Genomic DNA, 288,358 nt, shown 5'->3' with positions numbered 1-288,358 from the left:
TTGTATATTGTAACCATAACAACTAGGATCATTGTTCATGTATTATACCTGCCACTTATGCACTGGGATCTTGAAAGCCTTAAGCCTCCTCTAATATACTGTACAGGTACATGGTGTTACCAGCTGCTTTTTCTGCCCTTGAAAGGCTTTCCCCATCAGGGGAAATATAACATGCTTAGAGATTTTCTCCTTCTAACCGAGCTGTGGGAGTCCAACGGGTATACTGCCAGGATATGAACCCAGGTAAAAGACCGGCGAACTCTTTGCCCCCGTGCCATTTGCACATCCAAAGACGTGTAAAGACAGCTGAATGTAAGTCTGCTTCAGCCTTTCAGACCCCAAACTAGACAAACTCCCCAGTCATTCAGAACAGATGCACTTTAACAGCAGTTTGCTCCTTGCACAGCAACTATGCAGCGACTCATGATACTCTTGATATTGGTATTTTTATGTATAGTCATTTTTTGAATTCATCTAAGCCTAAGCGTGAATGTATGTTTTCTTGCGTGCAGAAAAGAGATGACTATGACTTTATTAGTAGCTCTGTGGCACTGATGCAGCCCATAGGAACAACTCCAAGACCCTTTAACTTAACTACCATCAGTGGAGACTCTTTCTATAAGGGGCCCTCATCAAAAAAGGCACTGAATGAGGGTAAAGGGAGTGGAATCAGCAAGAAAAAAAAAAAGAAATTAGATAACAGGGATAGGTGACAACAGAAAAAAAAATACAGAGAGAGATACACGCAGAAAAGGCAAGCTGTGTCAGTAATAAGAAAGCCACTCTTACGGAACTAAAAACTAAAAAGGTCAGCTTGTCTGGTTGAGAGAAGCACTCCTCTGGGCTCCGCAGCTTGGTCTTTTATCCACCTTGTTTTCTGCTCCTGCTTTTAATCCGCCCGCACTCTCCTTCTGTTTTCCATCTCTCCCAGACTGCAAGGGGGCAGTTAGTTTATAGTGGAGACACCTGTATTATCCTCGGGAATGCTTTGAAGGAGGCAATGAGGGACAATAGAAAGAGGATTTAACAAGTTAAATCCAGGTTGTATGCGAAAACAACAACATGCCATTTCCTTCCCTACTTCTCCTCTCCTCTCCTCCCCTCCTCACAACTCCTCTCCTATCCTCTCCTCAGGGAGACTAACCTCTGCCAGGCAGCAGACTGGATACAACATATCTTTTTTATTTCTTCCTCTATTCCCTTGTCCTCTCCCTCTTTCTCTCTCTTCCTCCCTCTGTTCACTGGTGATGTCATTGATGCAGAGATAAATATGTTGCTTTAAAGACCGGCTCACTGCTGAGGGACAGTCCGCAGTGCGGAGATCAGGGTGACAAAGGGATCCTTAGCAGAAGGAAACAGTGTGAAATAGACACAGGGGCGGAGAAACTTAGTTTTAAACAACTGCTCTGGTTCTGCATACTTGCCGTGTTGCATGGACAAACAGAGAGAAGGAGTGATCGCATTCTGTCAGTTCGTGTTTTAAATATGCCTCGCTGCTCCTCAGTCACAAATCAGTGGGCTAAGCCGTACCATGGAGGCGGAAGGGATTGTGTGATAGAGATTTAAATAATGATCTACAGCTTTTCCCCCACGCACTCAAATACATGCACAACCACGCCCATCCACGCGCACATGGGCAGTGAAAAAAAAAAACTTCTGCAAACAACCAGAGAAAGAAGAGGCTGGGTTTGGTGCGTGCACATGTCTTGTGTTGCAGTGGAGGTGATTTATAGCCCGCTAGCTCATCCCTAGATGAATTCTCCCATGAATCATTGCACCTGCAGTGGTGATGCCAGACAGGGCTGTGTCACTAGCTGCTCTTTTTGTTTGGCTCTGTATGACTTCGTTAGCAGGATTTGGTTTTTCTTCATGTTTTTTCTCAATAATTACAACTGTGGCTCTGACAATATTGTCCTCTACATCTTCTATTACACTTCTGTCAGGAGTGCTTAACAAAATCATTTTATTTGCTGCAAGGTCCGCGCTTGACCTGGATTATAGATCTCTTCATACTGCAAGCGTCCTGCGTGTACGACAAGGACGTGAAGTGGGATGTTTCACTGGGATGGTCTCTGTTTTTAATGAGTGGATGTATATGCAGTGGTGTGCTGTTTTTCTTATTTTTCAAATTACCTTTTAAGCACAATCTTGAGGTGTGCGGCGGCCAACATCACAGTAAGCTCAGTGCTGGCATCAGCTCGTTTAGGTCGACAAAGAATAAACACACAAACTAAACTGAAAAACCTGACATGCATTATCCACCAAGGCCTCGACAGAAACAGTCCTTTCTTTCCGAAGCGCCCGACTGTCCTCTCTTCTTCCCCTGACGTCAGTCCTCAGACATAATCATATTAGATGAGACAAACCTTCCTGATGATTGGCAACTACTAGAATCAAATGGACAAATGACAACATGGCTGAGTATTTAAAATGAAGTCAAAATTAAGTGCTATGCTTAAAATGCTTTTTTTCATATTAAATCCTTATTTGATAATGTCCAAAGGGTCAATTAGCATCAACTGCATTTTCATCTTCTGAGTTTAAGCAATTTTATGCGGACACAATCTGTATCAGTGCAGTGCTGACAAATATGAACGGATGCAGGATATTTCTTCCTATGGACCTGAAAACTTGCCCCACTTTTTGTATGTGCATAGATACAGGTGCAAGTGTGCGTTTCTGGCTGTTCGCATGTGGCTGGTCATGCAGCCGAATGCGTGTTTAAACATACCAGGTCCTGTTGTTTTGCAGCCCAGCCCTCTCTGCTCCCTATTTGCTGTGTCGTCAACTGCTGCGGCCTCATCCTCGGTGTAAGTGCTGAGTTGCGTTAGTTTAAGCCCAGATAGACCACAGGCCTGCACACATATTTGTTTAGAAAAACGCAAACGCAGCTCAACTTGGACACTCTTGTCAGAGTTTGCAGGGAGTGGGAGGCGGAGGAATTTGCCGAAGGATTTTCTGCCTCCCTGTCTTTAATCACATTACTAATTAAAGTTTACTGGCTAATTGTGGCTGAGATAGTGTTTCTGTATGCTGCCTTCTTTTCCGCGCTAGTCCTTGGCTAATTACGGAGCTAATGGTCTATTGGTCTGCTCTGCTGTGGACACAACTCTAATGCATGAACAGTAAAGTGATGGATTACAGTCCGTGTTCATCACTCCTGGTCTCGCCTAAGCTTCCCTGGAGGTTCAGGCTTTTTCTCCTGCCCAGGAATGAAACTGGCACGCTGAAATCCACCTTGTCACTCACCACTTGCCACAGCAGTCAATAGTTGTCATTTCATGCTAGCTCATAAGACTTCTTATCGGCCTGTAGTATAATACACAGTTAATCCATAGACACTCGTGGGCTTGCACGTGACATGGACCCCTTTCATGCATGGTCACTCCTCTCCAGTGAGGTTATAACACTGACAGCTGGTACTGACAGGCTCCTATCCTGAGGCTGGTGGTAGGTGTGTGTAACGTTTGTGCATTCGTCAGCCATAACAATGATTAGCAGGGTTAATTGGGCACAGTGAGGCTCGGAATATGCTGCGGGATGACAGGGAGCGGCTGTCAGAGTTCTGTCAGAGCGCCGTGCTGTACCTAGACATCATGCCTCACTTCTGTCCTTGCAAATCCCAGCAGATCAAGCCAGAGCAACACAAAGATCTTCAAAAGAAGATTGTTTCTCTGTGTCTTTGTCTCTGCCCTGAAACTTGTTTCAACAATTTTCATTATCATTCTGCACACATGGAGTGTTTTGTGTGCAGAACTATGCAGTAACCGTCACTGCTAAAGACATGCTAAAGTGCTAGTGGTCTTGCATGTAGCTGCAGCTATGAGCAAAGGGATGGACTTGCCAGGATTGTTAAGAACAAACTGTACACCAGTGTCATGTTATATTCCCGATTCCGCACACCAGAATTCCTTTATTTCGTCACCCTGGTGCATGCTGGGGCCCAGCTAGATAACAAGCAGCATTCCTAACAAACGAAAGCACAAAACGTCCTTTGAAATCCTTTCATTCAATACATGCAGGCTCTCATATTTTAAAGAACCAGTGTGTGTGTCTTGGATTTGAAATTCATTCGAAAGTCTGAGGTTATTCCGTCTGTTCCACAGAAAAGCACAGGGGCAGCTCTCTCAGACGACGAGCCTATTATAAACACAGCTTCTTTTAAATGTTCCTCTGTGTATGTACGTGCCTTCTTGTGTGTGTGTGTCAGTGTGCCCGTGTCCTTTGCCTTTGTAATCGGATCTCTGTGATGCCTTGACTGTTTGTCAGATGAACCAAAGCCCTCTGCAGGCAACACACGATAAACACAAGGGTAAAGGGAACGAAAGAAACAGAGAGACCAATTTGAATTAGGGATTCATCTTTCTTCGCCGCGCACTTTGAAGCTCGGGAGAAGCCGTGATCGGATCAAGGACGCTGTAGAAAGAGTAAGAAATGGGATAAAGGAGGGGAGGGGAGTGGTAGGAATGAGATTTTCCTCTCTCTGGGAATATGGGGGATCTTCTTAGATTCCTTGAAGTCTGCGCGCTGACAGCGACGCTAAGCTTGTCATCACGATACTACTGCATGTGCGTGCGTACGGAGACGATACTTGTAAATCATGTTTGAGGCCTCATCCCCCATATCAGATCCTTGATTGAATTAGATCAGCATGTTTTGGCCTTAAGAGGATTTCTCCACATGCATTTTGTATGAGACTTTAATCGGCACTGTTACCATCACTGCTGCTATTCAGGGAAGAGGATTAATAGTGCGGATTACAGGCTACTATTTAATATATTCTTCATAAAAAAAAAAATAATAAAAAAAAAAATGATATGCCACCCACAGTGTGAGCGCACATTGACAACAGAAGGACAGAAATGACCACTTACCATTTCTGCATTATGTTTTGTCTTTTGGTATCTTTTACCCTTTCTGGCTTTTTCTTTTTTTTTTTCTTTTTCAGTTTTAGCTGACACTTTTTCTTAGTTCTTCCACTTTAACCTCGCTGCTAACTACGTTTCTGTGCCCTTACCGCAGTGCCCTGCCTTGCCTCTCCTCTCTGTCTGACATATTGATCAGGACGGGCCTAAGTTCTCTGCATTGTAGCTCCCTGGAGCCCAGATGCTCTATACAGCTCTGAACGCAGGCTTGAACTGCGTGCTGGAATTAATATTTTGTCACAGCATCGTGTATTTACCACATAAACGCATGCTGTTGATGAGATGAGTGCGCATACCTGTGCAAAATATTCCCACAAATAATCTTTTATTCAGGCGTTTGTGAGGGTTTTTTCTCCCTGTTTTGGGCTTGGCTTTTATCTCCTATCCTGTTGTCTGTCTTTAATTCTCTGCTTAGGCTACGGGAGCAGAAGCGAGTTTATCGCCCTCTCCCTCTCTCTGTCTGATCCCCTCGGTGAGTGTGTACCTGCCTCCTGTGCCTCGGCGTGCCTTGAACTGTGCTTTGGAGTAATTACCTGGAGAGGCAGGGAAATGAGAGGGAACACCTAACCTTTAAGTCTTTATCAGCCCGCGGGGCCGGAGGGGACGGCACCGGCGCGTACACATCTTCACATCATACGCAAATGCAATTCAGCCTGGCGTTCGGCTGAGATAAACGCACACTCGTGCCGTGGCGCCAAAAACAGTAGTGAGACACACAAATGTCTCGGACGTATCAACACGTACTTACGTACGCACGCACACGAGCCACACCATCGTTTTGTCTTGGACACAAATGCCTTTGTGTACAGTGGTGACAGGCCATCTCGATGAGGGATATGGTCACATCAGCCCGGCGCATATGGCAGACCTTAATTACACTTGCCCACAGACATACATAATTGATCATGTAATCAATTAATGAACGTCCCACACACCCCCACCCTTCCCCACATTTGTGGCCCGTGAAGCCCATTTGCTTTCACAGGTCATTAAAATGATGAAGGGCTGGAAGCAAGGTTAGAAAAGAATATAAGTAATGGTAACAATAGAGTATAGGGATATGAAAGGAGGGAGGAGGGGTTTGTGTACAGTATGAGTGTGTGTGTGTTTGAAAACGCCTGGAGATGATTACCTATTCGTATCCTTATTACTCACCGGCAAATAAAAGAAGAAGTGCGCACATGCACAGGAAATCTGCTGATAACTTTAAGGAGTAATAGTCTGTATCTAGTGGCCTAATTCTTCCTTTGCCCTACTTGTTTCTCTTACACACTAGCTCGACTCTATTTGTCAGTTTGCCACCAGTTTCTCATTCCTAAGGCACCCATCTGTACACACAAGTGTGTCCACAATCACGCAGGGTGGCAGGTGTGTGGATGTTTTGACAAATGGAAATTAATGAGGACCAAATTTCTTTCTTTTCTTTTTTTTTTTATCAACGGAAAGAGATCCATCTGATTATTCAGATCCAACTTGGCTTTGTAGCAGTGAAATGAGCTTGGCAGTCGTTCAGAGGAATGAGGCGGCGTAGAAGGATAGAGAGAGAGAGACAGAGAGAGAGAGATGTAAGAAACTCACGATTTATTCTTTTTACAAGTTTACGAGTTCACCCATGTGTCGGATAGTTTCCCTAAGGGGGGGGTGGAGGAGGTGGAGGGGGAGGAGGTGGAGGAGGAGGCTTCCTTTTAGGCGAAGAGTAGAAGGGAATTGTCTGCCCATACCTGTCTATCTTGTTTTCAGGTTACTCCGCACTAGCAGCAGAGAGCAGAGGAGACTGAAGCAGTGATTTAACGCATGACTGCTGTCTCACTTCATCAGTGTCCTGTCATCTCCCACATCACCCCACAATCCAATTCTCCTATTGCTTCATCATCCACTCAAGAGCCCTGACTCGTAGAAACAGAGTACAGACACCGTGGGGTCCAGCTTTTGAACACTTACATGATAAGAAATACACCATTTTTCATGATTTTTCACTGTTAAATTGCACAGATCAATATATTATCTTATGATCCCATCATAAGATAAAATTGAAAGTTTATTCTTGAAACTGTGGTTTACAAGCACTGCTAGATCCCTTAGTAGCTGGTTGTGGGTTAGGGCTTATGGGCCAATAGAGAACAGAGATCCCAACGCACTAAAAATATTACAAATAGGTATAATACTGATTTCTAGCTAGAACCAGATGCTGTTCAGATCCAACAAGGAATGGTCACGATGCCTGAAGAGAACTGGTGCTAGAAACTGAGCCATACCAGCTCTCAGTTGGTCAAAGATCCCTACCTGTCACATCATTTCCCCGATTAGTTTGACAAGTGATTACGGAATTGGACGATATTTCATTTTGTCTGAGCACTACTCATCCTCGATGACTTTAAAGTTCAGACTGAAAGTCAGTTCTTGCCCTTTTTAACAGGAAAAATGTTTCGTAGACTGTTTTGACCTCCTGACTTCATCTCCATTACCCATTTGGAAATCAACCAAATTAGGTCAGAGTCCTTAGTGTCTGTAAAGATGGATGACCTCCTCCTATCGTGCTGACGCGGCACCGAAATATCTCAGGTGGTGCCACCGGTGACGGCACCGGATGCTGCACAGTGGTGACACATGTCCCAGTCACTACTGTGCAGACTGTGGTTACAAATGCCATCGCCAACTAAGAGTGACAGTGCCCGTTTCTGAGTCATTTTGGCTTCACATATTGGAGGGTGGGGGTGGGGGGAGGGGGGGTGTCATGACGTCCAAATTTATAAACAGTCCACAGTTAGCTGGTGTGACAGGCAAGCACCTAAAGTTGCTAAAATGAGTGACACAGATCTGCCCGTCACCAGTAGGGACATAAACTGTTTGTCATTATTTAAACTATCTCAAATTGAATCCAGCAGAGATTAAATTTTTAAACCTCCAACTTTGACTCTTACAACCCACATATTTAATTTTATATGCTGTGATATGTGTTTATTGCTTGCATATGTCTTTAAAGCGTTCTTTAGATTTCTACTACTGTAAGTAGACTATACACTCCTTGCTTGCAAATATTTTATTTCAAACTGAGCAATACACGACTAAGTCACTGTAGAATTATACAATTTGTTCTATTGTCCATACTTTTCTGCTGCAATGACCCAGTTTCTCCAGGGGGATCATTAAACTTTCATCTTATAACTTCTCTTGGAGCTAAACCTCCAGGCTCTCCTGAGCTCACTACAAAGCACCACCAGCACACTTTAGCTGCATTCAGCCGCCAGTGCTGAAAACCACCCCCAGAGTGAGCTACATTAACATCCCAGTCAGAGGAGACAGAGGACAGCCAAGACTGGGAAAAGAAAAGAGAACAAAAGAGGAGGGGGGGATGTTATTATAGCTAGCAACAGCGCCGAATGACTAATGTCCTATCAGCTCACCACGGCTAAGTCAAACAGTGAGGAAGTACGGGTTAATGCGTGGAGGGATTATTTGCACGTTTGAGTGCGTGGCACAATAATAAACACGCAAGGCACGGAGATCTTACAGAGTGCTCCGACTGCCTTTTGTACAACTGTTGTCACATTGATTCATGGCAGGCCGTCCTTTTTACATACAGTCGATTTGTAATAACATTATCAGCGGGCTAAAGAAATATGTCAACCACCATTTGTACGAGCGTATAGACTAGTTAAATGTGAGTGCATGTGTGCGCGTGTTTGTGTGTCGCGCACCGGAAAGACAGTTCATTTCGATTCAGGGACCTCAGGGCTTTTGAGAAAGATAGAAAATGTAAGACATTGTGAGCAGCAAAAGAAGGAGTAAAAAAAGAATCACTTACAAGAGCTGAACTATGGCAGGTGTGTGTAATGGACGAGAGCACGAGCCAACTACAGCTCACACGATGTCAACTGAGGAGAGAGGATGTGTGGAGGGAACAAAACAAACTGATCTTTATCAATAAAACGCCTGGAGAAAATAAAGAGAAGAGACAAATACTGATTTTGATGGAGATACTGGATGTGAAACAAAAAACAATGAAGATATTAAAGCCTGAACAAAGCAAATATTACCCGTCGAGGTCAATGACGCCATCAACGCTGCCAGCAGATGCTCCTTGTTAAGCAGAGGCTGCCTAGCTCTGCAGCACATGACAGATATTGACAAGTAATACGGCTCCATTTTACCATATTGGACATTATGTCAAGCCGGGAATGATATGTTTTTATAAGTGCTTTTATAAGTCTACATATCACGTCTGCAAGTAAATTAGGTTCAAGATTATGAGCGTGATCAATCACAATATCTTTTCCTCTTTATGTGTGTGTGACATTTGAGAGAGGTGTTGCCGCTGCCTTTCTCTGGGCTCAGTTGGGTAGTAAAATCTGAGATAATCTCCTCATCCGGTGCAAATTACAGTGTAAAAGTAATAAAGTATATGTGTGAGAGTGTGTGTAAGGCCTTATAACGGAGAGAATTTCACGCATTGATCTTCACGATGGGAGCAAGAGGGCAGTGGTGTGTTTTAGAACAATGGGGTGGAGGAGATGAATTGGGGCTGATGGGATTCATGATGTAATTTATGCAAATACTAGTCCTCCCTCCCCACCTGATCCTCCAGGCTTCCTTTACGCTGGTCTCTCATTTCGGTGCCCAGTTGACACAGCGTTTGGTTCGTTGCACAAAAGAGTCAGCTGTTGCGTGTTGTAACTGTTAACAGTAATAGCTGCTACTCCCTGGGCGCAGTCATTTTGCTTTTTTAATTCGATGATTAGTGTGACTCCCTCTGCCATTAACTATCACTGACTGCTTTTTTGCAAATTAAAATTCGGTTCTATGAAACATCTGCATCATACTGTGTGGAAAGGATTTTTATTCAGCCATTGTTCAGCCCGCTATTTTTACCGGTTTGCAATGACAGGAAACAGCACGCCTAGGTCCCCATCTTTGCTTGCTGCCCAGCTTGCACTACTCCCACCCTGTTGCATGCTCCTGCAGGAGGCTATGCTCGAGCAAGTCCCATGGAGGAAAGCCTGGCCATTGGGCCCTTCCTCGCAACCGCTCCTCCCGTTTCTCGGGAAGCAATGGTTTTCCATCCCCTGGGTGAGCTGCTGTGGCTCCCGTTTGGCCAATTCATCAAGGTCTGTAGATCACTCTTAGTCTTCCCCCTCCTCCGAGACCAACTTGCCTTGGAAGACTCTACCAAGGGGATACGCAAATCCCTCCACCACGTTCATGTGGCAATTCATCGAGGGGATACAAGCAGCAAAATGAATAAGGTGGTCGGATCGAGCCTTAGAGATAAAGCGAGGAGCTCGGACATCCAGAGGGAGCTCCGATTAGAAGTGCTGCTCCTTCTCGTTGAAAAGGGGCAGCTGAGGTGATTCAGGCATCTGGTGAGCATGCCTCGTAGACATCTCCCCTTGGAGTTTTACCAGGCACAGCCAACTGGGAGGAGACCCTGAGTTAGACCAAGAATTCACTGGAGGGATTACATATCCCGACAGGCCTTGGAATACCCTGGGATTCCTCATGAGCAACTAGAACGTGCTGCTAGGGAGAGGGACGTCTGGAATACCATGGTCAGTCTGTTGCTGCCACAGCCTGTCTTCTGATAAGAAGATGAAAATGGATGAATCTTGTTTCTATGCTTCTGCGGCTTGCTATGTGATATTTATATTCTGGTGTATTCCAAGCCATAATTGGTATTTTTTGACTAATGAACATTTACGAAATTAACACCGTTTTCTTTTTTTTATCTTCAAAAAGGTTACCTGAGTTTGCTGTAGTTATTGCATGTGAAACTGATACCGTTTCCTTCAGCTGTTTTGGATGAGCCCCTCATTTGGGTGACATAGTGTCTTATTTGCACTGGAACGACTTTACAACTGAGAGCAGCTTCATTTTAATGCTCATAAAATCATCCTGCCTTGAATATCTCCACTTGGAGAAAACAAACTTTCACATCACGTAGGGCCTATTCTTAATGAATAAGAGAGCATTTTCTTCCTTTCAATTAAAAACAAATTAACATCTAATTATAATCACAATGACTCTGGGACTGTGAGTTTATGATTTGTTTTTGTTAGACCTCAAGATGATATTTAGAGGGGTTAATAACAAGTGAAATAACTTGTAGCGGTTGTCGTTGGGGGACGTGTCTCTGTAACACTAGTAATTATATTATGATAAATAAACACACTGTCATTTTACTCCCTTTCATTCACATGTTCGCACTTCTATCCCTTCTCCTTCACAAACTAGTAAGCCTGCACTCACAGCTTCCCACCTGCACAAACGCTCACACACAAGGCACACACATGGAGCCCCGTGGACCTCTGACCAAATGACGGTGGCCGAGCTGTCATCCGTGAGAGGGGTGTCTCTCTTTCGGAGTTTGCTCCTATAAATCACTCAGCAGCGGGACGCCTGCTATTCCCCCTGACACAAACACATCTGACAATCAATTCATCATGTTGCACAGTGAGGGAGGGGGCCATCACCAAACCTGTGCTTGTTGACAATTTGCAAAAGCGACTTTTGCCACCCTATAAGATCCCACCCTCACCGTAAACAAATCGTGGCTGATTTTTATTTTTTTTTGCAGCTGTGAGCAATGCAGACAATATAAATTTATGTCTTGACACTTGTCTGAATTCCTGAATATGAATGATATGAATCACTGCATAAGGAGTACATAATTCAATATAATATATACAATGTGAAAAAAAAAAAAAGATATGCAGTTATAAACTTGTATGTAAAACCATTCATTTAGAAAGAAATTGCCTGAGAAAGTGAGACAGGAATCATCCCTAATGGTTTGAATTAATGAAAACATGCTGATGAGGCCCTGAGCCTCAAAGCATGCTGAACTGGGACCATATAATCAGGCTGGTACATTTTAGGGGTTGTACAGACTGGTCAGCTAGTCGGTTTGTCAACTTTACTGCTATGACGCTTAAAGCATCGTGTCAGCTAGTCCCATGACAGCAACAACACATACGCACAGAGAGGTGAGGAGCCCAGTGGGCCGTTGCAGCAAACTAGCAGCGGTTCATCGCATGCAAGTCAGTCCTGAAGTGCAACTGAAGTGCTACTGCAATGCACACTCATCTGAAAAGACATCCACTAACACTAGCAAAGGAACAGGCCCTGCGGTAACAGAGAGAAGGAGGCTGCACATCAACAATTTGCTGCTGAATATTATTGTCAAAGTTATTAAACCTTTAGCTGCAGTACACAGAGAAGGCTTAAAAGAAATACTGCTTCATTTTGTTTTAATCCCGGCTACACTATCTCATCTTACAACATGATGTGGAGTACTATTAAATGCTATTGATGCTGCAGCTTGGTTTTATATAGACTATACACATCTGCAGTGCACAGCATGTAGCACACGAGCTGTCTTTTCTCATTATATGCATGCAGGTCAAGAACATAGATTTCGTTGTTGCAAAGCATTACTTTCTGCTGTGTTTTTATTAGTGACGGCATCAGCGACTCGTTGGCGTCGACTTGATTTTCACCACATAATAGTCGGCACTAAAAAATGTGAACTTGTGCAACCCCTACATATGGTAATAGTCCATATTGAACACTCAAATGCAAACACACACACACAATACAGCGAGACCCTTTGTAGCTAATAGGCAGAGCCAGCTTAGGCCTTGAGTGGCCTTGAGAGCCTAGTTAAAGGCTGCAGGGAAAGGTCTGTATGTAAATGGCTCTATTTGCAGTAAGGGCAGGGTCTGAGGTCCTTGTGCTGATTAACATTAGCAGGAGCACCCACCATGAGTCAAGATGTCAATGCACCACCACTCTCTAATCACCAGCAGGGAGATCATTGAATGTCTGGCACATGTGTCTGTGTCGTTGAAGAGGGAGGGCTACACACCGAATGTATGCACCCCTATATATCTTTGTATATTAGTTTTTTAGTGCCTGTTTATGTGTTTAGTGGCCCATTTTCCCAGGTAGGTGTGTGAGCAGGTTCTTTATGTCTTCGCCGTGCGTGCCCACATGCATGTTTACGTGCCCGTGCGTTGGTTATCATCAGCAGAGCACAACATTTAACGAGGGAGATGGGAGGAAAATAAATATAGTGCCTTTGAAAATGATTTCATCTCATCCTTTTATTGCCTCTCATTTCCATCCATTTATCGTGGGGGAGAGCGAGAGAGCACGGAAGCACGGAGAGGGAGAAAATTTGAATCATTACACCCCAGTGTCAACATTAGTTTGTCCTCCTTTATGCCTCTGTTCGGCTTTATTCATTCCTCTTACCACAGCTGTGTACTGTGAACTCTGTTTTTAACAGTAGGACAACTGCAGAGAAACAATAAGGCGGGCCATGGAAATTGTGAGTCCTTTCAGGTGAAAAACAAATGAGTCACTCGCATATATTATGCGTATTTGCTTCTCTGCAAAATGTTGAGGTATTGTTGATATTTGGATTCTTATTCTTTATGCAACATCATCAGAGAGGCGTCCCGAATTGAGTCTGCAGCATGACATCCAAAACATATAGACTGATTCATTACCTGAATCTACAGAAGAACCGTGGCAAGTTCCCCAAGTGTTTGTCTTGTGCCCTCTGTAGACCGCACTCCCTTTCCTCCCGTCATGTTGTTAATTGGTTTGACATTTCCTTCCTCTGACCTAAAGAGAATCCGTCATTAGATGAGCAGTCCAATAAGAATGGTGGAATGCAGCACATGTGTGTGTGTGCGTGAGCATGTTTGATTGCCAGCCTGAGAGGTCACAAGCTTTTCCACATGCCAGATCGTTCTGATTCCCTCTCCCCTTCTTTCGGTGCCAGCGGAAACCGTGGTGTCGCTTTGTTCAGTTGCTGCACTGAACCCTCAGCAAGCTATACGACCGCTTTTTTTGATAATAATATAGTGTTAGGGGCAAATTCGCAGGTTAGCTTTTGGAGCAACAGGTGGCAGAAGGATCGATTCACACGGAAAGTGTGTCTGAAATTGTCTCCGTGCACGTTTCGCACACATAGCTGAAGGACAAAAAGGAAAAGGACAGGTGAAAGTATCCTAATCTTCATCTTGGAGGAATAAAACACCAGTCTGAACATTGTTCTACACTTTGGCTTCTTTGACAAATCAGAAAGGGCGGTGCTACCTTTCCTGTTAGTGAGAATGAACAGAGGAAGAAATTAGGTCAGGGATGGGGGCTACTTTAATCAATGAAAGAAAGAAAACCAAAGAAAACTTAATATGGCTCAGAATTCTTGTAATCTACAAAATAACAACTAAAACAGCAGCAGCTTGCACTCCTAGACCTTGTGGAAACTAACAAAACGATAAAGTGGGTAAATAGCTCAAACAATTTGCACAAGTTGAAAAGGGGTTAACCTGGAAGGAGGAAGGACCAAGGCCACCATGGACCATAACAGCAAAACAGGCAAAATTGAATTGCGTCCAATGTTCGCTTTGATTTGAAAATATAATCTACTGTTCAATGGTGGAAAAAAACTAGTAAGATCAGCTGCAAGTAAGGGGGTACAGGACACGTGTACCAAATTGCACCAGAAAATAAGACGTTAAGAAGTTGCAGGTAAGAGAGTTAGAGGGAAAAGAGGCTGTGGTAGCAGGTTTGTGTGTCTGCAGAAGGAAACCGCAGTCAGGAAAGGTATTATCCTAAATAATTTCTCTGCGATGAATCTTCGGTGAGATTTCTTAATAACCATTTAAAGCAGCGTAATAAAACAAATCTAATTACACGTCGAGCCGCTTTATTTTCGGGGCGCGTTCCGCTTCGGAGCGATCACGGTGAGGTGATTCTTTTCGTGCGGGCCTGTAACGTGGCTGGTCTTCTCTTAATTAAAGCTGTTCTCCGTGTGAGGTCAGAGCCTACAACATTAGGGCCATTACCCCAAGGAGCCGAGAATCGATGCGGTGGGAGAGGAGCATTCTTCTTGTTCTTTAACTCCATCGACTCTCATTTACCCACCACCCACCATCCGTTGCCAAAAGCGAGCACAATGAGGGCGAGCAGGAACAGAGCGACTGGCGGTGAATTCATGGGCTTTGCAGGCGCATATGTTTTTGTGTGGGCGGCTGTGTGTTTAGGACAGACTCTTCAATACAACACCAGTGTGCTATTTATTTTGATTATCCTTTAGACTTCTGATCTTTATTCCGTCTCCTTCACCTAATTTTCCCCTAGTCACGTCACCTACTCCTGTTCACTGCCTGTTCCCTTCTCACCGATGCCACTCTTCTGGCTGCCGCACAGCTGGAGGTGAGGAAGCAGTATTTGAAAGCGTGCAGCCTGCTCCACCCCACCTATCCCTGCACTCCATGTTCACCCTTCTACCAAGCTGTGTTCATACAGAATTTCTGCATCCCCCTTTGCAATAAAAAAAAAAAAATGGGAATAACAGGACGCATTTCTACTTTTTATTTTTTTTTATTTGTCAAACACATATCACACTGCCTCAGAAATGACACATTTTTCATTACCTCCACCCCACCCCCACCCATCTCCCTCTCACACATTTTCTAGGTGTTGGTATAATATACTGTGAGGTGCAGCGATTAAGAGAGTGGGCAGGAGGCTGGAGCTTTTAACTCGTCTCCTGGTGTATTACATGTGACATGTTTTACAGTCGTCCGCCGTGTTCGACAACATCTCGGTCTCTCTCGGAACAAAGGCACCGATGAACCTTTGCACCTCATGAAAACAGTGGCTGACACGTTTCTTTCTCTGCGTTGTAATCAGGCTATAGTCCGCGGCGGCAAAAATGTCACTCTTCAGTCTCCCGGCGGACAGGTAAAAATTAAAGCGCAGTTCTCCACAAATCATGACACAAATGCTTAAATAAAAAGCAGGAAAAATGAGCTGTCCACAAACTCTGTTTATGTAGACGGAGATGAAGGATTGATGACTCACTGCACGCAATTTAGTTCTTTATATTTTCCCCTCTTGATCATATGATTGATGGTCGCACAACATATTATGGATATCATCACTCATGCAGGCAAACTGACAGTAAAGAGGGGGCTGCTGGGGCCTGTATCTGTGCAGAATAGCGTAGTAATATTAGCCGTATTCTTCACACACTGTACTGTGTACTACTAGGCATGCACATGTGTGTTTGCACAAGTATATGTATTAGCCCTGAACCTGATTGTGTATTCTCCAACGCCACGAGAATCCAGAGCCCTGGGACTCTTTTACTGTGCGTTTTTCTTTGAGTTTGGGAATAATGGCCATTATTCCGGGCACAGTTATCAAATCTGACTTTTAAATTGTACACAAACACACATCTCACATTCGCTGACATCTCCTTTCGTCTGCGTGCCCTGAAATGCTTCCTTCCTGTGCGCTGTCTCTCCAGGGAGGACTTGTATGAAAGGTCCACAGCCCAGGGACATGCTCTGTTAATAGCCCCCCTAAATGAAGCCATCCATAATGTTACAACCCCTTTCATATGCACACTCTGACCGTGCACGCCGAAGCTCACATTCTCCTCTGTTTGCCCCAGGACATATAGGAACTGGGTCCGCGGGGATGGCTGTGCAAAAAGGAGGAATTTGACTGGATATGAGGAAATGACTGTGACCTTGGAGTGGTAACAGAGATGAGAGACAGACAGGTAGAGTTTGATTAAAGGTTGTTGGGGGTGAAAGACAAGGTTGGGTTTAGAAAAAAGAGAGGAGTGACAAGGGACGGACAGGGGTAGTGGTGAAAGTCCTTCAAGAGGAGGAAGGGACTGAAGGGGAGGGCGAATGAGGTAAAGTCTGGTTACAGAGGATCAGAAGATGCCAGGGTCCACAGAGGCTAGGTGTTCCTGCATATGTATTTTTATACTTTGCAACAGTCTTGATTCATAATTTACATCACAAATGCATCAAACAATTCTAATGAGATGTGGCAAATGAGATATTTTTGGACTGAGTTCCTCGGGAAGCTTCGCTCTGCACGTCTAAATTTGTCTGGTTGTTTTGTAACTTTTGAAGTGAATATCAAAGCCGGACACGCAAACAAGGTCTAAGGCAGAGTTCTGTGGGCGCCGTTCCAGCATTGCAGCTGCATTACGTCACCGAGAGCCGGTGTTTCCGTTCCTGGTCCCTTTCTGAATATTTCACACCGCCATTTGCTCCCGAGTTCTCTCCCGGAGAAAGGGAACCATAATAAATTGCGCTCTGCCACATCGCCCCACTTCTCTCTATCTCCCCTACCTATGTCTTTTTCCTCTCCCTGCCTCTCTACTCTCACCCACACATTTTTTCTCAACCTCTGGCTCTCCATCGCTCAATTCCCTATCTTTACCACCTCCCCCCTTCTTCCCAGTCAGAGTGATAATAGGTCTGAAACATGTATGTGATGTAATCCAAACAGACTGCTGTTCTGTGTCAGGAATACTTCTCACTTTGCCTCTGCCTGCTGCCCCCTTCCACCCCCACCCACCGCCATCCTGCAGCCTGTGTTAAGACGCAAGGAGGCATCTACTCTGTATCACTGTGTCGCTTTGGCTTTGCTTCACTTTTATATCACCTTTTAATAGAAGGTACCTGTTCAATTTATCTTTTTTTCCCAGCACAAACCTGTAATGTACCGCTGTATTAATCCAAAATTCAACTTTATATATGTCTTTTCTTGTGAAAAGGCATTAAAAGTTTATCGGAATCCTTTAGTTGCTGTTTCATATTTACACCGATCAGCCACAACATTAAAACCACTAACAGGAGAAGTAAGAAACATTGATCATCTTTGTGACCATACAATGTTCTGCTGGGAAACATTTGGACCAGGCACCCCCACCCCATAGCAATGACACTCCATGATGGCAGCAGCCATCCCCAGCAGGATGCAGCCTGACACAGGCACACACACAAAAACAGTTTAGGAACAACTTAAAAAAAAACATGAAAAAATGCACAAAGTATTGACCTGGCCTCCAAATTCACTAGATCCCAAACTGATCAAGTATCTGTGGACTGATCCACAGAGGCCCCTCCCCTCAACCCATAGGACCCAAAGGCCCCCACTAACAGTGTTCTCGCCCTCAAAAGGCCCATGTCCATTTTCTGATGAGTCACAACTGTTTTGGAGGCACAAGGGAGACCTACACAATATCAGGAAGGTGGTCATAATGTTATGCCTGATCTGTGTAGCTGTTAGATTCTTTTTAAGCGTGGGGCAAAAGGTGACTCTCTAGCTTTAGGATGAAAGTGTTGTTTTTTACATTGTCGGAGTGTTTTGCTCTGCAGCAAACCGTACAGCAGCGTTTGAACCGCCCCAGAAATGAGTGGCAGATCATTGCACGGCTGACCTTGTGAACCGCGGTGGCCCCGGGCGGCAGACAGTCGCTCCGCTGATCAAAGGCTGCGTAGACGTGGTGAACTTTTGTACCTGCATATATCAGCCTTCTCGCCAACTTTCTCTCCCTCTCTGAGGTGGAAGCGACCAAGTATGTCTTGTCAGAGAGCGACAACACTTTTATCTGTTCAAGTAAAGACAGGCAAAAGAGTCTGGGAGATAGAGCGGGACGACGCGGAAACAAAAAAAAAAAAAAGTGTTTATGCGGGGACCAAGAGGATAAGTTAAGAGTGCCAAGAAACCAATAGAGAGAGAGGGGATAGGGGAAAAGAAAGACGTGACATGTAACGTAGTCGCTTAAATATTGTCAGACACACCGAAACCATTGTATATAATGTCTCTTTACTTCCCTTCTATTTTCATGGTGTTAAAGCACTCAACCAGTGTTAAAGCACAAATGTTTGACCTCCATCAAGAAAGCTTTTTCCTTCCTTTTTTTGTCTCTTTTTTGATCTCTTTCATTCTCAATATGACAATATGTCTCATGCCAGAGCTGTTTATGTACGTGACTGTTTAAAGGAGGCAAGATGCACTTAAGCGCCTCTGTTGTTTTTATACTTGTTCCTCTGCCTCTTTTATGGTCTACCCAAATCTAGATTCAATTTAATATTATCTTTGTAGCAGAAATTAATTATTCTGGCAACAGAATACATTCACCCTCGATTATTTCTACATCAGCAGTTGTGAGCAAACTGAAATTAAAATGATTATATTCTTTTATAAATCCCTTGTTGCAGCAGTTTGGTAATAATGTCTCATTTAAGTGGCTCACGAGTGCTTGCATCTGGTGTTGGCCATATGTACGGCCATAAAACCTAAATCTTTAGGCTGCGCTCTGCGAAAGTGGTGCAGTGATGTCCATTGTTCTAAATCTGTTGCAGGCCACGAAACCATAATTATGCTTCAATTATCTAATGGCTCATTGACATGGTGCTCTCCTATTGCAAAGGTCTTAGGTAAGCAGTGGCTCAAGTGGATGCAAAAAAAAAAAAGAAAAAAAAAAGGACAGTTTAACACAGGGCAATGCACTAACAGGCTCAGCAGTGACTAATAGGACATGCCTCTATCTAAGCTTATTCGTTAGCACCTTGGCGCGTGCACGCATTATTTTCTCAGCTCAAAATAGGCACACGCACTCATAAGCAGAAAACAAAAGCCGGCGCTGCAGCACAACTGCAGTGCTGCACGCTCAGATTTGGGTCAAGTGCTGGACGGTGGCTGCATGGCTCTGGAGTTGAGTTGTGGCTTTTTAACAGACTGCATTTGCCCTCTCGTCTGCTCACGGACGGGCACTTAATGTAGTTCACATAATGCTTTGAGCGAGCAGACTGAGCAGAGTGGAGCGTGAGAGGAGCGGGAAGAGATGGAGTCGGGTGATGCCTCTGAGGGAAGTTTCTGAATAGTTAGCACCAGACTTTGGATGTCAAAACGACTGGGTGGCGTATTTTATGTTGTTGTTGTTGTTGTTTTTTACTTGAAATGACCATCCTGGCACCAATATGCCTTTCTTGCATTTAAATACTCATTTAAAAAAAGCAAAACCTTTGTAAAATAACTGTAAAATTCAGTTTAATAATATATACTGTATCGATTATTATAAACTCTGTCTGCCTGCAGTCTTTAAAAAGGTTTCTATGAATGCAGCAAACGGTACTGAAAGGTTTTGCCGGAACAGCCTGTTCACTGTGGTCATATTCTTAAGCGTCCGTTGAGGACTCTATTTCAGTGCACCCTGTCTCACATGGTCTCACACATGTCCTGTCCTGTTTATCCAGTTACATTTTGAACCTCCAACCCGTGATGAAGTTCTATTTCGGCCACATTTAGCTGTGTCAGTACTGCCTCGTGGGTTGCTCTATGATGCTGACAGGTAATTGGTCAACCCTTTTCCTGCAACACTCAACTTGTCAGGAGTGAATCAGTGTGACAGGGGCACTCTTACTTGCCCTGGCAGAAGATTTGATACAGCCAATTTCTGAAATATTGGACAAGTGGTTACTGATGGGAACAACCAAACCATATGAACCCTGTGTTACTATAAACCTCTGGCAATTTCTGTTTTCTGCTTTGTGTTTCTTAATTTTCTGCTTTCTGTTTCTTCAGCCATTGTTGTCATGTTGCAAGGTTTAGTGCCTGAGTATCATTAAATCTCTCGTTCTCGTTCATTAGCTGCAAACCTATAAGTTTTCATATGAGTCTCAATTTTCTCTGCAAATGCAGTTCCTGTTCATGACTCATTTAGGAGCTTTCCGGCTTTGACCTGTCATTAATTCATTAATTTCTAAATGATTAAAATCTTTCACTTTTAAGACGTGTCTTTATAACACATTCATCCTGGTCTGACCTTTAAACTTGCCACAGGCAGGAAATATACCATTTCCGTGTTAACCCGTCAGGTGCCATTTAATTAAAAGCAGTCTTTATCTTCCGCAATACACACACACACACACACACAATAATGCATTCACAGCTGGATTTACATAACATACATGAGACCCGTCCAGACTATCAAACAAGTACCTCAGTAGTTGTTGGCCTAACTTCTTTCTGGCAGGACTTGGAAGTTTGTGGGATAAGCGCTAATGCTATCTCCTGTCAGTGATGGACAAATCAATGCAGCACTCTCTGCCAATCAGAATGCTGCTTCAGCTCCAAACTGCAACAGAAAGCTCTCATTTCCGCAGTAACGATTGATCCGCCTTTATGCTGACAGGATTGATATAATGTTGTTATAAACTTGATGCTGGATTTATTGATTTCCTGTGCGCATGAGAAAGGGAAGGAAAGGAAAGGAAAGGAAAGGAAAGGAGGAGGCGGTAAATGTCTCCGTCGTGTCAGAGAGCGTTTGATAATCAATCTCTTTTTGCTAAACCCTTGACTTCACAGGATTACGAAACACCGACTGAAAGTGAATTAAATAAAAGAATGAAAAGGATGGGGGGAGGGGGTCATTTTAATTCACTGACTAATGCCGTCAGCTGCTTTATTTCACCCCAAGGTAGCTTTATGCAAGTTGAATATTTCTGTCATCTGATTCCTCCCTCACCTCTGTGACACCGCAATAATGAGCTGCACTCATGCCAGAGTTCAAATCAAGTCTTCAGGCTGTTCGGTGGGCGGTGGAACACACAGAGTGAGAGAAGAAGAGCTCAGTCAGAAATGTGTGGCAGCTTTCGAAACAGGAGAAAAAAGAAAATTCCGTTTGTGCTGCTTTTTTTTTTTGGCAGAACATAAGCAGCTTGACTTCGCTCTCACACACAAGATATAACACAAAGAAAAAAACGTATAGAGCGTATATTTTTATTTTCAGCACAGAAGATTTCAACACGGTGGACTATTGTTCCTTACAGAAGATTGAACCTAAATCCCTAAACTGATTGGCAGGCTCTTTAATCAATACATCACACTCCTGCACAAGAGTGAATATGGAGGCTGGGTTGTATGACCGAGTTGTAATGTGTCGGCATCAGTTAAGCGGGTCATATTCTGTCTGCACCCAGTGTGTGTGTGGTGAAATACCAGAGAAGTGATCAGTGACAGGCGGCTGCTACAAGCTGGAGTACCGTTTCCTGGGAAACCGTTGCTCCTGTGCTGTACGATATTGACTCTGTTCTGCAAATAACGGAAAAAAAGAAATTCACTAATTCACCGTAAGGCTTTTAATATCTTTCTTTTCTCCCGTGAACAAATGAAGCATTCATCCATTCAGTTATTCAAAGCATGTCCTTGAGGTCTTGGCTTTACTGTTTTATGCATTTTCACAATTTTTAAATGAACTCACCCACCCCATCGCGATTGGCAGCTGGTCATCCTGCTTAATTATGAGCATGAACTCACACTGGCTCGACCAAACGAAACATACTTCCTTTGCATTTATTTCTTTTTTTCCTGGATGAGTCGACAGTTGCTAGACCACACATGGATGGTGTGTAAAGATGGACCATCCTCCGTGACGTCCTCTATGGATTTCCTGTAGAGCAGTTCTGAAGCTCGGTTGGCGGTGACTGGCTCCACTTGACTCCCAGCTCATTCAAAATAGACAAACAGAAAGAGATGGAGTCGGCAGGTTAAGCCGAGGCAACATCAGGCAATTTGTAACACCACAGACCTGTCATTGAAAGCAGCCACAACCTTACTTATGCATAACTTTAAGCATTAATACAATTTAAACTACTCTGATCACCGTAACATTATGACCAACTTCCTTATACTGTATTGTTTGTGTCTTTGTGACTCATCAGAGAATGGACATGGGCCTTCTGAGAGTGTCCTGTGGTGTCTGGTAACAGAATGTTGTTAGTGGGGGCCTTTGGGTCTTATGGGTTGAGGGGAGGCCACTCAAGGAACTGCAGTTTTTGGCACTTCCACTTTGGCTTCATTTATTCAGCTCTCGAGGTTGATGCTGGACTCATGGTGTCATTGTGCACCTAATGCCAGAAATGAAGAGCAACAGGTATACACCTAGATTTCTTGCTTTCAAAGTTGTAGCTTTGTGTTTAAATAACACATCTACTGATATGTAACATAGGATCTAGGGCTGTTGTTATTTCCCCTCACCTACATCATGGATCAGTTTTCTGAGTGTGTTTGGAAAAAGCAAGTAATTATTCTGCAGAAGAGCTATGAATAGTAGCATGTTTTCACTCCGCCTGTGCCTCTTCTGTTCCGAGCCGAACTCTGCATTGACAGAGACAAACTTCTCTATTGATCTGCTGAGCACCTCCCCTTCCCTCACATCCCACAGGAAAATTAAAGCAGCATAGAAAAGCTTATTTCCCCCTTCCTCCGTGTTTCTTTTCTTTGTCCTCTCTGCGCCGCTGCCCCAGACTGCCCCGCGGTAATTCAGAACTTTGACACTTGCACCATCTTTGTGCCACCGTCTTCCTCCGCTTGTGTCTGTGTGTGTTAGCGGTTCTAATGTGCGGGGCGTGAGTCTTTTACAATATGTTCAATATCACACCACAGGGCTTCACAACCCAGAGAACAACTCTAACGATGCAGAGAGAGAGAGAGAGAGACAGACAGAGAGAGAGAGATGGTGGGATGTAAGGAGATATGGCACTGAACTATCGGTGCAGAGTAAACCCATTTGTCTTCCTCTTCCCGTATTTGCAATACCCCTACAGCCAATAAAACATACCACACACAAACATACCCACACGCAGTAACAAAGGAAGCCTATATCTTACAAATACCTCACTGTTGTTCTGTACATCCCACAGAGGCTCAGCATCTCAAATTTCGAGGCATATACTGAAAAGTGAAGACAGATACCGTCTGTGTTGCCGTGCAGTTTTGTAACTGTATAAGATCTGTGTGTGCAGTCAGGTAACATCCCTGCAGAACCGCCTAAGAAAGTTAGATAGACTGAGCAATATGCTTAGAATCAATATCAAGTTATCTATACCAACATTTTCCCAGAATTATAGTTGTATTTTACAAACTGGGAATGCATGCAACATAAATATTGTATGACACATTTGTGCACAATGGAATTCTGTCCTAAAGTGGTCGTCCAACATTGTGTAAATAGTTTTGTTTCTTGCTGCTTTGAGAAGATATTGATATTGATCATTCTCACATCTGTCAGCTGCAGCTATTTCGTACAAAGACTGAACACACAGTCCAAAGGTAAATGAAAAGTCCACCTACCTGCACCGTTATAGTTTTATATTTATGATATACGGTACATGACAGTAGATCTCCCATCTACTGTACCTCTTAGCAAAACAGCAGTCAATAATTTTATTAAGCTATTCCTTTAAGTTGTTATTTCCACTCACACACAGGGTTTCCTCTAGAAAGAAAAACTTTGCTTGGAAACCACTAGGTTTCAGCAAAACTTTGTTAAAAAAAAATACAGTTTCATCATAATACTATATGATTTCACTGAAACTCAATAACTACTAAAAGTGAAACTTTTATTTCATCCACACAAAGCAATAAGTCCTCGCCGAGACAATATTAAATCACAGTTATTGTCACTGTAAAACATTTACGTCTCTTGTAGAATTTCAGTTTTAAGAGCCAGTCCGGATTAACTGGCTCCGTGGATGCGTCCGCAGTTTGGGAGCAGAAACCGAGAACTTCTGAACACTGAGGGGGCTAGTGATAGTCTGACAGGCGGGCTGACTGAGGGGAGATGCGTGCTAATATTTGCCCGGTTATCCATTGATCCGTGCGGATGAGTGTTTGAGGCTTTGTAGATTAGGTGGCCTGCCTCGGGGCTCTGTGGAAATCAGCGGGATACACTCTCACATCAGACCATCTTAACTGTCTCCACTTAGAGGGGGATTTAATCTCACTGTCACGAACCTGAGCAGTAAAAGGTTTTAAAACATTGGAAAGTTGTTAAAAGGACTTAGTGATTACTGGTGGCTCCCAGATGGCGCTGGATAGCTGATCCAACCTATATACAATTAGCAAACAATAACACTGCGGTGTAAGAGGTTCATCTACAGTGTGAGACTCCGTCGTGAAGCACGGCTCTGATTTGGCTGCTGTCTCCGGTGGTTTTTCTCTAAACGCTCCTAGGCACTGATCGTTTGACAAGTCACGCTTATTACTCTTCATTTAATAGTGCTAAAGCTGCCCATGGGGTAAAATATCATGGGAGGTAATGTGATTATTGTGTTTTCCATTTAGCTTCAGACGTTCATCAAAGGGGGGTTTCTAGTATTGACGCCGTATGTCAACAAACACTGTCTTATTCTTTGGTCCGGGATTGCTCGCCTTGCAATAAACATGCGCGCTATCGCCATTTCCATTTCAGGCTCAATTAGGAACACACTGACTGTGCGATGGTCAAGTGAGCACACGCGAATATGGCCTGTAGGGGAGGACGTAAGCTGATAATACATAAACGACAGCCTGGGGTGGGTAGAGTTGTGGAAAATGAGAATGGACATCCTTAAGAGGCTTGGTTGCCTTATTTCTCAGTACTGATTGGTAGTCTTTAAATAGTGAATGAGTGTGTTATGTTCCGTGTGTGTATATGCATGTGTGTGTGTGCAGGATGTAAAAGCAGGACAGACGCTGAGTACCTCTCAGCCTCATTCACATGTGTTCCCCAGAGACGCATGCAGGCTTGTTTTAGAGAGCAGAAAAAGCAATAGCTAGAGAGAAAGCTGAAGAAAGCGAAGGGGATTTTATTTTTTTTAACCCTTCATTGTAAGGTGTGTTATACAAGCGGAAAGATAGAGCCTCACATGTTTTCTGTCACTCAGCTGACTAAATTACTTCCCTCAATCTGTACCCGATTATTCCTTTTCTTTCCTCCTCCGTCCTTCCTTCCTTCCTTCCTTCCTTCCTCCTCTCTTCACCGCCCACGATCCTGCAACCACTTCTTTGGCTTCATACCCGCCTGCCAAGTTCCCTGTACTCTCGCCCACCTGAGCCCAACACCTGTGTGAGCGGTGGGTTCCAGGAAAAGGGGCCAGGGTGCCAACGCAAGCAGCCTGTCACTCGTTCTTTCCTGCTGGGTAGCTACCTCACGCAGCCTGCCTGTCTGCATCTCCTCTGGAGGATCCGGCTCTGCCCCCGGAGACTGTGTTTCTGGGTATTTAGGAAGCTGGAGACTTTGTTATCGCTTCTTCGCTGCTTACACACAAATTCACACACACACAGCTTTGAGCACACACAGCTGGGCACACGCGCAAACACAAAAGCACCCTTCGCGAACCTGTTCACAAATGTGGGCTGCTTAGTGGCAGCGAGTCGTGATAACCCTCTCACTGCCACCAGATGGCCTGCTCTCACTCATCAGTGTAATGATGTGGCAGCCAATCCCAGGCTATGTAATATTCATGAATGAAAACAACCCAGGATGGTTGAGTAAAATCTTTAGCGAGGGGGAACACACTTTATATTTGTTTATCTGGTTATATTGAGATTCGAAGCAGTGTTCACACATTTCTTGGTGCATTATTGTCACCCCAACATCGACTCGGCCCCGCCATAGGACTGTTCATTGGGTTTTTTAAAGTGTAAATAACATTTATATGCAGTTTTTCCCCCCAGGCAGTGTTATACAAGATACTTGTTGAAATTAGATGGCTGAGTAATCACATCTTTAAGACCATAATGCATCATTTGCCTTCGTCTCACCAGTACCAGTTGAATAATTAATGAAAAAACACGTATTTAAAATAAAATCTGTGGGAAGATTTGCTTCAGTTATGGTGGCTTTTTTATGCTAAATATATATATTTCAGAAAATAAACCTAACTTCATTGGAATTCCCATAATAATTGCAAACCATTTCAGCTAATGACAGATGATCCTTTAAGGAAATCTAAATGAGATCCAAACTATGTTTAGCATGATAGAGCTGCAGCTAATGAGTAGCCATGCTAGTGGTGGGACGCTAGGAAGAGCTACTGTTAGCTGGAAGGCTAGGAAACAGGAGCTCAGTCGCTCCACCACTGCTGGACAGATGGAAGTATTTCAACAAACTGTGATTCGATGTCACGCTAACACCTCTAGGAGAGCTGCACAGGTGGCTACCAGCAACCAGGGTTTGTTGTCTCGTGTCTTGCCGCGCTAAATCTCTTACTCCTGAATTAAATAGTTTTATGTGTCGTCAACAGTGTTACTTAACATGTGCATCTGGTTGTTTTGCTGCAACCGAATTGTCTGTGCGGGATCTTAATGAACTGAACTGAAGTGAACTAAACTGGACCACTGGATGGATTGCTCTGACATTTGGTAAGGACGTGTATAGAGGATGTGCAGTAGCTGAAGCCAAATGACTTTTTCCTTTAGTGTGACCAGCAGATCATTTATGCTATGAAATAACTCACCATCTGAAAGATGGATCAACATAAAATTTTACAAAGGCATTCATTCTGCCCCGGTCATGAATATTAATGACTTTGGCGATCTCTCCTCTGGAACCAGGATTAGGGCAAAAATTCTGGTGAACATATCATTGGACTGGGCAATCAGAGGTTTGTTAACATGGTCATTGTACGTATTTCATCTTGCCATGACTCTTTGTTGACGAATAGATTAGCCTGTTCACATTCGTTACCAATTGTTCAACCAGTTGCTCGCCCACAGATATTAAATTGTTCCGTTTTATTAACAATCACATGAAACATGAATAGAGAATAAGCAAATCTTTCCATTTACAAAACTAAAACTAGCTAATAGCCTTTCATTTTCTGTCGACCGACTCCCAATCAGTGAATCGACCGGTTGTTTCATCGCGGCTCGTTCATCCAAATGACGTCGTATTTACAGCCGTCGCTCTGATTTTATTTTTGTTGTCTTAAATTTCTTTTCAGACCGGCTCAAAAAAACCCCGCAGAGAGCAAAGCAATGGAACGTGACACTGCTTTGTTATCTGTGGCAGCCAATTAACTTGCATGCGCCCTCCCAACACGGTCACACAAATACACATAAATACACAAACGCACCAGGACAAAGACACACATAAACAACATAAAGCTGTGGTGTTATCTGTGATATGCAATTAGGGGAATATTTACCATTGTGCTGATGGAAGCAGTAATGGATGGAGTATTAATCCATTAGTATGCACAGGCTGTCTGTGATTTCCTCTGGAACACTACCTTGCATTGTTAGAGACAGAATAAAGTGTCTGCCGCAGAATTGGTTCTCTCTTCTCTCTCTGCAAATAACAATTCTCCTTTATTATGCCTGCATTTATATTTTTTAATCATTTTTATTTTCTTTGTTCATCTCATTCTCTCTCTAAGCCCCACTTCTTCCTGTTTCCCTATATTGCTCATTACTTATTAATACCCAAAAAAATTATATTTGGGATTTTCACTCGCAGCTGATTTTTATATAAATAAAAGTCCGGGGAGTTTATCAAAAAACAGCCAACAGCAAGTTTAATGTCAGCAGTTGTTTCCCGAGTGAAGAATATTTTGTTTTGGAGTCTTCCCCTCCTCCTCCTCCTCCTCCTCCTCCTCTTGCTCCCTTCGCTCTCCCGCATGTAATGACTCATCTAATGAGTTGAAGTCCAGCCATGTCAACCATGCCACTGGCCTCGCAATCACACACAAAGGGAGGTAAGCTTGGACCTAATCTGTACACCGCAGCCAGTCATCTCCTTCAAGCCAGGCGGGAGTGGTGAGACAGAAAGAGTGAGAGCGAGAGAAGAAGAGGAGGTGATCAGTGACACAAAGACACATGGTGATTAAAAAAAAAGATTGAGGAAACCATGAGGAAAAACAGCTTCCGTCATCAAAGAAGAAAACATGTTTTATACATAAAAATAAATTAGATAGATCACGCGTTAACCAGTCCAAAGTCTGCTTGTTATTCTGTATGTTTATCTAGCTTGAACATGCAGTTAACTTCAAACTGCACCATGAAAGAATGGGAAAAAAGCCAGAGAAACTGTCCCTGCTGAGTCTTCTTTGAAGGACATCACAGGATTGTGGGGATCACTGTGAAGGCACAATTTTTTTTTTTTGCCTATCGCCACTCTTTCCCTCTCTCTCTCTCGCTCTCTCTCTCTCCAACACACACACACGAACACACAAATTCCCCCTCCGTCTCCCCATTCAGTGAGTCATCGGTGATGTGTCAGAGCCAGATCGATACTGGGTGTCTCTTCCACATATAGAATGGCAGATACTCCTTGGAAAGGAGGAGAAGTTAGGCTATGAAAATGTGTTTCGTCTTGACTGCTAATATTGGTATTGACTCATTCCCCTGGGGGGTCATCCTTAAATCACAAACAACACTCACAAGTGAAAATGTGCAGGTTTCTCCTCTTCTCTTTTCCTTGGGCTCTGCACAAGCCGCCTAGATGCTTTGTATTTTTACATAACCCGTTTGGTCTGAAAGTCGTAGAAGCAGTGGAATGCAATCATTTGTCACTGACTCCCATGGACGTGTTTTCTGGCGTCCCTGTCAAGAGGATGGAATAGTTCATCAATGCTTTTACAGAAAAGATTCATCAGAGCCTTTTCTGCCACCTCTCTCTAGCAGATATTTGGTAACCCTGTATTTTACTTGGTCATGGTTAGAGGGAAAGATTTTTGAGACAAGGTGCAAACCACAAGCTGCGGTATCAGAGTTATATGTTTTATTCATCCAACCGTCCACAGAGACATCCTCCCAAAGGGATTTTTCGTTGTCCTAACAACACAACATTACTCTTGAGAAATGTTTTTCTCAAGAGTACCAGTGCTGTGTGTTGGGTTTTTCCAGCAAATCGTGAGGCAACATTAGCTTTCATTTGCAGGTGTGTAACTGGACGCCAGACCAATATTCCCTCCTGTTTTCGCTCTTCCAAGCTGAGGGGAAACATGTGGCCATTTAGCCTAAAAATAGTTATGTCTGTGTTCATGTAGTTACTAAATCTATTTTCCTCCTGCAGCTGGGAACGAGTGGAAAGTTCTACGCAGCAAAACCAAAGCAATGAACTTAAATATGTTAAAATACTCCAGAGCTGAGTGGAACTCCAGGTGATACCTCACTGGGCTAAACTCTCTAAAGACATGCAGTTATTTGGCTTATTGTGAACATACAAATAAGTAATCATGTTGTGTTTACTCCCTCAATTATCATTAGCTAAAAATAATAGATGTACATGGTTTTAATCAGAGAGTCAAGATATGTCTATCAGAGTCATACTGACTGCAATGAGACATGTCAGTTTTGTAAACTTTGTGCAGCCATATAGCAGTATTTGTTGTGTGGCTTGTTAACTGTAGTTTATTTAAAATCCCCACTTCATGAATATGTTAGATATCTTCTAAGTTTATTTATGTCACAAGCCTAAAGCAGCAGATGTGAGTCCCTATACTGTAGGGTTGCCAACTCCCTGAAAAACAAATAAGGGACACCTCATTGCCAGGGCCAGCCGACCCAATTGCCTTCCCCCTTCCCGGCGTGGTGAATTTTTTAACCCTTATTTGTGTGTGTGAAACGATTTTTTAACTATTTGACTCGAATCTCAATTGAATTAGATGCATAATTTTGAGTGATATGAACACACGGAAAACAAATTATTATTCAACAATTTATTTTTAAAATGAAATAAAATAAGTATCTTTCTTAAACAGAAACCTGTCCTGCTTAACTTAAAACTGTATAAATTAATATAAAACAATAGAAAGCAGAACATTCCTCTTGTAGTAGTGCAATAAGAAGAGTGCAAACAAACAGTGTGAGGAAACGTTGTTGCTTTGTCGTCTTCCGGTTTGTTCTTTGCAAGCAACAGTACCTCGACCAATAAGATGAGCGGGATTCCTGCTGTCAGCTCGTTGGTCAAAGAGCAGGAGCATATAGTACAAACTGGGTGCAGTACATCATGGGAGTAGTAGGAGCTGTGTATATGTTTGGTTCTGCAGTTCATTTTGAACTAGCTGGCAACATGACGAGTGCTTGGGCAACACTGAATCTGCAGTGATGTAATGGACTAGTTTTATAATTTTGTCGAGCTTACTGTAAACACTCACAGTTCTTAGATGTTCTCAGTGCTTTAAATAAAATGTTTATAATCTGGTCAGGGGTTTTATATATGTCTGAACACAACAAGTTTGAATAATTATTAACAGTAGAGTCAGTTATGCTCTACTGAGCCAGTCATATTGTTTATTTATGTGGTGATAGACAGTGTAAGAGCAGCTCATCTGTGTGCCATGGAGTAGTGTTTGTTTCCAACAAAATGGCTCTGATTGGTTGAACGACTAATCAGAGCCATGACCTCAGCAGAATGTGACATCGTGAGGTCATGACCTCAGCAGAATGTGACATCATTAAGAGACCAAAATCCATTCACACATACAAACCTACCGTCAATTTTAGAATCGCCAGTGAACTTGATGTGCAATTTTTTTGGACAGTGGGAGGGTGCCAGAGCACCCAGAGAAAACCCAGGCAGGCATGAGAACTTGCCTATTATTATAGTGTAACAATACTATAAGGGCCTCAGGAGGAGGTGATATTATGGAGGTCATGACCTCAGCAGAATGTGACATCATGAGGTCATGACCTCAGCAGGTTTCCCTCGACAGGTCGCCAGTCTATCACAGGATCACAGTTTTTGGACAGTGGGAGGGTGCCGGAGCACCCAGAGAAACCCCAGGCAGGCACAAGAACCTGTATAACAGTATAACAATACTATAAGGGCCACTAATGGCCTTCCACTGGATTGGCTGAGGGCTACACCATTAGCATTAGCTTTGTGGCTTGAGGAGGCTGAGACCTCCACCTGCAGCCGCAGTGGGCTGATCATCTGGCTGTTGGGTTTGACAGGCCAGAGTCAGCGGAGGAGGTTGGACCTTCCAGCGTCCAGATGTCACAAGTATGTTTGCATTAGTCAGTGGATAAACTCAGATATATGTGATCACACTACAACACTACATTTTTGATTTTAGAGGTTAATTTTAAACCAGCCAAAGTTATCTGAACTGGACACAGCATTATGAGGTCATGTCCTGAGTGGAATGCGTGACACTATGATCATGAGATCCAAGTTTTTTAGGAGTTTCCAGAGGTAGTGAAACATGCTTAATGCCCTTGATTTCAATGAAGCAGCACAACACATCAACATTGCGCAACTGTTTCGACAAGAACGCTATCATAGCTAAGGGAGTGACAACAAAAATCACTCAAAAATATTGAAAACTTAATTTTAATGGTGGGATGAGTCCGACCTCACAGAGTCCCAATTTGATATGGACCGAATACTACACTCAACAAGTGGCCCATATCTTGTCTGCCAGAGACAAGACAGTGCCACCTTTGCCACATCTGGACCATGTTCGGTTCATATGCCTTATGCCAGTGTCAGCTGAATGCCACCTGTGCCAGCTTCATGCCAAATCTGGGCCAACCACATAAATTTCCATATAAAACGCCCTGTTATTCATTAATTCCACTGACATTCTACACACTATTTTTGATTCTCACGGTAATACGGGACAAAGTGCGTCGCGTTTCAGCTCAATATGGGACGCATACTTTTGTTTCTAAATACGTGATGATTCTGTTTTACAAGGGACGGTTGGCAACCCTACTACAGTCCAACATCTTGAATCTTGCTCACATTCATTCCATTTAATCATGCTCATTTGTTCCACGGCTGCCCCCCCCCCCAATCTCATATCTTCTCATACACTTCACACCTGGCTGACCGTACTGGAAAAACATCCCGCAAAAGATCAATACAACATTCATTTAGCCGGTCCATCCCTAATGCGCCTCAGTGACTGCTGGACAGACTCAATGCCGGATATCTTCCGGGAATCCTTCCTAGGGGTAAACGCAGGTCTTCGGTTCATCTCTAGTTCACGTCTACCTCTGATAGACCGGACACTTCACCAGCTGTTCACAGTCCTTCACTTCCACACTGTCCGTGTGTGTGTGTGTACACGTATTTCTGACCTATGCATCGTATTTTCTAGTATCAAGGGTGGACTGTAATATCGACTGAGGATGAGTTGAGTCAAACTTGCACTTCAGATCCATTTACTTCACTTGGATCTCCATCTGAAAGACCCCACCCAGTGTTTCCTCTTACATGTATCCTCTCACTGGTTTTGTGGACTCATATCTGCGGGCTATGGATATCACACATCATTTTGGTAATTATTTTTTTCTTGTTGTAATTCAGCATCGTCACTAGGACTGAGAAAGTAACTATTTATCTCCCCATGAACTTATTATTTTAGGATTTATTTTAACGTTTCTTGAGCAGCGGAATATGTGCCTTGTATTTTGATAAGGCTCTTTCTTTACAGTTTTTATAGTTTGACTGTTTTGAAATTAAAACACTTTGCAGGCCGTCTATTACTTGCACTCACATTATTCATGACACTTTGGTCCTCCAGTAAAACTCATATAAATCCCTATTAACTTTATTCAGTTAAAGTATATTCATAACATTTATATTCTGTAATAGTTTTATCATTTTCCTGAGTTTGTCTTACTTGTTAATAAAAAAAAAGTGACGGTTCACTGTGACTTACTGTAAACATGGTCATGCCCTCGGTCGTCATTTGATGAAACCAGATCATAAAATGTTCCCATCACAGAAGGTGAAGGTAGCAGAGGAAGGAACTTGCAAACGAGCCGGTTTTGCACAAAAACCCCATTAAGAGCTTGGATTGCAAATTACATTTTTCAAACTTCACAGATTTTTGAAGAAAACACATCCGTTTCAGTATTCAAAAATAAAAAGTGAGAGAGGCTCAGTGCCTCATGGCGTAAAGTCTGAATTTGTGCCAAAAAGATTTATATTCAAGACTCCTTCTTCATCGCAGTAAAGTTATAATTTTATGGTCATTTCCGTTTTTAATAAAAGTGAAATTGTAGAGCGAAGTGCACTTTGGCCAGTCCTTCAACCAGATGTAACTACAGGCACTTAAACTTTGGCAAGGAGCTGCAAAGTCAACCTATTAGCGATATTGTGTTAGGGAGGCTGGGCACGTAGAGGATACTTTCAAACTCCTGCTATCAAAATTAAAAGGGACTCGTTCTATCATGGACAGTGTCCTGGACCAAAAATTGAAGAGAGTCAGTCTCAATAAACCTCAGTCTTAAAAATGCCCAGCTTTAAAGAGGGAAGAAAATCTTTACAGTCTGATAGAAATGGCTTTGCTGTTATTAAAGCTAAAAGTTAATCAATTAAGCATAATTAAGGGCGTGGTTGCATTGACTTGCAGATGTGTGCCCTCACAGGCCCTCACACCAGCTTTCTAAGTGTCACCCACCTACCTAACTCTGCACCTCTGTTTTTAATTAGCTGGGAGCTAACTGTTCTCCGGTGACGTCACAGAAGGAATGCCTACTTTACGGGGAGTCCATGGTTCCAGATAGCTACGTAGCTTGCCAACACTTGGCATGATCTGTCACAGCATACATTGTTCTTGGCTCAAAGCTAGCTCCAGGGAGTAAGTACAGTGGCGTGTTTGTTGTATTGCACAGCGTAGCGCAAGAGTTGTACAAATTCCCTTTTTGCAGATTTTTTTGCCAAGATGTTATTGTCCCTGTGGGTTTGACAAAACACTCACTAGCATTACAGTAGCTTAAAGAGAGGTTTATATGGGTTTCCTCACATGCTTCAGATGTGACTGTTTATCCGTAGACCTTTTCATAGCTGGCTGGGACTCTGCATCATCATCGGCATCATGATAACCATCCCTTTGTCACATGCTGCAACTCCAAGGAACTAGGGAGGCAAATTACGTCATCGTGGAGGTCATAAGTAACACACTGTTCCTTTAACCTTCTCTTTCTACTCATTTCTCATGCAGCTGCTCTCTGGTGTCTACCTCCTCGTATACAATACAGCCACACACACACACATACACACACACACATCTTTACCTCTCATTTCTTCAGGGCTAGCTGGACTCAACTCATTGATCAGTTCTAATGATTGATGGTTGAAAGCTTCCAGTCACTTTATTTTCACCTTCACAGTGTACATGCAAATATACATATTCTGCATTTTACTGTATGTTCAACCATGTGCAGACCAGCTGGATAAAAAAAAAAAAAAACTCTCTCCTTTGCTCAAAATCTATTTGTGTTACGCAAAGTAAAGCGCATGGTGCATGGGACGTAGAACTGTGTTGGAAATTGGCACAAGTTGAAAATGCTCTCTATATATATATATATATATATATATATATGAAAACAAACAACACGAGCTGCAGCTTCATACGCTGTCATGCTGTGCTTCTGAAGGCTGTAAGCTGCAGGGCAGATGACACGGCTCAGGATAGGTTCCTGTGATAGACTTATCACAATCAGAGAAAGATAACATGCCTTTCATTCCTGTTTATGGGAAAACAAGAGGCAAGGGAAGGTGAATACCGTGGAAGGACGAATGCTGTCGCAGACACGTTGAAGATTCCTGATACCACACAACTGTCTTCCTCTGTGTCCTGATAATAGTGCAGCTGCAACCATTTGTTTGTGTGTGTCTGTTGCCGTGAAAGCTTATTGGTTTGTTGGGTTGATTTTCAGACTGACATTTGGTTCAGAGGTTGGGTTACAGATACATGTTCGCTTGCTTGATTTTATTTTATTTTTTTCTTAAAAAGAAGGTATTTTTTAAGTTTGAAAAACAAATCAATTCAAAGCTTTTGTTAAAGGTTTTTGGAGCAGAGTGCTGCCTCATGAACATGCAAAACTAGGGTCTTCCATCCATAAAGCCATGTTGTCAGTCAATATTGACCTTTCAGCCTTTTTCCCCAACAGTTAATCCCTGACTCCAGGCCACCCAGGACCTGACTCACGTGAACTCATCAAACAACTCCCTGTCGCTTCACCTTTCTCTCCCCCGACCTTCCTCACTTTTCATGCCTCATCTGTCCTCTCATCTCGGTGACTGATGTTGGACTCAGATCCCACTTCCCTCTACGACTCCTCTTCTCTCTCTTAGTGTTTCACCCCCCACCTCCTTTACCTTCTCACTCATTATATTTTCAGCTCTTTCTTTTACAGGGTAACAGCAAAATAGTCTTTTTATGTTTCCGCTTGTGTCCTCTGATAGGGAAACATATGAAATATTAATGGAATGTTATCTGGGGGTTTTAGGGTCAAATGCGGTATAATTCATTCATTCATTCATTCGTGTTTGCGTTTATAGAGGCCAAAGGTGTCTTAACTGCGTTCGTAGAGTGTCTTCATTCTGTTGGCATATTCCTGAGGCATTCCTACAGAGGAACATCTTTCACGTAGGCTTTTAAAAATACTAATTATCCTCAGTTCAGATCTGATATGCATTGTCATTTGGCCGTTATCACGAACAGTGCTGAGGTCTCATTTTTTTTTTGTCATCTGCTAAAAATAATGTCACCCAATTAGCACTTTGTAATTACCTCGTCACCCAGATAGGCTTGATTTCTGATTGGCTAATCAAAGACGTCTTTGTGTCTGACGATGTGAAATCTCACACTGATTTGTTATCTCGTCACACATTATCCTCTGGTGTCAGCCTATTTGCTCTCTCTCTCACACAGTAGATTTACAGTAGAGTTTTATGTGCACATTTTGTGCGACTGAGAGAGAGGGGGGCACACTTCCCACTCCAAATGATATGAACCAAATACTTCTGTGGAGCCAGACAAAGCTATTATGCATCCACTGGCGGTGCTATTTACTGTAGATATGCACACACACACACACACACACACACACACACTTGTGTGTTTTTGCCAATTGATCATTACCAACTGCTCTTCCCATCAGGTCCTGGCAAAGAGCCCCTCTCTGTCTCAGATGTAGTGAAGCAAGCTGAGGTATCACACACCCAACAAACCAGCTCAAGGTGTTGATTGTGCGCATTGTGTGGCTGTTTGCATGTGCGCATTCTTTCAGTCTCCCCGCATCAATCTTTGTCCACCCTCTAATGAGGGCGAAAGAACAGACTCATTAAAGCACCTCATTCTCCCGCCGTTCTCCGAACAGCTAGAGGGAGAGGGGGAAAAACTCCCGATAGTGGTAATGAAATAGAGAGAAACAGATTAACATATGGCGAGGGGGAAATGTGTGACAGAGGGAACTGCTGATGAGAGAGGCACCTGAGATACAAGGAGGGTTAGAGGTGGCGAGGATAGACGGAGACGTGAAGAGCTGGAGTGAAAAACAAACAGAGGGAGGAATGAAGGATTCCTGGAAGGCGAGGGTTGGTGGGTTGTGCACATGGACGATAGTTTCATTTGTGCAAGCCTCCTCCGCTGCACATGGAGAAATTGCCCAGATTTCCTCTATTGGTGTGTTGTGTTTCTGAGGCAGAGCCAACCCGTCTGCCTGGCCAAAACTCAAAAGACCCATATTTACTCGCTCACTTCTCTCTCTCTCTCTCTTTCTCTCTCCACTTTTCTGTTGTCCTCTCTTTTCTCTGTGAATCAGACGCTTGTCGAGAGCCACTTTAAGCCCCTCATGTTCAATGCAGGCAGGTTTTCATCTTTTTTTTTTTATATAATCCCATCAACCATATAGTGTCATATTGTTGTGCCATATTTTCTTTCTATCTGTGACCTCACATGTATCACAAAATCTTCTATTTCTGTGCATGCACTCTTCCTCGTTGTGTAGACTCGTGTATTACATTTTCCTGTCTTCTTTATTGGGGATGTTGTTTTTCACAGTGCCCTTCTCAGACCTCTGACTGTGGAGTGGAGTTGTGGCGTTTGTGACGGGGCTGCAATGTGTGCATCCGTGACAGTGGATGGGAGGTGAATACACACTGATCTGGGTAGATGGCACCGGGCCCAATATTGCCCTGTGGAAGACAGACACACTGTACTAGAGGATTAACCGCTGTTTAAGCCCCTACGTCTGGGGCTGCTGCACTCTGCGCTCTTTGTGTGTCTGTGCGATTTTCTGCGTATGCCTCCGAACATTTGTGTGTTGATGCGCATTTGTGCCGGCATCTATGTGCAGCAACGTCTGCTGCTGGCAGATTAGTACAGGGTGTGAAAACAATGGCCAAGCTTTGAGACAAGAGAGGCGGAAAAAGAGAAGAGAAGAAAGAGAGAGGAGGAAAATGGATGAATGATGAAGGAGGTAAGAGGAAAATTGACTGATATCGGGCGGGGAAATGGCTAGAGAAGGGAGAAGGAAGGTATTAAAGACGAATGAAAAGGAGGTGCCTCTCAGCGCAGAGTAAATGAGGTTAGGAAAGGTTTGATGAGATTTAAAAAATGGAATGAAGAAATTTGAAAAAAAATTTATGAGGAATGCAGGCTGAGCTTTAGATAGAAGTTTAGAGACCAGAGCATGTAAGGGAGGAGATGGACAGACAGATGAAAGCATAAAAGGCACCAGGTTTAGGCCTCACTTATCTATAAGGCAGCAGTTAAAGTGCCTGGGGCTTCCCTCTCGCAGCCGTCTCTCTTTTTTCCAGTCCCCCCACCACCAAAGGGGCCTGTTAATTCTTTAGGCTCCAACATGCTCGTCGCGGTTATGCACGCGTGCACTCGCAGATGTCCGCTTAAACATTCATAAATTCACCGTGTGAGGCTGTACACGTGTGATAGATTTGTCTTTACACGGACGGCACACACGAACGCAAACAAACACACGCGCGCACACCCCGTTGCCACCATCCGTCAGGGTTGTCCCCAGTGTCTCCTGTTCTCGTCCGCGGCCAGCAGGTGTCACATCGAGAGGAAACTTGGCTCACGCCGAGCTGTTGGCAGTGCACCAGGCTGTCCCCGTGTCAAATGCACACACAAACCAGTGCTTGCACCCTGCGCTTGCACACAAATATACACTTGCTACACACACACACACACAGAGAGAGAGGGAGAGAAGGTGACACACACACACACACAGCTGCTGGCATGCCTCAGTTTTCTGACAGTCTGACAGAGGGCTGCTGGCTTTACACCCACACAACTGTGCTGCCCACTGGCCTTCAACTCCATCAATCTCTGTAACATAAAACATAAGCACGTACATAAGCCCGCTGGCATGCAGTACGTAAGAGAAGAGAAGAGAGGAGAAACATGTTAGTGGCATTTTAGCAGCAGATATACATGAATTTGCTTCATTATAAATTGTTTATTTATTACATAATGGGACATCAAGTAATCTGCACGTCCCACTCTCACAGCTGCTCAGTTACAATTCTAATATGCTGCCGATTACAGGTCTGAGAAAGTGCGCATATTTTCTTTTTGTTTAAAGCTCTGGGGTGCTCCCACCCTCCTGATTCGACCACCCACATCTCAGATATCTTCATTTAACTAGTCGCCGCTTTTGGTGAAATCCAATCAGCAGCTGTGGCGATAGGTTGTCTCTAACTGTCCCTAGGACCATAATGGCGTGAAGCTCGCATGAAATCAACACAGCTGTGTAGCTTGTTGTAAACTGAGCAACACCCTTCAAATCGGAGCAGTACTGCACGGTGGATGCGTCTCTCCAGAGGAATAATGTTCTTTTTCCTCCCTTGTGGTTTTGGGAAATGGTTTAAGTCATCATTTGGTCTCCCTTATCTTTCCTGTTAATCTCCTCGATGGAGGGGAAAGCTGAGCATATTTACTTGACAGCTACACGCCTTTCTGAATGGATGCAAGAGGCAGAAATATTGGTCTGCACAAAGCGACTCCGGATTTTATGCCAGAGGCCAGTGGTCGAATGTCAAGTTTGCCGCGGTATAAATGCGCCTTAATTGAACATGTTTGTGCCACGTTATGTTTCCCTTTTATTGTAAACTGAAACGGTTTCTCACTGTTAGAACACCCTGAAAACACCTCGAGTCAAAAATAAAGTGTTAATGGGAACCTTACAAGTATTTCTAGACTTTGCTACGTGATGTTAATCCCACAATTTGCCGGGATCTATTCAGATAAGTAAAATCCCCTTGTCTGTCTGCATATATACTGATCAGGCATAATATTATGACCACTGACAAGAGGAAGTGATTAACATTGGCCATCTTGTGATAATACAATGTTCTGGTGGGAAACTATTGGAGCTGGCATTTGTGTGGATGTTATTTAGACATGTACAACCCACCTTGACCGGACCAGCCACCCCCACTCCATAGCAATGACACTCCTTGATAGCGGCAGCCATCCCCAACAGGATGCAGCCTGACACAGGCACACACACACACACACACAAAAACGCTTTAGGAACAACTAAAAAAAACATGAAGAACAGCACAAGGTGTTGACCTGGCCTCCAAATTCACTAGATCCCAAACTGATCAAGTATCTGTGGGACCCACTGGAACAAGCCTGATCCACAGAGGCCCCTCCCCTCAACACATAGGACCCAAAGACCCCCACTAACAACATTATGTTGCCAGACACCACAAGACACCCACAGGTCATAATATTATTCCTGATCGGTGAATACTATAGTATGTATAGGCTGACTAAGGAGCAGGATATTGTGCTATCCATGAACGCTTAAATCCCCTTACAAACTGCTTAAAGTCTTAAAGCAACCCGCACATACATGCACACCTAAACTGACTGGTGTCCCACCTTGGCACCTCATCTCGTACAGTTAGAACCAGGTTAGTGACTCTCTCATTATGTGCCATTACTGTTTGGCTGTTTCGAGGGATGTCTGGCACTGAAGCACAACAGTGGAAAAGCCAGGAAGTGACAGCTGACAGAAGCCAGCCTGCGGAGCATGCAACGGAAATCCTGCTTCATTTGGTGGAGGATATGTGGCGGCGAGGCTCTCTCTGCCCACTGCCGCGGTCAGTGTTCTTTGTTTATGCCGGAGCTCGTTGTTGATGTTGTTGTTTTTGTCAGACTCTTGGCTGCAGAACAGTCGCCGAGGCTCTTCATGCGGCGTTTTTGATGAACTGACTGCGAGCAGCTGGGCAGGACGATAGAGCAGAAGGAGAGGGCTGCAGCTGATTGTTTAACTGAAATGAAAGACAACTGAAGGCTGCCTTGAAATTCAGAAAAAATACCCCATGCATCGAGCACCTGCATTCTTAGTAAATATTGTCATTTGAGTACATTTGTATAAATTGGCAGGCAATACAAACCCTGTTTAATAAAACCCCAAACTCAGAAATGGAAAATATAGGAAAACAAAGAAGGTAGTTTAGGAGACAGAGCTTGGATGAAAGTGGTTACTTAAAGAGGAAACGGAGGATGAAAGACAACGGTGGCAAAAAACCATGACAACTTAAATTGTTCGTGTAATTGCCAGACTGAAGATAGTCTGTATGGCAGCCAGGGATTTCACACATCCAGGAAGTCACACATACAGGCAGAAAGAAGGTAGACAAACAGAAGAGTGGCAAAAGATTCAGTCACTGGAACGATTTCCTGTCAACCTCAGACAAATAACCACTTCATGTGTTCAAGAAGAATACTCCCCTGGATATGTGTCTTGTGCAATTTCAAAATATTCTCATATTCTGAAAAAAAAAAAAATGTATAGCAGAGATTTGAGTACATCTATATAAGGGTTGAATGAAGCTTGAACATTACAGTACCTGTTTGTTCTTCTGGAACTTTTATGTCATGCTACAAATCAGTTGCGCCCTAGCTTGACGTGCACCTCCCCAGAAGTGCAGCTGCATGTTGTGACCAGAACAGATGTGACTGGTCCTCCTCATCCACGTCTATCAGTGGCCGGACAATCAAGTAAAATTCACTCTCCTTCTGTCACCATCTACTCAGAAGTCTTTCCGTGTTGCAGTGATTTCAGTTGTTCGACGTGCATTGGCTCCAGTTCAAGCACACGCTGCTGACTTCTGATCGCCGTTGTTGTAAGTACAGAGAAGCTCAACACAGCTGAGTAGCTCAAATCTAGTTGCCAGAAACAGATATTGTTAAATATTTCACAGCGAAATATCAAGATTTCCCCTAACGTCTGTGGAAATGAAAAACACGCAGTAAGTACCGAGAGGTCAATACGATAGACCTTTGTTTAGTTTTTGCAATTATTTCCCCTCTAGTTTTCCATAGATTCCCGCACACACTCGTATTGTATTCGAGATTCATTATTTGTGCAAATAAATGCTTGCAGATGAGAAGCTTCAAGTTGTGAGTCAGTGGTCGCGTATCGGCGCAGAGACAGTAGGATGGATGAGGGCGTGGGATGGGAAACTAAAAAAGGAGAAGGCAGAATGAAGTTATTGACAGAGGGGGAGTATGAGTGAGGAGCAGGGAGATTCTCTCTGCAGTGCTGAAGGTGAATAACAATGCTCTGTGGTCCAGATCAAAGTGCTCTCCTCCTCTTGTCTTTCCGTTCATCTCCATTTCCCTCCTTTCCTCGCTCTCTGCAACAGAGTTTTTCTCTTATCCGCCCCTTTGTCTCATCTTTTTCTCCACTCCAGTACTTTTAATCCCTCATCCTCACCTCCCCTTCTCTTCTCCTGCCCAGTTCTCCTTCTTCCTTTGGACATTTCTCTCTTTCCCCTGACCTCCTTCCCACCCCTGAATTCCTTCTGTTTTCTCTCTTTACTTTCATGCGCTGTCTGAGCAATGGTCCACACCCAAGCTATCTCCTTCATATACCTCAAGCCTTTCTTCTTTCTCTCTCTCTCTCTCTCTCCCTCTCTTTCTCTCTTCCAGCTGCATGTGAGGGATTGTGTACATTCAGTAGCCCAGCTATCTCCAAATGGCCCATAAATCATTGTGGCTTGGCGTGGCGGGGAGAGACGGCCAGCCAGGGCAGAACTATTAACACAGCTGAACCACACTCATCATTGTCCCTCTCCCTTTTTCTCACCTTCTCTGTCCCTCACTAACTCCCACCGTGGTGCTCCCCTGTTTTGTCCTCTTCACATCAGCAGCAAATAATTCCCGGATTAGTCTCTGTAATCTCTACTTTGTTTGTAGTATATGTATTAAGATGCAGTTGCACCGAACCGAGATCAGAAAACTACCAGCAACTGTGACGTCTCCTCTCGTCACCTGTGTCTGGTCCAAATATTTGCACTTGAATAAACTGCAGAAACTGCCACCAACGACTTATGCTATGTCTGCATGAAAGAGAATAAGCCCTCCATACCAGCAGGTGGCAGTAGTCTGTGTTCCTCATTCAAAAGGGGAAACCAAAGAGTTACTTTTAGCTGGGAGGCACAAAATCTAAGAAGAGCTGCACACATTTATGTATTTTTATGCTCAGATGAGAAGAAAATGAAAGTCCAGGCCATAGACGGCCACTTATGGCCCGTCACAGACCTCAGTCCCATGTCAGTGTAGGTTCTGTGTGTCCATTCACATATGGCTTTCACTTTGACTTTGCCATGATACATCAAAGTCCATCAGTCAGAACATTTTCTAGTTCCATTTGGACGGACACTCTATCAGTCTGGTTGTGCAACAATCACTTCTCAAGGCCCAAGTTCAAGATGCCCACGTTGAAAGACGCGATGTAAACCATAAAAAGGAAGATAAAGGCATTCAAAGCACTGAACTCATTTGTACACATCAAAAGTGATAGAAATAGTTGTCTGAATAAAGACACGCAGCGAGAGGACTGACACCTGTCCAGTCTCTACGTGTGTGGGAGTGGAGGCTGGATTGTCGTGAAACCATATGGATTTATTTAATTTATGTTACATTATGTTAACTGGACGTCAAAGCTGCTTTTCAAATATGTTAACAAGGAACTGCATAGTTCTTCAAAAGCAATTTCAAAGATTCAGACAGTTATCGTCATTTTTAACCCTAACCCTCTATAGATTATAAATCCATTTTTACCAAATTAACATCAGACTCCTGCAGCCCTTTTTTAATTTCTGTGGATTTGTGATGACTTGTCTGTTTACTCCTGCAGTGCAAAACCATTCCCCTTCTCCACCGCTAACCAAATAATGGTCCTCCTCTCCAAGCCACTCAGTAAGACGTGTCTCACTGCGAGTAAGCCAACATGTTGAGTTCCAGCTGAGCTCCAGTCAGCCAACAGATGGATTATACTCCGTCACTGTGATGCATGGCGTTCATTTACCAGTTTACTCAATGTGTTATGTGGTTACTCATTGGTATTCATTGCTCCTAAATGCCTCTCTATATGATGGCTATTTTATTAGGTTACAATGCTAACGTGGGCTTCTCCCTGCCTGGCTAATCCCTGAGTGGGTGGGGGGACCAGGCACCAGAATGCCAGCCTGTTATTGAGCTGTAATCCCTCGCATACCACCCTCCATTTTCCACATCACAAAAAAGGAAACTGTCAGATAAATTAATGAAGGCATATGCTTGTAAGGAGAGGAGCATTTCAACAGGTGCACTTGAAAATCAGATATTGCATCTGTCTTTCAGTTATTCATCTGTTTTATTTCTTTGTAAGTACCTCCGCAGAGTACTTCGAGCAAGAAACCATGCGGAGGTACTGCGGCATAAACTCCTCCAACTCCCAACTGTTGGACCGGCAGAAAGTTTGTGATCCATGAAAGAAACTCAGGCAACAACTGATGGAAGCGATTCTTTTTATTTTCTCATCTTTTCAGACAGATGCTCTGTTTGTGAGCGTGGGACAAACACACTAATACTTTGGTCTGGATGTGTCAGTGGTATGCAAATTCCTATTCATTTAAATACGTGCTTCTCGTTGTCAAGTCTCGGTGCGTACCCTCTGACACTGCAGACTGCCCATCTGTTAGTACAATACATATTCATATGAATGCATCTATAGATAGTTGCTTTCCTTCTGTCTTCCTCTCCTTCTTTACTGTCTCTTTTTTGTTCTCGACACTTGTGAATGGCAAGCCTTATTAAAGTTCTTACACTGAGTCATGGGAGTTTCATGGGAACAGGAAGAGAGATTACTGATTTTGTTTAATTTCCCTGGAGTCCAATGTCTTAGAACGGCCCAGAAGCATATGGCTGCCTGCCCGTGTGCTTATGTAGACCAACTTGCATTAGTTTGTGTTCATATACGTGTTGTAGAGTGTATTTCCTGAAATTTAAATGGATGAATGACTTTTCCTAGACAGTCTCCGACTTCTGCCTGTTGGCTCGTGTGCAAACGTTGAGTGTCAGCGTTACATTTGACGTTCGACAGGGGGTTGAGGCAGTTTTTCATGACCTCTCTGTGTGTGCTGAACCTGCGAGCCCATGCCTTTCAGCCACCTGTGTCTTCCCATGTAGCTCGTGTCCCACCGGACTGAGATGATTGATATGTCAGGCGTTTTGCTGGCCACCTTTCCGTCCCTACACCGACCAAAGTCCCATCCCTGTGGTCCAAGGATGACTGATTTGTCAGGCAGTTCCTCCAGACAGCTTTTTTGCACCCTGCGAGGCCCCATGTGACCAGTTGAACTGACTTTTAGGAGGGCTTTCTGTCAAGTTTAACAATAAAGATGAAAAATGCCATATGTATTCTTTCTATTTTCTTCTTTCTTTATCTATCTTTTTCCTTGGCTCCCTTTTTATTGACTTGATTTCTCTCTTAGCCTTCTTCTCTCCTGAGCCATGTCAGTCTCTGAATCTCATATCAATTTTTGACCGAAGGAACCGGCAGAGCCACGATTTGTCTCAGACGTACAGGAGTTGTCTGTTCTGCAACTTGTCAAAGAAACCTAGCAAAACACATTAACATACTAGGGCATTTTTTACTTTTTTTATACTTTGTGTTCTTGCTTGAACGTCAGGCTGTACGCCAGTGTGTGCACATAGATGCACACAAATTTCACAAACATTCACAAGAATGTGTAATTGGATGTAAATGAGGAAGGGTTGGGCAGAATGTGTTTTGCCTGACAGCCTTGGCATCACAGGCATACCAATGTGACGGCACAGTACCATGAGACTGCCAGATCTGTCTATCATTTCCCAGGTACAGACCTCTGGGGTGGAGGGAAGTTGAAAAGAGAGAAGAAAGAGGAGGATAAATCGCGGAGCTGGTCAGCAGGTTTAAAGACAAAAGCAGGGATGAGCCGGAGAGTCGTTGCTTCTTGTCTTATTCTTTGAAAACCTAAGAACAGATTCTCTATATTTGAGGGCTCTGAAGTTGCTCTGCGGGTGGAATACGTTTTTGAATTTAGTAGCAGATTGGAGGTGAGATAGCGAGAAAAAAAAATTCTCTCTCATCTTTATTCTATTTTTTAAGACAGCCTTTGAGAAAGGAGCGAATATGGCCCTGCTAATTAAATATGGCACATGCCACAACATTATGACCATTGACAGAAGAAGTTAAATAGCACAAGGTGTTGATCTGGCCTCTAAATTCACTAAATCCCAAACTGATCAAATATCTGTGGGATGCTTTGGTACAAGTCTGATCCACATGGGCCCCTCCCCTCAACCTATAGGACCCAAAGGCCCTCACTAGCAACATCCTGTTGCCAGACACCACAGGACACCCTCAGAAGGCCCATGTCCATTCTCTGATGAGTCACAACTGTTTTGGAGACACAAGGGAGACCTACGCAATATAAGGCAGGTGGCCATAATGTTATGCTTGATCGGTGTACATCCTGTTGTCCTTCTCACTTCTCCTTTTCACCCTTCATTTAGTCCTCTAATCTACTGCCGCAGACCGACAACATCAACTTTCACACCAATGCCGCCTCCTACTCGTACTGTAAGGCCGAAGAAATGCTGCTGAATCCTCACAGTTGGCAGAGGTTGAGAGCGCGCACACATATATGCACCCTCCCCATGTCACCGTGATTTGTCGGCCTTCTACGCGACTGTGGAAGAAATCACCAAGAAACTGCAAATAGATTCAATTATTTCACAGCCTTATCTGGCACAGGGGACATACGCACATTTAAACATTTAGAGAGGCGCTGACGGAGAGCCACGCAGGTGCCTAAATAAACCCGGGCTTGACTTAAATATATATCTGTGCGCGCAACTGTTTACATGTCACATTGCTCCGGCTCAGTTTAACTAGCAGCTGCCCTGTGTGTGTCACCCTGCTCCCTTCACACACCCTTGACAGGTGACACAGATCTACCAATAACCACGAGCGCAGACACACACACACTCCAGCACAAGCCAGCATAAGTATCCTCCAGACAGTGGGTGTTAGCCAGTGGCAGTTTAAGGGAAATTAATGAGCTCTTGTAATGAATGCATCAACCAACCTGTGTGCTGTTGCCTATGGGAAGATTACAGAAACATACACACATACAGTACGTAGACACACACTCACACACACACACACACAGCCCACAGGGAAGACTAGATTAACACACAGAGATGCAGACTGCTCAATCACTATGGTTACACAGATGGGCCCCAGAGAGAGGCCGGCCAGCTCTGAGGCTGGAGGCAAATGACACACAAACACACAGAAAAACTGACACTCGCTGTATATTGTCGCATTTTTGCTAAAAAGCGCCCCTGTTGTACTTGCGGCCTCTTCAATCACTATTTCTGAGTAAGACTTTCATGTGATCTCTAATGTAATATTTTCTCTCTTGAGAGAGCCTGGCGTTTTCTGCGAACTGCCCCACTGCTCTAATTTATCCTGCCCATCTGTGTGTATTTAACTGAGCCTTCAGGTCCTTATAGAATATGGCCTATGACAGCGCGGGAGATGGAAACTCTCCTCTTCACGCTATAAAGTTTCATTGTCCCTTTTCTCATCAGGGAATTGTAGTAGAGATAGCATTAAAGTGAACAATATCACTCGTATGTGCTCCATATCAGCCGGGACAGCCGGAGAATATATCACTTTGAAGAAAAGGGGAAGTGGGGCGAGGGAGGATGGTTTAGGACTTTTCTGTCTTTGCCCACACGCTGTATTACCTTGTGGGGTTAAATCACATCACAGACTATAATTCCTCACTTTTTCGCTCGCTTGTCTCTGTCGCTTACTCGCTGTCTTTCCATTTTGCTTCCCCATCTCTCCTTCTGTCCCCAGTCAATCCCCGAGGGGACGTATGTTGTCATGCCTCCCATCTCCGAGGGCTCTGCAACCTGACAACCCAGCAGCCTGTTGTACCCCCTGGGGCCGAGGGTGCTGCAGGAAAAAAAGCGAATAGGGCGCACACTGTAGGCTTGGGGAGTGAAATTGGCTGTGGCCGTGGCCAAGATAAGAGTTCAAGATGGGGCACATGGTTCTCACGCCTGCATGTACCTGGATGTGAAGTGCACGCATATGAATATGTCTAAACAAATGCCGATTGCACGTGAGTAATGCAGAGAGATCCCGCTGCAGTTGAGTTAAGGTCATCCAGTACGTGCGAGCTGAAAGGCTCTCTCAGTAGACACTCGGCTGACTATTCTTAGCATGGAGACAAGACACTGAAATACTACCCACTGTTTATTGGGCTGCAGTTACACCCGTCTGTACTGGGACTGAGGCAAACACGCGCAGAAAAGAGAACGGGAGATTGCAAAGCTTTTAGGCCATGTGGTTCATTATGATTCTTTTTACTTATTCTGTTGTGCTCATCTATACTCACCCAGTTTTTCCTCTGCAGCCATCAGTCCCATTACTCTTCCCTAATTCAGTCTATTCGTATATTTATTCTTCCATGCTTCTATGCATACACTATATTCTAGCTCCCCCCGTCCTAGAGCCGGGCTATAAATCAATATGATATTGATATTGTGATATAAGATTTAGTACAGTCTGGAGCTGGTTATCATAATGACCCGATGGTGACGGATTAAAGTGTCTTGGTCCGCTGTAACAAGCCAAAGTGTCTGCCACGAAAAGTCTAATGTGTGATAAATGCAAAAAGTTCAAACCCTCCCAAGATTCTCACCTTCACACGGCTGGACAGGCTCAGTGTGAAGTGAGTGTGAATGTCGGATTGTTGTTTTCAGAAAGTAAAAAAAAAGCACATTTCTCCACCAACACTCGATATTGGCGGGAGGAGTCTGCTTGACCATCCGATGTGTGCATGCTGAGATCTCAAGGCAAATTCAGTGATGTCGTTTTCTGAGCTTAATTTAAGTCAAAGCACAGTTAATAATCTTACTAGTTTAGACATCAGTGTTTCTATGGTAAATCACAGCATTACATTGGTACCCATTGGTGCCAAGACATTTGTTAAAAGATAAGATTTTACTTGAGTCAATATCTCTCTTTATTGTGGTTTAACATACTGCAGAATAATTCTTCTATATTGCCTTCCTTTCCCATGAATCCATTTATCCCTGCACCTTTCAGCTCATCGCCCGTCCATCCTTACATCCTTCTTTTCATCCATCACTGCCTCCATTCTTATAATAACCCACTGTTCATTCCTTATATCCTCACATTGCTTTCGCAGCGTCTATGTTTCCCTCGTGGAGCCGTTCATGCACGTTGTATCTCCTGTTTGCAGTGAGCAGGAGGCGGTATGGCTGTGGCTATGAGACCCCATACAGAAAACCCTATGAGTCTGTCTAGCCACGCTCAGACCCGTGGAAGTGGCGGACTTGTCGTCAGCGTGTGACACGGGGACCGGCTGGAGCTGCCAGACAAAAACCAGTCAAGTGCAAAACTAATCTACCTATCCATTTGTCAGAGAGCAGCAGAGGCAGACAGAGGTGGTATAATTGTGCTCGCCGTTCTAAGGATTGCCACCGCTTTTTTCTCTCTCCGTCACGGTCGTGGAGGACCGGATTTCACAGCCCACTTTTTTTGCATTGCGCCGTCTATCTTTAAGCTGTTTTAGATTGCACAGACATGCTGATAATTGAATGAAAAACAGGTCCCGCGTAGGTAGCCGTGTGTGTGTGTGTGTGCGCGCGTGAGAGGTTTAAAGCACCGGCTGCATTTTATGAGCAATAAGCTGTTGTTTGTGATCCTCTGCGGAAGCATAGATAATGCATGGCTTAGTCAGCAGACGGGTAGCTGCCTATTATGAAGCTGTGATCCGGTTAATTGACTGAAAGGAGGTGAGACAAGTGATGGGAAGAGGTGAAAGAAAAAGCTTTATTTGGAAAAACATGTACATTGTGAAACCATCAAATTCCAGCACATCACATCTCTCTATATACCTATTTGTCAAGTCAGGGAAACCTATGACTGTATAATACTTCTTTATTACATTAATATCCTTTCCTTCCTTTTGCCCTTCTGACCAAAGAGCCTGGGTGGTTAAAATGTTAATGAGTTGGATCAGTTTAATAATGTCACCACAGCAAGGCTCATCAGTCATTGCTTCATATGGAATAGCGTAATGCTGACTTGAATGCATACTCAATGAAAACTGAGTCATTACGCCCCTAGCTTTATAAACAGTCTTTTACTCCTCATGCTCATACATTTCTGCGTGTGTACAGTATAAGATTCCTCCACACTCTGTCGATTTATTCCCTTTCTTACCTTCCTTTCAGAGTCTTTCCCGTCTCTGTCGACTTCTAGCGCCGCTTTCCCGTCTGACTCTTTTGAACGCGCTTCTTCTCTCCGGGCGTTTCCTTCTCAGTTTTGCACAGCAGCTCGCTGTCATTTCTTCCTTTAATTCTTCTCTATTTGACAGGGCCCCCCCTGCGCAGACTTTTCCACGTTTCTTTTATTTTTTTTCACACACATTACAGTACAAACAAGCGTGCACGCATATACACACACACACACACACGTGGTAGCAGTGGTGTTGCCGTCTTAGTCTTTGTTACTATGACAGTGCTGTCATTCCCATCTAGATGTTAGTTTACATGAGTTGAACAAGATGGCAGTGCATACTACAGCTCTCTGGTCCTCTTTACTGTTTTGTTTGAGTGACTGTGCGGATATATGTGTTGGTACTTATTACTGATGTTAAGGCGACATACATTTGTTTACATGAATTACATTTAGGGAGAAGACTTGGTTTAAGGTTTAGTGTAAGTTTAGCGGCATGACTATTGCTAGGGGAAGGAAGGAAATTAGTGTAATGTTGTCTTACTTGATGAAAATGTGTGCGTCAGTCTAAAGTAGCTTGGGATTTTTGAGAACCCAATCCCCTGGATAACCAAATATCTGGTTATTAATCATCTCAGTTGAATTTCAAGAGCACATAATGACCCCCGCTGCCTAATATGCCAAAACAGCTCCAGCCCGCAGAGGCATAGATGCTATAAAACCCCAGGAAGTTGTAAGGTGGATCCACGATCAATCACTCACACTCCAGCCCATTCTGCACCACTGGGCCACAGGTACTCACCCCCCCTGACCAAGCAGCAACCTCAAATTTAAGCCAAAGTCGAAGTGTGAAAAACTTCCCAACTGTACAGCAGATATAAACATGTTTTTAACCTGGTGCAAAAAAAAAAATAAAAAAATAAAAATATGGGGTTTTGGTCTCTAACTTCCCTAGTCATGACAACTGTACGGAGAATGAATTTCTATTTAATTCAATCGTTTAAATCTTACACCCTTTTGCCCATTTTTTCTAAATTAGCCTGGAGCTAGGAGGAGTCAAGCGCTGCCAATGTGACGATGGCCGGTGGCACCCCCAAGAGCCGGTTTGAAGCTCAAAGCTGTGGGTGGCCTCTTTGAAGCTGGTACTGAGGGCTTTGGACTTCTTTGTAGACAGTCAATGGTTCGGATTGGGAGCACAGATCGTAAATGTTTTACCTTTATTTGAGTCACTCAACTGATCACAGTTGCCTATTTCGCTTCTATTTTAACAAGAACTGACCTTTTCTTTTTTTTCATCTAATACAGTATATCCCAGACCTTGACATGTGCCGTTGTTAAAAGACCATCAACATTGCTCACTTCACCTACAACCCTTTTACCGTGGAGACTCTTATGTACCTTGTTTACGACATTTTGAAATGGGATTTCCAGTTGAAGGAAAAGGCTTTCAAAACCAGCAGGTTCACCCGCTTCGCATTTCTACATGTTGTCCGTATGACCCATCCCCTACCTTACAAGCTGTAAATGCATGTAGCTACATACACATTCACTTCCTCTGTAGTCCCTGGAAACACGACATGCACATAAACACAAACACATATAAACAGATTCCATCAGGCATATAAATCTGAGCTCAGCAGTTCACGCTCTTGTCGTGTTCTCAGTCTGTTGAAAATCTGTAATCCTAGTTTCTCACTGCGGTTCATATAACATGCTGTGTATCTGTATGTTCTCTTGTGGCGCCTTTAATCCGTTTGTGCTTATGCACTGTGTAAGGCGGTTCATTTACATCTTACGATCCCATTTCCTTTTTCCTCTCAGGCTGTGCTGAATTCAGGTTGAGATTACTCACCTGATTTCCTGTGTCTCGGGAGAGTGCAGGCTATGCAAGACAAACAACGCGGTCACATAAGTGTGTGTGTGTGCGCGAGTGTGTGCTTAAAGCGATATATTTAACTCCGTTGCGCACGAGAGTGCAGTTTTGTCCACTTCTGCGTGTCCCTTGTACCCTATACAGCATACAGCGGGCCTCATCCATTCCTAATTAGTGTGTGATCGATAGCCGGTTGTTGTGATGCTGCGCGTGGGGAGCCGTGTCGGAGCAGGTGAACAGTGACATTTCAGCGGACAGGGATTACTCTGTTGACCTTATTGTTGTGATTAGAATTCAGCCGCAGCGACGCCCCCCCACCCCCCCAGAGATGACCTCACCTTGTTCACACTGCGCCGGGATGCTGGAGGTTATTCAAAACTCATTCCATCCCCCTCCTCCCTCCTCCTCCGTCCTCCTCACTTCTGCTGCACACGTCTAAAAGCGTGGCTGCATCTTGCTTTTAAATTATTGCTGCACCCATCGTTACGTGTTGCCGAACCTTTTGCGTATCGAGATTGCGTTTCCAACTTCTATTACGGCACTCTCTTGCTTTTGTTTGTGTTTGTGCAGAAGAGTTGTGCAGTGAAGAAAAAGGACAAGGGCATAAAGCAATATCTGTGACAGCTCTGCATAACATTTTTTACATCCTTTTTTTTTTTCCAACAAGCCATTATGATCTTTTTTTTATGCAGTTTGCTTAATTAACAGTTTCCAAAATCTATGCAGCAATTAAAGAGGAACTGTGAGAGGAAAATGAGATGAGAGGATGACAAATGGAAAACGGAGTGAAGAAAAAGGGAAGAACATATATTGTCTTTACCTATTTTTCCCCGTTGTTCTGTCCTTATCTGCGAGTAGGGACCATTTAATATCTACTAAAAGCAGAAAAGAAAAAGACAGCATAGAAATATCTGTGGATTTTTTTACTAACCAAGACATCCGTGATGAGTTTTTCGTGTTGATTTTTTTTTCTACTTTCATAACTGCAAACCAAATTAAACTATTTTTACAGCAGTAATATCCGAAGTGGATATCTGAAAAGAAATAAAACCAAAGTATCGGGAGCGACAGATACAGATTAGAAGAATATGTGTTTCTGTATCTTTAGACAGTGATACCAAAATGGCTACTGGTGCAGTGCGAGCTGAGCTTGAGATTAATCTGTTCAAGGACAATATCTGTCATTTACAACTGCTTTTAAACTCCCACGTAGTCATCCAAGGGCGGCGAGATATCTATACTCTGTTTTTTTATGTGGATATTGACAATGCTCACAACAATAAGTGGATGGAAAAACACTGAGTTTGATTCTACGGCTGCTTTAAACAAGTTTGAAACGAGCCCGGAGGGCCGAGTGGCTAATCATCGCTTACCACACACACAAAGGGATTTATATTCCTCACTTCTGAAACCTTTCACACTTTGATATGTTGATATGTGTATGGACGAGCCTAGGAAGCACTCGGATACCGTTTATCAGCTCAGCGCATCAAAACTACAAGCAAAAACTCCTCGTACACAAACACATTATGCATCACCCACTCAGTGTATTTTTGTGTGCACTGTGGCTTGTTTGTTTGCACACAGTCACTGGTATTTCTTATCTCATGTTGGCGCTCACATTGAATTGTGGCTTCTTGTCTGAGGGCTATAGCTGCAGAATGGCAATTCAAGGTTGCATCATCTTCGCTGCAGAATCCCTGGGTGACTGGCTCAAATATCTGGGATATAGCCCAGAGTGGCACAGTAACCGCGGTGGCATATAATGGAGCGCCAGCAGCAGGTGAGGGTGCAGGATTGTGGATTTAGTCGCAGCATTTCGGTTCGGCTGGAGGGTCGGAAGGGGGGTGCCGGTTGGTGGTGGGGGAAATGCAAACCTGTCACACCTGTTTGAAGTCGACTCCGCTTATCAGAGACAGAGTTTTTCCAGCTCAGAGAACATAGCCGAGAGGAGAGGACACGAGAGGAGAGGAGAGGAGAGGAGAGGAGGAGAGAGGAGAGGAGGAGAGAGGAGACGAGAGGAGACGAGAGGAGATCATTAGTAATGACACACACATATTGGATCCAGGGAAGTGATAATGGTATAATGGTTACAGTAGTGAGAGAGGAGGACAGCTGCGGAGCGATGGCTGTAAAAATGGAGATGGACCGGTGGAGGCTTGGATTGCACCAGGGGAGCATTTCGGGCTTAAGAATTCCTCTATAGCGTCCCACCGCTGCCAGCTTAGTGATAACATGCATGAGTAGACCTTCGGTGAAAGAAGATGGGAAGATGAGGAGAGGGGGAGGATGGCGAAAGCAGGGCAAAATTGATGATTCAAAGGAGCAAAGTGGCCTGAAAGCCTCCCGCATCCTCCCTACCTTCCCTCCACTTCATTCCTCACGGTTGGGGGTGGGGTTGGGTCTGCTAAGGACGTTAGTGTCCATTAAAATTGCAGCGTGTTTGCATAAAACGAACGCGGACTTGTGCTGTTTTTACCTCCTACCTCATCTGAACCTCCTACTTAACACATGCAAATACAAACGTTTATTTACTGCTGAACAAGCAATTCTTTCAAATGTAAATTAAAGTTTGCAGTTCGAAGTCTTTATTCTCTATTGAAGTGGCACTGTAGAGTCTCCTCCACTCTCAGTGACCTGCCTTTTCTGTAAGTGCCGCAAATGGGAAACGCGTCTACATCATTAGCGAGTTATTCTCCGGAGCCGGCTGGAATAGAAGCGTTAAACGCGGGATTAAAGTTGCAAAGCACACACACTATTCACCTATCATCTTCTGTATTGATGTGCTATCCTGTTGTTTAGCTTTTGAATGATTCAACACGCTCTATTGCAAGCTTCATTTGTGTCTGATTCCTTTTGTCAGGGTGGTTTTCTCAATATTCTGCTGATAACGCCCTCCCCTCTCTCTCTCTCTCTCTCTCTTACTAGCTCTCTCTCTCCCTCTCTTACTAGCTCTCTCTCTGCCAGGGAGCTGTGGGCTTGATGCCCTCATGGCTATTTACCCTCCCAGCCTCTTCAGCAGCATCTCTGATGGTGCATAGAGCATCAGTGATGGCACAGAGAGCCTGGAGGAAAGAGATGAAGCGAGGGAGACGGTGAATGTGGAATACAAAAGAGTAGAAAGAGAAAAGAAGAGGCCATGAAAGATGAAAAAAGACACACAAGTGTTCCACTGAGAGGTTCTGATGAAGGAGGAATGTGACAAATGAAAGGGAGCACATGAGTAGTTAGACGCGAGGGCGGGGGGGGTGCTCATCGTGTTGGAGAAGATAAGACCCCCTCCTGGTGTATTCTCTGCCTGAGGTCCTGCTTTTGGACGTGTCTCTGACAGGTCGTGCATCTCTGCTAAAGGAGCTTGTTACCATTAGCTGTCTGAGTGATTCAGGTTGCATCACCAGAGAAAATATTCAAACCTTCTTCAGCCGGTTCGTTGGATGAATTTGTCTTATTTTAAATGAGCAAAACCCTGCATCATAAATAATCCCAAATATTTAAATTCTACTCATTCGGGGCAGCTCTGTGATTTTCTGCCTTGCCAATAAACACCTGCTGTTAGTTGACAGAGCAGAGCTGCGATGACCAAACCAGTGTTATTTACCCCATTGTCCTCAGGACGGTTTTATTAACAAATGACAGAAGCAATTACAGAAACCAAACCACCGTTTCATACAAACTCTGCCAATCTATTCACTGATGATTCTCCCATTAACCATGCTCTGTGGTCGTGGATTAGCGCTAATCATCGGCGTTGTATTATGTAATCCACATGAAAAAGAATGCCATTGTGATTTAAACTGCTGTAATATAATCTCATTTCCTCCTCTGGCTCCTCAGTTGCTTCATCGTTTAGCTTAATCTCTTAACCTGTCGTCCATCTATGTGAATACGTTGCACATCTAATTTATCAGTTAGGTTAGCGTCTTTATCCTCTTGTGAGGAAAGGTGCTTAAAATGCTTCAGACTGGACATTTCAAACCTTTTAAGCCGAGATTACACTGTAAAAGTAACGTATTAAGGATGCACGAAATGTCAGAGCATAAAACATAAAGCTGAAACCGTGAGGACTGCTGCAGTCCGTTAAATGTGGAGGATCCCATTACCCTTCAACGAGAAAACCCAGCCATTACAAAGGCCATTACAGAACGGTATACCTAATGCTGCATTTGGGTAAAAAGAGCAGGGAACAGTAAATGAGTTTGTGCACGCTATTAGTCTTGTTACGGGGTAATTAGTTTGATTTGCACGCTTTCAGGAACAAAGAAAATAATTAAGTAGGCCATTAACTGAAAAGATGGAAACAGAACTGATACTCACGAAACAAACGTAGTACTGTAAAAAGCAGCTCAGTTCCTGCAAACTGAAACGAGAAACTGAGTCTATCCTTAATCAGTGATCGATATTGTTACAGTTACACAACTTGCTGTGGAAGATATCAATGAAATCCATTCAGGAACATTGCTTAAGAATAATTTCAGGCATTGCATTGTCCAATCGCGCAGGAGACCTTTTAGGACTCTAGCCACTAATCTGCAAAAAAAGAAGCTCGAAAAGGCAAGAAGCCTATGCAGCCGTCGGTTTGCATGAGAACTCTATACTGACTACTATCAGCTGTTAAATGTTAAATGAACATTTAACTATCTGAATCATTGTTAATTACATGCCGATTATCTGCAATTACTGTGATAAACAAAGAGGCAAAAAGATTGCAGCTTGTCTGCCGAGGAGCTCGATATCTGAATTGAACGTAGAGGTCGGTCATGATTGTGCCAGATATAGCTCGAATCAAATACATACTGTCAGAGATAAGGGGGAATCTGTGCAGTTTAATAGACTGCACAGAGACAATTAAAACTCAAACACATTATGTTTTTATCTGAGATGCTAAGAAAACCTGATAACATTCTCGCTTTTTAAATGTGTCTGCACCTTTGGGTTCAAGCAAAAGATTAAATTACTTACTGTAATTACCATAAATTATGTAGAAATATGTGTTTACATTAGTATTCATTGCATGTATTTTGTATTTATGCAATTGTTTGCCTGGACAGTGATGTCCAGAAGTGGTAGCACGTACAGTAATGTTGCAGAATCCTTGGAGTGATTCTCCGAGGCACGCTACAGGAAGTAGTGTTCACACCAAGTAGGGTAGTGGTTGGGTTTTTGGGACATCTAATGTGCCAGACAGCAGAAATTGCATCCACACTAATCACATTGTCTCTGTTTTGACCTTAATAGCTGCTTCTGAAATGTTTTCAACTCTGAACTTAATCCAGGGTTTTATCAGGACAACCAGCATCAGCGTTAGGTCATGTAACAGGGTTTTATTGTACGTCGGCCACAAAGTAGCTGCTCTACAGCCTCCGGTCACAACATAGAAAGGTTTCCACTGGAGCGAAGGCACAGTCACACTGTTGCCGCTCGGCCCTTCTCCCTTGTCATCTCTGCAATGATGAGTTATGAGGCCACGTCTGACTCCGATGCAGTAGTAGCTCACACCTGACAGTCCGGGAGAGATCGATAATTGATTTAGACAGGGTGCCTCCACCTGCCGGGGGGCTCTCTGGGTTGACTTCCACACGCGTATTAGCTGAAACACAAGCAAGTATTTTTTTCCTCTTGTTGGTTTAATGATCTATACAGCATCAATTCATGTTTAAAATGGAGTTGTCACTCTGTCACATCACAGCTGATCAGATTTCAGCAGGTGTTTAACCTAAGCAACACGCTGTTGACCTGGCTGTCTACGCGGCTGCATGTGAGGTCAAACCGTGCAATACCTGTGCTGCTGCTAGGTTGGAACTGAAACCAACTGCCGTATATATGCCTTGTTTTCCACTAACAAGCGCTGAGATCGAATCGGGTGACAGATGTGCGCACGTATGAAAAAGATTTGCTGCAAAGGTAGAGAATAGCCTCCTTTTGTCATATCACCCGTCAACCTATTTCCTTTTATTTTCTGTCTCATTCAGTCCTTCCTGGTTTAATTTGCACCTTAAATCAACTCCTGCTGACTCTCTCCTCTCTTTTCTTCCCCAATCTCTGGATGTTTAGGCATTTATGAGGGGAGGTGGGGAACAGCAGGTGCAAGGCCTGCACAAAACACCAGAGAAGTGATCCAATTTGGTGTGGGCAGTAAATTGTGTGGACATCTGCGCAGTGCACGGCGTGGAGAGGAGCACAGGGCGGGGTGGATGCGTATCTCTGCCTGGCTGTACTGCTGACAGGGCACCAGAAACAGCAGAGGAAGGGTGCCAGGCCCACAGCAGAGAGCGAGAGACTGAGGATTGAGACTTGACACAGTCTCCATCTTTGTACCAGACTCTTGAATTACCATCGGTACCATTGTTTAGGGGAAAAACTAGTACGGCCATCGTATAAACTTTCAGGTATCTACCCTGTGATTCATGAAAATGTTCGTCAGGAGCAGCACACAGCTCCTGAGCCTGAATCTTTCCTCAGCCCCACAGGACGCCTCCCGAGGCTGAGCTAATTGAACAGATTACAAACCTTGCCTTCTTTCCCGCTAATTAGCGTTAGTGTGCCGTGGACTAAATGGGTCTGGAGCAGGCCTCGGTCCCCCACTCTTGCAGGCGATTAAGATCTCCCGCCACAGCGGTGACTGTGGTCATAACTTCATTAATGACTTGGCTGACTTTCTCCAGCTACTGCCGGTTCCAGTCCCCTCCACCCCACCCGCGGAGGGTAGGCCTGAATTTAGCTTCCTTACAGCGTGGAGATCTTTCACAGGATTTTTTTATTTAAAATTTCTCAGCTCCTTGTAGAAAAAAGAATATATGTATTTGTTCTTTTATTTTTTGTCCAATTTAAACATTTAGATGTAGCCGTATTGGTTTTGATTAATCGTGCTTGTCATTGTGATCATCCCCTCACGCATAACTAGAGTCTTGGAAACTATCATTTTCATCAGCACAAGCATGGCTGTAATCAATTCTGATTTCTGTAGAGATCATCAACATTATCATTAGCAACATTTTTCATCTTCCTCAATTTCTTCATCGCTGTAATTCTCCCCCACCCCTCAGTGATACTGTTGCCTTCTACTTCGTCGCATTTTTTGTTTCCCCCTCTCTTTGTTTATGGTTATGGCCATATGTACATATTCAGCTCTTTTGTGTAATTGCTAGTTTGCTTCTTTTTTTGGGGGTTTGAATATTTTACCACTCAATGCTCAATTTAGCCTCTATAAACCAAGCTAGATTAAACAGATTTTTGTAAGTCTGAGTTTGTCCTCACTTGGCTACGAGCTATAACCTCCGCACACTACACTGCAGACTGGAACCTGACGTGTTTCCCATTTAAATGAATCTAATCGCTGTGAGTGCTTGTATATGCTCTGGACAAGATTGTTGCTCTCACAATTCATTTCACACTTCGTTAGCAAATGAAATTGTTGGTTGGATGTACAGTATGGAAGGGAAGATCAATATATTACAGGCAGGTATTAGTGGTGCAATCCGACAGAGGCACTGGGGTTCGACAGGCTGTGTAAACACAATTACAAAAACATGATGCCAAGGTGCACAGTTATGCATCGCGGCACACGTGCAGACACAAATGAACACACACATGCATATGGTTTCCAAGGAAATGAAGAACAGCCAGAAATTCACACACACACACACACACACTCCTCTTTGTTCATCCACTCTTCGCTCACCCACTGATCTGAACGGAGTAAATCATCATTGTGTTCGGGGAGGAGATTGATGGTCGGTCTCGATGGTTTGGCCACCCATTCTATTTAGAACAACGGGTCACTCGGCCAGTTAAGGATCCGACCTCTATTGTGGCCGCCTGACGTCTCTATTCATCATCACACAGTCTGCATCCTGCTGCCGCCGTCTCGGGGCGCAAACTGCTTCGTGCGGCACTTTGTGTACATGCTGCAGAAAATGTGGGGGGAAAGGTGTGTGAATGCACCGGGTGGGAAATGGGATGATATATAGCAAAGGATGATCTCAGTTTGCCAAACATCAGAGGTTTTACCATACACGTGTGATGCCTTTAAATGTATTAAGTCAGAGTGGGGAAAAAAATTAACAACTTCCTAAGATTTTTCCATAATGTTTATAGTTTTATGGATGATTATTCAGAAAATGTTCATATAATTGTAAGATATAAGACATGAGTATGTTTCAGAAAAATATAAAACTGTGCAGCCTTTCCTCATATGACGCTCATACATGTTTCTGATAAATTTAGTTCTTCAGTGCCATATTTCACCGCCACATTAAGTACACGTTCTAATTATATTCCCCAGTCCCCGTACTCATGTTCTTTCATTTGCTTTGCTAGATAAAGAGTGACACGTGCGTATAACCGGAACAAATTCAAATTTGCCTGGGTTTTGTAAACTGAATAGGCTACTCGCGTGCAATTACAGTGTTTATGTTTGTTCGTTCGTTCGTCGTGATAAGAGCAGTGATTTGAGGAGGAGGTGTGCAGGGGAAATGGCCTCGCTATTGTCGATGCGTGTCACTCGAGTCGCTCCTTTCACCGACTTGCCTCACAATGTCTTTGTTATCAGCGGTCTCTACCAGAAAAACACAAGCACCTGAGGCTGGCATCCCTTCAGTCGCGAAAACCCAGACATGTTTTTGAGAAGGCGTGCGTCATCCTACAGTAAAGATATATTGAATTGTACATTCACAGATCAGGCATAAAATTATGACCACCTTCCTAATATTGTGTAGGTCTCCCTTGTGCCTCCAGAACAGTTGTGACTCATCAGGGAATGGACATGGGTGTCCTGAGGTGTCTGGTAACAGGATGTTGTTAGTGGGGGTCTTTGGGTCCTATGGGTTAAGGGGAGGGGCCTCTGTGGATCATCCCACAGATACTTGATCAATTTGGGATCAAGTGAATTTGAAGGCCAGGTCAACACCTTGTACTGGTCTTCATGTTTTTTGTTCATTGTTCGTAAGGAGCGCCAAATCTCAATACAGTTTGTAACACACTAACAAACGGTTAGCTAAAACAGAATGAGTTTTGTGTCTCAGTTACTCTGTCAAATTGGGTTGAGGCACGTATTAAGCCTTGTGATGCTCAGGAGATTTCTTTATGTAGGAAAATGACTTCCAGGAAAAATGTGCCATAATCCTGTTATCAAAATCCTCTGTACACAAGACTGAACAAGAGAGACCAAGAGAAACCCCCCAGTCCTTTCCAGAATAGGTTGGGGAGTGTTTACAGTTTTCAATTTACCCTTACATGCAGGCATCAGTGTCTTACAGCCCAGACTCTTCTTGTCATTAGGTAATAGATATGGTACAGAGTGTACGCAGGAGCCATAGGAAGACATTTAAGAGGTACATGCGCTACAAGGTCTAAAGTGAAATACAAAGATTTCTTTCATGACAGCCAGGATTGGGTCTTCTTTATCTGAAGGAGACATGACACTGTGCGACCTGGGTGTTGAGTCTATTGTCTGGCTCCTCTCGGCCCCTGTGTTTCTCATAACCAGGCGGGACATTTCCCATCTGCAGGTCTGGCCTTGTACAACAGTCATGTTTCTGACGCTTCATTTTTCTGTCGTCTGGTCCGGCCCGAGCCTTATTTCAAGGTGAACTCCTTCACCCAGTCCCTGAGAAGGGAGGGAGGGAGAGGGAGGGAGAGAGGGGAAAGCAAGAGGGGAGAAGCAAGAGAGAGAAAGAGAGAGAATCCTCCAAGGTCACTTTCTGTGTCTCTCCGTCTGAGTTGGTGAGTTCCTGACAAGGCAGAGACAGGTTCAATTTCTCACTGACTGTCAGGAGCTCCCTGTTTTTTAAACGCCTGTGAGACAGATATAAGCAGAGGAAGATGTTGCCTGGCTTTTCAGTATTATCTGAGGGGCATTCTTTTCTCCAGCCTTATCTCTCTGTCAGTAATGGGCCTTCGGTGATTCCTGCCAGATATCTGTTGCGGATGGACTGTTCGCCAGGCAGATAGAGCAAAGCATTCCCGGATACTGTAGATCTAGAGCGGGCTGTTTTTCCACTTGTTTCTTCCCCTCAGTGATTGGTAAATCCCTCTGAATGGCAGTTTGACAGACGCCGCACCTCTGCTTCTTAGTAAAGTAGGAAGCAAAACAAAAAATGCGGGCGTGATTGATCCGAGGTGCCGGGAGCGCTGCGCGGTGAACTTTCTTTGACCACCTACTCAATCAAAAGTGCGGTAAAAGTCATCCGGTTCTTCAGGTGTGATGGAGACGTGCGTCAGAGACCTTTGATGTGACAGATTATGGACATCTTCATCTGGCCCTCCTGACTCAAAGCTTGTTTCTGCTTTTATTGTTTTGTGGAACAATTCACTGAGGGGAAGGATGCCATGTCAAAACTGCTTTTAGGGTCTTTGATGCTAAAGAGAAATGGGAACTTCAAAGAAGGCAATCTGTGTGTGTGTGAGTGCAAGAGCAACCCAGACAACTTTGGCCTCCTGTTGACAAATTCGTGATAAGGTAATTGCCTAGTGAGCATATGAACGTACAGTGATGGCGTTCTTCCTGAGATAAAACCCCCAAAAGTAGTTTATCCTCTTTAAAGGCATTCACTTAAATCTACTACTCTACACTTGACTACACTATGACCGATTAATGTTTGGGGAATTGGGGAGGAAAGGCAGAGGGGAGGAGTGGGAGGGCTGATAAGAGAGTTGAAAGCGGCAGTGGAGGAATGGAGTGGTAGCAATAGGCGAGACTCCCGCTGCCTCCTCTTTGGGGAGATCCCGACCAGTGCTGTCCCTTCTGCAGCGTAAGGAGAGACTCAGCCAGGGGTCTTTGAAGTACTGCTCTGTTATTACATGGATGAACTCCTTTGTGCTGCTATTATACATTCAACGCACCATATCTGAAGACAGCTCCCATCCTTCAAACAACCGCGAATCAAGGCAGCGCCCAGCAGGCCGTGCGGAGCGGAGAACGTTGTGAGTCACTGAGCAACATCATTGTAGTAAAACGCGGCGCTTTTGTGTTTCCAAATGTTTGGCTTCCCGCTCAAGAGACGCGCGCGCAGTTCCAAATCAAAACACTTGTTATACAAATTGTTTGGGCTACGTTTTGCTCCTGCCGTGGGTGAGATTGGTTCATCATTGACATTTAACTTGATCTCCGTTTTGGAGTATGTAAATTGCCAGCTGCTGCAAGAGGAAACAGAATGCAACATGAAGCTATCATGGCATGTTGGTGTTAACCCCTCTTCAGCTCTGACACCGCGGCTGCCATCTGTGTGTGCGTGCGTGTCTGCGATAAGTCATGCGCTGTCGTTTCATCCGGTAGAAGCAGCCCCATTGTAAGAACCGGATTAGTGGAGACTAAAAGAAGAATCGCATCTGGTGCAATTAAACTGGAACAAATAAAGTTTATCGCACCGTGTGAATGATGTTCTGCAATTCAGGGCGGCAATTAACAATTACTTTCGTTATTGATTAATATGTAAATAGTTTTCTGGAATCATCAATCATTTAAAACGCTAAGAACAAACAGGGCTGCTTTTGAATTGCTTTTTGGTGCTGCCAACATCCACAATATCTAAACATCAGTATCATATAAGAAAAGAAGCAAATCTTAACATCTTAGTAGCTGGAAACGAGGAGTACATTGTGCTTTGAAAACGCCAGAAATGATCAATATGTCTGTGAGGATCCTTAGTCATCCAGGTCATAGCTACAACAAAGCATTTAAAAAGCTATAGTTTTTCTTAAAGATTCATCCCAATGGCTTCTTTAGTTTAAAACAACTGGTGGGGAGTTTTCATTTTGGAATATATGTTGGTGGTGCACAGGGGTGCACAGTCAGGATAGGCAAACCAGTAAATACTTTGGACCCCTTGAGAAAGGGGGGCCCCCAGATGACTACCTTTTGGCATATTTTGTAACGACAATCAAGAACCCTCTTAAACCTATTAAGACCCTATAGCGCATTGACAATACTCCACATATTTCCCCCAGCGGCCCCGTTTTATCTACCCCATGACAGATTTCACTAGTTTAGACTGGGGGCAATGGCACACAGAATTTTTTTGCCTGGGGACGCCAAGAACCTGAGATTGCTGCTGGTGATGCAGACATAGATTATAAAGGTCTGTCCAGATCAACTGGAGTGGTATCGTCTTTTCCACAAACAGTGGTTCGCATAAATATATTCACAGAAAATGTTTCCAACAAATCCTCTTTGAATGTTTTTGCACAATGAAGCTTGCGGTTTTCCGCGTTGAAGAAAGTTCTGCTAACGATAGTCATTTTTCGATATTCTGTCTACCTCATTAGACAAAGTCTGGAAAGCGTTGGCTTCATAGTCAGTATGTGAGTGTTGCTGGGAGTCTTTAACCGTGTTTGGATCGTTAGGGATCCCTGCCGCTTTAATAACATGAATGTCGCCAAGCAACATGTGATGTTTGATGTGTAGGAGTTTGATGATCAACTTGCCCTTTCTGTTGCAGCTAAACATTAGTTCTACTTTTGTAGGCCTATATTAAAAGTGTGACTATTAATATAACTGTGTTGTTGCCTTCAGATTTGGTCTTTGAAAAACCTGTTTAAAGCAGCTTTGGGGGCTGTTAAATCACTTTAATGCACCTTGGTGTGGACATGATCTCATCACAGGCTGAATCTGGTGTCTGGGTTTGATGCAGGGCTGTTGCTTTATATTGCACTAGGTTGGAAAGGTGTGCCAAAGAAAAGAAAAAAAAACAAAACAGGTATATAATGCTATAAATTCGTGAAAGTTCTGTTTGGTCTGTATCAGTGAAATAAAACAGGTCTGGACGCAACTGTGTTTAATAATTCACCTGGATTCTTCTCCCTTTATCTCCCTCTCCATCTTTCTTTCCACCGTTTGCAAGGTCAGTGGGTGCAGAAGGCTGGGCTTTAAGTTGTGTTTTGTCGTCGTCACTCCTCAGAGCAGAAGGCTGCGACAGAGAGAGAGTCGCCTCAAACACAAGGACCTGTGCCGGGCATGAAACCGCACGCTTGTTCTGCGCTTAGTTTCAAGCCGTGTTTCTCGGTTTTAACTGCGAGGTAGAGGCCGGCTGGCTGTGTGAAATCTCCGAATCGTGCGCAAGCCCACAGTATAAAGAGGGACGCACTTTACTCAGAGGCTATTTATTTCCCAGCTGACGTGGGAGCGAGAGAGCGCAGGCTGAACTGTTCGCTGGCTGGGCATCTCACTCTCTCTGTGTGTGTGTTTGTGTGCGCGCCGGGGAGGAGAGGAAGCGTTGACCTGCTGGGATTTTAAGACATCCACGTTATTATTTATTTTTTCCATCAGGACTCAGACTCCGGCTGGCTCCTCCGTGGACAGACTAGCCCACACACTCAGAGCGATGACTGCTCTGAATTATCCGCCGGCTCTCTGTAATTTCACCAGCGAAACCAGCCTCCTCGCCGCCGCCCGCCCTTAGAACTGAGCCGCTGTGAAACAAGTCAGCGCCGTCGCCGTTGTCTTAACAGCTGGGATTTACACTTTACAATGTCTTGAGACGCGGAGGGGAAGCTACAAAGATGATGACAGTGAGTATCGGTTCGTTTTAAATGGCTGTCATGTTGCGTCCGGGCTACTTCTGGCTCGTCTCCCGCCGCTGCGCGTTATTTATGCGGGCTGGGACTTTAATTTTGACCGATTGTGGTGTATCTTGAGCGGGGGGGTTGGGGGGGTCAGCTGTAAGTGGGTGACATCCGCCGTGTGATAGTATGATATTGGGCGTTTCTGTCAGCGCTGTTGCCAGGGGGGATATCAGGTTCCTCCTGGGACTTTTTTGGGAACATTACATCATTTGAGTAGCCATATGAATGACTATGCAGATTGAAGAAACACCCGGCTTGTCCAAACGTTTCTAACCCGAATGGCATACAATTAAAATATGTATCTTCCAGAATGACCTATGTGTTGCCAGATGTGATCACGCAACTGTCATGCGTGGAGAAACGCCACTTATAGTGAGCTCGATGCAAAAGACTGGGCGTATGCGATGTTGCCCCTTTTGCAAGCCACCCAGAGAACGACGGGCGGAGTTGTGAGTCTTTTGACATAAATTAACCCCCCTCCCATGAAAAAAAAACAAAAAAAAACCCGCCCGGCTGCGGGGTGCAGCTGTCAATTTGCATGCATTTGGTTGGCCAAATCCAGGCTGCACGGGCTGCCTGCGCTTCGGTTAATCCCACAGCGGATCAGCTTTGCCGCTTCAGCCTGCTGTCTTGCAGCGCCTTCCTCTCTCTCTCTATCTCTCTCTCTCCCCCCTCTTCCTCTCTCGCTCAATCTATTATACACACTTTAGTATATTACATTATTTTAATCTGGCTCATGTGACCACCGCGTATTTACGCGATAAAACACGGAGACCGAGCGCGGTTTGGAGGCTGCACAGATCGGGATGATAACACTTCAAGAAAAGGATCGGTGACCGAGATTTGAAACGCGATCGCAGTTTGGACACTCAGTTTCCACTCATTCTTCCTACGCTGGAGAGGGAAAAAAAAAAAACAATCCACCCGGTTCCTGAATCCGGGTTTTTATGGCACTTAAAGAAGGGGGGGTGACAAAGCCAACATGACAGGCGGGTTTTCACAACCCAGAGGAGGCTGGTGACCGCTCCAGCGCGTTTCATGATCACGTCGGTAAGGTTGTTCTCCTCTGTAGTGACAAACAGATACAACACATGATAAAATATGAGAAGCCTGGCTACACTTGGCGCGTAAACGTCGCCTTATACTCTAGTTTGAGTCATTTTGCTGTAGAAAACGGGTTCAAGCTATTTATGAGTAGTAGGCCGGTGATGTTGTGTGCCCTTAAGTCCTCCCCCTCGTTCAGTTGCAAACCCTACGAGGCTCCAGGACTTTTTCACGTCAAAAACCACACGGCTTGTTGAAAATGTTTCCAGTGAGTTACATGTTATTACTGTCTAGACAAGCAAAAAAAGTAATCACGCATTCTGACTCTGGTTTGGTTTATTCAAGGAGTAAAATAATACTGTGATTTAACTCCCACTAGAGACTCTCAAGGTCCCAGCACATCAGTGGTAATGCAATATGTTATTTTTTTGAGTAGGCAATGACCACCGGCTATCACATGGAGGCAAAACATTTGACTTTCACGGCCCTGGCTGCGCAGCTCTCTGGTGCCAGCCTCACCCCTGCAGCAGCTTCCCTTCTATTCTCTTTGACCTGTTAGTATTTCAAGCAGAAATTCAAGTTCCTCAGCATAATAGCGGTTTTATGCCTCTACAACACATCAGCACTTTTCGTATCTCTGAGATGCTGAGTCACATTGCCTTCCCCGGCGTAGATATTTTCTGCACCGTGCTTTGACGTCAAGAGACGGTGCCTGCACAGGTGTGATCCAGAAGCCAATAAAGATTTTTCGTCATTAGGATTAGGATGTTGCAGTTTCCCTCGGCTGGGTCTTAGCAAAACTATACTATACCCGCGGTATGAACCAGCATTCTTCATAATGAATTTATTTTCCAGAGCAGCTCATAATTGTGGTCACGTAGGAATGTGTCGTTAATTTCTTTCTGCCCTGAGAGAAATTTTGGTGCTTGTTGCTTTTCATTAAGTTTTAAACGTGGTGAGGTGCCATGATTACACGATCCTGTGGAGGAAAGACTAATAACTCTGCAAGAGAAGGTTCAGCTCAGGTGGAGATTTGTGGAGGGTTGTAAACAACGGGGTGTTTTCATTAGCTGTGAACTCATCAGTCAGTTGGTGATTGGGGCTCTGCAGGACCGTCGAGGTCAAGGTTAGAGACCAGCTCTGGGCTCATCTGTTCATCCTCACTGTGTTGCTGTGTGGTGCATTGACATGTTACTGTCATTCGCTCCCAGCCCTCATAGCACCCCTGCTTTGTCCTCGTGGTGCTGTGCAGATGTAGCAGTGGGTGGTGGGATATTATTCTGACACATCCAACCGCACGGACTCCGCCTTCTCTGTGTGTGTCAAGTGTTGCACAAGCCCTTCCACACACACATATGCATGCACATTTACCAATACAGAGGAATGTAAACGCAATGAGATTAGCACGAACGTGGGAAGGTCCAGAGCAGCACGGTTGTGGGGAAGAAATCTGCAAAACAAGTCTAAAAGAGACAGTGAGTGCAGAATTCTGTGCAGAAAGGAAGTTCCTGCGGGACAGGAAGTGTTTTGTGGTTGCCCGTCTCAAACCACAACAACGGTGTGACTAATCTAATTCTACACACTTCCCTAAATTCTCTTTTTATTTCCCTCTTTTCCTTCTTCCTTTTCTCCCTCTACAGTCCAACCAACAATATGTCTCCCACTTGTCCTCCGTCTCATTCTTGTTCTCTGTTCTGTTTCGTTACAGGATTATCGGGAGGATGGCATGGACCTGGGGAGCGACGTGTCCAGTCGCTCCAGCTCAGAGTCCAACTCCAACAAGGTTACACCTTGCTCCCCTTCTCTTGACCTAGCCACTTTGGAGGACTACAAATCCTCCCCCTCTCTGGACCTGGTTACTTTGGAGGACTATGAGGAAGACGAGGACTACCAAGAGTACAAGAAGAAGGTGATAGAAGAGTGGGAGAGTGAGTATGGAGAGGACTATACCTCTCCACAGCCTTCTGGTCAGGGGGAGGGCAGAGGAGACATTGTGAGCGTTGACAGCACTGGAGAAGGCTACAGGAAGACAGTGAATAGCCGCAGCCTTGCCGAAGAATTCCAGGATGTGAAGACCGTCCCGCCCCTGCCGGCCCCCAGCGGACGCACTGCCACATCAGTCGCCGCCGTCCCAGAGGAACTGAAACAGAACGGAAATCTGATTTTGCCCAGGAGCAACCGGCTCCACTCCCCCGAAAAACCACAGGGGGGCACAGGGACTCCCAAACCCAGCCACCGCAGCCCCAGTCAAGGCAGGCGGAGCCGAAGCAATGGCCGGGGTGGTGGTGGTGGTGGTGGTGGAGGAGAAGGAGGCGGAGGAGGAGGAGGAGGAGGAGGAAGTGGAGGTACTGGGGGACTGATGCGAGGATACAGAGAGGAGGAGAATGTAGAGGAAGAGCCTCTGCCTACCATGGACTGGGCAGCTCTGGAGAGACACCTGGCCGGGCTGCAGTGCAGAGAGCAGGAGAACCATAACCTCAACCACAACCAGAACATGGGCAAGACCAACTACACCTCAGTGAGTGTGCGATTTGTTTTTGTTTTTTCCGTGTTGTTTTTGTGAGGTTCCTGTGTGTTTTTAAGATTGTGAGCTTTTCTGCTTATGTGTGCCAAAGGCCATGTCACACGTAATCCAGCAGTTATCCATGTCAGATGGACCCTGGAAACATGAAGTTGAGTTAGCTGGAGTAAGGAAGGGGGATTAGTCGGCTAATGTGGCGCTAAGCTATGTGGCCCTGCGATTAACCTGACCATCACGGAAGTCTACACAGCTGGAGGGGAGTGGAGGCTGTTGAGAGGACAGCGAGGAAACAGGGATTCAGTCCATTTAGCATCAGATTCTAACAGACATCTCCAGGATTACACTGATTCAGATATTTAGCAACGAGACTGCGAAACTCTCTGAAAAGCCATATCATCAGTATTATTATAAGTGTCTGCTCAGCAAATTGTTTTAATTGTCTGATTGCTGTTGACACTCTTACAAGATTTGTTGCTGACCTTAGATAATTAAGTCTGCGTAACCTAATTTGTAAAAATTGGTTATGTTCTTTGTTGTTGTCATGTAGTGTTTCTACCAGAAGAGGTCAGTGTTGCATTGACAGTCCGCACAGAGCTGCTGTAAGCCACGCCAGCTGCTGCAGCATTAAAGGTTGTTGTGATTCACTTGCAAATTTATTACACCACTCAATTTAAATCGCAGCCTGAGCCAGAGTTTTATGGTTTATTAGCCTGTGGGCCCAAAAGGGTGTAGCTTTAAAATATTTAGGGAGGAGCAGGAGGAAATTGTTTACAGCAGCCAGAGTTTCATTGCCAGCACTTAGCTCTGTCACAGAGCAAGCGGGGGCAAATTTGAGAAAAGCTAGACTGGAGTCCTCTATTGATATGCGAGCACCCGAGACCTTTTCCTCGGTGCACACACACACAATGGCTCCATCCAGTGCCATTGTGAGTGTGTTGTGTGCGTTGTGTGTCTTTGTTTGTCTGTCCTGGAGGCCCCCCCTCTGTCTTCCTGAGGCATGTCAGGAATGCAGCGGGAGAAGTGGGGGATGAGAAGGAAGGAAGGAGGGAGAAAAGGACAGGAAGAGGACCAGGCAGTTCAGGGCCACATGGAGACGTTAGTGGTGTCAGTGCTCATTACCTGCCGACCATGCTAAACGAGAAGATCAGGTGTGGTTTAGTTTGTGGAAAAGACTCTCTCTCTCCACAGGCGGTGGAAGAAAATCTCTGGGAAGATAGCCTCTGTCTCCACATGCAGCCGCTATCTTTGGCATGCACACAGAAACACAGACATTTCGCACATATGCTCCTCACCGCTGACATATCCTCTGTGTCTGCTGGTGTCTTACACGTGTGCACATCTAGATAGACTGGGCCTGTTGTGGCAGATAGAGATAGAGCAGACACGATGATGACGGTGCCACAGCATCCAGCTGAGGTCTCTGAAAAACCCGGCCTCGGGTTTCGATGGTCCAGATAAGAAATTGGAATTAGCCGTGTAATCCCACCTAAGCGGGGAGCACAGAGCAGATACACTATAAAAGACAGAGGACACAAGATCATATCCTGGACAATCCCATTCTTAAAATGATTTCGGTGCTGCTTCTATAGAGGGCTAGATGGCCTTTGTTTTAGATCGTATTAGGTCAATCTGTTACTGAACACCTGAGATCAAATTTGACCTTCTGGTTCATGTAGTTGATCTATATCTGAGCTTTCATATTCGTTAAAGAAGGGTCAGTCTTAGTATGGACCCTCTGCTAACCTGCCTACAAGAGCACAAAAGCAGTCAAGTGGCAGTTCAGGAGACATTCCCACGAGACATTTAGGGTTTCTTTCCGTGTCAGGGGTTTTCTGGGTATCCTAATCCGCAAATTTGCTGGATTTAGCAGACACCCTGGAGAAAAGAAGGGCAGGGCTGGTGCTTTTAAAATGCTGTTAAATATTTAGACATCCACTCACGCGGGACCCCGGCATAGAGAGAGACATAGACATAGACATAGACAGAGCGTGTGTTTGTATGTGCGGGGGGGGGGGGGGGTTGTCTGTCTGGGATGTTGCTGGGGTCCAATGGGACGGAGATGTTTGTGCTTCAGTAGAGCTTCAAAAGCGTCTGTGCTCTCAGAAAGACGGGACACCGTGAAGCTCAAAGCTAATAGTCTGCGGTGGTCACTAAAGTGCCTGGAGACTGGTTTAGCTGGCGTGCAGTAGCGACGGTACAGACTTCATGTAAGAAATGTGAAATGCCTTTCTGCATATTGCTTATTCTCACATCTTCTTGTCAGCAGCCTGGTAGATTGCAACGTCAAATTACAGAACAGCCTGTTGGTCTTTGGAAAGCTTTATTACACTCTATTTAGCTCTGTTTATTTATTTAACTTTGCAGATTTGCAGCAATTTGTCATGTGCCAGTTATCCTTCATGTTGTCTCATTGACCACTCCGTTTTGTATTAATGAAGTAGTCATATTGTTGCAGGTGTGTTTATTTAGGGTGTGGTTTCTGGCAGCTGTAATCTCACCATCTGCCTGCAGGCAGCGGGTGTGGGCTCGGGAGGATTCACGAGGACGTGGGTCACGGTGACCTGTTCATAATTTGTTTCTAATGAACTCTGGAGGCACGTGGCAGAGCGCGACGCACCGGGACCTCAAATGCACCAGGGTTAACTCTACCTCTAACCCTCTATTTTGCTACGCGCTCCTGGAAAATGAACAATAATATTAGTCTTCCTGTCCACTCTTGAGGTTAAAAAGGCAGAGATGGGGTCAGGCTACATGTATGGCTATCCATACTCAAAAATGTACCTATGTGTTTTCCAAGGTGCATACTGGAGGAAAAAATTATGCCTCCAGGCTACTTCTTTTTCAATCTCAGCCTGCGCACACCCAGACTTACTCACATCATCTAAAAACACCCCGTGGGCAAACTGTACTTATAAAGGTAGGGCTTGTGTTGAGACCTGCAGCACCACTCCCCTTTAGTCTTTCTCTCTAACAAAGATCTACTGAACTTGCCAGAGGATTTACTTCACATGTTGGTGCAGAGTTTCATGAAAAGCGTTGAGCAAACTTGTCAAAAGTAAGCCGGTCATTTCAGATACAGTCAAAGCTTTGTGAAGTCTGAAAAAACAACTCGTTGAGATGTGATTTTTTTTAGTTGCATTATGGGAAGTACACTTACCAGGCATAACATTATGACCACCTTCCTAATATTGTGTAGGTCTCCCTTGTGCATCCAAAACAGTTGTGACTCATCAGAGAATGGACATAGGCCTTCTGAGGGTGTCCTGTGGTGTCTGGCATCAGGATGTTGTTGGTGGGGGCCTTTGGGTCCTATGGGTTGAGGGGAGGGGCCTCTGTGGATCATACCACCGATACTTGATCAGTTTGTAGGGTGTAGTTTATAGGGAATTTGCAGGCCAGCTTGTGCTGTTCTTCATGTTTTTTGAGTCGTTCCTAAACCATTTTTGTGTGTGTACCTGTGTCAGGCTGCATCTTGCTGGGGATGGCTGCTGCCATCAAGGAGTGTCATTGCTATGGGGTGGGGGTGTCTGGTCTGGTCTAGGTGGGTGGTACATGTCTAAGTAATGCCAGGTCCAAAATTCTCCCAGCAGAACATTGGGTTGTCACAAGATGGTCATTCTGTCAGTGGTCATAATGTTATGCCTGATCAGTGTATATGATGCATGTTTTTTGAGTGTGTTTAAAATAAGGGAGGAAAGGTTTTGTAATAAAAGACCGTCTGTCTCTTGAATGTCCCTTGACGTTATCCAAAATGCATCACTGTAAATTCTCTCTTCTAAACAGACGATAATATAATTAGACATGTACAGTTTATGCCAAAGTTACCTCACAACCACTGCTACCTGTTTTTCTGCCTTGTAAAAAACTTGAACAATGCCTCATTGGACATACGTGACAATTCACATTTGTCCTTTTCCCACTGTCAAAGGAAGGAGTATGTTTGTGAACTATCGCTTGATAGGAAAGCGTTGCTCAAGCACACCGTATAAACAATAAAATCGCCAGCAGCCAAACCAGATGGTACAAGAGTGCGGCGCTCTGGCCCAGAGAAGCACTCAAGGGCTGCGGAAAATAAAAGGACGAGGCAGAAGTTTCTCTATTTCCATCTCTCCCCTCTGTGTTTAGGTTGAAGTCGAGCAGCTGAACTGTGTACGCCACCCTCCACTAACAACCTAACTACTACCTTCACCCAGACTGTGCCACGTAGAGGGAGCGACGGCGCGGTGTAGGAGAGGGAATAAATTGCAGGCTCTAAGGAGTCTTGAGCGCAGTTATAGTGGATATAAATAAGTTCAAAAAAAATTCTGTGGAAAGAAGTTGAACTAGAGTTTACTCCTGAATGCGGTAAACAAACTTTAAAAGAGATAAATGTGATATGTTGGGAGAGGACGGGAGGTGAGAGGAGGACTCAAGGGCCACGGTAAAGATGAAGCTGAGCGAAATAGCAAAAAAATGTGGGAGAATAAATAGTAAATTAGTAGGAAGTAGAAGGAAGTTCGAAAAATTGAGGCGCAGGGCTTTAACCAGGTGTGGAGAGCGCCTGCTGAGGCTGTGGTGTCTGATTCAGCCCTCTAGGCTTAACCACTGCACCTGGTGTGCGACTGTGTCCATGAATGTGCCGATACCAGCTGAAACTCGCCCGGCCCTCTGCGCACCACGCTCGTATACACACACACACTCTCTCCTCATACAAACTCACTGCACTGTCTCTGAGTCCGGCAGACTTCTGTCTCCTATTCGTCCACACACACACACACATGCGCCAGCTCACCTCACTAAATCAAATCAAAGGATATCTTTTTCTTCTTCTAGTATCCTGACAGTCTGCCAGTGTCGGTAGATGTTTTATTCCTTTTTTTGTTTATTTTTTGGTCAGTGGAGTCTTTTTCATCTCAGCTTAACCTTGGATTCCTCACAGCAAGCCGGGCATTTAACTCAGGTAAAGCAGAATACAATCATTTGGTAAGAGCGTGCTTTGAATCCACTTTCTCAGATCTTTTCGGCATTACATGGCAAAACGTGGCACATGCTCTAAGTTGGATAAATTGTTTCGCAAATGTAATTACAGTTCAGGGTGCTACATTCTTCCGCTGTGACAAGTCGTCTTTTGAATTGACATGTTGCTCAAAAGTAAAACGTTGAGAACAAAAAGTAGAACCAGCTGTACATCTGTGTGTGCCTCTCGGTTTCCTCAGATCTGTGTTGTGTGTGTGTGTATGTGTGTGACCCTTTAACAAAGAGCAGGTTCATGCTGGCAGCACTCTGACCATATGTGGGTTGCTGCATGGTTGTTTTTTCTCTTTCTGTTAGAAGAAGAATATCACCCCGAATATGCAGCGCACGTGTGCAGTTTGAATCCTGTTTTACATAAGCAAATCTTTTCTTCTTGTCGTACAGCTGTTTTGAATGTTCCCTTTACCTTGAGGGGCAGAGAAAGTTTGAACGACGCGGCGCGCCGAGCTCAGAGCGCTAGCCACGACACGAGCCCGGTGATCAAAAGGCTTTACGTTGCCTCGGGATAATCATGTCTTCAGTTACGATCTGCTCTTGCACGCAGGCACTGTAAAGCTTTGCCTTGCACCTAGCATTGTCAGCTAGAAAATGAAAAAGGCAGAAGCAGAGCATTAGAACGAGCAAGCTTTGTAAGTTCGGTGAAGATGTCTCGTCTTTGGCGACACGGCAGGCTCAATCAGCCAAATGTGCCTGATGGCCAACTGCCTGCTTGGTGTGTCAGGACCCAAAGATAGTTTGTGGTTGAAGATTGTTTACTGCTAAGGTTGCCATGACCTCCAACTCGTGACCGTTGTTAGAGTCTGTTTTGACTTGAGCTGGTCAACTTTACCATGTTTTCTCTGGAGGAGGTACGCTGCTGCACGTTCACACGTAAAGTCACATGTTACTGTTTAGCTTGACCTGCTTTGGGTATTGTCGAAACGCTCCTCTTTAACAACTGGAAATCGTCCAAGAAATACAACAGGTTATTAAGTTCATGATCCATTGACTGCCACAACGGGAGTGGTGCTGTCTAAACTGTTCTTATCTGGTGTCAAAGTGCATTTTAATGAGCTACCTGATAACCTCTCTTCATTGGAACCAGTAAGCAAACAAAAACAGCGCTGATGAGTTATAGTGACACTATAGGTGTAGCTGACAAAACAGGCTTCCCGTCTTAAGGTGGAAGAAAATCCATTTTGTGTGATGATCCGGAGTGATGTCTCCGAGGCAAGCAAGCATAAGGTAGGCAGCTGTAATCGGAGATAAAGGACAGTGGATAGGCCTAGCCTAGAGCTACACATTCCACAAGCTTTTTTTCTGGTTGATCATCCTGATAGATACACAGAAACTCATACAAACGCACCCGTTCCTGTGATTCAGTCACTGGTGATTCACCATAGTCTGAGAAAGGTGTTGAGTCAAAGCCCTCTTCAGCATCTTTTATATCCTCTCTGGCATGGAAGTCAGCTTAGGTTCCAAGACATTTTTCTGCACTACCGCAAATCTTTACCTTCTTCTCCTCTCCTTTTCTTCACGGCTCAGATATCCCCTGTCCTTCACTACCACTCCCCTTCCCGGCTAATTGTTTTCTTCCTTTAGCTGTCAGGAGGCATTATAGCCTTATGTTCTCACGCAGCCAAAATACAGCAGGAGACCATTTTCCCCTCTACCGCCCGGCTCCCCCTCTCCACCCTATGAAAACTATCAAAGAGGGGCGCAGGCTGTGAGTGGCAGAGCGTGCTGTGGAGGAAATAGGGATTTATGTAGCAGCGAGGAGACGGCCTCCAATGTTATAGCTTCGTGTCAGTCTGCGCGCCGCACAGTCACTGCAGAGCCCGGGCCAAATGCACACATACAAATGCACACTCGGCCGGCCCGTATAAGTAAAAACGAAGCAGAGGGAGATAAAAAAAATAAATAAAACAAGGTTCATTTCAAAGACGGCTTGAAAAAAAAGAGTGAGAGCTGTAACCAGAACGTGAGAGAGATGGTTTTCTTAGCAGTGCGGGATTTTGAACGCATCCATCACCTCCCCTGTCTGCTGTCAGAGGAATAAAGGGTTGGAACGAACCCACCCACAGTGCCCTGTGTTTGTGTGCTTGCATTTACATGGGTGCTCATTTGGGTGGAGCTGAAACATGAAACACTGGTCCTCTCTGCTCCTAATTATAGAGCTTCTGTTTGGGTGTGTGTGTATATGTGAGAGGTAGAGAAGAGGGTTGCAAACTAGGTGTGTTTATACCGGGCTAAAAATACGAAGCATGTGTAATCCCGTCTTCAGGGAGAGAGAGAGGGAGAAAGAGACTTTAAAGGGTAGATAAAACGGGGTATTTTTGTCTCCATGTTTCTGACTCGGTGTTATCTAAGCTGCTAGTCTGTTCATGTGACTGTGTGTGTGTGTGTGTTAGTGTTTGTGTGTGTGTGTGAGACAACGGGAGAGAGAGGCATTGTGCCAGGTCATGCAGAGAGCTTCATCTGTTGCTGGAGGGAACAGAGAACAGAACAATTTCATCTCATCACATGCCTGCAACACAAGGACAATCATTTAAAGCTAAAGCAGGGCTGCACCCCTTAATCGGTATTGACTAATCTGCTCTGAGTTAATCAGCTAATTATATAGCAAAGTGTCAGAAATGAGTGAACAGATCTGTCGGTTTCCTAAAACGAAGCAGTGATAGCTTCATATCTGTTCTTTGTTCAGTCTTAAAACCATCAGCGTATTAAGACAAACAGCTGTAAGTAGAGACTTCTTGAATTTATGGATTGATATTGTTGGGGTGCAGGTATCTGACGATTATTTTTCTTGATTAACTGGTTTGTTTGGTTTGTTTTATTTGTCCCAAACCAAAAGACATTAATCTGCAGTGACAGAAAACAAACAGCAGCCAACCTTCACATCACACAAGGCCTGAACCACTGAATGTTTAGTGTTTTTTCCTTAAGATAATAATTCATTTTTCTATCACATGACTGGTCCGGACTAAGTCAGTTGTTTTCCACATTTTCATGCCACCTTATTTTTTGCTGTTCACAAATTTTTGTATCTGTTGTCAAGACAACAAGCAAAAGAAATCTTTTCTTGCCTCGCTTCTGTCTGCCTCAGCCGCTCGTTATTATTCACTGTGACTCACAACTCCTGTTGTCGTTGCACAAGTGTAACTGGTGGTCAGCCAGTCATTTACTCGTTTGGTATACAAATGTTAATGCGCTTTGTGGCGCCTTTAAAAAAAAATGTGAAACGAATATTAACACACCGTGGCGTTCGCAGCGGGCTCGGCCTCCCCACCACCGACTGCAGACGCACAGCCCTCATTAGAACAACCTCTGGTGGCTGATCATAAGCGCACACACACACACACACACACACACACAGAGAGAGAGAGAGAGACATGCACTCCTCGGCCTTCCACATCAGTTCCTCCCTGTCAGAGGGAGCTCATTACCGCCAGAATCTGGCCCTCACACTGAGCCAACCTGCTTTGCAATGCAGTGTTTTTACACTGGCACAAAATGTCAGCCCGCTAAAAGCATCTGTGCTCCTCTCTTCCCCGCTGAGAGGGTGGGGGGGGGGCAGAAAAGGAGAAGGAGCGGGAAGGAGGAGGAGGAGGAGGACGACGCAGAAAAGCGGTGAAAAGAAACCAAATGTAGTTACACTGAAAGGCCAGAGAGAGAGAGAGAGAGAGAGAGAGGAGGGAGGGGTAGGTGGCACGGAGGCTAATAAGAAGAGAGAGGGCGAGCTGTTTGCCAGAGGAAGGGAGGAGATGTCACAGCATGACTGAGCTTCAGGATTTTTCCTACGACGCGTTATTCACCACCCACAGTATCACTTCCACCTCTCTCTGTACCACACCAGTTACAGAATGAACCGCCACATGATTCAGTCATCAGTGACTTATGATTAAGAATTCATTGCGTCTGCTTGCGTGTGTAAAGATGCCTCGCGTGGCAGAGCTAAATACTCAGAGCTCCACATGAGCGCCGTTTTCATGCGCGGGGTGAGCGGAGGGGCTCTGTGCTCACAACACACACTCACAGCGAAAGTTGCACACATAGCAGCAATTTCTCCTGCTCCGTGCAAGCATTAATGACACCCTTGTGCTCAAGTGTGGTGTTAAAATCAACACTATTTTATTAAATGGCGCCATTTGCTTTTTACTGCCCAGACTAACATCTCAGTGATTTGGAGGCTAAATTGCGCCCTTCCTGTCTTTCTGCTTGTCCGTATTAATAACCTTTGTTCTCTATCTTTGTGGGCCCCTTACGTAACGGGAGTTTTTAGAGTTTGTTTTTGCAGCTTATTTTTAGCTGGTGGTTCAGTCTGCATGCCGCAGTCTGCGCAGAGTCAGATACTGTTTTCTTTTCTAGTGTGAATAAAGAGGTGCTGCCTCAGCCTCCACCTGCGCCGTGACTCAGATTGTAACCTTGACAACCGCGTGAAGGTCAGCAGATGAGAGGAGGGGAGGGGGGCGTGGGGGTTTAGGATGCATGTGTCTCCGGACTGACTGCTGCCATGGTGACAGGGGAGAGAGAGAGAGAGGGAGAGAAAAGGTGGAGTTGCTGTGGATTCCTTCATCAAAGCGCGGCTTGTGATGTTGGACATCAAAGTTTTTCTTTCTCGCTCCCGTGCACCGGAAAGCGAAATCACTGCCCCGCATTTGTATTCAAAAGAGACAAGCGTCGGGCTTTAGTGAGCCTGAAATTGTAAAGATTGAAATACTGGAGCCAATACATCAGATCATTGACTCGCTGCTACTGGGTAAGTGTCTTCCATTTTAATGTTCAGCGCTCATGAAGCCTGAAGATTGACTGAGGGTTCTGCTCCAGTCTGTCTTGTCCAAAGTGATTTCTGAAGGCCAGAGAGAGAAGTTCACACCAAGCTGACTTTCTTGCCTCCATGTTAAGTTGGGATCAGCAGGCGGATTCATGTGCAGTTGTACAATTCACTCCAATAACCCACAAAACACAACAATTATTAAACCTGCCCTAAAAACTTAGCCCACACTAAAAATTCACAGTAAATCTGGCAAATTTTTTTTAGCAAACACCTTCACCAAGCACATACTCAACAACGCAGACAGTGAATTTAAAAAAAAAAGATTCAGTGTTTGTTCCCATCATCCACTCTTGCGTGCTTGTAAGCTTAAATAAGCTTACACATGACCTTGAATAAGCTTAAGAGTGCTAGTTTGTACGTGGCACTGTACGAAAAACAGGTTCGTCACACTTCAGCACGGATAAATATACCCGGGGTTAGCGGGATGGGCTGTTCCTGTGTGCGCCGTGCAGAAAGCTAACCCCCCGAGCCAGCGGTGCGCAGGGGCCCGAGCGGAGGGGAGATCAGAGCGGGGAGCTCATCGATCCACTTCCAGGTCATTAAGCCCAGGAGTGGTCTTATCGGGAAAAGCAGCGTCACCCAACAGAGATCAATATCGGATAGAGAGATTTGGCCCGAAGGGAAGGGATGAGATAACAGCGAGTGTGTAGCCAAAAAAGAAAAAAAAAAAGGCAGAAATGAAAGCTGAAACAGATGATTTCATTCCATCGGGGTGTCACATTCTCCAAATTCTTGTGCAAAGCTGTTCCATGACTGCTTTAATGGGAGTGTTGACTTGTCTAAACACACTGCTCCTGTTTCAGAAACTATAAAAAATGCTGGTTTGTGAGAAGGCAATATAGAAACTTGGTCCAAATTAATGCGCACTTAAATATTCCAAATGTCTAAAACATATATAAAAACATATTCATTCCAGATGAGGAGGGTTAAAGTGAGAATGAATCAACTGGAATCAAAACAAATGGGCAAAGAAGAGAACAAAAAGAGGGATTTATAAGAGTAATGGGTGGATGTCAGGATGGAGGAATGGGTGGAGAGATTATCTGAGTAGGTTTTGCCTGTGTGTGGATTATGGACCGGCCATCTGCCAGTATGGGATTATAATCCTACAAAGAAACAGACAATGAGGAGAAGAGATGAACCTGCAATGCATGGCGTCTGTGCTGTCCGTGTTTTTAACGCCGTGAGGGTAAAAGTGACACAAACTCACACATAAAATAATGCTGATGCACATCTTTGCTTAAACAGTTTGATTAAATAATAAGAGTAATTTGCTGATGATAAAAATCCAGCAGTAGTTTGATGATTTGTGCACCACACGTAGGGATTAAGATAAAGGTGAAGGAATGAAAGTCACCCCTCTGGCCTCCTCCCTTTTCTGGCATGACTCCAAGCGAGACAGCCGAATGACATCCCGACCCTGACCCACACCGCCCGCAACCTCCCACCACCGGCCAACTCTCTGCATACACTCAGCCCAACAGCTCCCCGCCCCCCTCTTTTCAGTCCAAACCAGACAGAGAAAGGCGATCGGGGAGTGTACTCTGCTTTTCACTGCTCCCCTCCCCTCCCTCTCTGTTTCTCTCTCTCTCTCTCCCCTGTTCTCACACCCCTCCTCCAGTCTCTCGCTCCCCTCCCTCTTTCAGCTTTGGGGAAGCAGCGATCAGACCCTGCCCTTTTCTGTTAACAAACAGACAGATCAGGAAACAAGCAGTAAAAGAAGGAGAGCTAGAAAGCAGAAGGCGACGACTGAACCGACTGACAAGGAGAGGCGAGCAGTGGTAGCGATCGACCTTTCTTATTTTTTAGTTTGGATCAAGGGCTGGGTGGGATCCCTTCTCTCTTCTCCGCTGGAATACCGCTGCAGGGCTGGGAAGCTAATCCCAGTTCCCGCTCCTGTTCCCCCAGCTCAGCCGGCTCCGCTCTAGGATGCTGTGAAGGATGGTCCACCAGGAAAACTGTTCTTACCAGGTAGTTCTCAGACATTGCCGTAATTGATTCGTGTCTTTGGTGTCCTGACAGAATAGTTTGTTGCTGCTCGTCTAAATATCAAGTTTCATCTTTTCAGCTCAGTGCATCACAAACCTTGTAATGTCATGTTTGGAGCCAGGACGTTGTTGCTCATGTATAGGAGTTGTGTGTCAGTGCAGAGACCCAGACTTGTGTAGGAGTGTTCTTCTGTCTTTTGTGGTTACATGATCTGAATCTGATGGCTGGCTGGTTGCTAAGAGAGCACTTGACTCAAGGGAATAATGTCGTACCTCCCATCCACCCCCCTACTCATTCAGCCTCATCAATCCATGTCAGGGAGGCATGAGTTTTGCATGTAACTGCAAGTTCATAGTGTCACTAAACTCTATGTGTGGTTAATGTTTAAGCTTCATGAAGAGGATGCACATACTTCAACATATGGTGCAGACAACGTAGGATTTAAATGTGAACGGTGGCTCGGAGGGGTGCGCTTCCGTGTGCAATCATGTTTACGAGTGGGTGTGTGACTCTAACATGTGTCCCACTTTATCTAACGAAGAATTGGGAGGAATGAAGCGGCGGTGATTAAAGGGAAGCATTTTATCACAGCTGTGCATCTGCTTCTATATAACCAGCTCTGCCAGGGAGGGAAAATCTGCAATGCAGTGGAGATGGAGAGTGGGAACAAGCAGAGAGGTAGATGAAAGGAAAGAGAGAAATGTTGAATATGCCGGGGGAGGCGTTGAGGAAGGAAGATGGAGCTTCTTTGATGGAGGGGAAGCAAGTGCGGAGAGTTGCGGAGAGGTGGATGTGCGCTTGAAGTCTTTCATCAACATGCAACATGAAACGTCCAAATCCTGACGTTGAACCATTACTTTTTCCATTTGGTTTAAGTAAAATTACATTTCAAGGCATCGAAATTGGAAAATTTGAATTCAACCTCAAGGCCTCACCGCTCTGGGCGTCACCGGCATTTATAAAGACTGATTGTTTAGTCTGTTTCATGTTCTTGAGATTAGGTTTTTGGAATTAATAACAAACTGACCTCGAAAGGACTCAAATCACCTCACAAAACATTCGCGTTAATCTCGGCGCATCGTCCACGTATTGGTATTTGCGTGTCAGGAGGGTGGATTTGTGCCTGTGTGGGTTAGGGAGCAGTTGTGTAATGGGATAAGGATTTCCTGCCATGTTTTGTGGTAGATAAAGGCTAGATGGAGCGACGGAAAGAAGGAGAGAACAGCAGATAACCAGAGAGAGGTGACGCCAAAAGGGATCGCGGAGACGGCGGATAAAAGGAAGAGATGAAACAGCTACAGGAACCGTATTGACAGCCCAGGCTGAGAAAAGCCAAGGGAGAAATGGGCAGAGAGCAATGAAGAGCAACGCGCAGCTCTCCAAGGCAACTGCGATGACGGATGATAAGAATAATGGAAAAATATAATTTCAGAGTAGGGGCGGACTTCATTAAAAAGAAAGAAAGAAAGTTGCAGTGTTAAAGGGTGAGATGTCTCCAACGCAAGGGAGGTACTAGAAAGAAAAATTATGAAGCAAATAAGAAAAAGAGCGGTACGGGGAGCAGAGGGTTCAGGCTCTGATAACGGCTTCTCTCTAGAGGCCCCTCAATTAGACTGGTAACCTGGCAACCAGCCGGCAGACAGCGCCCCTCACACTGGTATTACACACATCCACAGAGGGATGGAAAGAAGCAGAGGGCAGCGAGGTGGACGGAAGAGAGGAGAGGAAATGAGCGAAGGGTTTAATGAAGACATAAGATGAGTAAATAGATCAAGTGGGAAAAAAGAGGAAGGTGGGCGGTGGCGTTGTCCCTGTATCTCCGCATGTCTTCTAGGATGCTCTGTTGTATGTCTCGGGGTAATTTCTGTTTTGGTTATTGTTTTGTCCCACTTTAAATAGGGCGTGGATGTTTTTTTTATTGAAGCTGCAGAGGAAAGAGAATGAAGAGGACTGGAAGGAGCCTCTTTCTTCCCCCTTTCTGCCTCTTTGCTCAAGCCATAACATTTAAAGGCGAGCTCCCACTTAATGTCAGAAACCATTAGCCGATTAAGTCGCGAGCCGACCCTGGAGGAGCAAGCCGTGAGCAACCACAGTCCACCAAAACCATTGGTTCAACCCCTGTCAGTTTTACAAATAAGCCACGAGTCCTCTATGTGTCTACTGAAGATCTCAGCAAGATCCCACTATGTCATCCTGTTTCCCGATTCCTGTGTAAATCTATAAGACCTGCTGCGCCGTATTGCTGTCAGCGGCAGCGTCAGGGTGAAGGGTGATGGCGAGATTTATCGGCTTGGCCGCAGTGTGTCTTCCCGGGTTGGAGGAACACTGTCAGGCTGCCAAGGCCTCGGGAACTCTGATTGAATCCTGAATCCCGTCACACGTACATACGATAGTAGTTCATGCGTGAGGATTTCTGTTTGTTTATGTCATGCTTATGTGGCTGTAAGCTCGCGCAGCTTGACTGGGAGAGGGGTTGAAGCAGAGCTCTTGTGCGAGTGTAACTGTGTATGAGGTGCGGCTTCATGAATTATAGATTAGGAATAGCAGTACAGTGCATGAATCGTGTTAGAGCGACAGAGTCGATCAATAAGCCTGGACGATAAACTACACGTATGGGATTACAGACGTCATTATTATTATGTATAGTTTACCAGGAAGTAGCTTGTAACAGCCACTTTATCCACAACTTCTGACATTTTCGTACGAACCAAAAGCACCATGGTATTTTGGACGGAGCAAAGCTAGCCGTTTTGATGTCTGCTCATTATGCTGAGCTAAGATATGCACGAACCATCTCCAGCTCTGAATTTAATGCACAGACGTGAGATTGATGCAAACATTTTGTTTCATTCTTGTTTAAAGCATGCACATTTACAGACGTTTTTTGTGGAAACAATTCCTTAAACTGGTTTTACAGTAATTAAGGAACACATGAAAGGAAATACTCTGAATAAATCACATTATCCAGCTCAGTTGGCATGTGGATGGGAAAATACACACAGATGAGATAAGGCGTAACTGTAGTTTAGAAGTCTTTGATATTAACTACATTTACTGCACAGCGATATGTGCTTTGATTTGGTTCACCAACATCACACGGTTGCTTTGCAGCGCACACAATCAGAGTGTACTTTCCCCTGTTATTCCACAATTTGCCAAAACTTGCTCCCCCTCAGACACCGGCCTCGGCGTGAGTTAGTGGACTTCCCGATGGGCCGCCCCATGCTCCTTTCACGGCCCAATTTGTTTGGAACACATAGCACCGCCACGGAAAGAAATTCTCACCACGTTGCTATGGTAGCAGCCCCTGTTCTTTTCCCCCTCTTTCCAAAATAAGACGAGTCTCCAGCGTTCCTTTCGGTAAATGTGGTCTGTTTCTTCTATAATGTCACACAAGCGCGCGCACACACACGCACAATAGATATTAAAGAGCGGCGTGCCAGCTCGCTGATGTTTGCAGACCTCAAACAGACCCTGCTGAAAATGTCTTTATTTGCCACAAAAGCCCTCACTCCCAAGGTCTGGAACTCAAATTGGTCCTCGCAAAGATAGACGTACAAGCGCACACACACATAGCGCCACTGGCCTTGGATCCCAGGCTTACAGGAGGTGCCAGGAACCCTCTCCCACAGTCACCCTCTGTTCACTTGGAACAATAAGCCGTTCTCTGTGTGCATGTCTCTCTCTCTTTCATACTCGCTCTCTCAGCTGACCCACCAGTCGAGCCATCATCTACACCGCAAGAATTAACCTGTGTGTGCGCGTGTCTCGAAAATGCAGCTTAAAATATGCGTCGGTGACGTCTCTGCCCTTGAACTTTGCTTCAGACGGTGTTAGTGTGTGTTTGTGTTTGTATTGTCTGATTCATTTGCACGGTGTAGCCCAGGTAACCCTCACCTCCCAACATCCTACTCTGTTTGAAATCCGCAGTGACTTCACCTTCTCTATGAAGTCAGCCTCAGTAATGAAGCCGAGATCAAAAAGGGGCCCCACCCTCTATCCCCAGATAGGCCGCCCCTGCCCACAGCTGACACCAGTTTTATTGGCCTGTGTGTGTTATGTTGTCTGTGTTGTCCCCAGCAGCAGTCCAGTGTGGGTGGATTCAGGAGACAGCCAGACAATTCGCTGTACTCTACCCATAATCCTTAGGGATCAACACTGAATCAAATCCACTTCCTATTTTTTTCACTTAACTCTTGTGCCTGTGTGAGTCTCTGTGTTTTTGTGCTGGAGATGTTCAAATGCTCTTTGATGTCACCATGCAAATGCATTATTCCCCGACTGTCTTCATCGCAGATTCCTTTTTTCCCTGTGTTGTTCTCGTCTCCGCTCTCTATCTCTCTGAGCAGAGAGGCAGATGAATGTTTGTCAGTCTCATCAGCGCTCTCTTACGTATCCCTCCTCTCGTCCTTTTTCGTACCCCTTTGTCCTTGGCTGGCGGTTTTGTTTCTTATCTGATATCCATGTCTTACCGTCAGATCTTCTACTATTCTGTCTGTTTCGGCATCTGAATCTGTCGGCTGGTGGTGGTTTGATGCTTCCAAGAATGAAAAAAAAAACACATGTACAGGAACTTTTGACACATTTTTTTTAGAGTGGTATTGTTTCAGATTAGTATACTTATACACTGATCAGTCATAACATTAAAACCACCTTCCTAATATTGTGTAGGTCTCCCTTGTTGACTCGAAAACAGTTGTGACTCATCAGAGATTAGACATGGGCCTTCTGAGGGTGTCCTGTGGTGTCTGGCAACAGAATGTTGTTAGTGGGGGCGTTTGGGTCCTATGGGTTGAGGGGAGGGGCCTCTGTGGATCATCCCACAGACACTTGGTGAATTTGGGGGCCAGGTCAACACCTTGTGCTGTTTTTCATGTTTTTTTTTTTTTTTGTTGTTCCTAAACTGTTTTTGTGTGCGTGCCTGTGTCAGGCTGCATCTTGCTGGGGATGGCTGCTGCCATCAAGGAGGGTCATTGCTATGGGGTTGGGGGGCCTGGTCTGGTATAGGTGGGTGCTACATGTCTAAGTAAGTTTCCCAGCTGAACATTGTATTGTCACAAGACGGTCAAAGTTACTCACTTCTCCTGTCAGTGGTTTTAATGTTTTGGCTGATCGGTGTATGTCTCATGTAAAGAATTAGACTATTCTTACTGCTAATTTTCCATTTGACAAAAAAATAAAATTTAAAGTGTCTAAACGCAGACTGGCTGTAAACATTGCCTGAATAAAAAACTCATAGGATTTAAATTAGATGCAATCCTTCACTAATGCACAATCCATTAAACAATAACACAGTAAAAAATATATATGTCTGAGGCGTTTGAATTATGAGTTTAATTTCGCCCTTAACATGGTTTTCCAGTTGCTTGTCACGCCTATCATTTTTCTATCTGCCCAGTTGATGGTGTGTGTGTGGGTGTTAGTGTGTTAGTCATGTTCCCTTGCAGTGAGTACTGTATCTGCCGCCATATGTGGATATAATTTTCTGTCTGGGCGGCTATGACAAATATATGAGTCACGGGTCGATAACGTCTCACAAAGATGAGATCATTACACACCGCGGAGAGCTCAGATTGAAAATGTAAGTCACTGATACAAGGCGCAAGCAGTGAGTGAATGAGTGGCTGTGTATGGCTCTGTCTGTGTGTGTGTGTGTGTGTGTGTGTGTGTGTGTGTGTGTGCCAGACTAATGGTCCATTGTGCTCTGTCAGGGTTTATTTAGCTGGCCGTGGCTGTGAGGCTGCTGGCTTTAGAGTCCAGACGAGGCACTATTTTTACCTTAGCACGAAGGGAGTACAGCACCCCCTCTGTTACACACACACACACACAGTTTCACATTAGTTTCACCTCCAAAATTTAAGCTAATTTACAAACTTTTCCACAGACATACGCAGATGACACGCCTTTACATACCAGAGGGAAGAGTTTTGCATGTGACAGAGGGAGAATAAACACAGAGAAGATGTGGCAGAAAGGCTTCAGACACACTATCTTATGGATGCGTGCACTGTCAAGAACACACACACCGTGGTTATCCCTATCTCATCGCTGAGGTGTCTCTTTTCAAGCTGGTGGTGAGCAGCTGCTGTCCTCACGTCAGGGCGTGAAAATGGAAAAAACACCAGTGCGAGTTCCTCCCTCCTCTCTCTTGCTCTCCCTGGCTGCGAGAGGCCGCCCCTGACCAGAGGGTTGGAAGGTAGGGAGGGTCTAAAAGGACCTTACCTCTGACCATTGTGCTTTTACAGTCATGCGGGAGAGGAACCTAAAGAGAGGGAGAGAGTGGAGAAAGAGAAACAGTGTCAAGTCATGTTAGAGAAAGACGAGGGGAGGACACAAGGAGAGGAGAAGATTTTTTTTTTTTGCGCCAGACGATGGCAGGAGTGAGTTGGGATTATGATGCGTACTGACTGGGCTCAACCTCAAGAGTTGGTCTGGACTAACCTGCTGAGTGGGGAGTAGAGAGAGGACGACAGAGAAGGAAGGAGGGAGGGATGAGGGAGGCGCTGGATAATACGGACGGATGTGGTGGAATAGATAATGTCATCAGGCAGGCGGCCAGCCTCTACCTCAGTGATGATTACAAAGAGGTTTGTGAGTTGTTGTTGTGATTGTAAATCAAATTATTAATGTGTGCTAAAGGTTACTGGGAAGTTCAGTGTGGTCAATAGAGGGGGAATATTGTAGGTGATACATGTGACTGTGTTAACATCAGTGGTTTGCTCTTCTCTGTATGCGATCACACTTACACACGCTTTTGCTTATGTCAAATATTATAAGACATGAAGTAAAAGTTAAATGAGTAAATCTACACCACTATTATGTCCATACTGTCAATACGAAGCTAAAACCAGCAGCTGACCAGCATAGACTCAAAAGCAGGGGGGACACAGCTTGGCTCTGACCACAGAAAACAAAATGAATCTAATCTTTAATTAACTTGTTACATGTTATTTCCTTAACACATACAAATGAGAAGTCATAGGTCCTTGTGCTGGACTGTTTTTAAGATGTGACGCTCAAGGAACTGACTGCTCTCAGTTGCAGTGTGGATTTCTTTTGCAAACCAAATATGCCGTGCTGGCTTAATGAGCAACTGAAACTTCATACTGAAGAAATATGATAGTGGTATTTATCTAAAAACAAAAAGAAAAAAAACATAATAAGCACGTTCCTCAAAATGCTGAACTATCCCTTTAATAACACGTCTCTGCATGCAGCTGTGTGATTCAGGCCAGGAACTGATGTAATGGTTGAAGTCTGGGCATTAAGGTGCACAGATATTTTGGGCAGTGCTATGACATAATGGCGTGAGTAACCACGCTTTTATTTTTAAACCTGCTTCATTCTTTAGGAGTTAAAAAAAAAAACACATTCCTCCTAAATCTTTCTCACAAAAAGCCAGGCCTGCTTGCAGAGAGAGAGAGAGAGAAAGAGAGAAAGCTCAAATGTCACTTGGAGACCTATTGTCCTGTCCAAACCCTGTTCATGCTCCTCATCTCCCCTCCTTCCTTGCCTTTGTCACCCTCTCGTTTTTTTTTCCTTATTCCCACCACAACCCTCCCCCGCTTCTTCTGCCACTGCATAGACATGCATGTATAGCCTTCCACCACTTGCTGAGTTGTTCTCTTCCAATCCGAGTGACAGGAGCAGCCTTGCACTGACCTGCAGCTGAACTGTATGAGGGGTCAAAGGTCAGCTCCCTTATCTGGGGTGGAATGCTGCACTGCCTGGGCAGACAGGCCACAGACAGCGCGAAAAGAGAAGACAATCTTATACACACACATACGTATATATGTTTAGCTTCCAGAGAGAGTATCTATAGATTACAACTGAACACTTGGGCGTTTGAGGAAATTAAGCATACTGCATTTGCTTTCTTCCTCAGAGTCTAGCTTGGTTTACACTTTGCAGCTGTAGCCTACAGAAGTGTCTTACACCGGTGAAATCATCTATATTTGTGTGCTGGTGTCTCGCCGCTAAAATGCTAGTCGGCTGTGTTGAGTTTTTTTCCTGTGTGCTTCAAACAAAGGCGTTTGAGACTTAGCAGCTGATGTTGGTGTTGAAGTTAATAAAGGTTGAACGGTGAGTTTTCTTTAGAGGTGCACATCAGGCTTCAGGGCACTGAACTATGGTGTAAATCTAACACAGAAGAATAGATCTAGCTTTAGATTAACGCCACTCTCCACTCGTCACTGAAAAGTCACAGCCAGCAGCTAGCAGTTAGCTTGGCTTAAAGTACAGACTGAAAACAGAGAGAGCAACCAGCCTTGCTCTGTCTAAACATCACTAAATCCAGACCTCGAGCCCTGTCCTGTATTGTTGTTGTACCGTGCTACTACGTCATCACAGCTTGCTAAAATCACATCGTGGAAGTCACTGTGCCCGGCCAAGAAATATATCCACACAAAACCACTCTGAAAAACATTAAGATATTTTTCAGGTTAATCAGACCAGATATCATGTGTTAATTAGTGACCTTTAGAGATGTTAAGCCGATTTGTTACCACAGGACAAGGCCAGATTGGGCCAATTTCCTGTTATTGGGCTAAGCTAATCTGGTCTGATGCTAGTCGTAGCGTCATATTTTCACACACACACGTGATAGTAGCCTAAGCAAATACCAAAACGCTTAACCTTTCCTTTTGGTTGTTTATGATCAGTGTGGTTTTTTTTTTTTTTAGAAATGCTTATTAGGATATTCAGTTTTTCTCAAATCTAAGCCTACAAGAACATCTGTGTGAACTGTTAAACAACGGACCGCAGTCATAACACTCAGTGACCTTGCATCTGTTTGTAAAGCTGAGAGCTCAGCAGCAGCTCGCTGTCAGGCCCGCAAAAATATGTGTCAGTGAAGCCATCCCTGTTTGGATTCTCAGCTCCGCGCACCGATTGCCAAAATGTCAAAGGGAGCTGTAGTTTCTCCAAAATATGCGTCATATCCAGGTGCGCTGTAATGTCATGATCTCACGGTTGATATACCTTTAAAAGACACGTAGCATGTGTTCACAAGACCTGACATTTGTACACGTGTGTGTGTGTGTGTGTGTGTGTGCGGCTGCGTGTTTACAGTGGGTTCTTGTCTCCAGCCACGGAGTAAGGCCCTGGTCAGTGAAAAGACTCCATTGTGCAGAAAAATGCAGACCACCTTGAGTGGAATGAAGGGAAAGAGAACAAAGTTGGAAAGATGTTAATAAATGAGTGAGTGACAGATTTTAAAGGACCTCTTCCTTCAGCATATTTTTTAAAATGCGATACAGCAGGAGGGAAACGATAGGAATGCTTTACATACTCTCACATCCACTTTTGTGCATCGTAACCACCAAACAATTTCTGGCCCACAAGAGCCTGCAATTTTGTGGGAGGCAAGAAGGAGGAGGCTCTTTGTTAGCACAGATAATTAAATTCATCTCCCTCCTCTAATATAGATTTTCAGGGAAGATCTGAAGGCTCTAAACAAGCTCCCTGTCGTCCATTGCCAGGGCTAATAAACCCTCTAGGCCCGCCGGATGAATGGCTGCAGTAAAGAGCGGAGGGGAAAATGTCTTTGTCGATGAGAATGTTTTTCAGCGGAGGAAATTGCTCGGTGAATTTGAGGAAAAACACAAATTAGCCAAATTGCGTTCCTCCCCATCTAATTTGGACAGTGACAGCTCTGGTGCTCAAGGACGGGAGCTGAAGGGGATGGTTAGGATTGTCACTCATTCCCTCTCCCTCTCTCTCTCTCTCTCTCTCTCTCTCTCTTTCTCTCTCTCTCTCTGGTGCTCGTTTCCCACTCGCATCTTAAAATGTTAATGTAATGGATCCAGCAATTTTCCATGTCATCATGCGGAAACCCTCGTTCGGATCATTTCCCCATCTCTGGATTTTACAACAGTTTGTTAGAAGCTCCTTTGGAAAAATTACCCAGTAAAGCACATGAAAGTTCACGATAATGTTTTATTCATGATAGCTTGAGCGTCTGAGCAAATTAAAAGTGGAGAACGTTGACTTGCATGGTTCGCGTTTCGCTCAAAAGACAGACCTGGAAAGGATTTGAATGCGAGTACGTGAAATAGAAAAAATAAAAAGTAGAAAAAGTTTGAAAGGGCAAAGAAATACCTACAGGGGCATGTACTTGCCAAACCGTTTCACACCTCCACCTCTCAGTGGCGTATTCCACACCTTTGTAAATGTTTTACGAGGCCGCCGTGATCACTGTTTTACCACACGTAGCCCACACACACACACACACGTGCGAGCACACAACACAAACAAGCCACATAACAGATGATGTTTATACAAAGCCAGGAAGTTGAGATGCCGGGCAGGTGCAGGAGGCGCAGACACACAGTAACCAGATCAGATTACCCCGTGTGTAGTGGGAAATGGTGTGTTGCAGTGTTGATTTCACTTGTGATGGTGCATTATTATCCCCCCGCCATCTGTTAAGAGCTGATGACTTTGCTGCTTTTTTTTTTATTCAGTTATATAATTGTCTGCATAATACGTCTGGATTGGAGTCTGTTGGTCGCACAAAACAGACTAGATTTAAATATGTAAGCTCTGTGAAAATAAACCAGCATTTTGTAGATTAAATTAATAATTTATCGAGCAGTAAAACCTTCAGCAGATGCTGCTTATCTCCAAGTTACTGTAAATGGAAAGAAGTGTAAGAATTAGCTTTTCTATTTGGAGGCAATGTGATAAGTCAACCAGTCTGTTGTTTTGAAACTGAACCGTAAATTTTAAAGTGATGCTTCATGCAAAACGTCTTCTGAGCCACCCTGAATGTCTCATCCTTTCTCCCCAGCCAGCCCTCATTTTAATTTTATCTCACCATATCTGGGAAAGATACAGTTAATAATGCTCAGTCAACCTGCTGCTTCTGGTTTTCACCTTTGCTCACGGCAACTGTTCAAGGGAGTCACTTGACTGACAGCCTTGTCACGGTCAGTACAACAATGTGTCCGACCTGACTGTACCACGCACACACACACCACCGCTGTTGCAGCTTTGAGGCAGTTAATTTAAAACTTTCAAGTATGTTCATCTTGATTCTCCCGGCAGTCTTTCAGACACACACACACACACACACAAAGGAGCAGCGGCAGGTCCACTCCTCGACGTGCCAGTGTGTGCGTTCACACCGCCAAGAGCGTCTTGCGGGCTCTTGTGTGAAGTGGGATTATGTTAATTTGTCCTTGGTGAAGGCCCTCTCACCAACGCCTGCACGCAATTGTCAAAAGGGAAAGACAGAGAGGGAGAGAGAGAGAGAGGGATGGAGGGATGGTGAGGAAGAGTTGAGAAAGCGAGTGGGAGAGAGGTGAAGGTGCGATGAGTGTTTTGGAGAGGGAAGAACAGGATGAACCGCGGAGAGGTGGCTCGGTGGAGGGAATAGGAGAGGCCTGAGGCTGACGGAGAGTGGTGCTAGGGGATGGTGTGGGAGAGTGAGAGAGCAAAAAAGAAATGGCTTGCGCGGCTGAATCAGGTGAATAAAGAAAGCATTGGAATGTGAGGAGGAGCGATAACGAAGAAGATGAAAGATTTCCAGAGAGGAAAGGGTAAAGGTTTTTTTTTTATTACTATTTCAAAGTTAGATATACAGGGCAGAGATATGGGGCACAGAGAAAGAGATGGAAACTAGGTCCTTGGTCAGAACTGAAGGAAAAGTGGAGCAGTCAAATTGTACGTGCAATCCATGGGCTACATGGACGCTACGTGATATTAGTGCGACTATTGCTTTATTGCATTATTTCATTGCTTTTCTATCAATGCTGATAGTTCCCCTTAATGCCAACCGAGTTCTGGTTGAGAGAAGTTCAGGTGTACCGCAGCGTTTAGGGCAACTATTAGTCTGAGGGACCGCAAACAGCTTGCAGTTTCTTTTTCTTCTTTTTTTAAATTAAGTTATTAACAGGTGAGTTGTTTATTAGCTGGTTGCAGACACAAGTCACAGGGTTGATGTGTGTGTGCATGAGTGAAACTCCCAAAGCACGGTCAAAGCTGAAGCTGTCCCGACTTCATCCTGTGTGCTCACTGTTTGTTTTCTGAGACAACAGCACCACCTCCTGGTGGATATCTGTAACGTCACGTTTGTCTCTACTTCATATTTTCCAGTAACCCAGCTGACTCAACACTTTGTATCAGGAGTTGCTAAGATGACACTGAACCTCTCATTACATATTAAGAACAGGCTATTGCTAATAATACATCAGCACCAATGATTTGTCAGATAGTTTTCTGGGTTAACTTTCTATTTTCGCACACGGGCCTGTCCTGTGGGAAAACAGTGTCGGCTGATCATACATGTATGACGTTTATTGACGAAGACACCTCATCCTTGCCAGCCTGGCGATGACCTTTCCTCATTTGGAAAGTAAAATAGTGATCATCGATAAAAATTAACCCTCTCTTGTTCATGTCCTGCTGCAGGCCCAGAAGAATGAGAGGGAGTCTATCAGGCAGAAGCTGGCCCTGGGCAGTTTCTTTGACGATGGGCCGGGCATCTACACCAGCTGCAGCAAGAGTGGCAAACCCAGCCTGTCTTCACGGTAAGAGCTCTGACCTTATCTAATGATCATGTGATTGATATTTGAAAAGCAGAAGATTTTTTGTGGTCTCCGAATTTTCAGTACAAGTACGTATTGAAAGGGGATCCTTCACAAAGTTTTGAGCGCAGTCGTGTGACGTCAAAAGAGCGTGAATTTGGACTGTACGTAAATGTTAAAAAGTAACATAGAGCAGTATTAATCATAAACGGTTCAGATTTACTGTTAGGGTATATAAAGAATCAACAGGGAGGAAGAGAATGACAGAGAGGAGCAGCGTGAATGAGCCAGACGTAATCAACCCCTGTAGCTCTCACTTCCTTAAAAGACACCTACATGTGTGCACACACATACAAACACACACAAACGCACAATGCTGCCACCTCCTACACTACGCCTTCCTGGAACAAGATGTCCGGTAAACACTCTGGTGATCATTTCCATGATTTGAATGGGTTTCTCAATGCTGCTGATTGATTGCGATAAATGCAAGGAAATATCTAGACGGTCATCCTGCGTGACGATATCGTCCCACACTTGTCATGTGCGCGTTACGTTTTAATGAACTGCATCAGAGCCAGACTGCGCTGGGTTTGTGACGTGGATATTTTCAAGGGTGAATTCCGATTCAGATTCACCTTTTTGTGACACTAACATTTAGTTTTTTTTAAAGAATTCCAACCAGAGTGAAAATGAACTTCGCCGCAGTCTTGAATGAATTACCAACACTCTATCATTTCTTTCCATTTCTGTTTCCTAACAGTTGAGCAAAGTTGCCATCAGGCTCTACGCTGTAGGTTATTGAACGTTACTGGACACATAAGTAGTTTCTATAAAATTCGACACTTTGATGCTCGCTTGCTCTCTCTCTCTTGTGAAAAGCAACCCGAGCACTCAGGTCCTACTTTAATTGGGAGTGATCGGATCCATACTGTGGAATCAATCAGCTCTGTTTGTAATTACTGGATTGAATAAGCAGGTTATTGATCCACAGAGAGGTGGATCCACACCGAGTGATACCCTTGCTCTTCCACGGCACAAACACCCCGCCCCCCTCTCTCCGGCCCCAGGCAGATTGGACTCCTGGATCAATCCGGATTGGACACAAGATTAAAAACACAAGCCCTCCTTAATTGTATCCAATGCTTACACTGCACGCTGCGCTGACGGAGTATTTTTGTACTTATTTGTCTCTTTCAAGATATTATTATATATCATGTGCATCACTCTGCAGAATTCTCTATCAGGCGAAGCATTTTGTTGAACTCGACATCAGCAGCGGCGTTGTTGACAATGCAGTCTGTTTTTTCTGGCACTGGTCCGGGTCGATTCCTTCAGAGGCATCTAACCAGTGCACTGATTTCACTCTCTCTCATCTGCATATATGCTAATATTGCTGATATTTCTGTTTGTCTCTGTGTCTCCGTGCAGGCTGCAGAGCGGCATGAACCTACAGATCTGTTTTGTCAACGACAGCGGCAGCGACAAGGACAGCGATGCGGACGACAGCAAGACAGAGACTAGCCTGGACACGCCTCTGTCCCCCATGGTAGGCAGCCACAAAACCTGTACAGCTGGAGAATTCAAGAATGAGAGAAAGAAATCCTGAAATCTCTTCAGAGTCTCTGTTTATGACTAAGTGATAGTAGCGATGTGATTGAGCAATAGCAAAATTGAGACATACCAAAAACGAAAGCGGGGAAATGGGTGCGATATTCATTATGAATCACAGAGATGGCCTACCTTTGTGACTGTCTCTGCTGGAGTTGTCTGCGGTGTCAACCAGTTCTCTGGCGTCCAACGAGAGGTGGATTGGTGTATGCTCGCCGAGGCCACGGGCGACCGGCCGCATTAACCTCCTGTCAGCCCGAGACTCTTTCTAACAAAAAGAGAAAGGGAGAAAGAGAAAGTTATCATCTCTATGCGGGTTCAGCCACGTTCCCCTCTCATCACTGTTTATGTGTTTTCTGTCAGCGTGTAAAATTTACAGAGCAAAATGAAAGGAACACATGAACATTAACAGCCTGACCTCTCCAATCATTTCCTCTTTCCTTCTTACGTATGTTTACCATGATTTTCTCTCTAATTTACAACTTATAACCCTGATCCTTCTGCCACCTCTTCCCCTCTCCCCCCTCTCCCCGTAGTCCAAGCAGAGCTCCTCGTACTCGGACAGGGACACCACAGAGGACGACTCGGAGTCTCTGGAGGACATGGACTTCTTGAGTCGACAGAAGAAGCTGCAGGCGGAGGCGAAGCTGGCCCTGGCTATGGCCAAGCCCATGGCCAAGATGCAGGTGGAGGTGGAGAAACAGAACCGCAAAAAGTCACCAGTGGCCGACTTGGTCAGTACCAGAAATGCACTTCTCTAAATGTCAGTGTCACACCCACAGTAGTTTCAAAAGTCACTGGAAATGGGAAGGGTCTGAGCCGCAGATAAGGTTTGTGGGAAACTCAAAAATTAGCTTAAAAACAAGTTAAAAATATATCATGTTTGTCTGCTGCTTTTTTCAGCTACATCTATGATATATCAGGCCTTCAGTGATTGTAAGATATATTATCAGCTGACATATGTCAACACACAGTGCTCTTAATGTCATGTAAAAAACTCCAGGTCCTTTTAGGTGATTGTTCAGAGCAGGTATCCACTAAATCTGCTGATGGCAGAAGCTCCTATACCCTGATTTGTTTTAACGCTTTACAGCCATAAATTTAATTAGCAGAGCGGCCTTGTGACGCTATCAGCCGACGAGGAAGGTTTTAAAGGCGTCTCCTGGGATTGTTGCTGAAATCACCTACATTTCCTATCCTTGACGAGGCAGGACGTTACAGTGACATGGGATGTAATTGAAGCAAATCAAAGTCAAAGCCTCCCCCGCCCACCCTCCGCTCCCTCTCTTCCTCTGGCCCCATTTAGAGAGGGAGGAAAGCGATGACGACCCTGCTCATAATTATTTCATCCATTTTTATCCGCCCCGCTGCCTCCTCGGGAGCGCACATACACACACACAATGTCGGACTAGCGCACACTGTATTTCCTTCAACTCGGAGCCGTTTTACTTATTCAGAGAAGAGAAGGGCAGCTCGACCGAGTTCATCTATAATTCATAAGCGGCAAAGCATTGACTTGGGTGTTTAGGGACGTAGCAGTGCTCGGCAGTCAGAAGACATCGCTGTCACATTCGGACTGAACCCATGGTGAATGTTGAGATGTAGTAAGGTTACGGATGACTGTAGCGTCCAAAGCACCAGAGATCTATTAAACGGCAGTCATTACAAATGCTAAACGCTTTCCATAGAAGAGGGGTTCCCAATAATGACTACCAGCATTGAAGGGAGCACCTCAAATTATTTGAAGAAAATAAAACTAAATACACCTTTTAAAATATGATAACAGATATTGACATAGTTAAAAGTAAAGCCTGTTAAGAGAGGATTGACGTTTAACACAACTTGGTAAAAGTAATGGAAACTATAACCCTAACCCCAATTACTGGTATTAAAGATAATCTATTAATAAAAATATTAATAGTAATGACTAAATGAATAAAATAATACGTTTAAAATGATGCAATGGTGTCGGTTTAGGATTACTTCATCTTATCAAGCGAACACGTGGGTGGGTTGCGTCAGGAAACCATTTCCTCACTTGACTAAAACTCAATTGTCAAGGGCCTCGCATGGGAATTCGTTGCGCAGTAAGCGTGTCCCCCAGACTTCTGGTGTGCCATGAGTGTGGCTTCCCCTAAATATGAGCAGAATCACCTCGGAGAGAAAGTGAGAAAGTCAGCAGGAGAAAGACAGAATAAAAAAAACAGGCGTACAGATATAGATTTTACTGTAAAACCTCAACTCTCTCTTGGCTTCATTCAGAAACAAGAGTGCGCTTCCTCAGTCTGATACCGGCCTAGTCATTGCAGGAGCTGGACTTGCTAATATTGAATGTACAGAGGGTAATTTGCTGTTAGTAGTATGATCAGTCTGGCCAGGACTAATACCAGTCACACACTCGAGTTGTCTCTGACAACACATTTCTCCCTATGTCACTCTATAAGTCCGGTCGGTCGAAACTGAAACTGACACACAGAGCCATCAAGTACAGTGGCACCAGTGACATTGTGAAAGTGAAAGAGTGGCGAGAAGCGAGCGAGAAAGCGCCCACGCACAATCCCAGGGTTGCGCGCACAGCGAAAAGAGCGCAATGTCTGTCTGGAGGTGAACGGGAAGGGAAGAGAATATGTGTTGGATGGAAAGAGAAGGAATGCCGACTGGTTTGGTGAGAGTGCCGACAGAGGGAGAGGCAGTGAGCAAATTATGTGCACATGATGCAGGTGGCAATGGGAATTCTCTCACCCTTTTATTGTCCCTCCACCATTGTCTCTGATTACATCACAGATATTTGCACTTCGTAGCTGATCACATACAGAGGGAATTTAAAAAGTTTCCATGTAAATGGAGGCCATATTGTAAATATAACGAGATACGAAGTCGAACCAACCAGATAGCTCCACATCACGAGGTAAAGCACTCGTGTTTTGCCTCCCGTCTGCCTTTTGGGACTGAAAAGCGTGTTTGCACTTGGAATCCCCTACATTTACGGTCTCCCTTCGCAAAGTGGCGAAATGGTGAGATTCCCTTTGGTTTCACCAGGGAACCAGAGGATTAAAAGTTGCTGACACATCTAGTTACCAGTTTCACTCAAATTTGTCCGTTTATTCTGCTAATAATGAGTAACCAGATTTTCCTGAATCCTTAACTCTTTAGAAAAAGAGGGGGAAATAAAAAAAAGAAGAAGAAAGAAAATTTGTGTAAAACTGCAAGAGAAAAATCAGCAAGACGTCACATTCAAGAACCTGAAATCACGGAATCACTGTTTTTCAGGATAAACGATTTAATGAGTCGGTTAAAATCCCCCATGACATTATTTCTACATTTCTGATTTCAGTGTCATGTGATGGAGAGACGCATCCCGATTCTATTTGCTTAGTCTTTTCTCAGAAAGACTGAGCGTGATATAGAAAGCGCAACGTACGCTCACGCCTCTATATTTCATTTTATTGTCTTGCAGCTTCCACACATGCCTCACATCAGCGAGTGTCTAATGAAGAGGAGCCTGAAGCCCACCGACTTGAGAGACATGACGCTGGGACAGCTCCAGGTCATAGTCAACGACCTGCACTCCCAGATCGAGAGTGAGTTGACCACATACGCAAACAGAGACCAAGAAAGAGCGCGAGAGAAAGGATCCTTCACACGGAAGGACTGACCTCTACTTTCAACAGCAGAAATGAGCAAACGGGGAAAAACATACTGACCCCTACTCTTTTCAGTGGATGTGAAAGTACTTTTATATATGTTAGTCACTTCACAGAGCTGTACCAGTCAGCAGCTTCCCCTGAGCATTTACTGTCAATGCACGGTACACATCACTGATCCTGTGGATGAACACTCTCATCTTACATAAACAACTCCAAAGAGAAAAATTCCCCACAAGCTCGTTTTTTACTTACAATACAGATTTTCCCCTAAAAAAAAAAGCCTAGGCTTAATGTTTTTTTTGTTTTTGGCCCAAAGCTGAAAGAACAATAGCCGAAACATGTGATGTGACAACCACAAGCCACAGCCACGGTGTGTGAGTGTTTTCGATGACTCTTGAGGTCATTTTGTGGGAGAATGTATCACATACAGCGTTTCAATGTAGGTTTCTGCAACGAGGCTCGCAGTAGATCGTGTGTCACAGTCAGCTGTGGCTGTTTTTTCCACTCTGCGCTATACTTTCCCGTACTCTAAATATGCACTAAAGGCGCCATGCATCTGACGTCACTTTCTCAATAGCGCTCCTTATGTTTTCTAGGTCTGAACGAGGAGCTTGTACAGTTGCTACTGATCCGGGATGAACTACACATGGAGCAAGATGCCATGCTGGTGGACATAGAGGACCTCACCAGGTGACGAAGCACTTCCTGGGAAACTTTATTTTTTCACTTCAAATGTGCTGGGGGGGGGGGGGTAATTTAAAGAATAATTAAAGATAATTTATGTTTTGGTTATTACCAGGAAATCTCATGAAAAAAAAATAAAAAATGAATCAGTCCACCCCACCCCACCCCCTCTCTCTTGCCGAGATCACTGTCAGTTTCATAGTGCACAATACTAAACCGAATTATATGACACATTTTTACTGCTTGTAAAAACCTGGTATTTGTAAAAGTCAGACTGTGGTTGGTTATCACATTCGTCTGTGGTCAATAAAGGCTTTATGCAACTTTCATTACCATATGCATTAGTTCTTCTGAAGACTTTGACACATGAAATCGGTGGAGTTCCCCTTCAACACCTTGAGGAGGAGCAAATCATGCATTTGTTAGCCACTGCTTTCAGCTGTGGATTTAGTGCACTGCTCAACACATCTCTCACGACACGTGTCAGTCTTTTCTTGTGATTTGGTTCCAGATTTATCATTTAAATATGTATTTTCCTTCCTTGTTTCCAGGCATGCCGAGAGCCAGCAGAAACATTTGGCTGAGAGGACCCTATCCAAATAAGATCTCCAGTCTGCCTCCCTCTGCCAAGCTTAAAGCAAACTTTTCCCCTCCGGCCATCCCACCTCTGCCCCGTGGCGATCCAGATCCTCCCCGCTTGTCCTAAGTATTTTGCTCCTTGCTGCTTCCCTGTTTCCCCCCCCTGTCTACCTTAAGGTAGCCGCCGCTGACGCCAGCGAGCTGGACCCGTCCAACTCGCTGACGTCAGCGGCAGCAGCGGCACAGAAGAAAGCCACCCTCTTTGATTTGCTTCTGTGGTTTTTCTCCCAGCGCTAAGGATGGAGTAGCACTTCCTGCTTCCTGGGAGGAAAAGAAACTGATTGTGTGTTGTCATGGATTCTGTCCCCAGCTTCCTGTGCAGTGATCGGCCTTGCTTTTGCTATTGTTTCTTTTTAACTTTCTACATTCGCCACTAAATTATAACTGTTCAAGCGCAAAAATCGTTGGAAAAAAAAATGATAAAATAATAGTGAAAAATTTAGTAGAAAGTCAGTCATGAGAAAAAAAAGAAACAATATTGTATAAAATAAAAAAAATAAAAAATTATGGGAAAAACTAACTTCTGCAGACCATTTTAAGTTGGACAGTAATTTTAAAGTATTTCAAAGTCGACCCGTTTTTATTCTGCACAAATGGTAGTTTTCAACTGAGAGATGTTCATTTGAAGGTGCTAAAAGAGTGTAAAGGAAACATGCCTGCCTTGTAGTGGAGTTGTAGATTTTGGTAATACGTTCACTCTAATTGCTCTTCAACATTTTGTGAATGTTGATTTTCTGACACGAGTCATTTTAAATGAATAAGTGTGTTAATATCGTTTTCATCCTGTTGTATTCAGATACTTTATTTGAGGGAAGAAATGTTTATGTACAGATATGTAAAATAAAGAATAAACTTTGTTTCATATACGTCAGGGTTTCGTTGTGCAATTTGTTGAATTTGTACTGTACATGTGCACAAGTCTCCCAAGGAGCTTCCTCTTTCTTTTGAACGTGGGGAGTGTGATCACTGATCGCGACTGCAGTTAAATATATAAACCATCATCACATTACACGTAGTGTAGTATGACTCAGTGACTTGTTTCAGTCTTGCCTCATCATGACACTTTTTGTTTCTCACACTCTCTCTATCCCTGGACGTTGGGCTTGCTGCTCTTAAAGGGAATCCATTTTACTTTGGACAACCCCTTAACAATCACAACTAGGACGATTTTTCTATTTCACATGAAAAATGACAGCTTTTGGACTTGAATGAATGGTCACTTGTGGTAATATAAAAGGGTATAAAAAATTTAAAGAAACGATTCTGTATGACTGGATTGTTTAGTAATGAATGCAGTGTTTTTTATTCCTGTAAAATGCCCCACCATTTATCCTGGTAGGCTTGAACATATACTCTCTTTTAAGTGAGTTATGGTAATTTTGAGTGCTTGATGGTGCTGTGGTGAAAGGCACAGAAAGGCCAGGAAACTCCTCGCAACCGCACAACGAGAGCGAGCACTTCCTGTCATACAACACAATGACCAGACTGCAAGCTCCGAAAACCAGGACTGGGAGGTGTAACTACACAGTGAGGTCATGCTTTATGTGTTAATGAGAAATTCGCATTTCACAGGTAGTGATTAAGAAATGTTTTACATACTCGAAAAAGTTCATTCATAAATAATGAAACAGGAATCGGACAAACGGTCCCGCTGAAAAGGAAAGTCCATTGTGAGCTTTCACTCGTTATCATAGTCTTCCTCTGCAAATGAAGTTTCCACATGAAGGGCAAATAGTGACGTCTAACATTTTTCTGAACTTTAAAACAAATTCAAAAGTAAAGCAGTGGGGCTCATTAAAGGTTTCTTAAATCATTATGACTTTTGTGGTTTCATGGGCGTCACAGTGACGTAGTGGTTAGCACTGATGCCTCACAGCAAGAAGGTTTTGGGGTCTAGTCCACCGGCCGACGGGGGCCTTTCTGTGTGGAGTTTACATATTCTCCCTGTGTTTGCATGGGTTCTCTCTGGGTACTCCGGCGTCCTTCCACTGTCCAGGTGTTTTTCTCCAAAAACAAATGTAGAGAATACACTTTCCCTTCTCACTGAAAGATTTATCAAGGACGAATCACACGTCTATTAATGAGAAATAGGCTATTTAGACACTCTAAATAGTTTAAAATTTGGTATACAGCACTTTGGAGAATGACACAAATATTAATTTTCACAAAGTCTGCTGCCTCATTTCTTATGATGGCAATTTGCATACTCCAAAATGTTATGAAGAGAGAGTGATCGGATGAATTGCAATTAATTACAAAGTCCCTCTTTGCCATGAAAATGAAAATGAAAAGAAAAGAAAAACATTTCCACTGTATTTCAGCCGTGCCCCAAAAGGACCAGCTGACATAATCTGGGGTGAAGTCATTTTCTCTGATGAATCTGTTTCCGATTGTTTGGGGACATCTGAAAAAAAGCTTGTCCAGAGAAGAAAAGGTGAGCGCTACCATCAGTCCTTTGTAATGCCAACAGTAAAGCATCCTGAAACCACTCATGTGTGGGGTCGCTTCTCAGCCAAAGGAGTGGGCTCACTCACATTTTTACGTAAGAACACAACCATGAATAAAGAACAGTACCAAAACTTCATGAGAGAGCAACTTCTCCCAACCATCTAAGAACAGTTTGGTGTGAACAATACCTTTCTCAGCATGATGGAGCAATTTGCCATAAGGCAAAAGTGATAACAAAGTGGCTCGGGGGAAAAAACACATCGAAATTTTGAGTCCATGGCTAGGAAACTCTTGAAAAAGAAGGGTCAACCACTGCAAATATTGACTCTTTGCATAAGCTTATTGTAACTGTCAATAAAATCCTTTGACACATGTGAAATGCTTGTAATTATATTTCAGTATACCACAGTAACGTGTGACAAACAGATCTAAAAACACTGAAACTGCAAACTTTGTGAAAACCAATACTTGTGTCATCCTCAAAACTTTTGGCCACGGGCTCTAGACACTCATTATGAGGGAATTTTTGTGGTGGGTAAAAACTGATCCCCTTGAAGCTATTAAACATGAACAGTATTTAAGGGTTAAAGATGTTTCAACACTCATCCAAGTTCTGCTTTAGCTTTATTTAAGACACACCGTGGCCTGAATGACTGAGGATATTAACTGACAAATTGTAAGGGCTATTCGTGAGTGAACCAAGTCACAACACGCATTCATAACATAGAATTTGGAAAAATAAAAATTAATTTTGACATTTCATATATAGCTGATCGCCCGATGACAGCTGGGATAGGCTCCAGCAGACCCCCGTGACCCTTAACAGGACTAAACGGGTATAGAAGATGACTGAATGAATGTATAGCTGTTGCTCTGTGTTGTACAAAAGTAGTTGTTATTAGTGTCATTAGTGTTTATTCCACCCAACTGTCAACAGCAACGACTGGCTCTCATTATAAAGTCAAAACAGCATTCACTACGCGGATGAGAACACATGGTGGAAGGCTGTTAATTTCCTGTATTTGACTAATAATGTAAAAGTGGTCTATTACAAGTCAAAGACTTTCATTTAGAATAAAAGCTGAAAGGTTATTTCAGCTGAAATGTTATTTTAACCAGAACAACAATATGCTGTAAGTATATGATTGTACAGGACCGCATCATTTTAATACCACAGCCATGTAGGTGGAACTAGTTTCGGCTACTTTTTCAGTTTAAACCATAATTCTGAGTCATATTTTATCAACTGATCATAGTTGTGGTTTTTTTTTTTTTTTTTGATAAATCCCAAATCTGCAAAGGAATAATACCTCTTGCAAATATGTCCCATTGAAATGTGGCGCGTCAATATTGGACAGCACTTCTATCTCTTACAACATACTTAAATGTTGGGATCGCTTCCATGCCTTATTTCTGTGTCCTTGCGTGCGAACGACCGCACACCGCCTGCCCACTCGTGAAAGGCAAAGGAAAAACACTGACGTTGGAGCGTTGACTGGACCTCATTCCGTGGGTCAGGAAAATGACACAGAGGTAGTCAGACACGGTGGGCATCGGGTCAGTATGTAGGCTATTAATGGGAAACGTGCTGCACACGGTAGCGATCATCTGTAGACTAAAACTCCACAAGTGCGTAAAAGTGCGCAAAGGGCATCGCCAGGGAGCGGGTGGCCCCCTTAATGCAACTGAGCGTGGGCTTAGGCGTCCAGTAATTTACCGCCACAGCCCGTCGTGATTCATTTACCACCAATTAGGCCATTTAACACATTCTTTGTATAATTGGCTTTCTATAATCAGGTTTGACATCAGTGACTCTTCACTCACCGCTGGTGCAAGACACATGACTAAGGCAGCAAACATTTCCACTGAATCAGTAATGTGGTCCTAGATTCTCCCTCCATCAAACACATTGCAAATATGTTCACATGCTCTAAATATAGGGTCAGATGTCAAGAAGCAATGGCACAATTTACTCTTTCTTTTATAAACGTTTTAATTTTACGCACGTCGTTATTTTTTTTTTTTTATGAGGTGTTCTGCAGATGCTGTAGCTGCCTGTTGACTCCCGACTGGTTATCCTATACGGTGTGGTCAGTGATGGTATTTAAAAGTTGGGTGGTGCTTTTGACGGGACCAGACGTCAGCGTCCGAGCTTTCTTTTTGGAATTAAGCCGCTCCATTCCTTATTAGACCTGCTGGTGCTGCGCGTCACGGCTGCGTTGCTAAAATCACCTGAGCTTTTTATTTAAACGGAAAAGAAAAAGGTCTCTGAGGAATATTAATTTAGTTACATCATTATTTAAGTTTACTTTTATTTCCCGTATTTGTATTCTATCCAAATATGAAACTAAAATCTAGACTTCTGTTTTTCTTGTTTTTTTTTGTTTTTTTTTGTCGGACGAGGAAATTACGCTGCATGACGTTTTAGTTTTCTTTTTGCTGGCGCTCCTGCAGGTCAGCCGAGGGAATCCCCCTCTTGGGCAGATATAACTCCCATCGGACGAGAATGTAGCAACACATTACTGCGAGTTAATCAGGCTCCATCACACATCTCTGACTGATCAGAAACATGGCAAACTTTAATTTCTGTAAGTGACAGAGCCAATACTGGGAACCTGGCTGAGTTATTAGATTTCTCTTTTTTTTTTTTTACATAGTTTTGTGTGTCTTGTCATGCATGTTGGATGGACATCGTGAGTAGCGTGTGTTTATGATTGTTATCCTCTTGCCGTGCAGACTTCGCCAGCTGCGTGCTGCTGCTGACCCTGAGCTGGCGCACATCCACTGGACTCCCGGTGCCCACTCCGAGCTCAGAAAATAGCGCAATGTGCTCATCGCACCTCAGGAAACTGGTGCAGGACTTGTCCGAGCTTCTCAACAGCGTAAGTAGATTTCACTGTTGCATATGTAGGTCGTTAATACTTGACTTCACTATGCAGCAGTAATTAATAACCTTGTTTTCTATCACAGAGCGTTTTGTGTTTCGGCATAACATCCGATAAAGTGGATCTGTGGAGTAATGAGACCGTGGTGGCATGCGCACCCACTGAGGTGACCCTTTTTGTTGATTTATCGAGGATGTACATGATTAATTATACAATTATTATTACAAAACCAACTCTGATTTGACTTCTTATGTATGATACACAAATTCTGAATGTCAAATGTATTTGTGTATGTCATCTTTTATTTTCTCACTTTACTGTTTGATGTGTGACCCAGAAATGCATTGTGATACCTGACCTGACCGTTTTGTATTGTTTTTGTAACAGAACTCAGGTTGCACGACGCAAAGAACTTCCTCCTTCAGTGAGGTATGCTGGTGACATGTTTTTTTTTTTTAATATTAGAATTATCAGACATACTGTAAATCTATATATTAAATAATAGTACAAACAGGTGTCTGATTTTTATTTTTATTTGTCTTGACAGAGTGACTGTCTGAGGAACATCATGAAGGACTTTGTCTACTATGACGCTGCTATCCGGTCCTACAAGGAGTCCACACTCAGAAGTCCCGAAGAAGAACGTCAAATTCTGGAACCAACTCTGAAGACCATACAGGCACTGAGAGAGGTGTGTTTAGTGTGCATGTGGAAACGTGTAGAAAGTGAGAAACATGCTACACAGGAATAGTTAGAGAATCTCCTGGGAAATAACATTTTTATGTTGCCTTACACAATCTTCCTTGGTTGATACAGAACTGTTCCCTGAAGCCAGATGAAGACGGCGACTCTTCAGAGGTACGTTTCTATTCCTTCTTTTTTGTTTGTTCCCTATTTACACCTTGTCTTGCAGCATTTGAAAAGAAAACTGATATCTGAAGATCTTTTAATAGAGGGAAGGTGATTTTTTTTTTCCTTTCATGCACACAGGAAACTTAGGGTAGTTTTGTGGGGAAACTAGCAGGTCGTTATTTTTCTGAATTCACACCGTATCCTTCTCTGTTGTCCTTCAGGAACACCCTGGCCAGAACTGGGGCGAAAACTCCTTCAGTAACCGGAACAGGATGTGTAAGATAATGAGAGGCTTCTACGTCCGAACCATCACCATCAGCCGAGCCATGGGCTACATCTCCTCTGGAGACCACAAGAAGTAGACATCCTGCAACCTCATCAGCGTCCTCCTTCCAATCAATATCACAATATCTCCATTCCTTTATCATTTTTACCAACTAAACAAGTCGACCCAATAATTCACTACTGCTACTTTAAACTACCAACCAAGTGCTTTACACCTCTCATGACTGTTCAGAGCTGTGGGACAGTCAAATTATCGCTAATGTTATCAGAGGAGGCCATGTTGGCCAATGTAAGTGTATTAATGTATTCCAATATTTGGGGGAATGTGTTTATTTATTTATTTATTTATTTAATTAATTAAGATCTATTTATTTATTTATTTGGCCTGTGAAATTATTTATTGTTATTTATAATAAAGTCTTCTTCATATCAAGTGCTGAAGTTGAAGTGATTATTGAACGAAACCGATGACATTTAATAGCAGAGTTAAAAGAATATCTAGGAGACACTCTCTTTTGTTTTATTCAGTCCACATTTCTTTTTCATTTCCAAAGCTTTTGGAGGGATTCTGACCTGACAGATACAAGTGGAAACAAGAGCTAGGACGGAAAGTTGGTGGTGAATGCTTTGAGGGAGCAGACCTGCTCTCTGAATGTAAACATTACTGCATAGCATCGTCACCTGGAAGACCGATTCAGCCCTCCACGTGCCACTTCTGCCGCTTTTCTCAAATAGTGTTGAGATTTCCACAGACAGCTTACAGTGTAGTTTGTCGTTTCTAACGTCAATGAAACAAGACCTGAAAGCTTAACCTAAAACATAGGGAGTTGTTCAGTGTCTCGTTGCACTCGCACAGGCAGGAACATTTAGCCCTGAACATCCAAACCTGATGTATTGCTAGTTTGTTTGCTAAAGTGCACCCACCTGAAATGCACAAACAAGATTTATCTTCAATACAAAATGAGCAACTCCATCGGGTTTAAGACATAGTGGTCAAATAAAAAAACATGTACAGATATAATACAGTTTAAAAATATAAAGATCAAATAGGCTGGTAAAAAACAAAAAAAACAAAAAGGTGTGTATAGAACAAAGTGTGCACAAAGGTAAAAATAGTTCCATAATTCAGTCAGAAACTTTTTACAACAGTCAGATGCACATGCGTGCGATGCAATGCCTAATGGTTGCAGGAAAAGTCCCACAAACAAAACATTTAAAACTGAAACAATATCCACAGGTTGGATTTTTCCCATTTCTTGCAGTTGCAACACTGCAGCACCTACAGTACATTTATATCTGTTGCTGGCTACATAATTAGCTACTAAACATCTGAATGACCGCTACATGTCCATACAGGTCATTTTTAAACCTGATAGTGGTAGGCAATCAAATTCTGGCTACACAAAAAAAGTACCTACAGGTACAGCTCGTCCTTTCTGTACTCATTACAGAAGCGAAGGGCCGTGTTTGAACGAAAAGGAAAATCTTTTCATGAAATGAAAATACAAAAATAGTCAGGTGAAACATACAAATTGAAGGAAGAGCTGGTGTTTTGGCGCAGAGTTCAACTCTGCTTTGCTGTATTCCTGAGATCGTCGATCTTCCAGCTCATGGAGCAACATAATCCCAGCAGTCCATTGAGTTCATATCCCTTTCACTTAGCTGCCTGATTGTTCATCATATCTGAAAAAAACATAGACACAGCCAAAATAAAATGAGTCTTTTTCTGGGCCACTGTGTACTGTACATGTATAATATTTGTAGTTTGTGACTAATTTATCCAGATACACCTCAAGAATCATCTGATGTGTTTAAACTTTTATTAGTTTTCCAAAACAACGTTCAAGAGCGAAGCCAACTAAAAATGTTAATGTTGCAGGAGACAGCCATCCAGGACTGTGATACATCTACAGGATAAAGATCTGAATCAAGGTTAGCAGCCAATCTGATAAGATCATTTATCTAGTCTGACTAGCAAACCACTAATCAGTTTTCATTTTATCTTCATGTGGGGCGGACAATAAAAGCACTTTCCTAAACATGTAACCAGCCAAAGACATTAAAAGTTTGATCAGTTTTTAGATTAATGAAGTAGTCATTCCACATCCTGCTATTTATATGCAGCGTTTTTTTTGGGGGGGGTTTTTTACCTTGCAGAGTCTGATAAACCTCGTTTGGCAAGTCATCCAGATCCTCCACGCTCTTCCACAGGTGGTGCGCCGTGGCCTCTCCCGGCCGCCTCCTGCTCTTCCACTGCACCAGCATCTTCAGCCTCTGCATGATCACGTCTTTCTCCGCCGCCTGGATGTCATCCAGGTCCTTGGAGTTCAAGTCCAGATAGATGGCCACCTGCTTCCACTCGTTCCCGAGCCGCTTGGCCACCAGCAGCAGCTGCTTCTCCGTCATATCCTGGTTGGGAGTCGTCTGCGCTTTCACCCCGTCTGTGAGGGGACAGGAGACACATGAGGGTGCTTAATCTTAGTGTAGTTTTAGACGGACACCTGGAAATGCTTCAGGTGTTCTTCGGAAGTCAGTGAAAGGTGTGGAAAGTTACCTGACTCGTCCAGCCATCGAGGTCTTTTACAGGTCGTCTCCTCTTCTGAAGGGCTGCTGCTCCTCTGCCTGCCTGTGAAAAGTTCGAAATGATATGAGTCAAGTAAACATGAGCAAAAATATGTGAGGGAGAAATCAAATCAGATTTTTTATTTTATTTTTTTTTTAAAGGGAACATACTGTGTGTTCTTTTCCTTGGCTTTTTTTCTGTGTCGTCCACACAGTCACCTGGGAGAAAAGAAAAACATGGACGTCAACTTGTTAACTGAGTTCCAAAAAATAGAAAGATGTACAGCAAATCTTTCATTTTTCAAACAAATATAACCTGAATACTTAGAGTTTTTTTTTCTTTTTAACTAACAGTGTCATTAGCGTCAGATCAAATGTACCAGTACCTTCCCTGATGGTAGCCGACCATACGGTCTCCTCGGTGTTGATCTCCACAAGAGACAATGTAAACGGAGGCGGATGCTCAAAGAAAGCTTCAAAGTAGCCTTTCATCTTGGTCACCGCGATGGTGAATTTCAAGTCCTGCACGAAGACATAAAAAACATAATTTGCTTGTGCAGTGACTAAAAAGAGCAAAATATATAGCAATCAAAAACAAAAATTGTCTCGAGACACTTTGCATAACCCAGAGACCGAAACCCCCAGAGCAAGGTCATGGCGGAAAGGAAAAACTCCCTTTTAAAACAGAAAGAAACCAGCTCGCATGGGGGGACCCATCTGCTCAAGGGTGGACGAGCAGAGAGAGACAGATAAAAAAGAGGAAGGTTCGACAAAAGTGAAGGAGTGCAGACACATTCATACATGCATCTGGATAAAGGATAAAGTGTACATGCAGTGTATAAAAATGAGGCAAACACGAGTACATGACACTTAGGTGACGGATGTTACTTGGGTAATGGATGGGGCCATCATTCAAAGTATCAAACAGAAATACTTAGTGGGAAAGTGATATATTAAAAGGTGAGTGGGCTGCTAACATCGCGTACACACATTAAATAAGCTCCTAATCTAAATGATTTCTAGCGGCGCATATGCAAAGAGACGCACCTGAGGTTTGATCTCTCCCTCCGGCTCGCTCAGGAGACGATACGTCCCCTCGTCGAGTTTACACGTGGGAGGCTTCTCTATCCGAACGTAACGATTCTTGTAGCACCGCACCTGTTTGGTTATATCCTAGTTCACGAGAGGAGAGCAGGAAGACAAAACGATGACGAAACAAAATGACTAAACTGAAGGAGTTGCTGCATGGCTGCAGGACAGAGCAACACGGTGGGCACGGTGACGGAAAAACACATCATAGTGGAAAATTATTACCAGACTATTACACACATGACTACATTTTTAGGTATTTATTTGAGTGGCGATAAAAAAAAAAAGGAAAAAAACTGTAGTAGTGGCAGCATGATTATCTAACAGCTGCATCCTCCCAAGCACACAAGCTCACAAAACCACACACTTCCTCTGAGAGGTCAGTAATGGTTAAAAAAAGGAGAGACTTATTGTCATGTAGCTGTCAGGCTTACGGTAAAACACACACCGTGACATTAAATTTACTTATTTACTGCGCTCCCAGCCCCTGCACACAAGTACCACAACAAATTTCACAAGTGGTTTGATAAGGTCATTGATACCAGAGATCACTACATTACACAAGTCTGGAAATCATCTGTTTGTTCTATGGAGCCCGACCGCAGCGAAGTCACTGCACGAACAAAAAGTGAAAGTTACATTTTAGCCCTAACGCTGTCCTTATGTTTTTTATTTTTTTATCCTCTGGCATTTTGCCGGAGTTTTAACGGACGAGGAGCTGGCGTAATTGGAAGCCTTGATTGAACAATGCAGCGGTGTGGTCTTGTGAATGGAATGTTTTTTTTTCCTTGTGCTGCTCCTGCAAGGTAGGTATTTTTGTTGTCGTTTTTTTTTTTTTGTTTTCGCTCACGTCTCACGGGAAAAAAAAAGTCCTCAGTTAAAACAGGCAACTGATTTAATTGAGGAATACGTCATGAGAAGTTTGTCAAAACCTTGGAAGTGGACAGTGAGTAGTTTTATTTCCACATACACCAGAAAAGCTTTCAGAGGCTGGGCACGAGATGCGTATTTGGATTCAGATGTCAGGACATACACCAACCAGGCATGACATTATGACCACCTTCCTAATATTGTGTCTCCCTTGTGCCTCCAAAACAGTTGTGACTCATCAGAAAATGGACATGGGCCTTCTGAGGGTGTCCTGTGGTGTGTCGTAGCAGTATGTTGTCAGTGGGGGGCTTTGGGTCCTATGGGTTGAGGAGAGGGGCCTCTGTGGATCATCCCACAGATACTTGATCAGTTTGAGATCTAGTGAATTTGGAGTGAAGGTCAACACCTCGTGTCGGGCTGCATCCCGCTGGGGATGTTCTGCTGCCATCAAGGAGTGTCATTGCTATGGGGTGGGGGTGCCTGGTCTGGTCTAGGTGGGTGCTACATGTCTAAGTATCATCCACATGAATGCCAGGTCCAGGTTTAACCAGCAGCAACATTGTATTGTCACAAGATGGTCAATGTTATTTACTTCTTCTCTCAGTGGTTTTAATGTTGTGGCTGATCGGTGCACAGGAACAAATACTAAAATCTTAGTGGAATCCTAAAAAGACAGACTTTAAAGAAACACCGTGCTTCTTTCTTCACAGGTTTGAAGACTCAGTTTGAAAGGAGCATCTGTTAACTAGGTGCCAAGGTGAGTATAAAAATAAAACAGGATCCTGAAACTGCAGAAGGTTTTGAAAAAATTTTACCACATTTCCAAAACAAAGCTCAGTTTTAAAAATAGATACGACGAAACAATCACGGCCCAGATTACATCACCGACCTTGATGTCCGACTGGCTGTTGGTGGCCAGGTAGACGTGGAAGTTGTAGTTGTTGTTGTTGTTTTCGCTGCCACTGAGCTGCTTGTAGACCAGGACCACCCCGTGGTGTTCCACAGCCTGGCTCGTCTGAATGATGGGACCCACCGGCGACAGGGACGTCACGTTCCACTTCACGTGGCTCCCTGAGTGGTCCGCTGTCGGCTCGATGAGTGGACGGTTGTCTTTTATGTGCAGGACACTGAATGTCATTTCATTTTCTGGATCTGTGTGAAGATCATTTCAAATATTTCAGTTCATTAAATGATGGATTATATCGTATTTATCTAGAATTCTAGCTTTGTTGTCACACCAAAATCTATTTATAAACCAACAGTGGATTTTTTTTTTAATCTTAAGAGGTTAAATTTAACTTTTAATTAGATTTACGACAGCATCCGGGTGACATCTCTCCGGGCAATGTTCACAACATCGTCTTATGAGCTCAGGAGTCACCACAGGAGGCCACAACAATGACATGTTAAAGATAAAACAAATGTTCTTACCAGCTAGGCAGACGGAATGAGGGAACTGGATGGACTTGAGGACCGACGCGTCCTTGTTGACCGTGTCCACGTTGAAGATGGGTCCAGCAAACTTCCAGGAGTCTCTCAGGAAGGAGCCAAACTTGGACCAGGATAGGACCGAGTACCGCACGAGGACCCGCTCGGATGCTTCAAACACCAGGCCGGTGACCGCACACTCGTATGTGCCCTCTCCTTCCAGCTGCACCCTAACAACACACACACACAAACACACACACAAGGTCAGGGATGATGTAAGGAATCGATATGAACGCGCTTCAGAGACACAATGTCACCCGTACTGGAGTCGTCCCTTGGAGATCCTCCTGGGTTTGACAATCTCGCTGCCATGGCTCTGTCAGAACACAGATATACCATTATATAAAAACTACAGGGAAGACGTAAGGCTTCTTAGCAGGAACATCAAATTCGATTAAGCAAGTATCAGGAGTAAGATCAGACGGGTGAGACATTTTGTGAGATAACATCCGGATCCTGAGCTCACCTGCTGGATGGCTTTGCATTTTTCACAGCATAATTTGAAGTTCCCCTCATCTGCCAGGACGTACGACAACAAACGGGGTGTTATTTGCAAGACTCTAACAGGAGCAGACTGCAGCGCATCGGTTACGATCTGCTTACCTTTACCATTCAAGACCTCTGCTTCGGGCCCGGCTGCTATTTCTGGAAGACAAAATCGATGCAGCATTAGCGTGTGAAAATCTCAGAGGCTGAAATGTTGTGTTAAACCGCTGGGAGGGGACGTCCCTTGACGAACTTCACATCACTTGCCAGTTTTTTGGTTAAGGGTTGAGCGTGCTCGATTGAATCAAAGTTGAAGCTACATCACAGCCGGCAGAGTCCTACATTTTGTTGCATAATTATGTGGTATGACTGGCCACTAACACCAAGGCAACTACTACAACAAGCAGACACGACCGAGCTGCTTGTAAACAACAACCTAGTTCATCTTAAATATGCAGACTAGTCGCATGTATCAGCATTTTGTTTCACGATGTGTCTTACCATCTCTTGATTCTTCTGCGTCGACCTCCTCATTATCTGAAAAGAACATAAGGGAAATAAATAAGTGGTATTGACAGTGCACACGCCTTCCTTATAAACTGTGTAGGAAGTGCTCCTTACCTTCCTCTTCTCCATCCTTCCCAGCGCAGGCTCCTGGTGAAAATTTAAATATGAGAAAGTTGAGGAACAGAGAAATGGGGAGGAGTGGTTCAAACGTTTCGTCGCATATGCTGATTTGCACTCTTGCAAGAGTTTGCGTGAGATGATTGATGTCTGTAAGACTGAACCCTCTGCCAGCAGCTGGTTTGGAGCAAAGAGCTTCAACCAAAAGGTCAAACTATATCTGCCTACCAGCACATCTAATGGAGAAGTTTTATCTCATTTATTCCCGCAAGGATGACAAAAGCGCAGGAAGTCACTTCTATTGACTTTTATTTTGTGCGAAGTAAACAAACATGTTTATTCATGATCCCTACAGGTGGAGGCAGAAAGATGTTTTTCCAGGTTCCTTTTTATCATTAAAACTAAAGAGCGGCATCTCATAACGCTTCCCATCTACTCCTCCGCAGTACGAGTGCATCCCTCACCAGAGTCCTCATCCTCCTCTTCATCCTCCTCCGAGCTCTCCTCGGTGGACGTTCCCGTGTTCTCTGAACAATGAACCAAGGTGCACGTGAGTAAGCAGCAAACTCTGAGACGAACTTCCAGTAAGCAATGAGTAAAAGTCGCGCCACAAAGGTTAACTTGTTTTGGTGTGACATTTGTGCTTACCTGAACTACTGCCGTCGCTTTCCGTCAGGTTATCTGCAACAGATTAGTAAGCGTCGTGAGGTGAATGCCGTCTGGTTCATCAGTACTCATGCAGTAATGTCGAAATGTGACAAAGGGTCACATATTAGTCATCACTTTTACTTAAAATTAACGACCATTACTGGAATTAGAGGACTTTAAAAAGGTCTGAACACTTCACTGAACCATTTCTGTGTATATGATTTGACCCAGTTGATGCTCAATCACCGATTACAGATGGGAGAGTAAAGCCTGATTAATTTCACCACAAGTAGAACCATCCCAAGAGACTCAGTAGTGTGTAAAGCATAAATATTTCGACTCTGTATCTTCGGTATCGCACCTAAGCCTATTTAAAGCAGAGAAAGTGTCAGCTGCTCAACTCCTCATCACGCTTGACTTGACAAGTGTTCAAAAAAACTTTCCTTACATAAGGAAAGTAATAATAGAGTAGAGCAGGTGCAGTCCCAGTGAGAACTCCAGTTTTAGGGTGCTTTTTTTTTTTTACGTCTCCATCCATATTAGTCATCAAAAAAAGCCCTGAGCGCAGCTGAACTGCACCACCGGCTTCTGCATCACTCACAGTAGCTGAACTGTGGCACCCTGAGAAGGAGCCTGTGATAAGTGCCGTGCATTAACATTCTGGCACATTTATATAGATGGGTCCACGGGAGCTGCGGCTTCTCTCTTCCCGGCAGCGGCAGCGAATGTCCACGGACCGGGCCATCTGGCTGAGTGCCTGGCTGGCTAATGGATGGAGCACATCCTCTCTGGCCCACAGAGTTTTATCTTAGACTAACAAGCAGATGCTGCCATCGCCGCTCGACTCGCGGCACCTCCCTCATCAATCTCTCTCTTCCGCTCTCGCTCAATCTGTCTGCTTCGCCTCTCTCTCTCTCTCTCTCTCTCTCTGCACTCTCTTTCTCTCCGGGCATCCCTCTTCTTCACTCTGGCACAGGCGCTTCCCCTTCATCAGACTGACAAACAAGGTGGAGAGCGAGCACCCTCACAGATGCACACATGCAACCACACGTCTGCACACAATGATGTGTGGCCGTGAGCAGCCTGAACTGTTTGGAAGGTATTCATGGGTGTTGCCTGCCATCTGCTGGTCTAAAATTATAGTGGCGCGAAAGACAAAAGGTTGTAAAACTTTAGAAGAACAGAGCACAGTGAACAATACTCCCAGTATCTTGAGGTGATGTTTTGCAACTGGTATCAGACGACAAATTGTCAGATCACCAATTATTTTTTATCTGAACATTTTTAAAGGCCTTAAGGTGTAAAAGTATCTGGTATTTCACCAGAAAAAAAACCCACAAATATAGGAGGAACTGAATCCTGAAAGTTTATAAAAAGAATTCTGCTTTAAAAGGCAAATGTAATTTGTGTACTTTGAGGACAGAAGTGATTGCGTGACTGCACATTTATCCCTCTGCCCTTCAACGCAAATGATATGGAAAGTAGTAGGGCCACACAGCGATGAGGCAGACAAGTACAAAGGTATAAATAAAGGAAGGAAAGCAGAAGTAGTGATGAATAACAGACAGGGATGCACACTTTTTAAATATTTAATGGAGGCGGACGAGGCTGCACAGCAATCACTGAACAAACACATGGAGTCAGCCATGCATCTGCCCTCTGACAAAGCGAAAGTAGAAAGAGAAGCCAACAGCGAGCGAGGGGGGGGGAGGGAAGGAACAAAAACGGGTTGATGTTTACCTTTGTTTTCTGCCACGGGGATATCTCCGTCTCTGTGGGGCAGAGGAGATAACATTCAGACAACCTATAAAGCCGGCAGTACGAATTATTGCGTTTTAAACGTGTGCAGCTGCGAGCTCACGCAAGCGCACCGCTTCTTCTCGTGAAAGGGAAAATGCACAGTCACGCGAATAAGCAAAACAGGAAATGTGTAAACATCTGCATCTCACTTTCTCACACTTCTCGATCCCACCCAAACTGTCAGAGCGGTGTCGGTGGTAGAGGAAACCCGCCGTGGAAAAATACTGGCCGGGTTCTTTGCATAGCTGGTGAGATTTATACACACACACTTCTAAATATAGTTCTGTTATGTTAACACAGAACTATATTACTTAAATAAAACAAACTGAAAAAAGGGAAAACAAAAGGTAGCATATTAAAGAAACATCTATAGATTTGTGAATATATTCCCTAAGCAAAATTTTACTTTCAATATCTGAGGCATTGAACCAGAGCGTTCTGCAAGTTGCACGCTCAATCTTATTCAGTCAGAAGTTTTTATTTGTTTTTATTTTTTTCTATTCTAAATTTAATTTTTTCCAGCCTAGTTTCTGATTATGAACACCCACAGATGTGCCTATTTAAGCCCCAACTCCCCACCAGGCTTACAGAACTGAAGAAGCTACTTGGATGAAACATCTTCGAGAAACTCTACAAAGTCCAGTTGACCCCTCCCTCAGACAGTTGACAGTCTGAGGGAGAAAGTCATCTCATCTACATATATAAAATATTTTTCATTAGCTCAATCCAGTGCTTCGCCTTAGATAACCCTGTCCTCAGCCACTTTCTAATAATAGCCTTTATGCTTGAGACTGACGTTATCCTAAACAGGTATCTGTCTGATGTTCACTTTACCAAAGTATAATTCCTCAGTTGTGAAAGCTTAAATATTTTCTTCATATCTTTCTTTATTTCCTGCCCATATGCCTACAAGAGAAGCAATTTGCTTTATCTGCTGTGAAAAATAATTTTAATTTCTCTTTTGCGCATGTTTTATAAAATAACGTACATAAAGTTTTTCCATTCGTATTCCTCCAAGCTGTTTTCCACCACCGCTATAACAGCCAATCGTCCATTAATAACACAATACCGGTCCCTTTCTCCTACTTCTCTTTTACATACAAGGTATCATTTCCTATTGAAATATTTTAATAGTTCCTAACTCTGTCTCTTCAAAGCTCTCGCTTCTCATTGCTTCACGATATCTCAGCTGCAGGTCTACAGAAGCTCTAGCTGTCATATTCCTGAAAACATTTCCCTGATCTCAGTACATCTTAGGTCTTGGGATTATTTACTGGCATCGTGTTGCAAAGACATGCTCATATAGTTTATTTAGTTGGCAAAAAATCTCCATCACATTAGCCAGACCTGCAAAGCACAGATCAGTGTTGTTCCACCTAAATTCTTTAGATGAGTATATAATTAACACCAAACGTATTAAAGTGATAACAAACCAAGTTCAAGTGCAAACAGTTTCTGTATCTGAGCGGTGGACCGGAGCAACCTCTTAACACAGTTAAATCTGAGCCTACAACAAGAGGCAGCACGCCTGCGAGAGAAAAACACACGAGAGCCAACCCCACAAGAAGAACGAGTTCACCACCAGCAGGCGTGAAAAATGTAGGTCACCGTCTCCTTCCTGTTTCTCTCCCTCACTTCTAAGGACGCGATATGAACTATTAGTCATGACCAATGCTTTCATTCGGTGTCTGTTGATCCCGATAAGCAGCTGTGGTTTCCTTTGTTTTCATACATCTGTGCAGGAAATATTGTTTTCTTCTCTTCAAGGTCAGCTCCTCTGCCAACTCGTCACGGCAGCACAACACCAGAAGCTCATTAGTTGTCACAGGATAACCCCTCTGCTCTCACTTGTTTCTGTCGTCGTCCTACAAAGCGTGATAACAGAATCCTCAGGGAGGGTTTTGGTCTGTCTTGGCTGAAAGATAAAAGCTACGCCTTTTTTTTTTGTGCTTTCTACAACTTCCCATAAACATTGCGCAGAAAGGGAACATCTGTGTGTAGATAAACGTCTGTCAGTTAGTCTGCAACCATAACCAGGGGAACAAAAGAATAGCAGACGACCTTTGCTACACTCTGTTACTAATTGTCCAGGATCACTGCAAAGGTGTTGCATTTACCCCTACACTCAAAAAACTTGGCGCGGACCCCAGTAACCGAAATAACTCCGGTCCCATCTCAAACTTGTTATTTCTGTCAAAAATACTTGAAGAAAAAAACAGTTTCAACTCTGATCCATGACTATTTAACTACTACTTCCAACATGTTTAAACTTGAGGTTTTCGCCCAAGTTTGCCCATCGCAAAGTTCTTACTAAAATCACTAAAGACCTCCTCATGGCAGCTGAGTCTGGACTTTTAACTATTCTGATTTGACCTAAGTGCAGCCGTAGACACCATCTCCCACAACCTCCTCCTCAAACAGTCACCTGTCGTGACTGGTTTGCATCACATCTCTCCCACCGTATAGAGTTTTTTCAGCTTAAACACCTGTCACCAGAGGAGTCCCCCAAGGCTCCGTCCTGGGTCCTCTACTGTTCGTCGTTTACCTTCTTCCTCTTGGCAATATTTTCCGTAAATACAAGTTACATTTTCACTCATATGCGAATGACACCCAGCTCTGCTTGTCTACAAAGTCGACCTCCACTATTCCACCCCCTGCCCTTTTCGCCTGTAACAGAAATTAAATCCTGGTTCTCCTGCAAACGAATGAACAGCAGTAAAACAGAAGTCCTCCTCGTCAGCTCTACTTCCACTCTAGCCAAAGTTGACAGTTTCTCACTAAACACTGATAACTCCACTGCACTTCCCTCCCCTCAGGTTAAGAGCCTGGGTGTCATCCTCAACAGCACCTTATCTCTTGAAGCTTACATCAACAACATCACTCAGTCCGCTTACTTCCATTCCTCGCACAAAGCACCGCTGCCATTCTTGTCCACGCCCTCGTCACATCACGCATATGTAAACTCTCTCCATGGACCACATCGAACCCGGTTCTTCAACTGTGCACTGTACACCATGGGTTTCAGAGCTGAACTCCACACATTTGACTTAAAACGCATCTCTTTAACATAGCTTTTAACTCTTTTTAACCCACTTTCCCTTTTATCTCATTCCTATATACCTTTTAAATCTATTTCTAATTTTATTGCATTGTATGTTTTATTCTTATGATGTTTTATGCATTGCCGTTTTGTGTAAGGTGACCCTGAGTGCTCTGCGACGTGCCAACATATAAAATGGATTTTTATTATTATTATTAATTTCCAATCCTTTAGTAGTGGGGCCGTGGCCTACTAAATCTTTAACTCATAATGGTGTAAGGAAAGCTTGCCCTGCCACTGCTTCTGAAATAGAGTTATTGTGTGTATTTAATTCCTATTTATATGCTGATTTCAACAGTGTGGAGTTTATAAAGCATTCTCCATCTTGCATTGTTATTGTTGCTTTGGGGATTTCCAGTTTGGTCAGCAGGTAAACGATGCCCAGGTGACGACACGGTAGCATTCAGAGAGGAGGATGAGTCATGAGTATCACATCACCTGTCTGTGGTTCACAATACAATACAGCACATGATGGTTATCGTGTAAATATTAAAGACACGGATGTGGATCAGAAGCGGACTATTAAAAGGGGAAATAACTAGTTTAAATGGGAGGTGCGTGTTGACAAAACATGTGTTTACGCAGCATCTTCAAACATGATTACAAAGTGTAAGCAGAAAGTCAGCAGTAGGCTACACTCGATGTTGAGGTTACATTAGTATCAAATAATGTGGCTAATTTCTCCTGTAATTATCTGCGGAGCCTCATCTTTTGCACCAAACTCGCTTGCAGCTTTCGCTCCACACACATTACGATGATACACTGTTGTCAGTGAGTAATCACAATGTAACAACAGAGCAGCGTGCAGCCCAGAGACAGCGCAACAAAGAGATCACGATTTCAGGCTGCTTTCTCTTTGGATCTAACTGAACAATACGCGCGTTTCTGACGAGGAAACGGTGATTGTAGATGCGTTTGATCTAAAAAAGCAAAAAGAGCTGAGCCCCAAACCGAAAACAACAAAAGACGCCACTTCCTGTGGGGACACTGTGCGATCCAAGCTGGCAACGACTGAAAACATTGGTGCAAACTGCCGTTGTGACAAGAAAAATAGGTCTTACCCGTCTTCCAGGTGACAGCTCGCCCCGTAGCTCGCCATCTTCGCCACCATCCTCCGACTGTAATCGTTCGCCGTTACGCTTTGTGTTCCGACGCGGCGTGCAGCAGCGGCTGCGCGTAACAGCACCTGCAATGTGGAAAATCCGATCCTATCATCGACTATCGGTGGCGCGTTAAAGCGCACGGCGGATTAAATGGCGCAGTAATGGTCATCGAAGCCCTCGTGGCTGCACAAACGTCTTCACATCGCATGTCCAGTGTAGTGCAGCACTTTTTATTTAAGCAAAGCTGTGGACCTTTCCCCAGAAAAGTCGCTAACAGTTGCCCAAACACACAAAGAAATCTTTCATCCTGAATTTCTGCAGCCTATATGTGGATGTGTTGTTTCCTCCGGTAGACACCCAGAGAGTAATCACAGCGCAGATTATTACATCATGTTAACGTCAATGCAGCGCAGCACTCAACGCTGGGAGAAGCTTTTAGATCGGCTTGGCTGCGCAGTTGTCGCGCAATGCACGGAAGCCCGTCAATGGAGAGCACAGCACATGTGGGCGGGCGCTGCATCCCGCCCTCTAGTCAGGTCATAATAAGTCTCTTTGGCGGGATGTGCTAGTTCCCCCTTGGCAGGCCCTATCCGAAAAATCGCGGTGGACGCGCGTTTTAGAGCAAAGCGCGCCCACGAAATGTTTTGCTCGTACCCGGATAGGCCGCGGATCATTGACAGTGTAGCAGGCAGGCATTTATTGCGTGTTGAGCATGGCTGTGCACATGTGAAATGCCATTCTTTAGTTCCTGATTATGAAAATGTCGTTGGATTAACTAAACTAGATTGGCTGCAGTTTTTAAAATCAGCAAATCTATCATGTCCCAATACTGACGCTGGTGGTTTGTGGAGAGATCTTATATATTATAATGTTACGGTACACTGTAAATATAACTTTTAGGAAATGTGGTCTTAGTTGCATGAATGTGGTGTAATTTAATAATCTATAAGGCTGATTGTTTTTATCCTTATCACTGAGAGTATTCATTCTGATCGCCGTGATCCTCACTTTCAGCAAAGGCCTGATGAAATGAAAAGGAACTGGTAAATACACAGACAGTCGTTTTTCATATCCAGGTCGAGATCTGACTGAAATGCACCAAGAAAGCAGGAAAACCGCATCCTATCTGTGGAGAACGCTTTCATGAACTTGGAGAGTAGTTCCTCTTTCAATGGCTTTTGTCTTACTGTCAGTCAACTCTCTTGTCCTCTCACCCCTCCTTTGTGGTGAAAATGTTCTGCTTGTACAAGAGCGACATCACGCAACACATCCACCACCACCAACATGAACGGTTTGCTTCCGTTAAAGCCTCTTAAAAGCTCATTTATGTATGAAATGAGAAACTGTGATGACAGTTTGCAGGACAAAGACGCTCTCTGAGAAGGATAAGTCAGACTTCATCTGTCCAGAGTCAGAGCAGAAGAGTTTGGAAATCAACACTGGCTGCTAATTATGACGTGATGTCAAAGAGATGGACACTTGAGACCAAAATGTTTGCTGGTGTTATCAGTTTCAACAAGTTATGTGTAAATAGGGTGCTGCAGCAGTATGTTGTAAAATACCTCAAGGTGGGGAGCTGTTTTCTTGTGTACAGGACAAATGTGCAAATCAGTCTGATTTAAAGGCTCATAATCCATGTTCACATCTTCCCAGCTCGCACATACATGAAGTAAGAAACCTGGTTTAATAAAGACTGCTCTTCTTTTGGTAGTTTTGTCGCTCATTTCTATAAAACCTTGCTCTCATCAAGTGAATTACTGAAAAGAATTTGGACAGACAGAAAGAGTTGAGTGTAGTTTCGATAGATAAATGTGATCTCTGATGTTTGAAGAACTGAAAAAGAGACCTGAGACCTCAGTTTGATTTGATTCACTGAACATGTGGATTTGTTTGTCATAGCTCCACCCTCTGGCCATGTCAAGTCATTTCAACATGCAGCAAATAAAAAAAACTGCAACATTTATGTGTAATGAATTTTCTTTATGACTGTAATTCTCTACGGGGGCAGTCTATCGCAGGGCTAACACAGCGACAGACAACAGTTCACACTCACACCTACGGCCAGTTTAGAATCACCAGTGAACCTAACAAGCATGTCTTTAGACAGTGGGAGGAAGCCGGCGTACCCCACACAGGGAGAACAAGCAAACTCCACACAGAAAGGCCAGATTTGGCAGTTTTTTGTTGTTGAGACCAACAACAAGAACCTATGTCAGCATTGTTTCATGGAATCTTTCCCTAATATTGTGTAGGTCTCCCTTGTGCTTCCAAAACATTTGTGACTCATCAGAGAATGGACATAGGCCTTCTGAGAGTGTCCTGTGGTGTGGTAACAGGATGTTGTTAGTGGGGGCCGTTGGGTCCTATGGGTTGAGGGGAGGGGCCTCTGTGGATCATCCCACAGATGCTTGATCAGTTTGGGATCTAGTGAATTTGGAGGCCAGGTCAACACCTTGTGCTGTTCACATGTTTTTTTGAGTTGTTCCTAAACGGTTTTTGTGTGTGTGTCTGTGTCAGGCTGCATCCTGCTGGGGTTGGCTGCTGCCATCAAGGAGTGTCATTGCTATGAGGTGGGGGTGCCTGGTCTGATCTAGGTGGGTGGAAAATGTCTAAGTAATATCCACACAAATGCCAGGTCCAAAAGTTTCCCAGAAGAACATTGCATTGTCACAAGATGCTCAATGTTATTTACATTTCCTGATGATTGCTGTTGGAGATTATACAAAACTGAATAACCTCTTTTATTTTCAAATAATTACAGAGGTTAAAGTGAAACCAGCAAACATTTGAGACGTGCTAAGAGCTCATTTGGAGTATAGCCACATTCATTATTACATTTAGAGGTTTATTGTCTGAGTAACTTCCTGTCCTGAACGGTTCTTGATAGTCAAACATTTTCTCCCACACTGACAGAAGCAGCCAGCACTCCCATAGTGCAACTAGGTCACTTTGAGCGGGAAAAAGAAATACACATCAGAACGCACCAGGCTGCATTACAGGAAGGCACCACCAGATGTCCCATCAGACAACAAAACTAGTCCAAGACAGCAGAAAAAAAAAAAAAAAAACATCTCCGCTTGAATTATCCTTGAGTCACAATGCACATTCAAACTTGATTCATGAAACTGATGTGAGGATTAATCAGAGAGTGAAATGTTTAAGGAATCAAAAAAAGAAAAAAAGGAAAGGTCAATGTCCATTAATGGCGCATAAGCTCGCTGTCCAACAGAGACAACAGAACAGGGATGAAGAGCTGTCTGTGAGTGTCTGAGATGTCCAGTGGGAGGAATGAGTAAAGGATCAAGGGCTCCACTATTGATCTCCATCCGGGTGATCGTTTCCCTCCCTCGTCCCTCCATCCTCTTGTCCGGCTTGACGAATGGATATGTAGTTTGCAGGCAGCAGAGGGGAAAGAGAGACAGAGGGATGCGGCAGACTAAAAGGGACATTATCCAAGTCTCAGAGTCTAAAGGGAGAGATCAGCTCCTCGGTGCAAGAAGAGACAGCGCAACGTCAGACTCAGTGGCGAGACGATATCCCCAGCACCTCAGGAAATCAGAGGAGATAAAGCATGAGCAGTGGAAGAGAGATGGGGGGTGGGGGACAGGGAAGGTCAGGAGAATGAGAGAAAACATGGGATGACACAAGAGAAAACTGAGAAGAAGAGGAGAGCCATTCAAGTCGTTTAAAATGTGAAATTATGAGAAGCGGAGACTTCAGATTTCAACCGCAGACTCTATTTTGGACGCGTGGTGCAAAAATGGGGACTTGTGACTTGATATGGGCCCTTCTGCCTCAGCTGGACCTCAGATAAATGAATGTCTAACAAGATGGAGTGTCTACTGTCATGCTAGTGGCTCTGTGCAGCTAACCCATACTGCGCTAGCCCTATAATGTTTGCTCATTGCACATGTTGTCCTTACTTTCGCAGGTATTTGGCTATAAATCTAAGTATTTGACCCGATGAATGCGTTCAAATGTGAGGGATCACCGGCATTTTCACAATTCACCCCGAGAGGAACTTGAACGTGAACGGCAATCCATTCAGTGGCCGTGGGGAATGACTCGACCCGAAACCTGAACGTTGTGGTGGAGCTCAAATGAAGTCAAAATTAGTATGACACATAAAGTGGGAACCACCAAATGTCAAGGCCAGTCCGTGGGAGATGCTGGAATGGAAACAAAGTGAAGTCATGATATAGTCATGATAAAATATTCAGATCATTTAGTAAAAGAAGAAAAAAAATACTCCACTAACGGTAAAAGCCCTGCATTTGAAAGTAAATATTTAGTTTTGATCAAATCAGCAAACTGTTCTTAGAATATCAAAAGTAAAAGTACACATTTTACAGACAAAAATACTAGATAAAGTATGTTTTTGGATCAATAAAACTGCTGCATTAAATAGTTTGTTGCACTTAACTGCCGTAGATGTTTAATGTGAAGCTGATTTTAACTACTTTAGGTACTTTTGGGTGGTTTAACGATAAGACGTTGATAAGATCACTGTAGCATCGCCTGGCCCGCGGGAAGCACGTACCTCTAAAATGTCACCTTTTCACGGGCTCAGAAGAACGGCTATCTTTGTGACAATCCATTTTCCAGCTAATCCAAGAGGATTTAAACAGGAGAGTGTCCCTAACCCATAAAGGTGTACTTAATCCTTCCATTTAGAAGAAAAATATGCAATTCAAAGTCTCCAGATTTAGAGATACAGGCTTGTAAACGTGCAACGTCTGAATAAGCAGCACATCCAGTTTAGGTGCAATACTTGGGCACATTCCTCCAAAGTCGGCGGGATTCGTCTGCCGGGGATTCGTAACATTTCTACGAAATGTCATCCGAATTCATTAAACAGTTGTTGAGATATTTCAGCCTGAAAGTGGTGGATTGACAGAGCAGCACATATATCAATAGAGCTCTGTCACTGACGGCTAAAAATACTGAGCTACTGTGTGTTTCACTTACATAGAAAAGCTTTGATTCACTGTGTGCCACTGGATATTCATTGCACTGTTTCCAATAAATATATAAAAAAAGCATTTGTTGGGATTTTGGCTGTTGTGCTGTTGTAATTTGCATACCAGGCATCGATAAACTGGAAAAACTTGATTCTTTTTTTTTTTTGACTTGCAGGTCAAGTCTCAAAGTCTTTACTTGAACTCAACTCAAGCGGCTTAAAGATATATATATATATATCTCTGTTGTGTTGTAATCATAAAAAGCTGAACCCGAGATATATTTTTAAAAACAGGTATTGGGAAACGTCTTAGTTTCCCCCTCCTCTGTGGCTCAGTTAAAACAGTGTTTCATTGTGTGTGTACGTATTATGACAGGGCCTTTTTTTTTTTTTTTTTTTTTTATAGATCGACCAACCTGTTTGGAAACGATGATGTCACACGCCCTAGAGGGTTAATACGAGCCTCTCATTGTGCGGACTCATTATCCATCGCACAGACTCAAAATAACACACATCCACACAGAGCATAAAGATACTACATGAGGGAGGATGGAAACCCATACCTCGGTGTCTCAGACCTTCCCTTTATAACATACATGTATTCACACACACAAACACACAAAAGGTGTCCCCTTACGCTGGAGATGAGGAGCGCCACATCCTTTCAATTTCAGTGGGCCATTTCGCCATCAGGGCTGAGTTATCACTGGAAAGATCCGCAGTAACAAAAGCCTGCCGCAGCCCTGCATAAAGACGCTGGAGAGAGGTGAACAGGTACAAAGCGCAACACCTTTGCATACAGAAAACGGGAAAGAGGCTCTGAAGATCGTTCAACCATGAGCGATTTGAGACCCCGTTCAATCCTCTGCAAGAGTGTAATGTATAATGCATGGGCCTAAGAGTTGGCAGTTCTATAAAATTCATGAGAAAGCATAAAAAAATGTGTGTATATATATCCAGATACATGGCTTTTGGATTAACAAGGGGAAAATGATTCACACCTTTGTTTAATAGCGGACTGCTCCTGGACTTGGAACAAAAGCTAATGACTAAACTTGTGAGTTCACTCACCACAACATATTCAATCTCACTTTGATTTCACTTTAACGAGCCAAGGTCTCCATTTATTAGTTCTCTATCTTTATTTTTATACTTTTTGTTGTTTTTCAGTAGTAACTTCAGCAAGCTGTCGTCATCTTTTTTTCTTTTTTTTTTTGTTCCCCTTGGGTAGAGATGTTTTATGAGTCCCCCGGGGTATTTTAATCTCACCCCCACACAGTCTCTACACTTCTTTGTTCCCTATTTCCAGTGTGTTATAATTCAGATGATGACATCTGAACTTACAGTTGCAGTCAGGAGTTAACTCTGGTGTCTGAAAAACTGCTCGATATACTGCAGTGTCCCTTTTTTTTGCAACTGGTGATGAGGGGAATTAATGTCAAAAACTGTAGAAATGTAAGGTCTCTCTATTCAGTTATTACAGATGGTGAATGAGGAAAAAAGGTGAAAGTGTGAAGAAAGAACAAGACTCTTTCAAGCCATAGATGATGTGAAGTTGTACTTGGTCAGCGTTTTGTTTTGAACTAGCTAACGTGTTTTAGCACAACAAGCATCACTTGTGATTTTTACAGTCGTCCTAATTTGTTGTGCCAGCAATGTTTGCTAATTACAACATGGTAACATGTCCACAAAATGTTTGGTGTTCAAGTGGTATCACTGGCTGTAATTTGTGAGAACATTGCTGCTAGGAAGCTGTCGACGTCTAGAGGCCACCAAGTCTATTTACTAACTAGCTAACTAGCCGGAAATGCTAAGGCTAGTTAGCTCTTTGGGAATATTGACATTTTCTAAAATGACAAAGAAAAACTCTATATGGCAAAATTTCCATATATTCACCAAAAAGTAACCGCCATGGCCTCCGCTCTTTCTGAAAACGCAAGCAAGGTCATCACAGCTCATGAACTTGTGGTACCTTCAAATAGAGCTCTATACAGAATAAACATCACCCTCTTGTGGCATTCATGACTTTGCAAGTGGACATTTTTGGAAAGGTCCGTATCCACAAGTTGTGATGAGTGTGCTGATGTTTTTTGGATTAGTGGAAGTGAATGAAGATAACCAGTCGTTAGCTTGCTAAATGATTAGCCACGGAGGCTTCTAGACTTTAACTAGCGGCAGTGTCATCACACATTTCACCACAACACCAAGCATTTCATGTACACATCGTCCCATCTCAGAACCACAAACTCATAAGTTCCAGCGAAGCTAGCCTGCCAGCTAAGCTCATAGATACCACAAGAGGGGTGGTAGGCCTATATGGGCTCTTGGGTGAGTAAGGATTTGTAATCTGGGGACCATGACAGTCAAGGAAAATTCATAGTAATCCATCTGTAGTTGTCCAAACAGAGTGCTTCACTCTGGACCAAAGTGGTGGACCATCTGACCATTCTTTGCATGCCACTGAAAAAGATTGACTGTTTAAATTATGACGTTTTCCAACGTTTACGTTTAAAAAATTAAAAAGAAAAAGAAAGATTAAGCTTGCTAAATAGTTTTTATGCTATCAAACTATTCAGTCTGAATGCAACTGTATATCTTCTTGTTCCAGCGTGCTTTAGGTTACAGCAAACTTTTTGAGTTAAATATACACATCCAAAATTTTGCCCACCTCTTGACAACAGTTTAAAGCAAAGGCCCTTTGAGCATACTTCTTGATAGGGATTCTTTGTGTTAAAGACACTGACAAAGTTTTGTATTGCACGAGGCACATCTGTCCTCGATACTGTTAGTGTTTGACACCTACACAGTCTTACTGAGAAGGTCTTGAGACGCTTTCTTTGGGGGGGATGGCTTATATTATTGTGCATTTTCACACATTAACAGATTTCCTGTCTCTGGACATCCATGAAACAGGATGGTGGGAAGCAACGGAGGAATGGAGGCTATGATTTAGGCAACAAGAGGGGAAAAAAGAGAGGTTACTGTCTGCCCCGTCTCTAGGGAACTTGGTTGCGATTTTTTTGAGTTGACTAGCCCTCTTTAATGTATTACATAAACCATGTCATTCTTAGCCTGTGTGTGTGTTTTTTTTTTTTTTTATGTAATGTGTGTTGCGTTACTGCCTCTCTTCATCATCCCGCTTTCTCTCCATATTGCTAACGGCTTATTTTCAGTGTTCCCTCAGGGAACACTGTTTTCAGAGGGCCGCAGAAGGGCGGGTCCCGGGTCGCAATATGGCCGTTTTGGCGAGATGGATGGAGCCATGTTATAGTCACCTTCTGAGACAGAGACACCCCGCCCCCACAAAGGGGACTTTGAGTGTGACTCAGCACAGTAGTGCGGAGGCAGGGGGGTCAAAAATCCCCTGCCCTCCGCCCCTGCTCACAACACATGGGAATGGGAAAACTTTATCCTATATTTAACCTCCAGGTGTCTGGTGCGTGCACATGCGTACGTGTGTGAGTCACCAGCAGCTGGGTGGTAGTCGGGTTATCTTATAGGGGAAAATTAGACTGTCCTCGTTTTTTGGGGCTTTTAGCGGACGTGGAAAAGCGGTGTGTCAGCCCCTTAATACTCCACAGTCACCTCCCTCTGATGAGAGCTCTCTCCATTAAATCTGTCTGTCTTACAATATATATGTGGGAAACGCATTTAAATTTTGAGAGAGGCGACAGGCTAATTACATCAAGGCCCTTTTAGTCTGATGCCAAACTTCTACTCTCTAAGCTAAATAATAACACAAAATTGAATGCAATAAAAAGTAAAATGTTGTCTTAAATAACATGCAATTAACAGATAGTAGTGTCTAGTGATGTCTTTCCACAAGGTCAAGATACTGCGGCTGATTTACAGTATTCTTCATAAAACGTTCCTGGAAAGATGTGGTGCAAGTTTCAACAAAAAGCAACATTGCTGAGTCAAATCACTTACTGCCATTACCCATCAAACCCGTCTAAATGAGAGCGGTCTATTACAGCCCGAAGATCACCGTGAGGGCAACCTTATGCAGTTATTCACCATAAAGTCAAAAAGTCCGGCTCAGCACAAACCTCCCAAGCATCTGATTTATTAAGAGCACCGAGAGTGATTCCCGGGAGACAGAGAAGGGATTTTACCCCTCTCACTTCTGTTGAGGATGTTTTTGGCCTCTTAGAGCAGTTTTTGAGTCTTTCTCCTCAAAGGAAGTCTGGATTCTGATTCATCCCTGCGCCAAAAGCTACACAAAGCCGGGAGAACAAGCCACATTAAGGTAACAGGCGAGCACTTTCTCTCAAATGCGCTGTATTTGGTAGAAGTTACCACATCCACATGCTTGTTCAGAATCCCCCGAAAATGAAAATGCCCAGTGACCTGCGCCACGTCACTCCTCCTTCGCTTCCATTTGTCACGTCCCTCGCTACCGCATTTCATCCGGTGATGCTAAAACCGAAAAAATGTTTGAAGCCTTACAAAGACGCCCACACAAACAAACTAAAACATAAATACAGTTGCCCCATCCTCGCAACACACACACACACACACTCACACACACAGTCCGTACACTTTAAGACCTCCGAGCCAGCACAGCGATAAGATTAGGGGAAGTATGTGGGTGTGAAATAGCTGCGGTGTGGGACTTTCTGGATTCACACAAGCTACACTGACTGCAGGCCCTGCTTTTTATTAGAGTTCAAGCTGATGGGAATACACAGACGCTGATGACACCACCCACACACACATATCCTGCACAGATACAGCATTTACACACTCACACATTAAATAACCACAAAACCTACGTATCAGTCCTCCTCTGTCTTAAAGCTCAGATGCAGCTATTCTTACACAGAATGGGCTCCTTTATATGATGTGAGCCTGTATATCATATCACACACAAATCGCGCTGTTTCCTTAAATAGGGCGAGTGAAGAAGCTACAGAGGCTGAAGGTGGTCTCAGTGCAGGAACCTTGAGGTTATGACTTCTGCTCTGGAGCCAACAAAGCGAAAGCCAGAGCCATCAGTGGGTCCATTAACAAAGCCAGAGTCCTGACAAGGCTTTCTTTGTTTCATAATTAATGCAAACGTGATAACCGTGACATTGACTGTTGGGAGGCCTGTGCATCAACATCTCTGACAAGTGAAAATGAACGCCGCCATTCATCATTACGCGGGGCTAATGGACCCCATAAGGCTGAATTATTGAGCACAACACAAGAGACCTTTGTGCCAGATTAATGGAAGCATGCAGCATAGCACATTTATTACAGTGTTATAGTACAGTCAGTGTGTTATCACTTAAATTGTTGGACATACAGGAGGCTGAAACTTCAAATTATTGTGTAAGTTAACGCAACGGGAGCACAGTAGCCTTTGTGTTGCCGGCGTTAACGGATTTGTTGTGAATAAACTTTGGTCTCGTCTCAAAACTCGCTCCCTCGCTTCACAAACAGTACTCAAGTCTCATGGCAGAAAACGCTCGCTGTAAACATACCACAGATACTGGAAGATGAAAAAAAACGAAACACTTTCCTTTGGGATGCAGTTGGTCTACAATTAGTTTGATGCGTTTGCGTAAAGCGGCTTCTAAATGGGCAGAGAACAAGAATGAGCTGATAAGAGAGATAAAGCAAGAATTTATTCAATCAATCTCACTCAGACAAGAGCATCACTTTGTGGTGGACTTAGAGGAAAGAGGGGGAAAAAGTGGCAGGATGTGATTGGTTAGAAACAGACTTTAGGAGGAGAAATGATGAGAGACTGAAGATAAGCAAGAGAGGGAAGGGAAGGGGTTGAATTGTATGCGACAGATTGTCATGTCATAAAATGTGTGATCGTTAAAAGAATCTAAAACTGGAACAATGATCTTATCTTAGCACTTTGATTTATTTGAGTGGCTAAAAAGACTATTTGTTTCCTCTATACTGTGCATGTGGCACCTTTTTCACTGTAGAGTGAGAAAGCCGTGAGCAAAAATAGCAGCTGTTCCCTGTACTTGTCAATAAGAACCCACTGAGTAGCAGAATTGCTGGGAAAGCCCTCAAAACAATGGACTGAATAGGGTTTCTTAACTCTAAGAGCCACGGCTCAGAGGCTATTGATTGTTTATTTGGTTAGAAGGTTGCCTTACGATCACATTTCCCTAATCGAGACAGATTACAGAAAGAAATGCGATGCTGCATAAATTAGGTTGCATGATCCTACCCTTCTACTGAATTTCACGTCATAATGCTCCGGTAATTGGATTTGTTGTACTGTGCATTAGGCCTTGTTTAGGAAAGAAAGGAATACAGACCGGCTATTAGCGGCAAACAGTAACATGACGACAGGGCCGGGTGAAATGTTCCTGCAATTCAAAAGGATTTGAACAATTTACACTAAGAAGACTGAAAAGGCTGCATCTTATCACTGCGATCTTCTTTGTTTAAATACAGTTAAAGGCTGTATTCTTCTCTGTTCTGCCTTAATGTCAAAAATCCTGTTCACTGCAGAAAAGAGGAAATACTCATCTTAGATCCTATAAGAAAAAAAAAAGCCTTTTAAACATTGGTTAACCCAAGAACATGATCCATAAAGTCACTAATTCACTGCAACACACTAATTTATGCAGACGAGTTTCATTAATCAGTTTATGTCCGGTACTTGTAGAGAAGCGTAGCGAGCCATCGGTCATTCTTTGATGCAATCCAAAGGGGCTTCTTCAGTGTGAATTAACATCTTGTGTGAGGCGGCTTTCGTTTAACCTGGAGTTTTATGGTTCTGTTATTCAATGCAGCAGACACATGGTTCTCCAGGGTGATGCTGAACTAATGTGAACCTAGACACTCTTCTAATGGGGGCCAATTACAACCCACAATGCAAGAACTATTAATTTTTTATGAGCGGAGTAGATCTGTTGGCGCCTTATATCAGGGCCATCAACCATTACTGGTTATATCTGGCACTTTATCCATTCTGGATTCAGTGAGGGTTAAAGCCTGGTTCAGCCTTTTGGGGGCAATGGATCATGAAGTGGGATCTGGGGACTTGGACGGAGGTTGCAGAAACTCGCACTTTAATCCTGTCTTTTCATTTTTCGCACTATTTTAGACTTTTTTTTTTTAAGATGTACTTCACTGCATTTTGGGCGGCTTTTACTGAGGCTGCTTTACAGACAGACAAAATGAGACACGGTCGGCTTAACTTCAGTCAACTGCAACATTAAAATGTCAATTGCCGATACATTAATTCATCTAAAATTACAATCTAAAAATTTTTTAAACACTCAGTGACCATTTAATAAAATACACTGCCTGGCCAAAAAAAAGTCGCCACCAAAAAAAACAAACACACTCTAATATTTCATTGGAGCGCCTTTAGCTTTGATTACAGCTGTGGCATGGTTTCAATAACCTTCTGCAATGTCACAAGGTTTATTTCCATCCAGTGTTGCATTCATTTTTCACCAACATCTTGTATTGATGATGGCAGAGTCTGACCACTGCACAAAGCCTTCTCCAGCACATCCCAAAGATTCTCAGTGGGGTTAAGGCCTGGACTCTGTGGTGGTTAATCCATGTGTCTCATGCTCCCTGAACCACTCTTTCACAATTCGAGCCCCATGAATCCTGGCATTGCCATCTTGGAATATATGCCCGTGCCATCAGAGAAGAAAAAATCCATTGATGGAATAACCTGGTCATTCAGTATATTCAGGTAGTCAGCTGACCTCATTCTTTGGACACATAATGTTGCTGAACCTAGACCTGAGCAACTGCAGCAACTCCAGATCATAGCACTGCCCCCACAGGCTTATACAGTAGACACCAGGCATCATGGGTGCATCACTTCATCTGCCTCTCTTCTTACCCTGATGCTGCCGTCGCTCTGGAACAGGGTAAATCTGGACTCATCAGACCACATGACCTTCTTCCATTGCGCCAGAGTCCAATCTTTATGCTCCCTAGCAAATTGAAGCCTTTTTTCCTGGTTAGCCTCACTGATTAGTGGTTTTCTTAAGGCTACACAGCTGTTCAGTCCCAATCCCTTGAGTTCCCTTCACATTGTACGTGTGGAAATAACCTTAATTTCACTATTAAACATAGCCCTGAGTTCTACTGTTGTTTTTGCTTTGATTTGATTTGACCAAACGTTTAAGTGATCGCCGATCACTATCACTCAGAATTTTTTCCGACCACACTTGTTCTTCAAAGACAATGGGTCCCCACTATCCTTCCAGTTTGCGTTGGACAGTTCTTAACCCAATTTTAGTAGTTTCTACAATCTCCTTAGATGTTTTCTCTGCTTGATGCATGTCAGTGATTTTGACCTCTCTCAAACAGACTAACATCTTTTCCAAGACCACAGGATTTGTCTTTCAACATGGTTGTTTAAGAAACGAGAAGCTAGTCATTGCATCACTTGGGGTTAAATAACTTGTTGAAAGCTGAAAGATAATCACCCATGCAGTAATTATCCAATGGGAGGCTTGTACCTTTTTGCTTAGCTAAATCCAGGTGACGACTTTTTTTTTTTGTCCAGGAAGTGTATACTATATAGTGAGTACTATTACTTTTGATGCCTGACTGAATTTTACATTTTACACCAGATATTTTCAGACAATTTATTTGTGATTATTTCTGTATTGCGGTTTTCCATGAGGGACTTATCTCAGTACCCCCACCACCATTACAGAATGGAGATTAGTTTAGTTTGAGCAATTACTGAGCATTGAGCATGGATTTCTACTCCCCCTCCTGTAGTTACACCCCTCCTCCTACATTTGCATGATTTTTTATTGACTCTTACCTAGTAGTGCAACAATAGAAATCACAATGTGGCATGTATTATGCTCTGTGAGAGTGTATTTTTGATACTGAAAGAGTGAGCCCACAAGTATCTTCTGGTTGAATATGACAATGTCAAATGCTGGGGACCGTTTCACTGGTATAAGGACACGCCATGGACCTAATAAAAATGTCTTCACGTCTAATGATGTAAGATTATTCATGATTCTCATCACTGCTCCCTCCAGACACTGACGTTGCTCCACTCCAATCGTCTCTACTCCAGCAGACAGGTCATCCTCGACAGGGGGGCACCTGCTGTCCCGCTCCGCGCCGCAGAGGCTGTGACAGCACATGATTGGAGCACAGCTGGAAAGAGATGCAGCCCTGTAACACCTGAACGGACTTTTAACGTCACAGCATCGGGAGACGCAACGCGTGCATCGGGCCACTTTGGAGCCAGGGAGATCCAGAAATGATGCCCCGTCTGCCGGGCGGCGGCAGGGCGGCGTGCACTGGCACCTTCTTGTCGGCATGCCTGATCTCGGCTTGTCAAGCCCTCCAGAGCTGCTCGGGGGTCCAGTGCGGCAACGGGCAGCAGTGCTGTCCGCCCACCGTCTCCGGGAACGGCAGTGCCACCTCCACGGTGCGCTGCTGCAAGCTCCCCATCCACATATTCTTCGACAACGTGGGCTGGTTTACGCGGAAGCTGTCGGGCATCCTGATCTTGCTGCTGCTCTTTGCCATGGGCTACTTCATCCAGCGGATCATCTGCCCGCGGCCCCGCCGGCACCCGCACGACGACCGCAGCGACGAGCCCTCCCTCTTTCACGGGCACGCATCAGCGTCCCAGGATACCCTGCTGGACCGGTACCCCGAATATAGCATCGGGGACTTCGCCTCTCCGAACCTGCCAGCCTACGACGAGGTTAAATATTTGCCCACGTATGAGGAGAGCATGCAAGAGATGCACAGGGACCGGTCTGATGATAACTTGTTGTCTGAGAACGAGAGGGGCGGTCAGGGCAGAGGGAGAGCAACAGGACCGAGATCCGGAGAGCAGAGACGGGATGTCCTGGAGGTGTCAAGACCGCAGCAAAGCCCAAGGACATCTCGGAACTCTGTTTGACGGACCACAGAGACCAGGACACCAGAAACATTGTAGTATTCTTATTTTACTATTATCAGGGTAATCACCTTGCAGAGACACAAACTCAAGTGCAATTATAATCCTGAATGTAAAATAATAATAATAATAAAGGAGAAGGCTGAGAAAATGTACGTGTTTCTAAGATTATGGAGGATTACCCGCCTTTTGTATGCAAATGACCGCTTGGGACAAGTAAAAGAGATTATAAAGTAAGCGAAGGGGGCTGGAATTGACGTGCTTTGTGTTGGGAACAGCTAATTTGGCTCCGGTACAATCGCATTAAGTTTTACTTCAGCACCTCAATTTAAGTGGCACCGTGAAACACATTCTCGTCCTTTCTTGTCCTTATTGCTAAATATTCTGCTGGACCTGAAGAGAGAGAGAGAAAGAGAGAGAGAGAGAGAGAGAAATCTCCTATTCTTTTATGCATTCTTCCTTGAATTTGCATCCAAAAGGAATAATGTATTTTTCTCCCATCACTAATCTGAAATGTGGACTGAAAGAGGAATTGAAGGGATTATTATCAATTTTAATACTTTTTGGAGAACACGTTTTGATCAGCCAGCTCTGGAGCCTGTGAATGTACAGCTTATATATGAGCATGAAAAGCAATATTCCGCTCACGCATTTCACTGGAAACTGATAAATGAGCATTTTGTCAGGGGCCTGGGCCCCGTCTGATACGTCTGCTGCAAGAGGAGCCACAGCAGGGAGGTGTAATTTTTAAAAAACGTGCTCAGATCCTGGGAGCCTTACTGCCTGAAGCTACACGTAGTGTCTCTTAGGTTCTGAATTCAGGAAAAAAAAAGCAAAAAACAAAACAAAACAGAGATTACAGCTGGCATACTGATATGGTGCAGGCTGCCAAGAAACCAAGCTGTATTTTGATGGCAGCAGACAAGATCACAACTGCTGCCCCCAAGCAGCACTAACACTAAAACATCAGTGAGACACACGCAGGCGGCAGTAATTTCTTTATTCTGGCAGAGGGATCTGAACATGCAGGCTGAGATTACCTTTTGCGTATCGGTTCTTAGACAAGAAGGCGTCGCCAGTCGAAAACCAAGTTATGCACAAATCCTTGAATCGGGTGACTTGGAATTACATATTTGACTATTGGCAATTTTAACACTTAGAAGGCCCAACGCCCAATCCTGTCTCATTAATTAGAGGCCAAAAAAACAAAGAAGGCTCTAAAAAAACACTAATAATCACATTTGAGAGGAATAAAACATGTTCACTTTCTTACGTAATCAACTAATCTAGTTAGGTAGCTGACTACATTAGTTAGGAGACTAGTATATACATTCGGTGCATCATATTGTCCTTTTAAAGATGCACAAGCAAGTGTAAAGCAGATAACAACCCCCACCTAATCAAATCAAGACCAATGCATACTCATTAGAACAGTGAAGCACCCGGCAGTACGATCGACGTCTTCTTCTTCACCACAATAACTGAAACTTTATATTTTGACAGGTTTCAAGCTGCTATTAAAATGTATAAGAAGAACTGTGTATCTCTGCAAATCTATGGCCTTTAAATTTAGAGACCTTGAACGCCTCTAATGGTCCGCGCACTGAAAGTCTAAGTGTGATTGTGGTGGCTTGTGAAATCCAATACCACCAGATAATGATGGCAGAGCCAGTGGTGATCACTGATGGCTTTCTTTTCCAGAGGGAAATTTGTGGTTGGGAGTAGTTTGCACTTAAAAGCATTAAAACCCACTGACGGGTAGACGAGGTGAAGTATGTGACCCTAGGATGCATGAAGCCATGTATGAGTGCTACCCTGACCGTAAGAGGTGTGATCGTTGTCTTTCACTCTCTCCTTCGTAGTCACTGTGAACCAGCTCCAGAATCTAAGCTACAACAGTAAAGCTTTTTACATCCCATGGCGTCGTTTTCCTCAAATGCACACAACGCGAAGCATATTTTGTACGTACAGGGGGAAAAAAATGCAAATATAATATGCACACACTCAGACAAAATTGATTCGTAATATGATCCTGTTATTCTATTTACAGATTAACGACACAAGTAAACGATAATGATAATTACTGTCCTCATAAATTCCACATTATTTCCAGGAAGTGTAATTTGGGGTGAGTTGCAATAATATCAGTTTAATCTATGACAACTTGCCAGTCATTTAATATAAATATACACCGCTGCAGTTTAATAAAAGAGGAATATATATTTAGTAAGATTACCAAGATTTGGTACGGTAGACCCTGAATGCACGATTTAAATTCTCCATTTCAATGTGTGTGGCCGCTCTCAGTGGTAATGCATGTGAAACCTGACTACTCACTGATAAGTCTTTTCATAGATTAATGGTGTTTGGTCGGGATAACTACGTTTTATCGCCGAGTGAGTAAGCCCACAAACGTAGCAGATGGAGGGAGTAAAATAAGATAAAGACTGTGAGTTTGGGAAAGAGGCAACAAGCGGCTAAATTTGCAGGGTGCTGAGGAAAGATGGAAAAAAAAAGAAAGCAAGAGAGAATAAATCCCTGAATCTACTGTCGTTTCATCGGTAGACACTCACAGTTTCTGGGATTGTGCCGATCACTTTCTACCGTGTCTGTCCATATCTGCCCACATCTTGGTGATATAGTCTACAAGCTGTTTCTGGAGACAGATCTTCTCCCTCCATGGCCACTGGAGGAGATGGATAGTCTATAATGGTCTGCTGATGCACTGGCCCGCTGCCAACCAGGGGGTGGAGCTCCATGGCAAGCAGTTGGTTTCACACCTCAGCAGAAGAGGAAATACAAGAATAATTGAAAGAGAAGCACTACTGTAAATATACTGGACTGTAAATCACGCATGAGCCTAGAAATAGCGTCTGGGCGTGTGTGCAAAGATGGAAAACTTTCAAAGATACTCGGATCTTTGTGCGAAGCCTGCGACGTGTGAATACATTAAAGGAGTGTGAAAAATAGAGATATTTTGAATAAATATGTACAGTTTTATTAAGTGACATTTTTCTAGTGTTTCCACAAGGCAATGTTTTGAACACGTAAACTGTAAAAATATTTTTCCATATAAAAAGTGAAACACGACTGACACACAAAGCATACATTTGCGCATGACGAAGCAAGGCAATTTTGACTAATGGAAAAAAAAAAAAGACAGCAATCAACTTTGAAACTGACAAACTGAAACCAGTCTCTACTCCAGAAAGGCCATATGTTTTGCTGATGAGACATACAGATACTCTTATCAAAAGTGTTGTAATCCACGCACAGTGACAGTCACTGCCAAGTAGTGGGAGTGCGTTATATGACTTGGCATACGACACAAGAGTATGGGTACAGTGTAGTGTCGTATTCTTTGTGACCTACTAACCTTCACATCTTCAACTGTTCCCTGTTGTTTTCATATTAAGTTAATACATGTCTGTAGGACATTGCAGCATACGGTGGATAAAAAATGTCTTTATTACACTGTGGTACAGCCAAACCACCTTAAATGAACCCCCTGAACATTAACGTCGTGAGGCCACGCTGCTCCTCACAGAGACGTTAGCAGCTTTCTCTCTCTCTTTGGACAACTCCATCTCTATCTTCGCCTGGATTTTGTCCCAGTCCACATCAACCTGTAAGAGACACGGAGACTGAGATGAAACGAAATTAGATGTGTGGGCGGCAAAGCTGAAGTTAAGACTGCGAGCTGTGCGAATTCACCAAGGCTAAGCGAGCTGCTGCTAGGTGATCGATAAATCCTTCAAAAATTGTGGAGCTGCCCAAGCTGGGGTGAGTAACTAAAGTAAAGTAATAAGAAATGCAACACATCACCCTTGTTATTGAGAAATTACTTTAGTAAATTGTCTGGATTTCTCATTTCTTACTGTGTTATCTGACAGACATGACATGGCCGCCTTAAAAGTGTAACATGTTTTAATGTATTCTCCCTAGTTCTGATCACACTGAGGCTTTCTTTGCAGAGATAAGCCCCCGACTAAAGCTTTCTTTATACTTTTGCAACCCTTAGATTGCTCCCTCAAGCAATCTTATATTAAATAGGTTCAGTGGGGGAGATTCCTTGTTTTTGGTTTAATTCAGGTTTTGGATCCTCTGATTTCACGGCAAGCAGGAATCAATCCCTTTTAACCTGAAGCACTCTGAGTATATAAGCCGTACATAAAACATTCAAAAACATTCAGGAAACTATTAGAAATAGACACCATCTACAGCTAAAAAATTTTCTCTATGATGATAGGCTGTCTTGACTTACCCCCTCAGAGTACTGAAGGAATCTCTTATTTGTCTCCTTCCTGCCAAATTTCTGTAAGAACTTCCCTCTATAGGCCAGTACAGTGTCCACATGGGTCTTGTGTTTGACTGCCAGCTCCAGTGCCCTGGACACAAGAAGACAAGATGCAGACAGTCATACTGTACATAGATCCTGTATGGACAGACATGCTTCACTTTTAGCCTCTCATACCTAATTTTAGATCTTATCCTAAAAATAACCCTAATGTTGCCAGGAAAATGCATCCTCCAAACCTACTCATATTTCCCTCTCCTTCCAGCTCAACCTTCACACATGCACACACACAAACAGAATGATCACCTCTCCCAGCTGAAAAGGTCAATGTTGACTTGTACGGCCTGGTAGATGAGGCCAGCTTGCAACAGAGTGGCCTCAGCCTCCTGGACCTGACCACTGAACATCAGCATGTGGGCCAGGGACGACTCTTTGGACGGCTGGTCCTTTATAAAGTTAATGTACTGCACCCTAGGCAACTGAAAGAAGATATGGGGGAAGAGGATATGCAGAGAAAAAAAAAAGTGAGATTGTTAATGAGATATCTTATCTTTCTGACATTTTTCATTCGTCAGTATCATTGAAGTTTCCATTAACTAATGCTATTACCTCTCCAATGGCAGCATAGGCCATCTCCGCTGCGGTCAGCTCCCTGTTTGCCATTGCCATACCGGCGAGACACGCCCACAAGGACTGGTCCTAGGGATATTAGGAACATAGAGCAATTAGAGCATCTCTCTATATGACACACTGAAATTGCAGATACATTTTTGAATGCGTTTCCTATTTTTATCTTGTTTTTTTGCAATGTGTTTCTACAGTGGTTTTATTTATGTGGTGTAAAAAAAATACTTTCTTCCAATTTTAACCTATTTTTACTTTTTAGACCAAAAAATGTGGCACATGGAAAGATTTAGACATTCATCTACCTGTAAAAACTTGATTCACTGTGGTAAAAGTAACACTCAACAAACATAGGCCCCTCTAAACACATGACAAAATACCAGGAGGACAATGTAGACTTGTGGAAATGGTAGACAAATAAAGGTGAAATAGGGAAGACCAAGAAAAATGTTAACATTTTACATCTGACGTGCAGAAAGGAAAAGCACATGACCTGCAGGAAGGTCTATCTGACAAGGAAGTGGTGTACACTGTTACACTGCGTAGCGCTGATACACAAACCGGGTCTGAATTCAACCTCAACACAAAGAAACATTTATACATAGTAAGAAACAAGTGCTGAGGAGAGACTAAGTTAAACTTGAACTTGAACAGAGATAAGTTTGGAAGTTTGGGAGGAAAATGGAGCAGAAGAGAATGAAAAGAACATGTGTGTGCAGCCAGTGGCACAGGAAACTTTAGAGGGAATAACGGATTCCACTAAACAGCGGCACTTTCTGGATTCAGATGTCATGCAGTCAGTCAAGAATGTGAAACTGAAAAGATGCTTGCATCATAAAATCCACCGTGAACTTCTGTGAACAAATGCTGAGGCTTTTGAGCGGCACTTACAGTCCCCTGACTTGAACCTCAATGGAAGTCAACCTACGTGCAAGTCAGCCTCAAAATATCTCCCATTTGAAGTGACCAACAAAGAAACAGAGAGGGTGAAAAACCTAAAGACTCTTAGATGGATACAAAAAGCATTCACAAGTGATTCCTGCCAAGTTGTACTGTTAGGTTTTATTTAAAATGCAAAGTCAGTTCCAGGCAGCAATAAACAATGTATGACAGAGATGGCTGATTAAAAGTAGTCTGCGGTGTGTGTATGTGTGTGTGTGTATGATGGTGTCATTCTAACTATAAAGGGGACTAATAAAGACCCCAGTGCATCCTGTTGCAGGATGCACTGGGGTCTTTATAGTCCCCACTGTTTCCTGCCCATATCCTGACAGGCCTCATCGAAGTCATTCTCCAAGTCTGTAAAAAAACATGCATGACAGGCACAAAAACATAACAAAAAAAGGAGACTTTCGCCGTACACATCTATGAATGTAAACAAATGCGTCACCACTTTATTCCGTGCAGCTGCATTAATTAAAGTTTAGCCGTAACCACCAACAGTTGAGCAAACTGCACTTCAGAGTCACCACTCTGTAATTTCCCCTTTAATCACTGTCCATCACCAAGACAAACAGCTCTGATCGGAAACAACAAGTAACACTGACAGTGACTGGTTGTGGTCGAAGAAACTTGATACAAAAACGTCTTAGATGGTACATGTTATCTGCTGTCAGTTATGTTTGTGCATATATCCCTAAACTATTTCATGTATCCACTCTTATCAGGTGAGCACTTGCTGACAACAACAAGTGTCCTTCTGGGAAATGCCACACTGTCACCGAACTCTTACCAGAAGTAGGGGGGGAGGGGTCAAGAAAAAAAAAAAAAAACTCTTAAAACCGGTGCCTCTCTCCATCCCTTTTGTTCCACCCTCCTCTTACCACTAGTCGTCCATTTCTCCAGGGTTGTGGTTATTGCAACATTGCCCAAGCAAAATACAGGCTCACACTGTGTTCAGTGTGCATGAGTATATATGTTTGGAGCTTCTGCACGTGCATATAGCAGAGTGCGCATTTATGAGTGAGGTCTGGGGGAGGGGGGGTGGGGTGGGGGGGCTGAGTCCGGTAAATGGTGTCACCAGGCTAATTGAAGGCTAATTAAAACCTGCTGGTCTGGTCCCATAAACTTGTCTGCTGCTTTCTCATTTCTGTCTCGCTCTCTTTCATACATAACGTACATGAATGCACGTGAATCTAGACTGTGGTGGCGCTCCAGGCAATGGGATATTTCACGCTAGATTCAAAGTGTAGAAGAAGAAATTACATAATCAGTGCATTCTGTGATTTTGTTAGGCTACCTAACATAAAGAAATACTCAAGCGGATTTCACATTAATAGAGATGTGTCGGTGTCTTACTTTGGCGAAGCGGCAGAGGCGTAGCGCGTCCTCCCAGCGTGCGGAGGTGCTGTATTCGTGCAGGAGGGCGGGGTAGGGCAGTACACTGCTGTACACCAGTGAGCCGTCACCTTGCCTTAATGTCACCTTGGTGCCAACGTAGCTCAGAATGTGGGGTGCACGGCTGAACTCACTTTGAACACACGCAAACACGTCAGAGTTAAAACAAATACATGCGACCACATCCTCACAGTTTGTCGCAGAAAAGTCTGTGTGCAAGTATTGACAGAAGGCATGGCGTTCTTTCATGATATCCAGCAAATGCTACGCTATAACTAAGTAAAACAATTATTTGTTAACGTGTGCAGTTAATGAATTGGGCTAATTTATAATCCAGCAATCAACTTAATGACTATTTCACCAGTTTGCATATGTGCATGAGTGTGTGTGACAGTGTTTCTTATACTAGGGGTAATTTGTGGCAGCCCACCACATATACAGTTTTGCTGAATTGATGAAAAAATATACTGACAGTGCTACTTCTGTAACTTTCACTGTATTTGCTCCAACCTGCCATCCATCACAGATATCCCAAAAACACATTCAGAAAAGCGCAGCGTTCGTTGATTTATTAGCTCTTGCCATGTGGTATTTGGTGTTCCCCAAATTTGGCTGCTTAAGCACCAAAACAGTAAATGCAAACCAGGAACATATGAACACAAAACAAACTGTGCAACCAAATGTTCACATTAGTGTAGCAGACAAGCAAAAGTAGTTCAGGACGGCCAGTACGGACAGTGCAGGCACTCTGCCTTAACACCTCCTGTGCTGGCTGAAGCTGAGGACTTTTGGACAGTCTGACAGCTGCTGGCAAAAGTGAGCGCCTAAAGCAGTGAGTTATACCTTGGGGAATGAGCTGGAAGGTGCAAAAAAAAAAAAAAGCTGCCTCTATCTTTCTTCTTTGCTCTTATTTTACATGTTTTCCTGTTACGTCTTAGAATAAAACTGTGAGGGCACTGAGGCATGGCTTTTGTACGACTTGCAACTTGTAAGAGCTTTTCGTTTTACGATAACCTGCTGCTTCCGTGATAGTAAAACGCTCATCATGTTGAAGAGAATCGGCTATTATCACTACTGAGCGTGAAAGCGAAGGACTGCACATGCCCACCTGCTGTCCTTTATGTACAGAGTTTTTGGTAGTAGTTCCTTGTCAGTGAAGACAACACTCGGATAGTACCACACTGTGAACTGGTTGTCTTGGATTCCACACAAGATGTTCGCAGCATCATTCCACGCCATACTGTGAACCATGCTACCTGCAAGACAGAACACACACACAAAAACCACCTCATTCATCCAGCGTTAGCTACACTTGTGTATAAAAATAATAAAGAGAGCCACTACACATTTTGCCAAGTGAGTTCCTTCCTCCCCGGCTCACCGATTTTGCAGATTTTGGGTTCTCGGCCGAGATGACGCACAGAGGTTAAGTAAAGGTCACGGTTCTTGTCTACCAGGGCGATTTTCCTCTCAGTGGACGGACCACACTGATCCAGGGCTATCTCCACCACATCCAGCTACATATAAATGCAGACAGACACACACACACACACACACACAAAAGCACAAAGGTAAGAGGGAACAGAGGAGTAAATGATGGAAGGAGGACAAAAGATCAGGAAAAAGAAAGGAAGGGGGAGAGCAGTTTGTACCGTGACCCAACTGCCTTTCTGCCAAGCGTGTGTGTATATATATGAGAGAGAGAGACAGAGAGACATAGAGTGGGTATATGTGTGCGTGAACCTGTGTGTGTTTTTGGCCGGAGCTAGCTGGCTTTGGTGCAGTAACTTGGAGCTGTGGAGTACTGGCAGACAAAGCCATACTGACAAACAGTAACTACTGCTACTTCTACTTCTTTTTCTTTACTTCTTTTTGTCCCTTTCCCTCTCGGTTTCACTCAAAATCTCTTCTACCATTCTTTTCGCGTATCTTTATCGTTTCTTCTCCTTGTGGATGAGTGTAGTAAAGACACCCAATCTCAAAATACATTTCCCATGAACTATGTATATACACAGATAAAATTAGCCTGCTGAACAACAAGGAGAAAAAAAAAAAAGCTACTTCGTTTAAAAGTTAATGTTTAAAATCGGCATCCTCACGAGGCGAGTCGGGCGGAATGCCATAAGGAGCATGGCTAGGTCTAGCTAGCTCAGGTATCACAGAACAATATTGTTAGGGAAAATGTTTTTAACATCTATTTTGATGCTTACGTTAACATAACATATTTGGATAAGTCACACACACAGTTTCACAAGCATTTGTCTGTGCATGCCCTAAATAGATATAAGTCTAATTTACACTGCAATTCTACAAAATTATGGTTCAAGCTAAAAACAGACTATCCCCTAGGAATTATACTGAAAGTAATTTACTAGTTTGCCTAACTCACAAATACATTTTCACTCTCTAGTTTTACTCAATGACAACACATAAATTTCTTGAATAAACAAGTAAATTAGCAAATTTGCACTGTTGACCAATTTCGAACAGTATTGACATTCCTGACATTTGAAGCAGTAGGGACAACCACAAAGTCTATCATACTGACTGTCTGACCACATCAGAGGGTCCCCAAGCTTCCAGCTGTTTTGCAAGGACACACATTAACTTCACGGTGACACTTTTTCACTGTATCAGGATATTAATAAATAGTATGGCACGTATAAAGGACAGAAGGCTGCTAAGATGTCACTGGATACATCAGGTTAGGTTAAGATCAGCAAGAGCGAATTTTATCAAAGCAATCTGTGCATGTCAACACTGGCTGCAGAGGGGGTCAGGAGTAAAAACGTCGATAAGGGTCCTTCCCATGCCTCAAACTGTAGTTATTTTGGATTGAAACCTGTCTTTATATTTAACGTTCACTACACAAAATAATCAGAACTTCTCAGAAGACACAATCCTAAATTGTGTTTCTATCCTGACTAAAACTGACCTTATTCAGGCTCATTATGTTCTGTGAACTATTTCAGATTTTCTCTCTAAACCTTCGATTTCTGTTACTCGCTGGTTCCTTTCTGACACAGTAGATCAATTAACATTGAAAAACTCTTCCCCCGCAACTGTGTCATGAATATTTTACTGAAAAATATCATTTGGAATAATGTGTCTGGACTACATGTAATAGTGAAACTAAACCAATGAGTCTCCAGCGACTGTGTTTTGAATAAAGAAATCTTGAAACCATTTAGTCAACTCAATATGACACGTTTGGTAAAAAAAAATCATGATCAAGGACTACACACCTTATGAGTCAAAGGCTTCCCATCACCAAGGGCTTTTCCAGTCAGGGCGTCAAAGAGAAGGATGACTGACAGGGGGGGGGGGGGGGGGAGAAAAGACTGGCATAGTTAAAGAACAGCCGGTAGAAAATTACTTTTACAATAGTGACATAGCGATCCCCCTCACCTTTTTCATCACTCTTGTCTCGGATGGCAATTGTGTCGTTACTAAGTGAGACACCCTGGGAGTTTAAGATGTCAGCTCTCATGCCGGGGAACTTGGGGGAAGATATCAATCGACCCTCATAAGAGAATGTATACAACCCCGCTCCATCCACCAGGAGAAAGTGTCTAAAAGCAGGAGACAACAGTGAAGTACGTGTGTTGCATTATTGTATATAAACCTATATGTGGGTGAGCGGGGTAGCAAGGGGAGGAATAAAAGGTGCAAGGAAGGAAATGCCATAGATAAAATGTTAAAAGTAAAAGAATCAAGAGACAATAACAGTTAATTAACTGACACAAGCAGGTAATTTAAACACTTACTGCACATCAACACTGTGTTAACTTACTCAGGGAGGCTCATCGAGCTCAGCTGAGATTACAAAATGGCCAGTAATCTATTTAGCTCTATGCTAAGTGTCAGGGACACTGCACTGGAGTATTGCACAAGAGCTACTCCATATTAATCTAATTTCCCCCAGTGGTTTCACTCTCTGCCTTATTGTATGACAGGGCTGGCTAGAGCTAGAGTGCAGTGTGTGTGCTTGGGTTGGCTGCTGCTAAATGAGTGGCCAGTGTGGAGTAATGAAGCATTAGAGAAGCTGATAGATGATCCAACAGCCTGCTCTTTCTTTTGTTGCAGTGCTCCTGAAAAAAAAAAAAAAAAGAAAGAAAGACTCACTTTTCTGCTTGTAGGATAAGGCTGACCGTTCCCTCCTTCAGGTCAAAGATGAGAGGAGTATTCCAGTTTCTTGAGCTGGTGTGAATAAACAGCACAAACGCACACAAGACATTTAATAATTAAATGATCAACGGCTACACCTGATGTGACCGCTGATCAGGCAAAACATTAAAGCCGCCTATGCAGCCCCATACCCAACAAAGTGTGATGGACTGCATGTTCTGAAACCTCTCAACGTTAATGCTGGACCACACTGACCAGCGTTCATTTCCCACGTGAGCCTTGGCTGCTCATGACCGTGTCAGCGGTTCACCTCTTTTCTTTGCTTGGACCACTTTTCATAGGTAGTGACCACTGCAGACTGGGAACACCCAACAAGAGCTGCCCGACCGCGTTGTAAAAGTCGCTCAAATCCTTCAACTCGCACATTTTTCCTGTTCCTAAGGAAAAAGTGTTCACTTCATGCGTAATATGCCGTCCCTCACTGACAGGCTATTATGAGTGTAATTCACATGACCAGTGATTACGATCAGTGAGTTATAATGTTCGATTGGCGTGCAAAAAGATTGTAGTCAGTGTTCTTAAGTTTTCCATGTCCATAAAGTCAAGTAAATATTATTCTACCACATACACAAAGGTCATCTGTTAACATTAGCCTTACACGAATCAGCATTTCTCCCCAAATCACATCAAGTTTGTTATTTTTTTTTCATTCGTTAACTAAATTTATAGGGGCAGATTTTGCAGGCTTTTCCACGTGACACTGAATCCCATTATATTCTCGTTGGATTAAAAGACAATCAACAGGCTGTGGTCAGAAATAGCGAGCATATTTTGCATAACACCATGGGATTCTCAAAGTACAAGATGAGGAAATTCACAGCTGTGTGAACAGGAGATGAGAGAGTCAGAGGATACAAGAAAAGGAGAAATGGAGTACTGACTTGTAGACATAGCACTGCAGGGAAGTGGCGACCACTAGGTGACCGTAAGCCAGAGAGGCTTTGATGACTCGATCTCTAAACTCCAATACGTCCACAGCATCGTTCAGCACATTCCTCACCTGAGAAAGAAGGAAAAGAGTGGTGTGCAAAAACAAGAGCAGGATTCGTTTGACCACACAGAACTGATGGAACAGGCATACACATTATACTACTGAGTAAACAATTAGCATTTAAACACACAAAGGGGCAGACACTGGCTTCACAGAGGGCTGAAAACAGTCACGTACACATTGGAGTGTATTTATTCTTAATATACACAGGAAACTGTGTACAGTATGTCCAAGTATACATAGGTCAACTGTGGTAGGAGAAAGCAGTTTTTACTGTTTTAAGTGTGTGCGTGTAGCGGCCAGTGCTCATTTTTTCACCTGCATAGATAAATACTTCCCTCTAGCTCTCTCTGTGAATGAATGAGAGGGCCTTTTCCAGCACCAGGTGAAAGGTGGGGTTATTTTTACAGCTTTACAAATCTTCCTCCTCTGCTCCCTTCAGCAAGCCAAATTTACATGCAACACAACCAGGAATAAAAAACATTTGACCGCAAGGTGGTAAATTTAGCTGGCCGATTCACAAACCACTGGCAGATGTGCCGTTTTAAAACGGACTGTGAGGAGGAGAGGGGGAGGAGGGAGACAGAAAAGCGCCTGCAAGGCTGAAAATAAATGGCTGATGACCCGACTTTGTTTGGTTTACACAAACTGCACTTGGTGGAGATGTCTATGGCAAATGAGTGGACATGTGTGTTGGCACACATGTTTCTGTAAGTGTGCGTGTGTATCCCTGTCTCAAAGTATACAAGTGTCTGTGTGTGTGTATGTACATTTGGGTGTGTTAACCGCATGTAAACGCTACCTTGTGGTTGGTGTGAGTTTAAACAGTAGAGAATGGTGGAACGAGGGAGGCTGCTAGACAGGCTGGTCATTGTCACTGAAGGGCTGCACATGGGCACATTGGGAGGGTACTACTATAATATATAGCCACAACTAGCCGAGGCCTGGGACACATTTGCTTCTCCACATAGACTATTCACCAACCTTAGTGGTTAACCTCTCTTAATCTTTGGCTAAATATCAATTATCCTTCCTCCCAGACAGGTTTATTTTCAGTGATATTTGTTTAAAAAACAAAGCTTTAACCTGTTAAATCGTAACTCTTACAGCAGACGAGGAATCAGAACATGGCTCCCTTCTCTACCTGCATGGTTCTCCTCTTGGTAAGGGTTATCACAAAGTTCTTCCACTCCCAGTGCTGCTCCACCACATGGGCGAAGATGACATGTCCGTTGCCGCACGCTCCGGCCAGCTGGGTGCCGTCTGCAGACCAGGCTAAGCTGAACACGCTGCCTGTGTTGGGTTTCTCCAACGCATAGGACCACTGGAGGGAGGGGTGAAAGAAAGGCATGGAAGAGAGAGAGAGAACAATATTGTTAATGGCAACAGATTTGTATTTACAAGATTAAACAAGTTGTAGGGCAGTACACAAAGCAGATGCAATTAGAAGTTTAGAGGAAAGAAAGGGTGAAGGTCAAGAGTTCTGCATGTATACGTGTGTGTGCACACATGTAAACTCTGCTAGAAAGACAGGGGCCCAGTCAGTCATTGAATCGTGATGAACTGTGAGACAGTGAAGGAGAGCCTGGGCCTGCCAAGTCCAGCACTTGTGCTCATAAACATGCACTCTGCTATCCTCATCTATTACACACATTGGGGGGACAGGGAGGGTTTATATGTAAGAGTTTATATATGTTCCCCAAAACCGAAGCCAAAAGATAATTAGTTGGACCTCTCCCTACCAATAAGAAAACGTTTAAAAATGGCCGAGCTTAAGAAGGATGGGGAGAAAGACAGAGAGCTGCTGTGCTGCGTCAGCTTGCACCGACTCTGACAGGCACTTATGGCGAAAGACACAGCAGAGAGAGATGCAGCCCTTTACTATCTTTAAGACGAGACTACCCTTCTCATTTTTCATCTTCTAAGCTTTCCCTCTTTCACTCAGGTATTCCTTTTTTCTATTTATTCATCTTTACCTTTTTCTTTTTGCGTTTTTTTTTGTGTGTCCCTCAAGTATTCACAACAACGGTCAAGGCCATTAAGATGCAACTCTGTGTATTATTAGGTTAGACTGAGTGGATCCTCTGTATTCCAGGATGATCACTAACAAGGTCAGGCAGTAGAAACATTAGCAGAGTATGGTACGCTAAACAATTTGTTGTTGCCCGCTGTGCACACCTGGCATCCTACTAGAGCATATTTAATTACATAATGGGCCCTTTTGCTACCAGAATCAACCTGCCTGACGTTCCCTCTTACCTTGAGCCCAAGCGGCTGTCTGAGCTGAACTGGGATAGCCGTTTCTCAGCTGTGTTCTTCCACACAAGTGCATGCATTCACACTGCAAACTGCTTATGAAGGGAGAAAAAGTGCTAATGTTAACCTAGCCCTGCCTGCTCGCCTGTGATGGAGAGACAAGTGTGGTGCAGCGGGCCAAGTGCTGCGGTGAACCTTGGAGCAAAGGCCTCAGTGTGTTCCCTGCCTCATACACATGCAGCTGCGGGATGTGAGGTGTATCGTTATTTCCTCTTCGTTGCTTCTGACGGGACTAGAGGTAACAGTCGGCAGGCTACAGGTTACAGGCCCACTGCTTTGATCTTTCCCCCCCACTCCTGGTCCCCCTGTCTGCCTCACACACACACACCGCTCAGCTGGTTTTGGTCAGCACCCTCCCACCACTTAATGTCATATCAGGACCCAAAATAGCTGCAGGAAAAAAAATACTTTCCCTTGTGGACAAGGGGTAGTTTGTTAAATGAATTTTTATTTTACTCCCCGCCCCGCCTCCCATCTTCCTTTTGATTTCTGCAGCTTCAAGCTTCCTTAAATATAAATTACAACAGGAATTAGCCTTTCTGTTTATATAGATTTTTTTCTCTCTATTCCTAACCCTGAGTGGAGTTGCGCTTGCGTGAGCTCCATGCCAAGAATCCTGGGGCAGCATTTACAATAACGAGAGAGCTCATTTATTCTTCTACTAACATCTTGAGATGGCCCGCTCTGTGTTAAAGCACCCCAGGGGGCAGAGAGAGGGGAGGGATGGAAGAGGGATGGATAGATGGAGGGTCAGAGATTCAGCTGAATGTATACACCAGACTGTAATGAAGCAGGACATATGATATCAGCCTGAGGAGCACTGCTGGATCTATGCTTACCTAATGCTTTTAACACATTGAGCTGTTTGACTCTTTCTAGAGCCAGCCGGTCCGCCAGCAAGCGAGAATGTGTGTGCGTGGAAAGGGGAGTTGTCTTAGCGCGTACAACACTTGAGCAGATTTGGGTGCATGCAGCTTGAGTAAATTAAATTAAAAAAGTTTAAATGCAGTTAGTATTGGAGTATAACAAGACAACAAAACTTCTGTGAAATCTTATGTGTGTTTTTAAAGGGAGATATTAAATGTGAGTTCACATTTCCCTCTAGTGAGTGCCCTGGGTCTGTTTTTATGCTGTGTCTACATGTGTGTAAAAGAGGTGAAAATCCTCAGGCTTGTTAGGGTTGTCAGCTGGCGTCTGACTATGGGACACGGGGGGGATTCCTATTGCTCTCCCGAGATGGATGGACCTGGCCAGGTACGCAAAAACCTTTTCCAGAGCAGCATTCAGATACAAGTTCTCTGCAATGCTCTCTTCTTCGTTTGCCTTTCTTTGGTTTATTCCCTCTCTCCTTTACAGGTGAAGAGCTCCGATATCGTGATAACTGGATGCCTGGAGAGTTAGAAGAACAACTGCATCACAATGTTCTTTACTGAAAAAGGCTGAAAATGGGAATGACTTTGGACTTGTCCCCACTAAGGCAGAAACAACAAGACAGAGAACAACCTCAAAAAGCTCCTCTTCAGTATCATCAGTTATACTTGGTAAACTAGAGTTACCTCCTGGCGGTTGTACGCTTCTGCAAATCAGTCAAGTTTAAGTTTATATCTATGTCTGTCCCGACTAAGTGAAGAGTCTTTCTGCAGAATATTATGGAATTACAGTAAACATTTTAGCTTGTAGATATAAAATATCACCACTTCATCATTATACCAGACCTATTTCCGTGAAATGTTGTCATAATTAGCATATGAGTCATTGAGTTATCACGTCCGCCAGAATGGGATGCATATCCAGATGAACAACCCAAAAACATGCCTCTGGCAAAGACATAACAGCAGAAGGTGTAGGACAGGCACTGCCCTGTATGGTAACTGGCTGCCTATAAAGTTAGAAGAGTAACTGCATCACAGCATTCTTCACTAGGAGGGACCAAAGAAGAATTTACAACAAAATGACTTTGGACTTGTCCCCACTACGGCAGCAACAACAAGACAGAGAACAACCTCAAAGAGCTCCTCTTCTGCGACCAAAAACATGCCTCTGGCCACAGCTGTCACTCGTACAAAGGAATAACAACAAAACAAACAACAAACGGTATGGGACAGGCCCAGTTTAGTTACTTTGTCTGGTCTCCTCATGTTTAATTTCTGGTCCTACCAATGTGTAATCAATAATTCTGTTTCACTGTAGCCAGACTAAATTTGAAACTCCACTATAGTAAAATCAGCAGTAAAAGAAAGTTGAGGTCAACCGAAATTTGACTTGAGATTTCTGCTGCTATGGTATCTGAGCAGACGTATGTCATCATTTCTGGAAATACAATTTTTTTCCGTTTCACACTACAAAGTCAGACTGCTGTTTTCAGATTTTGAAAAAAAAAAAATACATCACACTGGTAATAAAGAGGGGTTGGAATTGACTATTATAAGAAGAGGAGAGATGGAGGAGACAGAGAATGGGGAGAGCAGCAGGGGGAGGTGAATCAGCCAGTGGCAGCAGATTTGGCAACTGATTTTATTGCAGCCCAAAGGGGTGGAACTCTACTGGATACTTGAGAATCCTACTGGGCCAGGCTGGAAGGAGATTTAAGATTAGTGCATAGAGATATTATATAGCAAAAAAGAAAAGGCACGCAGACATGCGCAAGGAGCGTGTATGAAGGCTGAAATGAAGATTTAGGAGCGGGATGTGGAAGGCAAGCCTCAGCCCTTATGTAGCTACAGTTCTCTCTGGTCACTGAAAGTTGTCGAGCCATAATGGGCAGCTTTGTGGTCAGGGAGAAGGTGGCAGACATGACGTGTAGTTCTCAGTTGAGGTCTGAATGAGAGAGAGTGAGACCCCTCAAACTCATAATGAGCTTACACAAACAGACCAAACGTACATAGAAGCAATGCATGGCTGTGCATGTAAGTCACACTGCGATGCAGACGAAAAACGCACGCCCACACATCTACTTGTGTCAAAGAACCGTGTATTTATATGACTCAGATGCATGGCAGAACACCGAGACTAACAGTCTAACAGTTGTGATGATCACTTTGAGCGCCAAGCATAACACCCACGTGTGCATCCTGTGTATGCTGACATGTATGTATTTACAGGACTTTGGCGCACATTTGTCATATATACGTGACAGACCCTATGCATTTGACAATGTTAAAATAGCTGTTCAGGAAGGTGAAATACCATACATAATGACTGCTAAAGCAGCCCTACTATCTACCAACCTTCACCATATTTGGCCAGTTGGTGTTGCTATTTGGATGCCTTTTTTTGCAGCTGCAGACCTAAGTGATGATCCCCAGACCCTGGCTTCAGCATACAAACTACCATAGGTCCACAAAGACCTATTGACAGGTTGTGCAGACAACGACACATTTGCGCACACACACAAAGCGCATAAACACTCAAATAAAAACCACAACCAATCTATTGACGCACAGCCTCTTTAAGGAGTGTGCATGCTCTCCTCCTCCTTTCTTCCTCCTCCTCCTCCTCACTCTCTCTCTCTGCGTTTTTAGACATATGTTTACCATTAAGACTGGCAGGTGTTGTGGGCCTGCCCCTTCTCTCTATTGTTGCCCTGTAGCTGCCAGCATGGGGACGCCTGCAACGAGGTTGCGTTAAAAAAAGGTCTACGGCAAGGGCGTTCTTTAAGAACCCCTAACATTATAAGCCAAACCTGTTACTAACGGCACCCTCGACCTCTTACTCTATATGTGCTCTTCTCTAAAAGGGTAAAAAAGGCCATCTCTGCCCTGTTACTTGTTTCTTATCTGGTTTTCCAACAGTGACAACTCTTCGTGGCAGAAAGGGCTGTTTATGATTATTATATACATCTAATTGTGACAACTGCAAATGTGTATGTATTTAGACTTGTGACTGATGGCAAAAATGTGGATTATGCAGCAGGAGTGGTTTGAAAACACTGACAAACTGATAACTTTACTGAAAACTATTACGATTTATTGTAACGGAAATGAAGCAGACCACAGCCAGTATATTCACTCCTCCCAAATTTGAACAGCTACAGTGTTTGAGGATTTACTATATATAGATCATTTGTTGTATATAACTTCGCGACTTTGAATCACGCTTCTTTAAACTGGCTTCAGAGAAGGTCAAGATTTGCCTGGTGCCTGAAACAATGAACTAGCAAAAGCTATCTTGAAAACAAAGCACTGGAAAAAAAAAAAAAAGGTGAAGCACACAGGCTCAAAAGGGAGGAAGAGGGAAAATATAAGAAATGAAGACAAAGGAGAAAAAGAAAGCGTATCTGTGCCATTGATTTACCCCTAAGCCCTCTCTCTCCGCACTACCTGAAACAGTGCTCATGGTTGGGGCTGAGGGGAGTAGGGGGGGGGGGAGTGGGCGGGGGTGGAGCGGAGTCCAGGGAAAGGGTTAATGACACATGTCTGGACTAATAGCTCCCAGTGGAGCTATCTGCTGATTCAGCCCCATTTCTTCACAAGCATTAAATATGTCTGCCCTGACCGCTCTCTGCTCCCCCCAGCACTAATGCTAGTCAACAACATGCTAATCAGAAGAAGGGGGGCATGAGATTTCCAGACGTCCTTTGCTTTTCTAGCCCTTCATCTTGGACACTCCTGACACACTGAAGCAAGCCTCCAGGAAAAACTTCTAACTTCCATTAGTGTTAATAGGTCAAACTGAGTCCATGACCCTTCTAAAAGCCTGTGTTATATGCAGCTACAACACTATTTGGACTGCACTAAATACTGGCAGGGATGTGTAGCGTTATCGAGTCGTTACACCATGCTACATGTTGCTCCACTGCATTACAATATACACAAACTGTGTTGTGACGTCTGCCACTTGAATCTCTTGTGTGACAGCAACACTGTGTTATCTTCTAAAGACATGGAAACACGATAGTGGCAATGTGCGTTTTAAATGATCAAACATCCAATTACAGCTACTGGGAAAGATCCTTCAACACAAGAGAACAAATGAATTGTTACAAGGCTGTGCTTTCACAGTGAATAAGCATTTCTTTCTAAATGGGCTTTGAATAAAAAACTGCATAAAACGGTTCAAATTTTTGCCGTACAAAATACTGAAATTATATTTCTTTTCAATAACATCCAGCCCTACTTTTGGTTACTTTCACTGCTTAGTTGTATATAAGTTTTATCTCATAATTACATAACAGATATTGCCACAAAAGCCACACTTTGTTCAAACTTGCGTCCAATTCGTACACAGGTGAAAGGAGGGCTGCCTTCTCTGTTAGTTTAACACTGTGCTAGTGAGCTAGTGGGAGCCGACCTAGTCCAGGGTTAACAGTCTTACATAAATCAGAACAGATGGCAGACTCTCTGCAAAGCCAGCTGGCTTGAGTTTGCCTGTGTGTCTATGTGCAGGACAGGACCTGGCAGTGCAGGTACAGAGAGTAACTCCCTGCACATAATAAACACAACATGTCTTAGTGTAATGGACACTAGACATATACAGACAAGTATTGAGCCATAAACAGACATGGGGTGTGCATGTATGAAAATGATGACACAAATTCAAGAAAAAAAGTTATTCTAAAACCAATTCCGAAAATGTGTTCAAGAGTGAAACTCAGACAAAGTATTCTGCTTTGAGGAAAGGAGGAGGTCGTTTTGGATGAGGGCTCATCAATCTCTCAGCAGATTAGGAGACCTTGTAAATGTCAGTTTGCAGTGACCCCTCCATGGGGGATGGGGTTGACTACTAGGATAAAGACAAGCTGGTTCTGGCTGAGACCAGGCTTCTAAGATGGACTAAACAATCCAAAGAATCACACCTTTTCTAGATGTGAAGGCAGCCATCTAAGTACTCACATTCACAGTCATCACGTTACTCTGCATTTCACACTATGACAGTTAATTACTTTTTTTGTGAATGTAATCAACAATGGTACCAAATCTATGTTCTGTGCACATGCACATACATAAGTCTATATGCAGTACCAGGTACAAATGAAACCCATATGCATACACAAGAAATGTAACGTGCAATGTGACCGAACTAAAGCCTTGTTTATAATTCTGCCATGTATCTAGAGATACTGGATTTAAGGCCCATGTTGGACTTTTACCGAAATTGCTGTGATGAACAAAAGAGAGACGATGTCTAAGTACATGGTGTGTGGGAGGCAAAGGAAGGGTGAATTTTCTAAGAAAATGCATTTCGGTCTACATAGTGGTGTAGTTTCATTTCAGGGGGAGGTGCATGCCAGGTTACCATGTACAATACACAGAAGAGCCAATTCTGTCTTAAAGCTTTAAACTTCGAGGAACTACATCAGGCAGGTTTATAAAGAAACGAGCATGCTGGGGCAGTCCTTTAAGATTTTGTGAGATTAAGGTAGCAAAATGACACGACATTTAATCATTATCAGCATTGCTTGTTAAAAAATGATTTGTTTTTTTAATCAGGACCATTGTATGAGGCACATATAAAAAAAATCAATCCATCAGTGCAAAATCTATCTAATCTTTACCTCTGTGCTTTTGTGTAACTATGTATGTGTGTGTTTAATGTATTATGCATAACGCATCACTCCTATTTCTCCTATTGTAACATTACAACCTGTAATACACGCATTGTACAGTTTCGAATGCTCAAGTACCAAAAATACACCAGGTGTATTTGCCAGCATTTACTGTACAACGCCTTGCCCAATAAACCTACCTGTGCAATAACAGTCTATAGCTATTATATAAGGTTTATATTCTAAACACAGGCTAAAGTGAGGAGCTCCACAAATCTCTGTAGTGAAATACCCACTTGGTTCGGCTAAAGAGATCCAGAGGCTGGGCCTGAGACGAGCGCAGAGTGGCATAAGTTGGAGCTTTGGCAGCGCAAAGGGAAACGGGGAGAGGGGGAGAGAGAGAGGGGTGAGTGGGTGAGTGAGTGAGTGAGGGGGGAGCAAGACAAACTAGAAGATAGCAAGGGAGAGAGGGAAAGAGAGAGAGAGAGAGAGAGAGAGTGTAATGATCTACACATGGTTTCATGCTGGAGCCTCAACATAGTAACCATAGACACATGCTGGGGCCTCCTGGGACTCATCAGCAGGACACAGCTGTGAGCTGGACAGCAGAATTCTATTAGCACCAACTATGCACATATGCACTTGCAAGCACATGCATGCACACAGACGTGCGCACACACACAGGTAATTTGGGTATTTAAATGCGTTTTGGCATGCTGCATACAACACGTAAGACCCTACTGCACCACCTGATGGTAGGTCAAGAATACACTGGTATTACATGGTCCAATTTAAGGCCTGCGCAAGAAGAAGGGTTTGAAAAATATGCCCAATGAGCCGAGACAACTTTTTATGGGACCCCTATGAAAACAAAAGTGTTTATTTTGTAAGATGTGACTGCCTCCAAACTGCACATCAGGTTTGTAATACGCGTTGGTAACAGCTGATCAGAGTCACCCTTACACCGTGGTCACTTTTTATATAATATAAATCACAAAGGCATTCGAATATGGATTTCACAGAATAAACAAAAACAACAGTCAATACAAACACACAAATTAAACTGCACACAGATGCATGTGTGGTGGCAAGACCATTAGTTTACTGTGGAGACAAACATATTACAACAAATGAAGGAACCAGTCAATAAATTAGTCACTGTCAAAGCATAGCACCATTCTGATCCGCGGCGAAGGCAGCAGAAAGGGGGAGGAACCCTGGGGTGCAGCCAACATTAAACCCTTTCAAATCATCCTCTTTTGGACCTTGGTCCATTGCCTCCAGCCCAGCCCTAGTCCTCAGTAACAGCCCTTAATGAACTCTGCGTTGGCAGTAAAGCTCGAAGTGATACCCCAGTTCCACACATGCTCAGCTTTTCCTTGTTTATGTGCATAACCAAAGTCCTTTATTTGCTCCCTGCCTTCGTCACCAACTATCAACCCTCACTCTTTATTCCGTTTTATCCCCCTTTTCCTCTCTTTCCCCTTCTTTTTTCTCTGCGAGTGTGACATGTTTGTCTAGCTAGTGGAGGTAGTGATTTAGTACTGCTAAGAATGATGACTCTGCCAGAGGGGCTGGCAGGGCACTGTCTCACTGTCATACTCGAGCCATGGGGGGGGTGGAGGGGCTGAGAACTGAGAAGCAAAGAAGAAAAAGAGAGAGAGTCGAAAGAAAAGAGAGAGAGAGAGAGAGAGAGAGAGAGAGAGAGTGAGAGAGTGAGAGTGAGAGAGAGAGAGAGAAGAGAGAGACTTGAGGGAAAGAGAAACCACCGTCTTTTATGGAGACCAATCCTCCAAGCCTCACTGCCTAGGCCAACTTTAAAGGATATATTGGACAGTTCCACACTACCCCACCCCCCACCCCTCCAACTGCTCTTTTTTCTCAGCTCTTTTTCATGCTCCCCTCCTTTTTGGTTTCCAACAAGGCAAGCCTTTAGCCGAACTCTAGAGAGGTGTAAAAGTAATACCATGTCAACAAGTGCCTTTTACTCTAACCCACTTTGCGCGCACACACAGGCACCCGCACACACAAGCTCGCACTAAAAAAATTGGGGTCAATCATCTGCGAGATGGACCTTAGTATACACTGTTCCACAGCATGTGCCAGAATGAGTTCAGCAACACAGAAAACCAAAGCCTGTTCGGCACAAAGGCCCTAGAATACAAAGGAGAAACCATTATCCTCACATTCTGGTAGGGAAACTAATGAGCTTCTTGGGATAACAGATTAAGTCTGCATGTAAGTATTCTTATGCTATTCACACTCTCTAAACTAAGCTTCATCAGGTCTGGAAACTTCATCAGCCTGCGCTAAAATGACTCAGTAAAATTACTCCCACGAAAACAGGGATAAATGTTCGAGGAAGAGAGCTGCAGAGGCCAAGACAAACCCCAGTTAGTTACTCTTTTCAGATCTTGTGCTTTCTGCTTCACAATGTACGGAGGGAGCGTTCTGTTCTTACTACAGCGAGAGAACAGAAAGGAAGAGTGCAGAGAGCAAGGCAAGAAATAGCATGCAAAAGCACAGATTTGGAAGAGGAGGGAGGGGTAAAGCAAGAGGAGAGAGAAAGAGAGAAAGAGAGAGAGAGAGAGAGTAGCCCTACCCAGTTGCCTGGGGAGAAAACTGCTCTGCTGCTGACTCAGGACTCTCTTTGTTTGACAATGCTTCCTTGCTCTTGCTCTCTCTCTCTCTCTCTCTATCCCCCCTCTCTCTCTCTCTCCTTCTGACACACTCTCTCTCAAAGTTACTCGTCTTTTTTCAAACAGTCACAATCTTTTCTAATGTGCACATGCTCTTTTTTTTTTTCCAGGCCTATGCCAATACTTTCGGTTTGACTCACTTTTTTTTTTGTGTGATTCTCCCTCGGCTGTTCTCTGCTTTTCTACTCTCGTCCACTACGTGCGTCCGTCTCTTTTGCTTCTGCTGCCCAAACCAAACTGCACCAAACGTCCCCTTCTCATGTGATGAAAACAGATAACGTCTAATGAATTGAGAGTGCTTTCTTTTGCTTTTTCATGCTCCACTAACGGCAGTTCACTATCAGGACCAGAACCCTGGGCCGTTTCATTATTTTCCAGCAGCGGCAATTTCCAGATGTTGGCTGGACAGTGGTTGGTAGCAAACTGCCGGCACAGGCTCAGGTACTATATGCTCCCCAGTGATAAAGGGGAAAAACTGTTAGAGGCACTAACTGATAAGATTGTCACAACGGATGAGAGTCAACAGCCAAGGAGGGAATAAAGACAGCAATGACACCAACAGACTAACAACCAGTCAAGAGCAATACACTTTCTGGGAGAAAATAATGGTTGGCAGCTATAAGGTTGGCAGACAAAGATCCTATAGAGAATGTGGATGCAGTTAAACAGGGAAGGGATGAGACAGAAACGGAGAGAGACAAGAGCGATGGTGATTCCAGCTAAACATGGACCCGTTCCAAAAGTGGTAATGCTGAGCAAGGCCCTAAGGGGAACCCTGGACTTACCCAGAAAAAAAAAATGAGAGGTAAAGAGGGCCTTGGGGAAAACACAAGGGAAAAGGAGTCAAGAGGGGGAGCAGTGATAAGCACAAGATACTCCGACAAACCCAAAGGGAGGAGGGGAGGCAGAAGCAGCAAAATAAAGAAAGATAGGGAGGGATTTAGACGTATCCTCCGAACGGGAGAAGTCCATCCCTAAAGAGCAAAACATGCTCGCATCTCACAGACAAAGAGGCAATTAGAAGGAAAATTATGCTCCCACATAAGTTCCTAAGACGACTGTACTGGCACAAAGTGGATGGATAAAAGAAGAATCAGTTCATTCTAAAGACAGCGGTCTGCTAGCAGAGAATCACAGCTAGAGATAATAAATCATGTCATGATTGATTACCATTTGGCCGGTGCATGAAATAACAGGCAGTGTCCACAAGTAGATACCAGTGGTTTAACACTTTCACTGTACATACCCTACTCTGGAAAATAACACTACCATTATGAGCTATAACTTTGACACGTTATTTATGGCTACTCACAACAACCCAACACTTTGTGAGGGTGAAAGCTGTTATCACATTGTGGAAGAAAAACTGCAAACATGTATTAGAAGGCAGCATTTTTGTTATTACATATGACAAGGATAACTGTAAGATATAGGGCTCAGCCTTCAGCTAGCATTAAAACCATCTGAGCCTAACTAGGTTGCCTGTTGTTAAGTATAATCTACAAAGAGGGGAGTGGAAAGGACATGGGTGGAAACAGGGGCGGAACAGAGGACGTGTGAACTGGATTGTCAGTAGGAGCTTGACGGTGTCCTACAGTAAGTTCATCCAGTTTATTTTCATTTACACATCAGTTAAAATAGACCAGAAGAAGCAACTACAGCATTTAATGAGACGAACATCTACAGTCATGTTCAGGTGGACATTAACCTTCTTTCTACAACCACTTACGCATCCAACTTCTGAACTTGAATCTGTTCTGTAAGGAAAGCAGAAATTTCTCTTCATTCATCAGTAACTAAAACAGGATGGCAAACAAAATCATTTGCCATCCAAACCATGAAAAGTTTCTATTCTCATCTGTGCACAATATGCAGGAAAGTCTGCACAATTAGAACAACAAAACCAAGCAGCTATTACAATTATGCATGTGAGTAAGGGTGTACAGTGCAGAGAGAAAAAAACAAGTGTACAGAGGAGAAGAAGGGGGAGAAGGGGCGGAGAGAAAGAAGCGAGAGGGTGCTTGCCTGGCACAATGAGTCCTACTTGTTAGCCAGTGACAGTGTCAGGGATCGTGACAGGGTCCAGACGCTAGACACCAGCTGCAGTGCCTCGTAAATAGACTGCTGTCTCGCAGGCACATTTGCACGGCAATGGTTGCACACACACAGACACACACAGGCATGTGGGCACATGCATATACTATGGCAGGCACACAGACAGACACTGACTTATTGTGTCTCCCAAATCTTGTAAAAGGGACAGTGAACCTCTTTGTGTCTTGTGCGCTGTTAAACCTGCTGTAAAAAGAAAAAGCACTCTCCACACAAGGACCCCAAGCTCAACAAGACTGTGCATGAAATAATTAAATATGGATTAATAACTCAAGTTATGTATTTAATTTATGCTCCATGGAAAAACAGGACAAAACAAACTTTGTCATCTGTCCATAGTCACGACAAAACAAGCATTTCCTAGTGCTTCTGCCTTGATGTAAACTTTGTATGCGTGTTTGTGAGTGTGTATGCTCACCCGCTCTAAACGGTGGTAATGGGGGCGGGTAACACATACATTTGCCCTGAAGCATGGGGGAGAAAAAGTAAAAGAGCAGGAGAGAGTTGATAGTTTAGGATGAGAGGAGAGCAGAGCTGGACGGGAGGTGAAGGGGTTAAACGCGCGGGACTGATCCTGCTGAGCCAGCAGCAATACGTTAAAGTGCAAGGTTTCATTGTAGCAGATACAGAATGAAACTCCTTCCCATTAGTCACGCTAGTAACAGAAAAGACTCTTCACACTGCTTAACCCTTACTGCACCGCAAACAAACCACAGCAACAACAAAGGTGAGGCACTTGTAAGTGCTTAATGGTCTCTGTGTTTGTTTGCAAATCCACACGCACGATGACGTTGAAGTAATTACGCTGCGTTGCGCATAAGAATGCAAACTGAATTTTCCTCCTGACATGATGCAAGAAAGGAACGCGTGTCTGAATTCAAACATAGAAAGCGACTCAGATGGAGTGACCTTTGAGGGGGATTTTCTTTTTCTAAACTCTTTTTCTTTCTCTCCGTTCCTCTCTCCCCCCACTCCTCTTCTTGAGCAAGCCTCCCACACCACGCTACAGTACACACTGTCTCTGAGGGGCTTAGGGAGGAGAAGGCAAGCATACCCTTCCTCCAGTCAGAGCAGGGCAGAACCATAATCATCGTAATTATCATCATCATCACACTGCCTTAACCAAGGCACACCACAGCAAAGCAAGTGGTGCAATGATGAAACAATGGAACAAACCAACCACGTAAACAAACCCATAATGGGAGAACGTAAGGTGACTCGGGTCATTACAAAAAAACAGAGGAGCAAGTTGTACACAATTCTGAGTTCTATTCTTAATAGTGAGATAGTTATCATTTTATATTTTTATTTACACGGATATAAAGACAGATATAAACTGTCAGTCTTTCCCAGAACTACTAAAATCCCTGGTCCAGAAGAAGAAGAAGAAGTTGTAATGGTATATATCATATTAATATACCCTCAAAAGTGCATACTAACAAACACCTTACCCCACAGGAGAAGACATGTGTGTTGGCTCAGACCTCTCTCCAGCCCATTTGTTTTAGTGCTCCAGAAAAAAAAAAAAAAAAAAAAAAGACATTTGATCCTAATTAAATCAAAATGGAGCATGAAATGCCTGGTGATCAGGACACAAAAACCCAGCCCTGGTTGTTTGTTTTGATTACAGCAATCTGATGCAGCGATGCACTGACATCTCCACGTAAACTCAAAGGAGCCCCGAACGCCCCGTGAGGGAACTAGTAATACCGTTCCCAGCCAAACGTTCAGCAATAATAAAACAACAATTACCATTCATCATTCTCTCATTTCCCCTCTCATTACTACAGTTACCATCAGCACCAGGTAACAAGAACATGTGGCACGCAGCCTAATGTGATTTACAGAGATGAATGATGTATAGAGAGCACGAGGCCTGTAATGAGCTACACAATATGAACCATACTGCGCTGGAAAAGATGACAGTGTGCCATAGATACGGTACGTTTCAGGGTAAAGGACTTGGCTACAGAGCTTGAATGTCATAATGGTAGATGAGAACAAACTATAGAAAATACACAAAACAGTAGCTTACAACATGTGGTAAGTACAAACCCCCAATGTGCTACAGTTGTCAGCAACATATGCTTAGAAGTCGATCTCATTTTCTTAACTGTCACTTGTGTCTGTGAACGTTTTCAGTAATCCAGGCAATGGTCAAATATCAGTTTGTTTCTGGATTAACTGTCACCTCAGCATCACTTCTAAAGTCTACTTACAGGCATTGAAGAGCAGATGTCAGTAATACACTGCTAAAATAAGTTAGTTTGAAAAGGTTAATCTTACTATTCATTCACTCGTCTTCTGTACCCGCTTATTCCTGTTAAAGGGTCGCGGGGGTCTGCTGGAGCCTATCCCAGCTGTCATCGGGCGAGAGGCGGGGGTACACCCTGGACAGGCCGCCAGTCCATCGCAGGTTAATCTTACTATATATTATAATATTAGGAATGTGTTTGTCAAAATGCATGTGACACCTGATTTTGTGCAGGACTGTGTTAACTCGCACGCTGAAAGCTTGGCACTTCAAATGGTGGAACTTGAACACACTTGCAAAGGCTGTAGCCAATGGGCAGCTGGCATATACGTTCTGTGCCTACGTGAAATTTAATGACTCTATTCTACCAGAAGGTGGCAGTAGTCTGTATTCTCAAATCAAAAGGGGAGATTAGCTGGTGGGCTAGGAAGCTAGGAAAAGCTACATAGTGTTGTACAGAGCTAGATCATGCTCTCTTGAAACATGCTGATCAGTTGATCTGCTGTTAATTCCTTCCAGATGACCACGTCATGAAAACATTGGTGTACTTGTATGTTCAGATTAAATGAAGATGTAAAACAAGAAGTGCGTCCCTCGCGTTTCCTCGTGACTTTGTTGTTTGCTTAATTCTGTCCCATCCGTTTCTCTTTTCATGCACTTGTTTGGTGAGCTGATCAGCTTATCCAAGGAATCTCTGTCACTAACACAGTCTGCTAGGCAGCACTTGGATTATCTCATTATCAGCTGACGTGGCACCCATCTTGTTTGCACTAAATAAAAGATTCATCATACAGAAATCATCAATCAATCAAATTGATGACTTAAGTATGAGAAGTGGCAGATAATTAGGATCAACATCAAAATAGTTTTATTTTCTGGCCAGTTTAATGCCAAAGTACTCTTTCGATTTCTCCTCCTGCTGTTTATTATTCTTCCCCTTTTGTAACAGTAATGTTTGGCAAGAATCACTAATTTGCTTCGATGCTAATCACTAACATCCCATTGATTAAAATCACATTATACTGGGGATAGCTTAATACTTTGTTTAAAGGTGGAACTGACTCACTCCGGTCTTGTCACAGAGCCGCAGGGTGTTGAAGGAGCCCATAGCAAACACCTCCCCATCTGGAGCCCAGGACAAAGAGGTGACCGGGTAGTCGTGAGATGACGAAGAATGAAGCAGACGGCCAAAGCTGTCCCAAACCTGTTGAGGGAGAGTGTGGTTTAAAGAACAATTCAACAATCACTAAGACAAGCGGACTCAAGAAAACGCTAACCTTATATTTACAGTCTTCTCCACCTGACAGGATGAGGTCATTGACTGAATTCCAGTCCACCTTCAGGACAACTCCATCATGAGCCTTCCACTAGAGAGAGACAAGAGCGAGGGAGAGAGACATTTCCTTTGAGTGGTATTGTGATACTGAATAAGAACTTTTCATTGAAATAAGAATTTTGCAAATCACAAAATGTCTATGAAGCCAATATAGCAATGCAGTTGACATTAAGTTCTTCACCTGTTTATTCTTTTTATTTAGAAATAGTTTATGTACCTGTATGACTTTGGCACTGGGTTGCAAAGGTTTGATGATTAGCTGTCTGCCTGATGTGTAGAGGATTCTGTCTGAGTCTGGACCCCAGGCCACAGAATATACAGGAGACCCTGAAAGACACACAGAAATACAGATACAAAATCGTGTCTTAATCACAATCCCTAGCGCAATGGACTGAGCTTTAACACATACGGACATAGATACATCTATACACATTTCTCTCTCTTTCACGGAGTTTATCAGTGAGGGAGAAACGTATCAGCAATTTTATTTTATGAACACTAGCTGTAGGATAAAACAAAGCTAATTCATCCAGTCAGAAGATATTATATTCCCTCAGAGATCTCACCTCATTCAGCCTGTGTAACAGCACTTAGCTTACAGGAAAACCAGCTGAGAAAATCGGTCTACGGCGTAAGCAAAAGTGTGCGAGTGTGTGTGTGTCTGCGCTCACATGTGCGAGGGAAAGAGTGTGTGTGGAGGTTGTGGCTACGCGTGTGTGAAGGGGAGGGGGCCTGACATTTAACCCCCACTCCAGGTGCATGTGGTTTCTCACAAATGCCAACTGGTCACATGATCTAAATCTGACGAAGGCGATGAGAGGGGTTGAAACAAGTTTCTCTTTCCTCCCTCTCGCTCGGTTCCAACCTCTTCCTAGAGCTCTCTCTTAAAATGGGTCACAGTACCCAAAAAGAACAGCTTGCTCCTGCACTTTGTGTGTGTGTGTGTGTGTGTGTATGTGGAGTTGTAGGCTTGTGAAGAGAAGCAACACCTGCAGTGATCTGGGTGCCATGTGGTGGATTGTGTGTATCTGTAGTAATGGTACTAAATCCAGGTGTTCTATAAATCTATAGGTTTGTTGAGCAGCCCACCACCCATCATCTCAATCCCCGAACACTAAAGAAAAATGTTACTACAAACTGGGACTGAATTGCTCTTTCTTTGCCAGGTTTTCCACAGCACCCGTCATTCAGCAGGGGTGTACCATCCATTTCCCCAGAAGCCAATTTTTTTTTATCCACCCCATCTTTTTTCTGTCCCACAACTGAAGAGAAACATTTAATAAGTCAAACTGCACAATGAATCAATTAATAAGTAAGCCATCTGTAATGCGAATGCTGGATAGAGAAATGTATCATTAGGAGTCCTTTTATGGCTTTTAATAAAACTCCACTCCTATAAAGCTTTGAAACTTTATTGCACTTTTAATAAAAAAAACATAGAACTGGAAGGCCGACTCTGCTTTTGGTTGCACTGAGCACAATTACATCCTAATAGGCCCAACACATACACACAAGTGTGGTGAACAGCACAGCCAAGAAGAGAGGGAGAAAAAAAAAAAAAAAACATTTCCTCCTTGATTGTCATTTCAAATTATCTTGCTTGAGTAAAAGAGCAGCTTCGACACAGAAGCACATCTTACAGATCGTTCAGTGAGTATACCAGCGCAGATGCACATCCCTTGTGAGGTAATGAATGAACACAACGCTTATTATTTTATATTAACACAAAAATTTAGAATGTAATCGTCTGCAGAGTAACATCAAATTAAGATTCAAGGTGTGAGAGGTTATTTGCCATCTGGGACCACATGTAAGAAGGGTCTGTCTACTGTCAAACATGAGACAGATGAGTGGGATTTGTCAGTGTGTTGTATCACTACGAAAAAGAGAAGTTTTCCCTCATGCACACGAATGGAAGTGACTCTCTGTGTGTCAAATTCTCTTTATCTGCGTTCTTGCCTTTTTTTTTTTCTGTGTGTCAGAAGAGGCCCTCTTTGGGTATGAAAGTCCAAAAGCAATCAGTGCTGTGTGTGCATCTATCAGACAGTGAGGGTGTAACTGGTGTGTTTTACTAAATGCCTGCAGCTGGTTGGTCAGTGGCTGCCTCCACATGGTCCCTGCTGCTGCCGATTAGCTGCTACGGTAACAGCTGATTTAAAACTCATTGTCGCACTTTAAAACTCATTATCTAGATTATGTGTTCAGAAGGCGACGTGGACAATGGTCACTTTGGACGTACAGCTCAAAGCCTTCTTGTACTCTATACATGTTATTATTACTAATTATAAACTCACTTCCCGAAACAGTGGGTACACTAGCAAAAATCAATGCATTCTAATATAACAGCGCTGCACTGAATCTTAGCTTTGAAAGAAAGGTGGTAATTCAACTGTATGATCATTCTGGATGTTGTTTGTGTTGCTGTTAAAATGTATTGAACTAAACAAACAAGTGCTTCTGATATTTAGTCTAGTCTACTGACACAACACAATTCAACAGTACTACAAACTGCAGCTTCCAAAATGAAAACACAGTTGAATAAACAGCTGCTGAATACCATGACCTTCATGAAGCTAAGATTTAGTGCTGGACTTACATTAGAATGCATTGGTTTCACTAGTGTACCTAATGGACCGGCAAGTGAACGGCACCAGACTGTGGCCAGTATACCAGCCTCACAAATATAAGTTTATGGTAGAAGATTTTTCTAATCCAACATATAGTGGCTTTATGGTGATAAATCGCACAATGAAGTGTTTACTATTCTTATTCACTAACTGAGTGAAAATGGTAAGATGCAACCCAACAAGAAGACTCACCATCCTGCTGGTCTTTTTTTTTTTAAAAAGAAAATCCTACATATTTAATCAACAAAGTTTTTTCTTATTCCTTTCAGAAATAATATTGGGCAAGTGTAAATACTGCACAGAGACCAGCAAAAGTCTTCTGTCTCAGAATTACTGTTCCTTATCTGCAACTGATTCAGTTTCCTGATTAAAGCTGTCCTTTCTGGCAGTAAAATCAATGGCCACTGATTTGCAAATGCATGTACTCTGTTTTGTTGACTGATCACATATAAAGCTGTGGCCAAGTGATTTATTATTACTATTATAGATTGTACAATGTGCAGTGTTTCACCAGCACTAGGTATGCATATGTAGCTGTGTTCCTGTTAGTTGAAGCAAGAGTGTTTTTAGACATACCTTGGCTGGCTAGTGTTGAGCGTAGCATCCCACTTTTAGACCATATCTTAATCTGTCCGTCTTCTCCAGCTAAGTCATAAAAGAATCAAATTATCTCAAGGACAACAGAATTCTTCCTTTAATTAAATAAAATTAAATATAAATTAACATGAGAATTGAATTAAATTTAATAAGCAGTATTTGTTGAATGGAAATGTACTGCTGTCTGCTTTACCTGTGATAAGAGCAGTCCCATCATGGTTCCATCTTCCAGCCAAAACAGCTCCTTTGTGCGCCTCAAAACTTTTCTCAATGCGTCCTATCTTGGAGACCAGGTGGAACTTCCCTGTTAAGAAAAAAAAATCAAACATTCACTGTACAGCAATTCCAAACTCTGGGCCTGTGGTTTGTGTAGGTAATTTCAGTCTATAACTCACAAACTAAAAGGTGTTTGGTGGGATTTACTGGCTTCGAGGTGGGTTTGATTTCATATACAAAATAAAGAGACTGTATTTTCATAAATCTGCTTAACTCTAGTTGCTGCATGAGGTAAATGGGTCGCAGAGAAAATATTTACTAACCTTGTAAAATAACATAATTTGACATTATAAATAAAAGTAAAACAACTATCAATCCCCTAACACACAATTAGACTCAAAGCCATATTTTCTCCAATCATTTAAATTACAAGCTTAAAGCATGAAGTCGATGAGTGAAAGTAAAGGGTTTCTTTTGGTCGAGCAATTTTCTATTTGCTAGACACGAAAGGGTGATCAGGCATGGAGGCAGTTATTGAAGATGTGGGCCTAACATATACTTTGTGGCAGTGTGTATTAAAAATTCTGAATGTTCTATGTAATTTCTGGTGGCCTAAAACTGCAAATCAGCGTGCTGCTGCTCTCTCCCGTTTCTAAATTTGGACATCCCAACAAAAGTGGATGTTACTGATCCAGCAGGTAGTCAGTAAAACAGGCATACAGCTGCACTGAAGGACTCCTTCAAATGACAAACAAACCTTTAAAAACAGTTTTACTTTATCAAATGTGCGCTCAAATCAACCGCCTGACACGGATGAGCTATTAAATTACTAATTAATAATGAAGTAAACTCATTAACCATTTATTTAATGTTTAGTTTAGAATGAAAACATATAGAAAATAACCTTTTAAAATGATACTGACACTGTTAGTAACTGGAAAATAGTCAAACCGCATATACACCACACACACATACACACAAAAAACTTAATATACTTTCAAGGAGGAGGGAGGCTGACTAATCTAATAATATTATGGAAAGCCATAATGTTAATAAAAAGTCCTCCAACCCAATAAAACCCTGTCTGTTATTCTTTTCAGCTTAACCATACAAATCTCTGAGAAAGTGTAATATATCCAGCACAGAATCCACGTTTAAAATGTTTTCAACATTTTTTTTTTCCAGGCCACACCAAAGTCAAAAATATTAATTATGGCTTTTTTTTCTCTTCTTATAGCTCAACAACTACAGCAACACTGATATGCGTTTGACTGTAACAAGACATGAGGCAGAAGAAAGTTGCAAAAGTGAATCGTAACAGAGTTTTCACTACTCTGGTCTGCCAGAGAAAATTGCTGCTTCAGTTTGTGGGTGTGTTTATGCAACCCTACACTGCCATTAGTGTTGTGACCACACATCGCCTGCCATAACAGTACATCCATATTCTGTGTGTTTATATCTAATATAAGCTGAAGAAGAGACATAAGAGTCCATGTACTGTAGATGCACAGATACAAAAAATGAATTCACCCTCGATGACCTTACATTGAAGGCCCACTATAATGAAACAAACAGAGAGAGACTCAAAATTAACTGTGATACTAAAAACACTTAGATTTGTAAAAAGTTAACATGCTTCTCTCAAAATATATATTTTTATTTGCCACATAACTATCAAACTGGTTGAAATAATGTCCTCTAACTACAAGTAATGGCTCCTGATGTGTGGCGTAAATAAACATAGTAGACAGTCATCCTCCAATGTGTAATAAATACCAGTGACAGACCAGAAAATTATCATTATGCTTAGTTAGTTAAGATAGCATTTGATAATTTAACTAATTTAAATCCACTGTATGACTGGAAAACCTGCATATACAGGAATGAACAACTTAACAAAAACATTCACTGATTTCATGACAACCTTTTATCATTCTGATGAGATTTTAGAGAATGTATAGACTTGCCGTCAGTGCTGGTAAGGACAAAGACTTCAGCCTGGGTCTGCTTCTTGCCACCTACAGTTTTCGGGAACCAGTGTAGGTCAATGGGGTAAATATCGTCAGGCAGTTTGACAACCAGACTGGTCTCACTGGTCAAAAGGTTCCACTTGAGTATCTGATGATCCTCACTGCATGAGTACAGCTCGTCCGCTGTGGTCCAGCCAACACAACTCACAAGTTCCTTATGTGATCTGCTGTTAAGGAAAGCAGGCAATGTAAATTAAGAGTAAATTAACATATTTTCTTTTAATTTGGTAGCTTCTGCAGTGTCCAATACAATTCTGCAATGAAGTTAAGCAACAGAAAGTAACCAATTACTACTTCTAGTGGTACTAGCAATAACAATAATAACAATAACAACAGAACTTTTGGCATTGTGTCGACTCCATAAAAAGGATATGTTTGGGTTCCTTTAGCAGCGATGTCTTCAGTCTCATGGTGGATGTTTGCTGTGTTGATACCTGAACGAACAACAAATTGTCAGTAACAGTACGTTAGCCCTGATATTAAAACTCTCTCTATATATTAATGTTAAACCGCCACAACAAAAAATATAGAGCACTGAAACCACAAAAGTATTAACCGCACCCGGTAAATTAGACAAGGAAACCGTTGGCATGCCCTGGTAGTTGTTACGGTGAATGAAACAAGCGTCAGCAGTTGCTACGGTACCTGCCACTGTTGCTAACGAGAATCCTCAGATGTCCCCGAGTCTTGCCTCTGACTTCAATGCTAACCTTAACTTGTTTTTCTGTTTAAAACCGACATCGTTCTGTCGTTACAAACGTTACTGTGGGTAAACCAGCCACGCATACGTGTCATTTACTCCACCATGAACAGTGGATATAGTGCACAGCAACCCTATCCATCACCAATCAGCAATTTATACCTAACGTATAACGGCTAACTTTTGGTAGCCATTTAATCTGGGTCATGAAGAGCTTGAAAAGTGAGTTATCGCGAGAGTTGCAAATCGCACTTCCTTGACAACGGATATTTCGAAATATTCATATGTACAAATGACATATGTTAAATAAATGTTTTATTTTATGCTTCAAATCATGTATCCTAACATTAGTCGCTGATTCATTGAATAATATTTCCTCAAACGAAAACTATACATCGGGGCGGGACTCTGTTCCACTGTAACCAGGCAACCGTTTGAACACGTAGAAAATAACATTATACTTTGAATCTGAAAATAATCTTAAATCATATATAACATCGAAAAGGAGACGTATTGTGGCGGTATTCGTGTTCTCGCCTGGTCGTTTCTGTCATGTGCATATCGCTTGTTTCGATTGAGGCGGAGTTGGCTTCGTCCCCTTTTTTGAATTTCGTGTTTTTTTTCCCTGCCCTTTGAACGTTCCATGGTGCCTTGCGTCAGTTTGTAACGAATTTGGTTCGACGGCACAGTTTAGGCGCCATTTACAAGTTAGAGTTTTCAAGCAGGGGAGCAACTCGGAATGACACGGGGCTGAGTTTTTTGGATTATATTTGACAAACTTTTGGATCGACGAATATTTTTTTCGAACTCCTCATTTGGGGTCATAAAGGAAGACTCTTGACAGACCGTGCGAATACCGCGGAAGGTACATAGAAATATTTTAGCGGAGAAAGAATGGCTGGGTTCCGTCTATTTGCTGAAATGCAAAACGTTAGCTCCAAACCAGACTTAACATCAATTTGAGTTTGAACATTAATTACGATGGAAAACGAACGGACCGGCGTTACATATCCGAAGGAGTATAACGAGAGATAATCCCTTTTTTTGCATTAGGTCACATTTACCGCAAAATTTTTGGGCATACTTTACTACCAGTAACGTCAACGTTTGACGACAATCTAAGCTAATGTTTATGTCGCATATGCTTACTAGACTTCGAGATGTAATACATTTGCCTGTGGGACGGTAACTACTTTGTCTTTAGCCAAAGTTAGTTGGACAAATGCGACGTTAAGCCCCCCTTACATTTCAGATAACGCTTACTTTGAGTACAGTTAACGTTACAGTGCTGCGTTTTCATGTCCACAACGCACGAACGTTGGCTAGTCAAAGTTAGCAATTATGGTAGCTTTAGCTTTGCTGCGATATTTGACATCAGGTAGTTAGCTACAGCAGCTAACTTAACGGTATCATTAGCAAAGTAAAAAAATAAAAAATAAAAAAAAAATAAAAAAAACAACAATATGTTCTTTTATCCGATGGCCAAGCTAATATCGTCAAGTGACTTACTTGGAAAACGTACGTGTAATTTATAACGTTAGTCTGACGTTGCGGTTAAGTTACATTAGTTATTTGAACGTGCTTACCAATTACCTAGCGAGTTAGGTTGCCCCGTCTACACCTCCGCCCCTAACATAAAAGTTGCGGGGATGAAAGTTAATAATAGCGTCAGTTTGAGACTGATCAATTGAGGACGTTGCGTATTTACAGTCGACAGCTAAACTGCGTTTATTCAGTAGTGGCCATGTAACACAGACTAGGCTAAGAGATTAAACCATTTGCATATTAACTGAATTGGGTTTTGTAGTTGACGTGACGTTAACCTTATTTTCCTGTTTTCCCAACATTGCAAGAGTAATTAACCGTCCGACTTTCTAAGGCGCAAATAAAATCTCTTCTATAGATGCAGATGATTACTAGAATCGTTCAGTCTTAGGAAGGGGACCTTGATTTTTAGTGTCATTTGGGTTTATTGTTTGAATAGCATCACGCATAAATACAACCGGATCACAGCCATCTAACTTTTTCAGACCGAGTCTTCCTAAATCACGTTGTTCAGGTCACAAACTCGTGCACTGCAGTCCATGGTATAACTTTATTGAAAAAACGATGTGACCATATGAAAAAAAAAAAAAAAGATATATATGTATACCGATGAACAGTTGGATGGGCGGCAGTGAGATCTGACTGTGGTAATGATTAAAGCCTGACAGAGTAGCTGCGTGTGACCGACTATAAGTGGAGTTGAGAGATTGACAGGCACAAAAACCACTCATGGATATTCCTTTTTTACCAATGACCCCTTCAGATTTCAAATCATGCCATCTAAAGCTGCGAAGGGCTCAACTGCCTCCGCCAAGCCAAGAGGGAAAGGGTCGCAGCCTCGGGATGACTCTGAAGACGAGCTGGATGTACCCCCTCAAGAAACCAACTCCAATGGCCAAGAGGAGGCACCGCCGACAACTGGCAAGTAACAAAGGGTGTTTTGGTGTCTGTGAATCTAAATAAGTTGTTCACTCAATGGCTTAGCGTGTATTGCTGTAGTGCTAGTGGCCAACTGGCACAGTTGTAAAGCTTTTTTTTCCTTGCTTAAATCTCAACACGTAGCTAGAATGGCTGATATATATTTTTCTAAAGTGCCAGTCATCAATAAAATGATTTTTGGGTCGATTTTGGTATCGTCGGATGTGCTTCTTTCCGGATCTTTCTCAGCAAACGAGGTACTTTATTTCTTTTTTGGTGTAGTAGATCAAAACGGTGTTTGACTCATTTCTTATAACTTGATATTAATTAATTTGCATGCGAAGCTTGTGATGCACATGGACAGAGGGTTGATGTTTGTATTCTTTAAGATATGTTGCAAAGCTTAAGTGAGTGTCTGGCAGCAAGAAATTAATTTACAAACATCGACTCCTTGGCTTGTTTATGCTTATGTGAGCACAATAGATTTTGGACAGGTCGTTGTGGCTTGGTGTGTTGGCAACATGATCGTTTTTATGTTACACATTAATGTCACAAAACGAGATTTTCCGTGCCTGTGTTTTGAGGCTGGTTCAAGCATGAGTGAAAATGTGACGTTCGTGATCGAAATTTACACTTTAGTTATTTATCATCGACGAAATGAATGTGGCGCATCTACTTTCGCGTATCACCGCTTCTGGTGGAGAGCGTTTGTATAATAATGTGGGTTCGTTCATAAGCGGCCATGGTCTCTTTCTTTCTTTTCTTTCCTTTTTTTGGTTGGTTCTTGTTTTCAGAACAAAGAAAAATAATGCCTGTCAACTTTCTCGCGAATTGTTGTTTGGCTGCAGTTGTAACTTGCTGCTTGTGTTTTGTTTGTTTGTGTTTTTTTTGCACTCCTCCACCCCTCCCCCATGCACCACTGTCCCCCACCTGAAACGACTCGCACAGAGGAATAAAAGTTGTACTTTTTTTGTACCACAGATCCGTCTCAGGGGGAAGCAGCCGAGGCGGTTGATAATCGAAGTTTGGAGGAGATTCTCGGTAGCATCCCTCCACCCCCGCCCCCAGCAATGACCAATGAACCGGGCGCTCCTCGCCTGATGATAACACATTTAGTTAATCGCAACTTTAAATCGTACGCAGGCGAGCAGATTCTGGGGCCTTTTCACAAGGTACGACCAAACATGGTTACAAATGTAATCCCTGCCTGGGAGGTACTTTAATGTGTTGTGTTAACATCACAGATTTACCATCACTTGTACTGCATCTCAATCTTATGTTATTTGTCTTAAATTTCATATTTTGCAACTGCATCCATCTTGCTTTGTGTAGTGAAAGACTTAGACTGTGGAAATTACTTATGATACTGTGTTGTAACTTTATTGGATTTTTAAAAAAAAAAATATCTAAGTGGAAAGAGTCACACTCCTCCATTTTGATTTAGTGAGTGTATCTTACAAATGGTAGTGATCGAGTGGTGTGCTCAAGTTTCCCTTAAGTTATGTCTTTAAACTTTGTGTTTTCACCTTTTTCTATTTCCCTTTATTCTCTGCAAATATATATACATTAAATAAATCTTGGCTACACCCACATGGATTATAGTCACTGACACAACCTTACTATACTGACATGTTAGTCTATAGCTTTTAATATTAATCCAATTACACTATGTGCATGTGGATGTAGTTTCTTTTTATATAATTGATTTATGTGATTTTTTTCCCTTTTTTTCCCCACAGCGCTTTTCCTGCATCATTGGTCCAAATGGAAGTGGGAAGTCCAATGTGATAGATTCAATGCTCTTTGTGTTTGGATACAGAGCTCAAAAGATAAGATCGAAAAAGCTCTCAGTGCTGATTCACAGCTCTGATAAACACAATGATGTGCAAAGCTGTACTGTGGAGGTGCATTTCCAAAAGATTATTGATAAGGTATATATATATATATATATACACACATCTGTGTCACACCAGTACAGTCTAAACTCATTCTAAAATTAATCAGCATGTAGTCCAAATTGAAAAGAGTAATCAGAAATAATTTCTAATGGAAATATATTTTACTTGGATTTTTAATAAATTATTTTCTCAGTCCTGATGAGATAATATTGATACACAGTTGTCACTTCGGTGACTAAAAACAGACTGAAATCAGTCATGAAAGCTACAACTAACACCCACATATGCCGCATTCAATTCATATTGTGCCAGAATTGATCCCTCTATTTTTTGCATATTTTTAAAATGTGTCATTTAGTGATGAGACTCTGCTTATTTGACTGTACAGTAAAAGGTAAAGAAAATGTGGGTTTGTTTGAAGAGACAAATTAATTTTGGTTCCATTACATCACAAATTTATTTGAAAACCGACTGAAGTGAATTTTACAGAATTAAACTTGTTTCTGTATTTGATCTGCCACAGGGGGTGTGAGTAAGTCTTGCCTTGCCTCTTGCTAAATCTATTTAAGCCTTTCTGTTTGCTTCAACAGCCCCAAATAAATTAAATTCAAGTTGTTAAACTAATGACACACGTCTGTGTCCTCTGTTAGTTTTACAAATGACCATTTCTGAATTTTAAAAAATATTTTTTAGGAGTGGTGTACACAACTTAAATTACCAGATTTGCTTGTACAAGAAAACATTTTTAGGCAAACCAACTGTTTTTTCTGCACTGTATTTATGATTTAATATAAAATGTTGCTTAAGTTTTATAAATGTGATAGAATACACTCCAGTAGGTGTATTACAGATTTTTTACATGTTACTGTGCCTTTTTAAACAAGCCCTTTTCTTAATTAACTTTAATGTGGTGTGTTTTTTCTCTAACCAACCAGAGTGGATTTGTCAGTATTATAAGTGTTAAATTTGATGTGTGGGGCTGTTTGAATCTCTCCTGGTTTGCTCTCTTCTAAGCTGCTCTGTGTCTTCTGCCCCTCCCCCCTTCTGAGTCAGGAAGGAGATGACTACGAAGTTATCCCCAACAGCAAGTTCTATGTTTCCAGGACTGCCAACAAAGACAATTCCTCTGCCTACCATATCAATGGCAAGAAAGCCACATTCAAAGAAGTGGGGACTTTACTCCGAAGCCATGGTATTGACCTAGACCACAACAGATTTCTGATCTTACAGGTAATGGTATTTTTTTTTTTTTATCTAATTTCCTCCTCCACTTCTTACTCTGCTCTTTTATCCCTGCTGTAACCATCCCATTCTGTGAGAGGTTTCCTGCTTTTCAAACTATACCCATTTCCCAATCCTCTATCAGTCAAATTTGTGTCATATATGCCTATAAGCCATGTCTGTCTGTGGGAATAACCTGTTGCACTGGAACTGGAAAAGAGAGGATGTGTCCTCTGCCAGCCCTTAGACTGCTATAGCAGCGCATCATGGTTTGAAACAATGTGGAAAAGGTGCGAACCATTATTTGCTGCTTTAGGATTTTAAGGAAAAACATGCAAACCTGCTTGTGAGTGGCTGTACAGTCAGATTTTTGTAGTGAGGGGATCTCTGATTCAGCAGACCCACCAGTAGGGACAGGTTGGACCTCCCTTCCCCTCCTTTTCCCATGTATCTGCCACGCTTTAGCAGCACGTAAATATTGGCGTGTGAGAATAGTCCCCAACCCCAATATTGGCAGTGCTGCTTCAGTGTGGCTGGATCAAAACACCCTCCATTACCATGGCTGCAATATTGGTTCAGCATTTTTTAATTTATTTATTTATTTCTTTTGTTGTTGTTGTTTGCCTCCAATGTGATTGTAATGCATTCCTGTATATTTTTATCGTATTTTTTGTTTTTATTATTATTATTTTGCATTGTGTTGCACTGAATTTGAACTGAGTTACTAGTTACACTCCAGCCCCATCTGATTGTATTACATGTGTGACTTACCATATTATTACTGATTAACTCAAGGCATATGGGTGATGACTCATGTCAGAGTAGAGCAAAATGGCTGATTAAATCTTTGTTGTCGCAGTTTTGAATGTTTCCCCTTTATTTTTTTAAAATAAGCAGTAGTTTCAGGTGAACACTTGGATCAGTCCTGCTTGACTCTTTTTTTTTTTTAATATATTTATGCGTGTGCATGTCCATTTCTACTCTCCCTGGATGTCTCTGTCAGTGACATGGCTGCATGACTATGGGAAGAGGCTTGAGCTTGTTCTCCAAGGTCACTTTTCCAGGCCTCTGGCAAAAGGGAAGCTGTCTATTTTGTGCAGTGGTCAGAGCAGAGGATGACGTGGGATTTTTTTTTCTCCCCCTTCCTCTACCGGCTTCTCCTTTTTTCATGCATAAAAAAAATAATATAAGCTTGATTTCCCCCCACACATCAATAAAACCTAATTAGTTTGTTTTTACTATTACTAGATTTAATTTGTGTTTAACTTGAAATGTCTTACCTATCAGTATTGTTATTCTAATCCAGCTTGTTTAAAATAAATAAATAAAAATGAACAGATGTTCAGACAAATGTAATTATACTAGAAAGTTGTCCACAACTTGGTACCAAGTAACATGTGCAGTATACAGCTATAGTTTCTGGAAATTCAACTGTGGTGTAGTTACAAGAAGTCAAAATTTGCATGGTGTCAGTAGCATATATTTTTTTTAAACCACACTCTGGAACTGTGGGATGGTGAAGTGATGAATTTCTATTTTAGCATTAATATTTCAAGTGGTCTTGCGCCTGTGTAGATGTGCTTACAGGATTTATTAATTTAACAGATTCATCATGTGTTTTTTTTAGCTAGTTGTTCAGCAATATCATTTTTATTCTATTTTTCTCGTTTTTATTTCACTGAGTGGAAAAAACAGTTCTCAGAAGGAAGCTCTTAAAATGAAAATTTGGTACACTGTTTATTACTTTGTGTGTTACTTCAAGTTTGAGCTATGAGTTCAGTTGGCCACATATTTAGACAGTTAAAAGCTGTGGATATATTTTTTTTAAATTTATTTTTACAAATTTTAACAATCGCTGTTTTAGTGTAGCTTTTCATCTCAGCCCTCTGAATGAGTGCATGCATGCCTTTGCCAAAATATTGTTCTTGACTGTACCTAGGGTGAGGTGGAACAGATTGCCATGATGAAGCCTAAAGGTCAGACAGAGCATGATGAGGGCATGCTGGAGTACCTGGAGGACATTATTGGCTCCTGTCGTCTAAAGGAGCCCATCCAAACCCTAGCTCGCCGTATTGAGCTACTCAATGAGCAGAGGGGAGAGAAGGTGACAACACTCATACACTATCTGCTCTCACAGTTTAGCCAACAACTTTCCTTCCTGTGTCCTGACTTGTTATGCTTTTACACAATAGTTTTGAAGAGGCTTTTGTACGCTTTTGAGTTGAAATAATGCATTGTTGTAGGTGAATAACTGTAAAGTATGTAAGATAAGTTGCTTCTTGGCAGGCCCAACTTCCCCAGATATAATTCATGGATTTTCAGGAAAAGGTTTTTGTGTACACACACTGACTTCTGGAGAATGTGTTAGCATGTTGACAAAGGTTTTTTTACTTTTTTAAATAGTTCTTATTTATTATTTTATTGCATCATGAAAGTAACCATATGCTTTGTCACCTAATGTAAAGTTCTTCAATATTTTCACTCTCCTAGCTAAACAGAGTAAAGCTTGTGGAAAAGGAGAAGAATGCTTTGGAGGGCGAAAAGAACAAAGCTGTGGAGTTCCTCACCTTGGAGAATGATATCTTCAAACACAAGAGTCGGCTCTGCCAGTATTATGTGTGAGTAACATCTCTGCTGTGTACATAAAAAAAATTAAGCATTAAAAACAAAAGTGTAGACAAAACTATATAAAGCATAAAAAAGAAAACAAAATAGTCCTTTTGTTTTTTGTGTAAATTACTAAGTTTTATCTTTGACTGCTGATTTTTCCTGATATCTTTTTGCCACTAGTCATGATCTGCAGAAACGTGTGGTGGATAAAGAGCAGGAAAAGCACAAGATCTTGGAGGACACCAAGGAACTCACGGAGAAAAATGGAAAGATAGCAGAGGAGATGGAGAAAATGAACCAAGAGCTCAAAAATGTGGAGAAGTAAGTGTTTTTAAAAACAATCTTTCTGCCACTTCCTCTCTTCTATCATCCTATGTGACATGTTTATAAGGTTACAAACTTTTTAACTATATCAACAATTTTGTGGCCGTTGTCTTAGAAAACACTGAACATATTTAGAAGGCTGGAAAAGTGTAGTGACAAAAGTAATCTGAAATTTTTTCCTCACAAATGGCTGCAAAACTGTTGCTAACTTTCAGAAAAAGGTATAGACTTGTTATTGTTCTAGAGTCCATAATTTCATTATTTGTTTTCATGAAAATGTGCAGGAACTGAATCAGCTTTAATAAGCTTACTCTAACCAAACTTACTCTACTATTCTTAGTTATGTATATTTTATTTTGTATATTTTTGAGATTCTCATAGTTTATCCAGTAATTTAGTAGTGTTTTTGAACAATTTACTTAAGTATAGCCAGTTAAATGCTGTTCCTCCTCCAGAAAACAAAATAAGCTCAACAAGTACATTGAGACCCAGAAGGAGAAGTTCACCCAGCTGGACCTGCAGGATGTAGAAGTGCGTGAGAAGATTAAACACTCCAAGAGCAAGAACAAGAAATTGCAGAAGCAGCTGGAAAAGGACAAAGAAAAGGTGTGTTGGCCTAAAACTTTCACTCCACGTTTACACACACAGTTCAATGACTTGATTTAAGTTAGTTTTCCTGTACTGCTACTCTGCAGTAGATTGGAAAATTAATATATAACTGGGACTTCTCAAAATGTTTCAAAGGCAAACAGACACAGTCTGTCAGGAGAGCATATTTTTTTTTAAATTTATATACACATCCTTTCACAAATAAATAGATGCACTAAGTTACCAGTGGGGTTTTCCTCAGTGTTGCAGTTTATTTTTTCCTGTGGCTAAGATAGAAACATGTACACTAAAAATACAATCGGTTACTTACAGAAACAGAGAAAATGATATTTGTCAAGTCTTAACAGCAGCATGCTTGTAAGTGCATTGTTTGCAGACACTACATATTAACTTCTGTCTGTCCTATATGGATTTTTGCAATCAAATTCTCTAGAGACTTTTGTAGGCTGACATGTTTTCCCCCCCCGAAACACCTCGTCATGTGACAGGTTCTTGTTTTACAGATGCAAATAGTGTTTGTATTTTTTAACCCAGTTGTTGTCTAACGTGTTTTTCAGTATTACAAGAGTTCAAGTGTCATAGTAAAGACAGAATCTACCGTGACACATTTCTAAATAATTAAAGAATAATTATTGAAACATAAAAACAAAAACTATTTTAAAAGTAATGTGCTTTAAGCTCATAGTGCTGCTGTTAGAGTTGTGTAAAAAAATAATAAGTGGAACTGACATTCTTCTTGAGTATGTTACACAAAGTGGAACTTAGAACAGTGAAATTTCCTACAGTGTAAATATTGCTACTGACAATTATTGGTTTTAGACATGATACCACATTTAAGTGAGGAATCGGGCTGTGTCAGAGCCTGTTGGGACTTTGATTTAATTTTTTAAAAATCTATATTTTTTGTCATTGGATCAAACTAAGCATGTGTATTTCTTTTTAAACAACTGACATTATTAAAAAAAATACAAATGTATATAAATTTTAAATGAAATTTCATGGCAGGAGGGGCCATCTGTCCTAAACTAGCCACTAGGGGGCTGCGACACACAAGTTGATTGTCGGTGTGTGTGTGTGCTGTTTCACTATTAATGGTCTTCCTGTCTCCTTATGTTTCTGTAGCTTGAACACTTACTGAGAAAAATGTCCAAACATAAAGTTCTGTCATAACTGGAGGTATATCTTCTCATTTCCCCCCTCTGCTCTAACACACAATGGCTGTGCTCTGGAAACATGTTGGTCAGAGGGGGAGCTGGGCAGAGGCAGGCAGACCTCTGGGGAGCAGTGTTCTGCTGTGTGGTAGTCAACTATGGCCTGGCTTGTGTAACACTCCCAGCAGCCACATTCACATTTCACCCGCAGTTAACCCTACAAAACATAGACTATATGCACACGCCACTCCTTCCTTTGTTCCTGTCTTGCCAAGCGGCACGCTGCTGTGCCAGTCTTAACCAGTGCTAGTTCAGTTGGTCCTGAATATTTATAGCTGATCACATTAATTCATATTGGTCTCCCTCTCAGTGTGCACCATCACTCCTTTTTAACTGTCAAAAACCTTATTTTATTCCACTTCTCTTTTAGATACTTTTCTGATCTCTTTATCTTATCTTGTTTAAGAAGTAAAGGGCTGTTGCTGTATTAAAATAATTGTGTCCTCAAGTTGAACCTAGATACGTGTAGTCATGTTGCTTAGAATCCAGGGTTGAACACATCTCATCTGTTTTTGTGCATTCTCCTGTCTGGCTCATTTTTCAGCTGGAGGAAGTGCGCGGTATACCAGCCAGCAGTGAAAAGGCCATCTCTGAGGCAACAGCTCGCAAGGAAGACCTGGAGGAGCAGAAGGTGAAAGAGGAGGAAAAACTTAAGGAAGTGATGGAGAGTCTTAAGGAAGAGACCAGTGGCTTGCAACAGGATAAAGAGGTGTGTGTGTGTGAGCATCCCGGTGTTCGTTTGTTGCATTGTTCGGTAGTAAACTTTTGGCATTGTTCTGCAAAATATTTTTTTATCTTGGGACGACTCCTACTTATTCTCCTGCTCACTCTTCTCAATTTATTGTTTTTTTTTTTCTTCATTTTCTGTTAAAATGCCCTAAAATGAATCTTTTAAACAAACAAAATGTTACATCCAACCTTACCCCTCCTCTTGTCTTCTCCAGAAAAAAGAGAAAGAGCTCATGGAACTCAGTAAGGCTGTCAATGAGACCCGTTCTCGTATGGACCTCTCTCAGTCGGAGCTTGACATCTACCTTAGTCGCCACAACACAGCTCTGACACAGCTCAACACGGCCAAGCAGACACTTCAGACAACCTCTGACACACTGCAGGAGCGCCGCGCCACCATAAAAGACCTGAAAGTCAAATTACCCCAGAAAGAACAGGAGCTCAAGAAGGTAAAAACCAAACATTGTGGCATATTGTTGAAGCAACGTTTACATAGGTTTTTAAAAAAAAAAAAAAAAAAACATTTGTTGAAACTTCCACAATTTTAGCTGTTCTGACTACAGTTGTTGTATGTCTAGCCGGTTGATGTCGTCATTTGTGTAGACTTCTGCTTTAAGTCCTCGTTTCCTTTTCTCTGCAGGATGAGGGAGAGCTGGAGAAGCTGGTGAAGATGGACAACGAGACTAAGGAAGTGGTGAGGGAACTGAGGCAGAAGGTAGACGAAGCCAAGAGCTCTTTGTCCTCCAACCGCAGTCGAGGAAAAGTCCTGGATGCCCTGATGCAGCAGAAGAAGAATGGAAGAATCCCTGGAATCTATGGACGACTGGTAAAAAGATAAATAAATTCAACCATTGCAGACTAATTTTTTAAGCATCACCTGGAATGAAAAGTAAATCTAGTATCTGTTTTGTTCATATATTTCTGTGGTTATAGGGAGACCTTGGTGCCATAGAGGAGAAGTATGATGTGGCCATTTCTTCTAGCTGTGGTGCTCTGGACAACATCGTGGTCGATACCATCGACACAGCTCAGAAATGTGTCACGTTCCTCAAAGAACAGAACATTGGGGTTGCCACTTTCATTGGTCTTGACAAGGTAAAACGATGTTTTGGGGGAATTTCAGTGAAGCTTGTTGAGCATTCAGCTGTTGTTGTTTTTTTTTTTTTTTTTTAAATAAAACAAAGGGCCTCCTTTTCATGCTTCTTATTCCTCTTCACTTTCTTTGCACAGATGAAAGTGTGGGAGCAGAAAATGGCTCCCATTCGCACTCCAGAGGACAGCCCTCGTCTCTTTGACATGGTGAGAGTGAAAGATGAGAGTGTGCGACCAGCTTTCTACTTCGCCCTAAGGGACACCCTGGTGGCGCAAGACATGGAGCAAGCCACAAGAATGGCCTTCCAGAAAGACAGGCGCTGGAGAGTGGTCACCCTGAAGGGACAGATAATCGAGATGGCTGGTGGGTGACTCATCCGTTCTGTCTAGCTTACTTATGTTTTCTCTGGCTCACTGAATGAAGATCATTTTGACTGAAGTTTAGTTTTTTTAAAATCACCCTGTGATATGTTTTTTTCACAGGAACCATGACTGGAGGAGGAAGAGTGATGAAGGGCAGAATGGGCTCTTCTATTGACACTGAGGTCACCCAGGAGGAGGTGAGGTCAAGAGTTTTTTTTATAAAAATGTATTCTATTCAGTTTTGTCCAGTATGACGACTACATTTACTGTAACTTCCAAGTATCGCAAAAGAAATGTGCCTTTAATACGCTGGTTGTTTAAAAATGTTCCCACCATTTTACATATTCTGAAAAGAGAGATTCAAATACATCATCCTTGATATTTTAACTAAATGGGGCACAGATGCAGCTTCACAATGAAAACAGTCTGTGCCTGATTTATTATTTCTGCCCACACATGCCCACATTCATTAAGAGCTCTCACACATTAACAGTGAAACACATATTGTCTAAGCACCCACAGAGCACAAAAAAACAGATGTATGAATTATGTCATATAAATTATATAAAGCTTTACTGGTCTATAACTAGTATTGCTACACACATATTCTATGTATAATATTATTTTAGTTTTTTATCGAATTAAACTGAATCCCTTTGAAGTGAATGTTATAAGTTGTTAGTATAGTAAAACTAGGATGTGAGGTTTTACACCTTGTTCCATGTTTGAATAAGGAGCTTCATAAATAATTACCGCTACAAGTTTTTGCTTTGTTCATATTCAGTTGAAGCGATGTACCCTGCTACCAGATAATACTCACTTGGAAGCCATTAATGAATGAGACATGGTTTTCATCTGTTTCCTACAGCTTGACCGTATGGAGAGCAAGCTAAACGAGAAGGTGTCAAAGATGCAGGGCTGCCAAGAGACAAAGCTGCAGCTGGAGGAGAACATCCAGCGTCTGCAGCCGCAGCTCAGAGACATGAAGAACACCCTGGAAAAGTACACCAACAGCATAACTGTACGTTGATTTCGCTCACTGTGTTTGTTTCACTTGTTTTTTGGTTGCAACCTAAATAATAACTTCATAAGCAACTATACAACGCCATCATTTTAACTGATAAAAACCTTTTGCTGAGCCTGTGTGACTGAATATTTTCCTTCTTTCTTTCCTTCAGAGTTTAGCTGACCAGGAGACTCATTTGAAACTTCAGATCAAGGAACTCGAAGCCAATGTGCTGGCAGCTGCCCCAGACAAGGCCAAACAGAAACAGATGGAGAAGAGCCTGGAGGCCTTCAAAAAAGGTACAGTCCTCCTGTAGGCAGTAAAGAGAAATATTACTGTAGATTGTTAAATATATCAATTGGTTTTTATTATTGTTTTTTTTAAATAAATGAATATGCATGTGTACATAGTTGTTAGACTCATAAAAATGTTTTTAAATCCCTTAGAATATCATTAAATGGCCGGCACGCTTATATTCACTCGTGTCTCGTTCCTTTCCTCTGTGCCTCTCTTGTCCCGTCAGACTATGAGGCAGCGTCCAGTAAGGCTGGGAAGGTGGAAAATGAGGTGAAACGGCTCCACAACCTGATTGTAGACATCAATAGCCACAAACTGAAAGCTCAGCAGGACAAGCTTGACAAGATCAACAAGGAGCTGGATGACTGCTCCTCCACCATAACCAAGGCCCAGGTGGCCATAAAGACGGCTGGACGGTGAGGGAACGATGCTCGTTTCAGCTCTGAAAATACATGTGTTTGCACTGTGCACAACTTCAGCCGAGTGATCAGCTTCTTTGTCTTTTAGTGACAAAATTATAGAGTAATATACATCAGCTTCGTTTGAACACAATTATAGGTAGTGGATTTACTGTATATGAATCTCTTCTACAGAGCCAAACATTTGAGTAGTAAGTAACCAAGTTATAAATCCCTGGTAGTAATCTCGAGGGATTATTTTTCACCTCAAGGACACAATCATTTGTTGTGGCATCTATAAAGGTCTGTGCCTTCCTGTTAAATATTCAGGGAGCAATAGAAGCATTAATTTCCTGGTAAACTCATTGAATTCCTAATTTCATTTGTTGTCACAGGTTCCTTTAAATGAAGCACTGTCAGCTGAAACCAAAATACAAATCTAGTCTCTTACTTGTAGCTGGATTATGAAGTATAATCACACAGGACAGCCTGGTAGTCTGCTGTAGCAAAACAATACTGGTGGTTTGTCATGATGAGCTCTCCAGCCAATTGACAACACAGTAAAGCTTATGAACTAAGATACTGAGGCATGTCTGGAAGAGGTTTTACTCTTTTCGTAGCAGTTGTGGCTCCACAGTATGTAACCACGCTATTATAAACATCTTTAGTTTAAAATCAAAGCTGCATTTATGCTATTTTCACACAGTTAACAAGAGATTTGTATGTCAGCATGCCTCGTTTCAGATGTTGTCACTGATCTGGGTTTCTGCTTATGTTGGATGTCTTTACACACACGTCATATTAATATGATTGATGGTCTCGGTGCAGCAGTGAGGGGGGATGTTTGTGGTTTTTATAACGTGTAGTTTTAACGAGCCGCGTAATATTTTACCTGTACGGTCGCCTGAAAGAGAAAATATTAGGCGGAACACCTGGGAGTGTTTATCATACTGAGAAGTGCTTTCTCTGACAACACAATGGCTGTGATACAGAAAATAATTTAACAATTTAATATAGAATAAAATAATCTGAGTGTTTATAGCAAGGTTTAAGTCTGTTTTGTTTTAGTTTACAAACATACATGAAGTGATTGTGTGCTGGGCTCTTGAGGGCTGCCAAATAGTGGGTGACCTTCACTGCGCTGACCCTGAATGCATCCTGTGTTGACAGCATCTCACAATACACCTGTGCAGAGCGTCCTGCGCAGACAGGGTGATAGCGTGGGTCAGCAGGTCATTAGATCTTGATTTAAAACGTGTTCTGATCGTCATAATCACATACAAGAAACTTTTTCCGGTGATTAATATCTGTGTATTTTGCTGTTTGTTCTGTAGCAACCTGAAGAAGTGTGAGGAGAGTGTTGCTCGTGTGCAGGCAGAGCTGGAGGAGAATGAGAAGTCGATGGCTGAGCTCACTGAAAAGCTGAAGAAGCTGGAGCAGGAGGCCGGGGAGATCATGACGGCCTGTCAGGAGGCAGAGGTTGGTGCTTTTTATTCACTAAAAATAAGTCTTAATCTTATTTTAAACGATTTCCACTGAAGGATTTGGTTTACGGCTTCCAAAGCACATTCATAGCCTGTACTATACATTGTGTAATGTAAAAATGAAGAAAGTCCTATAAAGGGGAAAAAATACATTAAACAATTCAATTACTCTGGTTTGAAATATGATTTTCACTCATCTCACCTACTTACATTTCACCAAAGTGTTTGAAAAGGTATCGCTGTCATGTGAGTGGTCGTCTAAATGAATGTCAAGTTAACACGGAAATAAGTGGAGTTATTTTTATTTTTTTTCTCCCCCGTCCTCTAGGCTGAACTACCTGAAGTTCAGGAGCAGTATCAGGGCGTGTTGAAGGAGATAAAGGTCCTGCAGCAGCAGGAGCACGCTCTGCAGGAGGAGTCACTCAGCGTCCGGCTCCGTGTTGAGCAGATAGAGGCCACCATCACTGAACACAACAACAAGATCAAACATTGGCAGAAAGAGGTGGGTGTCAACGGCTTAGTTTTTAAACTTTATTAAATTATTAAAAGTCATGTAAATATTGAGGATCTGTAGTAAATTATTAACTTATTGCCTTGTTTTTGTTCCACAGGCCACCAAGCTGTCCCTTCATACCATCGAGGACAAACCAGCAGAGGAACTCCCCGTACTTACTCCTGATCAACTTGAAGAAATCTCAGATCCTAACATCATTATCAACAAGATGATCACATTAGAGGCGCAGTGTGCTCAGATGAAGCCAAACCTCGGGGCCATTGCTGAGTACAAGAAGAAGGTACAATCGAAAATCATCGTACACTCTGTTATCTCACCTCAGCAGACGTTTCTAAATGTTGTCATTTCTCATTCATTTCTACTGAAGCCTGGAGATACAATCAAGTGTGACGTTGTTCAACCGTTTATCACTTTCACAAGTTTAGTGTTTTTAATTAAAGTGAAGAGTAGTGGGACAGTAAAATGTTTAAATGTATTAAAAGAGAAATCACAGTTTTAATACATATCACTGTGCGTGTGTGTGTTTTTAGGAGGAGCTGTACCTGCAGCGCGTGGCCCAGCTGGATGAGATCACCACAGAGAGGGACAGGTTCAAGCGCGGCTACGAGGACCTGCGTAAACAGCGGCTCAACGAGTTCATGACCGGATTCAACATGATCACAAACAAGCTGAAGGAAAACTACCAGATGCTGACACTGGGTGGTGATGCGGAGCTGGAGCTCGTGGACAGTTTAGACCCGTTCTCTGAGGGCATCATGTTCAGGTAAGAGACGGAGGGGAAAAATAATTCACTGGCACGTTTAGTTGATTCCAGGCAGTTCAAAAAATTCATAGTTTGGTACGTTTTCAGTCCAGTAAAAGGAAAAAAAATGCATAAAATATTATTTGTCATTTTATTTTGAAGAACCTTCAACAGTGTTTCTCTGACCAAAGTTCCTATTTTATACACAAATGTCAGGGAAGCTCTGACTTGTGTTTTATCAAGTTTAAGCATGTTTTTGTATATTTTACTAACATTAATTGTTAAAGTGAGCAGTGCAGTTTCAGTCATGGAACAGCACCAAGCAGCCATTTTCTTTTTTTTAATCAACATCTTTTAGATCAAAATGTTCGGTGTGAGTTAACACATTGTACAAGCTTTACAAATAAAATCAGGGTGTATTTCCATCTCTCAAGACTGACCGTACTAGCTGACAAGTAGAGTTTCTGTAATTGTTTGGGTTCAGTGAATACGTGTACCATCACACTTGATTTCTGACTCGTTCCTGTCCCGTCGCTCTAGTGTTCGTCCTCCAAAGAAAAGCTGGAAAAAGATCTTCAACCTGTCAGGAGGAGAGAAGACCCTCAGCTCCTTGGCTCTGGTGTTTGCTCTGCACCACTATAAACCCACACCGCTCTACTTCATGGACGAGATAGACGCTGCTCTCGACTTCAAGAACGTCTCCATTGTGGCCTGTTACATTTACGTGAGTATGGACCTGAGAATTAGAAGATGAGACGAGCTGCAGGTTGTAAATCTCATTCTGCACCTCAATGTTAGTAGCAATGTGGTAACATGTTATGAATATAAAATATTGAAGTAGAGTTACTGAATCGTGGCTGTCTCTGCCAACTAGTCAAACTGCAGTTGACGTATTTCTGTCCATTCGTATGTAGTGAAGACTTTAATAGAATGTAATTGTGTTTTTGCAGAACATTAAATGATCCGTTGACTAAGGATCAACATCATCATTTGATTCTATTAGACATTTATGAGAAAGATGTGGCCAAGACTATTATTTGTTAAATCTCTAACCTTTGAACACTAAACTCTAATCTGTTCATCCTTGAGTCCAAGTGGATATTTGTTCCAAATATGGACAAACTCCCCTGAGCTGTTCCTGAGATATTGTGCTCACGGGAATGAGCTGTGCTCATGCCTGTTACCACCACGGAGACATAACTCATTCTTAAGATCACAAGTTGACAGCACCTCTGGAGAAGAAACATGCCAATGCTCAGTTGAGGCTAATATCTCCTCATCTTCCTACAGGAGCAAACAAAGAACGCTCAGTTCATCATCATCTCCCTGAGGAACAACATGTTTGAGATCGCCGACCGCCTCATTGGCATCTACAAGACGCACAACACCACCAAGAGCGTGGGAATCAACCCCAAGACCATCGTCTTCAAAGAGCACGACGCCGTCTCTGCTTAAACCTGAGCAAATGTGTAACTTTCCTTTTAACACTGTGTACATATTTTACCTCACTTTACCTTTCACAATAAAATGCTGCTATTCTTTCTATATTATTTGAACCAATAAATATTTCCTGATAATACATTTTTTCTACCAAAATATATTGTGTGCATTAAGTTTCATAAAAAGTTTACTAGCAGTTAAGAGACCAGTAAGTTAAAGTAAGCAGTGCAACTTACAGTAAAATAATCTTGAACACACCTAGTCATTACTTCCTTGTACACACTCGTATTCTACTGTAAAGTCATGAGACGACATATATTTCTCACTACCAAGACATTTGTAACGAGCATCAGCTAATTGAGCTCACTGTGCTGCTCAGACATACCAACATGAAGTGATGCACCTCACACTACCACACAGATTACTACGTAAAATACGAATGCCACATAAAATAACATTTAAACTCATTTATTACAGCTTTAATACAGGAATTGATCAGTTTATAAAAAGGCGACCGCTACAACAGGTCGGAGTAACAATGTCTGACATTTATCTAAAATGCTAATTTGCGCAGCAGCGTATAAAAAGTCCCAGTTTAACTCGTATCTGAACATAATTAGGAATCTAGCTGGTATTTCAGAAGGCCTGACATTTGTGGTATATAAAACAGCACTAGTAGAGCATTTCCAAACACTAACACTAGATTTGTGCACCTTTGTAGTAAAAGCACAAGTACTGGACCTGACGATCCTACTATGAAGCTGTTGAGTGTGTTAAGGTAAAGGCATGATGGTTAAAGGCACAGTAAGGGATCCAACTCGGCATCACCGCAACATGATCTGTGGAAGCTTTAAGTCACAACCGCTGTGGGTCTGTTTCCACTCACCAGGCTCTAAATTTCACATCCAGCTCCAGTCACTGTAAATGGTGTAAGAAGATCCACGTGGAGCCGATATCCGCAGCAGGAACGCCACTGAACTGTCCCACGGCATGATGGGAAAGGTGACCGAGGAGTCTGTATGCGCTCACTCAAAAAATTAAAGCCTCCATACTGAACACCTTTATAACGTTCTTGATTAGTGTCTGATAAGATAAATGTTTACTAGTTGATCGGCAGAATAATATACCTCCAAACAGGACGTATCAGAAACACGAATTGGTAAATAAAAACATTCAGAGCTACTTCAAAACTTCATGTGCAGTTCTCAAACATGGAAATGAACAGACCATTACTTCCCTAGGTCAACATACAACCACTGGGTGTGTTTAAAGTGTAAAATATAAAAGTTTTTTGTTAATTATTCTTGATTTGTTTATCTTCCATTGCCTGAATTTTCCAGAATGATTTCATAAGCGCCGCAAAGCTGTAACAAAACCAAAGTAGAGACTACAGTTTATGTAAAAGATCTGAAATGCCGCCACTTAAGAGTTAACGTTTGTGACGCCGTCAGCAAAGTCTGACGTTCGTCTTTTAGGTTTTTACACTGTGCGATATTAAAGTAGCTTCAGAAATCATAGGTAGTAGCTGTTGTTGACGGTGGATTTGTTCCCTTTACAGCAAAATCGGGAAGTGAGTTTTTCTAGTTTCCAGTTCCTTTTTCAGCGTGACGTCAGATTTTTAAATAAGGCACCCACCCGCTGGAAGAACTTGTCCCCCGCTGCGGAGAGGTGTGAGCGCCATCCCTCTACAGCAGCGTCCATCGCCGTGTACACCGAGCCTGCGGTGTCCCAGGCGGATGTGAGGAGTTCGCTGCTCAGCCCGTGGAGTAACTGACTGAACCGGGACAGGAGGGAGAAGCCGAGCGACGCCCCTCCGACCGGGTTCACCCACAGCCCTGCCAGCAGCAGCAGCAGCAGCAGTCCCACCAGCAGCACGGCAGCAGTAGGCCTCACCTCACTCCACAAGTCCTGGACCCCTCTTTCGGGCCGATCTCTCACGGCTGTGGTTTCCGCGCTGCCGCATCTGGCGCAGCAGCACACTTTAGGAATAGGGGCCTCCTCCAGGCTCCCGATGGTCACGGCCGGCCAGTGCTGCTGAAGGTACTCTGCTGCTCGCGGCATGACCGAGAGGTTTATCACAGAGGGCAGAGGGGTTTTAATAAACTCCTCCACCCTCTCCCTGAACAAATGCACCTTCTCCAAGAAGACCAGGGGCGAGTCTTCCTCCTCCACAGACGAACCCAGCGACACCAGATCCAGCTGTTCTTCCTGTGGGGAAACAAGACTGTTACTGGACCTGCTGTACACCAGTGGAGATGAAAATGGATCAAAAATACGTCAATATCAAACAGAAATGTGCTTGTTTCTGCTTATTATTTCTTCAAATTTAGCATAAGATCTGGAAAAAGTGTCTTCACACCTGTAGCTCCTTCACTCTGTGGATGAGGGGGTCGTAGGCCTGCGACACCTCTGCGCCAGCTTTATCTAGAGCCTCCAGGTACGCTTGTCTCTTCCTGGCCAGCACAGCCTCCAGGCCGAGAAAAAACTGATTGACCTCCTGCCGGTCCTGCCTCACCAGGCCCTCACAGCGGGCTCTCTCCTGCCCCAGCTGCTCCCCCAGCTCACACACCTAACGAAGGAAGAGAAGCATTTACAGCGACACATTTATACGAGATTGGCGCCAACTTGAATGCCGGCCCTCACCTGTGCCCATCTCCTCTCAGACAGTCTGGCCAGCAGCTTCGATGGAGTCATTTTTTCTCTGACGAAAGCCGCCTGCAGGTCGTCTATCTCATGCCCCTGGTGCTCCCCGACAGTCAGACACAGCCCACAGATCAGCTGCCGATCCTGGACGCAGTACATGTTCAGAGGCTGCCTGTGGTGCTCCTGACAGGACGGCGGCCGAGGCTCGCTGTCCCTCTGGTACTGAGACGGGAAGACGAGAAAAATGAGCACGAGCTGATAGAAGCAAACAACGCGACGAGCGAGGAGTTCGGCGGACAGGCAGTCGCACAGATAAAAAGTTTCAGCGCGACACACGAGGTTCTCTCCTACTTTCTCAATGATGGCCCGCAGGCACACGTTGGTGGGCAGGCCGTCCACGCCCACGGGCGGCAGCTCCACCACGCTGCGGCAGTTGGGGCACTTTAGGGGCAGGCGGAGCGGGCGCCAGATGGAGTAGTTGGTCGACACCTGGAGCAGGTTGTCCAGGCAGCCCTTGCAGAAGGTGTGCGAGCACGGCAGGACGCGGGGGTCAGAGAACAGAGAGTAGCACACGGAGCACGTCAGGTCCTCCTCCAGGCTGTCCATGGCGGAGACGAGAGACCGGGGCTCAGGACGGCAGGGTGGACGGGAAAGCTACGTGTCGCACCTGTTCAGCAAAATACAGTAACTTGCCACAGCTGGAAAGTGAGCGTCACGTGACCATGAGTACTTAAAGAAGAGGGGGGGAAGAGAGATCTACTTGAGAGTATCGATAAATAAATAAAGAACAGTGACTTGAACTGAATATTATGGATTTAAAGCTGCTAATAGGATACAAGACATTTAAATTATATTTGTTATGCTTTAGACAAAAAGATTTAGAAACTACGCAGCAAGTTTATCCATAATTTTTTGTCATTTTCAAGATCCAGGCCTTCAGCAGTTCACTAACTTTCAAGGATCTAATGCAGATGAGTGGCCTCAATGCTAAAAAAAATACATACTCACTTGCCAGTTCATTAGGTACACTTGTGTAAATGTATTCTAATATAACTGTCCTGCTTTAAAACAGTGTAAGAAAGGTGGCAATTCAACTGTATGATCATGTCCAGTCTCCAAACTGAAAACACAGTTCAATCAACAGCTCTCTTGGTTATTTTTAAATAAATGCTGAATGCTATAACCCTAGTGAGGCTAATATTTAGTGCAGGATTGTTATATCAGACTACACCGGTTTTCTCAAGTGAGTATAAATGACAGTATCATCAAAACCTGAACATTTATGCACCACAAATGCAGACTTCTTTGCAGAACAGCTGGACTGCGTTGTTAAAGCTAACTATGGGTGGGTTTTTACTGAAATCTAGCGTCACGTGTGACGGAGCAGACCTTGCACTGAATAACAGGAGAACAGCCAAAACCGGCTCAGCTCCTATTACCGGATCAGTCATGTAGCATTGTGTGTTTATGGGCTCTCTCTCCTCTGGTTACAGCCGGCACCACAGCGACAATAGACGGCCCTCTGCCAGCCAGCACCCACCCACCGACCCACCCAGGCCCAGACACACAAACACACAGTTTGTTGTTCAGCTGTGCAACCGTCCCCCCTCGAAAAAGAGAAAAAAAAAACCTTATCCCTGTCTGAAGCAGGTCCAGTTTGGCGCCCAGATTCAAACAGGTGACAGGTGTCCAGCTGCTGCACGACGTATATTATTATCATCATCATCAGCCAGACTCACTGTCTGCAAAGCTAATTTTAGCCATACACACATACAGCATGTACATTCAATAGCACCAACTTTCTTTTTCATCCTTAATAAATGACTGAATTATAATTATTTCACGACATTAGCCGGGCAGGTTTAGTCTACAGGTAACTGCTGCTCCAGTGTTACTATTAATAACATTTTTCTTAAATAAAAGGGAAGTTAACCTCAAAAAAAATGTTGTTTTTACTCCACTGAACGAGCATATTTAGAAATAATAATTCTACCGTTACCGGTAGAGATTCGGCGTCACTTCCTTAACCGGAAAATGTCGTTTTCACTAAACAAACAATACTTTTTGTCTTCTATTTTAACTAACCTGTAACTCCCAAACACCAAAAACGCTACGCTAGCCACACAACAGCTGTAACGGCAACTTCCTAAGCGACTTTGTCTGCCAATTCTTGTCGTCTGTTGTATCGTCTATTAAGTTCAGTCTCGGTGAGACAACGTAAACAATTTTTTAAAAAACGTGTTTAAGTCGAGAAATCTCCTTAAAGACTCACCGTCTGTTCGGAGCAGACTGTCTGTCCAAAACAGGGCTTTCATTTCCTGTCCCTTCCGGTGGTGCCTTCAGGTGCACTCGGTAAAGACCTAATTCTGAAAGCAGCCCCGGGTATGAATACAGAAACGCGTTTAACTTAAAAGCACATGCGTGTTAAAAAAATACACACAGTAAAACAAATAAACGCGTTGTACGATGTTAAACGTTTGCTTAAATACGCTATGTAAACCGGTCGCAAATAAAAATTAATTTGCTCATTTGTAACTCCTCTATGAAACGTTTTAACATCTAAACGCAGAAAAAATGGGGAGTTGTCTGGTATGTACCGCGTCGATGTCACGACACCTAATTTTCCGACTGTTTCTTAACGCACCATTTTTATTTTCACGTAGTACGCATGCGGATAAACGGTTCCCCTATCCAATCAGATCCCGCCTTTTCTCGATTTGAACACAAGCTCGACCGTTAAGACGAAACTGAAAGATTTGGCCATTATTCATGTTTTTTTGAAAAAACTGGAAACAAAACAAGCAAATAAACGGAAAAATATAAGCCACACCACCTTCTCCACAACAGAGCACACACATACACAGTCTCTCGATTTGGGTTTCACTATTTATTTTCTCGAAGACAACCTATTGTGTAGCCTATCTCCCAAAAAAAAAAATATTTTTGTATTTTTTTTTTTTTGGGCAAACCACCTTTTTTTATTTTCCTTCCAGGTCATAATTTTAGATTTGAAACCACGTTCGCTAACAAGGAATGCTGCAAAAAAAATACCCCTATATTTAACAGAAGGTTTATGAGCACAATGTGTAATCATTTACTACAGTGTTTGAAGTTAACACAAAAAATGAAAGAGGGGAAGCTTGAACACCTAGCTGGTAGAGAAAGGGAGGGAGGGAGGGAGGGGGGCTAGGGACTCTGCAAGGTACTAAAGTTACAGCAAACTTGTTCATGGGTTTATTTATTATTCAGGAAAACCCACTTAGAACGACTCCAGTCTGACGTGTGGGAACACCCTTTGACTTTGAGAAAGGGTGAAGTTCAGTCCCCTCTTAGTCTATCTGAGATACATAAGCAGATTCCTTCCTGCTGCTCCTGAAATAAAGTCATTATTTTCTCAAGTATCACTAAAAAGCATCATTGGATTACTCTAGAAAGACAACAAAGATTGTGGTTGAGTGATGCATATTGTAGAGAGGCTGTTGGCGGTTGAAAACCTATGAAGCCCACCAACGCACCTTCAGAAAGACTTCAGGCCTCACTTTGCAGTACATGTGCAAAACCATACAGATTATTTAGCAAATCAGACACTAGTGAGGAGTAAAGGGAAGGGGGAACATGTAACATTTAAGCACAGTTTTACTTAAAATGAAAATTACACTGTATCCACAGCCTAAGGAAACTAAAATACCCTAAAAATAACTGTGCTATAGTTTAGTACATGCAAAGGTTATGATTCACAATCCTACGTGAAATGGCCATTGTTCTCTTCTCCCTTGGTGATAATCAAAGCTATGGCAACAATACTGCAGAGCAGTGATTTTGCTGTAAGTCGAAGGAGAAGGAAGAAAAAAAAAAAAAATGAATGAAGGATTTCCAAGGGGGAACAGGTCATTTGGTTGATTATAGTGATGGTGTCAGAATTTCACAGCATCAAAGCCCACGTCTGGTGTGTAGGTTAGGGATCTGGTGTGAGGATGGAGTACGATCGTCATCAATCACCTTTACAGAAGCAATGAAACTAAAAGCTGAAAGTAAAATAATAATAATAAAAAAAAAATCATAAAAAAAGGAACACACTGGAGGCAAAAAGAAAAGCCCAAAAGCCACCAAATGCATCTCAATACAATGCACTGCTGCTCCACACCTGCCAATAACATTGTCCAGTGTCAATTAATACTAACTTAACAATAATTCAGAACAAAAAAATAATCCTTGTGATGACGATTTTTTTTTTTTTTTTTCTCATATCCAAAGTTCTTCCTTTCAGGGATTTGAGGATCGGCCTCTTTCAAAAGGCAGAATTTCATTCCTGAAACCTTTGCTAACCTCATTGTTGCGTTTCTCAATTTTTGTTTCTCTTCAGATGTTGTATTTGAATCGTTTTCCCGTCTCTGCATGCGTTCTCACCCAGACTCGCACACTCCCAGTCACGCACGCAGCCAAGCACACACAACTCATCCGTCCATTCTCTCGCACATGCGACACGCGCAGCCGGACTCCTGGCCCCGCCCACCAGGGGGAGAGGATGGTGCCCCGTCAGGGGGGGGCGTCTCGTTGGAGGAGATGAACCTGGCTCCTCAGCATTGAGTCCAGTCATTCATACACAATGGGTCCATTCACACACATGTCTGATAGCGTGGCCGATTGGGGGAGGGGCACATTGAGGGTGGCGCCCTCTCTAGTCGGAGGACCGCAGAATTGTGATGGTTCGTGGTTCATCTCAGTTCAGAATCAGTAATATTCGTTTCTGCATTTTGCTGTATTGTAATATTTCAAGATCTCTTGATTTCTTATTTTTGAATGTCCTTGGTTCTCCCTGGGCAGACATCGAGTTTTTTTTTGTTGTCATTTGAAGTAGTTTTCCGAAGACGACAGCTCCAATAACACAGAAGTTATGTCGGCATGTCTCTCAACGCATTCGATGTAGATGTTTTGCTTTTTTTGCAACATGTAGCCACTCATTCTCACTCGCACCCACTCGCCATCTCAAACTTCATTTGGGCTGGTTCCCCTGGAATGCCAAATGAAATCCACATATTTTTCTCTCAGATAAGATGCAGCCATGGATCCCACGAGCCAAGCACAATGGATCAAATTTCTCACACTCGCTCTCTCTCGCTCTTTCTCTCCTAATTTTTTTATGTTGAACAGAGTGCTGCATCGTGAACAAAACTCCAGTATACCCCAGATGCCGTCTAGAACTGGAATCCCTCGGCTGGCACGTTGGCGGAGTTGAAGTTGTAAGTCCCGCCCTGAATGGCCTCTGGGGCCAGGCTGGTGTCTTCATCAATCTGGATGACAGACAAGAAAAAACGGGGCGTTAACAACGTGCAGCAGACGCAGCAGTACATCAAACGCTACTGGTGTTAAACACATCAAGAATAAAAATAAGATTACAGCGCCCCACGACTGTCAGTGGACTTTAAATTAAGTATAGGACGGCAGAAAACTTCTCCTTCTTATAAACTACAGTAGCTTTTCCTAAATCTTTCCTTTGTTTTTAAGGTTTTAATGACAATTACTTAGCTTTTAAACCTAAATAATAAGCAAATAAAACAATAAATGAATGGCTAAATGTTAAGTGTGTGTAACTTACGTCATCAGATGAGAAGAACTGATCAATAATTTCATATGCCAATTTGTAGATATCTTCATTTTCGTGATTTTGCAGTTGCTCCACCTTTTCCAACCCTGTGGGACAAAAGAAAACAAAGAGATCACACATTAACACCCGATGCTAGTAAGTAAAATCATCAATTATATATAATAACCATGACAACAGGACGTAAAACCCACCTCCACACTCCTCGATGAGATTAGCAATAGTTTCAGCCTCGTCGTCGGCCATCTTGAGGATGTTGCTGAGGCCATCGAGGACGACCTGCACGACTTGAGCGTCCTTCACTGTGAGCAGGTTGCAGAACGGAGGGATCACCTGCTTCTCGATGAGGTGTGCCACCTGCAGACGGCACATATGAACCAATGAACTTGCACTCATTTTTTCTTATATACACATATATAAAAGTTAAACAATCCTTCCAAAACGATTCTTACCTGATCTTTCCTTCCACTTATTGTCAGGTTACTGATGGCCCAGGCTGCTTCCTTCTGAGTGCCAAAGTCACCCTAAAAATATATGCATTCGGTGTAAGCGATGTTTTCACTATAAATATAATCATACATGATGAAACTGAAATGGAGACAAACCTTATCAAGGAGGTGGATGATCATGGGGACTAGCTTGGCGTCGATGACAGCCTGCACCTGCTGCTGGTTACCTGCTGTGATGTTGGACAGGAACCACACTGCCTCCTACAGGACACAAAGCATAAATACAACGGTGACGCCCTGCATGAGTGGAGTTTCTAAGAAAAGGAGGACTGAATCAAACTAGCATTCGTGTGCGAGACGGATCAGAATCCAGAGGTTGGGGCTCAGCGGTTCGACCTCTGCAGAGACATAGTGCTGTGGGAGGGGAAAGGGCGAGATTGAGACTCTGATCATCGTCCAGTCACAGAAAGGGCCTCGTTTGTTTAAGTGACCGACTCAGATGCACTCTAGTATCAGCAGGGACACTTCAGCACCCTTATTTCCACCAACCCATGGTTTTCAAACATTCAATCACATGCACGCAGACTAAATCCCTCCTCCCCCCAGTCTAACTACCAAACCACAAGTAACCAGTTGCCGACGTCCTCTTCTTCTTCTTCATCCTCGGGATTCTCCACGTTGTGAATTCTTACTATGAGCTACCTGTCCCACCTATTACCATTCGCGCAGCATTCACACTAGCACCAAGCCTCTGTTTTCATCACTTCCAGACAACGATTGTCAGGTTGTGTGTGTGTGTGTGTGTGTGTCGAGGGAAAGGATGGATACCTTGTTGATTTTCTCCTTGGGGTGGGTGAGGAGTGCAGGGAAGTGGCTGAGCGCATCGCAGTTGAGCACAACCTGGGTCTGTTCATCTGTGCCGGTCACTATGTTCCCAACAGCCCTCAGGGCAGCAGTCTGGATGTAGAGAGAAGATATTAAATTGTTTAGATTTTAATAAGAGGATTTCTCTTCAGCTTGTTGTAGCACAAGAATCAGTAGTTTTAGAGGTAATAATCATAACATTTACAAATGTTTCCCATAGGTCCTGATGTAGGTTTCTGCAGCATGACATTGCTACATATAAACCTCACAAAATACAGTGTGCCTCTTTGACACTGAGCAAAAACCTCTTTTAGATTTGTGGGCTATCGAGCTTCAAAATGAGCTACATCCCTCTCTCCCTACACTCGCTGTTCTTCTCTCTCCTGTAATGTTCTTTAGCCTTCACCCTGCAAATTAGCCTGTTCCCTAATGAGCGGCTGTTTAGCTGCAGGATGCAATGATCGGAGCAGCAAGCAGTGCAGGCTTTTAATAGGCCCGGAGGACAAGGAGCAGGCGAGAGCTTCTACGCATGTGTGCAACAAGTGCTCCTCCGGTGGCATGCCTGGTAAACTGGGCTTTAAAGCAAACATTTGTCATCCTCCATATCAACATATAGCGTGTGCGTAAGGGGAAGGGCAGAATCTAAGCTTCCCTTGAAGGGTTTGTCATTAATTCACATTTAAACTGTTGTGTTATAATACGGTGCCGACATGGCCAGTGACTCCAGTGTATTTTAGGATTTATACTCTCTGCACTGTGCTGGTTAATTCCTCTGTGCTAAAAACACAGAAATTAGTTGAGAAAGTTGATCCTAAACAGCATCTCCTCTCCGTACCTGAACTTTGACCTCCTGGTGACTGAGCAGAGGCACCAGGTGTGGGACAATGCCAGAGTCGATGACCATTTGGATCTGCTCATTGCCGGCGTCCGTCAGATAGGACAGAGCCCAGACTGTGTCTACCAAGATCTGGAGGGAAAAACATAAATAGAAGATTGTCAGAAATAGAACTTGTTTTCTTCACTGAACAGCGATGAATCAGCAACAATATTAATCTCATGTTTAATGATGCTCATAGTTAAGCAGGGCCGGGGCACCACAGCCTGTTTATATTCTGTATACTCACACTGACGTCAGTGTGGTGGATCAGCAGGCACAGGGCTGGCAAGATCTGAGGAAACAATTCAGAACAATGACGACATCATTAGCTGGAGACTGACAAACACAAGTAAGGTTCCTCGTATGAGTCATGTGACCTACATTAATTGTAACACCTTGTCTACATTTTACCTGCTCAGAGCAGTGATGGAGCCATTGCACGGCAACCAATAACACACATTGTCCTCTTGGATTTTAAGAAGCTTGTGAAAGCATTCACAGCAGCATGCAGCCCAAAAACAAACACCTCTTAGGGTGATACTTTCCTCTGGAATTAATTTTGTAGGTTTTGCCAAATATTGTTTATCACCTGCATGTTTCAGAACATCTAGCCCCAAATACTGACCAATATTTAAATTAGCTCTGCCTTGTTATTAATATTATAAAGCAGACTGTAGTTTTGATCAAGAAGATCAAGTGCTTTGTGATACATTTCTCTGTTTGGGGGCATATTTCAAATGAGGAAATCTTAGGGGCTACATTGTAAATTTAGAGAGAAGAAAGTGATTCCCTTTCAACCAATAAACACAGAGACAGAGCCTTTTAAATAACATCCGCACTCTCAATCATCTTGCATACACACACACACCTCCTGGATCGTCTCCATGGGTGGTGGAGGGTCCTTGTGGCGGCACAGGTTGACCATGACCCAGGTGACATTGCGGAGGAAGGTGATGGGGATGGAGGGACTGATGAACGAGAGCAGGGGCTTCACCACGCCCAAGCCGATCACATAGTCTCTGCACTGAGGGCCGTCGCCTGGAACAAGCACACAACCGGAACGTTTCGTCTCGGGACCGGCTGGATTTATTTCTGTTTATGTGCTCATTTTCACACCGACGGTAACTCACCTATGATGTTGCCCAGGGCCCAGACGGCCTGTTCGCACACGTTCTGGTGAGGAGAGTGAAGCAGCCTCAAGAACAGCGGCACAGCATCTACGCGAAGTAAAAAGATTAATGAAAACATAAATTAAAAATCAGCCAAACAAACTGAGATCTTCAGAAATATCTTTAAAGAAAATCCAACCTTCACCCTGGGATGCAAGTAAAAGCTTTCAAAGCCAGAGATACTTAAACCCTGACGTTAAGTCTGCATAACTAATCACAAATCACCGTCAAGAGTAATAATCCTGACGTTGATGCAGTTCAGTGTTGGTCCGGCTTAGTCTAAGTGCTGCCACGTAGCATGAGCCCGTGCAGTGAGCTCATGAATCCGTGGGACAATTTCAGATAAAGCAAGCAGCTTATTTAAAAAATAAAATATACCACAAACCATCATGACCAGTGGAAACAATGATCAAACCCAATCTTACAAAGGAAGAAAAAAGAAACCGAGTGCAACAACAACACAAATAACGGACCAAGTTACCATAGGACAATAGTAATCTGTTAATAATCAGAACAATAGCCCAGTCAGAAGAAAAATATCTCGTGTAACCACCTCAGTCTGAACAGATGATAACCACGTAAACAACCTTGAAACAACCTGATCTGGGGAGAAGAAACTGACTCTTTTGCTGCATGTTTACCCCGAGTTTCAAGGAGGGACGGAGACACGAAGCCAGGAAAACAACAAGTGTTTGTAAAGATGAACAAAGCCGGAATAGATGTGGGCAGCACTTTTAAATATGCGGGTCCATCTCCAGTGTTTCCCAGAATGGGAGCCCGCTATAGTCCAATTTGCTCGACCATAATCTCATAATGAACCAGAATTAGTTTTGTCTCAAATAACAAACAATGTTGTGGTAGTGCTGTGCCCCATTGCTCCCATTTGCCCCACTGGTTAGATCTCCATCAGTCCCCTGGGCCCAAACTCACTCTGCAGTGGTAGAACTGAACCTGATGAATAATCTAGATACGCATAGTAAGGATAGGTACGTAACATACAGCCTCCACTGGCCAATTATCAGTGATTAGTGCTGCAGACCAGAGCCCCAAGCGCCTTAGTCTCACAAAATCCTTTGGAAAACACTGATCTTGGTCATCATCTTCTACTCATTGCGTTCAGGGTTGTTAATAAAGTCGGGTTCGGTTTTATTTCCAGGACATTTGATGTTCCACACCAAAATGACTCTGGTATTTCAAAAAAAGCTCTATTTTCATCACCATTTTGAGGAATGTTAACACCTTTATCCCCTCTTGGTGTTTTATTTAGTATCTATGACCGGAAAGATTTTAATTAGGCCGAAAAACATGGTCCATGTAAACATAGCCTCTGAGGCCAATACACAATCTTGCTGAACTGTTTATATTCCAATATTAAACTGCTCGTCCCACTAACAAAGAAAGATACGTTTAAGAGGAAAGAGCCTGGAATGAAACCAAAAGAGAGAAAATGGCGCTTACTGGACTGGACCACGGCCTGGGTCTGCTCTGAGGTACCCGACGCTATGTTGGTTAGAGCCCAGGCTGCCTCGAACTGGAGAGACGGGCTGCACAAAGGTGAAAGGGAGATGAGTCATTTATGTTCTGCCATTGCTGAAAGGTGAAAACTGGAACACATTTACATAAGTGCAGCACTGTTCACATCTTTAGACCGAGCTAAAGCCTGCCGGCTCGTTAGCATAACTTTGAAGAGTACATACACTCCAGATGATCAGGGGGAAAAGGGTAACTTGTAGCTATAATTATCCCACATGAAAAAGCATGATTCACCGCTCCATGCAGACAAACAGAAACACGGCGTGCTTACTTGTCGTCTCTGTCCAGGCAGTGGACCAGTATAGGAAGGATCCCAGACTTAATCAGGTCATCTATGGGAGGATTACGGTCACTGGACAACAACTTCCTACAAAAACAAAGAGGAAACAAAAGGGCATTAGTCCCACACACAGACAGAGACACACATGCGCGCGCACACACACACTTTCACATAGCTGTACTGACACCAACAGAGACACACAAAGAACAGCTAAATTACGCAGCACCTGACAAGTTCCTAGTGGGCTGCACTCGTGAGTTGTGGTGCCGTTTACAACGCCCATTAATTAAGACGGGGCTGACTTACTCTAAATCACAGCTGTCGAACAAAGCCAGAAAAACATTCAGGCCCTGAAATTGCAACACCGAAACCGTATTTTGCAAGAGGCCATCCATTTCCCACCAGAAAGCCTCTAGAGACGGAGCTCTGGTGCAGAATGCGAATCAAGATGATTTGCTGCTTTCAAGTGAAACTCGCGGTTTCGACGTAGGGCGCCGTGTGCACAGACTGTTCGGCATTTTACAGGTAACACAGACTGTAAATCGTCGGAAGACACTGCTAGACGCCACAGAGGCCAACAGTCAGCAAGCAAATGATCAGGTTATGGCACAAGCGCAAGATGAAGCCAGAGGGAATATGAATATTTTAGCCATACATCCTATAAACTAAAAAGATAACTCTGTACAACTAAAGTGCAATATATTAACTTAACATTCAATTCTGTGATTTGTTAAATCGCCATCTAACTCTAACTTATATGGACGCTTCTCATGAGCACGGTAAACACATCCCCATGTGAAGCAAAACGTCAGCATGAAGCCCCATCGGTTTATCCTTTGTGAAATTTAGTTTTAAAGGCATGGACAGATAAAAAGGACAAGCATTTTCTTGGTGCTGATGTCTTGTCTTATTTCTATTGTGTGAATACACCTCCTGGACATACATGGTGCAGACGGACATGATGCATGGTTGTGTGTTTTTTACCTGGCAGCCTGAACAGCGCTCAGCTGGACTCCCTGGTTATCACTGGTGGCATTCTACAAAAGAACACAGCAACAGAGTCACACGGTGTAAAAATAGTTCACAATGTTCTAAAATTCGTATATTTACAAAGTGTGTACGTGAAAATATAGCGCTAAATAAATCTATGTGAATATATTATGTACCATAAATCAACAAGAACGTTAAAACACTGTTTGTCGGGAGGTTCTCCACAATCCAGGTCATGGTATAACCAAAAAACAAGCTGAAACTAGGGCAAGAAATAAGTGGTGAACGGTCGAGAAGCCCTAGTTGCCCTCGTCTCTGCTCGTGTTTTTTGGGGGGGTATACAACACAGCTTATTTTTGATAAATAATTCATGAAACTCATAACTCTTATATACACCAATTAGAAAAGTAGGTTACTTACTTGTACTATTGCTTCAAGGGAGGTGTTTTGCTTTAAAAGAAAACATCAAAGTTGATTAGAAATGACATGCGGTATCTGCAGAGATTGATATGATTGAAGATGTGTTTTTCAAAAATGCACATATTTGCCATGTTGTTAAAAGTCTGCATGTGCAACCTACGGATCAGGAAGACGCTCGAGTACCAACAAAAACAGTGATAGGAGGCGAGGGAGTGAGAAATGCCATCAGGACACTCGCTTGATCATGTTGGGGTTTCACAGCCAGCTAGCTGGACGTGCAGACCAGCACTTGACGTTTGACAATGTGCCAATTGGCAACCTCGTCTGATGCCCTCTACAGCGAGTTCAGAGTCCAGTGTAGCCTCTGCTAGAGACTATCCGAGTGTCACTTTCAATCAACAAATGACTGTGGGCCCTAAAATTTCGTACGGTGCCGCTGATAAGCCAGCAGTTGCAGCTGATCGCATGTAGACCCCAAAACAAATAGAGGGGGCAATGCAAGTCAACCTGAAAATCATTCAAACACAACCCTGAATGTGAATTTGCATGTGTTTGAAGTTGATTTCTGTTGGTGTATTTATATTCCTTGGCTGTGGGGAGTGATTAAAGAGCGAACTGAAACCATGGGAAATTAAAAATGCTGAAAAGCAAAGCTGTGGGAAAATGGGAATTTAACAAACATTTGATATATCAGAACGGGGCAAATAAAGTCTAACACGCTCATGAGGCTTCAAATTAATCATCCCGAAAGCGCCAACCACAAACTAGAGAAGGGGAAAACAAATGTCCCGAAGGCAGCACAATCAATGTGTTATTTTAGACCGAATGAAAACAGTCACTCAGCGGTCATTTGTTTGTTAAGTATTTAAACTAGATCGGCCGGCAAGACTTTCCACAAAAGCCTCTCCAATGTCTCGCAGTGAGTCAGAGCGGCGTGTCATTGTTGATGTATTGCTAAGCAGCCCGTTTCGCCTCAGCCCTCTGAACGCCACAAGGTAGTTACAGTGATTGAATTTCTGATCTGCTGAGTGGCCATTTTAATCCAGTAGCGCCATAGAAGGACCCCGAGATCTTCAGCGGAGGGAGATTCTTGATCGACTTCGAACACGAGGCACTGGTGCGCGCAAACATTTCCTGTATTCAGGGATCGCTACAGAAACATTAAGGGCTGAGCTTCAAGCTTCAGGGGTACAAAATTCAAAAGGATCCAAAGAAATCTCTCTCTTGCCAGTTCATTAGGTACACAAGTGGAAAATGCACTTTAATAAAACAGTCCTGCACTTGAACTACAAACTGCAGCGCTGTTATTTTGAACAAAGCCTTCATGAAGATTTATTGCGGTAGTTATATTATATTGCATTTGTTTTCACCAGCGTACCTCATAAACTGGCAATGAGTGTCTAATTTAAGAGTGGATCACTTACAGTAAGATTACTACTTAGCTGATCATAAGGTACGCCATGATATGAACTCATATCTGCTAATACGACAGGTGATTATAATATCAGACGTTATGCCCTAATTTCTATTTTATCTGAGGATGGAAAAAATCGTGCCCAACAATAAAACTTGGATTTATCTAAAGCACAATGGCAACCATGTGCATTTTAAAACCTGTAAGAGGTATAGTTTACTCGAGGCGCTAAATCTTTTTTTACCAAGTAAGATGCAAATATACAGAAAGATTGTGGCTCTTAGTAAAACGAGATACAAACAAACACACACGGCAAGAAAGGCGGTATGTTTGTTCGCACTTCTGCCCCGCCCCGCCCACCCAGCACATAGTTAAGGAGCGCCAAAGAGGCAACAGCACATGGATTAGATGTCAGCAGGTCCTAAACCTCTGGAGTGTTTAACCTGTGACATGATCCGAGAGCGGTTCTGCCTAGCTGTCATCCCCAGTGCTTCAGCAGCACACTTAGCAACGCAAAAACTATTTCAGTTCTTTGTTTGCGAGACCGTACCGATCTGAAATCTCCGTCGACATCAGAGTCCTCACAGATGTCCTCGTGGGGCACATTTCTCCTCTTCAGAAGGTGCTCGTCTCTTTTGTTCTGCGGTTACAAACAAAAAATGGTTACGTTACTTTATGCATGTTGGTGAAAAACTTAATAGTCACTACAAGGAAAGCTCGAGAGATTTCTCAAAGATAATCTGCAGACAAGTCAGACGTTACCTTTCTGAGTTCCACCACTACCTCAGTCCTCTGTCTTCGCATAGTCTGTGGGAAAGACGGCACATGAACATTACACAACGAGGACCTTTAATCTCGACCCGCTTTAACGGCACACACACACAAAAAAAAAAAAAGAGTGTTATCAAAATTGGGAACCCATCTGTGATCAGGATGCAGCTTGTGCGTCCAGAGCTGTTGATAAGTATGTCATAGTGGATGCATAAAATCAACAGACAGCACCCAAACACCACTTGAGGCGAGCCTGACCTAATATGACTCAGCTTGAGCTACTGCATGGCTATTTGGCGGACAATAACAGGACAGCTAACCCATTTATTATTTGATATACACCTTTTTATTCACGCAACGGCTTATCACAGGCCTCGGAAATGCCCTTGAGTGTTTAGCATTATAATCCAATGTGTGTTTAGTCTACCTGCTGTTATATTTGCAGTTTAGACAAAGTATTAAAGCAAATTTATTCTTTGAATTAATTTCAATACAACCTTAACCAATTTTAGCCCGGTTGTAACAATCAGGAAGGCAGCGCAGCAAAACTTTACACACACATCAGGGTAAATAATGACTGAAAATAAGTGCTAGCAGTAAACGCATGAGAAAATGGTTGACTAAAGAGTGAAGGTGAGTTCAACACACACAGACATCCATTATATTTATTAGTTAAAAGTTGTGAACAGGATGCTAGGTGAGACAACTCGTGTCTGGAGGCCTAACGCGCCACACAACCGACTTGTCAAACAGGATGTGTGTGTGTGTCCCCTGCTCATATACACTTCAAGTAAAACAACATCCAACACCTGCTAATTAAAAAACAAAAAACAAAAGACACACTGAACTGACTGTAAATCCACTTGATAACTTATGGATCCGTCACGAGCTAACGTGTAGCTTTGATCTATCAGTCGTGTAATCGTGTTAACCAGCTGCTCGTGTTCAAGCCGTGCGTGTGTATGTGCGATGTCGGTGAAGCAGGAAATAACGAATTTTAACACGTTAAAACCTCGAGTTTAGACATGGGTAGGTGGCCGGCTGAGAGGCTAACTGGTTTCCGCCATTGTTTTTGATCATAAAGACGGGGGATGGGTGGAACTGCAGCCAACAGCACCACCAAGCCCAAGCTCAACGTTAGCTAGCATTCAAGCTAGCTGTAACTGCAGCAGCATCAAAATAACGTTAATCTGCCGCCACTTTAGCGTGGCATTTAAGTAAATATCCCCAAAAGATAACACAAAACTCGAGTGTGTGTACTTTTAGATGGACTGTGTTTTTTTTTTTTTTTTTTTTAAAAGCTAACCCGCCGAGCTAAACCCTATCCGGTGGGTGATATGCTTCAGTTAAGCTAGCATATCCCCCCCACCCCCCAGCGGGCCTGGCTAGCTAGCTACCTAGCTACCTAGCTAGTTAGCATGCTAGCAGAGCTCAACCAGCGGAGGCGATGAACTCTGCCTAGCTTTTCTGACATGTTTCATAACCAACACGGTCTCATAGTGTACCGAAACCAGCGACACGCAGCGGGAAACCGCCCCGCCAAGGCCCCGGCGCACAAAAACGAGGCGATCCGCGGAGGCCCCGGCCGGGACTCACGGTACAAAGTTCCCCGATGGTGGAAATTAGAAACGACGTCACAGGGAAGCGGAGATGCGAAGCTGGCCGCGAAGCGCAGCGGCAGCGCCGAGGCGAAGAGGAGATCCTCGACACCGATCCGCATAACTTTTACCTCCAAATCACGGCCCTTATTCTTGAAATTCTTCAGCCGCTGGTTGTCCAGTTTCTCGTTGTCAGCCATGTTCGCTGGTTCTGGTGGCGCCCGTATACAAGTTTAACTCGTGGATTTAGCTAGCGAGCTACTCTTTTCTGGTTCCCCTTTCTCGAGCCTTTCGTTAGCGGACTATTTTTTGCTGCTCTGTCCGCGGTGCATACTGGGAATGCCGGTGGTGGAGGGCAGCCTCGCTCTGGCGTAGAGGAAGGGTGGGGAAATCCCCCGTCCTCTCATTGGTCTGGAGGTGAACGTCTATCCGCAGGGTGCACAACTCATATATAGTCATTATATTTAATTAATATCCACATAGGTAGTTTTTATTTAGACGGATCCATGTGAGCACAATGTTGAAATACGCGTTTAATCTCTGAATATTAACACAAACATATTTTATTTTATTTATTGTACGGCTACATTTTTTATTTTATTTTTTTAAGATTATACATGTAAAAATACAAATTCGTGGTAAATAAATAAATAAATAACGTTTTCATATGAATTAAATAGTAATAATAGGGCTTCACATTTAAACAGAGCAGGACAAAACAGGAAGTTGCATCCAAATATAACAAACTTTTAACATAGATAGATAGATAGATAGATAGATAGATAGATAGATAGATAGATAGTTTCTTTATTAATCCCAAACTGGGAAATTTCTCTGTTGCAGCAGCAGTGTACAGGCATTCAACCATACATAAATCTAACAAAAGCTAAAAATCGACAATAAAAAGAATAGAGAACTAAAAAAAGAACAAAAAGTATACACGATATTTACAAAAATTATAAGATAAGTGAATAAGTGAATATTAAAAAAGTTAATAAGTTGATAAGATGAACTACTAATTAATCTCTCTCTTGCCAGTTCATTAGGTACACAAGTGGAAAATGCACTTTATTATAACAGTCCTGAACTTGAACTACAAACTGCAGCTCTATTATTTTTGAACAAAGCCTTCATGAGGCTAAGATTTATTGCGGTAGTTATATTATATTGCATTTGTTTTCACCAGCGTACCTCATAAACTGGCAATGAGTGTCTAATTTAAGAGTGGATCACTTACAGTAAGATTACTACTTAGCTGATCATAAGGTACGCCATGATATGAACTAATATCTGCTAATACGACAGGTGATTATAATCGTGATCGTGTGATCGTGCTAACAATAAAACTGGGATTTATCTAAAGCATAATGGCATCTAAATGTAACAAACTTTCAAGATGAACTACTAATTAATTGACACATTAATCCTCTTTTTTAATTTTATTTTTTACAATTTTTATTGCTAAATTCAACCCTTTCCTTAAACGTGCGTAAAACACAGAGGGGATAATGCACTAAAAACACATAATTCTGTAAGATATAACTTTAATTTGACTTTAAGTCAGACTGCTGAAGCCTCCTACTAGATTTGGATGAACTTTGAGATGCATTTCAGGGTTAATACTGTTTATATGTGAGCAATTTGAAATAAAATCCGTATTATTATTATTATTATAATTCACAAATTATGCACATCATGCCTGATACCTTCCACCCCTCATTGCCTCCTGTATGTATATATATATATATACATATGTACACAGTATATGCTTCTATTTATCTATCTATCTAAAATACAAGCACAGAGGAATTTCAGGACTTTTATATCTAATGGAAATGTTCCAGTTGTATTGTAAACTTCACTTGAGTCTAAACACCTACAATTAATTTTTTGTCTCAGCTCTTTCAAATCCAGATATTTTTATTTTTTACGACAAAAAAAAATATAGACACAAAATACTGGAAGAGCGCAGTCTTTAACACACATACTCAGAACACGAGTTGACAGATTTGAATGCTGTATGTTACATTCATATCATATAAACATATATGATATACCGTATTCAGTGTGTGATCATGTTTGTGTTGCTTGACAGAACCTTTGCATTTTACATTACACACAGTGAGATGACAATGGTAGTGTCATTCCAAATAAATTAATAAATAAATAAATACAGCTTGAATGGAATAGTAACAATAAGTTCATATTCTCAAATTAAGAATAATACAAATAAGAAATAAAGAAAAACAGATAATGCACAGTTAGGAAAACAGCATTTCTTTCAGAAGCATGTCCAAACTCTAATTGGTATTAAGTTTCCATGTGCACTATTTACTCTGTTAGACTGATAATCCAAGATTTCCCACAGAATCAGTTTGGTTTATCGTCACCGTCCAAAGGCCCCCTGTCTTTCCCCTGATTCCCTCAGAATACCACATTGATTAACCCTAATCTCTGTGTCAGTATCATCCTCTGACCTCACGGACGCCTCCGTTTGGCCACTTCCAGATGAGTTGCACAAGCAGGCGAGAAGAAATCCTCCACGTGTCACAAATAAAGCTAAAAAGAGTTCGTCCGTCAACTGCCGCAGAGCAAGACCTGTTTCATGGCTGTGATACTGAAGCCTTTAGACCTCATCTTCACCTTGATGTCCTCTTGAGTCTGTTTCAGTGGCGTCTTCATCAGATAGACCATCCTCCTGAAGCCTTCCTCCAGTCCCATCCCGGTGGTGCCGGAGCAGGGCTGCATGAACCAGGCCCTGCCTTCGCACGCCCGCCTCAGGTCCAGTTTCAGGCACAGTTCCTCCGGGTTCAGAGCGCCGGGGAGGTCCTGTTTGTTGGCGAGGATCACGACGGGGACTTCTTTGAGACTCTCGTACCTCAGGACCTACATGTGAAGAAAACAATGTTTGAATTGGTGTAAAACAAATGTTTTAGATGAATCAGTAAAGTAATTTTAAATTCAGTCTTAAAGTGAGATGTGTAAACAGCCTTCTAGCATCAAAACCTGCATGGTAGTCATAGTCTGCAAGGTAGACTTTAAGTTCATATACTGTCTATAAATCATAAAACTGTGTATTAAAGTGTTGCTCTTCTAAAGAATAAATTACTGTCTGATTTAATTACCCGATGGAGTTCCTTGCGGGCCTCGTCCAGCCGCTTCACGTCCGAACTGTCCACCACAAACACCAGACCGGCTGTGTCAGTGTAGTGATGCCTCCAGTGGGGCCTCATTCTCCTCTGGCCTCCCACGTCCCACACCGTCAGTCTCGGGCTGCTCCTGTCCGTGTCCAGCGTCTCCACATTGAAACCCACGGTCGGCACGGTCACTACGCTCTCGTTGTACTTCAGTTTGTAGAGCAGGGTGGTCTTTCCTGACCCGTCCAGGCCCAGCATCAGGACCTGCGCTTGTTTCTGAGACTTGGATCCAAATGCACCCATGTCCAAAGGCTGTGTGTATATCCTGAAAATTATGGCTCCGCTATCTATGGCGTCTGCTCCCAGTGGCTCTCTCTGCGCTGTCTATGTTCTTAGTATGTCCGGTCTCTTATGAAGACCAAATGGTCCCTCCCCTCTGTTGTGACAAAGATTCCTTCTGTCCCTGCGTGGCTTTCAGTAAAGCTATTTATACCCAAAGTGACGGTGCAACTAAAGGGGGGCAAAATGCTGCTCTCCGGTTACCGCGGCACGGCCAGTGGAGTCACATCACACCTGCCCCAGATCCTCATACACAACAGCAGCCAGGAAGTCCATGTTTGGTACAAGGGAAAGATCGTGTTACTGTCTGGCTGCGTGTCCGACAGCCTCTGACATCACAGCTACAGTTTGACCCCCGGCTGATGGATAAATGTAGGTTTATCTTTAGAGGGACTGTGTGTTTGCTGAACATTCAGCTTCCAGAAACCTCTCTGCAAAAAAAAGTTTCTGGGAATTTCCCAGTTGTACATTCAAACATAGTTAGAATTATTACAGTAGACAGCTTTACGTTGATATCACAGGGATAGATAATATGATATAAAAAAAACATAATTACATCTTATTTAATTTCTTATGCTGCCTGACATCTGATTCTGGACACTTAGACAATGGGTTAATTTATGGGATAATTTCATGTCACGGGGTTGTGGCTTTCCTCTGATTTGCGTTTGGATTAGAATCAGATGTTTGAGTCTGAGTGAACTTTGATCACGCAGCAGGTGGCACAGGCGGATTAAATGAAGCTTTTTAAATGTTAAATATAATTACAGTTTGATTTCGAGGGAAGCTTTTTGCTAAATTTTCTCTCCGTGTAAAAAGAAACTTTGCAGAACAACTTTTCTTCTTGACATTTAGCGGAAATAATGACACTTGTGTGTTTCGAGTTTATTTTTTGATAGGAATTTAATGAACATCTGCACACAATACAGGTGATAAAAAAGATCTTTTTTTACCCAGTGGATATAAAATGTTTAAAGGTAAATTATAAGAATAAGTGTGCCCATTCTTGAACTAGGTTGGGAATATTTTCACACTCTTCTTTGCCATGAATTTTTCTAGAGCTGTCAAATTGTGAGATCATCTCTTGTGCGGGTCCGTTTTCAGTTCCCCTGATAGATTTTCTATAGGATTCAAGTCTGGACTCTGGCTAGGAAGTTATGAAACATCAATCTATTTTGCTGAAGCTGCGTTTTTTTTTTTTTTTGTGTCAGATGTTAGATTTGTGCTTTGGCTCATTGTCACGCTGAAAGGTCAAAGTTCTTCCTTCATCCATATACTGACTGATACTTCAAGGTTTTATTGATTCCCTCCACCTTCACTAAAGCCCCAGCTCCATTTGAAGAAAAGCTGACATAAAACATGATGCTTCACAGAGGGCACTGAGTCCTTTTGTTGAAGTGTTGTTGGTATTATCATTTTTTCAAAAGTATTTCATCTTCAGTTCATAGTTTTTTGTTTTTCTTTTACAATAAAGGTACAAAAGTTCTTATGATTTCTCTTTGAACAGATGTGTATAGACTTTTTATTTCCACCTTTTGTCTGTTTTCTCTATTTTACTATCCATCACCTGCAATTTGTTTTCTTGGAAAAAACAACAACAACAACACGAAAATGTCATGATCATTTTAATGTTACATTTGTGATTTACATTTTAAAATTTCTGAATTCTTTTCTTGTACAGTTTATTAAAGTCAACAAAAACAAGTACAAATGTCACATAAACATTCTGTAATGTACATTTTTAAGGGAGAACGTGAACTGAAAAAAGCACAAACGGTTTAATCTGGCATATATATATATATATATATCTCTGCAGTTAGAACGATTCGGGAACAGGCTCGTATTAAACAGTGGCGGAGGGTGACGCTGACTAACATGAGGACAAGTATGTACATTCATCTTACAGCTTCATGTCTCTCGGAGACATTTTTCTCAGCGATGCTATTCTACGTTTGAATTAACAAGGTGGGGACGCTGAGGTCGTGCATTGTGCATGGTACTGTACAGTCGACTGCGTTACATCGAAAACCGAGAAGTAGTTTTGGCAGCAGACTTCATAACAGGAAATGGACAGTTAAAAATATAAGGCAACAATAACTCATTCAGAGGCTTGATACATTTTGAGTTACAGTTCAGACAGAAATGTAGAGCAAACAGCACGAAGGACTTTTGTCTTAGTGAAGATGACATGGAGTTAGAAGATGATGATATTATAACAGTAAATTGTCAAATTAAGTCTATTTATATCACATGTAATGTAAGAAAAGTCAGATAAAGGAATAGCATGTCAACATCTTTTAAGAGGGTTGTAAATATAACATGGTGATATTAATCTGTAAATATCACAACTCTAATTTTACAATTAAATCAATTATTATGCGTGAAAACGTTACCTTCTTTTAAATTAACAGAGTTATTGTGTCAGATAACACGTGACAAACATTATGAACTCATGATTAGCGGTTAGTCATAATGAGATGCTCTACGTTATCGCTCCATTACGTGGAAAGGTATACTCGTTTAAAGGGACATTTCATCACACTTTGACAAGCTACAATATTATCCAACAGTTATTACATTATTAGTAGTTACACAGATCCTGTTACATCGGCTTTAAAAAGTCTTATAAGTCGTCGACACTCACAACAAGACACGAGACTTCATCGGAACAGAAAGACACTCGACGAACGGAACGTGGAAAATGTGGAAACTGAAGAGAAAACAAGTCGACCATTCACACGTCAAGATTTCCCAAGTTCAACAAACGTGATCTGCTCTATTGCTGTACAGTATGAACGTATTTTAAGAAGCATCGGTATATTATTCTTTGTTCACGTGTAAATGTGAATTCACACTTAAATAACCTGACACCGTGTTAATGGACTGAACTTGCGGTGCGTCGCTTCGTCAACACGATCAGACAATGTGGAGTTAGAAAACTAAAAAGTTTAGTCGCCACTTGGACAAGGAGTCACAGACAACACATTTAAAACGATATGGAAATGAAACTCCATGTTATCACACAGTCTTTTAAATCTCTCATCAGTCGCTGGACACTGAAATGGTTGTTGACGTCCGACTTGTGTGCAGCTTTATAGCAAAAAGAAGACATCCATCATGGATTCACCTCTCACCCACTCTCTCAAACACACACACACCCACACACACACACACACACACAGACAAACAAACAAACGTGTGCAGACTCCTGGACGCACCCACAGCTGCACGAAGCTAAATCTGTTTATTTGCATAACAGTGACCCAGCTCGCAAGACGGTGTCTCAAAGATATGGCTAAGCCGAAATGAAAGACGTTTTCATTGTGTCACTTTTATAGCAGTAAAAGTAAAGGAGGGGCGGGGGACGAGGTTTGATGCATTGAAGGGCAAACTGCTGTAAATATCTGCGATAGAAATAGTTCTCGCTCAAAAGGCGTTTTTTTTTTTTTCATCATCATCTTTCATCTTATTCAAACATGATATAGATGCTGTGCTTGGTAGACACACACACACACACACAGTCTACTTCTCGCTGGCCTTGCCTTTAAACTTCACCACCATGACGGTGATGTTGTCAGGGCAGCCGCGGTAGAAGGACTGCAGGACGATGCTCTTGGCGCCAAAGTGAGGCTCGTCCAGCCGCTCCCGGATGAAGCGAACGGCCTCCTCGTTGCTGAAGGTGTCCCACAGGCCGTCTGACGCCAGGATCATGAACTCGGGCTGCAGCTTGTTCAGGTCGAAGGACATGATGTCGGGATCAGGGATGACCACGTTGAGGTTCTTCAGAGGGTAATCGCCCAGAGAACGGGACATGGCCAAGATGCCCTGGACGCGCCAGGAGCCATTGAAACTGATGAAACCACCTGAGGAGGAAAACAAATGGTTGGAAATGTGTTAAGGGAGAAGAATTATATTAAAACAGAGGAAAAGATGATTTCTACTAAACCGCTAAAATGATTTTTCTTCCTATGAGTCAACTGGCAGCACATCTGTTCATTTTTAAACAACTATGAATCCACTGTGTTCACATCAAAGAGCAAATGGCACCACGCATCAGTGTCACCGACATGCTTTCACTCACCGTCAGCCCCATCGAACAAACTGTTTGTGTTGGACACATTTCAATTCGTGTCACATCCTGCAACTACAGCTGTGTGTCCTGTGCGACTCCAGCAGATTCGCAAGCAGGGAATTGTGCTGGAAATGACTCGGATACGACAGAGACTTCCATACTAGGTCAGGATGCCTTCCCAGTTCCCAGCGAGCGGGGGCCGTAATCGGGACTTTATTAAAAACTGAGGTTGAGAGTTCAGGACCTAAAAAAGTCCCGTTATGTGTAACTTTCTATTATTAAATGGGCTGTCAGTAAAAGAAGATGACATGAGTTGTGTCTCTTTAGCTATCTGTGTTGATATAAATGTTGGTTAATGTTATAACTTCACTTAGAAACAAGTGACTTAGGCACTATGAGGTATTAACCTCAGTATTTAGCTGCTGAGGACAGACGTTAAGCTGATAAGTTAATTGATTGGCATTGAGCAATTTCTGCATTATCATATATTTAGTTGTTTTATCATATCCAATAAATTTTGAATATTTTAGTAAACGTCTTTCAGTGTTTAGGAGGCTTATTAGTCACAGATCCTCATGAGGCACCAAACTCACAGTCACAGGCAGCAACAAGTAGTCGTATCGCAAACACATGACACATTTCCATTCCATATCAATAAATTATACATAAAATAACATCTTTAACAAAACGTTAAAGATTGAGAGCCAACATAGAGATAGGGTTAGTCAACAGAAAAACAGAAACACAAATTACTAGTTGCGTAATGAAAAATAACTGATTATCATCAACAAAATAATCTAATCTTGGAGGAAGTTTGGTCAGCGAGTCTAAACAAACTAGAAGCAATCTTCATTACCTTAAAAAATTATCATACAGCATAAGATTTTTTTAAAATGTGATTGTGATTTGACTCTTTTTAAGTGGTTGTGTGAGCCTGTAACTATAGTTACTGTTTCATACTGTGAGTTTCATGTCAGTTACAGTCTGTGATTAAAACACTGAATTCTGAAGCGTAGCCCTTTGGTGCAAAGGAGCCACTTAGCTTAGCATTTAGGCAACCGAAAGGTTTCAAGCAAATCAGGTTTCACTAATTAATATGCAAATCCCATTCGATCAGCAGCTCTGCCTGGAGGAACCTGTGGTGTAAGGTGTTAAGTTTCAGCCATTAATTGTTCTTGAGCCTCCTTGGTAAAAGGGACGTGTCACAGAGCGAAAGAAGGACAATCACCACAGTAACAGGATAACACAACCCCATGAGAGAGGTGTTATTTCATTAGCATACATGTCATTAGTGTGCGTGAGTACTTCTGAATGAAGCTTTAGGTGTCCTGCTCACCTAAGGTCATTAAACAGCAGGACATCTATAGCATCTGTAACATCATAACTGCATAAATAAATACAAACAGTACTGAACTAGACCATTAGATGGAGATGGTGAGCTTTCCTGACGGTGACAAAACTCGCTGACAGAGCTGGCAATCTGCCATCAAACTCTCCTCAGCTCACACAGAGTATGCAGATAGGATTGAAGGGAGAATTACGCCAACAAATACACCTTAAAACTGTGCACTGTCTGGCTGCATTCGATAACATGCTGCTTTGGAAGCCGATTGTGTTATCAGTCAGCGGGTTTTGATGTCAGGCCGAGACGCAAGATGTGAAAAAGCGGGATAATGGATCTCAGCTTTGATCATAAGAAGACTTATTTTATGCTTTCATGACAACAATCTGACTTTTAATGTTCTCTAAAGTTTTAACCTAAGCCCTGTTAAGTTGCTGAGAGTTTGTTGAGAAAAAGTGCACCGGTGTGTGTGTGGACTGCGACTGTTTTGTTGTTGTTGGATTTTTTTTTTTCCTCTCACCAGCTTTCTTGATCCTCTTGCGTTCTTTGAGCTGGTAGGGTTTGTGGTCATGGGACAGAGGAATGGCATTGCCGTCTTTATCGCAAAGCACCCCGCGCGAGTCTCCAACGTTGGCCACCGTTAGCTCTTTATCAGACAGCAGCGCCACCAGACATGTCGTGCCTGTAAACAGAGAGAGGAAAAAGGGGGACAAGGTGGAAAAGGGAAGATGAGGTGGAATATATATATTACATCAAGATATTTCTCTCAGAACATCAAGAGTCAAACTTTTGTCGGGGAAGTATTCGCGGATCACCAGAGACCTTGTGATTCATCCTCAGGGGCCAAGCAATGCATCAAATAGTTGCTGAGATATTTTCGTCTGAGTTAAAGCACTGGAGCAACATTGGGACCAACACTGAAGTGCTAATGTGGCTAAAAAATTCTCACCCAGCTAGTTTTACTAAAAAAATATGTACTTTATTTTGCCATATCTCCAGATCACTCAAGATTCATTAGAAACTCCTGCTCTTCCAAAACACGCACACTTCCGTCCTGCACACACAAAGTGAAACACATGGAGTCATGTGCGAACAATGAAACAGCTATTTGAAGTAACTTTTCCTCCTTGTACCCCTTCCCAAAACCTTATTTTTTTTTTTTTTATTATTTCTTCCACTCCTTCCTCTCTTTGTTGAGCTTCCCAGCCAGGCAGAACAGAGTATGGACTTGGAATCTGAGGCCTATTGTGTGGGATCCAAAGTCCTGCAGAGAAAGAACAGATCTGCCTGTTTGACCATCTGCTCACACGGAGTAAAAAGAGAAAGAGAAGAGGGGAACAAAAAAAATAGGAGCTCTTACCAGGCAAGCATGGACCACCCGGACAGACAGACAGACAGACAGACAGACAGAGATAAGAAAGGGAAGAGGGAAGGGTGGTGTACAGAGAGAGTGATAAGGAAATGGGACATACAGTACAGTAGAGTACAGTAGAGCCACACCCGGGATTATAATGTAAAACCCGCCTCAGGATGTAGAGGAAAAAATAAAACAAAAGCAGCTTTAGCGTGATAATACGCACGACCTACTAACTTCCTAACCTTCCCTTTAAAGTTTCACATCTTGGTGCGAGGTTGACTGATTCACCGTTTATGTTCTGGCGCTTTGCGTTGAGCTGAATGATTTAAATCAGCAGAGTACGCCGCTTCGATTCAGCTCGGTTACTCTGTCCCGTGAAGTCAGCGAACGTCTCACGTTTAAGAAAAGGAGCGGCTCATTTTGTTTATATGATTTATTCCTATTTAGTTTTGCGTGAGTAAACTTGGTAAATGAGGAGAAAGAAGAGACTGACTGTAAGTATGACGAAGAACACCAGCCGGATGTAAAGATGAATGAAGGGGATATTGATGCCACTTAATTGTAAATGACTTTCTAAATCTTTTACACAGTTTGCAAAAAATCTATTTCTATTACCCTCACCATTGTATGCACCCTGAATCCTGCTCTTGGAGCCTATAGCTGCCGCTGCACTGTGCCACGCTGTCCAGCTAATTATCCTTATCTGGTTCCCATGGTGATAAGAGATAATGGACTGAGGTGCCTCGCTAGCACACCCTTCCCCAATTAGCCCGGCCATGCCAAGCACACACACTCAGCATTCCCCATTAAAACGGCACCGTGGCCCACATGCACCCTGTGCTCGTGCTAATTATTGGCTTAGCTCGTCCAGGCACATTTTCAAAACTCCAATAAGATTAACATCTCAGCCCCGGTTAGTCCCCCCACTCCAATTTGTATGAATCCATTAATTCACTCTCTCTCTCTCAGACTCCAGGCTCTGACAGACTCTGGGTTTGTGCTCTCGGCACATCTGGACAGTGTACGCGTCCGCGCAGCAGCAGGACACTTCCCATGGATTTGTGTTCCTGCCCAGGCTGCTTGGCATTTAGGTGAGAAATGTGAGGTCAGGACTGCCACCAGCCTGCTCATTGTCTCTTTTAAAGCCTTTCTAAAAACACTACCTGCCCATTAGTCCACCCACGGCTATTTTCCCCCCAGGGAGCTGCCATCCTGTCTCACCTGCCCTCCATTTATTTCCACTTATAACATTTATAGCAAGGCTATTTTAGGGTGTGCATCAATCTGAAAGTCTTATAATTTTTTAACAACACTGAATATTATGTCACTATAAAGCTTTTTACTATATCTGCTTTTCATAATGTATTTACATTTTATTCTAAATAAATATAGTGACTTCCTCAGGGTCATCCTCAACCTCTTTGGAGCCCTGTGCAAGATTTGGCTTTATGTTTGTATGAGGATTTGAACCACTGATTCATCCTCCTTTTATAATTTGCATGCAGGCAAAACAGGAGGAGAGATAATTATTCGATCATAAATTACAGATACTTTGATTTGACAGAACAATTGATCTAATTATCGCTTCTAATTATGCAAGACCGTTGTGGCAACTGACAAAATCAATCTCATGGGTGAGGAAGTGGTTTAAGAGAGGACTCTCCCGACTTAGCACTGCGCTCCTATTACCCTGTGGGCTTCATGTCTCAAAAAAAGATCAAAATCGATGCGGTCAAATGTAAAATCCTTTTTCAAATAATGTGGGTAGTTGGATCAAAGATAGTCAAAGTCAAAACTGAGTGCCTCCATTACCCACAATGCAGTTCAACCACCAACACTTTCAGGAGATCTGGGTGGGTTGTGCTCCTAGCGACAAATGTAGCCTCAAGCCGTTGGAGATAATGAGGGGCCTGCATAGATTTGGTAAACTCACTTCTATCCAACTCCACACTCAGATTTATTCCTTCTCTAGCGTGTAGTCCTCTGTCCCGTCCTACGCTGCCATAACTGACACTGAAGACACACTAGAGGCTATTTATCAAACTTGGAGTAGCTCCCTCTGGACCCACGAATAACTTTCCACGACTTGAAAGTTGGCTGAGTTAACCTTTAATGTAATCAATCTCTAGGTTTTTTTTTTCCCCTCCTCACACGTTCAACGGGGTACAAAAAAAAAAAAAAATCAATAAACAAAAAAATCAATAAAAAGCTTTGTGCCTCGAGGCCATACACACTTTAACAACTTTTATTGAGATTCAGTGCCAATCTTGAGTCTCGAAACGTTACGTTTAAACAAATCTTTACGTTTTCTCCTGTTAGTAAATGCATCTAAAGGTCCTGCATTCATGCCACAAACAGGAACGGCTTTAAAAAAAAAAATTTAAAAAAATCCTCCACGGTGAGTTCAGGGAACTGAGTCACTGGAAATTTAAAAGTCAGCTTCCAAAAACCCACTGCAACGATGAGCTGAGCGTTATATAAAACAGTAGCTGTCATATCTGTGATGTCAGATGCTGTCATACGCGTTTAATCAACTTCATGATCGCGCCCCAAGCTGCACACACCCCAGCACACTTTTGTCTACACTAAACAATAATACGACTTTATAAAGCTGCATATTATCTTCATTCATTTAATCATCTTCTGTAACTGCTTGTCCCGGAGCCTGTCATCGAGCGAGAGGCGGGGTACGCCCTGGACGGATCGCAAGCCAATTTGGAATCACCAAGTAACCTAATGAGCAATGTCTTTGGACAGCAAACTCCTCACAGAAAGGCCCCAGTCAGCCTGGACTCGAACCCGGAACCTTCTTGCTGTGAGGCATCAGCGCTAACCACGACGCCACTGTGCCGTCCTGCATATTATATAGTCATATCATACATGTTCTGACCACATATGCTAGGACTAGTATCAATATGATACGATCAAGTCACTAATTGACTGCTATCATCATCTATATAAAGACCCATGGACTTTCAGTTATTTATTTTACATCTAAACATCCCTTTCCTGTGCACATCAGAAACCTGCAACACCTCATTGAAACCTTTTCTTTAAACACAGCGACGTTCGGCCTGTGAACAACAGAGAGACCCGCACAAGAAACACCAGCCACCAGTTTCAATCAAAACTACAAAAGATCTAATATGATAGCATGTAAAGGTTGAAACAATAGTCTGATTACAGTTGGCCTACATAATTGGGATTCTGAGACTGAAGGGTTTAAACAAACCGCAGCAAACATACTTGGTTTGAGCAAACATTTACTTGAAGGGGAGTGGAATGTGTAAAGCTTTTTAAAGAAAGCCCAACACAAGAAAGAAAAATCCAAACGAACGTCAACATCACTGGGGTCAAAACACTCAAATGAAAGAAACAATAGACAGCGATGCCATTCAGCTAAATATAATTAGAAATTTAATATAAATGCTAAGCTTAGAAATGCAAAAAGACCGGAGCTTTGCTATGAAGAGAGTTTATATATTACTGGGCAAAGACATACTCTCTGCTACTTTACTCAGGTAGAAATATTTCCCTCTTTTCTACAGATATTTCATTTGTAAAATAAATGTCTTGTGGTGTGGCATTTCAGTCAGAAATGATGCCACGTGTGTTCATATTACAGTGTGTCTCTGCATGTGTCTGCACTGTTTTAGGTCTCCTGTGTACAAAAAAAAATCTTGTAGTGCACGTTACATTTAATTCCTGCTTTGTAGAAAAAAAATCTATTTAGGTATACTTTTGTCTTCCTAAAAAAAGACATGGTGGATAAAATATTTCTGCACAGATTTTTATTAACCAATATTGCATTCACAAGCTCTTAAGATAACCTTACGGGAAGTAATCTTTTGCCTCTTCATTGTGGCCATGTGCTGTAGAAAGAGTTGCGTTGTGTTGTGAGACTTATGCATGGTAACATAACAAAAACGTCTATATTTGCTATCAGGTTTAGGTTGTTCACGTTTCTAATTTCCTTTACTAATTACTCATTGAAAAATTCTTTCTCTGCGTTTGACCCATCCGGAGAGCATGGGTGGGTTAGGTGCTTGCACAAGGTATCTTAATGGATGTCAACCTGTGATCTTAAGCTGCTTTTCTTACCACTAGGCCTCAGTTGCCATGTGTATAATGTCAATAAGTCAAGTTGTGTCCTAAAGTTTTCACTTTTCAAGCTGTTCTGACTTGAAAAGTGACAATTTGTCAGATAATTCCAACATCACATGAATACACTACTATCTCGTCATATCCAAATCCTAACCTAAAGCACATTTTAATTCTTAAAACAGATTTCTTACACGAGATGATAAACTGTCAGCAAGCTCTCCGTGTTGCTGTCTGACTACTGATTACTCAACTAATGTCCTACTGTACACGTGTGTGGCTGCAAACACGTCACACAGCTACATAAAGGTTAGCACAAGCAGAACACCACACCGCATTAAGGGGACTGTTTCCATAATAGACTCTAAGCTCCTGGGCATTGCATCAAAGTCCCATCTCCCTTATCTTTCTTTCAAGCGCTTATGTTTGCTGATAAACAAGAGAGGGATGAACGAACAGGGGGATAAATCTGATACGCCGTTGTCCCGGGGACAGGCCGCTGAATTGAGAGTGTTTCTCTCTATTCTCCCTCACTCTCCCGTCCCCGCCAGCTTAATTTAGACCCCGATTACTACAGAAAGCAGGGAGCTGTGCACCTAAACGATGCGATTGTTCAATCCGATACAGGGACAAGAATGCACAACAATTACCCGATCAGCAGATCCCCCCCCTGAGACGCTGACAAGAAAGGCAGAACAAATACTGCAGCAAATTCAATCTCTGAATGTCTAATGCTTGGACCTAGACGACACTAGAGCTTTTTTTTTTTTTTTATTGTTGTCAGGATTGACTGTGCATAAGCTCTGTGTCGATTCATCTTGCCGTGTCCAAAAGAGGGATGGTGGAAATATAGCGCAGAAAGAGAAAGATAAGGACAGATGGGGAGTGTAAAGTGTCTCAGGAGCCTGCACGCAACAAGTAATGAAGCTTAAGGACAGTAGAAGGCAGAGGGATCAGAGAAAGAGATTTACTTGGTGGCCGTTTTGGGAGCAACATATATCAGAAAGTGGATGCTTATCTGCAGCTGGGGAGACAGCAAAGGAGAGGAGGATAAGGTCAAGAGAGGATGAAGAGGGTGGAACAAAAGGTAATGCCGCTGTAGCACATCAACAACGGCATAATCAGACATCACCTCCAGGATGGGCGCTCGGAGGCTGCAGATTTCAGTTCTCCTTTTTAACAGTCAGTACCATATGACCCATCAGTCTCATGAGGATGTGAGTCCTTTTCAATAGCTCTTTTATACCAGTAACCGCTGTCTCACTTTCATGCGAGTCACATGCTAGCTTTTGGTGAATTTCATTTCTTGAGATGAATAACAGTATTTTACAGCTTGGGTCTAATTTCCCATAATTGTCACAATCATTTCTGCCACGATAACAATGAACTGACCACAGCAAACGCTGAGATCTGAGAACACAGAGACATGAAGATGATTTCCAAAAAACTCTTGGGACAAACCAAGCCGACGTTAAAAAACTACCAACAACAAAGGTCGACCGTGACGGGTTCCCGACAAAAAGGTTGCACTTGAACACACCGCAAAGACGACAGCCAACACCCAGCTGGCACGTACAGTGTGAGTCAATGTGAAAGGAAATAACTTTTCAAACTGGTGGCAAGTAGTCTGCGTTTGTCATTAAAACGGGGAAACCAGAAGAGCTACTAGTAGCTGGGAGGCTAGGAAGTTAGCTTTCTAGATGATCTCGTTTTGCGAAAATATCCAAAAAACAATCTGCAAGTTTCCTCAATCTCCTCACATGCCCCCGCACTAGTCTAGATCCACAGATGCTCGCAGACACTGGCCAGCAACCTATTGTTACTTGGTGTTTCACGGCCTTTAAAGCACATCTGCGAGGTTAGTCAGTAAACTGTTGGATGTTTACAATTAACAGTTTGGGCGATAATCTTTGAGAGTTTGTTTGTTTAAATTGTACGACTGCCTGACCACCAGTTTTCTTTCCGATTTGGCCATCTTCCAACATCTTTGCAATTCATTTGGTGTGATAATCATCTACACATCAACCCCAAACTTTGAAGCTAAAATCCAGTCTGTTCAAACCCAGAATTTCCCTTTCATTAGTTGCTATGTAAACCAAAACCTATTTGCTTTTGCGACTCCTTTTCTCCTGTGTTTACTCACTCAACTGAGAGGGTTAGTTCAATCAGGGCACTGGAAGGAAAACTGACCTTTCCCACAGGCTTCATTCTTGAGGTTGCAGTTAGTCCATGTAATCATCGTATAATCTATATTTAAACTCCCTCACCTTCGGGTTCAATAAGCCAATAACGACTCAGTCTCAAGTACAAACACATTTTTCGCCTCCTCTAATATCTCATGCTCATGCTAATGTATGATACTGATGTAGGATCGTTTTCCGCCACCAAGGTAGATCTGGATCATCTTTGTGTCCAACTTCTCAGTCTCTTTCCCAACTTTTCCTCAGCCCTTACCTTTTATCGTTTTCCCTTCCTTTGACCTGTTGTACTGGTCTCACATTCCTCTCAACCGTACGTCTCTTACCAGTAAAATTACCCCCTTGCATACATGCATTCTTCCCTCTGACCCTTCTCCTACCCCTTTCACTCCATCACTCTCTCTCTCTCTCTGTCTGTACAACCCTCCAGAGATAATTACTACAAGCCTTGTGAAGATCAACTTGTATTTAAACAGCTGAATAAGCAAGGCCTTGGGCTGCTGACAGTCACTATTCAACCACCGTCAAGGGAAACAGTGGAGTAGAAAATAATAGTATGCGTGCAGCATTATAGAGGGAATTTAAAAACATTGCTGCAAACAACTCGGAGCCATTCTCACTGTGCCTCCAGTAATGAGAAACACCCGTGGCTTGAATCTATCTGTGTGCATTCTAGTTTAATGGTCAAAGCCAACAGACTGTGTGCACTCATACCTATATATCATCGCTAATTAATGAAGCGGTGTAGCACCTAGACAGACAAAGCCATTGTGGGCAATCGCATGCACGAATACATTATTCATAAAATGCATTTTTAAAGGCAGGTGCGGCGCTTAACAAATACACACCTGCTTCGTTGTAATTGGCAGAAAGCTTGTCCAGCATTTCTCTGTCCAGCGTCAGTATCTGCTGCTCCAGGATGGAAGGATAGGAGAGGCTGACTCTCTCCTTTTTTTCATCTTTCTCCTTGTCTTTTTCTCGGTCTCGCTCTTTCTCGCGTTCATAGGTCAGTAGCTGCTGGCGCAGAGCCTCTGGCAGGTGGGCCTTAGCAAAGTCAGCAGCAGCCTGATAATGAAGAGCAGAGGGAGACAGATAAAGAATTAGATTGTGGCAGGGAAAAAAAATAAATCATTTGGTCAAAAACACAGAGACGTGACGTATATTTGGACGTGTTCCACATGCTGATAAGTGTACTCGTGTCCAAGCAATGGCAATAGACATATAACACCTGTGTCTATATTTCCAGTGGAAACATCACATCAAACAAACACTTGACATGTTAGCAAATACATCAACTCACAATCTTAATGAGAGTTAGATAAGCTTGGCATAAACACTGGAATCAACAAAAACTAGTCTCGCTTTTCCCATAAGTAAACACAAATCTGCCAAACAGGGCCTCTTAAGGTCACAAAGGAGCATGTTATGTATCGTGCTCGTTTAATCCTTACGAATCCGAGAATGTAATGTAAAAATGTCATGCAGTGGACCTGTGGCCTGATATGTGCTGGAACTATTTCTTGACTGGGCCAGCAGCTCCCTGGAGTCTTGTTATCACCTTGAGGTTGCCAGGCAGCCGGCAGCAAGAAAGTGAACAGGCTTATCTCCCAGAATATTCCCCCGAATAAAAACTTGTATTTTTGACAAATAATTACAGGAACTATACATATGCGCACAAGCGGTATTTGGCAGCAAGCTACAGAAGCAGTAACCTCCATGTCCTTTCTGCCTTGCTGAAGCTGATAAATCACAGATTACACAAAGATAAAGAAAGGGAATGTGAGAGAAACTGTGTCCTTAGCTCTGCCTAGTTAACTAAAGCATAATACAGACCTTTAATTCCTAAAGTTTTCTTCCAGTTCGGCTGCAAATACCCTCAACTTAAAGCCCAAAGTCTGCCCTTTAAATCCATACTCATTTTATAACTACAACTTGAATAAGTTTTGATAAACAGCAAACATGGACTAAACTAAGACAAAGAAAGTAAAAGTGCATCGCCAATCAAACGCACCCAAGCTCATGCTGTGGGACAGAGCTGAGCTAGAGAAACTGTATCCTCACCTCTACCCATTTTACTCCAAGGATAACACCAGCTAAACAGTTTTTTTTTTTTTTTTACACATTCCCGCTGCTGGTTCAGAGAAAATAATGCCCGCCCCGCCTCCTCAGCTTTCAGGGCGCACAGAAGACTAGCCAGACCGAGGTCATCCGGTACAATTGTCAGATAATATACTGCTGACACTTCACTGATCTGCATCATCGCGGAGTCTTATTTTTCATGTGGTTTTCACTTTGCGGAGAGTCGAACACCTGCAATGATTTAAAAAAAAAAAAAAAAAAGAAGAAAGAAAAAAAAAAAGAGCAATGGACTGAGAAAACAGTGAGCTATTCCAAAGGAGACAAAGTTTGCAATTTCCTGGCACTGAGTATAATGATTTGAGGTCATATGACAGATACCCACAGATGAACTCTATGTCTCAAGTGCTCATACGCTGTCCCCATTTAGAGCTGCTCTCTCCCATCTATACCTCCCTCTCCATCTATAGCCCATTCTGCTCTGGGAAATTGCTTTCAAGGACTCAGATAACCCCTGTCTCCTCTGCGTTTTCTCTACACATGAAAACAATCAGTCGAATCCTCTCTTGTTGTATCTTGTCGTCGTTGTTGAAACTTTCCACTGCGAGTTCTGTAAATCTTCCACTATCCTCTCCGATGAAACCCAAACAGTCACAATGTTTTTCTCCTTCATGGCTGCGCATAGCTTTGTCTTTATTTTTCTCTCATTTCTGACCGTCCCCCTTCGCTCTGCTCCCATGGTGATGCTCAGTCAAAAATCACCGCGGGTCCTTTCCACATCCTTTTGTCCTCTCTCTCTCTCGTCTGAGAACAATCACCGTTGACATACTTTCATTTTGCGGTTACCATGCAGGCAGCAGGACACACAAACCAGGTTCAAAGGTCATGAATAGAACAAGAAGTCTTTTGTCTGCTTAGGTTATACTGTGCTAAATGTCTACCTCCAGGTCCTTAACATAGCACTGGGGTCAGAAAGCGTTTCTCCAGCTACAGTTCTTTTAACGGTATGACTGCACATGTCGAACCCGAGTCTTGACTATCTGATCATCCAACCTGCTGGCTCATTTAACACCAGCTTAGAGGATGAAAGGGAGGAAGGGCAGATGAGGGAGGGATTGCGGGGATGAACACTGCAGAACAGAGGGATAAAGACAAGGATCAAGGAAAGCAAAACATGTGGGAACAAAATGAAGGATGAGATTAGCAAAAGTGCATAAAGAAGGAATGCTGATTGTTATTGTAGCTGGAAGGCTGAAGGGGGAAGAGAAGGGTCAGGAAGTAAAATTCTTTCTTACCCAAAGGAGAGCAGTCAAATGTGAACTGAAACTAAAGACTGGATGGAGAGTTGATGAAGATGATGACTTAATATGTTTGAGGGGAAACACAAAGAACTGAAAATTGAGTTGAAGGCCTGTTCGAGAGAGAAAAGTCCCACAACACAGAGAGCTTCCTTTAAATTGTGTATTGTTTACACACTAAATTTACTTATGACAACCAAGTGTTGCCCAGCGAAACTGTGTGAAACACACGGCAGGATGTGAACAGCAACACTTGCGTGCTCCAGAGGACCATCCTTTATGTGTCCTTGTGTACAATCCTCAATCTAACCTCACAGTTTATCTTAAATTACAGTATTACTATGGCAGAGTACGTGCGGACTGTCTATCGGATTGGATGACTGTTTCTTTTTCAGATGTTTTTTCAGATTTATTAACACCAGATGATACGGCCATATGCTCCACAGTGTTTTCCACTGTTAATCTCTCCTTGTTTAGGTCACACATTTTTGGTTTTCCGGCGACCTAGCGGTTAATCTGCACTGCAAGACTTTCTTTCATGGTTCGATTGCTTTGTTGCACGTCGTACTCGTTGCACCTTTTTCCTGTTTCTTTCTAGCCATCAAAATGCAGGCAAAGTGCCAAAAACATCTTGAGAAAAAAGGAAAAAACGAGTGCAATGAGGATCAATAATAAAAAAAAGTAGTTGTATGGCCCATAATTCAATGCAATGGGCTGAAAAGACTCTTACGAGCTGAGGGAAACTGCGGTATTGAGTGTTTGAATTATCTGCGAGCTAGTCTGAGTGACTCATTTCCCATTATACATAAAGTCAAGAGCGGTGGTATTACACACTAAAAGAAAAGTTAGGATCCTTGATTATAATCTGGGATTGATCAGATGGTGGCAATGAATAAAATAATATGTAATTTGTATAAATATGAACTACCACAGTTGTGCTTTTATTAGAGGAAGCAACTCAAATTTCCCTCATCAATAATGCATCACTGATTATTTAGTTTATTAATTTTAACAAATGTGAAGGTCTAAACCAAAACATGCACTTTAAGAAACTGGTAATAGCCGATGTTTGCTTGATAACGTACTTCAAGAACCGATTTTTCATTATAATCCGTTTTATTCACTTATAATTTAAGATTTTAAGAGAAAATTATTACTGTGATTCCCAGTCCCAACACAGGAGACTTGGCAATCAGTCATGGCAGTACAGAAGCATCACATTGAGCTCTCCTTCACACCAGACTTCACTTGCAGCACACATGCAAGCACAAACCTGTATGTGCACACAGGCAATACACGCGCACACACCTTCCTATCTCAACAGGACCACCTACACACTTTGCATCATCTACCCTGTTACCCAAACACTCCCCGCTGACAACTATTACTGTGAGCCACTCAGACGCACAGTCCACCAGAAATAGTCAGGCCTTCTAAACATTTCCATCCATCATATCGCAAGGCCAGCAGAAACGAGAGAAGTCACCCAAGTTTTCCCTTTTAGAATCGCCCCAAGGGAGTTTCATAAACCAGGTAGAGAAATCTCTTTCTGCGTCCCTGACAGATAAAGCAGGCAGATGGAGAGAAGAAGAAAAAAGGGAACGGAGGGAGAGAGAGAGAGAGAGAGACCGAGGAGGGCAGTAAGAACCATTCATTAGCATCACTCAAGCACATCATTAAAGAGAGAAAGAAAGAGATCCTGGTTTAAAGACAGAGCCTGGGATAAGTGACTGAACTATCAAAGCAATGAAATACAGAGAAAGCAGTGGATACTAGGGACTGTGGAGAAAAGGCACATCATGATATTCCACTTTGTTGTTTTCACTTTAAAATGTACACGTTTGAAACTACAATTGAAAAATACTAAAGAGACGAGACTGACGCAATTGCTGTTGGCGAACGTTGACACTAGACGTTCCATCGTCTCCGGATTTTCAGACGATTCAGCATGTTGAAAGCTGAAGCTGAACATTTTCACAACGATATGATCATCTAGGATGAATAAACTGTGGATGAACTGATCAGCACGATTCAGGAGAGGCTAGCTCTGTAAAACAATTTGTAGCTCTTCCTTGCGTCCTAGCCTCCCAGCTAATCCCAACTCTTCCTGTTGCTTCTTTTCAATCAGGCAGTGGAACATTTGGACCAGCTGGCCACCGGCCCTACTCTTTGTGGTGCGTTCAAGTGCAACATTTTGACCCAGACACAGGTGACTTGAGGTGACGCCAAAATCGGCCTTCATCGCGGGTTGCCCTCTGATGTGTTATATGTGATATTTTAAGTGTATCTGCACCTTAAGAGAGCATGAACACGAAGGCCTTACTTCCCACCGCAGCTTTGTATGCGTGATAAAAGAGTTGTGAGTGGGATCTGGTAGAATATTATCTTTAAATGAGATAAACAAACATACAAGCCAACGCAGAACACACAAACTTTAGCTCATAAAAACACCAACACTATTTCAACCCATGATTCATTAAGTTGTGGTTTCAGATCTCAGTCAAAAATTCCTTTAAGGGCCCTAAAAAATGTAAATTTAGACATTTACGACTGTGTGACAACTGGAATTAATACTCAATGTGTTGAGGAAGACAACAACAACAGCTACTACATGGACCTTGTGGTAAGAATGTTTTGAAACTGCCTTTTAGAAGTTGCTTTAAAATACTTTAAATCCTTCTAACACACTTGGGAGTGGAATAGTTGTGACTGCCAGTAAAATTTTGACCTTGTGAGTAAAAACAAAAAGTAGTACCATTCATACGGTCACGTCCACCACTCTATAGCTTTCTCCAGTCGAGTTTTGGAAAGAATGCTAGATCAAGCTCGCTCTGCAGGGGATGTGAGATGTGGTCCACACAAACAGTTAATCACTTTTAATATTTGTCTTCGGGAACCAATCAATAAGCTCTTGAGAGAAAAACTATTACTTCTAACGGAGTATTATGGCCCAGTGACTTCCTGTGCAGCCTGAGTCTGGAGCCAGATTGGAACTGTTTTTGTGGCCTTGAAAAAACCCCCTTGTGCACAACACACAAATTTTACCCAGACTTCTCAAAACTATTTCGCTCTTCCAGCCATTAAATCTCACCCAAAACCCACAACAAACATTTTGAGCGCAGATGGGCTCGGAGAGTGAGAGATTGAGCGATGGAGGGATGGGGAGGGGCGCCGACGCTGGTACCGTGAACTTCAACTCTCCTTTAGCGAGAGACAAAACAAATAGATAGACAAACACAATGTCACTGCTGGAGTTCAAGAAACATAAAAAATAAAAATAAAACACTCTCAGGAGCATATTCAAATACCTGTCACGTCTCCGAGGGTCAGTAGTGTGCTGCATGGCTGACGGTGTAAAGAGGACAGAAACGGCTTCAGTAAAGTGAAGGAGGATTTCACGGGGGAGGGTTATAAAAGAGGAAAAGGACGAGAAAGTCGAACAGAAGTCCATTAACGGTGGCTGTAAATGCTTCAGTGCCTCCAGCGTCTTCAGAGAAGGAAGGAGTGAGATCGACACGAGATACACCTTCTTGGCTAAACACCGTCTTTTTCTCTCTGGCTGTTAAAGAATGAGAAGTGTAACACTGGTGTGATGTGAACATCTGGTAGCCATGGTTACAGCTGCAAAGGGGCCCCCCGACTGTCTCAACATCTGGCCCACCTCTGGCCCAGTCTCAGTGGAAGTCCTCTCAAACTTGAATCAATACACAAAGACCTGCTCCCGGGGACGGCAGGCTGCTGGCTGCTGGCTCGTTCCGTTTCCAATAAAGCAGATTTTACTGCAAAGGTGACCGTCCGGCAGTTCCAAATCTAGCACTTCGAACACACACCCAGACAGGTACACCCTCGCAAACAGAGACGTATCTCGCTCATAAAGTGAAGGCAACTATTACGGGGGCGATTCGCATTCAGGAAGTGAACAGACTCATCCGTCAGCCTCTCCGCTCGCGGTGAACACGTCTTGGAAAAAGACTTTAATGTGCGTCCTTCCTGTAACAGCCGGGTCCATTAGAGGAGGTGAAACTCTTATTAAATCTAAACAGCGTATGAGATGGGAGGCCATCTGGTTGATCCATAACTTCCTATAGCCCAACCTGGTAGTAGGTGAGTGCCTGTGACCTGGTTACGGGCTCGAAAATAGACTAATGTTTAGTTTATAGAAAAGAGACTCAGCATCATCTATAAAACTCAGTGTTGCCAGAACCATGACTCATAAAACTGTTGAAGCATGGAGAGAAGTCAACGGCTTGTGTTACAACCTGACTGATACAGGATATGTGGACGATAATGATATTTAAAAAAAAAATAAAAAAAAGGCTTACAATTGCTCTTTGTCTCAGTTTCAATATGTTATAATTAACTATATCCTTCCATTTGAAAAGCATGGACTATCTTTCCAAACAGCATCCACTTCAACAGGGTTACTTACGCGAGCGCAGCCCTGCTACGTCCACTAGCACTTCGCTGTCAGCTATAAAACTATGACCACTAAGTGAATCGCTTTAACAAGGACGAGGATTTATTGTTTTGGTTTAGTAAAACACTGTTTAACTAGAGGTGATTTTACAATTTGAACCATATTACAAGTTTGTCAGTCGTCTATAAAAGCACTCAAACTTTTAAGTGCCTGTTTGACTGACTGGCGACAGGACTGGAATGAATTCAAGTTAATCAACAGTTCAACAGACAGAGAGCAGCCTGGTTTGATTTCAGCGGAGGACCTTTGTTGCATGTCATCTTCTCTCGCCTCTTTGTCTGCCAGCTCTCCTCTGTCCATATGCCACTCCACTGCTGTGCTGCGAAATGAATGACCTAGCCACACGGCAAAAAAAAAATAAAAAATACGTGACAGGCATTTCACGAGCTTACCATGAAATGGACACTCGACACACCCACTGTGATGAGTTCAGCCAGCTTGAATGAATTACCTGAAACATGTCCTGTTCATGTCATCTCTGTCAATATATCAGCTCACAAAAGATGCTCACACCTCTCCAGCATGGCAGCAAATAACATTCATCTTCTTGCAGCATACAACTCGCACCACACGCTGCACAAACACACAAACAGCTGCCACAGTGTAAATGTAGAATCTATGAAATATAATGCCAGCTGCTAAGCACTATAGCCTTGTAATTTCTTGTGTAAAAGACGTGGATCAACATGGATTTGAATGCTAAGCAGCCGTAGCACAAAGGTAGCCTGGTGTTGTGTGTGCATGAGTGCGCAGGTGCCGGCGCCAGCGCTCATGCGTATGTGTCGCGGGCGGATAGACAGAAGCACTTATTACCTTTGGCCCGGGCGCTCCACACGTCAAACGCCTGTCACACAGAGCGAACGGGTGGCAATTAGAATAACTCCAGCTGAACATAAATCAGCACAGGCCGTAAACACCGAGGTGAGGGTGTGAGAGTGATGGAAGCACGGAATGAAATGAGGAGGTGAGAGGAAGGGAGCAGAGGTGATAAAACCATTTTAGGTGCGCGTTCAGGTGAGGAGAATGAGCCGCATGACAGAGGAAAAAGATGGAGAGCGGAAGAATGAGAATCAGTGGCAGCGTCTCGGAGGTGTGGGACTGATTAAAAAACACACAACGCATTTCATTTCTGCGCAGTATAATGACTTATTGTTTTGCTAAGCTCAGAGTCCTTTCATTCAACATTAAACTAAAGCATATAAAGAAGGCTTGACTGGACGCAAGTTAGGTTTAATAAGCGTGGACGACAACAACAGAAATAATTGGATCGGTAAAGACAGGTTTTTTTCAGTAACACTTCAGCTACGATTGTCAGCAGGTAGCGTTTCTGCGCTGTGATTCCAGCACAGACACCACCTACAGCAACTCTATTATAACAGCAACATCCGCACACCATCCCACGCCTTTACTACTGCTGCAAGAAAACAAAAGATGATTCTGAATAAACATTAGACATTCCTACGACATTACAGCGAAAGCAAGACTTCCCGTGAGTCTCTTTTTCCAAGACTCTTTAGGAAACTCCAATCATATTAGCTGAAGGGAGTTAACGGAGTTGCAAGGTCAACATTTTCACCCGCACAGGTGAATTTTTTTTCTTTTAGGCAGGGAAAATGCGTTATTGATTGTTTAGTGCAAGCGAAGGCATTATGTCTCATCTGACAGCATCGGTGCACAGATCTGATTTTTGTGCCATTAGCGTATCAATCAGGGCGCAGCTGAACTGATTAGCCGGCTGAAAGAAGACTAGTGGGCAGCTATTTAGACAATCAAATAATTTGTGCTTTCCCTGCTCCTCAATTATAGTTCACAAATAGCTTGCAACCCAGCGACTGAGCAATCAATCCACAAAATCACCAGCGGATTATTTGTTCATGGGAAAAAAATAAGAATTCTTGAGACAAGCAATCACACGCAAAGCATTATTTTATAATCACTGGGTTGAAATAAACCGTAATCAAGTAGCAAGTAACCCATGACTTGATTATCAGAAAATGAATTAACAAATCATTTATCAAAGACAAGGATTACGAAGACTTTGATTTTAGGAAATAGCGCTTGTCGTGACCAAACAAATAATCAGTTTGTGGAGAAAATAATCTCCAGATTAAGTGATCATTTAAATAATCACTGCCGGTTCCGTCTTGTCATATTGAGTTTTAGAGACCGTTAGGACAAAACAAGAAAATTGAAGGCTTGTAAGGCCATTGAGGTTTGGAAAATGTGGATATTTTTCTGATTTTTTATGAACTAAATTACTTGATGAGTAGAAAGACATCAGGTTATTCCTTAAAATCAATTATTTGTTAGCTGAAGCCCTGAAAGATAAAAACAACACACTGAACAAAATAATGGTGGCAATCTGGTACAAAGCATGGATATGGACTTGTACTGATGTAAATCATATGGTATTAATAATGCCAAACTACAGCAAAAAAGAAGTTTACTTTAATGCTTATAATGCTGAGTTATGACAGGAGGAAGACTTAATTATTGCACTATTTGCAGTTTTCATAAACGAACAGATGTAAGACTAGAACGATGGCCATTTCTGTTCAGGACCCAGAGGGTTTGGGTAAGCACTTCTCAGATATCCATCAGCTCACAGATGTCCTTGTGTGCTGAGGACAGAAGCAGTGCTATTAAAAGTTTGTGGGGGGAAAGAACTGAAGTGTATACAATAAAAAAAAAATAATAATTATGTTCCTATGGATTCCTTAAGGCAGCATGTGTAGAAGAGAAGAGAAGAGAAGAGAAGAGAAGAGAAGAGAAGAGAAGAGAGTATCAAATATAGATGCTTGGTATCTCCATAGGCTTGTCCTTTTGCCATCTATTAGAAACGCATTTGTCCTTCAGACCCCAACACACGCCTCTGGTCTATTTATATAAAACACCTCAGCACGATTTCTGCGCGAGAGGAGTATACCGCTGACATTTACTTGTCTCCCATTTTCCCTTTTGCTTCGCAGGAAAGAGGAAAACCCAGGGGATTTTACTTAGACTAATCAGCGGCGGTGTTGTTTACATGCAGAGATAAAAAGTCATCTTGGTGTTTTCCGGTTGTCTGTTTTTGTGGCTGCTGCAGACAAAAAAAAAAATATATATTTTGTTTTGGTTCTTTCAAGAGTTTCAAGAGCAAATAAATTCACACTCAAGGACCTTTGTAGCATCTTCTCCCGGGCCGAGAGTTTACGAGACCAAGTTTACTGTGCAGTGTGTTGACATTACCACACTTCATGTCTTCTAATTACTACACTGGAGCAAATGTTCAGTGGTGCACAACTCATTGCTCACGCTTCTTCTCTCCTGAATATAGATAAGAGAATTACTATAATATGGGTTAGCTTGCAAATACGTGACCGTTCCTGATTTAAATGTAAAGTCTAGAGTGTAAATTTTATAAATCTTGTGTCTTTATACAATTGCTTGTGTCAAATTAATCTGACAAGTATTAAAATCCAAGACATTGTTATAGGTAGTGAGTCAGAAATCTGGGGTCAGGCTCAAGAAGAAGTGTTGTATAACCTTTACAGTAAGTTAAATAAGAAAACAACAACAGCAGTGTACAGTATTGCCACAAAATCATCTAAAATAAATTGCATCCAACCACTTGACTGAAATTTGAAGGCCATATTTCTTTTGCTTTTATATCTATCTTAATGCAGTACTGAAAAGCTCCCTTCCTAATACAATTTCAATGAAACTGAAGACAAACTGGAGACAAACGCAGTCCCCATTGAGTGCAATAATCGGAGATTACTTTGAGGCTTCGGGAGTCTGAATTATTAACCGAAGCCAGTGTGTCTTGTAAATGTGGCGGTGTTCCTCCAGGCAGCATCTGTGGGATTTGCGGATTAAAACACAGCAACTTTTGAAGATTCGGAAGAAACTGTAGATTTTCCATGACTAGGAAGAGAATTAACAGGAGGAACAGTTAAAGCGAGCAATGTCGATTTCATATACGCTTTACATATGTTTTAAGACAGTCATGGAACAAAGTGTGACCTTATCTTTTAAGTCGCGCACTTTTCTATTGATGGCACTGTGTCAAGTGTTTTCAATCTAGTTGTCTAACAGAACAGCTGGTAGATATTTACCAAAGAACCCAGTTGCTTTTTTTAGATTCTTATTTTTCACAGACTTCATTTTGTCTGTGCGCTGGGAACAACCGGCACAACGAAATACAGTGAGGGAGGCAGAGATGTGAAGACAGCAGGCGAAAGTTTCTAAAAACAAGAGCGAGTGTTATTCTCCCTCTTTTGAATGTGGGGCACAAAAAGCCTAGAGGAGAAGAAGAACTAAGTAAATGTCAGCTACGCCTTTCTGTCTCTCTCTGACACACACACACACACACACACACATCTTTCTCAATCTTACACCCTCCCAATTGCTCGTGTACTCCCGGGCTTATAATCTACCACTGTGCCCACACACAGATCACACACACACAGACACACAAAACCCTTGGCAAGTGTTCTTATTTGTATTCCTGCTATCTGGGGCCTGCGTTTTCTGGCAGACACTGATATATCAATTGCATAAATATTCATGCACTAGTCAGGGTGGCAAGCTTCATCAGCCCCCCCTCTCTTCTCGCAAGCGCGCGATTGCACACATACACGCGGGCACCGCCGCTCTCGCACCGAGGTGATGCATCCCTACACAATGCTAACCCTCCACATGCACACGCGGGGTGCGAGCTGCTGAGAGCTGACACAGCAGGGTCTTTCATTTTGAGCTAATGAACCACACCAGTGTCTGCTTGGCACCTGATGCGTACACACACACACACAAAGACACACACGCACACACACACAATTGATGCCTAAGAAGAGGTGCATCTTCTTCCTGCTGTGATTGAAGCCACTTATCAATCATTTCTTGCCTGATTAATTGGTACAGAAGATCCCCTGCTAGAATAATCACATCTGTCTGAGAGATTTGATCTGATCATCTTCACTGAGGCAGAATGCCCACAATGCAGAGGAAGTCTGTCCTTAGCTGCCCTTCTTCAGCTATTCAAGACATTAGCCGATTTAAAGAAAAAGACATCAAGAAATCAGTAAATAATTTAAAAGACCACAGATGAAGCTACATTTCTCCACCAAGACTTGCTATTGTTGGACTTTTAGCTGAATGCTGATGTTGCCAGCTTCATTAGAGTGGGAGTACAAATCCCCCCTCGCCGTTATTTCGTGGGTAGGAAGCTATTAAGGTGCCGCTGGTGGAGAGACGATTCGAGGCCTTCATCACTGTGCATTTGTCATCACTACTCACCAACTCTCTCTCCTACGTCTTCACGACTCATTGCTCCCATACTTCGGCTCTTTCTCTCCCCCACATACACGCTCACACGCTGCAGCCATTCAGCTCCTCTGATCTGAAATATCAATTTGCATTTTCTCTCAAATTCACTGCAAGCACAAAGCACTTGTATGCACCGATACCATATCACTCACTCCCAGTGAAACCCTATCTTTCCACTTGCTCTTTTCAGTCCCACTTCCTGCAGCTCCGAACGGGTGATTATGCATGTCGCAGCCGTAAAGCCAAACCTGAACTTAAAATGAATTTCTGCCACCTCCTCCTCACTTCAAGTTGCTACATCCTCTGCTCTTATCAAAGCACAAAGACAATCTAAGCGTGGCGAGAAAATGAAAGGGAAATAAATAGAGACGGAGTGCAAAGGCTGCACTCCACACAGGAGGTAACACCAAGATTGACGAAGAATAAAGCGAACGCGAGATTAGAGAATTACCAGTAAGACCAAAGCTGTAGTTCTGAGAGGAAAGTTTTCTGTTTACAGATTACCACTTCCGCCATACAAGAGTTTTATCAAACGGCAATGCCTTTACTGCGGGCCAGAGAGTAACGGTAAAATCTAGATAGATGGGTAAGATAGGAAGGAAAACAGGAAGGATGGAGCTGTTTATATGCGGAAGAGAAGACGGAGACGGCGACTGTTCCTCCAGCTCCTCCTTTGATTAGTTTTTCCCGAGCACAGGTGGATGATATCTAATGATATGCGTGCTCACACCGACTTAAACAGATCAGTTTTGTCCATTAATCATTCCATAAGAAGTAGAATGACAACACAGTCTCAGTCAACACTGTTATGCAGTACTGCCATGTAAAACCCTACTCCAGTAAAGTTGGAACAAGCTCGCCACAGTTGACTTTCTTTAAGGCATCCATGTGGGATCAAAACTTATTAGATTCTCAAACAGCCATAATCTAGATTGCCCCGGCAATTAGCCAATCACCAAAACCCCCCTCGAACTGTAGGTCAAACAACCACTGATCATGAAATTAGTGCATCAAAACTCATTAAACTGATGCTCTATCTGTGTCTGCACAGCTGAAGTGGTAATCAGGATGAATTAATAAGCCGTTTCTAGTCTTAAATGGGAGCACAAAATCATCACTTTACTAGTCTAAAGATTTTTCCAAAATGTGTGAAAAATGCTCATGGGAATTTCCTTACAACATGCCAATTTCAAACAGCTGTGTGACATTTTTAAAAAGAAAAAATAATAATTAACAGATCCATAATTCATTTATTTTAGCTCTAAATATAACTCGTCTCGCACTCGTTAACCGAGATGCAGACTGGGTCGCCGCAGTTGTTCTGAAAGACGCTTGTTGCCACAAGGCACGCTGCACCACACTGCCAGTGCCAAGTGCTTCTTCCGCCGTCCTGAGTCAACAGCTTCCTGGACTCCATTCATCCCTTCCTGTGTCCATCCATTCATGGTGGCTCTCATCTCCATACAGCTGGCTCCCCTGGCACAACAACTCTTTTCAATTAGGCAACACAGCGGCCGCGAAAAAATAACCCATACAGTGGACATATGCTGCAAAGTAACTGTTCCATATTTCACGTGCACCTAATTTCCATACGCACGCAACCCGCCGAGAAGCAGCAGGCAGCAGGCTTATAATTGGGGCACCCATAAATAAGGAACAGAGCGACGCCTGGATTTCTGCTGATTTGTCTTGAAGGAGAAGCATATGTGAAGAAATTGATGGCTTTTCATTTTAATAACGCTGCAGTCTGCTGGTGTGATCCCTCCCTTGCTCACCTTTAGTTACTCCTGCTTCGTCTCACGACTTCATTCACTTATCATCATCTCCCTTACACCCCAGTGCTTCAATTTACATCCTCGTCCTCCTCCTCCTCCTCCTCCTCCTCCTTAACCTCACACACTTTTTTTCTAGCTGTCACTCCGGAGACAGATGTTGCTTTTATCACGTTAATTACAAACTGCCTGCCTCCTCGGTCTCCTTCTGATTAGTGACTACAGCGCCATGAAGACGGTCATAAATGCCAGTGCTTCTCCAACGCCTTCAAGGACATGTGCAGGTATGTCCACACACACACATAGTTCATAAATCACCACAAGGTTATTATCCCAATACACAAGTCCTGACCTCTGTCCCCTTGATAACTCAGTGATATGCAACACTAAAAATGTGATTTTCCTTCTCCGGTCCAAACATCGGCTTCCTGGCATCTCCCCAACTCTGTGTTCCCCATTCATCAGAGGCAAGAAAAAACACACAGCGATCAATGCAACGCCTGTTTGTGTGTGTGCGTGTCTCACAGAGCAAAACAAAACTGCACTTGCCGATAAATATACCGACATTCATAAAAATCAATACTCCACTCTATCGGCTGCTGCTGCTGCTGCTGCTGCTCCCACAAACCTTGCTGACCAAAATCAAGGCTTTTGTGTACACGTATGCGTCACATTGTGATGAGTGTAGACACTCAAGTAATCAGAGCATTGACTAAATTTAACAGACTCTGGATATGAAGGCTGTTAAGTGTATTTTGGGACAAGTTTGCATGGTGGTGCTATGGATACAAGAACAATACAGTAGAATAGAACTGCGAGATGAGTAAAGGGAAGCAGCTACTTGCAGCATGTGAGTCATGCAAGTACAAGGACAGAGACGGCAGTAGATCCGGCATCACATCAGTCTATGCGACAGGCTTGTGGGAGACCAAGCCTTCCCCTCCCACACGCTGGCAGAAGAGAGGAACGGATGTCTGTGAGAAATAAAAACTGATCCAGGATCGCTGTGTCTTCTAACGCTGGTCCGAAACCATCTGAAACGGTTCTCATTGGCTCCATGACCCCACTGATGTTCATTTTCCTTTATTTATAGCTTAAATATAACATGTTCCCTCAGGTCAAAGTGATTTAAGTGGTAAACAGCACGATGAAAGATGATGAGGTTGTGACGATGACACATGCTGCTCCATGATGGCTCAAAACTTCAGCACGGCCAAGTTCCCGTACAGCATAATGAGGACTGGATGTGTAGCCAAACACCAAACCCAGTGCCCACTTTCCAAAACAATTCTAAACATTGCCCATTAGAGCTCAAAACCGCGCAGTGGACATTTGTGCTGGCCACGTTCAATAAGCTTTGCATGGAAGGCGTCCAGCCATCCTCTGCTTTCTCGATGGTCCAGCTAATGAACTGACTTACATGCTGAATGAGCTTGCCCACGCAGGGAATAATTTTGGATTAAAAAGCTTTTAATCATTTTTGTTCACGTTTGGTTTGCAATCTCTTGACAGCTTGGACACTAGTTGTCATGCCTAGTGGGGGAGGGTTGTGGTTGAAGTGACAGAGCCAGCAGGCGTCAGGCCACAAGTCTTAAAGGCAGCCCAGTTTCCACAGCAGGTGCAGTACCATGATGGGGAAGAACAACTCCACTTTGGTCTGCTCACCATTTCCAGCCTGAGACAACACTACCCCCCCCCCCCCCCCCCAAAGGGACTGCCTGCTAAGAATAGTCAGTAGCCAGTATGAGCCTCCATCCTACCATAAACCCTACAAAAACACAAAAACGCACTCTGACCGTGACATCAAGCATTTCCAATCAAACATCAAGATCTGAAGCCGAGAGCTGACTTCGTGATTCAGCAACATCTCCAACATTTTTACATGCCACTGTCAATTCACTGTTACAGAAAATAATGAAGTACGAAATGCCAAAATGTAGAAAGGTTTCCATACTTGGAGAAAGTTAATATATAGCAGGTGCCTCACTGTTTTCCATGTTTTTTTGCTAATCACACAATACTGAATTAAATGGCTTTACCGCCTTAATCTTTTTTAATGAAACTGACTTAACTTGAGTCTAAGGTGAGAAGTGAAAACAGAAACCTAAACCTAAAGGAGGAATTATTCGTGCAGCATGTCATCCGACAACGTGAGTTATTCATAGTGTTGCTCACCAGGTTTCTCAGCGATATTAATAGCGGTTCAAAGAAATTAAAACCCTTCAAAGGAAGCATGCATTCCCAACTCCACACACCTGGCCAACATCGCCCCAGTCCGACTTAAGAGCGGTGCGCGGGGAGCCAGTTTCATTAATTTCTTGTCGTTTAATCATCCAGAGTCCAATCCAGTTATTTAAGATGGAGCATACTAATGCCTTACTTCTGATGAAATAAGGCCTGAGAGAAGTTGGGGATTTTCCTAGTCTATTTCTATCCATACAGCAACCAATGGCAGTGATACTACTTGTCAGGACTCTCTTATTATGCAAGGTCAACTAATGTTAAGTGGTGTCCTGTGACGGACGTATGTACCGCTGACTGGCAGTCACTCAAGCACACATACCAAAAGTCTTTCTGACAGCATGCATGTATCTACAGCATCCCGAAGGAGCAGAATTTGTCGAGACTCCCCGCGTAGTCCGTCAGTCTCGAGAACCACAAGACGTGCCATCTGTGCGCGGCGCAGTGTTGCGGAGCCTGCGCTCGCCTTCAGAAGTCGCCATGATTTACGCTGTGTGGTTGCACATGCGTGCGTCGTGAGTAAAAGTCGCGGACTCCCCTCAGGACTACAGGCAGCAGACTCTTTAATATTTCAGAGCAGTGATAAATAAGTCAGACAGACTGCAGAGAGATAAGGTGGCTCTGCGGGTAGGGGTGAGGGCGGCAGGGGGAGGATGAAAAGGAGGGAGACAGAGGTAGAAAAGGAGAAAGGGGAAAGGGAAATAGTGCTGTAGAATTGGACGTATAAGGTAATAAGGCAAAAAGTCAGTGAAGACATGAAAAATAAGAAATGAGGAAAGCACACTGGGCAAAAGGGAGACTTGCTTTAGTATATACTGACTGTTAACTTACAATAAACATTTCTACATATAGTGATGCAGTCAGTCATAAACAACCATGACCTGAAATAGAGTCAGATCTGATCCAGAGGAAGAACCTTTCTCCTTCACTACTCCTGCTTCCTCACACACAGATCTCCGGTTGCACTCCTTTGACAGCACTGACCTGAAGACACTCAGGGTGAAAGACATACTTTGATTTCTGAGGACAAAGAGATCATGAAGGGATCAGAAAGAGAGAGATGAGTAGGTAAGGCGGAAGGAAGGGGGTGGATGAGGAGATAGAAGGGGAAAAGGAGAGAGGGAGTGAAAACAGAGACAGTGACTGTAGGGAAAGGTCAACGGAGACAGAGAGCAAGTGTCAGAAAGGAGATGAAAAACAGACTAAAGGGGTGGAAAAGTATGTCATGCTTTCTCTGGGGAGGACCTGCCCTGTGGTGCCGTGGCCTTCAGTCTGGCAGACTTATGATGAAAAGATAATAAAACTCCACTGGCACTTCATGCACAATCAAACTTCCAGGTTGCTGTACAGCTACATGGTGTTTAGCCTGTAACTGTCAGCGCCTTGATTCACACAGATTCTTTAGGTCTCTGAATCTACCCAAACATGGTGTTTTCTGAGCAACAGGACCTGTGCTGCAGCCCTGGAAATTCTTAAGAGGGTGAAAGATGCTGCCTCTAGGCATCCATCCGTTTTTATCCTCATCTCCTCTGAAAGAAATAACTTCTTCCCGCCTTTTCTCCTCCTCCAAACAGCAGCTTTAAGCTCCCTCTGCCACTATCTTCGCTTATGCTTCTGAAAACCGGCAGCGTTTTTATTTCTCAGCTGCTTTGTCAGTGCCTCTCATCTTGGCATCTTAGCTGCTCTGTCTTCGTCTCTCCCTCTCTGACTGAGGGCACTTCTCATCCATGCCATCATTTTCCTGTCCTCTCATCCTCAATAAAGAACACCTCCACCTCGGAGCAGCATTGGCATAGCCGCCAACTCTGCTGCTGGTTAAGCTCATTAAATCAACTCAGGAAGAGGGCAACAAACACACTTCTCTAAGCAACAAACACATACAGGTAAAGGATAAGTAAACACACACACACACACACACACACACACACACACACACACACAAGCGAAGAAAAGGAAATCTAAAGATATCTAAAAAGGCATCTCAGACAGGAAGAGAATAATTAATTGGATAATCAAACGCCCCAGGTAACTGGGAGAGGGACGATGGAAACATGGTGAAAATTTAGACCCGATCTCTGCAGCGGATTAGTGTAAATCTAACCAGGCCTGCCGTCTCTTCTACTCCTTACAGCCTCAGCTTAGAGGCTCTCTCAGGAAGAGAGCAGGGATCCTGTGCGCCTTGAGCTGTTAACATTAGCTTACGTCACCTTAAGCCTCCTCTGCAAAACACTAATCAATTACCAACCCTTCTTATCTGCCTCTAAACTACCCATCCATCCAAAGCCATCACCAGTCCGCAACCCTCAGTGCATACATGCACGACCCATTTACCTATACGGCAAAGCTTCTCAGTTTACCAATACACCTGACCTGGTGTTTCTGAAGCATTGTTCAAAAGGTTGAGGCACTAAAAGCCAAATGTAGAAGCTAAACCCAGAGGAAGATGTATTTGCATGCAGCCGTTATCACATCACAGTTTATTTTATATATTTTTAATGTGTCAAGGTGTCGTTAGAAACCTATAGATAGAGATTAGGACCAAGACTGTACCAAGTATTTTTGTGTCAAAAAAAAAAAATCTGTATGCTTCCATTGCCTTGATGGTATTGCACAAAACTGGATAAGAATCAAAAGCGGCTCACAAAGACGTGACCACAATTTAGTTTACATTATATATTCCAATATCCATATTTAAGAAGGTCCCGGGTTCTAATCCATGGGCCGACTGGGCCTTTCTGTGTAGAGTTTGCATGTTCTCCCTGTGTCTGCGTGGGTTCTCTCCGTGTACTCCGGCTCCCTCCCACCGTCCAAAGACATGCTGGTTAGGTTGATTGGTGATTCTAAATTGGCCGTAGGTGTGCATGTGGGTGTGAATGGTTGTCTGTCTCTCTGTGTTAGCCCTGCGATAGACTGGTGACCTGTCCAGGGTGTACCCCGCCTCTCGCCCGATGACAGCTGGGATAGGCTCCAGCAGACCCTGCGACCCTTAACAGGAATAAGTGGGTACAGAAGATGAATGAATTAATGAATATCCATATTTAATGCAAGGTGTTTATAACGTATCAGAAAGGCCAAATAAGTATTTTGATGATTGATTTGTTCTAGACGTACTAGAAAGTGAGGATTTAGTGCTTTTACCCGGAGGACTATTTTTGGGCTTTTGGACAGTTGATCAAATAAAAGAAGACATCTGAGGCCCTTGGATGCACATTGACATTTTGTTTTTTCTGGCAGATTCATCAATAATAAAAATGATCTATTGCTGTAGCCTCAGAATCAGACACACTGCTGCTTGATTTACTTCATTACAATGGACTTACTATCCATACTACTACAAAAACCTGGACATTTATTAAAAAATGTATATTGAATCATCCTGTAAGCTGTTTTGGTTTCAAGCTTAGCATTACATACTAAAAAACAATTAATCTAGAGAGTGCAGAGAGCTACAGCAAAAATCTGACTTATTTAGGTCAAAAAGGTCCGAGCGTGCGAACGAGCAATTACTAAATGAGGCCACCAACACCTCTGGAGGCGATCGCCACATCCTAGTCAGAGACAGGTTAAGTGCAGGGTTTACAGTCAGCCTGTTGGCACGCTTTAGGATTAAAAGGTCAAACAAATACAGACTGGAATTGACTTGAAATCCCATTGGCAGATTAAGTTTATTTATTGCAGTTACTCTGTAGACAAAGCCCATATGTTCGTCAATCTGTTTACAAATAACTCCCAATCTGCTTTATCGGCGCTTTCCACGTTTTCACTTGTAATTCATTCGTCAACATCATCCGTTTTCTCCTTAGGACTTCATCTAAACCTTACACAGCAGATGGTTCACCATAAAGCGTCACCAGTGTTAGATTGCCTGTTCTCAATAAATGCGCTGAAAGAAGAAAGGAGGGAACAGAGGAAAAAGAAAAAGGAAAAAATAGGGTGGAACAACTCCCTTAGGATTATAAATCTCCAAGGACCATAATCAGCAGTTCATGGCAGCGAGCCAGAAAGACCCAGGTATACAATCATACATACTCATGCCTGAGAATGATCGAAGAACACAAACACGTGTGTGTGTGCATAAGATCCCTCTGCCTCATAATTTTAATCACAAGCCTAAAATAATGACATTCTGTGGAGGCTGATCCTTTCTCATTATCCCCTGAACTTTTGTTAAGAGTGTAAATTAAAGACAACCTGTGTCAGCACTGGTTCACCGCAGAGTTTATTTGAAGGTGTTTTTGAGCGCACAGTACTTACAGTGAATAGAAACCATGTGCAAATATCAAACATTCATATCAGCTGCATTCCTCCTGTCTGGGTGGATCCATGTCGGGAAGGCTGTGCAGCACATGTGTGCAGCAGAGCGGCTACAGCGTGCTAACTTAAAGTATAAACACCAACATGTGGATAGAAATATTCAAACAGATTACGTTAGAACAGAAATCTACGACTGAAAAAGCAGCCATGAAACATTTTATTACGACAGGCCTTTAATTTAAAAATGATCTAGGGCAGCTCGTCTAACTTCTGGGCCTCCGCTCTGATAAAAGGCAGTGGCAGACAAACACACCCAGGAGGCCTGATAACATTTAGCAGGATGCACCTGCTAAACACAGGTCCATCTGCAGCGCGAAGAGAAAAGAGCCACAACTGTGACCGTCACAAATATCATGGCTCGGCCTCTTCGCGCACACACACACAATCACACCAATGTTGCTAACCCTGAACAGCTGCAACTCCCTACTTTCTCTCGGCCAACATTCTTCTCCTGCCGTCCCTCACTGCCAAGACAGCGAGCAGGCAAACTCCAACTGACTCATCTATTTTCTCAATCACACGCAGACAAACAAACAATTGTAGAGCTGGCACTCGCACGCGGACTCGGGCTCCTGGGTTCAAACTGTAAAGGACGATCCAGCGCGAGCATTCTTTCATTTCAGCGTTTCACACAGCTGCCATCTTTGTGAATAATGTCCCCCTTTCAAAACGAAGTGTAGATTAGACTGAGCAGCCCAGTCAATTCCAGGCATGTGATCAGATTTAGAGATCGTTAATCAGCTGCAGACCAAGAACACACGTAAGAACATACAGCCTAATGGCGCTGCTGTGGCGAGCATTGCGCATTCAGAGCCAGACTTTAGCTTTGAAACTGGATGTTAAACCCTTCCAACACAATAAGCATGCCCGGCATTTAAAACAGGGAAAACATCACATGTTAGTGCGCTGCATTGAGAACCAGCAGAAGCAGTGTGGGCACGGTGGGGTCAGGGGACAGCAGGTTGAAGATGGAGATTTTTTTTTGGCCCGTTCATTTGCTGGCAACCCCCTAAGAGGGAGGAGGTGTTAGCAGAGGAGGGAAAATAGGTGAAAGGAGAAAACAGGGCGACGGGGGTGACAAGAGGAGGGACTGGCAACTGAACAGCTCCATTACCAAACCCACCCTTCAGCAATGCTGTCAGCTCAGACCGGCCCCGCTGGGAGAGAAGTGGGTGAAGCGGAGGTGAAGCCAAACGCACCACAAAGCTCAAACTTTAACAAACAGCTTTCCAGACAAGACCTCCTCCCAGAAACCTCCACGCATACACAGTGTGAGGTGTGTGTGTGTGCGAACAATGACCTTGTGGCTTCTGCTCGGAGGAGGGTGTATATTTAGTTAGGGGGTTTTAGCAGAAGTATTCGACAGAGAGGGTGTTAAATTATTGAGCAGTTGGTGCCAGCAGGGAAGGACGGCACACTGAGGCTGAAGAAGGCACTCTTATCTGGGGCTACATGCTGTTGGCAGACACACACACACACTCCTGTCACAAACTCCTATCAAACCAGAGGAGATGATGTTCTTGTTAGCTTACTAAATGCTCTTGAAATTTAAAAGAGATGAGACGGTGTTAACAGGTAAAGACACACAGGGGCATATTATGTTATTAAGTTAGAGGATTTCTGAGCAGATTTATTCGATGAGAAAGGATAACCGCAGAAAGGAAAAGATAACAGATGTTTACTCCAGGGCCAAACATTTAGGTTGCTTGACAGGCAGCAGGCCCATTCATCCCTTTATTTGCTGTGCTTCTCTCCATGAATCCGCTCCTTTCACTACTAGAAATGCAAACCGCGCCACCCGGGACAAATTAACAAAAGGTCAGAAGACTTTTCAGCAGAGCTCTCCAGCTTTCTGGTCTCTTGTCTGCTCCACAAGTGTTTTCCAACAGAGCATGGCCTCCCATGAGCTCTCATCTTTCTGCTTCGCTTGACTTCAAGGGAGGGCTGTTGTGTTGGGCATCAGGTTTTGCCACAGATGACAGAAGTACAGGTACTGGAAAGGATAACGGTAATTATGAGCAGAGTTATACTTTGTTGGAGTCGCCAGGGATTCAGTCTTAAGCTGGATTTATGCTTCTGCATCGGATCAAAGCTGTAGGTACGCCGTAGCTTTGTACTTTGCGCTGCAGTCTGATGTGCACCTCCCCAGAAGTGTAACTACACGTTGTGGCGACAGAAATAGAAACAGAAACGGCGGTTACTGGTCAAAAATGTACTTCCTCGTCAACATATCTCAGCAACCAAACAAAGACAGAAACTTGTCCCCTACAAACCATCTACTTGAAGGTGTTTTCTCTTATGCGTGTCGCAGGGATACCAGAAAAATTAGATGTTGATCAGCATTTATTAGCTCCAACACAAGCTGCTCCAAGACAAACTCAACACAGCTGACTGGCCGTCGACCGAGTCTCCATAGACAATGCAATCATGGATCAAATTTGCAAGACGCAGTCATGTCATATTTAATAAGGGGGAATGAGCTGGCTGGTGAACCATGTCCGCAATGTGCCAGATGAGACAAACTTTAATTTGATGTCCATAAACCTGCAATAGCAGATTTATCGGGCACTTTGGCAACATTACTGCTCATTAAATTTCAAGGAAATATGACTCTTTAGCTGCTAAATGCTTCACAATGATCAGCTAGATGTTAACTGCGTCCATCTGCCATTGGTCCTAGTTTGGTAGTGCACAGTCGCATTGTAATTGGAAACTGCCTGCCTGCTATGCCCAAAAATGAGAGAAAGCAGCGTATGTGAATCAGAACAGTAAAATTGTGGTCGAGAAAACCTAAACAATAACCCAAAAGATGCTAAAATAGCTCCACGTAGCAGAGCTGGGGGATAATTCTCTGTTGGTTCATCACTATGTGCCACGCCTTCTACACATAGCCAGTCACACGATTCACTGTCAGTATAGAAATACTGATTATCATTATAGCTTTACAACTTTTGCAATTTTTCCCCCTAACATTCAGTTAATGTAATTAAAAGTGCGCTGTGAAGTCAATTTTACTAGCTCGCCGAGGGCAGTGATAGTGTGAAGCAGGTGTCTGTTCCTGATAGGCCTTTGGCGTTTCAGTCCCACAGTGAAGACGCCTCTCACTGGAACAAAACACCAAACTGCTCCTCTCTCATCTCCATTTAAAGCGTCAGCGTCCATGAAGGAGAAAACGGCTTCTTCTGCAAGCTTGCAACACACACGCGCGCATAAATATTCATACACTCAGGCAAACGTTGGTGTCCTTGGTCTTCCCACTCTCCATCTATTCGTTTGCTCTCTCTCTCTCTCTCTCTCTCTCTCTCTCTCTCTCTCTCCGTTTAATCCTGTAATGCCAACAGTGCAATTAGTCACATGCCGGGTCTTTCTTTCATCTCTCCAGTGAGCGGGAGAGCTCAGGAGGAATTCAAACTGCCTGGTATCTAAACTACACAACCCACCCTCTGCTTCTGGACTAATGCACAAAAATGCATGTTAACATGTTAAAATACCTCATATTTTCTGACTATAAATGTTCTTGATTTTGAAAAGATGAGGAATTAGGATGCATGCATGCTTCCTCAAGAAAATCAAGAAATGAAAAACGAAAATAAAACGGCCATTGAACCTGAACATGAAGCAAAAGGTGAACTGAGGACAAGCTGAGAGCTGAATGAGGACGGAGAGGAGACCTCTGGAAACGACCATCGTCCCTGTGGTTTCAGTGTTATTTGTGCTTCTTTGCTCTGAGCTCTCCCGTCGCCTGCTTCACAGTTAGAAACTATATCTATCACAACCCACTCGCAAGCAAGCAAACACCGCTGATCGAAGCTGCGTGAACGAGTGGGCCCACGACGGAACAAGAAATCAACGGAACAAAAGCCAAAGGACGGCAAACAAGACAGCGAGGAAACATCCCCCGCACTCAAGTTAAACAGGCTCATGGTGAATGTCTTCTCTGTGCTACGGCTGAGGTAATTTTGCGGCGCCTGAAGCCACAACCTGACAGTGAGACGGGGAGGGGCAGAAGCATGGCCGATTCTCACCGTCCCCCAGGAAGGAACAAATGGCTCGTGTTGCCGTTAAATGGATGGAGAGCCCAGGGTTATTACTTTCATGCAGGTTATTCCCACGTGTCAGCTTAAAAAAAAGAAATAAAAAAATCAATCAATCCCCCATTTAACAGATAAATCCCCTCGTCGAGCCAACATCAAATATTACTGAGACTGTCAATGGATGTGCTCACTTTAAACACTGATTTTAAACACTTCTTAGAAAATCTGAATTTGAGGATGCCATTGTGTGCGAGTGGGTGGGTTGACTGATGATTTATCTGGTGGTAAACCTCATGTCACAGGATTCAAATCACCGCTAACCACGATGCAAATGCAGATTAATGTTGATAAGTCGAATTTTTGGAAAAGAGATGTTTCGCCATCTTTTCAGTCTTCAAGCTGAGATATATGTCTCCATAATTAAAATAAAAACAAGAAGGATATGGATCTTCTCATCCATTTCTTGGCAATCAAAGCAAATAAGGTGTATTTCAATTGCACTTACTCTGAAGTCTGGCACTGAACATGCAAAACGCGTGTGTTTACACGTCTCATAGTGTAAAATATCCATTGATTACACTGGATTGTTGTCATGAGAGTGATGGCTTTGCCTGTCAGGACTAATGATTAAATCAAGACAATGTGATTCCTAGAAAACAAATTATTAGTCAAGCTGAACAAAGAATATGATGAAGCTACATTAAATAATGCAACCAGAGATGGTCACTGGGTGAACGATCAACTATCAGTGGTAGTATAATGCCTCGTCCACACATACGAAAACGATCTTTTCCCTCTCCATTTTCCCTGGCATCGTTTCAAGAATATCTGCGTCCACACGGATCCGTTTCAACACGACTGAAAACGCTACTTCATATTCCAGGCCTATAGGTGGCGCTGTTTCAGTTTCAGAAATTCACCAAAAACGGAGAGGAAGAGGCGGAGCATGCGCACAAATCTTGAGCGCTGTTTACAAATCGGCTTTAGAAGAAACCAAACTCAAGGAGAAATTATATTTTGCCCTAGTAACCCTAATATGCTCAATATCTTCTCCAGCAGGAAAACTAGCATGTAGTCCGCCATTGTTGTTGATGTTGTTATGAGACGTCTCGCAGGAGGTGGAAGGCTGCTCGGGGGTGTGGCGATGACATCATCGTTTTCTCCGTTTCTGTCTGTCCACACAGAAACGCAAGAGTTGCGTTTGCGAATTTCTCCACCCTGGGACCCGTTTTCAGAAAAGTGCGTTTTAGGGCTATGCGTTTACAGGATACGTGTGGACGATCGGCCAAAACGATGCAAAACTTCTGCGTTTTTGCGTTTCTGTGTGGACGGGCCCTAAAGCTATTTTATATGGTGGCTCCTTCCTGTTAAGGGAGGTTTTCTTTACAGTGTCATTTTAGTGCTCGCCCTTTGGGGTTAAGTATCTGTAAAGCATCTTGAGACCTGGATTGTGATTGATTCTATCTAAAAATGGATTTTTACTTTGGAGGTTTGGACCATTGGTAAGAAACCATCACCTTGGGGCTTTAGGGTAATACTGCAGAATTTTTAAATCATTTTTTTTAAGTAAACTGTTTCGTTCTTAATGAATAAAATAATGAAAATTCCTAATTCCTAGTTGGATACACATTGCTTTTTTGTCAAATCACTACACTAATTAGCTGGTACACTCATACCCCTGTGAAAATATTTCACATCTCTGCTCATTACAGAAGTCGTAAACAGTATGTAAGGTCCGCTGACGCAGAGTTTTGGATCTAAGATAGATGTTGATACAAGTTCGACATTGCTTTAATGACCGTGTATGTTTGTTTGGACGAGCAAAGTGTGTGTATGTGGAAAGAGATAGAAGCGTCTGACAACTCCCCAACCAGCCAGCTGAGGCAGCCAGTATATCTGGTGTAGCCTTAGGCCACACAGCATCCCACTGCTTTATTCAATGCCTTCTAGCTAAATAATAAAAAAAAAAAAAAAAAAAGGAAGTAAAATCCACTAAACTGGGGAAGTTGTTTCTGAAGCCTGCTGTCTGGCACACACTTCAAAAGAGGGCGTGGGAATGAAAACAGACCAAATTGTTGCCCGTGGACATGCAATGATAAAACGGACTCTCACATACTCATCGCTGACGCCCTCCCACACATTTTCTCCTTTGATACACAAGCACATATCTCCCGTTCACTATTTATTGCTTCAAATCTCTTAAGCATATGTGCGGTAGCAGTGGCAAACAGGTTAGGTCCATGATCTCTAAAAATGAACTCCTCAGAGGGGGGGGAATGCCACAGGGAAAAACAACCCAATGACCACTTATGGTCAAAAGCTGCAGCAGTGAGCGCTGCGGCCTAAAATTTAATTTACCCAAAAAGAACAGCCACCTCTCTGACTTTGGGTTGTCTATTTTTAGCATGTTATCATTCGGGCCTCGATCAGACCACGGCAGCCAGAAGGAAGACTTCTGCTGTCGGGCCCAAAACAGCATGGAGGCTAGCTCCTCAGCGAGCAGCAGTGGGCGATGAGAAAATGTGCGATGTTTAATGCAGAAGGTGGAGCGAAGAGAAGAGAAGAGAAGAGAAGAGAAGAGAAGAGAAGAGACAGTCAGTTACAGTTTGGGCTTTTTCCTGTGTAGCACTGTTGCATCAGTACTGTCAGCTGTGAATGGTTGAAGCACTAAAAAAAAACAGACAAAGCCAGTGCAGCATGCTATGACTTCATAATAAGTTAGTGTTTTCATGTTCCTGCCAAACTGTGTCGTCATCTCAAATACTCCCTTTGTCCTTTTAACCGACTACTGGCTTCTTCTTCTTTTTTTTTATTTTTTTTTTTTAATGGTGTCATTGCGAGCCACTCGGAAAAGGGAAGACAGACTAAGGAAGCACGATGCTTGGGTAGTAGTACAGTAACCAGCTGATGTGTAACATGTGACCCACCTCACTTATGATTTACTTAGAGCGCAGCTTTGACCTATATTGTTAAAACCACTTCAAACCATGCGAATACCTTAATGATTTTGGTCAAAACACGCGTCATCTTTAAGGTTCTTGGCCAAAAACAACACAATTTTTGGCACGATTTAAGATGTAAACATTTAAAGGATGACAAAACGCGCGTGTGTGGGTGAGTGCAGGATTGCAGCTTATGTGCATAAGAGGGGGAATCTGGGCCCCTTCTCAACTTATGCACAAATACTTGATGACAAAGGCCGAAGGCTGGATTCACTAATTGCCTCCAGTGCAGGCTTGCGGCGGGGAAATACGCACCATTCGAGCGTAATATCAGCAGACCTGACAGGAGCCTTTAAGTGGGCCCTGCTTTTATTACCTGACCTCGCCTTTGTGTCAAAATTGCAGTTTCAAGACCTTCATTAGTTCAGTTTTGTCCTTACACGGAGCAAGATCCTGAAGCAATTTGTGTTTAATCAAATTACCCTGCAGGAAAACCCCGTGCCAGGCCGTAGCGTTATAGTCCAGCAGAGAAAAGAATCAGACATTGTTCCAACTCTAGGGAGGAGTGAGGAGCTACTAATAGCAGGGACACAGGAGCAATTATACCCACTGACGGGGCAATCCAATCACACGCACGTCAACTTCATGTAATTGAATATCATGTAATAAATCTAATATTTGCCAGCTGAAGACTGATTCTTCCTGCCTGACATAATGATCCACATTTAGTTGTCTAGAAAATAAAATGAATTGTTAGTCCTAGTGGAAATAGTCCTATTAAAGTCTACATTCTGGTTGAGAAGAAAAACCCAGCAAACTTTCAACTTCATGCTCCTTGTTCAAATTTAACAGCAACTTTGAAGGCTGATTTAGACAAATCCAACTCTGATGGGCCCCTGCGGCTCTGTTTAATGGCTCCCACTGGGAACCCATTCACATTTAGAGAAGCAGATGAGACACAGACAAGGATTTCTTTCCTCACCTCTCCCCCGTGGCCGTCAAAAATCCCAAAGATGGACGGGTGACTCTTGTTGACGATGTCGGTGAGCACCTCGAACCGGTCCTCCATGTGGTCTCGCCGGCCTTGGATGGAGTACACGGCCACGTTGTTGCTCTTGAACTCCCAGGTCTTGGCGAACTCCGCGTCCAGGACGTCCAGACCGCCGAAGCGCTCATTCTGCATCATCTCCGCCACTTTCCCCTTGACCATCTTGACCGCATCCCGGCTGGACTTGACGATGGTCTTCACCTCGTCCGTGTGGAAGAAGTAGCTCCACAGAGCCAGGCTGATGCACAGCAGGAACAGGGTCTCCGGTCTGAGTAGAAAATAACGCATGATCCGACCGAGCAGAGACAGCAGGGTCATCGTATCCTCTATCATTTATTTATTTACACGCAGGAAATCGCGGCAGGTTCTGTGTCGGTCGCCCCCCCAGCCGCAGATCTCACTCCATCGTCGCGTTCCGTTCGGCAGCGGCGAAAACAGGCACATTTAACGTTTCACTTCATTCAAAATTACTCCGACCCGACAGACAGGGAGATGGGGCACGCTTCACTGCATCTTTTTTTTTTTTTTTTAACCCGGGACCCGAGCAGACAGGAGGGTGAGGTGTCAGCACACAGACCGGGGGGGTAACAAACGCGGAGCTCCGGCTGGTTCCCTCTAGCATGTAGCCCCGCAGTCAGTGAGCCGCCACCGCTGCTGTCCGTTGACCATCTGCTGCGGTCCGAGAGCACCCGACACCCCGGACAGAAAAACCCTAGTCGCCCCTTTGGATATTAAGTCAGTGGCTATGGTAGAGTTGTGGGCAGAAGCTCTCCCTTGCCAGCCCTGCTACTGTTCCCCCAGTCCTGAAAATAGCGGTCTGTGTTGAAACCCTCACATTCCCAGCTGCCACACTGGCTGCGACTCTCTGCTGCTGCTTTTCTAAACAGGGGTGCTGCCTTCAGGTGCAGCTCGTAATATCTCTCAAAGAACACTTCAGACTCAAGGAGACTTCTCACGGTGAATGTTGAAATGGCCCTTTCAGCTGTTTCTGCTCCACAGATTAGAAAGTCTTTTAGGATTAAATTACTATTATAGTACTAACTTGCCTGTATTTAATATAGCACCGCGTGGAATATGACATAACACGGTCAAAGTGATGTTCAAAGCAATGTCTGAGATTACCTGAATGACAAGCCTGTTTGAATTTGTGTTGCACAACAATACAATAAACAAAGCAAGAACTAAACCAGCTAGACCTGTTTAGGTTTTTAATAAAAACATCTTTGGGCGATGCATGATTGAAAAGCACACGACTCGTCTCTGTTAACAAGCCGATACCCACCTGTAATTAGAGGATGTTGTTCAGATTAACCCCACTGTCTCACCCTGAGCCTGGAGTTTCTGGACATTAATGGGGTGTCGGGGTACTACTAATTGTGGAACAACAGGACACCACACTGGTCAATATGAAAAAAACATTATCTAATTGAAGGGGAGTATCCGGTTGTTGAATTGCCATGTGTGTTTTAAGTGTGGATCACATCAGTTGCCTTTGTTTCAGCTGTGTTTTTTGGAGAACGCAATAATGCATTATCTATTAATTCGTTTATTCATTACTTCATCTTCTGTAACCACGTGTCCTGTGAAGAGTCACGGGGTTGCTGGAGCCGATCCCAGCTACATTATCTATAATTAATGGAGTCATTTTATTTGTATTAGAGCTCCACCAAGCTCCAACATTACAAGGATATTTTATCACTAGAAAACTGACCAGCACATTAGTCAACAAAGACAACAATCATTACGACTAGTTACAGCCCTAGTTCACATAGCATGTTTCAAACAATTCAAAGGGCAAAGTGAAGAAATTCATTAGTACAACATTTAAAAACACGATCAAATAAGACAGACACAAACAAAAAACAGACTTGAAATACAGTAAAAAGCAAATTAAAGAACAGTAGAGAAACCTGCAAATTATCGCATCATACAATCATTACTAGATTCCACTGAAATTTGATAAACAATAATACTGAATTATCCCAGAGGCTCGTCCATTTAAACCTAACTGCGACAACAGAAGAGCAGGAGAAAGAGTCTCCCAGCTCAAGATAATTCCGACGGCGCATGAAGGCATCTCAACAACAGCCACACTACACGTGCACACAAAGACCTGTTAATAGTTAATTATAAACGTTAAAAATTAACCTTGAGAATTTATTTATGAGATTTGACAAAATAACACAAATAACACCATGGTGGTTTAAAGCCCAATATTGAGTGACAAGGCAATAGTCAACTTGGTTCCTGCGTTATTAATGGGTCTTGTGGACTATGTCAAAATAAGTCTTTATTATTTCTGGTGGGTTTCTGCTTATGCTAAAATACTACAAAGCCACTTTGGGTTCATATTATATTCTAGTACAGGAGAAGCAGACGCTGGCACCACATTTTTGCCCTCAAATGGATATATTTGGAGTGGAAATAAATAGGTTTTGCTTATGCTAAAATATTTTAAATGGTGAGCAGTAAAGAGTAAAACCCTGTTTCTTGATATTAATTAAGACTAAAATAAATGCTAGAATGTGCTTACAACAATGTGCTAAAGTGATGACTCAGCTTGATCCAGTCAGGACAACAAATCTACATGCATATTTGTGATTCTATCTAATTTTATTTTCCAGGTAAATGTCCATGATATACATTTCTGGAGGGGAAAATCCTAACAGGCTGTCTACTCACTGTTCTGGCCTAGCAGGGACTCTGTTGTATTAAATAGTCACAAACAATAGCATGTATTGTCAATTATGTTGAAAAAAACAAAAATTGTCAGTATACTATGGCCTTTAAAATTTTAACAGCGCAGTATAGACTCTGGTTTGGTACTACAGATTTTCCAGAACAATCATTAATTGTCTAATACATTAATTTAATCGTTTATTACCTTATTTTATTTTACTTGAATAGTTTTTTTTAAATGGAAATTTATTCAGGCGCCCAAAGACAGTCTCGGGGTCCTTCAGTCCTGCGTGACGCCATCAAGCCTCTCTTGATCGCTCGGCCCACGGTGGGGAAAACGTGGAGGGCTGTACGTGCCCGTGTGTTGTGGATTTCTTATCAAAATAACTTCAGTAGGTTTTGTCATCTCTTGTTTGTACCAGGCGCAGTTATCGAGTACGATTTTTTGAAATTCCCAGCTTGTTTTGCCACGAATATGTTTTAGAATCACTCTAAATAGCTACCAGTTTAGCCTCCAGTGCTAACTCCATCTTGCCTAAGTTAGAGCGTCAGCTAGCATAGCAGCGCTAATTGTACTGCCTGCATGGCATCTTGATTAGTTTTATTTTACTGTCTGTTCTGGGCCGTACATTTATAAAGAAAGACAAAATATTTCCTGCTGTGACAAATACGTTTAGAGTTAAGGTTACATTCAGTTAGCATGTGTCGCTATTCCTAAGCACTGTTGCTACAGGGCCAGTTACATCTGTCATGTTTCTGTCTTTAGACATCACTAGGCTACACAGAGATCCACTGACATACACGGACCTGTCAGATTGACAAGGATGGAGTACATGCAAGCTCCTGCCACAAGCAGCCAGGGAAACATGTAAGTGAATTTTTTTTAATATTTAGTCTTTGGAGTGTTTTGGGAAGCTTAACACAATATAGCCCATTTTCAAGGCTGAAGTAAACAAATCTCAAGTCCAGGACATGCATGCCAAGGTTGAGATGTTAGGGCTGCCTGTGTTTGCTCAAATTTAAGAAGTAATAAAGGTTTGCCACATCAGTTTGTTGTAATCACAGAGCCCTTTATTAGATGTCCTGTTTTAAATTAGATGCCGTTTTAATTTCAACTTCCCGTGGTAATGCAATTTCTGCAAAACAATTGGCATCTTAAAGGTCCAATGTGTGGAGTTTTGGGAGATTGGGAGAGAAACAAACACTGGTTATAAAGAGGGCCTTTCACATTTTTTTGTGGCTAACCTAGGTTCTTCTGTATGATTGGAAGGAGAGTGGTGAGCAAGGCTTATTCAGTTGATTGCAGCCTCACTACTGAATGCTAAAGAATCCTACACACTGGGCTTTTAATGTTTACTGCAATGATTTATGATCCCAAATAAAGACTAATCACTTGCAGAGAATGCTTTAGTTAAAAGAAACACAGCCAAATAAGATATAGTATGATTTGTGAAATGGTCAACGATGTTGTGTTTAACTTAAAGGTTAAACCAGAATAGATTTAAATGTTGCTTTTTTTCCTTCCCTAGCCTGTGCTGTACTTGTGGCGTCCCCATTCCTCCCAACCCAGCCAACATGTGTGTAGCCTGCCTTCGCACTCAGGTAGACATCTCGGAGGGCATCCCCAAGCAAGTCACAGTGCACTTCTGCAAGCAGTGTGATCGGTTGGTTCATGAATTTATTATATAGTATAAAGCAGTTATACATTTTTTTTTCACAACGTAGAACGCACATAATGTGCTTACTGGAGCAAAAAGGTTGTTTTTCTTTAATATTCTCTTTCGTGCAGGTACTTGCAGCCCCCAGCCAGCTGGGTGCAGTGTGCTCTGGAGTCCAGGGAGCTACTGGCTCTCTGCTTGAAAAAACTTAAAAGCTCTATGACTAAAGTAAGTCAGATTCTTACCGTTTGTTTCTGTAAAGAGAATAGTATATTTCTGCACAAATAAAATGTATGTGAAGCGGGAAGGTGTAAATTTCAAGATCCAGTTTTGGGATTCATGATTTTTACTCTTAACCTGCTTGTTTTGGTCTCATCTCTTTTTGAGCCTGCTTATTGCGAAATAAGTATTAACCATAAACTTGAAGCAACACCTTATTACAGCACCCACTAAAACTTTTCACATTTATGGTATTCTTTGTAGGTATTTTGGATTTAATTGCAACAATACTGTTTACATACCATGAATACAGAAGTACTTGTGATAATCAGCTGGGGCTCATTCTACTACTAATGATTCAACAACACCTTTCTTCTCACAGATACGTCTCATTGATGCTGGCTTTCTCTGGACAGAACCACACTCCAAAAGGATTAAGATGAAACTGACCATCCAAAAGGAGGTAAGAACTCAGAGTGGAAGTGATAAGTGTGAGAATGTGACATTTAAACTGATCGGCGACCGGAGACAGACAAGATGCTTTTTGTCTTAAGGTTTTATTATTTTCAGGAGGTAATGTCCAGTTAATTGTGTTTGACTTGTCCTCTGTAACAATAACAAGTAGCATTTGGTTAACGGCATACAGTAAAAGCAGTAAAAGTAATGCTGCCAAGTTGTAATGCAGACATGTTTTTACACACATTGACTGAGTTACGTGTGTGTGAAAGAAGGGAGTCTTGCCATTGGCTGTCATCTCATCTCCTTGACCTTTACCGAGAACCTGAGCCCCGTGCTTCTCGGGGCCAACTCTTTTGTTTGTGCTGCTTAAGGGCCATTCACAACGCTGTCTGCACCACCAGCTGGTCAGCTATTTCTCTAAATGGAGAAAATAAAACAGTTATTTTCTTCCCGGGCGACTCGGTTAATGGTAGGTTTTTTTGTCAGCGTGTACCACACAGCTGGAACATATGGTGTAACTTGTTGCTGTCATCCTCTTCAGGTGATGAACGGAGCCATCCTACAGCAGGTGTTTGTGGTCGAGTTTGTCATCCAGTACCAGATGTGTGACGACTGCCACCGTGTGGAGGCCAAAGACTTCTGGAAGGCCGTGGTCCAAGTTAGGCAGAAGGTAAGTCTCTGTCGTCAACTGAAATATCTTTATCTACCATTCTGGATATCTTCTTGACTCACATTTGCAAGTATTCCACTTTTTTTGAATACATATGACATATGGATAATTTATTGAACCGTTAATATCGGTTTTATTTTGGCACATTCGTATGTCTGTGTTAGATTAGATAGAATGTAGTACAACAGATATTCATAAAAGTGTTGGACTGTTGCACTTTTGCTTATGAATCTCTTAAATGTCTCATTATATCATACACTAGTGAAAAGGAATGCATCCTAATATAACAGTCCCGCACTAAATCCTGACTTCATGACTGTTATCATGTTCATTTTATGTTGAAACAGAGTCGGAAAGGCAGTAATATAATTATATGATCATTTTAGAGGATTTAGTTTGTGGTGCTGTTAAACTATTGAATTAAAAACAAAAGTTTCTGTTGCTTAGCCTGGCACACTGACTAAAATGGGGCTGTCAAAATAACAGAAACATGTGTTGTTGGGTACAACCTAGTACAATTCAGTAGCACTACAAACCACAGCCTCTAAATTGAAAACACAGTTGAATCAACAGCTCTCTCAGTTCATATAAACAAACGCTGAAATCATGAAGCTAAGAGTGTGTGCAGGACCGTTAGATTAGAATACATTTTATTGTATTCACTAGTGTCCCTAATGAACTGGCAAATAAAGGTAGAGCTTTAGATATGTAGCAGGAAATGTAACAGAGAATATTTTGATTAGATTAAACCTCTCTTACCACCTATCTAAACTATTATACAAGTCAACACCATCTACTGCTATTTCACAATAAAAGCTTTTCCCTCTAGCAGCTATACAGAAAGTTTGACTTAACAGTCTACTGTTCTCACTCCCTTTCCTTTGTCCCTGGATTCAGTTAAATAAACAGTAAGCTTATGAAGTATTTTTGTTGTACACTAAAACTGTTCCAGTACAATTGAATTAATCAGAATCTCTGTGTGATGCTTTCTTCTTTATGTACCAGACTCTCCACAAGAAGACGTTCTACTATTTGGAACAGCTGATCCTCAAGCATAAGCTCCACCAGAACGCCCTCAACATCAAAGAAATCCACGGTGGGTCGGTTGAATGTGATTCTATACGTTTAAATTTTTAATATCTATAAACTGGGAGGTTGCCCGGTGGTGTCCTTAGGGCCTCTATCTCGACGACTCTGTAAAATGGCAAACTTGCCTCATTTGCCTCCGGTGGAACTAATGTGGATTAGAACGAAGCGGCGCATAATGATGTGTCGAGTGTTAATTACCTCTTCCCGTACCAGGCAGCAAGCCATGCATGCATATCGCTGGCGCCAATCACTTCATACGGCCGTCCTCGCGCGGGCCTCCGAGGAGCATGCGTCGTGCGACTAATCAGAGCGCTGTAATCAGAACAGGCATTCCACACCAGTTTCCCGCAATGCACGCTTGTTCCATACCCCCCCCTTTTTTTTTTAAGTGTGCTAAATGCTGCTTCACACACAGGCTCACATGCTGTGGAGGGAGTGACGGCTCAGCAGCAGCTCTCTGTGCTCTTGGACGGGGGCCGTGAAGCGGAGTTTGGCCCGATAGCGTAACTTAAATCATCTCCGTATCTCGGCGGGACTTAAAAAGGCTTTATGATGGTTACAACACAACATGTGGCTGCCATATTTTCTCCCCTCCTCATCCGCTTCCCCCTGTGTGTGTGTGTGTGTTTCTCTGCGACGGCGGTGACCCATGAAGCGCACCTGTGATTCATTTGTTGCTGAAGTGTGTTTGATGGGATTCTTCTCCTTCTCTCTTTAGAGGGGATTGATTTCTACTACGGCTCAAAGCAGCACGCTCAGAAGATGGTTGACTTCTTGCAGTGCACCGTGCCCTGCAGGTGAGCAGTGCTTCAGTCTGTGGCTGTGGAGACGATGAACGCAACTTTTTAATTAAACTAGAGTTATATTTTTATCCACATTTGAAGATAATTTATTATTTCCCAAAATGTACATTTTTGTTTTAATGAAACCTGCATTCATAAAGAATATAAAGAAATCTAAAGTTAAAATCTGTTGCCTGCATATGGCGTCAGAAGGCCGATACGACCTTCAACAGCTCAGACAACAGAAATCTGCTTCTTTTGCAAAACATTTTATTGCATTTATTCTCCTGTGATATGATTTATGCAGCCGACGCAGTATGGATTGTGTCTCGGAAAGACATCGCAATAATCAATGTTTTCTTTTCTATTTTAAAGGTCAAAGACATCCCAGCGCCTCATCTCTCACGACATCCACTCGAACACGTACAACTACAAGAGCACCTACTCTATGGAAATTGTACCTGTCTGCAAGGTAAACAGCGATCCCGGCCCTCTTCACGTTGTGTGTTTACTTTTCATTTTAGTTGGATTTAGTTGGACTGTTGGCAGCGGGACGCGCCCGTATCTGCTTCGGCGCGTCGGACGAGCCGGAATTCCTGGCACGTCTCCTCCGACAAAGCTTAGTTAGTTTAGTGAAGCTGATATGTTTGAAAAGCTGTCTTATGATCTGCTGATACGCGGACAGAAATGCCGGCCAATAATCTTTCAGGTTGTGTTTGTTTTCGACAGTGACAGGTGACGACAAATGCAGCTGATTCTATAGCGTTTAGGACTGAAGTAGGGAAAGAGATCCTTGGCAGGTCTTTAGTCGTCATTTTCAACGGCTGCTTAATCCTGTTTGATATGTAGCTTTATTTGTTTTAATCAGTACCACATAGACGTGGGCGGATGATAGAGGTCATGCAGGGTCTGTTCACTATATGAAAACAAGAGCAGTGCTTTCTTTTTCCTTTGCAAACTCTTTCACTGTCCCTGCAACCTCAGTCTGACCCCAAGTTGTCTGGTTGTGTCTGGTTGCCAGGACAACGTAGTGTGCCTTGCACCACGGCTGGCGCAGAGCCTCGGGAACATGGGTCAAGTCTGTGTGTGCGTCCGGGTGACCAGCACCATCCATCTCATCGACCCACGCACCCTGCAGAGTGAGTATTTCTACAGCTAAAGTAGTGATGCGTTTTAACTGCCCCAGCTGACACCACTGTCCGTCCGTCTGTCTGTCTGCTTCAGCTGGCTTAATATCGCTGCGTCTGGTCGTAGTCAGCCTGAGACGTCATTATGTGATCTGTGTGCGTAAGCGAAATACAAAACAGTCAAATATTTAACTTTGTTCATTTGAAAGTAGTCTGCACTGAGCTGAATTCACGTTCTCATGAATAGTTATTGCTTATAATAAACAGTCGGTTTAATTATCCCCGTGCTGAAACAATCAATCATCAGAAAATTATTCAAAAATGTTTAATGAGAATTTCCTAATCGTTAAGCTCATTTAAAGATGATTGATTGTTGGATGGAGCAAATGAGCCATTTGACCTCAGGAAATTGAGATTTTCACTACTTATATTACTTTTTAAAAGATTGCATTTTTTACATTTTTAATTTTTTAATTACATAGTATTGGAGTGATGCGGACTGGAAAGCCTGCGAGCAGTATGACAGGCTTCAAAAAGTCCCCAGCTGGAACTAAAGCGGAGTTTATGCCTCTGCGGGACTGGACGCCGTAACCGACGCACGTATCCGATGCCGGTGCGAGCCATTTATTCTTGTGCGCTCGTCAGTCTGGCTCGCTCTGTAAAAACGCCACCCAAACGTTAGTCGACACTGTGTCTTTTTCGCTTGTCGGGTTAATTTTTGTTTCTACTTCTACTGAAACTTTCGCCGAAGTCAAGTCATACAAACGTTTGTATCTCCAAACCTCCTCAGTTAACCTTTCCTCGATGTGTTCCATCTTTATTGATCCAAAACAATCAATGAAAATTGCGGAAATGGAGAAGCAGCCGGAAATACTAAAGCAGAAACACGCTACTACCAAGCGGACCAATCACAGCTCTTGCGGTCTGCATCCCCGCTTAGTTATATTACTGGGGAGGTGCACATCAGGTTACGCCATTATAGTCTGGGCTATTGCCATAGCTACAGCGTCAAATTGACGCAGAAGCCTTAACTGCCTATAACAAGATTATTCTTTTTTTTCCACAACCCACGCCACCCATTTTATTGACCATTATGTAATAACCAGTAAATCTTATACACTCACCTGCCTATTCATCAGGTACACCTGTTTACCTGCTTATCAGTGCAAATATCTTATCAGCCAATCAGATGGTAGGAACTCAGTGCATTTAGACTCGCAGACGTGGTCAAGACTGAAGTTCAGACCGAGAATCAGAATGGGGAAGAAATGCGATTTAAGTGACTTTGAACGTGGCATGGTTGTCGCTGCCAGACGGGCTGGTCTGAGTATTTCAGAAACTGCTGATCTACTGGGATTTTCACGCACAACCATCTCGAATATACAGAGAAAAGGAAAAGAAAATATCCAGTGAGCAGCAGTTTTCTCTGCAAAATAAAAAATAAAAATGCCTTGTTGACAGCAGCGATCAGAAGAGAAATGGCCAGGCTGGTTAGAGCCGACAGAAAGAACAACATTAATTAAAAAAAAAAAACACTTGTTACAACTGAGGTATGCAGAAGAGCATCTCTGAATGCACGACACAGTGACACTCCTGTAAACTGAAAACTGATCTGGTCTTTTGAGTCTTGATTTCAGATGGCATGGTCAGAATTTGCAGTAAACGAGCTGAAAGCATGGATCCATCCTGCCTTGTATGTACGGTTCAGGCTGCTGGTGGATATTTTATTGCCACATCTTGATTATTGTTGCAGGCCACCTCCATCCTTTCATGAACACAGTGAATCCTTCTTCTAATTTTATTAGGGCTGCAACTATTGTTGATTACTCTGAAGATTGCTGTCTTCATTTCGTCTATAAAATGCCAGACTTTGAATTTCCTAATGCGATTTATTCAGATGTCTTGTTTTTTTGCAACACTCAAGATGTTTAGTCTAATATCACATAAGAATTGCATTCTCACAATTTCACTAGTCGGATCTAAAACAATGGATGATCAAATAGTTTCAGCTGTCTGTTTGGGATCTTTTTATTATTTCCACATTTGGAAACTTTGGAAACCACACGAGCTGTTTATGCATGTGATACAACTGAAAGTCACAGCTCGGTCGACACCCTTCGATACTGCACTAAGCTGACCCCAGTTTGCCGACCATGTGTTCATCAGACGTCTAACAGCTTCCTTCTGCTCGCAGTCACAGAATGGGACACGCTCACTGAAAGACGATGCATAGTTTTTCGGTATGCATCACGATGATGCAGCTCCTCTATATCTGATACAGTCACTCATTATGTGCGAGACTTGAGACCCTAAGCTGCAGAATTCTGACATTTCGAGGCAGCACACACGTTTCTAATTACTCTTCAAAGAGCAGGCTATTTTCGTTGCAGAATTTTTTTTTTTTTTGAGCCGGCTGAATAGCAGTGACGGCCTCAAGGCTGTTCAGCCGATTCAGCAGCAGTAGGCAATTAACTCAAGTATTAGAAATATGCGCGTTTCTGTTTTCCTGCTTGTGCAGTTTATTGGGAGTATAGACGAGGATACAGCATCCATGTGTGGTTTGTTTGAGGTTTTTCCAAAAAGAAAAAAACATTTGCAGACGTCGGATTAATAATTTAATTTAATAAGATAACTCAAAGTATGCTGCAGTTTGGGTTTTCAGCATAAAAACATTAACTGCGTCAAGAATAACTAATTTCTGTAAAGTTCGCTTCACTTCTGCTCACGTTTTGCCTCCTATCATGGCTCAAAGTGGGATCTTTACTGACACGAACAATGATCTCTAACTCACTAGTTGCCGAGGTGGATGGGAACACATACTGGCGTAACCCCTTCAACAGCCTCTGTAACCCACGGCAGCTGGAGGAGTTCATCGTTATGGACATTGACATCATCAGAGACCAGAAGCTGGGTGCTGGGGCCGGCATGCGGTCCAACAAGGTAAGTGTGTGTGTGCCGGTGCAGAACAGATTGCATTATGTGGGAACATTGCTCTTCTCTCGGAAGCAAAATCAATAGCGAGCCATTACATTATCCCTGAACCTGTATGTGGGATTCAAGCCAAAATGACAGAAACACTCAGGAGTGTTTTCTTCTGATGGGAAAGAGGTTTGTTGTTCTCTCTCTCTCTCTCTTCCTCTCTCTCTCCCTTTCCTCTGTCTGAATGTTGCAATATTATTGATGCGACTATCTGAACCAGCTGGAGGAAAATAATGAATTATGTTGTTCTTGTTGCTTGAAGATGTATTTATATTCCCTGCGTGTGTTTGTTGCAGCACACTCTGGCTGAGGTGTGGGTTCAGAAAACATCAGAGATGGACACCAGTCAGCAATATCACTGCCGCACATTCCTGGGCCACCTGCTGAACATCGGGGACCTGGTGCTGGGGTGAGTGCGAGGGATTGACGGGAAATTCGGTGATGTCCGGTTAAAGAGGCCTTGTTATGCTTATTTAAAGGCACATAATTATATTTGTAGGGTGTACTGGAGTAGGTTTACGTGCTTTAATATTTAAACAGCACATTATTTTACCCCTGCTTCACCCTGCAGCAACCTCTGTTTTTGTTCTCGCTATGAAACGCTCTGTTTTACTACCTGGCCCTTTAAGTCCCTGTCCAAAAAGCCCATTATGTTGTGATTGGTCAGATGGTTTTTGGTCAAACGCTCAGAGCTTGTGTTGTGCCACACTGGCCACCAGCTGGACATTATGCAAATGTGTTGCATGGTGATGTAGATAATAAACAGAAGAAAAGGCTACACCGCTAATACTTTGCCGGGGGACTTTTCCCCTTCAGCATGCAGGAAAAACTACATTACCCTCTTAGGACTTACTGCAGTGAGCGTCACACCTAATGGAAAATTTGCTTCTCACCCCGCAGCTTTGACTTTGCCAATTCCAACGTCAACGATGAGTACCTGAACAAGATGAACCCTCACCATGTTCCTGATGTGGTAAGACTTTTAGCGGGTTATCGTGGGCTTGATTAACACTGACCTCTAGTGGCAAAACATAATACTGACCTTTGGACAAATACATTCCTGCTCATAAACACATAATGTAAAATACATGAACGGCCAGTGGTTGCGTTTTAATTCGTACAATGTGCACGTTGGATGCCGAAGGTGCTGATCAAGAAGAGCTACGATCGCAGCAGGAGGGTGAAGCGCAGGAACTGGAAACTGCAGGAGATGGTCAGGGACCGTGAAGGAATGGACACAGATGACGAGAGGTAGGATGGTTACGTTTAGCCAACACTTGCCTTAAAGTGAAAAGATTCAAAATGCTGCTTTTTAAGCTAACTCACTGAATAAAATGGTGCATTTGTTTGGGATTCTTTTCGTACATACTTTATTTAATGAACTCACTCTATCTTGGGAATATATTTAGCATCAAAATAAATAAGTAGCGTATTGGAATGAAAAATCATGGCAGCCAGGACAACAGATTGGCTCCCTGCTGTGTTTTTGGACAACATCGGAGCTTTATGACACAGAGGGACGAGCTGTATCCGGCACTGGGTACACAGACAATACTTGTTAGAAGGGTTCATGATTTCATGGAATTTGAATATTTCCAGATCAAACCTTTAATACTAAAGTAATTGCAAAGTATCGGTAGCAGTAACGGTCCTAAATAAGTAAAGGATATATTGTCAGGTTAATGTAGAAGATAAGAGCAACTGAAAAACGTTTATTTGTTTTGTTCAAATCTCACTTGTATGGGAAAACACTTAAAATTCCTGTCATGGTGACTGAAGTCAAGGTATTGTTTAGGTCTGCTGGTGAATAGTCTGATGATGTGCCAAGAATGCCAAATATCCTGTAGTTGCTTTTCTTTTTTTATCTGTTTTGCTGTGCCAGATGGGTTCACTCTGAATTTGCTTTTCTGTCTTCAGACAATACCAGGACTTCCTGGAGGATCTGGAGGAAGATGAGGCTCTGAGGAAAAATGTCAATATCTACAGAGGTGAGCAGCTGGTCACTGCAGACTTTCTTCTGCTGATGTATTTAGGTTTTCGCTCATTTACTGTCAACGGCCGCTTATGTTTCTGGTACAACGTGCGTCACGCCGTTTCTTATAGATGATGTATTGGATAGTAAATGAGCCGATGCCGATTGTTTTTCAATTACAGACGCGTCAAAGATCCCAGTGGAGAGCGACACCGATGATGACGGAGCACCGCGCGTCTCCCTGATGGAGATGCTGGAGGAGCTCAGCCTATCGGACGCCACGGGAGTAGAGGGGGCTGACATGATGACAGAATAGCCGGTCGCCGTTCTGCCTTAGTGCCGCTGACAGCTGATTTGTCGAAGAAACCTCGGCTTGATGATGCAAAGACCCCATTACACACGTCTGATTTTGAACCGGCAGCACATTGAGGACTGATTAAACCACTGACGGACACATTTTCACTGAGAAATTGGACATCACTCTTGGCCTTCAAACTAACATTTTCAGCTATTCCTACAGTGCTCTCATTTGTCATGTTGTATTTTGAAATGATGAATGAAATGGAGTCCTTAAAGTTCACTTTATCAAAATAAATATTTCCCCATTACTTGACAATTTCTGCTTGTTGGAAAAACTGTTTATCAAGTGCTTGACTGTAGATGTCCGTAGACATCCACCAGAGGGGGCTTTGGGCCAGAAAGAGGTGCAGAGTAGTTCATTCAAATCGCCACAGTTGAGGTAAGCTGAACCATTTCTGTTACTGGATCATTTGGATATTCAAATACTCAGCTGCAGCACCTGTTCAGCCAGAGAAAGTGAACCCTGTGCTCTGATATCATCTGAAGCTGGAGACACAAATATGATTTAGGTAAAGATCGAATCGGTAGATTTAAGTTTAAATAATGTTCTTCTGTGATTTGGAGTGATCTTTAACTGATTGGAGGCTCGGTGCCTGTATTTACGCTTCCCAACTCCAACCTGTCACCATTTATACATCCTTAGTGTCACACATCAAGATTTTATAGCCATATTCTGGATGACTGTTTATTATATCACGTTAGCATTTAATTTAATCACTGAATATTTACTATTTTAGGTTATTCTCAAGAAAAGTGTGCCTCCAAACCAGTTGTGACTCATCAGAGAATGGACATGGGCCTTCTGAGGGTGTCCTGTGGTGTCTGGCAACAGGATGTTATTAGTGGGCGCTTTTTGGGTCTTAGGGGGCTCTGTGGCTCAGGCTTGTTCCAGTGCATCCCACAGATACTTGATCAGTTTGGGATCTAGTGAATTTGGAGGCCAGGTCAACACCTTGTGCTGTTTTTCATGTTTTTTTTTTTTGAGTTGTTCCATTTTTATGTGCGAGTGCCTGTGTGAGGCCACATCCTGCTGGGGATGGCTGCTGCCATCAAGGAGTGTCATTGCTATGGGGTGGGGGTGGTCTAAGTTACATCCACATGAATGCAAGGTCCAAAAGTTTCCCAGCAGAACATTGAATTGTCACAAGATGGTCAATGTTATTTACTCCTCCTGTCAGTGGTTTTAATGTTGTGGCTGATTGGTGTATGTTGAGGACCCTTTGTACAGGTTGAATCCAGATCAGTCAAAGTGACATTTAATATCAAAATTTTTTTTATGATCACTAATGTTTTGCAGAAGGAAAAATCAAGAAACTGACTTGCATACAACCATCTCTTCAACATCAACCATAACGCTGGGTTAAATTGTTATTTTAAGTATTATTCTCTTGTTGCATTTCAGACCTCCCTACCCACAGCACACTTAATGTAACCCAAGACACCAGAGGAATGTGTGTATCACAGAGTGTATTAGTCTGTGTGTGACTTGTCTCACGTTTTAACTTGAAGAGGGCGGAGGAGAGCCAGTCTCGTTTTTCTCAAGCCTGAGCTGGTTGTCAATGGTAATCAGATCTACTTGGGAAAGTGAATGAAGTGAATCCCCCCTGTGTGTGTGCGTTGGCCTGATTTTCTCTCTCACACACATCTTTGCTTGTGCACAATCTGAGCCCTTGTGACCCAGAATGTTCTACCTCCAGCCGCCTTTGCATGCAGCCTTACAGACTCGCTTTCCAGGTGTCGGAAGACAAATGTGTTATACATTTGACAATGAGCTTAAAGGCTCAGCCGGCTGATTCTCTGCTTTGAATAATGATTTCCTTAGCACTTGAGGCAGAGCGGCTCACCACAGCTCGCGATAAGACAACACGGGTATTTCTGTAAAAACAAAACAGCAAATATCTGCTCAGAGTGAGGACGTGTTCACACGGCGTGCCTGCGTCGTTTCAAACCACATCCTAACAAAATGTGTGCCCGTGCGTAAACGTTGCGCCACGGCGGCACTGCCCGTGTTTACACATCAATAATGCAGCGTCAGAATTGAGCGGGTCAGCAGACCTTACAGTTGAGAGATAAGATTTCCAAACACCACGTCCGATTCCCCCCAAACAGAAAGACGCATTTGCTTTTACTTCAGGTACTTTCCCAGGGGCGCTTGGGCTGTGGGGGGTTTCTCTTGGTTGCCATGCTTCCAAAACGTTGAAATCCATCAAGTTAAACGATCAGAGACTTTGTTACTGTGATTTTTTTTATCTGTGATTTTTTTTTTTCTTCCTAAATCTTAAATGCTGCACCGATATGAAAACAGTGCATATTCTTATCATTAAAGTGAGGTTAGGTGTTTCAGGCTGGTAGTATTTCTGCTTTATTGCAGTGAGGGAATGTTGCATCCTTTGTGAGCTTCAAACTGCAGCTGAATGTTAATATGCCAGAAATATTTTTTTCATTCAGAGTATGATTTTCGTTACAATCTGAGTTTTTTTTTTTTTTTTTTTTGTTTTTTTTTGGTAAAAACCCAGTTTAACTACAGCATCCCGAGGCTGCGGTATTGGTGCATGCCAGTGTAATGGCTGTGCAGTCTCTGCTGGTCTTCCTGCTGCGGTCTACGTCAGACGTGGTGCTGCGTCGCAGTGTTTGGCTGCAGCACGCGGTGGGACAGATGCGCGAAGGATGCGACACGGACTGAAAAAAAAGTTTAAAGATGCTGCACGAAGCAACGGACCACTTCACATGGCTGCAACGGAGCTGCGAGTAAGAAAGACATCGTTTCCTCCCGTGCCTTTGGATTCAAGGACCGTTTTTTCCCCCCTTCTTTCAGATGCGTAAACGCACGCCGGCCTTTGCGCTTTAGCCTGCTCCACCTGCACCATCTGTGAGCCAGGTGAGTGTAACGAGTAGTGGGTGTGGTGTCGTCCACATAGTCCGTATGAGCGGCACATGCATATAGGCCAGTGGCAAGCTGGTGGGGCAGCTTTTCGTTTACACAAAGCAGCGGAGCAGCAACGCGACGCGGGCTGTCGCTCGTCCTGTCATAGTCTCATTAGTAGATAATCCAGGGGACCTCGCATCGGCTGCCGAGGTGAGTCGATACATGGATTCGGTTATACACAACACATTGTTCAATAATCGCTCATGAGCTGATAGGCAGCATCCCCTCTAATATTTAGTTTCCTATTAAACGTGTAACACTGAATACACTGTCGTTAATGTGCGTATAATAATTTACACCATTTGTACGAGAGATTTAACTTTTATTTAAATTTTTTTTGCTGTTTTGTGGCACAAACTTATTAAGTGAGATGTTTGACATGCCATATTATTTAAGGTACGGACCTGTGTGTGATTTATTCGTGTTGTTTATCACAGAAATCTACCAAAATGCGCTCTTCTTCTGGTCACTTTAATACACCTACAACAGTCGTACTGTTTGTGAGGGAGCTGATTTGAATGAATCCTGTAGAAACTATTCCTCTCTTGTGCGTATTGTTTTTCCTATTTTCCCAACTTAAAAAAAATAAATAAACAAAAACAAAAACAAGCAGAGGAATACACCTGCACACCTGCACTTTCAGCGCACCTTTTGGCCCCGCCCCTTACCTGTGCGGCAGGATATATTAAGGTAATGCGGCTACATTACTTCAAATGAACAACTGCCTGTTTTCATAGCTGGAAAACAAACGATGTCATTTGACTAATGTCAAACTCCCTGCTCCATTTAAGCAAAGCTGTAAAACAAGTTTGTGTTGATTTTTCGCGTAGGTTTCCGTGTACGCTATATCTTCTCTAGGGGTCGATAACTGGGCTCCCTACCCTCCTCACTCTCCTCACATAGCATAAACTCATTGTAAGTGTCCCCTATGTGGCAGTTGTGGGAATAAGTTAGCAACGAAAATCAGGGAGGACTGTTTTATGTCATGTGGGACCCCCTTGTTTTAATGTCATTGGTGTTTTTCTACCTGCACAGCTGAATATAAGAGTGTCCCCTCAGCTGAGGGTTTTTGGAAAGGGGCTAGAAGAGTGCTCCCAGTTCTCCTTCATACCTTCATATTAGTGAACGCACAGCCACAAGGACTATTTTTATTTTATTTTTTTTAAAACTGAGGATTGTTTTCTGTTGCAGTTCAACAAATGTCCCCAGGATACTGATAAATACAGGGTAAACCATATCAGTCTATGGAGATTTGCTTTTCCTTATTCAAAGCAATAAATCATATGCTATAATGTAATAATGGGGGCTCCATAAAATATTTTGAATACTGCTTTATCGTGTATTAGATACAGATTGTTTACAGAGTTTCTTTGTTTTATTTCTCTGAGGTTAATTTTAGTAAATTGTGTTGAAACGGAACTATTTGTCCAAGTACTGCGCTTTTGCTGTACTACTATTTTTAGCAAGTGCAGCAATTTTATGCTCATACTTGATTATGTATTAAGGAAATATATAATCAACTTGTAAAATATTTCACACTCTAGTTTAAATCATCACTCTAGATTGATGCTTTTTTTGTACCAAGGAGTTCAGGACCATTAGGAGTATTTTTACATCTCCTTCACACCATCTTTTATTCGTAGTGCTTGAATCTTTCAACACTCCACCTCCATTTCTCCTCCGCCCAGCCTGCAGGATGAACTTCAAAAACTTGAGGGAGTACCTGGCTTGGCTCTACTTCCAGTACCTGCTCATTACCGGCATCTATGTCCTGGAGCCGTGGGAAAAATCCATCTTCAACTCCGTCCTCTTCTCCGCCATCGCCATGGTGATCTACACCTCTTACGTCTTCATACCCATCCACGTGCGCCTGGCGCTGGAGTTTTTCTTTGGGATTTTTGGCGGCCAGCCCGAGAGCACCATGACACTCATGAACTAAAAGGAGGAAGGAGCATGGAGGAGGAGGAGAGAGACGACGAGTGGTCCTTCGCTCCCCCCTGGTGCAGCTTGAGCCCCACTTTGCGCCACGTTCATCCTTAACCACAGCAGCCAGCTAATCGAGACTGAAACCATGAAGATCTTAACGGAATGACCTGGAAATCAGAGCCTTACTATCTTCTTTACATCCCTAACCCTCTGGCCTTACCCCACGGTATTAGACACACAACTGTGCATTGCTTTCACACCGTCCCTGTGAAATGTCTTGTGAAATGTTGTTTGTCCTATTTGTTTTTGTTTTCTTCTCAACGTGTCTCCTGTATGAATGCATTCCACCCCTGGGATTTGCATGATAGGGTCATACATGGGTGGTAGATTTGCATGCTTATCGCACTACAAAATACTGCTAGACTCTTTTCTTTCTCTCGTGAGTTTTGAGATACGGTCTTTAAAGGGGCATTCCAGTGATTGAATGTGTAATTGAAGCTTGGGTATTTGCAGAACCAGACTGAAAAGGAAGTGGGCGTAATGAAGCACCCAATGCCCGGGCCGAGATATACGACCCCGATGAAGAATTTGGTGAGGAAAAAAAAATGTTGTAAACGTGTAAACTGAATCACGGGAGCAGTAAATAAGCGGAAGAGGGAGTGATTGTAGGTACGGCTATGGAAAAGCTCCTTTCAGAGTCACAGGAGATGTTATCCAACAGTTTGCACAAACTCAGTAATCTCCCTGAGCCGAGTGAACTCAGTCTGATTTGTAAAATTGGTGGAGTGTCCCTTTAAGTATATGCTTGTTTATCACTGATGTGTGAATTGCTCTCTTATGAAATAGGAGTTAATGCCTAACACTTTCAACATGCACTTAATGTAACTGGCTGATCTATGGTTTTGTATCAGGACCACTGTCACCTTTATTTAGTTTCCAAGTTTATGCACTGGAATCCTAACTGGAAAGCTAAATGGCACATTTTACGTATTAGGCATCATGTTCTTGCTCTTAAAAGAGAGAGCTGACAGAAAGCCGAAGCTATGCAATGATTCTTAAAAAAAAAAAAATGTCGCAATCAGGCCTCGGTTATGCGGTTTAGTCCCAAGCCCTGCATTTACGGATTGCATTTACTGGTCTGAAGTGAGTAATAAAACGAAATAATGGCGCAGACATGTGCCGAGCCCTCTCTTTATCTTCAAGTTTTCATTACCGGTGGTATGTCAGGAAGGTGTACTCAGCACTGAGCATGAGCAAATATTGATACAGCACACCTTTGTGGTTCAGGCTTGGCTTTTTCAGTGACGTAGATTCACTCACCAACGCCTGAAGTCGAAGCATGTCCATCACGTGCTGAAATGTAAAAGAAATGCTGGCAAGTTGGCCCAAATAAAACATAAAACGTTGTCTTCCATAAGTACGGCTGACCTATTGAACTAGAGAGAATATGAGTCGCAGTGTACCTGGTAGTCAGGATTAGCGTTGTGTTCAGATTTTTCGCTTAATATCGTTTTAATTATCCATGCTTTGGGTCAAGGGCTCGCTGGTTTAAACAATTTAAACATGATCTCTTTATTTATACGAAGTTATATATTTATATACACTGGTAATGCTTGGCTGGTTACAATGTCAATTACCAAAAAAAACCATGTTTTTTTGATTATTTATATCTGTGTTCTCTTTGCGGCCATAAATAACGCGTGATTTGTGCTTTACTTTGTTTCTCCGCCTTGAAGTGCTTTTATATTGTTCCCAGGTTGTGTCAATCCATTTTCACTTTTGATAAACATTTACAGTTGTACCAAGTATTTACAGCCCTGAGAATAAAGAGTCCTGAGAGGGTTTTTTTTTTTTCCACTGTCCACCAAATGGATGATTTATTTATACATGAAAGCAACACTTCACTGCAATAATCAGAAAATAAAGGCGTCTGATAAATTTGGCCATCTGTCTCATCTGAGTTTGGGTTTTTTTTCGGTAGAAATGTTCATGCGGAATATAAAACATGTTGCGCCTTCGATCGGGCAGAAGATTGAGCAAAACAAAAGGTTATGGGTAGCACATTTCCTACCCAACCGACTGTACCACATGAAGTGAATTCACACAATAAGAGGCAGAGCCACCAAACCAGTTTTCCCTAAACAGCGCAGGAATGAATACCCGCAGGCTTTGCTTTCCTCTGTGCAGTATCCTCTCCGGCCTGTCTATGCCTACAAAGCTCTGGTCGCCTGAGGTCTTCCATGTCCACCCTCTTTGTGGGAACAGAGGATTCAACCCAATGCTTGGTGGATGATGGAGATGGGAATTGTTTTAGTTATCAGTTAAGCTGCAGGAGGGAGGTTAACAGTGTTAATGCGTTGAAACCGAACACCTCCACCGTTGTCAACCCAGCACCCAAGCTCATCCCAAAATACTACGGAAGACCCTTAAATTGACTTTTTATCCCGTCCCTTCCTCTCTTCTTTATCAACTTTCCCTCTCATGCAGAAAAGCTAAGTAGGCCTTTTCTCGTAGTGCAAGTTACACTTCTGCCTCAGGGTCCTCGAAGACGTATATGTCTTCTGTTTACACTGCGCATGTTAACTTGCTTCCCATGAAGGGAGAGGTCAGAGTTTATCTCCATGATGACATGGTGTAAACAACGCTATCTTAAGAGTCAAATGAACTCTCGACACTCAGAGGAGGGCGGTGTATTGTTTCTGCTGTGTTTACACGTAGCCCGTGACTGTTTCACCCAAATCAAACCGGGGGGGGGGGGGGGCTTCCTTGCAACTGTTGGGCCTGACGGGACAGACACGTACATGACACCGCGAAAAACACGCTAGTCTGCCAAAACAGCCAGGGTTCAGCTTACAAGGAAACCCCAGAAAGTGTTCAAATATTAATATTGTCGCTAACATTTGATAACGCCTTCCGTGCTGGCACAAGTCTCTCCTCTCGCTCTCTCTCTCTCACACACACACACACACACACACGGCGGAGGTTCTGCCTCCTGCAATTGATGCTATTGTTCAGCTGTACTTTCCTACAGGTGTGTGCCATTACAATGGATGTCTCCATGGAAATAACCCCAGACTACTGTTTAACTACAATCTGTGACAGACAGGGACAACAATAGACCACACACACACAATCAGCATTGCGGCCTGACCTGTGGATTATATTGTTTGATGTTTTTTCTGGTCACAGACAAAACTGAGATATTTTTTTATTAACTAGGGCCAAGCCTACAGCCTGCAACCTACTCTAAGAGTTAACTAATTTGCAGTGCCATCCCTGGCTGGGACATTAATTACAATGTATGCATGGCACAGAAAAAAACAATCCAAAACGGACTTGTTCAGACTTTTCTATAACATGAATAGTCTTCTTTTATAAGCGATAGACATCATTCCTTTATTTCATCATCAGATAAACTGTATTTTAAATTTAAGAAAAGACAGTTGTCTATTAATGTTGTATGTTTCAGTTTTGAGGTCAGTTCTCGGAGGTACATTAAACACACGGACAGGGCAGTGTGTAAACTGCACTGGGCAGTAATTTTAAAACTAAAGTCACTGACATGAACCACACGAACACACACCTAAAATAAACACCTTGCACGCTTTGGTTTGTTCTACGGCACGAAACAAATCATTTTTATCGTGACTACCTGCTACAGTTTGGCTCTATCCTGGGCTAAAAGAAAAATCCATGCAAATCAATGCAACACATAACATGACTAATAACTGTGTGACCTCACTGTGAAGTACGACTTTACGAAATTTACATTTTGAGTCACTTGTGTAAACATCTGTTCTATCAAAGGAAAACATGCTGCTGTTATAATGTTTTATAGCGCCAATTAGCAGGTTTGTTTTGAGGGAATACCGTTTGCACTGCTGGGCGTGAGTGTGTCTGTGTGTGTCACCGTTGTTGTGTACCGGTTCTGCCGAGGGCTTCGCTTAAACTGGAGCTTTTTCCAGTTTTGTTTCCTCACGATGAGTCAGACGTAATTCAAAAAAACGAAAATCGAGTTGTTTTCCTGGGGATATTTAATCTAATCTTATTTTAAAATGAAACCCAGAGTGGCTGAGCTTTCCAACAAACAAAGGTTTCACATAATTGGGTTGTAACTCATGCACTGAGCAAACAATAAGCACTGATTAGATCAGACACAATAGGGAAAGCACTTACATCATTTGGGAACACAACCACATCACACAAAATCACATCCGAGGTCACATTATTGTGGCATGAGGATAAACTGACGGTCGACAAGTGACGTCTTTTTTTTTTCTTTGACTGACCGCAGTCAGACAAGCTTTGTGCTGTGGCATTTAGAAAGAGTGTGCAATTATTGCCATTTGTTATTGATCGAAGATGGAGGAGGAATTTACCTCGTGGCACCGTTCCCAGTTCCGCAGTATATATCTGAACTATGAATCAGTCAATATGAACCTGGGAGTGGCTGGCCTGATAAAAACACCCGATTCCAGTTTTGATCGTGTGCTTTCTCCGAAGCTGGAAACCAACCCTCAGTTGACTTTTAATACAAATGAAATATAGTAGGATCACAGAAAGAGCTGTTGAAGAGACTGTTCTCCTCATTGCATAGTCAAAGCAATATTATTACCACCAACTGGGGATTATAAATTCTGAAGTTTCAAGTAATTTGACCTAAAAATACATTCGTGCACACACCCAAGTCTGTGTCTGATAAGATATCTTAAAAATAACACTAAGTATTTGAAGGCCTGTAACTGTTAAGAAGAAAGAAGATTGCCACCAAGTGGTCAAATGAAGAAATAATTGTTTCCTCCTTGTAGTGTAGATGTGAGGGTCTAGCAGAACGTAGTATTGCACAAACAATAATTTTCTGGTTCTGATGCCGTGTCTCAGAGTGCGGCGCTCCACATCCGAGGATCAGAGGGAAAGTCATCAGTGTGTGCGAGCTGCTGTGAAGGAATGTTTGACGGGGAACCAAGAGTTTTGAAACACACAAGGGGGAGGTTTTACAATCTCTTTTATCCATGGGATACCGAACCTGGGTGATCTTTTTGCAGGGTCGAGGAGTGTGTTAGGTGAGCTAAACCCAATCACCGGGGAGAGTGTAGTGCTAAATAATCAGCTTAGGACTGAAGGTGAGTTTGTCTGCTGATTTAGGTGCATACGAGGCCTGGTGGTGTAACTGTATGTGTTGCTTTTGTGAAGCTGAGAGAAGAAAGGGAAGTTTCTAATGTTTGTGGCAGAGCCTGCAAGACACAGTTTTTTTTTTTCTCCACTCTCTCCCGTCCAAACACAAACAAGAACCAGTAGTCCAGCAGTCAGTCGTGCTTTCATGCATTTGCTGACAAAAAGGAATAAGTCCCATGGTGCTCTCTGATTGAGATGACTGAATGTTTGGCTTTGTATCCAGAGAGCAATGTAACATAAGCCTGAAGTGCAGTGCGTTACTGCCCTCTCTGGTTGAAAGCTCAACTTGGAAATCACTTCATGTCTTAAGGTAAAATACTGGAAGCAAGGGAAAACAGTATTTAAAATCTGCCAGTTGGCTGCTCTTTAAAACAACCCAAGGATTTTATTTGGACATACTGATGCCAACCCTCTTAGATATTAGGTTATAGTCAGCAGCCTGTTAGCCTAGCTTATCTTAGCTTAGTTTAACATAAAGAATGGATATACCCTTTTTTTTTGCCCTAAAGTAATCAGTTCTTCTAATATTATCATCACTGTGAAGCTTGTCGGGCAACATGTAGAGACTTTCGGTGAGGTTTTGGTGGTGCTGGTTAACAGATTTGTTACCTTTGAACAGAGGCATGCTAGCTGCTTCCCCTTGTTTCTTGTCTTTAAGATAAGCTCAGCGAACCAAGGGCTGGCTGCTGGATGAAAGAATTTTGAATTCATACACCGTTCAGGCGTAAAATTATGACCAACTTCCTAATATTGTGTAGGTCTCCCTTGTGCCTCCAAAACAGTTGAGACTCATCAGAGAATGGACATGGGCCTTCCGAGGGTGTCCTGTAGTGTCTGGCAACAGGATGTTGTTAGTGGGGGCCCTTTGGGTCCTATGGGTTGAGGGGAGGGGCCTCTGTGGTTCATCCCACAGATACTTGATCAGTTTGGGTTCTAGTGAATTTGGAGGCCAAGTCAACACCTTGTGCTGTTCTTCATATTTTTCTGAGTTGTTTGAGTGTGTGTGCCTGTGTCAGGCTGCATCCTGCTGGGGATGGCTGCTGCCATCAAGGAGTGTCATTGCTATGGGGTGGGGGTGCCTGGTCTGGTCTGGTCTGGTCTAGGTGGGTGGTACATGTCTAAGTAACATCCACATGAATGCTAGGTCCAAAAGTTTCCCAGCAGAACAGTGTATTGTCACCAGATGATCAGTGTTATTTACTTCTCCTGTTAGTGGTCATAATGTTATGCTTGATCAGTGTAAGCTGCAATGCTTTTGTCACTGAAAACTATGAATCCTATTAAATTGTTTTAAAAAAGGTCCAAATAAGCCTCGATAGAACTCAAATTAAGCCCCTTAACAGACTTTTTATTCATTAACAACACCAGATGACACCATAAAGCCATCATCTCTACATCACTTCACATCCGTTTAATTAATACAGAATCAATCTGTTCATTCTGCATCTTAACCGATTCAGACGGAAAGGGTCGCCAAGTTTCCACAACCTACTTTGAGTGCATTATGAGCCCATCCCTGCCATCAGAGAGTCTTGTCATAGAAAGTGTGGCGGAGGACAGTGTGTTTGTACTCTGACTATCTTCACTGCCAGCGGATCACTTGCCAAACTCATTAGCTGCTAATTCTGCAGGGTCTCGATTTTCTTTGATAAGATTCAGCAAAGCACGTAAAAACTGCTGGCCTTGTTTGTACCGGTGAATACAGTCAGGGGGGAAATAACCATACAGAGTGGCTGCTTGCTTTGTTGGTTAAGTCTCTGCGTTACTGTCTCACTCTAGACCTCTCCAACTCACTCTATACACATTCACAGCAGCTCCTTTACATGAATAGGGTTAAAGTAAGGCAATACACCTCCATCCATCCAAGTCATCTTTGAACCTCTCTCTGCTCGGCTGCACCGGCTGAGTAAGTTAACCCTTCCTTATCCCTCGCTCCCTGGTGTGTGCGGATGGAGGTTGAGGGCAGGTGTTAAATGAACGGACAGGTGAGCAGCTCCTGGGTCCCTCTGTGACCAGCTGGGCACTGTAAACTGACCGCCGCTGTTGTGTGTGGTCTGAATGGAGCTGAGAGACGATGTTGTTGGGGTCAGGCATGGAGAACCCCAGAGGAACCCCGCTGTCTCTCTCAGGACTCAGCTGCATATCTTACTCTCCATCTATTTGTCTTTTACGGAAGGGGCAAGTCAGCGCTTTACCCGAGCTGCTGGGAAAGAAGGAGAGGAAGAGCATGTAAATGTAGGAGAGGAGATAAAGAAAGGTGAAAATAGACTTAAAATGACTTAAATAAGCGCAGTCTTATCCTTTTTATAGCGGCCTCCTCATCCGTCCATCCCACCATCAGCCCGCTCTGATCCCCAAATTTCATTTCCCTTCTTCCTGCTCACTCATAGCCAGTCATAGATCTCTCTGAGGACATGAGGTCTTTGGCAACTGAGGCATGTCCACTGCTCAAACATTCATTGTCAATGGCAAGTCGAGAGTTTCGACTAGACGGCTACCAGAAAATCACTTTTTTTTAACAAAAAAAACCAAAAAACTGATGCTATCTTGTTACACAGAAAGAATGAATCATTGTCCGGATGCACAGTATGAATCAACGTGAGCAAATGTCGCCGCCAGCAGCCTCGGGGGCTCGTGTGCAAAAAGTCGGTCACAGTGATCAGGCAAGCGTTGCACTTCCACTGATTTAAAGGAGATAGGCTGGTTCCTTCGACAAACAGCTCAAGTTCAGCAGCTGTTGAGTGATTATCAGGGCTCTTTAGGCTAAAGCTTTCCTCTGGATGTCCACCAAGCACGGGTAGACTGTAAATACTGAGCTCCCTGTGCTGCGCGCCGGTTTTGCAGATCTAGCATCCGAGTCTTTTTAATTAATTGTTACTGATATTGTTAGGTCAACTTGGATGAATCTGTAAGGGATTTAAAAAGACCTAAAATGAAAGAAGTTTGCACCATGTGCACTGCTGTCCAGCCCTATGCATAAAAAAGCCGCTAGCCTCAGTTACACACTCCTCTTTGCTTGGCTTTGTCCCGCCACAAGAGCCTGGGTAGTAGCTTGGATGCTGGAGGAATGCCTCCCGTATCAGGTGACCCATTGCCCCCACGGCCTTTGCTCCTTGCCTAGCTCGCAGTGAAGGAGTGCTCCTGGCGGGCGCTGTATCCCGTGTCACAAAAGCACCTTTCTACACAACGGGGGTACAGAGAATGGGCCACAGCACAGTGGTTCTCCTTGGGTCAGCTCCAGCCCGCCGTAGTGGGATTTCAGACCTCCCCCTGTGCTTCCAGCAAATACCCTCATTGGTGGGGATGTTCTTTCACCCAAGCCTGACAGTGATATCAGAGAGACCTGGAGCTCCTGGTGCTGCCTCCAAGACGCCGCAAGAAAGGATAAATGATCGTACTACCTATGCATAACTGGGTGAGTTTTATGAACTTTGCTGAATTCATATTCTCAAAATGTTGCATGTCACCATGACAAGTAATGAGACCAACAGCTTGTGTGTATGTTGTAGATGACTAAACTTTATATTGTGGACAAAACAAATGCAGGTCAGTCTAGTTAGAGATGCTAAAAAGATTTGAGGGGTGGAGGGGCTTATGAAATCAGCTTTGAATGGCACACTAGCAAGAAAACGTAGCTAACTGCAACTGGCAACATAGAAAAAACAAACAGAAAGAAGAAAACAACAAAAAGTTGAAGTGATGCTTGAAAACGACAAAAGAAATTAGTTCAGAGATGTCATCACATGTTTTCCCCTGCATGAGCAATTTGCAACAGTGAACTATTTTCCTAGCATGTCGTTTTTTAATCAGAATAGAAGGACAGAAGAGCTGAGTCTCTGTGTGTTCTCAGATTCCAGTCAACCATGAGGATTATCTCCTGTCAGTCGACTCTCGTGGCTGTAGTTGTGCTTACACTCACTGTGGCATCCTGCGCTGAAGCCAAGACGACACAGAAACCAAAATACCTGTACACCAAGAAGCCCGTCCCTCACATCACTGTGCACAGCCCCGTCACCACCAGCGTGCCCAAGACTCTGAAGACAGTGGTGACGCCTAGTCCTGTGCAGCCGCACCCGCTGCCCACCGCAGGGAAGACCACATACCCAGGTCATGTCATCCCCCAGCACTACAGTGAGAATACAGAGCCCCCCGGTGCTGGTCATGAGAACTACACTCTGGATTATAATGAATGTTACTTCAACTTCTGTGAGTGCTGTCCACCTGAGAGGGGACCCAGGGGCCCAAAGGGAGACAGAGGCTTGGCAGGTATCCGACTCACTGTTAGAGCACAAATTTGTACGTGTTTAATTTCCTAATTTTAAACATCACTTTTTTCCTTCTCACCTAGGGCCACCAGGTGATAGAGGCCTTGATGGGGCGGCTGGTTTACCTGGACCACCTGGTGTGAGTGGTCCTATGGGGTTAAAAGGAGATAAAGGTGGATATAAAAGGGTTTAATACAAATTTAATATTAGAGTTTATTGTAATGTACTGCACCATAGCCATGGCATGTCATGTGTTACAGGGTCGTGGGACAAGGTTACAAGGTTACAAAGGGAAATCTCAAAACTTCTTGACACAGCAGATCCACTTCTCTCTGCAGATACCAAGAAAACTACTGCAATGCAACTTCTACTTCCCACTAATTTTAGTTTAAAGCTCATTGTAGTGAAGAATGAATGCTAGGGAAGCTGGAGGAAGTTCAACATTTGGTTAATCCCTATTTGGTAAAAGCTTTTTTATTACTGACCGTCATCTTCATAAAAGTGCCTCAGAGCCCACTGCTGACCACACCAAAGAATGATGTGGGTGGAGTTAGAGTTGTAAAAGGATCGGGACTCTCAACCGGAGGGAAGTGAAACAGTCCTATTGTGTCCGTTAAAGTACTATTTAAAGAATCTGCACCAAAGTAACAAAACACAAACATGATCACAGCTATTCCTGCATGTGACTTTTCAAGAGTTCAAGCAAAGTCTGTCACACTGTGCCGTGCCAGAACAGGCTTAGAGACTTTAAACACATTTTTCTCCTTCACCTAGTAGCAGTGGTTAAGATTGAAATAATTATTATGCTCTATCGTGTAAATTTCCCAGGGGATAAAGGTGACAGAGGGAACACCGGGACAAATGGCACACCAGGAATTCCAGGGAAACCAGGACAAAAAGGTACAGCACAGATTAGACGATGAATGAATCTTTTATGTTGTTGCCATAGTTCACTATCTCTGACGCAGTCCCCCTTACCTTGCAGGTGACGTTGGCAACAAAGGTGAAAAAGGTGAAATAGGGTCGCAAGGTTTCAAGGGTGAAAGTGGGGAGAAAGGAGAACCTGGCCTGAATGGGGCTGCTGGTGAGAAAGGAGAACCAGGAAAAGAGGGACCAGTTGGACCTCCAGGACTGGCTGTTGCACAAGGTCCTAAGGGAGAAAAGGGGGATAAAGGGGAGTGTGGCATATTCGGGGAGAGAGGGCCGAAAGGTGAGCGAGGGGAACCTGGGTCTCCTGGCATCCCAGGAGCAATGGGAATTCCTGGCATTAATGGTAAGCATGGTGCCCCGGGCCCTGTGGGTCTTCGAGGGGATCAAGGACCACCTGGACCACAAGGAGAACCAGGGGTGAGAGGGTCTGAAGGATCACAGGGAGTGAGAGGGATGCCTGGGCCAAAAGGGGATAGAGGTTACCCTGGAATGAGAGGTGACCGGGGCTTTCGTGGAATCAAAGGAGCCAAGGGATCAGGGATACCACAGAAACGCTCTGCCTTCAGTGTAGGCATCTCCCCAAAAAAGTCCTTCCCTCCCTCTGGCTTCCCGATCCGCTTCGACAAAATCTTCTACAATGAAGAGAACCACTACAACGTCACTTCCAACAGCTTTACCTGCGTCCACCCAGGGGTTTATGTCTTCTCCTTCCACATAACCGTGCGTAACCAGCCACTGCGAGCCACGCTGGTAGTGAACGGATCGCGGCGAGTGAGGACACGGGACTCTCTGTACGGTCAAGACATCGACCAGGCGTCCACTCTGGTGGTGCTACGTCTGGCGGTGGGTGATCAAGTGTGGATGGAGACGGCCAGGGACTGGAATGGGGTGTATGCCAGCAGTGAGGATGACAGTATCTTCTCTGGGTTTCTGCTTTACTCTGACAAGGCCTGATGCTCACCAGTTCTGAACTGATAATCTCTTCCTCTACTGGATTGTTTCAGCTTGACCACATCAGAGAAAGGGGCCAAACACCAGTGGTGCTACACTTACAGTATGAGCTGCTCAGAAGCTTCCCTGTACATTTTGTATTATCACCTAACCTCTCATTTTTTTTACTGTCTGAATAAAAACGAAGAACTCCGCACACACTCTGGTGTTACTGAGGGATATAATTATTGCCAATATTTTACCTCCTTCATCAAGTAAATCAGGTCAGCTGTCTAATCCATAAAAAGTAGGTAAATTGGTGGGTGAAACAAATTGTCAGTGTCATCTAGATATTTCTGAAGGTACTGAAACAAAATCCTAACAATAGGAACAAAAGAGAATATAGCTAAATACAATAATAACCACACACTCACTAGACAGTTCATTAGGTACACTATTAAAAACGAATGCAATCTAATATAACTGTTCTGTACTAAATCTTATAGGTGGTTTAGGATTCTCCGTCAGTTTCGGCGACAACAAAGACCCTAGCGCCGTAGCTGACGTGCACCTCCTCAGAAATGTAACCACACGCTGCGGCGACGCAGACTGCAAGAGCTGTGATTGGTCCGCTTGGTAGCAGCGCGTTTCTGCTTTAATATTTCCTGCTGCTTCTCCATCTCTGCAGTTTTCAAAGTAGGAGGTTTGGAGAGGTTCGGAGATACAAACGTTTGTATGACTCATCTTCGGTGAAATCTTGGCGAAAGTTTCAGTCACCATTGTTTAAAGTGAAGCAGGAAGTAGAAACAAAAATGAACCCGACTGGCAAAAAAGACACAGCGTCGACTAGCGTTTGGGTGGCGTTTTTACAGAGCGAGGCGGACTGACGAGCGCACAAGTATAAACGTCTCGCAGCGACGTTGGCTATGTGTGTAGGTTACGCCATCTATTGGCCCGTTCTATTTGTCTTGTAAGCCCGACTTGCAACTCGAAAGTGACGTCACATCCGTGTTGGAAAACAAGTTACAGCGGGTTTTTGCGTTCTGTTTTGTACACAACACGACAGGTCGGAGAAAAGATGTTTATAGTGTTTATCTCGTTTACAGTGCAACCACGGCGGATTTCACATGTTCATTACATATTACACAAACATATTTCACAGTTTGATATCTGAATATTCCGTTTTGATTAACGTTAACGATAGGCTACTGCTCTGCTTTCTGCTCAAGACTCGGCATTGTTGTCATAGTAACTGAACTAACTGAACTCGGGGTCCTCTGAGCCTCGACGAGTTGACGACCTGTATATACAACCTCGGGGGCGTTCTATTTGCAACTTCTGGTTCGTAACTCCGGAAACCGACTCGCAAACCGAGTTCGGTGGACAAATAGAACGCCCCATATGTCCCACAGAGGTGTAAACTCCGCTTAACGCCATAGCCTGACATGCACCTCCTCAGAAATGTAACCACGCGCTGCGGCGACACAGACCACAAGAGCTGTGTCTGGTCCTCCACTTGGTAGTAGCATATTTCTGCTTTAATATTCCTGGCTGCTCCTCCGTCTCCGTAATTTTCGAATTGATTGTTTTGGCTCAATAAAGATGGAACAGGAAGTGCTAGTCGGCATTTGGGTGGTGATTTTACAGAGCGAGTCAGACTGACAAGCGCACAAGTATAAATGGCTCACACTGGCGTAGGCTACGTACGTAGGTTACGGTGTCTAATCCCGCAGTACTCTAAATGAGCCTTTAGCTTCATGAAGGTTATGGTATTCAGCGTTAGTTTGAAATAACTGAGAGAGCTGTTGATTCAACTGTGTTTTCATTTTGGAGGCTGCGTTTTGCAGAACTATTTAACTGTATCGCGTCGTACCCACACATGTTCCTATTATTTTGACAAATCCATTTTAGTCAGTGGGCTAGGGTTAGGGTTAGATACAGTAAATACGGTCATGAAGATGGAGTTAGTGCAGGACTCTTATACTGCATTACAATGGATTCCTTTTTTAAATCGTGTACCTAATGTTTGGTCAAGCATTATTAATATCTAAACCGACAGTAAGCGAGAGAGTGTGCAGGAGTTCTGTTATTTTTATTAAGTGTTACTTCCATTACAAAGTCTCCACAATATTCGCCACCTTTTAAACCCATGACTCTGATGAGTACTTGCTGATACTTTCGGCTTTTCCCTAAGTTAATGACCCAATGTGACCCTTTCTTCATTTGCTCAACCAAAAAAAAGGAAAAAAAAACCCACTCATACCGCCCCGTCTTCCTCTTTTATGTATGCTGCTGTGTTTTTCCTTCTCATACTTTCACCACTGTTTCCTTCCTAGCTACATTATCACCTATTATGACCTATAGGCTATCTGTATCTAAATGCAACAAATGAGACATAGAAATGATGTATGTGTTATTATAAAGAGAGAGTCTCTGTGATCTATAGCTGTATTGTTTATCTTACTGTAAATCTGTCAAGAATCGGGTAAGAAATGACGATGATATACATTGTTTTTTATTATATCTTTGTTTCTACTGTAAACTGTCAGTATTGTTGTACAATAGAGTTGTAAAAAGAAATTCACTGACAATAAAATCCAACAGTACGACTCATTTATGGTGTGCTTTATTCAAAAATATGACACTACAACGCAGCATATCCCTTTGGGAACATGACAGCGTGAAGCATGTGTCACGAAGGGTTGCGGGGAATGGAGTTTTAGGACCCAAATGCAGTACGTTGGAGGCAGGAGTAGGCGAAAAAAGGGTTTTTAATTAACAAAAGACAAAGCTAACAAACAAATGGCACTGCCGAGGTGGCAGGAAAACAATATTCAAAAACACTATGAAAACTAAAATAAGACATGAAACTATGGCATGGCAAACATGATAAACATGGAAAACATGAACAAACTTTGGCATGATACCTGGGAAACAAGCAGTATGACGCGACAGGGAACAAAAGGGAAGGCAGGGGTATATATACACACACGAGGAACAGGGGTGACAAGACACAGGTGAAGCAAATCAAGAAATAACACAAGGTGAAACCAATGACCTAATCAAAAGGAAAAAAGACATGGCGAAAGACGTGACGAAAGACATGACAGAACACTAAACCATGACTGAAAACCAAGAACAGAAGACATGACTATGAAAAAACGGAAGACATGACAGAAAACATGACAGAACTGACTTTGAAAAACCAGAAACTTAATAAAATACAATAAACAGAAACCATGACAGAAACTAAACCATTACTGTGAAAAGATGAGGAAAGACATGACGAAAGACATGACAGCATGAATGCCACATAATTATTGGCAGTAGAATAGGCCAGCATGATCGATGACAGAAAGTTAAAGGTAAGTTGGCCGTGCATTTTACTTTGAAGTACCTCTGACTTGCCCAAAGATTTTTGGCTCACTCCACTTTGACAGGCCCAATGCAGGCACCTTGGCCCTGCAGCTGTACTGCCCCGAAGCCAGTCTGACCAGGTCATGGTTCTCAGAGGTTGCAGGTCCCAGTTGGGTTTCATTCTTGTAGAAATAGAAGTTTATTGGAGGGGCAGGAGCACGGGCGTTGTACTGGACGTGGCAGATGACCTTCATTTTATTTATTTCCCTCAGCTTAGGCTCAGAAACAATCTCCACAATTGGCTGCGTGAGAACCTCTGGGAAAGAGCCACAGGAGACACACAGGATTAGTTTAAAGTAATTTATGAAATTCTTTATTTCCTGTTTTGTTTGATGTCCACTGTCATTTCTCCCTGTCACAACATCCTCCCACCAGCACCTGTTAACATCTCTAATTAAAGATTCCATTTAGTTTCATACATATAAAATCTGAGTCGCTGAAAATAAGACTTTGAACTTTTACAATTCAGAATAATCAAGCAAACAATAACTTGTGGTTTTTTGGACAATTATACATACAATTATACGGCAAATCTCATTGAAGTCAATGCTTTCAGCCGGAACATAGTCCCCAGCCACGAATGGACTCAGTTGTTGTTAATAAGCATATTTCCCAAAATGTCTCTTGCACCACTGCCATACACAAGCTGATAGAAACTCACCTAAGACCTGCACATGAGTGGCAACCGAGATTATGGAGTGCGTACGTCTCTGCACGTCCCAGGAAGCCCTGCAAGAATACATCCCTTCGTCCTCCAGGCTCAAGTTGGTCAGGTTCAAATGTAGATTGGGGCCGTCCTGTCTCATTACTTCAACACCATCTTTGTACAAAATTGTCTCGTGAATTGGGGGCTTGCCTCGGATGCGACACAGCAAGCTCAAGGTGTCCCCAACGAGGGCAGGATGAGGTGGGGCTTGCAGGATGGCCCACCCTCCTGGACAAAGATTAGAGATAAGGTTAGTTCGAGATCAGATCTCCGGGCAACAAATGATCAGTGTTAACTGATTCCAGTGTTAATGGGAAATAGGGACCTGTGACAT

The 288,358-nt window shown here is 43.1% G+C and overlaps 13 protein-coding genes across 20 annotated transcripts; 7 read left to right on the top strand and 6 right to left on the bottom strand.

The window, feature by feature from the left end:
* The first annotated feature begins 64,702 nt into the window (after positions 1-64,702).
* On the top strand, positions 64,703-100,682 carry schip1 (schwannomin interacting protein 1). Of its 4 annotated transcripts, XM_084559336.1 has the most exons (8): positions 64,703-65,271; positions 68,078-68,887; positions 93,120-93,238; positions 94,667-94,784; positions 95,383-95,580; positions 98,304-98,427; positions 99,090-99,183; positions 99,729-100,682. In XM_084559336.1, exons 1-8 carry the CDS (start codon positions 65,263-65,265, stop codon positions 99,778-99,780), a joined length of 1,524 nt encoding a protein of 507 aa, XP_084415462.1. In that variant the 5' UTR covers positions 64,703-65,262; the 3' UTR covers positions 99,781-100,682. The 4 variants fall into 4 exon arrangements, with proteins under 4 accessions (XP_084415462.1, XP_084415463.1, XP_084415465.1 ...); XM_084559337.1 differs by lacking the exons at positions 64,703-65,271; positions 68,078-68,887 and adding an exon at positions 73,465-73,829; XM_084559339.1 differs by lacking the exons at positions 64,703-65,271; positions 68,078-68,887 and adding an exon at positions 80,417-80,690.
* A 5,027-nt stretch (positions 100,683-105,709) lies between these two features.
* Positions 105,710-106,593, top strand: il12a (interleukin 12a). The gene is made up of 3 exons (XM_084558338.1): positions 105,710-105,840; positions 105,966-106,007; positions 106,223-106,593. The coding sequence occupies exons 1-3, from the start codon at positions 105,718-105,720 to the stop codon at positions 106,361-106,363; spliced, it is 306 nt and encodes a 101-aa protein (XP_084414464.1). The 5' UTR covers positions 105,710-105,717; the 3' UTR covers positions 106,364-106,593.
* Positions 106,594-106,763: 170 nt separating this feature from the next.
* Positions 106,764-120,391, bottom strand: LOC311497880 (uncharacterized protein). The gene is made up of 17 exons (XM_084558247.1): positions 120,015-120,391; positions 115,794-115,825; positions 114,054-114,086; positions 113,870-113,932; positions 113,403-113,435; positions 113,283-113,318; positions 112,899-112,940; positions 112,762-112,811; positions 112,559-112,611; positions 112,239-112,465; positions 111,697-111,959; positions 109,896-110,021; positions 109,235-109,370; positions 109,020-109,067; positions 108,841-108,912; positions 108,437-108,727; positions 106,764-107,969 (listed from the first exon to the last, which is right to left on the bottom strand). The coding sequence occupies exons 1-17, from the start codon at positions 120,062-120,064 to the stop codon at positions 107,941-107,943; spliced, it is 1,584 nt and encodes a 527-aa protein (XP_084414373.1). The 5' UTR covers positions 120,065-120,391; the 3' UTR covers positions 106,764-107,940.
* Positions 120,392-134,109: 13,718 nt separating this feature from the next.
* c15h3orf80 (chromosome 15 C3orf80 homolog) lies at positions 134,110-135,033 on the top strand (the record flags this gene model as incomplete). The annotated part of the gene is given in 5 exon segments (XM_084558052.1): positions 134,110-134,143; positions 134,146-134,162; positions 134,164-134,188; positions 134,191-134,214; positions 134,217-135,033. Coding segments are annotated over 5 exon segments (768 nt in total). The 3' UTR covers positions 134,885-135,033.
* Positions 135,034-137,462: 2,429 nt separating this feature from the next.
* Positions 137,463-170,977, bottom strand: ift80 (intraflagellar transport 80 homolog (Chlamydomonas)). Of its 3 annotated transcripts, XM_084558396.1 has the most exons (20): positions 170,635-170,977; positions 170,347-170,423; positions 169,927-170,153; positions 167,937-168,047; positions 167,723-167,791; positions 164,737-164,846; positions 164,461-164,550; positions 164,250-164,387; positions 148,463-148,642; positions 147,209-147,327; positions 146,265-146,339; positions 145,548-145,711; positions 145,385-145,449; positions 143,521-143,656; positions 143,248-143,395; positions 142,101-142,272; positions 139,788-139,877; positions 139,485-139,657; positions 139,146-139,269; positions 137,463-138,507 (listed from the first exon to the last, which is right to left on the bottom strand). In XM_084558396.1, the coding sequence occupies exons 2-20, from the start codon at positions 170,397-170,399 to the stop codon at positions 138,397-138,399; spliced, it is 2,355 nt and encodes a 784-aa protein (XP_084414522.1). In that variant the 5' UTR covers positions 170,400-170,423; positions 170,635-170,977; the 3' UTR covers positions 137,463-138,396. The 3 variants fall into 3 exon arrangements, with proteins under 3 accessions (XP_084414522.1, XP_084414521.1, XP_084414520.1); XM_084558395.1 differs by lacking the exons at positions 170,347-170,423; positions 170,635-170,977 and having other exon boundaries at positions 169,927-170,168; XM_084558394.1 differs by lacking the exons at positions 169,927-170,153; positions 170,347-170,423; positions 170,635-170,977 and having other exon boundaries at positions 167,937-168,107.
* A 422-nt stretch (positions 170,978-171,399) lies between these two features.
* Positions 171,400-189,240, top strand: smc4 (structural maintenance of chromosomes 4). Of its 2 annotated transcripts, XM_084558389.1 has the most exons (24): positions 171,400-171,554; positions 172,998-173,155; positions 174,134-174,324; positions 174,892-175,083; positions 176,104-176,280; positions 178,211-178,375; positions 178,762-178,889; positions 179,062-179,202; positions 179,661-179,811; positions 181,570-181,734; positions 181,970-182,203; positions 182,395-182,580; positions 182,688-182,849; positions 182,985-183,210; positions 183,330-183,406; positions 184,078-184,230; positions 184,388-184,514; positions 184,739-184,928; positions 186,245-186,389; positions 186,723-186,896; positions 187,006-187,188; positions 187,439-187,671; positions 188,191-188,374; positions 188,941-189,240. In XM_084558389.1, the coding sequence occupies exons 2-24, from the start codon at positions 173,008-173,010 to the stop codon at positions 189,103-189,105; spliced, it is 3,897 nt and encodes a 1,298-aa protein (XP_084414515.1). In that variant the 5' UTR covers positions 171,400-171,554; positions 172,998-173,007; the 3' UTR covers positions 189,106-189,240. The 2 variants fall into 2 exon arrangements, with proteins under 2 accessions (XP_084414515.1, XP_084414516.1); XM_084558390.1 differs by lacking the exons at positions 171,400-171,554; positions 172,998-173,155 and adding an exon at positions 173,219-173,409.
* Positions 189,241-189,425: 185 nt separating this feature from the next.
* Positions 189,426-197,018, bottom strand: trim59 (tripartite motif containing 59). 2 transcript variants are annotated; one of them, XM_084558393.1, is made up of 5 exons: positions 196,917-197,018; positions 192,085-192,400; positions 191,734-191,955; positions 191,450-191,659; positions 189,426-191,298 (listed from the first exon to the last, which is right to left on the bottom strand). In XM_084558393.1, the coding sequence occupies exons 2-5, from the start codon at positions 192,337-192,339 to the stop codon at positions 190,690-190,692; spliced, it is 1,296 nt and encodes a 431-aa protein (XP_084414519.1). In that variant the 5' UTR covers positions 192,340-192,400; positions 196,917-197,018; the 3' UTR covers positions 189,426-190,689. The 2 variants fall into 2 exon arrangements, with proteins under 2 accessions (XP_084414519.1, XP_084414518.1); XM_084558392.1 differs by lacking the exon at positions 196,917-197,018 and adding an exon at positions 194,006-194,460.
* kpna4 (karyopherin alpha 4 (importin alpha 3)) lies at positions 194,600-208,061 on the bottom strand. Its single transcript, XM_084558391.1, has 17 exons — positions 207,832-208,061; positions 206,094-206,138; positions 205,882-205,971; positions 203,918-203,947; positions 203,492-203,544; positions 202,499-202,594; positions 202,153-202,238; positions 200,656-200,742; positions 200,394-200,563; positions 199,773-199,817; positions 199,484-199,615; positions 198,613-198,741; positions 197,941-198,045; positions 197,788-197,859; positions 197,530-197,692; positions 197,330-197,424; positions 194,600-197,024 (listed from the first exon to the last, which is right to left on the bottom strand). Exons 1-17 carry the CDS (start codon positions 207,898-207,900, stop codon positions 196,929-196,931), a joined length of 1,563 nt encoding a protein of 520 aa, XP_084414517.1. The 5' UTR covers positions 207,901-208,061; the 3' UTR covers positions 194,600-196,928.
* A 2,092-nt stretch (positions 208,062-210,153) lies between these two features.
* On the bottom strand, positions 210,154-211,640 carry LOC311498852 (ADP-ribosylation factor-like protein 14). Its single transcript, XM_084559617.1, has 2 exons — positions 210,826-211,640; positions 210,154-210,586 (listed from the first exon to the last, which is right to left on the bottom strand). Exons 1-2 carry the CDS (start codon positions 211,138-211,140, stop codon positions 210,278-210,280), a joined length of 624 nt encoding a protein of 207 aa, XP_084415743.1. The 5' UTR covers positions 211,141-211,640; the 3' UTR covers positions 210,154-210,277.
* An 810-nt stretch (positions 211,641-212,450) lies between these two features.
* On the bottom strand, positions 212,451-254,778 carry ppm1lb (protein phosphatase, Mg2+/Mn2+ dependent, 1Lb). Its single transcript, XM_084558388.1, has 4 exons — positions 253,690-254,778; positions 225,095-225,311; positions 217,111-217,272; positions 212,451-215,039 (listed from the first exon to the last, which is right to left on the bottom strand). Exons 1-4 carry the CDS (start codon positions 254,086-254,088, stop codon positions 214,699-214,701), a joined length of 1,119 nt encoding a protein of 372 aa, XP_084414514.1. The 5' UTR covers positions 254,089-254,778; the 3' UTR covers positions 212,451-214,698.
* Positions 254,779-256,726: 1,948 nt separating this feature from the next.
* Positions 256,727-268,007, top strand: nmd3 (NMD3 ribosome export adaptor). The gene is made up of 16 exons (XM_084559249.1): positions 256,727-256,826; positions 257,201-257,302; positions 257,964-258,098; positions 258,224-258,320; positions 258,694-258,774; positions 259,312-259,440; positions 260,446-260,536; positions 261,248-261,326; positions 261,687-261,783; positions 262,333-262,450; positions 265,233-265,378; positions 265,714-265,826; positions 266,318-266,390; positions 266,562-266,668; positions 267,335-267,405; positions 267,572-268,007. Exons 2-16 carry the CDS (start codon positions 257,259-257,261, stop codon positions 267,703-267,705), a joined length of 1,515 nt encoding a protein of 504 aa, XP_084415375.1. The 5' UTR covers positions 256,727-256,826; positions 257,201-257,258; the 3' UTR covers positions 267,706-268,007.
* A 4,278-nt stretch (positions 268,008-272,285) lies between these two features.
* Positions 272,286-273,168, top strand: sptssb (serine palmitoyltransferase, small subunit B). The gene has a single exon (XM_084559152.1). The coding sequence runs from the start codon at positions 272,372-272,374 to the stop codon at positions 272,612-272,614; it is 243 nt and encodes an 80-aa protein (XP_084415278.1). The 5' UTR covers positions 272,286-272,371; the 3' UTR covers positions 272,615-273,168.
* Positions 273,169-281,639: 8,471 nt separating this feature from the next.
* otol1b (otolin 1b) lies at positions 281,640-284,767 on the top strand (the record flags this gene model as incomplete). The annotated part of the gene is made up of 4 exons (XM_084559634.1): positions 281,640-282,042; positions 282,125-282,214; positions 282,870-282,941; positions 283,027-284,767. The coding sequence occupies 4 exons, from the start codon at positions 281,640-281,642 to the stop codon at positions 283,923-283,925; spliced, it is 1,464 nt and encodes a 487-aa protein (XP_084415760.1). The 3' UTR covers positions 283,926-284,767.
* Between the last annotated feature and the right edge of the window lie 3,591 nt (positions 284,768-288,358).

This window comes from Chelon labrosus, assembly GCF_963514085.1.
Source record: "Chelon labrosus genome assembly, chromosome: 13".
NCBI classification, from domain to species: Eukaryota; Metazoa; Chordata; class Actinopteri; order Mugiliformes; family Mugilidae; genus Chelon; species Chelon labrosus.
Note: the sequence above shows the minus strand (reverse complement) of the source record. Positions and strands in the feature narration are given on the sequence as shown.

Excerpts from the sequence above, each read along its gene's own strand:
- schip1 (XM_084559336.1), top strand. Across the intron at positions 94,785-95,382 it reads ACACGCCTCTGTCCCCCATG|TCCAAGCAGAGCTCCTCGTA; the intron begins GTAGGCAGCCAC and ends CTCTCCCCGTAG. Across the intron at positions 95,581-98,303 it reads AGTCACCAGTGGCCGACTTG|CTTCCACACATGCCTCACAT; the intron begins GTCAGTACCAGA and ends ATTGTCTTGCAG.
- il12a (XM_084558338.1), top strand. The coding sequence starts at position 105,718 with ATGAAGGACTTTGTCTACTATGACGCTGCTATCCGGTCCTACAAGGAG. Across the intron at positions 105,841-105,965 it reads CCATACAGGCACTGAGAGAG|AACTGTTCCCTGAAGCCAGA; the intron begins GTGTGTTTAGTG and ends TGGTTGATACAG. Across the intron at positions 106,008-106,222 it reads AAGACGGCGACTCTTCAGAG|GAACACCCTGGCCAGAACTG; the intron begins GTACGTTTCTAT and ends GTTGTCCTTCAG.
- LOC311497880 (XM_084558247.1), bottom strand. The coding sequence starts at position 120,064 with ATGGTGGCGAAGATGGCGAGCTACGGGGCGAGCTGTCACCTGGAAGAC. Across the intron at positions 113,436-113,869 it reads AGAGGAGGATGAGGACTCTG|GAGCCTGCGCTGGGAAGGAT; the intron begins GTGAGGGATGCA and ends AATTTTCACCAG. Across the intron at positions 112,812-112,898 it reads AGAGGTCTTGAATGGTAAAG|ATGAGGGGAACTTCAAATTA; the intron begins GTAAGCAGATCG and ends ACGTCCTGGCAG.
- ift80 (XM_084558396.1), bottom strand. The coding sequence starts at position 170,399 with ATGAGACTGAAGACATCGCTGCTAAAGGAACCCAAACATATCCTTTTT. Across the intron at positions 164,551-164,736 it reads CCAGTGCCAAAGTCATACAG|TGGAAGGCTCATGATGGAGT; the intron begins GTACATAAACTA and ends GTCTCTCTCTAG. Across the intron at positions 145,450-145,547 it reads AGACAAGAGTGATGAAAAAG|TCATCCTTCTCTTTGACGCC; the intron begins GTGAGGGGGATC and ends CCCCCCTGTCAG.
- smc4 (XM_084558389.1), top strand. The coding sequence starts at position 173,008 with ATGCCATCTAAAGCTGCGAAGGGCTCAACTGCCTCCGCCAAGCCAAGA. Across the intron at positions 175,084-176,103 it reads TCCAAAAGATTATTGATAAG|GAAGGAGATGACTACGAAGT; the intron begins GTATATATATAT and ends CTTCTGAGTCAG. Across the intron at positions 184,231-184,387 it reads AGTACACCAACAGCATAACT|AGTTTAGCTGACCAGGAGAC; the intron begins GTACGTTGATTT and ends TCTTTCCTTCAG.
- trim59 (XM_084558393.1), bottom strand. The coding sequence starts at position 192,339 with ATGGACAGCCTGGAGGAGGACCTGACGTGCTCCGTGTGCTACTCTCTG. Across the intron at positions 191,660-191,733 it reads CTGAGAGGAGATGGGCACAG|GTGTGTGAGCTGGGGGAGCA; the intron begins GTGAGGGCCGGC and ends TTCCTTCGTTAG. Across the intron at positions 191,299-191,449 it reads ACAGAGTGAAGGAGCTACAG|GAAGAACAGCTGGATCTGGT; the intron begins GTGTGAAGACAC and ends GTTTCCCCACAG.
- kpna4 (XM_084558391.1), bottom strand. The coding sequence starts at position 207,900 with ATGGCTGACAACGAGAAACTGGACAACCAGCGGCTGAAGAATTTCAAG. Across the intron at positions 200,564-200,655 it reads GGCCCTGGGCAACATCATAG|GCGACGGCCCTCAGTGCAGA; the intron begins GTGAGTTACCGT and ends TGCTTGTTCCAG. Across the intron at positions 197,425-197,529 it reads TCTCATCGAGGAGTGTGGAG|GGTTGGAAAAGGTGGAGCAA; the intron begins GTGGGTTTTACG and ends TTTGTCCCACAG.
- LOC311498852 (XM_084559617.1), bottom strand. The coding sequence starts at position 211,140 with ATGGGTGCATTTGGATCCAAGTCTCAGAAACAAGCGCAGGTCCTGATG. Across the intron at positions 210,587-210,825 it reads CCCGCAAGGAACTCCATCGG|GTCCTGAGGTACGAGAGTCT; the intron begins GTAATTAAATCA and ends CTTCACATGTAG.
- ppm1lb (XM_084558388.1), bottom strand. The coding sequence starts at position 254,088 with ATGATAGAGGATACGATGACCCTGCTGTCTCTGCTCGGTCGGATCATG. Across the intron at positions 225,312-253,689 it reads TTGACGGCCACGGGGGAGAG|GCTGCTGCTGACTTTGCTAA; the intron begins GTGAGGAAAGAA and ends CTTCATTATCAG. Across the intron at positions 217,273-225,094 it reads TGCCAATTACAACGAAGCAG|GCACGACATGTCTGGTGGCG; the intron begins GTGTGTATTTGT and ends CTCTGTTTACAG.
- nmd3 (XM_084559249.1), top strand. The coding sequence starts at position 257,259 with ATGGAGTACATGCAAGCTCCTGCCACAAGCAGCCAGGGAAACAT. Across the intron at positions 258,321-258,693 it reads TTAAAAGCTCTATGACTAAA|ATACGTCTCATTGATGCTGG; the intron begins GTAAGTCAGATT and ends TTCTTCTCACAG. Across the intron at positions 261,784-262,332 it reads AAATTGTACCTGTCTGCAAG|GACAACGTAGTGTGCCTTGC; the intron begins GTAAACAGCGAT and ends TCTGGTTGCCAG.
- sptssb (XM_084559152.1), top strand. The coding sequence starts at position 272,372 with ATGAACTTCAAAAACTTGAGGGAGTACCTGGCTTGGCTCTACTTCCAG.